Source organism: Mauremys mutica, chromosome 4 (assembly GCF_020497125.1).
Source record: "Mauremys mutica isolate MM-2020 ecotype Southern chromosome 4, ASM2049712v1, whole genome shotgun sequence".
Classification (NCBI taxonomy): Eukaryota; Metazoa; Chordata; order Testudines; family Geoemydidae; genus Mauremys; species Mauremys mutica.
The window spans coordinates 61,606,609-61,894,966 of NC_059075.1; the positions used below are offsets into that span (position 1 = coordinate 61,606,609).

A 288,358-nucleotide genomic window follows, 5' to 3' on the forward strand; every position below is an offset into this window, starting at 1 on the left:
AAGGAACTGTTCTAGCAGCAGGAGATCACCATAATGCAGTGCTCTGGCCCTGGCTCTTTCCCCTGCACCATAGAGGGGTGGAGAGGGATGGCATGTAGAACCATCTATGCTGGCTGTATGACATGCTGGGATTCACCTATGCCAGGGAAAATCCCAGGTAGCTGGTTAGGCTGGCTCTAAGCCTGCTTTGCACTGGTAAAGCAGTGGCTGCTGTGGTATTGTAGCTGACACGGAGCTGTGTGATCTCTGCTTTGGACAGAGGCAGAAGCCACCTAAGTTAATCCATTCTCGACGTTTTGGTACATTTTCTTTCTGTCTTAGCCATAATTTCCTTTGAAAACCACAGTGTTAAGAGAATTGGTATGACAGAAGATTGCTGGCTGCATTCAAGATTTTTTTTCCCTAGGGCTTAGGTTTTGGTTTAGGGTAGCAGCATTTATTTTTTTACACCCTTTTGATATTGGACACTCATGAACTATCCAAGGTGCTGAAATGAGGTTCAAAGCTCCATGAGTATGAAGCGGCAAAAGGCTGCCAGAATAAAAAAGAACGCTCTGTGGAGCTAGCTAAAGTGAAGCTTGAGTTGGGTTTTTTTTATGATCCTTAGAGAACAGATATAATTATCCAGTGGCAAAGGAAAAAACATTCAGTGGCAGCTTAAACGGCAGCTTAGTCCATAGGATGTGGCCTGCCACCATGTGCCATGAAGTGTCCATCTTATGATCCAGAGTGTTTAATAGCTTTATATCTTTTATAGCAAGGAGACATTGGCTCAGATTCACCACAGACATAAACAGGTACAACCCTATTGCTCTCAATGTATTGGCACAAGCTTATGTCAGTAGTGAATTTAGCTGACTGTGTACAAGATCCCTTTTCAACCACTTTCTAATCATGCTATTCCCCTTTGTGAACTTCAGTCTTTTACTAGATTTTTCATCCATCCTGTATTCCTGGAAACTATTTGATTCCCTTGAGGATGAAGCCAAGGTAATGTTTTATCCAACACTTCTCTATTTCTTTAAAGTCTATTCAGGCCTGGTATAGGCGGCTGCAACTCCCATTGAAGATACTAGGAATTGCACTCACATCGGAGCTGAATTTGTTCCTGTGACTTTAAGTGAAGAAAACAGTCTAGGTGCTTTTCAAAGGCAAGTAAATATTAATATTAGAGCTTGTCACAAATGTTCAAATTTTGACATCCTCCCCCCCGCCCGAAAATGGGCAAAATGTTTATATTTTTTCCAAACTATGCATCCTATTTTTAAATCTCTAATTATTATCCTTATTTTAAAGACTGGGAAACTGAGTGGAGAGAGTTTAAAGCCTAGATCCTCAAAGATATTTAGCTGCCTAACTTCCATTGAAATCAAGGGGAGTTAGGTACCCAAATATCATTGAGGATCTGGGCCCAAGTGACTTGCAAAGGTCACACAGCAAGTCACTGCCCCACCCCAGGCCCAGACCCTTGGCAAGGTCAGAAGCAGGAAGCTGGAGCCAGGCAGGGCAGGGCGGGGCATCTGCTGCTCTGGCTGGTGCCATGGGGTGGGCAGTCACGGTGCTCCCCGTCTCCTCTTCCTGCAGCTGGTGCCTGGGGCTGTGGCTGCTCCTCATCTCCCAGCCCCCTTTGACTGCTCGCACAGCCAGTAAGAGCTGCCCAGCTGAGTGGAACCTGCTCCAGGGCCCATAGAGCCCGTGGGGAGCAGCAACTGCAATGCTCCTGGCACACAGCCCCTAGTTACCGCCTCCCTGCACCCTGAGCTACCCCCTGCCTACACAGTCCCTAGCTATCCCCCTCCCTGCACCCCTTGCTGCACAAAGCTGCTAGCTACCCCCTCCCTGCACCCTGAGCTACACACAGCCCTTAGCTACCCCTCCCTGCACCCTGAGTTACACCCTGCGTATGCACAGTCCCTAGCTATCCCCCTCCCTGCACCCCTCGCTGCACACAGCCTCTAGCTACCTCCCTCCCTGAACTACACCCCTTACTGCACAAAGCTGCTAGCTACCCCCTCTCTGCACCCTGAGCTACATCCTTCCCACACACAGCCCTTAGATACCCCCTCTCTGTACCCCTCGCTGCACCCATCACTGCACACAGCCCCTAGCTACCCCATCCCTGCACTTCTTCTTGCACAAAGCCCCTAGCTATCCCCCTCCCTGCACCCTGAGCTACATTCCTTGCTGCACACAGCCCCTAGCTACCCCCTCCCTGCACCCTGAGCAGTTTTCAAACTTTGTGAGCTGAGCCCCCCGCCCACCCTTGAGTTATAATAGTGGTCCCCAACCTTTTTGTGGCCACTAGCACATTTGTGTTTTCAGAAGAGTGTGGTGGGCGCCAACAATTACTCACATGCAGGGCCGGCTCCAGGCACCAGTGGAACAAGCATGTGCCTGGGGCAGCACATGCTATGGGGTAGCATTCCGTCCATTCTGCAGAGTAAAAGCATTTGGTTTTTGTTTTTTGGGTTTTTTTGGTGCCAGTTCTGGGCAGTGCAGAGAGAAGCTGGGAGGACAGAGAACACTGGCGCTCGCAGCCTGCAGCCTCTGAGTACTCTGTCCCCAGCAGGCACAGGGCCCCGGCTTCTCTCCGGCTTAAGCCATGGCCCCGTGCCTGCCAGGGACCGAGAACACTGGTGCCCGCAGTCTGCAGCCCCTGAGAAGCCGGAGAGAAGCCGCAGCCCCGCACCTGCCAGGGACAGAGAACACTGGCGCCCGCAGCCTGCAGCCCTGGAGTTCTGTGTCCCCGGCAGGCGTGGGGCTGCAGCTTCTCTCCCCTGCTGGGCACTAGGCAGGTGCACATAAATGCCCCGGCAGGTGCCATGGCACCATGTTGGGGACCACTGAGTTATAATTTTTGTTGTCCCCCCCGTTCCAACCCAGAGTGGCTGGGTGGCCTGCTGAGGTGAATCAGGGGGTGGAGGTGGCACTCCCTCCCTGGGCCCTGCTGTGGTGAGCTGGCCTGGGCCCTGCTGGGCCCTACCCCCAAAATAGAAATCAAACTATGCTTATGTCTAAGGCCCTCTCCCACCCAGCAGCTGAAGCCCAGAGCCCTGGTGCCCCACAGGGCTAAATCCCCAAGCCCCACCCCAGCTGCTGAAGCCTGGAGCCCCACACCCTTCCCTCCATGAGGCCCTGGAGTTTTTTATAGTATGTTGGGGTTGGGAGGCTTAGAAAGAAAACAGTTGAGATCCCCTGGATTAGAAGATGTTTTAGACCTAACTTCTCTGATTTCAGTATTCCAAGGTAATTATGATCTTGTGCTTTCCCACTGCTCTGAAATCCCTTTTTTATCTCCATTTCACAGTTTATCATGTTCAAGTTAGAATATACCTTACAGTCAGATGCAGCTCACACAGAACCCTATCACCCTTTTAATAATTTTTAATTGGGAGATGCACTGATCTTGCTCCCCACATAATCACTTTGGTTTCAGGGATAAGGGATAGGAATAAATCTCCCAATGAACCTCTAGAAACTGTATGACACATGTATTGTATATACACACACAATGGGCCATATTCTGCTTGTTCTTGTTTACACTGGTGTAAACCAGGAATAAATCCACTAAATGTAATGTAGCAACTCCTGACTTATACTAGTGTAAGTGACAGTAGAATATGGCCTAATGATTTCGGGGAGTTATTTATGAAGAATAACAAATGTGGTTACTTAAAGTGTAGGGCTAACAGGAATTTCAACAAGAGGGATTGTTTTTAAATGCTGAACAATCTTGAAGTCAAATCATCACAATGGTAACACAAGAAATTCCGATGGAGCAGAATTCACAGGGAACTGTGAATAAAGTGTGACCTTTAATCATGCTGTCGGTATGAGAACAAGACTTCCCCTTTTGTTTTTACATTTAAAGTGAATTTAGTCCTGGATTGAAAGTCCTGGAGGCTGAATCCTTTGTTTATCCACAGGACAGCACAGACACTGTTCCACCAATGTACATCAGCCCTAAACAAAGAGGGACCGATGTCAAACTAATGAGCCAATGGTTTAATCCTGCAACCAAAGATGCTGGTATAATCTTCACCGACTCTTCTGGTGGTGGCTGCTGCCCTAAATAAGAGGTGAAGTTGCAGGTATCAGAGCTTTCTTTATCTCATTCTTGCTTGTTCTGTCCCCTCCCCTTGAAAGCTGGGCAGGTTTACAAAGCGGTCAGTTTAGACACTGGTGGGAGACACCAAGGAGAGAGGTTTTGCTGGTAGATGGTCAATGAGGAGTGAGAAGAAATGGGCTTACTGAGAATGAAAAGCTATGATGCTTTACAGTAAAAGGCAGAAACAATATTTACCCCTCGGTGACCTCTTTACTGTTTTGCTCAGTCCCAGCTTCTTCTTTCTCCCCCTCCAATTTAGCTCTTACCTTCCTACGCCCCAGATGTCATTGTACAAAATACTTTTTCCTTGCCACCCACCACCCTTTCTCACACACAATTCATCCTCTCACACCAGTTCATCCTGTACACCTAGACCTTTCCCAGCTCCGAATCTCCTCAAGTCCCCTTGGCTCCTTCCAGTCCAACTCCTACATCCTCAGAATCCCCTTCTTACCTATCCTTGCTCTCCAGACTCAGACCCAAAGCATCCTTCCAGCTTTGCCCCACCAGATAATGGTCCCCCTCTTTCCTTAGCTCAAACTTTCCTCACCTCTTGGAATCGTTGCTAGCCAGGAAAAATTGTACCAACCTTAAGGCTGCCCTAACTTATGCCGATGGCTGGAATGCCACCCCCCTCCCCCCAGCTGACACCAGGACTGGGGAACATAATGGTGGTTTATGCAGCTTGGCTGTCCCAGAGATTCTGGTCATAAGAACATAAGAACATAAGAATGGCCGTACCGGGTCAGACCAAAGGTCCATCTAGCCCAGTATCTGTCTACCGACAGTGGCCAATGCCAGGTGCCCCAGAGGGAGTGAACGTAACAGGCAATGATCAAGTGATCTCTCTCCTGCCATCCATCTCCATCCTCTGACGAACAGAGGCTAGGGACACCATTCTTACCCATCCTGGCTAATAGCCATTTATGGACTTAGCCACCATGAATTTATCCAGTCCCCTTTTAAACATTGTTATAGTCCTAGCCTTCACAACCTCCTCAGGTAAGGAGTTCCACAAGTTGACTGTGCGCTGCATGAAGAAGAACTTCCTTTTATTTGTTTTAAACCTGCTGCCTATTAATTTCATTTGGTGACCGCTAGTTCTTGTATTATGGGAATAAGTAAATAACTTTTCCTTATCCACTTTCTCAACATCACTCATGATTTTATATACCTCTATCATGTCCCCCCCTTAGTCTTCTCTTTTCCAAGCTGAAGAGTCCTAGCCTCTTTAATCTTTCTTCGTATGGGATCCTCTCCAAACCCCAATCATTTTAGTTGCCCTTTTCTGAACCTTTTCTAGTGCTAGAATATCTTTTTTGAGGTGAGGAGACCACATCTGTACACAGTATTCGAGATGTGGTCGTACCATGGATTTATATAAGGGCAATAATATATTCTCAGTCTTATTTTCTATCCCCTTTTTAATGATTCCTAACATCCTGTTTGCTTTTTTGACCGCCTCTGCACACTGCGTGGACATCTTCAGAGAACTATCCACTATGACTCCAAGATCTTTTTCCTGACTCATTGTAGCTAAATTAGCCCCCATCATGTTGTATGTATAGTTGGGGTTATTTTTTCCAATGTGCATTACTTTACATTTATCCACATTAAATTTCATTTGCCATTTTGTTGCCCAATCACTTAGTTTTGTGAGATCTTTTTGAAGTTCTTCACAATCTGCTTTGGTCTTAACTATCTTGAGCAGTTTAGTATCATCTGCAAACTTTGCCACCTCACTGTTTACCCCTTTCTCCAGATCATTTATGAATAAATTGAATAGGATTGGTCCTAGGACTGACCATTGGGGAACACCACTAGTTACCCCTCTCCATTCTGAGAATTTACCATTAATTCCTACCCTTTGTTCCCTGTCCTTTAACCAGTTCTCAATCCATGAAAGGACCTTCCCTTTTATCCCATGACAGCTTAATTTACGTAAGAGCCTTTGGTGAGGGACCTTGTCAAAGGCTTTCTGGAAATCTAAGTACACTATGTCCACCGGATCCCCCTTGTCCACATGTTTGTTGACCCCTTCAAAGAACTCTAATAGATTAGTAAGACACGATTTCCCTTTACAGAAACCATGTTGACTATTGCTCAACAGTTTATGTTTTTCTATGTGTCTGACAATTTTATTCTTAACTATTGTTTCAACTAATTTGCCCGGTACCAACGTTAGACTTACTGGTCTGTAATTGCCAGGATCACCCCTAGAGCCCTTTTTAAATATTGGCGTTACATTAGCTAACTTCCAGTCATTGGGTACCGAAGCCGATTTAAAGGACAGGTTACAAACCTTAGTTAATAGTTCCGCAACTTCACATCTGAGTTCTTTCAGAACTCTTGGGTGAATGCCATCTGGTCCCGGTGACTTGTTAATGTTGAGTTTATCAATTAATTCCAAAACCTCCTCTAGTGACACTTCAATCTGTGACAGTTCCTCAGATTTGTCACCTACAAAAGCCAGCTCAGGTTTGGGAATCTCCCTAACATCCTCAGCCGTGAAGACTGAAGCAAAGAATCCATTTAGTTTCTCCGCAATGACTTTATCGTCTTTAAGCGCTCCCTTTGTATTTTGATCGTCAAGGGGCCCCACTGGTTGTTTAGCAGGCTTCCTGCTTCTGATGTACTTAAAAAACATTTTGTTATTACCTTTAGAGTTTTTGGCTAGTCGTTCTTCAAACTCCTCTTTGGCTTTTCTTATTACACTCTTGCACTTAAGTTGGCAGTGTTTGTGCTCCTTTCTATTTGCCTCACTAGGATTTGACTTCCACCTTTTAAAGGAAGTCTTTTTATCTCTCACTGCTTCTTTTACATGGCTGTTAAGCCACGGTGGCTCTTTTTTAGTTCTTTTACTGTTTTTCTTAATTTGGGGTATACATTGAAGTTGGGCCTCTATTATGGTGTCTTTAAAAAGGGCCCATGCAACTTGCAGGGATTTCACTTTAGTCACTGTACCTTTTAACTTTTGTCTAACTAACCCCCTCATTTTTGTATAGTTCCCCCTTTTGAAATTAAATGCCACAGTATTGGGCAGTTGAGGTGTTCTTCCCACCACAGGGATGTTGAATGCTATTGTATTATGGTCACTATTTCCAAGCGGTCCTGCTATAGTTACCTCTTGGACCAGCTCCTGCGCTCCACTCAGGATTAAATCTAGAGTCGCCTCTCCCCTTGTGGGTTCCCGTACCAGCTGCTCCATGAAGCAGTCATTTAAAGTATTGAGAAATTTTATCTCTGCATTTCGTCCTGAAGTGAAATGTTCCCAGTCAATATGGGGATAATTGAAATCCCCCACTATTATTGGGTTCTTAATTTTGATAGCCTCTCTAATTTCCCTTAGCATTTCATCATCACTATTACTGTCCTGGTCAGGTGGTCGATAATAGATCCCTAATGTTATATTTTTACTAGAGCATGAAATTTCTATCCATAGAGATTCTATGGAACATGTGGAGTCGCTTAAGATTTTTACTTCATTTGAATCTACACTTTCTTACACATATAGTGCCACTCCTCCCCCTGCACGACCTGTTCTGTCCTTCCGATATATTTTGTACCCCGGAATGATTGTGTCCCATTGATTGCTCTCAGTCCACCAGGTTTCTGTGATGCCTATTATATCAATATCCTCCTTTATCACAAGGCACTCTAGTTCACCCATCTTATTATTTAGACTTCTGGCATTTGTGCAAGCACTAAAGTACAAGCACTTTAAAAACTTGTCCCTGTTTATTAGCCTGCCTTTTTCTGATGTGCCAGATTCTTTTTTATGTGACTGTTTATCATCTGATCCGGCCCTTACATTATACTCTTCAGTCCTCTGCTCCTGACTATAACCTGGAGATTCTGGTCCTGAGTCTCTAGTGTAGCTGATTGCTGAAATGTTATTCGTGGGACTTAACCCCACTGGCTCCTATTGAGTAACCCACACGTACTATAATATAGGTAACTTATTCAGTGCAGAACTATTACAGGCCATATTGCCTGTTTAGATAAGTGACTTTCCAGATCACTTTTATTGCATTGTTGAAGCAGATGGCTGGCATCTAACAGCCCTGTCTCAACTGATTTAGCAGGTAGTGTACACAGGGTTCATCTGACTGTACATTCAGTGTTAAAATTACTATATACATCCTCATCCAGCCATAATACAAATGGAAATCTGTTGCTTCCATAATCCTCTTTGCAACAAAGGACAACTTCCTTAATTAAGTATAACATGGCTTCAGAACCTGATTCTTTTCTCACATACACCAGCTATTCACCTGTATAACTATATTGACTTCAACAGCATTACACCAGATTAATACCCCTGTATGTCTACACACCCTGCAGCAGCAAGCTTCCCAGCCCAGATTGACAGACTTGGGCTCATGGGGCTTGTGCTACCATGCTAAAAGCAGCTGTGTAGATATTGCGGCTTGGGCTGCAGCTCATGCTCTGAAGCTAAAGAGGGAGGTGCGCTTCAGAGCACAAGGGGCAACTCCAAAGCACAGTCTACACAGCTACTTTTATCACCGTAGTGCGAGCCCATGTCTGTCCACCTGAGCTGTGTAGACATACCCAGTATTCTCTTTTCTCAGAAATAAAATTTTACTTTCCAGTTGGAAATGTAATCAATGCCTGCCACAAGGGGGCAACCTTACACTGTCTCTAGACTAAAATTCTCTGACTTTTCAGATCCTCTTGGGTCTTATTTATTATCATTTGTTTATTTGTATTACAATCTAAGTAGACTAGAATTTAAAGATGTGATGTCACAAAGCATTGGCTAAGGTATCCTAATCAATATGTTTGAGAACTTTAATGTAGACAAGATGGCACATATAGTTTAACGTGCTAATCTGGTCGAGTTAAAGCCAATGCTTCCCTCTAGGTGGTAACTCAACGGGTTTAGCACACAACAAAAGTTGTCTTGTACACATTAGATTTGTCAAATGTGTTAGTTGGAACTCTAACAGTACATCTTTTGTCCTAGTTTAGACAAGGCCTAAGAGGGGTTTCTTTGTTATCTTTATAATGAAATGTTGTGTTTCAATTTTTTGTAGGAGTAAAAAAAATGAAAGGAGTAAAAGCAAACAATACATTATAGGTAATGATGCTGAGAAAGGGGTTTGATGGGGATGCAGTGGCAATTTTTTTGCAAATTCAAACAAAGGCAGAAAGTTCCTTCTGTAGCAGGACGCTGTGAAACTGAAAACCACAGCAGTAAGAAATAGTTCTGAAATGAATCATAATGACTGAAATGAACAAAACTTAAAACCCCAAGTGGGTGGGGAGCGTGATCTCATGGTTAGAACCGTACACTGGAAGTCAGAAACTTAGTTCTGTTTGCATCTCTGGCACTGACTCACTGCATAACCTCGGTCAAGGCTTTTAATTTTTGTATATCAGTTTACCCAGCATTAAAATAAGGAAAGTACATATTGAAGTTTTAGGAGTGTTGTGATGCTTCATTAATGAATGTTTAAAACACTTTGGAACCATGGATAAAGATATTATTAAAGTGTTATTAATTACTATTAAGTTCCTGTGTTGGGTGCACATTTACTTAATGAAGCTGTGATAGTGTGACTTGGGAGAATCTCTTGTATCTTCTGCTAATCTTCTAACTCTTCAACCTAGATCTAAAGATTTTGTAAAAAAAATGTTTGTTCAAATCTAACACAGATCAATAGCTCCACCAACGGGGTGCCATCTGATGGCTGCTTGGTACCCTATGTAAAATGAGCTGATGGTCCGAGTACAATTTCTGGCAGCCAGGTGTTCACATCACAGAACACATAATCACAGCTAGCAGCCTTGTTGACAGTTTCAGCAGAGGTCAAGGACTGCATGGGCCAACTAAACTAACTAAATTACCATCTCACATTCAAAGGTGATCCCTGAAGGCAGTGCAGATTGTGGCACATTGACTGGCTGATCTGAAGAAGGCTGAATTACCACAAGTTACACTGATATAACTTAAATCAGGTTAGTTAAATAGGTGCAACTTGTGTGTGTGGTGTCTCTTGCATCAGTTTAGAACTGGTTACATTGGTTTAGCTGGGCCTGTAAATTTTCAGATGCATGCCAGACTAATATAAACCAGGCTTAAGCTAATACAAGAGCATCCACACACACAGCCACACCAGTTTAACTAAGTCAGTATAAAATCATACCTTCATTTAAGTGTGTACAACTCAGCTTATGGACCAGGCCCGAGCCTGCAGGAATATCAATATGGCACCTTCCTGAGTACTAAAATATCATTGTAGTGAGGCAGACAGACCACCCTCCTCCTCCAGAGTGAGTGAGTGTTAGTTACATGCCTCTTGGAGGGTGGAGCCTAGGCTGCCCCGCCCCCTCACGGGAAGGACAGGGGCGTGGCCAGCAGTATAAAAGACCAGACCCACAGCCCATTCAGGGGGAAGCCTGTAAAAGGGAAGGATGTCCTGCTGGTTCCAGAGCAGCATGGAGTGGATTCCCCGCCTGGCTCAGCCCAAGCCCCGGACGTGGACAACTGGCCCGGAGCGCCTGTGCTGCTTACCCGGAGGAGCCGGATGATGACTGGATGCTGGAGGTACCCACCCCAGGGGAGGCAGGAAGTGGCCCAGGGGCAGCCCCCGGAGGACTAGCTGCAAAGCCCTGAGCCCCCACAACGGAGTGTTGCGGTTGGATCCCTGCTGAACCTGGGGCATCTGATTCTGCCCCTGCCAGGGCCCTGGGCTGGGATGTGGTGGAGTAGGGAGGGTCTGTGTACACCCCCACCCTCCCCACCCCCAGTGGCTGACCCTCATGCCTCTGCAAGGGGCTTTTGCTCTGAAGATGAGTGGTCCCAGCCCCCCTGAGACTGTTGTTTGCTGACTGCCTGAGCCCTGCAAGCCCAGGCCCCAGCCTACCTGTAAGACTGTGTTCTTTGCTGGCTGCCTGAGCCCTGCCCAGGCTATAGCCAGCCCCCTTGAGACTGTTGTTTGCTGGCTGCCTGAGCCCTGCAAGCCCAGGCCCAGTTAAACTGAGACAAGAGTGGAGGCAGGCTACTGCCAGCCTTCAGCAACCTCCCTCCTCCAGAGTGAGTGAGTGTCATTTATTTAAAAATGTTGTGCATCTATCTATATTTCCATATCAATTCTCAGCCTACTGAGACTTCTTCCATAATTCTGTCCATCATAAGGGAATGTCTGCTCACAAACTCCTTGGTTTTGGCCTGTGCTTGTTTCTGAGAGACAGTCAGCTAAATCATTCTATTTTCTTGCACACTTTATCACCATGGTGTAGCCTGCCAGCAGCTATTATCCCCTGTGATGCACCTTGGAGCAGTGGTGGGCAACCTGCAACCCGTGGACCACTGGCAGGTGGTGAGACAGTTTGTTTACATTCACCGTCCGCAGGCATGGCTGCCTGCAGCTCCCAATGGTTGTGGTTGACTGGTCCCAGCTAATGGGATCTGTGGGAAGTGACGGTCAACATATCCCTGTGGCCCATGCCACTTCCCGCAGCTCCCATTGGCTGGGAACGGTGAACCACAGCCACTGGGAACTGTGGGCGGCTGTGCCTATGGGCGATCACTGTAAACAGACTGTGTCATGGGCTGCCCACCACTGCCTTAGAGGTTCTCTGTCAGATTTATTGCCACTTTTATATAGTAAAGCCTCTGACCTTTAAATCAGATAAATTAACCAGAAGTGGAATCAATAGTAACACTTTACAAGTCCATGGGGGCTGCTGCTCCCTAGGCTGGCAGAAAAAGGAACAATTTGGTTATGGTGCACTTGACTGAAGAGCAGAGGAGTGCTTTGTATTATTCAATAAGATCCCATGTGGCTGATTAGGGAGAGGTATTTTATGGGCTCCAGCAGGCCTCCTTGCCACTCTTCCTTGGTCAGAAGGATAGGCACTATCATGTGGGATCTCTGGGAAAGTTTTGTTAGAGCTGGAGGCTGGGAAGGCAGAAAAATAAAAGGAATTCCATTAGAGGCTCACAGTTCGTGTTCTCTCTCTCTCTCTTTATTTCTCATGCACATGCAGAGAGAGAGAGAAAGGACAAATTCTGAAGTCCTTACTCAGAAAAAGCTCCAGCTGACTTCAGTGGGCATTAAGGTTAAGTAACTAATAAGCAAAAACTGATTAAAGATGTCACCATTTGATCTCCCAATTATTCATTGTACTACTCAACTCTATAGTCATATAACCTTACTAGCTCCAAAGGTCTTACAATGTAGGAGATAAATTGTCATCTTATGTATTGTGAGGAAAAGAGTGTGGGAGATCATTGGCAAGGTTAATGAGGTAGAAAGGATTCTGATGTAACAGGGTACCCTCCTTTACTGAATGGAATTATATCTTGACAGGATGTGGGTTAGAAAAACTGAACTAAGTGCAGGTCAGCAGGTGAAATAGTGATACAAACTAAGCTCAGGTGCATATGAGCACAAACCACATATTATTCAGCTTTCACAACACACAAAGTATGCTAGTGCATCAGAAAACAGCCTGAGGATGCTATTGATGAATGCTTGACTAGCGAAATATGTGAGAACCTCACATCTAAAGTATCCAGCTCAACCCTAAGATGCACTCAGGACAGCAGATGCACCTTCAGCTACTGAACAATGCAGTTCAGCCAGCCTGAGTCACTAGGCCATTAACACTGTGCACCTCAGTCACCAAGTATTTTCCTAGAAGAGACCAGTTTAAACATTAAAGCAGGACAAGCTGCTGAGAGCCTGCAACTCCCACTGATGTCTGTGGAAGTTCAGAATTGGGGCCGGTTGTTGAATTTACAGAGTTGGACCCAAGGGCATGTACTGAACTATTGAAATGTGTCTGGGAGATTGTGGGGGGAGGTCTAACAACCCTGTTATTGTCCATCCTGAGCTCCCCTTGGCCCGTGAGAGCAGGATCTGGCTTCAGGCGGGCAGTGGGAGTAGCGAACAAGGGGAAGATGGGAGGGTGTGTCTGGTGGTGGTTTTGCCCCCAGGCTGTGGGCAGGTGGGGGGGGCACACTGGTGAGCGATAACCACCCAGGACTAGAACGGGGGTGTGCGTGTGGCTGCCCTCCACAGAGACCCAACGCCTGGGACACAGCACAGGCTGGGCCGGGGAACTTCTCAGCGGGGCAGGGGAGCGCGGAAGATGGAGGCTGGAACCCTGCGCGCCACCACGTGAACAGCGCCCGCCAGGCTGCACTCTGCGCCCTGCCCCGGAGGAAGCCGAGCGGCGGAGCTGGGCCCCGGAGCCGGCGTTGGCCCGGGCTGTCACCCCGGCGCGGGCCTGGCTCCCCCGCAGCTTTCTCCTGAGGCGTCTCTGGGTGGCGCCGTGGAAACTGAAAGCAAAAGAGACGAAGGGGCCAAGCCGCAGCCAGAAGCGGGCGTGGGCCTGACTCCTCCCTCCGGCAGCTACGCTCAGCTGCTGCGGCGGGCGGGCTGAGCCAGCCCAGATGGACCTGGCTGCGGCCCCGGCTGAGGCAGGATAGGCGGCTCCGGCTCGGAGCCTCCCTGCGAGCGAGCGAGTGCGGGCGGGCGGGCTGGGACATGACTCTGGGCGCTCCTCTGCCCCCGGCTCCGCGCGGCAGACGCAGCCAGCAGGAAGTTTGCCCGGGTGCAGCGGCGGCCGGGCGCTCCCCCCATGCACACGCACAGCCCCCGGCTCCGCAGCGGTGCCCAGGAAGCGCCCCGCACCGGCCCCACCATGGACTCTAGCTGGGGCCGGCAGAGCAGCCCGGAGCTGGGCAGGGGAAAGCGGCTGAGCGTCGGGGAGCTGCGCTCGTTCTTCGAGGCTCATTGCGCCGCTGCCGCAAGGGAGCTGCCGGACCCGGCCAAGAGGAGCTGCCGCCCCCCAAACGGGCTGCTGCCGCCGGTCATCCCGCAGCTCACTGTCACCCCCGAGGAGAGCGAGGAGGCGCAGGGCAGCCCCAAAGGGCCCCCGCCGGACCCCGAGAGCGGCTGGCTGGGGACGGGCAGCTCACTGCACCTGCTGCAGTCCCGCCGGCTCTCCAACTCCTCGCTGTCCTCCACGGGCTCCTCGTCCGTCTTCGAGGACTCCGAGGACGATCTGCTGAGCGACACGGAGGGTAGAAGCCAGGGCATCGTGCACCTGGAGCACGGGGAGGACACCAACCAGGTAGGCCCCCCGCGGCAGACTAGCCGAGCGGCCAGTCCTGGACGGCCCGCTGCTTCCCACGGCCCCCGCGGCCGGGCCTTTGGGAGAAGCACCCAGGTGCCCGCAGGTCCATATGCCGCCCGCGAGCCGCGGCGCCTCCTGGCGGCGCTGGACAGCGAGTGCTGTGAGCCCGGGCTGGGGATATAGCAGCAGGGGTCGGATACCATGGTGATGGACGACCTTGTTGTGGGCTACCTTGGGGCCGGGGAGGCCTCCACTGCCCCTGCTGTACTTCTGGGGCTGGGTCTCCACCGGGCTGTCCATCTGGCACGTTTCATCGGCACTGGGTTAGTTTAAAATGAAGTCTGTTAAAATGAAAACAGGTCTGCCCTAATCTAAGCCGAAGGGCTCTTTGTTGCATAGGTGCCTACGATATCAGGCTCTCAGCTCCACTGTACTCCGTGGTAAACACCAACTTGATAACAGTCCTCCAACAACATCCAGTCACTGGTCAGCTCATGTGAGCTCAAGTTACTCCCCCTCAGTTACTCGTGTTCCTGTATTGCTGTACCGCAAACAGCAGCATAGCATGCCTGTGGATGTGGAGAAATACACAATTCAAGCTATTCTTCCAGTCCCATGGTCTCAGAATGTGCATGGGGTCATTGAGTGCTCACCAGTCTGGTATTTTAAGCAAGGTTTCAGTGACATAACTAAAAGGAAACTATTTCCCCTTACCCAATCACATAAACTGAAAAATCCACCATGCTGATCAGTGATAATTCTACATGATTCTCTGTTACATTGCTGGGGACCTGAGGCTCTTGAAACCCAGCCAAGTGCTGGTACTGTTTCTCTTGCTATGAAATTGCCATCGACCTATTACGATTTTTTTAAAAATTGTTTTGGCATTTTTTGATCACAGGCATTTTTCAGGCTCTCTTTTTGGATTTTAAAAATAACATTTTTTCCAGGCATTTACAAGCAGGTATTTCTGCCTCTCCCACTCCGGGAGTCTCTGGTTGTCAATTTTTGAGCTACTTCGTGCTGTGATCTTGACAGAAAATTGGGAGGAGCTTGGAATTATTAGCATGCATGCTTTTATCCATTTTGGCAGTAATACATTCTTCCCAGTAAATCCCTTATGTAATTTGCCAGCTGCTCTTACATATAAAGGGCAGTTTTGAAGACATGCAGTTGGCTTGTTTTTCACTGTGGAAATACATATTTTACTTTGTGTTTATAACAACTCTCTGGGCGCCTTGAAACTGAAATGTTTCCTTAGCAAATTCCCCCATCCACCATTCTTGAGACTACCCAATGTTTTATAATTATAGGGTTGTTTATGACTACAGGGCCAGTGACAGTGAATTGAATCAGGAAAAACAGTGTATATTGTGAAACAAGATAAAAAATAAGTGACACAGTGTTGTAGGTAATTCTTCTAGCTGGGTTATTTTCCTGAGAGTTTTAGGATTATTAAATTAGAGGAAGTATGGTTGAGTAGCTAAAGTACAGGCCAGGGAATTATGCAACCTTGGTTCTATTTCCATAGATGTGCATTGTCACCTTGGGGAAAATTGACTTTTCTGTGCCTCCGTTTCCCAATTATGTGCGATAATATCCTGTAAAGGGTTTTGCAAGGCTTAATTAATTAATATTGATAAAGTTATGATCCTCAGATGGAATCCCCTGTAGAAGGGCAAACTATTATTACTACAGCAATATGGCTTTAATGTTGTTTTTATAATTACCGTAGCCCATGATATTTGACTTTGAGTTACAGAATAATAGAAATTAAAGACAGGGTGGGGATGGGATCATCTAGTTCATTCCTGTCTGCTATTGCAGGTGGTGAGTGGGTATGATGATGGAACACTGTTAGCTTGGAACACCCATCATTGAGAGCTGTGGGCTGGATGCGTGGTTAATAGCACTTTATCAATGCAAAGAACCTGATGCCATCCATGCTGGCCCCAGGCTAACTTGTCTCCTGAGAATAATCTGAAGCAAAACTATCGTCCAAGCCAGGTGTCCTGTTGGATGCAATTTGGTCCAGGTCCGGCACGACTGAGGTCAGTGGTAAACCTCTCATTGACTTCAGTGTGTGCAGTATCAGGCCCTAAATCATTAGTCAGAACAGCTTACTACCCTGTATACTACATTTTAAAACGTGGTACATAAGTGTATGTTTTGGATGTAAGCTGTGTTACCCATTTAAAATCCTGTTAAGTTTGTTAGCACTATTTAAATCTAGACAGAGTTCAGAGAAAGCATTACATCGAATTACAAATAAATGTAAATAATTAAAGAATACTAACTAATGGGGGGGAAGTGTTTAAACAAATAGAAAGCAGCCATCTTAAATGTTTTGAGCTACGGTAGGATGGAGAGAGACAGCATCCATTCGAGTGCATGGGAAATCCGGGACTTTTCAAGTATTAAGATGTTCTGTTTCTTTAAAATGTTTTTGCAGACCTGCCAAGTGTCATGCATTCCTGCAGAACAGGTCAAAAGTCACACATTTTTGATGAGAGAGACCCTACCCACATGCAAGAGCCTGTAGCTTAGGGAAAGGGATATTGAGCTACTTACCCAAGAGCCCATTCATTCTAATCCAAGCTCTTCTTATGATTGGGTTTAGTACTTCTTTGCACTCCTCATTAACCAATGCCTCATTACTCCTATATTAGGGGAGACAACCCATTTTACAGGTAAGTGTGAGCCTGGACAACTCTTTGTAGGCAAAGCTAAAAATAGAATCCTGGACTCTATTTTGACAGACCTAAGGCTTATCAGCTTTTCCACACTGTGTTTCAGGTGAAGTGGGCCAAATTCTGTGTCTGTCTAACCGATCCTAAAACAGTGGCTATGTCTGCACTGCAGCTGAGAGGTGTAATTCGTAGCTCGGGGAGCTGTACACATGCTAGTTTGCAAAAAGTAACATTGTGGCACAAGTGGCGGCTCAGGCCATCAGCCTGAGTACAATCCAGTTGGAAATACTAGGTACATATTTGGGCAGCTACCCCATGCTGCTCACTACACTGCTATTTTTAGTACACTAGCTCGAACAGAACTAGTGCATGTACATCTTCCTGCGCTGGGAATTACATCTCACAGCTGCAGTGTAGATGTACCAAGTGGGGCTGGACCACATCTAACAGTTTGAGTCTGCTACAGCCTACATGAATTTAATGTGCATTGTTGTCCTTTAGTTCAGATGGTTAAAATTCATGCTTTTTGATCCCAGGTTGCTCCTGGCAGAATGACCCTATTAGTCTCTTTAATCACTAGACCACATTCAGCTCCCAGGGCCAGGAATCCTGATAGCCAACACTCCAATGCTAGTTCACAAATAGTTGTGAACCAGTAAGTAAATAGAAAATATGTGCAAAGTGTGTGTTGTGTCCTTTTTATGGCCTGTTCTTTATATAGAAAAATAATGATTTCCCCCCCCATTCCGCTAACAGCAGGATTCTGTGTTGTGTATCTCAAAGTTGTGGGTTCAAGGCTGGCTTGTGATTCATGGGGTGAAATACATGTAAGTTAGTGGGAAGGTCTTGAGATGACAAGTGAAATGACTTTATTTTGCCAGGTCTTATAGTTAGAGGTGAGTTTTTGGATGTTAATATTTATTTTTTGTTATATTTAGTATTGGTATTTTGGTTAATGTGAGCTGCCCTTTTAAGAGCAGGGTGGGGCACATACCACAGGGTTTGTCTGAAGCAGATTGAGAGCAGTGCCTGGGGGAGATAATGCTTGTGTGTGCAGAGGGAAGACTCTACCTGTGTAAGCACCAGAAAGGTCAGAACTTGATTTATTGAACTTACCTTTCCAGAAAACAAGCTTCACCCTTGAAGGTGTAATGGCACTTAGCCAGGGACTGGGTGCCTCAGGGCACCTCTAATGAGCTTCAGAGGCTTTTTTGCCTGTAGACTGTCAGTTAGGGATTAAAAGTTGTTCCCATCTGATGGAGGTTTACTGGCCCCACCATGAGTGGAACTTGGTGGGTCTGAGTTTCAACTCCCACCTCCCAAATTCACCACCTCACTTTTTGTATTAATTGACAAACTCCAAAGAGAGGCCAAGAACCGCATGGGCTATGGAGACAGAATTATCCTTGCGATCCCTAGGAGAAGGTTCTCTGTCAGGATTAGGGCAGCATGTGTGGGAAGCTTATTCTACTGCTGCCCTGTTAGCCAGACTTTGTAGCTGTGTACAATTTATTATATTGGCATAACATGCCATACATGGAACTGCACAGCTACATGACAGCTATATTTTTTGGTTAATTAAGCAATAGGTTTTAAAATAACCAACTGTTAAAATACATGCTGGATCTTATCCTATGACAGCTATAAAAGTCTCTGCTTTCCCATGTATTCAGATGGAAAACTGTAGTCCCCATTCCCACTTTGCTTCATGAGATAGGAGATCCCAGTTGGGGAAGTATATGTACAATGGTAATTTCCACTGAGAGACCAGTCAAGCCACTCTCAGTCATGAGTCACTAGCATTTCTATAAGGAAAAATAAACTGGTCAGGTTAGGATCTTCATATTGGACAGTGTCCCTTTAAAGTGTTGCTCAGCAAGTAAGTGATGTGATATAACGGCTGTTGCACCATGTTAGAGGAATGTGATTTACTAGGTAGAAATGTGCCAAATACAAAAAAACACATATTCCTGTGACTGTAACCATGAGAACAGCTGACAGCCAGAAAGAAGCATTAGATTCTTGCCTGCAGTGATAGTAGCTCAGAAATTTTTTGGGGGTAGCAGGGTATTTAACCTATAGCATATTTGTTTTGGCTGGTCCTTTCTCTCTCTCCCTTTTTCATCCTTAATAAAACCTTAAAATAGACAAACATGTTTCATAATTAAGGACTAAAAGTATGAACAGTTTCAGCTCAGGAGCCGATTACATAAACTAATCCAGTAGAGAAGAATTTTTATTTTTAAACTGAGATGGGAAGGGACCCCCTAAGGGGTTTATTTTATTTATTTTTTTACATTGTGTGAACTTCATGCTTCTAAAAGATGCTGGATTGACAGTGATATCCCTGTACTCTGAAGTCTCCTCTTTGTCCACAGTCTAAGGGCATGTCTTCACTAGCAACAACGCTTTAACGTGGCTTGTGACATGGCGCCGGGAGACCTCTCTCCCAGTGCTCTAAAAAACCCACCTCCACGAGGGGAGTAGCTACCACCACTGGGAGCACGGCTCCCAGCACTGGTGCACTGTCTACACTGTCACTTTACAGCTTTGAAACTTGCAGGGCTCAGGGGTGTGTTTTTTTTTTTTCACACCCCATAGCGAGAAAGTTGCAGCACTGTAAAGTGACAGTGTAAACAAGCCCTTAGTGTGACGTGAACAGCAGCAGTGCAAGCTTTCTCCCATCACCCTTTTAATGTGCTTCAACCCAGAGTTGGGTCTTTTAACATGAGGGTATTTCCCTTTTCACAGCACACTTAAATGGTGCCACCTGTACCGACATGCCAACAGTACGAGTGCTGAATGGTTCCAAGAATTAGATATGTTCATGGAGGACAGCTCCATCGATGGCTGTTAGCCAAGATGGTCATGGACACCACCCCATGCTCTAGATGTCTCTAACCTCTGACTGCCAGAACCTGGGAGTGGATGACAAGGGATGGATCACTTGTTGATTGCCTGTTCTGTTCATTCCCTCTGAAGCACCTGGTGTTGGCCACTGTGAAAACAGAATACTCAGCTAGATGGACTGTTGGTGCAACCCAGTATGGTTGCTTTTATATTCTTAATTTGTGGCCTCTGACTTTTAATGAGGACATTTGTCTAGTAGGAAGTGAACTAAGACCCAGTAACTAATTTCTGATAGTCTACTAAATACCCATCAGTTCCATTAGCCTTTAGTTATGTCTGAGCTGGGGTGGATTTGAAGTTATGACTTAGGAATTAAGAGACCCTTTACCCCATCATTAGTCTTCTGAGCCATTCAGTCTCCCGTTATGGTTTTTATTTTAAATATTTAAAAGGGCACAGTTCCTGCCTGGCCCCGCAGGATGACCTGGGAGGAGCAGATGCAGCACTGTTGCATAACTGTTCATGGAAAGGTTGTGTTTTCTTCCTTGTGCTTTCATAATGCCGTTGAAACCTGTTTGCAAGGTGTGGTGTATCTGGAGCATGGAGAGGAAAACAAGTCTGTATCATCAGGAGATGTATCAATGTTTAAGGAGGGGTCAGTTTTTAAAAAAAGCCTCTGGGTAGATCTCTTATGGGTTGGGGTTGGTTAACAGTGGAGGTGGAGAATACTCATGTGATGCCATGCAATACCTATAACTAAAAGGAGTACTGTCTAGAGCAGGGATGGGCAAACTATGGCCCACGGGCCGGATCTGGCCCTTCAGGGCTTTGGATCCGGCCCGCGGGATTACCCCTGGTGGTGCTGCGGGCCCGGCGCTGCTCTCAGAAGCAGCCCCCGGGCCGGGAGGCAAAGGGCTCCATGTGCGCACGCAGAGCCCCCGCCCCCCCCCCCCCCAGGGGACGCAGCACTTCCTGGAGTGGCATGGGGACAGGGCAGGCATGCAGGGAGCCTGTCCTGGCCCTGGTGTGCGCCACTGCCACCCCGGAGCCACTTTAGGTAAGCGGCACCGGGCTGGAGCTCAAACCCCTCCTGCCTCCCGCCCCCCAACTTCCTGCCCGAAGCCCTCTGCCTGTACCTCGCACCCCTCCTGCACCCAACTCCCTGCCCTGAGCCCCTTTCTGCACTCCTGTGCATTCCAACCACCTGCCCTGAGCTCCCTGCTGCACCCTGCACCCCGTGCACCCCAACTCCCTGCCCTGAGCCCCATCCTGCACTCCGCACCCCTCCTGTACCCCAACCCCCTTCCCTGAGCCCCCTCTTACACTCTGCACCCCTTCTCTGCCCCAATCCCTTGTCCTGAGCCCCTTCCTCCACATCCCGCACTCCACCCGCCCTGCCCCGGCCCTGCATACAATTTCCTCACCCAGATGTGGCCCTCGCCCCAAAAAGTTTGCCCACCCCTGGTCTAGAGGTTAGAGCAATGGATTGGGAGCCAGGAACTCCTAGGTCTATTCTTGGTTCTGTCACTGGATCACTCTGTGACCTTGAGCAAGTCATTTAATCTTCCAGTAATTCAGATTTAGCCATGGGGCCACAGAGAGAGAATGACACTCTGGCCCAGTGGTTAGGACACCTGCCTGGGATGCAAGACACCCTGGGTTCAGTCCTGCTGCTCCAATCTCTCTATTATTTAGTCACAATGGAACAGCTTCAACAGGAGAGAGAGAGGAAGCCCCACATATTCCATAGCTCAGTGATTAGAGCATCCTCCTAAGAAGACCCCCTATTCAGATCTTTAGCAGAGAGAGGGGAATTGAACCTGAGTCTCTCTCATCCTAGATGTGTGCTGTAAACAATGGGTTAAGAGTTATAAGGCAGGCACCACCACTATTTATGGTGTTTGAATGTGATGTGAGCTGGTAGGCTGCCTCTGCACATGTCTACAGGATCAGGCTGCTTAAGTGAATTAGGTGGCCAGATGGCTGCCTTTCCCTGGTTTGTGAATTGGTCTGGGGCTTAGGCAGGAAATAGGCATCTGAATGCCTCAGGGGAGGCAGCAGTATGCATGTCCAGAGGTGGGAACTTTTGCCTGGAAAACCTCAGTGCTGAGTGAGTTTAGGTGCCTGCAGGGTTTGGTGAGAGCATTATGGCTCACAGTGGAGCCAAAACTGGGACCTGAGTGCCTTCTAGGGTGACCAGACAGCAAATGTGAAAAATCGGGACAGAGGGTGGTGGTGGTGGGGGGAATAGGAAAAATCGGGACAGAGGGTGGGGGGGGGAATAGGAGTCTATATAAGAAAAAGACCCAAAAATCGGGACTGTCCCTATAAAATTGGGACATCTGGTCACCCTAGTGCCTTCATGGATCCAGTCTTCCATATCCATGTCTACGTCTCCCTTAGATAAGAGTCAGTCCCTTTGGAGTTTGTTTCCCATGTGTAATGGAGTGTGCATCTCCCCCGTCCTTGATCACTGCAGAAATTGCTCAGACTCTTCTTTTAATGTCTGTTCCAAGTAGCTTATTCAAGTCCCCTCCACCAATGCCTGTACCATACAACAGTTCTGATACTTACGACCTTATCTGCCATTGGGCAGAGTTTCCTCTCCCCATGAATGCGTTATGGCTCTGCCTTCTCCCCTGGGAGCCTCCGGTGGACCTTCATTAAGTCCCCCCCAACCTCCCAGATCAATGAACATCCTGAGCCAGCATCCATGATCCCCTTCTTAGATGCCTTCTTTCCACCTTCATAGGGAAATTAGACATTTTCCTTTTTAACCCTGCCCTTGAGAGTCCCAGTCCGTCCACAGAATTGTGCAAACCCTGATTCCATTTTGGAGCAGTCCTCTTTTATATATCCTGGCCTTCCACATGGATAGCATGCTATTCCCTGAAATAATTTCTTTCGCCTCCTCCTTTTTCTTCTTGGGGCTTTTCAATTTGCTACCCCTTCTCCCTGGCTCTGGGCCCCTGGACCTCTCTTCTGGGAAAGTCAGCTTCTAGGAACTCTTCAGAGAGTTTAATTGGAGCCTCCAGGGTGCTGGGCTGGTGCTTCCTCACCCAGACTCTAGTATTCTCAGGGAGGCTATGGAGAGATTGTTCTAGTATCACCAGGTCCATAATTTCCTCTACAGGTGAAATATCTGGCCCTAGTCAGTGGGTAGCCGAGTCTGTTAGCTTTTCTGCTTATGTCCTGGGCCATACCCCTTCAGCCCATCTAGTGGCCAAATATTTCTGCTGGTACGTTATTTGGTGCAGAGTTCCATCTGACCTAAAACAGCAGCCTTCATGACAGTCATAGTCCCAGGCCTGTTCCTTGCTCAGGGATGTGTAATCTGTTTGAGCTTCCTAGTCGAGATTGCGTGCCACGGGAGGGCCCATGTTTCCCTTCCCTATCCAGCTCCCATGGCTACCCTCTTAAATATTAAGAATGTATCTTCCTCTCCAACCCTCCCCATCACTGCAGAAACCACCCAGACTCTTTCTTTTAGTGTCCACTCCATATAACTTATTCAAGTTCCCTCCTCCAACAACTGCACAGTGCAATACTTACAACCGTATTACTGTCAGCCCCTGTTCATCAGGGCCCAGGGAGAAAGAGATCTTCCTTGCTTGGGATCTGCTTCAGCTTGGCACAGCTAGCTCTGCCCTTAGGAGGGAAAAGGGAGGCTTCCTTTCCGCCTTTTATCAAGCTAGTCAGCTGATGGGTGAGTTAAGGAACTAACTGGTCCATCTTCCCCATCTGATTAGCTAATTCCTCCCTATTTCCTTGGTCAGCCATTGCTGGGGAAACCAGTAGAGGCTACAGTGGTCAGAGTGCTGACCCAGCTCTTAGGACTCTGAATCTGTCACACCATGAAAGTAAGCTAGGGCCCAACTTGGTGACCTTGGTGCTTTTGAAATTAGTGACATGTGTAATAACCAGGGATCACACATGATTTCGCAGAGACAGAATGAACCAACCTGTCAGCCTGTTACATGGTGGAGCTCAGGTAGGGTAGATTTTGATTTCAGTTATTTGTGAACAGCCCTTTTTACCCTTATCCTATCAACAGTGTCCCTTCTAACAGGTGCACAGCAGACAGAAAGGTACTGCATGTTCATATAGTAACACATTTCGGGAGCGGGAGAACTTTTGATGAGCAGGAGTCCTCATCCTTTCACCTTGCATTTATCTACGAGCAGTAGGAACAACATAGTGAAGACTTTGGGCTAGCTACCCATCCAGTAACTTTCTAGTAATTTATTCACTCGGTTTGTATATCGCTTCCTATGTAAAACTGATTTGTCCTGTCACTAATGGGGAATGCTATTGGGATAAAACAGCAGCTTCTTTTTGCACAGTAAACGGAATAGTACAGTAAGGGCAGAATCTTCCCTTCTTAAGTCTGTCATAACTATAAAGGGGAGGGTAACAACCCTCCTGTATACAGTTCTATAAAATTCCTCCTGGCCAGAGGCACCAAAATCCTTTTACCTGTAAAGGGTTAAGAAGCTCAAGTAACCTGGCTGACACCTGACTCAAAGCACCAATAAGGGGACAAGATACTTTCAAATCTTGGGGGAGGATGGGGAGAAGGCTTTTGTTTGTGCTCTTTGTTTTGATGGTGTTTGCTCTTGGGACTAAGAGGGACCAGACATCAATCCATGTTCTCCAAATCTTTCTGCACAAGTCTCTCATATTTCAAACCTGTAAGTAACAGCCAGGCAAGGCGCGTTAGTTTTATCTTTGTTTTCTCAACTTGTAAATGTTCCTTTGCTAGAGGGAGGTTTATCCCTGTTTTGCTGTAACTTTGAAACTAAGGCTAGAGGCGGTTCCTCTGGGCTCTTTGAATCTGATTACCCTGTAAAGTTATTTCCATCCTGATTTTACAGAGATGAAGTTTACCTTTTCTTTTAATAAAAATCCTTCTTTTAAAAACCTGATTAATTTTTAATTGTTTTAAGATCCAAGGGTTTTGGATCTGTGTTCACCAGGACTAATTGGTGAGGGTATACTCTCAAGCCTACCCAGGAAAAGGGGTGTAAGGACTTGGGGGGGGGGGGGGGGATTAGTCTCAAATCTGCCCAGGAAAGGGGGTGGGGTTAGGGACTTGGAAAATATTTGGGGGAAGGCAGAGTTCCAAGTGGCTCTCCCCTGAGATTTGGAACACGCTTGGTGGTGGCATCTTACTGTTAACCTACACTGGTAAATAAGCTTGGGGGTCTTTCATGTGGGTCCCCACATCTGTACCCTAAAGTTCAGAGTGGGGAAGGAACCCTGATAACATCCAACACTGAAGAAACCCATCCTGGATACATCAGTTCTAGCCAACTACCTCATGGTATCAAACCTATTCCTGAGCAGGCTTATAGAGAAGCTAGCTGAAGGCCAACTGCAAAGCTAATCTAACTGAAGCTAACACTGGCAACCTGGCAGAGTCTGGATTCAGGCCATGATAGGGGACAGAAAGTGCTTTAGTAGCACTGATTGATGAACTCCTGCTGTCAGTGAGTGGTGGATAGAGATCCATTTTCATCCTCCTGGATCTCTGTGCAGCATTCAACACTGAGGATGAGATACCACTGTCTCACCTGAGAGAGGTGGCAGGGATCCAGGGGAATGCACTAAAATTGTTTACATTCTTCTGGAAGGACATACCCAGCAGTGGTGATGGGAAGCTGCACCTCCACCACTAGACCCCTTGCTTGCATTAGTCCCACAAGGATCAATTCTCTCTTCTGTCCTTTTCAACATCTACATGTAGCCACTAGAGGAACTGGTCAGATGACATGGACTCAGATGTCAGCAACAGACAGATAACACACTTCTCTACATATCCTTCACTTCCTGCAACCTTACTCCTACCACCAAGATTCAGTGCTTGGATCAGATCAGTTCTCTGATGAATAACAACTAGTTGAAGCTGCACCTGAGTAAGACTGAGGTGATGCTGGTAAGCAAAGCACTTTGAAGCATTTACAGCCACGGTGCAGTCTCCTTTGGTGGAAGGGCAATAGAATCCATAGTTTCGGAATGCTTCTGAGTTCCTCTCTGGTGCTAAGTGCTCACATAGTAGCATCTGTAAGTAATGCTTTCTACCATCTCTTGAGGGTTAGGACACCCTGTCCTGCTTTGGTGGATGATGACCTGGTCTGAGTTATACATGTCTTCGTCACCTCCTGTCTGGCCTACAGCAATGTAAATACACCTGGGTGTGAAGCCATCAGCCCTTAGGAAACTCCAGGTAGTACAGAATGCTGCAGCGAGTTTCTCAGCAACAAGGGCTACTGCAAACACGTCAAACCTGTCCTCCACTCTCCATGCTGGCTTCCCACAGCACACTGGGTCAAGGTCTCAGTCCTCATTTTCAAGGCACTCAATGACCTGGATCCAGCAAATCTGAAAGATCTTTAGGATTATCAGGGACAGCTTTGATAACTACCAGCCCTGCCTATAATAAAATAGACAGCTGGCTAGAATATACTCAGCATCCTCTACATTTGGAATGTCCAGTGGTCAGGCCAGAACACTGGGAGTCTCAGGACTCCTAGGTTCTTTCCCCAACTCTGAAACTGACTCAGTGTATGCCTCAGGTCCATAATCTCCGTAAAATGGATATGATCTTTAAATCACAGAGATGCTGTGAACTTAATGAATGTAGAGTGCTTTGCTGATCCTTATATGATAGGCTATATAGACAGGTGAGGCATTATTACTGGAGATTGTCCTTTCTTCTTCTTCTTCCTCTTCACTTCAGATGTGACTGAAAATGAAACAAACAAAAATCAGAGAGAAAATGGCAATAGATTTAAAGTTATTTCTGTTTTTCTTATGACATTTTTGCTCTTGAGGACTCTTTTTAGTTATTAAAGTTTTGGGGTGTTTATATAGGAGACATTATTTTAGTTGAGGTGGGTAGGGACCTCTATTTTCAAACATACATTTAAAGAAAATATAAGGTTGTTTCAAGCTGAAATTTTCTGGTCTTATTTTGAGAACTGAGACTCTTTTATTTTAAAAGTATGAAATTTGAAGGTTGGTTTGGCTAGCATTTTAGTTACTTAGACTAAAATGTGTTTATTTCTGTTCAGCTTACTCTTCCTTTAATCAAATTTATGTTCTTTTCCAGTTGTAAAACCTAGAACTTGCCTTTCCCATGTTGTGGGAAAGTTGAAGTGCATGTTGAAGACTAATTGCTTTGCCTAGAGTGGTCACTATAAAAATCTTCAAATATGCTGCTTGCAAGCTGCTATTGTGTCCTGAGTATTGGCTCAATCCAGTTCCCAGTGAAGTCAATTGAAAGACTCCCATTGCTGTTAGTGGGGGTTAGATCAGGCTCCATTTGCAGTATTCCCAGTACAAAGTATAGGGATTAACAGAATTATGCCTGATTAAGAAAAAGTACTGAATAAAAAGAGGAGGTCCAACTACAAAGGTATAAAAAGAAATATTCTCTTCCCCCCCCCCACCCCGCCCTGATTTTAATTAAGGAAAGCTCTTTAATAAAGGCTTACATTGACTAACTCTGTGGCCTTGGGCAAGTCACACAGTAAACTGTGTGGTGATGAGCCAAGATGGTCAGGGACACAACTCCTGGACTGAGATCTCAAACTTTGGGGCAGTTCAGATCTGGATCCACATTTCTGGCACTTCTTCCAAACCCTAGGAAAGATATAAATCCCTGTGTTATGTGTTCAGTGTTACTAGTAGCATTATTCATTTAGATCGAAGTGGGCAAACTTTTTTGCCTGAGGGACACATCTGGGTATAGAAATTGTATGGCGGGCCATGAATGCTCAATGAAATTGGGGGTTGGGGTGCGGGAGGGGTGAGGGCTCTGACTGGGGGTGTGGCTCTGGGGTGGGGCCAGAAATGAGGCGTTCAAGGTGCAGGATCAGGGCTGGTCAGGGGGTTGCGGCATTGGAGGGGGTTGGGGTGCAAACTCTGGGTGGTGCTTACCTCAAGCAGCTCCTGGAAGCAGTGGCATGTCCCCCCTCCGGCTCATGAATGCCAGCCAATGGGAACTGCGTGGATGGCGCTTGGGGTGGGAGCAGCGTGTGGAGCCCGCTGGCTGCCCCTAGGCATAGGAGCCAGAAGGTGACATGCTGCTGCTTCCAGGAGCCGTGCGGAGCCATGGCATGCGTGGAGTGGGGCAAGCACCGGACCCCGCTCCCCGACAGGAGCTCAAGGGCCAGATTAAAACATCTGAAGGGCCGGATGTGGCCCCCAGGCCATAGTTTGCCCATATTTGATTTAGATGCAGAGATCAGTCAGAAGCTCAAATGCAACATAAAGCTAAAGCCAGGTGCACATCCTGCTTTATCCCACTCACAAAAAAACCTTTGATACACTTTCACATTTCAAATAGATGCCAATGTCCCCTGGATGTTCTGACTGACCTTCAACAGCAATGGCCATCAGTAAAGTAAGCAGGTTCCAAAGTTTATGGGGATTCCAAGGTTAGTCACTTGAGCACAGCTCTAAAAAGGGGGCCTGGAACTCAAAGAGGCTCACAGGGGGCTCAAAGAGGCACAGCCATTCCCCAGTGCATCCTTTTGGATCAGAGGTAGTCAATTATATATATATATATTTTTTTTTTGTCAAGGTCCAAATTTCTTGGTCAAGGTCCAGATTCCAGAGGGAAAAAAAGTAAATAAGATTTTGAGATCCATTCAAAAGCATCTGGCAGTTCAGATTTGGCCCATGGTCTGCCTGTTGACTCCCCCTGCTTTTGGATGGTGCACCCTGCTCCTAAGACAGTCAGACAGCTTCCTGGGCCGGTTCCTGGGGAAATTGGCATGGCCTTACCACTTTCTTGCTCCTACCCTTTTGGGGTGTCAGCACTCCTTGGAGGAGGGGGGACACAGGGTGCAGTCCCCATGTGAATAAGACATGTAGGGGCAGGAAGGTTCCTTGTGTCTTCCTCACTGCATCCATCCAAGGGCCAGGGATGATCTGGCTTTATGCATGTTCGATACTGTGATGGTGAAAGGGTAAATATTGACAAATGGCCTCAGAATTTGTCCCCACAGCTGTGCACTCATGTATCAGATGAAGACGGAAAGGACAGAATTTGGGTGAGCAAACAGCATCTGTGCATGCAAATTGGCTGTTTGCTAATAGAAATCCTATCATTCATGGGCCTTGGGTGGGGTAAATGTATTCATGATAAGCATTGCCTACCAGGGGCTCCTGATCCAGCATGATTCTGACTCCCTGCTTTTTCAAGCCACACAAGTCCTGGAAGGAAACAGATACTGGTTCCACAGTGGGTCAGCTCTATTCAGAGGAGACTTTAATCTGCAGAAAGGAGGCAACCTCCCCAATCGTCAGCTTAATACAATGCTGGGCATCAGGTATGGTGGATTTGTAATTGATCCACTTTGGTTGTTCGCTATTTGGTAAGGGTACCTGAAGTCCAAGCATAAACACCTCTTTTACCTTCTTTGTACAAATCCAAACAGATTAATAAAATTACTCCTTGTAGTCCTTGCTTAAGGCCAGATCATCCCTTCCTGTGGTAAAACCTGCAGGAGAGGACCCTGGAGGAGGAAATCGCTGGCACCCTTGTGTCCTCTCCTGGCTGTTATCCCAGGTGCTGGGATATCCCCAGCAGGACTCTGCAGACAAGATAATAAAACCTTTTATAAATGCTTTCAGAGAGCCTGTCTGTGAGGATCTCTCCAGCCTATCAGGGTGGATTTTAGGCATAAGCAATGCAAATGACTGCTTGGGGCCCTGTGCTTTAGGGGCCTATGCCAGTCTCAGCAACTCATGACTTGATTCCACAAGAATCGTGGCAGGACCAAAGGGTCAAGGCCTGATGTTCCCCCTCCAACCAGGGGACCAGAGACTGGCGAAAACCACATACTTTTAGGATCCCAGTGATCCTTCACTGGCTTGCTAAGTCCCACCTGGTCCCAGACTTCCACTGTAGGGTCAGATGATACATTTTCTCCCAGTCTGGCAGGCGGACTGGAGTGGGAAGTAATTCTTGATCTAATTTCTCTTCTTTCTCCCTGACTCTTCCTTCAGCCTCTGTCTGTCTAGAATTTATTCCCCACTTATCACAGAAATATTTAAGCACTGTGTTCCCAATCTTGCTTTAAGCCCTCAAATTGTGAGGCCAGATTTAGCAATTCTGTCTGAGAGGAACCAGGGGGTGGGATGGGTAGGGGGTGGGATGGCATGGAATGAATGAAGTCAAGCAAATTATTTTCTTTGTATGTTGCACTAAGTAAGAAAAATGATAGAGACAGGGCAGCAAATTCAATCTTGGCTTGCGAAGTAGCCTGGGTGAACTGCTCATTCCCTGCATGCACCATGAACCATAATCCATCTGTGGTGACATTTTATATGTGGCCTTACTTTTCCTATCCTCAGCTGCTGTGCTTTGGAGTACTGTTGTTGGTCACTGCTGGATTCTGCTGTCTGTTTCCAGTCTGGCATGGAGGCTGCTGCTCGTTCCAAATTTTTAGTCAACTAGATTGTATGGTACTGCAAGGCAGACTAAGTTTGGCTTGCAGTTCTGCTGCTGGGAGCCCATGGTAGTAAAGCGCGTTTTTGTGTCTGTCTATTTTATTGCAAGGGTGAGGTACAGAATGACAGGTAGTAACCACGTGTAAGCTACATGTGTTTACTTTCTTAGCAGGGTAAACAGATTTTCTTAATAATTTGCAATTGACATTTGTGTTTGTAAAAGGTGAGGGATCCCCAGGATCTTGATGGTAAAACCCTTTGTTTACCTAGAGGGCAGAGAAAGTACTACTCATCGCAACACACAAAGAGCAGCATACACATCCACCATATCTCGGAAACCCAGACACTCTGGGTCAATTTCAAGTCTGATGCAAGCAGGTGTGATTTCTTTGACTTCAGCTGACTCACAGCCACTTACGTCAGGTCTGAATTAACCCCTTGCATCAAGGCTATTGTCTGGAAGGGAACATTTTAAATAATCCCTGATTTGCCGGGGCTAGGAGAGGAATTCAGCTTCTCTTTCCTATGCTAGTCCATTAACAGAACATAGCCCTGAGCATAGTGGTCCTGGGGCAAGAGGGGAATCCTTCTATCCTGTATATTTCCTATTCTGTTTCACTAACAGACCCAACACTGCCTTGGGGGTATATGAGCAAAAGCTCTGCTGTATTGACATCCTATGCACCATTGTAATAATCTTTATACAAAATACGCCTTGTTGAGATATCATTTGAATGCTGGTAACTCACTGGCCAGTAACATCATGATGAAATGTATGTAGCAACACTATATGCAAAGGTATGAAATCCCCCGTATGATGATCTTAGCACATGTTCAAATCCACACAGTCCTGCCTAGGCAAAAGTTGTTAAACATGTCTATCCTAAACAAAAGAATGTGCGTTTACCTCAGTTTACGTATAAGTAGTAAATATGGTCCACAAGACAGCAGGAGGAGGATATAGCAGGAGAGAAAGCAAATTTGCATTTCAGCAAACACAGGTGAGGAGAGAGAGCATGGAGCCTCCTTCACCAGCAGACTCCATGTCACCTTCTTTACTGCTTGAATAAACTTGGCGTTGAAGAGTAACCCTGAGAAGAATCCACTTCAGGGGTTCCTAGATTATATATATATATATATTATATATATATATATTAAAAAAAGGGGGGGGGAAGGGCAGAGAACCCTAAGTGCTCTCTTTCATCTAAGAAGACAAAGAGACCAGCATCTTTGGGCCTTTGGGAGAGATCCTGACCAAGGAGAGGGTCAGTCACCATCTTCCTGGAAGACTGTGGGTGCGAAAGGCCAACTTAAAGAAAGCTTGAACGAAAACTTGTTTGATTAAGTTTTATACTTTTGGATGCATATTTTCGCTTTTATTTCTTGTAATGGTTTCTAACTTTCTCATACTTGAATTCACTTAATCTTCTTTTGTTAATAAACTTGTTTTACCTTTAATCTAAACCAATCCAGTGCTGTTTAAACTGAATTTTTGCGTAGCTCTAGTTAAAGTAACAAACTGTTGAATATTGACTCCTTACAGGGGCAATGAATCTTAATATCTGGACTGTGCAGGAGAGGGCTGGACAGTGTTTTTGGGAAAAACCAGGACTGGGAATGTGTTGGGGTCACTCTGCAAGCAGTAACCTAGGTTGGTGGAAGCCAGAGTGTGACTGGTGTGTTGCTGACAGACTTCCGGATCAGGTCTGCAGCTATACACAGACACTCAGGCCTGGTCTATATGCACCCTTTCTTGCTGACCTGGAAGAACTGCTGTCTTCTGTAATTCTCTGTACTCGTTCAGTTCTGTTTGTTCTGCTCTTTGTGATGCTCAAGCCATGAAGCCCAGCTCCTGACTGGAGTTAGCAGACTTGCTTGCCTGGCTTTGATATAAAACCAAAACTTACTGTATGAGTAAGTAATATAAATCTCTTTTTAATCAGGGTGGATTTGATTTAAATCAAATTGATTTAAATCACTAGTCAGGAAGACTCGATTTAATCATGGATTTCTACATAAAAGTGAATTCTTGTTGGTTGTTATAACCTCAATACATAATCTTCACAACTCAGAGATGTAGGTTTCATTTTTAGAAGGTACACACTCTACATTGTTAACGTGATTTATTTTGAAAACTTTTCAGGTTTTACAGCTATATCAGAAAATGAATGATTGTTTGGCTATTTCATTTACCAAAGGTAATTGAAGCAGATATTTATGAAGTCATTGGGAGGTGAACTATCTCCAATTCAACAGGCTAATCATTAATATTTGGAGGATTTTCTTGCCATGCTCTATTAGGAGAAGATCACCAGGCAGACATTTAAATTGTTTTATTTAACTAAAACAACGTTACGTATTCTGGATTTTTTTTCTTCCACAGCAAACATACAATATTTTAACAAAACAAGCATCTGAATTTTTTGAATTTAGTTAAACATTTTTAAAATCAGGTTTGTTTTTGTTAAAATTGTGTTTAAAATATTTTTAAAAAACAAAAAATTAAATCGACTATGTCAGCCAGGTCAACATGAGAAACTTAAAATATTGGCTTTTGCAGCTAACTCAGCCATCTTCACCTTCATTTTCCTGTTTGATCATAATCTGGAAAAGAAAAACAAGTTTTCCTGCTTTTTCAGGTTCCAAACGATTTCTCAATTTGGAATGAATTAGTTCAAAGGAAGAAAATATTCTTTCTATGCTGACAGAAGAAGCTACTGCTGTTAAAAGTGAGATTATCACTTCAACAGTCTATGAATCCAAGTGCCTAAGGGTACGTCTACACTACGGGACTATTCCGAATTTGCATAAACCGGTTTTGTAAAACAGATTTTATAAAATCGAGTGCGCGCGGCCACACTAAACACATTAAATCGGTAGTGTGCGTCCATGGTCCGAGGCTAGCGTCGATTTCTGGAGCGTTGCATTGTGGGTAGCTATCCCGTAGCTATCCCATAGTTCCCGCAGCCTCCCCCGCCCCTTGGCATTTCCGGGTTGAGATCCCAGTGCCTGATGGGGCAAAAATCATTGTCGCGTGTGGTTCTGGGTACAGCCTCACCCCTCCCTCCCTGAGCAGCAGACAACCGTTTCGCGCCTTTTTTTGCTTGGTGAACTGTGCAGACGCCATAGCACAGCAAGCATGGACCCTGCTCAGCTCCATACCGCAATCGTGAATGTTTTAAACACCTCGCGCACTCTCGTGCAGTCTATGGTGAACCAGGACCTTCAATCCGAGGCGAGGAGGAGGCGGATACGGCAGCGCGGCGATGACAGTGATGAGGACGTAGACACAGAATTCTCTCAAACCACGGGCCCCTGCGCTTTGGAGATCCTGATGGTAATGGGGCAGATTCTATCTATTGAACGCCGATTTTGGGCCCGGGAAACAAGCACTGACTGGTGGGACCGCATTGTGTTGCAGGTGTGGGACGATTCCCAGTGGCTGCGAAACTTTCGCATGCGTAAGGGCACTTTCATGGAACTTTGTGACTTGCTTGCCCCTGCCCTGAAACGCCATAATACCAAGATGAGAGCAGCCCTCACAGTAGAGAAGCGAGTGGCAATAGCCCTGTGGAAGCTTGCAACGCCAGACAGCTACCGGTCAGTCGGGAATCAATTTGGAGTTGGAAAATCTACTGTGGGGGCTGCTGTGATGCAAGTAGCCAAAGCAATCACTAAGCTGCTGCTACGAAAGGTTGTGACTCTGGGAAATGTGCAGTCCATAGTGGATGGCTTTGCTGCAATGGGATTCCCTAACTGTGGTGGGGCGATAGATGGAACCCATATCCCTATCTTGGCACCGCAGCGCCAGGGCACCCAGTACGTAAACCGGAAGGGGTACTTTTCAATGGTGCTGCAAGCACTGGTAGATCACAAGGGACGTTTCACAAACATCCACGTGGGATGGCCAGGGAGGGTTCATGACGCTCGCGTCTTCAGAAGCACTACTCTGTTTAAACGGCTGCAGCAAGGGAATTACTTCCCAGACCAGAAAATAACAGTTGGGGATGTTGAAATGCCTGTCGTTATCCTGGGGGACCCAGCCTACCCCTTGATGCCATGGCTCATGAAGCCATACACAGGCAGCCTGGACAGTGGTCAGGATCTGTTCAGTTACAGGCTGAGCAAGTGCAGAATGGTGGTGGAATGTGCATTTGGCCGTTTAAAGGCGCGCTGGCGGACATTACTGACTCGCTCAGACCTCAGCCAAACCAATGTCCCCTATGTTATTACTGCTTGCTGTATTCTCCACAATCTCTGTGAGAGTAAGGGGGAGACCTTTATGGCGGGGTGGGAGGCTGAGGCAAATCACCTGGCCGCTGATTACGCGCAGCCAGACACCAGGGAGATTAGAAGAGCACACCAGGAAGCGGTGCGCATCAGAGAAGCTTTGAAAACGAGCTTCATCAATGGCCAGGGTACAGTGTGACTGCTGTGTTTGTTGATGAACACCCAACCCCCTTGATTGACTCAGTCCCTGTAAGCAACTCCCCCACCCCCTTCGAGTACAGCTTACTTATGCAAATAAAGTCACTCTCATTTAAAAAGCATGAATTCTTTATTGATTCATTATAAAAAGAGATAGAGAAGTAAGGGTGTGGTTTGGGAGGAGGATAGGAGGGATGGAGAAGGCCATTAAAAAAAATTCACAGTAACGACAGCCTTCTGGTTGGGCTGTCCACGGGGGTGGAGTGGGCGGGTGCACGGAGCCTCCCCCCACGCGTTCTTACACGTCTGGGTGAGGAGGATGTGGAACATGGTGAGGGATGAGGGTGGTTATACAGGGGCTGCAGCGGCACTCTGTGATCCTGCTGCCGTTCCTGAAGCTCCACAAGACGCCGGAGCATGTCAGTTTGATCACGCAGCAGCCCCAGAGTTGCATCCTGCCACCGCTGATCTTCCTGCCGCCACCGCTGATTTTCCTGCCGGTCTTCCTGCCGCCACCTCTCATCTCGGTTGTCCCTCCTGTCCTCACGTTCATCCCTCCTGTCCTCACGTTCACTGGCCTCTTTCCTGTAATTTGAAACCACGTCCTTCCACTCATTCAGATGAGCTCTTTCATTGTGTGTAACTTCCATAATATCCGAGAACATCTCATCTCGCGTCTTCTTTTTCCTCCGCCTTATCTGTGCTAGCCTTTGGGATGGAGGAGGGATGGTTGAAAAATTTGCAGCTGCATGAGGGAGATAAATATTTAGAAAGATACATTTTACAGAACAATGGTTATACTCTTTCACAGTGAAAAGCAGTATTCACCTAGCACATGTGATTTCCCTACAAGGTCGCATTTTTCATCTTAATAGTGAGTGCCTGCAGCTCTGCAGTTACACATCTCTCAGACACAGGTCCAGGCATCAGAATTCAGCTTGCATGCGGCCATGGTAAGCCACTGTCTTTCGGCTTCTGCAGTGATTTACCCCTCCCCCCAACGCATGGCTAATACCACGCTAGCTCCCTGCTAATCAACACCCTTCCCACCCCCCACCCCCTGCGTGTCTGGTACCTTGGGGAAGATCGCCGGTGACCAAACACAGAAAAGATCATCGGCATTTCACTCCTCCCCTCCCCCCGCTTCTCTACGTGCAGGAAAGTTTTTTTTTTTAAGCTGATGCATTCCACGAACCCAGTAGAAAAATGGCCACCCCCCTTACTTAAATTCCTGATTTTTAAACAGGTTATCCTGAACGATATCACTTTGCTGAGGATAACAGAACAAGATAAAGAACGGATGCTTCTTGAATGCCAGCAGTCACCGGGACCATACGCTGCTATGCTTTGCCACGCAATGATACCTGATTACTTGCTACATGCATGGCGTGGTAAAGTGTCCTACCACGGTGGGCGGAACAAGGCTGCCTTGCCCAGAAACCTTCTGCAAAGGCTTCTGGAGTACCTACAGGAGCGCTTCATCGAGATGTCCCTGGAGGATTTCCTCTCAATCCCCGGACATGTTAACAAACTGTTCTAAGTAACTATACTGTCTGCGAATGCATCCCAAGTCCTCAGGGCAAATCAATCATTAAAAAAGGCTTGGTTAAAAAAACAATGTTTGCTATTTGCAAAGGTACACTCACCAGAGCTCCCTTCCATGGCGTCATTGTCTGGGATAGTGGCTTGTGAGGGCTGGGAGGACGGTAATTCCGCTTGTGAGGGCTGGGAGGACGGTAATTCCGTCAGGGTGATAAAAAGCTCCTGGCTGCTGGGGCTCACGGAGTGCTGTGTGCTCTCTGCTAGGTCTTCCTCCTCTTCTTCATCTTCATCTTCCCCGTCTGCATAATCCTCAGCCATGGCAGAGATTACAACCCCCACCTCGGAATCCACGATCAGGGGTGGGGTACTTGTGGCGCAGCCCCCTAAAATTGCATGCAGCTCAGCATAGAAGCGGCATGTTTTTCGACCTGCCCCGGACTTTCCGTTTGCTTCTTTGGTTTTCTGGTAGCCTTGTCTGAGCTCCTTAACTTTCACTCTGCACTGCACTGAGTCCCGGCTGTGGCCTTTATCCGTCATAGCCTTAGAAATTCTTTCAAATACTTTTTCATTTCGTCTTTTGGAACGCAGTTCTGTTAGCACTGAATCCTCTCCCCAGATAGCGATCAGATCCAGTACCTCCCGTGCAGTCCATGCTGGGGCTCTTTTACGATTCTCAGGAGACTGCATTGTTAACTGTGCTGATGAGCTGTGCGTTGTCACCTGTGCTGATGAGATGAGATCTCCACGCTGGGGAAGCAGGAAATGAATTTCAAAAGTTCGCGGGGCTTTTCCTGTCTACCTGGCCAGTGCATCCGAGTTCAGAATGCTGTCCAGAGCGGTCACTGGTGCACTGTGGGATAGCTCCCGGAGGCCAATGCCGTCGATCAGCGTCCACACTAACCCTAATCCGATATTTTAATACCGATACTAGCGTTACTCCTCTCGTTAGGGAGGAGTACAGAAACCGGTTTAAAGAGCCATTAAAATCGATATATGGTGCCTCCTAGTGTGGACGGTTGTGGCGTTAAATCGGTTTTGCGCTCCTAAAACCGGTTTAAACGCCTAGTGTAGACCAGGCTTAAGTGACTTCCACCAGTTCACTGGTGCGACTTTCTTTAAAACATCATCAGCAAACATATATTTCTTGAATGATTCTTATTCCCAAACTGGGTCTCTCTTACAGCCTACTGCTATTATAGGTTTTCCCTTCTAGTGAGAGAATGGTGTGGTAGATCTCAATGAGGGCTACACTCAAAGACCTCAAGACTTCTGGAACATGCTGCTCAAACAGTTTCACTTTTGTTTCTACTGCCTGTCCCTCCCTTCTCACATTTATCTCAAGACTTCTCCTTGTCCAGATCTATTCTTCCCCCAACAATCTTCTATTCATTGAACTTTTTGAAACTTTGCACTTTTAGAGAGGTAAAGGATTGACTCTGTGTACACAAATTTGCAGAGGGACAGTAGGGTTGAGGTCTGTTATTTCTCACCTCTCTATTTATTTTTAAAACATTTTTGTTGTTAACAAGGATGTTATCTCTGGAGAGACAAATCCACAGTTTGAGAACTGCAAAACTAAGCATCTCTGATAGTATCTTCTAGACTGAGCACTGAGTCCCATTGGGTAGATAGAAAGATTAATTTAAATAATCTGTACAGAAGCGCCTGGAACCCCATAAAATTGGGTCCCTAATCCATGAACTATTGGAATTCATTTACAAAACTTTTCTTAAACATTACATGAATATATTCTCATACTATAGAATTGGATTATAAATTCTCTATTCCATGATGAGATATTTTTGAACTATCTTAATTAAAACTATCTTTAAATAGGGTTTTTTTTCCTCCAAAAGCATTTTATCAAAAAAATCTGATTTAAATAGAAAAACTGATTAAAAAAATCATTGTTTTTTATCCACCCTGCTTTTAATACAGTGGTTTGGAACACTCACACAATGACGACCTTAAAGTGGTGAGTTATTAAGCAAAGCAATTGCTTAAGGATGTGGCTTTCCTGTAGGTAAATACCACACCCCTTTAGTAACGATGTCATGGTATGTTGACAGTTGCATTCCTTTCCAGAGGCTGGGCCCTATCTATACATTAGAGTACATACTAGATGAAACAGTAACTGTTTGTAACCTTTCAGAGGGGTATGGGGTGTTGGTCTAGAGGACGGAAAGGCGGAGGAGTGAGATGGAATATTGGACTTTGCTTTGTGGTAGATTAGCACAGCAGCAGCAGAACTGTTACTACTATCTGCATGTTTGATCAGCCCCTTTCACAGCATTTATTTTTTAGATTTGAATAACACTTTGCGCTTACATTATACACTGGCTTCTATCTGAAGGTCTCAAAATGCTTTACAAGCACTAATGAATCAGCCCTTTCAGTACCCCTGTGAAATAGGTGGTCTTCTCTCTAATTGGGGAAACTGGAATGCAGAGAGAATATGAGACTAGTACAAGGTCACACAGTGAGTCGGTGGCAGAGCTCTGACTAAAACCCATAAATCCTGACTTCTGGTCCCCTGCCATAACTATTGGACACTCATTAGTGGAGTTTATTTCTTGTGCTTGGGAAGAAAAAACATCTCTATGTATTTAAATTTTTTGAAGATGCACTTATCCATAAACTATTCACATATTTACAATTATTTTTTAAAAAAATGCTAATTTACAGACAAACCTTGCTTGGAGAGAGTTAAGATTGTAAATGGATCATTCATTTTATTTACAACATTTTAGAACATTAAAGTTATCAAAACAAACCAATGATATAAATGTTAGGAATATCACAGTTAAGGTTCCTATCGTAGCTCTAACTCTACTGTCATCCTTCCCCTCCTTTCCTATTGCATACATGAATTACAACATTGTAGTCTTTCATCGTATGATGTTATAACCCTATGTCCCCTGCCCTCCTTTTAGGTACAGGGGGGAACTCAGACAGATATTGGGAGAGTATGTTTGGTACTATATGTATTTATGGCCTGTGTGTCTGTCTGGGTGAACATGGTAGTGGTTAGCCTCTAGTGTGTATGTCAGTATGGGGCGGCTGAACTACATTATGGTCAGTGCTCATTGCAGGAGGCTGGATGGAGGCAGCCTGTGGTACAGTTAACATATGAAATATGTGGTTTCTGGTCCATGCTCATAGGGTTGAGAAGGCAAATATCTCTGGCCCATAAGCAGCTGATGAGATCATATTGGCTTGAAAACTGCAAAGTTCTCTCTTTGATAATGTTGGTATGTGGCAGGTATCTGAGTGGCAGATGGGGAAGCATGTTCAAGGATAATGGGGCAGTATTAAGATTTTGGAATTTCCTCACTTTTCATCAACATTCTACCTTAAATACAGATTTCTTCAGGGTAAGCAAATCACCCACAGGGGTAGAACCATGACTTAGCCCCCAGCTCTGTACCAGCTGGTAGAGTGGGGCTAACTATCTGCACTGTCCTAATGAATGATGCAGAGCACACACCCCTCCCCTGCCATGTGCACACCCCTGGGCGAATTAGGATCTTTCCTGGCTCATTGCCCATGCATCATATCTCTGACTGATATGCAGAGCCAACACTGGCATTTTGTAGTAAGTACATTTATATTTTACATTGCATATGATTAATTTCACCCTGACCACTCTTGGTTGTGTTGGCTATTGGACCTATTATATTGGTCTGCCCATGGAGAATGATGGATCTGTTTGGATTTCAGACATCACTAAGGGATTATGCTACATAGCTGGGGGTCCATTCTTTTGATGGCCTACAAGGACATTATGATATTTTGTTCTTGACTATCAACATCAACTCTCCTAAACATCCTTACCTCTTGGGTTACTGTGGCATTAGATGATCTGTGACGGATGATGTACATAGAGCACAGCAGAAGTTATAAAGTTAAGACATTTTCTGTGTCAGCGTGGCAACCTCAAGTCTTGTGCTATAACTATTTTTAAAGCATAGGAAAGATTTTATTTGCCATCTGCTAAATGATGATCAGTTTACCAGCAAAACTGTTCCAGGTGGTGGACAGCCTGGTTAAATCTTGACTGCCTCTGCCCTGAAAGTGAGTCAGTTTGTATCCGGCTGTGAGGAATGTTCCATTATCATCTTGTATATTATCAGTTTCCTTCAGGATTGACCATCTCAGGACCATGTTAGGAGGGGGCTTCTCTGGATCAATTTTATTCAGTTCTGCTGAGATTCTGGGGGGTATGGGAGAGGCCCATCCTGCCACTACAACTGGACCGATGCCTTTTACAGCGTGTTAAAGCAAAGTGTTGTGGTGGTGATGAAGTACTGGGACTGTTGGTAGAGATTGCTTGTGCCTTCCTATGGGAGTGGAAAGTATCAGCTTTCCTTAAATGAGCAACTCTTGGCCCCAGCTGAAGAAATATTCTCTTTCTAACACTCTGGCTAACAATTGTCCAACAGTCTTGCAAATTATTACACTGTCTTTAATATCCCGGTGATGAAACTGAAAGAAAATATTGTGACTAAGTAGCTTTGATGCCATATAATGTCCTTTTGACTTCCTTGGCTTTTGGCCTGGGTTTGATATGGAAACTGTGGTTTTACTTGCTAAGGAACACTTAGGCCTGGTTTACACTTAAAAATTAGATCGACCCTAGCTACATTGCTCAAGGCTGTGAAATTTCACAACCTCTGTGACTTAGTTAGGTCAACCTAACCCTCTGTGTAGATGTGGCCAGGTTAACAGAAGAATTCTTCCATCAACCTAACTACCACCTCTTGGAGAGGTGGGTTAACTACATGGATGGAAAAACCCTTTCCATCAATGTAGACAGCATCTGCGGTGCTTTAGCAGCACAGATGCAGCTCCATAGCTGTGCCACTGTAGTGTAGACCTTCTACTAGTGATGGGCAGAAATCAAGTGACCATGCTGATTGCTTTTAGATCAGTCAGTGGCCTCTATTTCATGAGGTATTGTTGACTGTCCTTTTGCACTGGCAGTGGTGGATGGAGTCTTGCTCTATTCTTTCCTTCTAAGGGGCCCTGGATCATGATGCTGGGAAATTGCACATCTGTCCATTTATAATGCATTGATTAGAGAACGAAGGCATTGATTAGACAAACTAGAGTACTGTTGGTCCATCAGGGCTCTCATGCTGGAAGCAACAGGATCCCATTCTGCCACCCCGCCTCTTCAACATAGACATGATGACACTTTGGGAGACAGTGGGAGGTGTTGGGCTGAAAGGCACTTAGCTCTGTGTTTTTCTTTGGACCTGAACAGTGCAGTTTCTTTGCTTTCCCAGTTCCTGGGTGAAATAGTCACATCAGACAGCTTGAAGGTGGTGGTGATAGGTAAAGGGAAGCATTTTGAGGGTGTGACAAAGATGTCTGCTCCGGGTATTCAGAAGATACTTCAGAGTCCAGCTCTCTCCCCATCACCATTGAGGCTGTTGAGATGAACTCCCGTGCTTATGCAAACAGTCCCAACGTTTGACCTCTGGGGGACTAGAGATATGACCAAGGGCCATCCGCTCTGGAGCTTGCTTCCCTGATGGACCAACAGTACTCTAGTTTGCTGACCACCATGTCCTGGTGCAAGGCTCATTTATTATTTGAGGAGGGTAATGATGGGGTGAATTAAGTTGGTGGTTTTGAAGTTCTTCTTTGGAGGAGAAGGTGGTCAAAACCTGTCAGTTTTATTTGTATGCCACACATGCATCCAGAGATTTTTAATTCTCTGTTTGCTGAATTATTTAATTTTAAGATTCATAAATTTTTACCCCTAGGCCCTGTTCAGGGAGCAGGTACTGTTCCAGAATTACAAAATAGCAGGCAGGGCCTCTGCAGTACTATCTCTGTGGTGTGGAGAGGGAAAGTGCATCTGGAATCATGGAATGAATCCAGGTGTGTGCTGGGAACGAAGATAAGGTGCTCTTAGGAACTCTGCCCCATGCTAAACATCAATTCCTCTCCCCCTCCTATCACCCAGTTTTTCTTTCCTGAAGGTCCTGCTTCCCCTAGTCACTGCGAGTGTTCTGCAGATTTGCCAAGCATTCTTAAGAGCAGCACATCAAAGGGGTTATGCACTGTGCTAAGTAATGCACTGAGTCATGGTGGAGGGGAAAATGTGGGGACGCAAGGTTTGTGTCTTGCAAGGTTTTTTTTGTTTTGTTTTTGTTTTGGCTTATATCACTGAATATTTCTCATCACTCGGAAGGACTAGCCATCCCGTCCTGACTGTAGTACAAACAGGAAATCAGAACCCGGCAGACAGAGGATACACCTGCCGAAGCATGTGTGAGCATCTGTGTCCCTCAGCCATGGCTGAGTGCACCCAACCCTTGATGCTTCCGGTTTCTGCAGTCTGTTAATATCTTCACAAGTTGGGTGCTGGGGGGAGAGAGAGAGTGAGGTTGAGCTGTAGTAACACTTTTTGCTTAGTGGTCTGATTAGTGACACTGATCAGGGAGATGCCCCTGTAATACACACAATTGTGTTGGGTTTTTTTTTCCTTTGCCATCCATTCTTCCTTAGGTTTGTGCTAAAATCAGCCATGTTGGCAAGGGGAGGTGTAGATTAAATCTCCCTGCTGCAGCTGGCATCCCTGCACCACAGTGGTATTCACTCAGTTGGAAGGCAGGCAGTGTTGACATTGCTGCCTCTCCCTTGGGGATTCCACGGGTGGGGTGGGGGTGGGGTCAATATCAGTGAGGTTAGGGCTCCAAAGGAGTCCCACTAGCAGAGGTTGCTCAGTGATATGCTTGAATCAGCGCATCATCCAGCCACCCTGACTTTACTTCCTCTCTGGTCAGTGCCAATCACTCTTGGGGCAGCATTAATCCAGTGGCAGAAAGTGGGCTGCAGTTACTAGGCCTGATCCTCAGCTAGGTGTAAATTGGCCTAGCTCCATTGAAGTCAATGGAGCTACAGTGACATATGACAGCTCAGGATGTGGCCCATTATCTACAACTGCAACCCCCAAATTCCAGTAGATGTTGGTGGTGGTTGTTGTTGTAGGGCTCTGGGCCTGACTACGCAGGTGAAAGTCAGCATAGTAGACTAAGCTTTGAATCTAGGCCTACCTACCTCGTTGTCTGGTGTCAAACAGGCTCAACTGGAAGGGTTGCTGAGGAATAATTGTCTTCTCTTTTGTGTATCAGATCCCTCTTTCTTCTCCTCTCTTCCCCAGTGAGGGGAAGGAGCATGCTGTGGTAATAACATAAGTTATTTGCGGGAAGAGCTCTGCCCTGCCTTGAACTGGTTCAGTTGCTGTGCTTGCAGCCTTGACTTTTAAGAGGTGTGTGCATGTTTGTTCAGTCTCTTGTCAGAGCTTGCCCTGGTGGCACTCCTGTTACTGACTTACTCCTCCGCAAAAAGATTTTCGTCTCAAAATCTATAATTCATATTTGATTCAAACAAGTGGTCAGTGTGCTTGGCAGCTACTAGCTCCTCAACCCTGGATGTTGGAATCCTTTAATAAGGGGCCAAAATGGGGAAACTGGCTACTGAAATCAGAAAAAACCAGTGCCCTAGATTGTGTCTGCAGGCTTGTTTCTTGTTTTGGACATTATGCTCTTTAGCTGTGGGCCAACTGTACTCCTCAATTCCTCACCCAGGGCCCCTATTGACTTATGTGGGACCCACTTCCATATCCAAGTGCAGAATTTCCCCCTAAATGTGAAGCAGCAATGCTGCCCTCCAGCAAGTATGTGAGAAGGGCCAGGGCCCCATTGTCCCCTATCCTTTTTCTCCATTTCTGCCTCATTGTGTTCTTTAGTCCTGTAGGTATCTTCAGTTCTCAGAGCATAGAGCGAGCCCGAATTTATAAACACTTTTGATTTGGGCAGTAAAGGACAAAGTCCTAGAATCTTAATAGGCTGTGAGGAGAACGTTTTAACTTGTTTCTGTATATTTGAGAAAGTTCAGTCGCAAAGGAAGATCAAAATCTTACTCACTATATCTGGTATTTTAAAACTGTTTCCCAGGCCTAAAATCTGACCTCACAAACATGCCACCTTACTTAACTGGTCTGTACCTATTGAGGGAAAAAATATCTAATAACCGTAATCTTTTCATAAGCAGAGGTGGCTAAATTTCTTTCCGCTGCATTTCTTTCTTGTGTGCAAGTGCACAAGCCACAGACAAATGTGTAGCAGGATTAAGCAAATGTGTAGGGTTTGCTACTTGCATGACTGCAGCTGGACAGCACTTTGTCAGTACAGTCTGTCTCTGTGGGTTTGATTCAAGGACAAGCTCAGTGCCTTTCTTTCTCACTTTTCCCCTGCCCTCTTGAGAACTGGGATGACTATGAACATTGCAGAAACATCTTTGTACAGCAGTTGAGATGGGATTTACAAAGAGATATTTGCAAAAGGTGGTGAGCAATTTTTGGGGGAGGAGGGAGGTAGGGCTGAATTTAGGATGAAAGTTGACATAGTTGTATAGAATCTGTTCAGGACTACCAAGAAAGAACTAGCAATTACACTGAATAGTTTTTCTTCTTACCCAGCAGAAAGAAGATGGTAGCTTGGCAGGGCAGGGTAGGGAAACTTGAAATGGAGCAAACAAGAAGTGTGTTGCAGGAGAAGGTGACCCCTTGGGTGTGGAATGACAGGTAATGTGGGTAAGCCCAAGATTGAAAGAACATAGAGGCTATCTCCCTCGGTAATACAAATTCGTTGTTATACTAGAATTGGGTAGAGAAAGGTATTCTGCTATGTGACGGATTTCCATATTTCAAGAGGGGATGGAGCCAGGCTCTGAGGCAGTCCACCTGGTCAGCTGTCCTGGAGCCATGGGCTCTGGAAACCCAGGCTCCCCAGCAGGCAAGGAGCTGGGTGGGTAAGCTGGCAGGAAACCATTAGAGTCCTGCCTGGTATCCAGAGGAACTTTAAAATTGAACTGTCTCTATGGAATACTTCATTTTTGACAAATTGGCAAGTTCCAATGAAAAAAATTATTTCATCAGAATCTTTATGACCAGCTCTCGGTATAATGCTGCAGTGAATTGGTCATGGTCACTCATAAGTAGGCAGATATAGTTGCAGTTTATTTAAATTAGATTAGTGCCTGCCTGGACTTGGCAACTGTCTAGTCCCAGTGGGTTTCTCTAGAAACCTTTTTTGGAGTGACTGTAGGTATTAATTGATTGACATATATGCAGTGGGATGGCCAGTGCCCAAATTTGATCTGGTTAGTTTCAATTTCTTAAAGAAAACAAAAAACAAAAAAGAAAAACCCCAACCCTGTAAGTTTGGCTCCATAATTAGGTTTTGTGCATTTGCAAGTCCAACATTGCATCACTCAGGTAATACAGTACATGAGAACCACAAAGAGAGAATGCTTAGAAGCAAAACGAAACTGACGAGACTAGTTTCACCATCCAAACTGAATTACAGGCAAAAGTATGAATGATGAAAAATGAAGTAGATTTCAGAATTATTCCACTTTTAATAACCTAAAGTGATGCTCTCAAAAGAGTTAAGGAGTTTTGGTTTTTTAAGACATGGTTAAATCATTTTTATTGAGGCTTATGAACTTGTTTTTCTAAAAAATAAATATTAGCTTTGCTGTTTTTTTAAATAAAGAAATGTACATACAGTAAAACTTAAGTAAATATAATAAAACTGCAAAAAGTATGCAAAGTTCAAAAGAGCTATAATTTTCAGTACAAATATTAATAAAGACTAAATTATACAGGGCTAGATCTTGCCACTCTATTTACAATGAGGAGTAGCTTTCTTCATGAATAGCCCCATTGTTTCAGTGGGACTACCTGCAGAATAAGGCATTACCCAGAATGAATATGGGTAGTGGAGTCTAGCCCATAATGAATATGAAGGAAAAAGAGAGAACGGGACAAATGAGAACAGCAGAAGAGAAAGACGAAGTGGTACAAGAAGAAAAGACATTGGCGTATGAGTAATATGCATATACATGAAACACAGCACTAGTCCCTAAATGCAATCATATTCTTCATGATTAACTGATTACCTACCCATTCCCTGCTCATAGAATGCTGTTTCTTTTAATGGTCTGAGCAATTCTTTTATCCTACATTTTCTAATGTCAAAAATTATTATTTTGCAATCCTAGGGCCAACTCCAATGATGTGTAGGTAGGTTAGCCTCCTACATGCACATTCAAGTGTTAGCTTCTAGTGAAGAGACTTCCAGCGAGGGTTCCACTCAGTGCCAGTTTCACAATATGTGATTTGTGTCATGTGAACACTTGTATATTAAGTATTAACCTGAGACCAACATTGTAATCTTTTAACAATTATAGGTCCTGCTCCTGCAGCTGAATCCACATGAGTACCCTTATGCCTATACATAGCCCTGTTGTGGTCAGGGGGGCTCTGTGTGGGACCAAGGTCCACCTGCATGGATCTAGTTGCAGGACCAGGGCCTAAAAGTTACACAAGCAGCCCAAATGATGTAAAGAGGGGAACAGAGTATAAGTGATGATGGATGGCAATTAATTTCACTCTTTCTATAAAAGTTTTAAAAAAAGATTATAAAGAAAATCTTCCCCCTTCCTTTTGTTTCTTGCTGTCATAATAGCTCTTTATGGGCTTGTGTAGGCTTGCATTATGTAGCGTGAGTTATCCAGGGGGAAAAAAAAGCAGCAGGATCACGGACAAAAAGAGCTGCTGAGGCTTTCTTGGGGAAAAGGATTCAAGGATCAGTGTTTACTGCAGCCTTGCAAAATTGTTGTGAAAAATGACCAAATCTGGCACAAGTACTCCTCCACCTTGCTTCTGAGAATGGGGAAAAAATGAATAGTTTAAGGAATGCTGTCAATTTAGGTCATGTTTTTGTGACTTTTTTTTAACTTACAATAGTTTCAAGTAACTCCTAAGATTATTAGAACGGACAGATCTTGGGAGTGGGGAGTATTTTTCCATTTGTTTACTTAGTGTATTAGCCAGCACTTTTGTATAGTTAGTTTCAGTGTTTCAGTAGGGCCTGATTCTGCAAGCACTTGTGCATATGTGTAGCCTTTAAGTCAGTGAGGCTGTTTGCGTGAGGAAAGTTATATACAGGCATAAGTGTTTGTCAGACTAGGATTCACTTATGTGAGCCTTTCACAAAAGTGTGTGTGTGAGAAATCTTCTTTGTCCTCTTCTGTCCCCTGGAGGGAGAGTATATCGCCTCCCAAAGTTTTAGAGTAGACTCATTGAGGGAGGGAACTCAGTGATTTGACATGGATTGATATAGAGATATATATTCTGGGTTATCCTGAACCTAGGATGCTGTGCAGAAAACATGGTCACACAAGCAATGGACCTACCATAAGCAGCACTTGTGGGGGCGCCATCTAGGCAAGAACCAATGGCCAGAAATATTCTGTCCATCTCAGAGCTTCAGAGTGGCTCAAGCATGTAGGCAGGAGCCGCGTGTACCAAGCGATGAGTAGGTTGGCAATGTAATTGCCTGTCTTAGCTGGCCAATGTCATGCCAGTGCATTTTAGCACCAGGATAGAGCAAGCTTTCCATAGTTCCTGCTCTGGAACAGGGCTACTGCCATGCCTCCCTTGAGCACTATGTTCTATGTTAATAAGGGCTTAGAATGCTCAAGATGATCCAGAACAGCTGAGAAGGATTATATCAGACCATGAGTCCCCAAATTCACTGCTGCCCATCTGCCAGCTTCGTTCTTACACAGTTATCCTCCATGAAGTTCATGATTTCTCTTCCGCTCTACTCCTAGCCAGTCTTAGTGTCATTGGAATGTCCTTTGTGCAAAGGTTGTCTTTTGAGGTGATCTCTCCATGCTTGATACTGATATGAGATGTCATTTTCCCTTCTTTACCTTCTTCCTATCTTGCATACCATCTGTGTCTCTGTTATGGGTTTCCTCAGTAGCTTCAATGCTGAGTCTAAGAATTATAATGTCCTCATGTTTGCCTTTAGAGTCATCTTGACTGGCTTCCTCTTTTTATTTTTCAAATCCCCATTTTTAAAGTTTACTATCACCATGCAGTTTTGGTAAGATCTGTCTGCTGAAGATGTGGAACTTAATTATATCATGGATCTACTGCTTTAGTTACCAACTCTTGTGTGTTGCTTGTGACTAACTTGCTTAGGCACTAGATCTGGTTGGGAAGTTTCAAATTGATTGAAAAATGGAAAAAAAATCAGCAAACTTTTATGTGGAATTTCCCCCCATTTTCCCATGCATTCTGCTTAGGGCTATCTAGGTCCCCAACATGAGTAGCTAATTATTTCACAGATCCCAATGCTAATGTTGGTTTTTGGGGGCTTTTAATTTATTGATGAGCTATATTGATCCCATGAAGTAGATAAAAGTGAATCAGTGGAGCCAGGATTTCCCTTTTTCAGGTCATAGAGGGGTAGAGAAACTGGAACGTCTCTGGATGTGTACAGGTGGCATAGAATACTGATTCTGTACCTAGAAGAACAGAGGGATAAGGGAGCATAGATAGTGCAAGAGAGAGCACGTGTGTTAAGCAGTTGCTACAGTCCCCTTTCCCATTGCTGTATGAAGCTGCGCTTTGAAAACTGATAAACCATTGCTGACAAAGAGGAAGAGATCCTGCTTTAGAAATAGAAGTGAGAAAGATTCTTCCCACAACAGACCCACACTCTGCTCACCCTCCTACTCACACCACTACTCCAAGAGCACTCAACCCTTATTGCTTGCCAGCAGAGACACTTCAGTGAGGCTGGACTCTAGAAATTCCAGTGGGGGATAGAGGGGAGAGTTCATCTGTGGGAACCCCTGTTGATAGTAACATCCAGCGACGGCACTGGATTCCAGAGCAGCAGGCCTTTCCTTGATGGCCTGATCACCATGTTTTCTCTTCCTTTGGAGGGAAGTATCTGTGCAGTGTCTGAGAAATTTGAAAGGCAAATGCTTACTCCAGGACAGGGGCAGCTCCAGGCACCAGCGCAGCAAGCGTGTGCCTGGGGTGGCAAGCCATGGGGAGCAGGCTGCTGGTCGCTGTGAGGGCGGCAATTCGGCGGCGGGTACGCGAAGGTGCGGGACCGGCAGATCACTCGCAGAAACACCGCCTGACTGCAGAAACGTCACGCCGCCGAAGGCCGCCTGACTGCCGTGCTTGGGGAGGCAAAAAACATTGAGCCGCCCCTGCTCCAGGAGTATCTCTAACACATCGGATCAAAATCCGCCTTAGTCTAAGTGGGTGCAGTTATTGTTGAAGTCAATGGGAGCTATGCCTGCTGATGTTAAGGCTGAATTTGGCCCGCTGTGTCTTTCACACGAACAGTGCAAGCATTCACTGTAGCTGCTTCAGGCTGGGTGGGAGGAGAGAGAGCCACTGGAATGTGCTGTGTACATTGAAAGCTGACATGCATTCCTAGAAAAGCTCTGCTTCTCAATGTGTATTATGAATCATTAGCAGACAGCATTCAATGTTAGAGGTTGGACATTAAGATGAGTGTGTGATGTATATGGTAGGGGTGCCGGGCCCAGCTGATTTCTCATTGGGGGATGAGAAGAAAAGGGAGCTCTACACTGAAAGCTGAGGTGGATTGAAAAGCTTGATTTCTGTGGAAGCTGCATCAAAGGGAGTCTTCTGAGCCTTTTGATTTTGACTGCTTGTTTGGTAATTGAGGACCTTGGCCATGTTTAATGGAAACAGAGAGTAGTTGCTGGTTTGAGAGAGTGCTTCTGTTATCCACTAAAGCTAGAAAGTAGACTCTACAGAAAAAGATACTATATTGTGTACTAGAAGAAGAAGATCAGACATCTTTACTTTACATAGTACCTTTTATTCAGAAGGATTCCACAGCAGTTTATAAACTGTATGTAAGAATAATTTTCCCTACTACTGCAGTGCAGCCACCTCTGGGAGGGAGTCCAGCAGCTGTTAAACACGGTAATGCTATAGAATAGTTTAGGACAAATAATGAAGAACATGAAATCCACTGGAAATTGCAAGTCTAAATTCCCTTGCAGAGTGTCCTAGCTAAATTCCAGTTTGGATAACATCCCTGCTTTTGCATTAAGTGCTGTTGGATTTTTCACGATCCCAAATGGCCAAGACCTGAGTTTTATGTATCCTCTGAGAGAGAACACCTCCAGCAACACCATGTTCCTTCTAGGGTGATTAGATGTCCCAATTTTATAGGGACAGTCCCTGATTCAGGGCTTTGTCTTATATAGATGCCTATTATACCCTACCCTGTCCTGATTTTTTGCAAATGGTCACCCTAATCCCTTAACATCATTCTGGAACATTTCTTTAGTACTGACTAAGGACTTGCTATGTGGGTAACTTCCCAGTTATACTGGCATAGTTAAATCAATATAGTTATGCCAGTATAACTCCCTGTGTGGACACACTTATTCTGAATAAGAGTGGCTTTTTGGGGCTTAGCTTAAACTGCTACCAAAGCAACATAAGCTAACCTGGAAAAGGCTCTCTTTTTTTCTAGAATAAGAGTGTCCATGGTGTGTGTGTTATACTGGTATAACTGTAGTGTTTAAATCCATACCTTTCCTTAGACTGGTATAATTTTCCTGTGTAGACAAGCCCTTTGAAGAAAGTGTCAGCTACTGCATCACCAACACTACTTCCTGCTGCACTTGTAAGTCATCCATCGTGTTTTCTTATTCACATGCTGACCAACATAAGTAGAGAAGACCTTATTATAAACAAGATAAAAGAGCATGGGTGGAAAATGATGGGCAGGCTAAATTTTGCTGTTGAGGTACATTCTGCCTACAGACTTTTTTTCTGCAGTGTCAGTTTTTGTATTCTTAACTTCCTCGGATCATAGAAGTTAGAGATGGATCAGTTCCCCTGCAATTGTAAGCTAAAATCCCCCGATAGAGGATACAGTAGATATTAAAGATAGGATTTTCCAGAGTGTTTGGCATAGACCTAATCTGCTTCCACTGAAGTCACTGGGAGCCATCTGAAAAAAATCACACCCAAAGCTTAGGCTATGTTTGATCTTAGCCAAAAGGCTGAGTAGCATATGTTAAATAGATTTGCTGTGGGTTGTTAAACAGCTGCTGTGTCCAACTCCTGCAGTGGCTGCATTTCAGTGTTGGATGAAATGATTCCTGTGCAAGTAGTTTGCAAAGTACTCTGGGATCCTTCAGGATGAAAAGTGCTATATAAATGTGTAAATGTTATGATGGATTATTATTCTTACTCACCTCCGTTTCAGTTCCAGAGGGTGAGACCTTTTTGAGTTCTCTTTTTAAAGGCTATTTTCTTTTGAGCGTCCACTCAGCAGCTGTTTCTCAGCAGCTGCTGTGTTTCCTCTTCTGCCTGCTATAGTATTCAAACAGAGCAGCTGCACAGAGGTGACAGAGCAAGGAGGCAGTAGCAATGACTGCTCTTGTTACATTTTAACAGGGTTGGGGGAGGGGGAGAAGGAGAAGAAAGAGAACTCCACAACCTGGAAAAGATTCTATATCCTACCTTAAGTGGGTGCCAGAGGGGGATTGGCGACCCCAGAATTGAAATAAGGGTAGCTGTACCTCTGAAACTTTGTAGATGACACCTGCTGGTTAGGATTAGGCCCAGGGCCGGTGCAACCATTTAGGCGACCTAGGCGGACGCCATGGGCGCTAGCATTTGGGGGGCACCATTTTCTTCGGCAGCGACCATGGTGGCCGGATCTTCGGTTGCCACCGGCATTTAGGTGGAGGGCACTGGGGCAGGGGAGCATGGGGAGGGCCGCCTGCAGCAAGTAAGGGGGAGGCGGCACACAGGGGAACTTCCCGCTCCAGCTCACCCCTGCCCCACCTCCTCCCCGAGCACAACGTGGCCGCTTCACTTCTCCCGCCTCCCAGGCTTGCGGCGCCAATCAGGGTGGGGAGGAGCTGGGGCAGGGGTGAGCTGGGACAGAGGGGGTGCCACAGGGCGGAGGGGGGGAGCTTCTGCCGGGGGGGGCACCTCAGGGCGGAGGGGGAAAGCTGCTGCGGGGGGAGGGGGGGGGGGCTCGGGGCAGGGGAGGGCGCAAGGTGGAAGTTTCGCCTAGAGTGCGAAACATCCCTGCACTGGCCCTGATTAGGCCTGTGAGACAAGCCTGAAGGCCTGTGGGAGAGACGGTGGTGCTTACAGTGTTAGGCCTTCTGTGTCCATTTCTCAGGTGTGCAGGAGTATAAATACATATGTACTCACAAGAGCATCTGCAAAACGTGGTTCTAACGCTATGGTACATCTACACAGCCGCTGGGTGGTGTAATTCCCAGTGCACATAGACAGAAATGCACTAGCTCTGCTTGAATGAGTGCTTTAAAATAGCAGTGTGGTGTGGGTGGTGGCTCAGACTAGCCCCCTGAGTATAATCCTGCTCAACCCCCTGGATACATACTCGGGGCAGCTAGCCCAACATGCTAGCTAGCCCGACTCCCATGGTGCCGTGTCCACACTGCTATTTTTAGGCATTGGCTTGAGCAGACCTGGTGTGTGTGTAGGTATATCTATGTGGCAACCCCTGCCACTCTCCTCCCACATCAGTGAGTCTTAGGGCTTGTCTACACTGGCAATTTACAGCGCTGCAACTTTCTCGTTCAGGGGTGTGAAAAAACACCCCTCTGAGCACAACAAGTTTCAGCGCTGTAAAGCACCTGTGTAGACAGTGCACTGGCACTGGGAGCCACGCCCCTTGTGGAGGTGTGGTTTTTTTTGTTTTTTTTTTAAAGAGCAAAATTCTCCCAGCGCTGCACCGCGACCACACTAGGCACGTTAAGGCACCTAGTGACAGAGGATGTGGAAAAAGTTAATGTACTCAATGCTTTTTTCGCCTCGGTCTTCACGAACAAGGTCAGCTCCCAGACTACTGCACTGGGCAGCACAATATGGGGAAGAGGTGACCAGCCCTCTGTGGAGAAAGAAGTGGTTCAGGACTATTTAGAAAAGCTGGACGAGCACAAGTCCATGGGGCTGGATGCACTGCATCCGAGGGTGCTAAAGGAGTTGGTGGATGTGATTGCAGAGCCACTGGCCATTATCTTTGAAAACTCATGGTGATTGGGCGAGGTCCCGGATGACTGGAAAAAGGCTAATGTAGTGCCCATCTTTAAAAAAGAGAAGGAGGAGGATTCAGGGAACTACAGGTCAGTCAGCCTCACCTCAGTCCCTGGAAAAATCATGGAGCAGGTCCTCAAGGAATCAATTCTGAAGCACTTTGAGGAGAGGAAAGTGATCAGGAACAGTCAGCATGGATTCACCAAGGGCAAATCATGCCTGACTAACCTAATCGCCTTCTATGATGAGAGGACGTGTCATTCCTTGACTTTAGCAAAGCTTTTGATAGTATTCTTGCCAGCAAGTTAAAGAGGCATGGGCTGGATGAATGGACGGTAAGGTGGATAGAAAGCTGGCTAGATCATCGGGCTCAACGGGTAGTGATCAATGGCTTCATGTCTAGTTGGCAGCTGGTATCAAGTGGAGTGCCCAAGGGATCGGTCCTGGGGCTGGTTTTGCTCAATATCTTTATTAATGAGCTGGAGGATTGTGTGGATTGCACCCTCAGCAAGTTTGCAGATGGCGCTAAACTGGGAGGAGTGGTAGATATGCTGGATGGTAGGGATAGGATACAGAGGGACCTAGACAAATTAGAGGATTGGGCCAAAATAAATATGATGAGGTTCAACAAGGACAAGTGCAGAGTCCTGCACTTAGGACGGAAGAATCCCATGCACTGCTACAGACTAGGGACTAAATGGCTAGGCAGCAGTTCTGCAGAAAAGGACCTAGGGGTTACAGTGGACGAGAAGCTGGATATGAGTCAACAGTGTGCCCTTGTTGCCAAGAAGGCTAACAGCATTTTGGGCTGTATAAGTAGAAGTGTTGCCAGCAGATGGAGGGACGTGATCATTTCCCTCTGTTTGGCACTGGTGAGGCCTCCAGTTTTGGGCCCCACACTACAAGAAGGATGTGGAAAAATTGGAAAGAGTCCAGCAGAGGGCAACAAAAATGATTAGGGGGGCTGGAGCACATGACTTATGAGGAGAGGTTGAAAGAACTGGGATTATTTAGTCAGCAGAAGAGAAGAACAAGGGGGGATTTGATAGCTGCTTTCAGCTACCTGAAAGGGGGTTCCAAAGAGAATGTATCTAGACTGTTCTCAGTAGTACCAGATGATAGAACAAGGAGTAATGGTCTCAAGTTGCAGTGGAGGAGGTTTAGGTTGGATATTAGGAAAAACTTTTTCACTAGGAGGGTGGTGAAGCACTGGAATGTGTTACCTAGGGAGGTGATGGAATCTTCTTCCTTAGAGGTTTTCAAGGTCAGGCTTGACAAAGCCCTGGCTGGGATGATTTAGTTGGGGATAAGGTCCTGCTTTGAGCAGGGGGTTGGATTAGATGGTATTCTGAAGTCCCTTCCAATCTTATGATTCTAAAGCACTTAAGGCACACAAGGCACATCAGAGCCTGTGTCAACTGCCTCGGGCTTAGGGAGCTCAGCCTAGGGGCTAAAAATAGCAGTCTAGACGTTCAGACATGGGCTTGAGCCCCGGCTCTGAGACCCAACCCCTCTCACTGGATTTCAGAGCCTGGGCTCCTGTCGGCACACTGCTATTTTTAGCTGTGTAGCTCAAACCCCATGAGCTTGAGTGAGTTGGTCTCTGAGATTTACTGGTGTAGGATCTTTTTTCTTTTTTTTTTTCAGTGTAGACATACCCTTGGTTTACCCATGCTGGGAATTACAGGCCTATGCCATGTGTATCACAAAGTGCCACTTTTAAATTTCCTGCTGACTGTTTTCTTATGGCCAGTGGGGTTTCTGGGGGCATTTTATTTTATTTTTTATTTTTAAAGTGAATCAAGTATCTTTAATAGCCCACACGGCTTGACATCCATCTCTTCAGTGGTGATCATGTTGGGTGTAGTGCCAGATCTACCTTGGGCATTTATGGCACTTATGGAGCAGGCAGGGGGCAGTGGAGCCAGGGCCGGCTCCAGGGGTTTTGCCGCCCCAAGCAGCGCCCTCTTCCCCCCTCCCCCCAAAAGCTGCAGTCACGATCTGCGGCAATTCGGCGGGAGGTCCTTTGCTCCGAGCGGGAGTGAGGGACCCTCTGCCGAATTGCCGCCGAATACCTGAAAGTGCTGTCCCGCTCCAGAGTGGCTGCCCCAAGCACCTGCTTGATAAGCTGGTGCCTGGAGCCGGCCCTGAGTGGAGCTGAGTGCACGTTTCGGATCGCTTGGCACATTGCGGGTGCAGGGGCATTTCAGAGGTTGCCCTGTTTAATTGTTTTTCTCCTCTGTATTACAGAAAAAATCATGGCATACAATTAAAACGATGGTCAACTTGCCAGTCATCAGCCCCTTCAAGAAGCGCTATTCATGGGTGCAGCTGGCTGGGCACACAGGTGAGAGGTGCAATTTCAGATCTTTTGTCTCTGGAACCAGGAGGATGTCAGACAGCAGCCTGGTTTCAAATCTTCCTGAAGCTTCTGTTGGTATGAATGGGGATTTTGTGAAGAGGCTCTTCCTTTCGGTCATGATGGGGTAATGTGGTGGTTGGTTCAGTTCAGGGAAAGCCAGCCGTGTCTGGACACCATGTGCCTCTGTGGAGTAGAAGAATCTGTTTTCAGGTGGGCGAGGTCAGACTTTAGGCTTGGAGGAGAGCAAGGCAGTAGTTTGGGGAACCATCAGGCTGAAAGGAGTGGCCACATAAAGCACTCCTTAGAAGGTGGTATGGGGGAAATCTATATTGGGGAAGAACCAGCAAGAGATTGGCTGGGGAAATTGGAGCCCTGCTGCTTCCCCAGTCGATTAGGAAAAGGTTTCTGCTGTCTCATTCCTCACTCAAGTAACTAGTGCACCCATTAGCAGCCTCTCCCAATCTTACCTGGGGGTTGTGTCTGGGTTTGCAGTGGGAAGAAGGATTCATCTCCACGTGTGAGTATGTTTCAGCCAAGGTGATGGGAGCATTTCTAAATCCATCCCAAAACCTCCTCTGAATCTAACACCTCAAGAGGAAAATGAACCTGGTGGGAAAGAAAAGCCCAGCATGTGGGTGTTTGTGTTGAAAGTCTGTGTCATTTGTGCATCAGTGCAAGTGTGGGAAGAGCAGGCGAGGGGCTGCTCAGGCAGCGTGAGTCTACTTTGGTGTCTGTAGTACTTAATAGAAGCACCCCTAGGTCAAGTTTTAGGTTATTCATAAGGCAGAATACAAGGAGGTGCCATCAGATTTGCTTCTCTTGTTTCAATTGATTCCTACATGTTCCCTACTCCCAAAGCGCTAGCACAGTGGTTAGCAATCTGGATGGGGTGGGGGTGGGAGGAGCCATTATAGTGGTTTCCAGCACTTGTCTGGAGAAGGAGCAGGGATCATGAATCTGCTCCAGTTCCCTTGTATCTGGGTTTCTGGAAGTGGATTTTGACCCATCACTTGCAGCTAGTCTTCTCTGATTCCAGGAGTTCTCCGTGAACTGAAACGCTGGTCAACATTACACCTGGCACTTCCTCTGATGCACTGGTGCAAAGGATTCTGGGGCACATCGGAGAAGGACCAGATGTAATGGCTGAGTGTGCAAGGTCATGGTGTGATAAAGGGTGAAAGTGAGGCAGAAGCTTAACACCAGCTCTAACTTCAGGGCCCAAGTTTGTTTCAGGCCATGTGGATTAACGTATCTCTCTCCTCGGATGTTATTACCATTCTGCCTGAAAGCACTGTATAGTTTACACTGTATACCATGCAAATCCAGGGTTGTAAAACAATTGAGCTACACTTTGCACCTGTAGATTAGCAAGGCTCCAAAGGAGTTGCAGTAGGTGGAGGTGTATGTGTTGGGGGTGTATGTATTAAAGAGGCAGTGTTTGGCTCCTGGCTGTGGATTGCTGCTGCTTAATGATCAGGAACTGATCCCCACCCTGCTACTCACAAGCACTGCAGGTACGACATTGGGCTGATTTCAGGAGCACATCCCACACTGGAAACATTGGATAGCTTTAAAAAGAGCCCGGCTGTCAGCATATTAATGCAGTCTGGCCCATTATATTTCCCGTGGGTTTTAACACAGCTAGCTGTGTTAATTCTCTTATGAATACTTTAGCATGGAAAAAACATAGCTTGGCCTAGCCATACTCCTTGGAGCAATAAATTCCTGTATGGGAACTTGTCCAAATGGACTTTCACAGCCAATAGCTGTGTTTGCATTGGGTGCTTTTATTTTTTACAAGGAGTGTGTTATCTTTCCTGTTCAGGGGAACTCTTTATCTGGTGCAGGAGAGTGAAGTGGGTGAAGGGGGAGTGCAGGTGTTTCCCTCTTACAAAGACTGGCCTTATCAGCATGTGTCAATTTTTTTTTTGCAGGGAGTTTCAAGGCAGCTGACAGCGATACGATTCTGAAGCGCTTCTCTGAGAATGAAAAGGAGTGCTTTGAGCTGCTGATGAAAGATCCTCTGCGCTCCTGTGTCCCTGTCTTCCATGGGGTGGTAGAGAGAGATGGCGAGAAATACATTCAACTGGATGACTTGCTCGCTGACTTTGAAGGGCCTTGTGTCATGGACTGTAAGATGGGGATCAGGTGGGAGATGTGAAAAGGATCCTGATTTCTACATACAGTACATGTGGTTAATTTGGGGAATGGGTGGACTGGGGGTGATGATGTGCACGATGGATGAAGCACTCATTTCTGGGGACTCAGGTTGAAGCCTGGGCAGAGGGCCTACTAGTGACATGAGTTAGTTGGTGTCATTCCCAAAACACATCACATGGACGTTGGTGCAGTGGGAAATCTCTTCTTGGAAGATTTCCTGAAGCTCATAGGGAGGATGATCCCTTCAATAGGTTTCAGAGTAGTAGCTGCATTAGTCTGTACATAGGGTGACCCTACCCAGGTCAAGGGTGGGGTCATTCCTGGAGTAGTGTGACCTACCTGGCCTCTGGACACTGACCTCTTTCTCCTCCTTAGATGCTATCTTGGTCAAGTCTGACTTATCTAGTGGGGCAGATTGATGTGAGCTTACTTAGCACCTGCCTGATAGGACTTGACTTAGGGAGAGTAAAGAAAAAACAACAACCCACGTGACATAGCTCACTTATGGCCAGTTTATTAACCATTCTGAGTACAAAACATCGCTCAAAAATCAAGAGTCAAATTACCTTCCCAAACATGGATAACTGAATTGTAACCTGACATCTCCTCTCCAAAGCTGCCAGTGAGTCCTGGGAGTACAGCTATTCCTGCCTGGGAAAACAGGACTGATAGTCAGGGTCTAGGAACCACCTCTCTGTTTCTGCTGTCTTGTTCTCCAGAATCTCTGCTTGCATTTTAACGTGTCTAGTTGTTGTGGCTGTGAAGAAAACCTCAAAAAATATGAACCACGCCTCACCAATAAATGAACAAGTCTGCAGAGAGCCTGGAACAATGACTCTGAGAAGTGTGAACTGTCCCATGCATCTCAGTGAGCGGGTGACTCAGATGATTCACTAGACTTCTTTACCTGGAGTTAATTGTCAGTGAACTCAAGTTCTTAATGCAGAGGGAATGTCCACATGAGCCATAACAAGCATGTTAAGTATCTCATGTAAATTTTCAGTCAGTTAACTCAAGATTTAAAAAAAGTCTAGTGTGGACAGAAATTGTGCCCAGCTCTGCATAGTTTACTCTGAAGGTGTTCGCTGCATAATTAGCTTAGGCTTTTATCCGGGTCTCAGCCCAACCCCTCACTCCCATTTACACAGTAAACCCAGCAAATTTGGGGTGGAGATGCTTTTAAGATCATGCTAGCTTACTTGGCTGGGGGGTGGGTTAAAGTCTGAGCTCCACTTTATCTTGGGCTGGAACCTGCCCACTTTGTAGTGAGGATGCCAGCTAAATCCCTCCAGCGCCTTCCTATATGCCCCCTCCTGCCCCCCCCGCCCCCCGCAGAACAGACGGGTTCTCCCACAATTGACACAGGTGACTGGGAAAGAATCCTAGAGCATCTCCTCACAAAGAACCAGGGGATATGCCCCCACACACACCCGGGCATGTGCAGAAACTTCTGAGGATGCAGTAACATGAGAAGGGCTCTGCTCTAAGAACGCTTTCACAAGTGGGAGGCTAACCTGGGTGCTCAGACTGGGGTGCCAGTCACCTGGACTAACAGGCTATGTCTTCACTGCACAGAGTGACTGTCATTTTAGTGACCCACATGGGTGGCGTTTGGGAGATGCTACCACTTATTTCTCCCTAGTCAAGGAGCCTAGAAGAGCCAATGGGCACGTTCAAGCCCCAGTGAGGGAGAGACTAGCCCAAGCAGCCCAGTGGAGCTCAGAAAGCATGCATGCACAACTCTGTTTTGAATAACTGCAAAATCGACAGTGAGCGGTAACTCACATGGGCAGAGCTTCCCCCGCCCCCTCCCACCCTCTCAATCTGACCCTGGGCCACCTTTTGCTATGAGCTCTGGTCCAGCATATAATTTGCATTACACGTTTTCTTTTTTTAATCAGCTGCAGGGTTATTTTCTGTCCTGTTCTGCGCAATGCGTGGGGTATGTAGCCTCACAAGGCTCCAGGGGCCTCAAAAAGTAGCCATGCCTGGAGTTAGTTTTTTCCTCTCTCCTGAGCTGAGAGAGGCGTTCAGTCTCCCATCAGGGTCATTCAGTCTTGGGTTTACTACTGCTGGTCTATTTGAGCTTTGCTTTCCTTTGTCATGGTGCAGAATGGGAATCCAGTGTTTCTCCCGATCCCTATAACCAGGGGAGGGCTGTAGGATTTAGTTATAGGTAAGGATGTAATTAGAGCAAAAATGGAGAGTCAGAAGTCCTGGGTTATGCCACAGACTCATTAAGTCACTTTGGGCAAGTCACTTTGTCCCTGTTTCTCAGTTTCTTCATCTGTAAAATGGGGATGATGATGAAAAGTAGTTTCCTCACTGGAGTGTAATGAGTGAGGCTTAGTCCATTATCGTTGGTAAAGTGCTTTGAGATCCCATGCTGGAAGATGGCGGCAAAATGCAAGGTGGTATTATTGTTTCAGATTCCAAGGGGGTTCTCATTGTCTTGTTGGGTGGTGGTGGTTTTGCAGGACGTACCTGGAAGAGGAGCTGACTAAAGCCCGTGAGAAGCCAAAGCTGCGTAAGGACATGTACAAGAAGATGATTGAGGTGGATCCTCTTGCGCCCACAGCTGAGGAGAACACGCAGCATGCTGTGACCAAGCCACGTTACATGCAGTGGAGAGAGACCATCAGCTCCAGTGCCAACTTGGGCTTCAGGATAGAAGGGATTAAGGTGAGTGACTTCCACTGCTGTCCTTTCCTGTTGAATAGACTCACTCCTTTGCCTGATCTGATGCTTGATCAACTTGTTGTCATCAACCTGGTTTCCAAAAAGACAGTGTGACTTCCTAGCTGGAGCTGCGTGGTCCATTTGATTGTGACTAGAGCTTCTATGGCAATGATAAGAAAAACCTTGTGAAGCAAGAAATATGTGAAACCCATCAAACACACTAACTGCTCTAACAACAACAGCAGGAACACTGAGAGAAGAAACCAAATAGCTACATCATGGTGTAGTCAGAAAGAAAGTGAAACTGATAAGAGGAAATTCTGAACTGGTGGAATAATCCCCTCCTCCTACTCACCTTTACCCAGTAGCCATCCTGGGAGTGCACAGATTTATTCTGAGTGAATCGAAGTAGAACAGATTTATTCCAACCCTGCACATTTCTGAAGCAATGTGGAAACATCATGTAGCATTCCCAGTATCTAGGCAAATCGCTTTCAATTTGTGCAGATATCCAGTATGTGGGGAAGGGGAATCACAATAGACCCAGAACCCCAAATGTTCAGACCTCAGCTCTAACCCCCCTTCCAGTCCTCCTCGGGCAAGAAGGGGTCGGTCCTTACATCTCATGATGTTACTTCAGTGTTGCAGAAAACTTCCAACGATCTTCACTTTTCAGGCCTGTTTGCCCTACCCATACCCTGAATGGGTACGTCACGTGGGCAAATACCACCTCACAGTCTCATTAGTAACCACCTGCAAAATATAGGGCTCCATCCTGCCCTTCAGATACTGGAGATAGCAACCCTGACAGCTTGAGGGTTGACCCATAGGTAGGCCTCTGCTGGCTTCTCCACCCAGCTGGTATGGATTTGGCTTTTCCTCCCAAGGTTGGTCTGGTCTTGTCTGGCCTAGTGTGACTTCTTTCCTATGGACAGCAGTGCAGTAACAAGGGCGAGGTGAGTGAGGCACTTGCCTTGGGCGCGCAAAGCGGAGGGGCTTAGCTCTACCATGATCGGTGGCAATTCGGCGGCGGGTCCCTGAGTCCCTCTTGGAGGGGAGGACCTGCCACCGAATTGCCGCTGCCACTTCATTCTTCGGCGGCAAATCAGCGGCGGGTCCTTCTCTCTGAGAGGGACTCAGGGACCCGCCACCGAATTGGTGCCGAAGAGCCTGGAGCCGACCCTTGCCTCGGGTGCAAAAATTCCTTGTTACGACTCTGGACAGGTGCGGTCTGGGATGGTGTTTCATCTGAGTGGGCCCTGGAGACTCAATCCAGCTCCTAGTGAAAGCACTAATGTTACTTTGTTTTTAAAGTGACGAAGTAACGTGAGTGTCCATTATGGGATGCTGACTGCATATAAGGAGTTAGTTACCAGAGTTGCTTGGTTTGACTTCAGGATTTTTACTAGAGCACATTTCAGCTCTCTGGCAGCCTGTTGACATGTACAGGGTCAGATAACAGAGCCGGGGTTTCTGGTCTAAAACATACTTCCACTTTTGAAGCCCAGGTTAATGAGATAGGTACAGGGTGTTACGAAGTTTGGGGGAGACAAGGCCCTGCACCCCTGGCTTCCTGCAATTCACCATGACTCTCAGCCAGCCAGTAAAACAGAAGGTTGGTTTAGACGACAGGAACACAGTCCAAGACAGGTCTTGCAGGTACAGACAACAGGATCCCCTCAGGTCCATCTTGGGGAGCCAGGGAGGCCAGAGCTCAGTCTGGGCTCCCCTCCATTTTCCCAGCCAGCTCCAAACTGAAAACTTTCCCACCCCTCCTCTCGGCTTTTGTCTCTTTCCTGGGCCAGGAGGTCACCTGATCTCTTTGTTCTCCAACACTTTCAGTTGGCACCTTTTGCAGAGGAGGGGTCCAGGCCATCAGTTGCCGGGAGACAGAGTGTCAGCCATTCTCTGTGCATACAGCATCACACTGGCCCCCTAGAGCTCTGCAACAGTCACACACCCCTAGACACTCGAGAAATACATAGGGGAAACTGAGGCACCCACACAGCACTCAGAGAAAACATTAAGAACATTCCCACTTTGTCACACAGGTGTAGCAGCAAAGTCTCTCTTAATTATCCCTTTTTTCTCTGCTTCCCTAGGCTGCTTTTTCCCTTTCTCCTAGCGTTCTAGGATGAATGAGGTATCCAAGCTCACGCAATGCTGGGCTTCTCCACACTGCCCACACAGCCCTGACCTGCAGGGACTGAGCACTGTTTCTCAAAAACAAACTGGGTGATGGGTGCTTCTTGATGCAGGCGCCTGTCAAGCAAACTCTGCAGTCAGCTGCTAGTGGGAACTTTCAGGGCTTATGTCTACTCTTGGGCACTTCTGATGGGTTTTGGCTCTTCCTCACTAGCCCTTTAGCCATCCAGTAATGACGCCAGGTTAATTGTCTCAGTCTTCAGTTCTTCTCTGTGATGGAATCAGCACTCTCTACGTGTCCTCTCTGCAGACATTCCAATGCCTCCTAGACACTGCAGATGACTCACAGAGGCAGATTACCCTGGGCCCAGGGTAGTGACTGGGAGAGGGAGCAAGGAGCCTTTCCCTTTCTTGCACAGGAAATGCTCAATGATAGCGTGTATCCTGGAGCAGGTTCTTCCAGATCTGGCTGGCTGAGGAGGTATGATGCACCGCCCTAAGGGCAGTACCGTAATGGCACAATCTGGGCCACAATATTTAGCACTTAAATCATGCATGAAATATTTGCAAAGCTCCACAGGCATTACTTTTATCTTCACAACGCCCCTATGAGACAGTTAGCTGGGTGCTATTATTCTATTTTACAGATAGGGAAACTGAGGCAGAAGTTTGTGTTGTGCAGACTACACAGCAAGTCAATATTTGGAACACAGGCCGCCCAACTACCAGCAACCTCAAGCCCTAACCTCTTGGGGGGGTGTGTGTGTTACAGAACTACAACTTTGTCATATGGAGCACAGTTACATCACATGACATCCCAGTTCTGTTTTCAAATCAGGGAGCAGTCCTGGTATTGTATGTCCCCAGAGCTGTAAAACTCATAGGTTCCCATTTTGAAAGGTGAGCTTGCGTGTGTGAGTGGGAGAACTAGTGATGCCATCTAGTGGTGGTTGAGAGACAATCACCCAATAACTTGAAAACCAATGAGAGTGAAATCATAGAGGCCCTTGGGTTAAGTGGCCCCCAAATGAGATTTGATTCACTACATATGTTCCTTCCTGTTGAACTGTGTACCTACTCTTGTGGTTAATCCATCCCACAGCATCTTCTTTCCCTACACCATGCCCATATCCCTGAAATAAGTCAAGATTTATTCAGCCCTTTATTAACTCTCACTGCAGTATTGGACTTGTCTCTAATGCCAGAGGCAAGAAAGATAAGTGGAGCCTTTTGGCTGTCTTAGAGCACAAGGCACTTGATCTGTGTGCCTGCAAGCCTCAGAAGCAAGAATCTTCTCTCCAAGTGACAGTCTGAACAATGTGATCAATTGCAGGGCTGATGGCTCCATTAGTGTAAACGCCAGTGGAGTCTATCATACTGTGTCTCCTTGTGAAAGGATGGTCTTCTGGCTAAAGTATAGGGCTAGGAATCGGGAGTGCTGCGTTGTATTTCTCATTCTGTCACTGACTCACTTTGCAATATTGAAAGTCACTTAACCTCTCAGTTTCTGCAGTTATTACATGAGGATGATCACACTTCCCTTCTTTCCCAGGTGCTGTGAGATTTTAATTCATTAATATTTGTAAAGCGATTTAGATCCTTGCCTGGAAGGCATTAATCATAATAAAATAGTGATATATTGTTTTAGGGCTAGATTGTGGCATGTAGCCAAAACACTGTAGCAGAAGCAATGCAGAACTGCACCTCCCCCTGTGGGAGTGCAGAGAGGCCATGCAGGAAGAGTGTACAAGCAGCACCATCCCATAGGGTGACAAAGTCTGCTCCCCCTGGCATGTGTGGTCAGCCATGGCATTGGCTCGGGAGGTGGAAGGTACAAAGAGTGGCACAGCAGCTGGGGAGGTGTGCAGTGTATGGAGGGCACTTGAATGGGGCCTCAAGGCTTTGTGTGCTGTAGATTCACACCCTGGCTTGTCGTGCAGTAACCCCCATGTAGAGAAGCCCTTACACTGGAGGTATGGTAAGGGACTGATGGAGTGACTGACAGAGGCATGGCTTCAAGGAAGACAGATGTGGCTTGAGCATGGCCACGCCAGCTGCTCTTTGGAGTAAGGCACAAGCCAGATGATCTAGAATGGAAGGGATGGTATAGCTCAGAGTTGGAGGTGTGTTTAATGGGAGCATAAAGGCAGCAAGCACGCTTGGTATTTCCCAACTAGCCACTGTAGGGTAACAAAATCATGAAGGCACTTCTGAAAGATAAGAGAGCAAGTGCCTTGTGCAACCACAAATTAAAATAAAAAAGTGTTACCTGGCTAGAACATAGTAGCCATGCAAAGCTTTGTTAGAGTATTAAAATCATGTGGGATGTGTTTTCAGAACAAGTGTCCTCCCATTGGTATTTTGCTGGTGTCACGGGAGTACAGACATGCACAGCTAGCATGCCTTTTAGACAGCAGATTGAAATTCCAAACTCCTCCGTACACATTGGTGTGCCACTGTACAGCACTTCAGATTGCTCCTCAATTCCACTGCCTACCTACTGCACTTCAGTTACATAATATGCACATGTCTGATCAGCCTTACATTCAAATCTGGCCCACAGTCTTGAGTAAAAGTAGTTTATTCTTCTGTAAAATAGTCTGTGAAGTGGGAGAGTGTTATGACTAGTTTTGCCATGCAGTCGGTTAACTTTCTTGTATAATAATCCTAGAAGTTTAACAGTACATGTCATATTCTGCTCTGGTATAAATGGTGTTTCACTTGCTTAGACCAGAACTGAATTTTACCCAATTTTGGTGCAGTCACTTTATCTTGTAGGAGGAAGACAAATGTCTCTATGTGCTTGATTTACTCCTATAATAAAAATGCTGCATTTCATTTCATTAATATGGTGAGGAGGGATGTTGCTTTATAACATTGCATCCTTCTTACAAATGTAAGCTACCGGCTGCTGTTACTGGTCTGTATCATGCATGGATGGTCTCTAAATAAGTATTCATTTCATATGTAGATATGGTGACATCCAGAAGGTCATCCAGAGTGCACATTGACAAATGTGCCCAGATTCACACACCCATCTCATATACATACAACTTCACAGACACGTGTGTCTGAATCCCATTGCTCTGTGTAGTTGCATTACAAATACACAGATACTCTAAACTTTCTTCTAAATGCAATTAAATACATGCTCCCAAACACATTTCCCCTTGCAAATGTACTCACATACTTTGTACGTTGGTATGCATGTTTGTACAAACAAAGCCACACTGTTGCAAATACCAAGTTTTTATGATCAGCAAATAACTTTCTTTTCTGTGACTTAGGACATGCTAATATGAAAAGATATTTTATTGTGGACTAAGAGTCCCACCCACAGCCCTGTGGTTTCCCCACTGAAAGAGAGATGGATTAACACAAACTGGGTTTGAGAGACCACAGAATATCCCCTCCCACACACAGTCATGGGGGTATACCTGTCAGTCTAGAAGAGAATGCAGCCAAAGAGCACCCTGTGGTTGACCCACTACACTTAGTAAGTTGCAGTCCCTTGTGAGGTGAGAGGGAAACCCTCCCACAGGCTAACAATATCCGAGAGGTCTTTTGAAAGTGCAGTCAACAGGAAACCAAGTGTTATTCAAAGGTATTCTGTCTTTGTCTCTCTCTCTCTCTTCTTCTTCTTCAGCTCTTGCTTGATTTATCATCTCTTCCTACCCAGCCACCCACTTCTATTGATTAATGACAGATAGACTGAGCTGTTGATTCAGGAAGGTTTACTGATTGGCTGAATGATATATGATATAAACACTTCTTTCTCTCTCTCCGTGTTTGTGTGCAGAGGGCTGATGGGACTTGTAACACAAACTTCAAAACAACTAAGACACGGGAGCAAGTTTTCCAGGTTTTTATGGAATTCATTGAGGGCAACACAACTATTCTGGTGAGTCTTGAGTGGTACTAGTCTCTGGTTCATTCAGACCACTTTGTGACATGTGACCAGAAACTTCCAGAAGAAAATCTAGAGGGTGGGAGTGGTGAAGGAGTGGGTTATGGATGGGGGTTGGCAGATCATCATCCATCGGTGATTGTGATTTGGTTGTGGCTGTGTGTTTTCACTGCAGACACCTTGAGTTAGCAAAAAGTGAGACAAGCTAATAAGTGGTTTGCCCTTTGCCTCAGAGTGCAGTGGCTACCTCGTGATGTGTCATGACTCTGGCATTGGTGTCTGAACACACGGCATGTTAACAAGAAAACATGTGAATCACAGGTTTAATCTAGTGAAGATAAAGCCAGGAAGTGAGAGCAGGAGGGAGATTGGTGCGTTGTGTTGCCATGTGTGAAACTTTACTTGAAAAGCAACTTCTGTACTCCCACACCCTGGTCATTGAATGGATAATATTAACTCCTTCCCTGCTGGCCTGTGCTGTGGCCTCCATGGGTAGGATATAACATGTCTCATGACCTCAAGGGTTGCTGTGTCATTCCACTGTCACATACAGAGGCCACCTCAGTGGAACGTCAGCACTTCAAAGACAATGTACCAGGTAACACAGGGTAGCATTTGAGGAGCATTTCCCCCCCCACCTTATCAAAAGTGCCGGACAGTGGGAAAACAGTTTGACAGGCCCCAAATTTGGCCCACATTCTCCCTCTCCTAACAAAATAGACTTTTCTCACTGTGGGGGGAGAGAGGGATTGTCAGAATATATCTGTTCCTCAGTCTGAAATGAGGGATGCTGAAGCCTTAAGATCCTGGTTCTGCAGCCAGGCGACATACTGCTGCTTCCAGAGCCAGGAGGCTGAGTTTGTTGGGATGTAAGCCTTTGCCTCATGCGACACTACTGTGCTCGTTTGAGAACACGCAGGTTAATGAAATATAGTTTTTAGAACAGGTTTCGGACTATCTGAGCCTAAAGGGTGTGTCCTAGAATGAAGAGTATCTCCCCATTGTAAGTCAAGGACCCCCCTTTCCTGCCTACAGACTGGCTCAGGCATTGCAAAGCCTTTGTAGGAGCATGTGTTAAGCGACAAGCTTGTGGCAAATCTATCCTTGGTGTAACACCACTGATCTCAGTGAAGTTGCACCAGAGATTGATTTTGCTCCCTCTTATTATTTGTTTTCTCTCCCCAAAGTGACCTTAAAATGTGCATGGATTTTTCTCCCCCCCCCCCCGTTTCAGAAAAAATACCTCAAGCGTCTGCATGATATCCACCTCATCCTCGAGTCCTCAGACTTCTTTAAACGACATGAGGTGAGCTATGGGTGAGCACATAGGGGCGGGGGGCAGTGCTACCTGTGTGGGGACTCCTTGCTGCCTCAGCTTGCCATTCAGATAAGCTTTTAGACTCGCCTGTTTAGTGAGAGAGGGGCTCGAGGAGAGTACCGCAGAGCAGAGAATAATACGTGTTAATATCACATGAGCCACCAAGTCTCCTTCCCAAGAGTAGAGAATACTGTTCCAGCTGAGAGGTGACAAGTCCTCCAACCCCAGCTTTCCCCAGCAGGAGTTCCCTGTAAGGAATGGTTAGCCAGTGCTGGCTTCGCACTGCTACTCTACTCCTGGTTGATTCCCAAAGGAGTCGGGCTAGGGGTGCTGGTGCTGTGAGGTCTCTCATTTGGTCAGTGGCAGAACCTGATTCTGATTTCAGACTAACAACTTCAGTGGAGTTCCTCCTGATTTACACCAGTGTAAATAAGTTCCCTAGTTTCCCCAGCAGGCACAGTTGGAGAGAAGGTAACGTCACTGGCAATTGCACAGCATTATTGGTGTATTTACTACACTTCAAGCTATGAGATTTGTGGGTATGCAGGCTGGAGCCAGATTTAGGAACTTCACTGCATGATGCCAGGTGCGAGGCTGTGACCGGCATAATGGACCTTAGCAGACTGTGTTTGTTTTGAAGCTTTGAGATTTGGCCCTTTATTTTACACTGTTGGTAGTAATTCCCCCTTAGCCGCTGGCAGGATTTTTGTTAATCAGTAATTGGTTTGGGCCATGATCTCCCTCCAGGCATCTTGTCCCCTCCCAGATAACCTAGATACATTGTCAGTGAGCTAAAGATTCACCCCTGTTCCCTCTCTGCCGGAGTCCTGTCCCTCGATGCCCCTCTGTCAGTACAGTGCAGTCTGGTTACAATGAGCAGCTGGCACACTGTTTGTCATTGTATATGCTTTGCAGCTCAGCAGCCATCATTTGTCTGTACAGGTATAGCTGATAGGGCCTTGCTCGTGGGAGGGTCAGGGAGACGTTAATAACACCTGTGCATATCATCATGTCTCTACCCTGCAGGTCATTGGAAGTTCACTACTCTTTGTGCATGACGACAGCGGACATGCCAATGTATGGCTGATTGATTTTGGAAAGACCACGCTTCTCCCTGATGGGCAGACCTTGGACCACAGGATCCCCTGGCAGGAAGGCAACCGGGAGGATGGGTACCTGCTGGGATTGGACAATTTGATTAGTATCTTAGACAGCATCACTGAAAGATGAGAAGAGACTCGCACAAACTCATGGGGCTGCTTTGTAACCTTCCACTCTACTGGGATCTCTCCATTAGAGGGAAACTCCTTTAACTCTCTCCAAACTCCTGGGGTTATTGCAGTGCAAATAGAACTGCTTTCAGAGCCAGACTGTTCATGATCAAAGTGACTGCATTGGCCCTCCATGAACCAGAGTGACTCAGGATTGGTCTTTAGTGAATCAGATTAACCTCGGATTGGTCTCAGTGAATCAGGGTCTCCAAACTCAGGAACCAAACCAGCATGAATCCAAGAGGTTTGTACAGTAAATCAGAGTGACTCTGATTTCAGGTGAACCAAAGTGACTCTAGATTACCCTTTAGTGAACCAGAGTAAATGGCAGTTTGTGTGAGGGCATGGGGAGGGTTGAGCAGAATTCTCCACTGGATGGCATTGCTTTGAAAACAGGAGTGTTTGCTCCCTAACCCCAAGTCCCTAGGCTGCCATGTATGTTATAGATTAGGCAAGGCCAGCCCCAGCTGTTGTATTACATTGCAGGAGTGTGCAAGATGAGAACTTGCCCAGGAACAAGGCCCAGAAAACATGGGGAGAAGGGTGATTATAGTTCATGGCAGTAGTCAGTTTAGTGTCTGCAAGGGACAGCTGCTGTTCACATTTTCTCTGACTCCCTGCCCTGGCCTATCCTCTTTTCTATCTAAGAACATTTTAAACTATATTTTCAGGTAGTTCCTAATGAGGTCACAGATAGCCCGTTAAGTAAATAGCACCAGTTGTCTCTAGCACCATGTGACTTTCAAACTGTGTATGGAATTGGAGAGGCGGGTGAAGTGGTAATGCTGGCTCTTGCAGCTGGACAGCATTTGTGAAGGTCAGTGGCATCTCTCTTTAGCGGGTGGGTTGGGGGACAAAGTTTATTTTTCAAGGGCTTAGTTATTTTAGAGAGAAAACCAAATCCATATAAATACTAGCAAGCCAGTTATCAACATGCCATTTTACACCAAGGCTTAGACGTTCCATCTTTTTGCTTGTGGGTCAGATTTCCTAGTGGTGCCATGTTCTTTCTTTTGCCACACCAAAAGTGTCAGGGCATAGGCTGAGTGGATCAGAAAGGAATTGCATCCCCATAGACAGCATTACACTTTTGGCTATATCTATTATGGGCATTCTTCCTTGGAAGCATGAGGTATTCACCACTTTTGAAAGCGAGGTATTACATTAGCTAGACTAGAGGTCTGATTGCTGTGCCATATCCCCTGATTGAGGCTCCTAGGTGCTACCACAATACAAATTAACATTTCTCTGCTCATCCCATATCCAGATATCTGACGATGTAGTTTCCAAGTTGGAGCCATCAGCCATGTAACAAGACCATACAGTCTTTAAAATCACTTGCTTTTAGAAGTTAAAAGGTATTTAAGCAACCTCAGTAGTTCAAAAATCACTCTCTTGCCAATACAACCGCATTCAAAAGAAACTTCAGAAACTTTGGAATAACTGAAAGTAGTTCATTGCTTCTGTTGGGAATCACTACACCAATGATCACTGCAAAATGAGATAAATGAGACTGTACAATTCTTGTTTGGAGCTAAATTTACGTGTAATGGTTGTATTAGGGGTTGAGGAGCCTAGGATAACTTCTAAAGGAAGCCACTTTGGTTCATGTACTCTAGTTGGAGCCCAGTCAATCTTAATAACCTCAGTTATTTTTCATCTACATTAAAGAAAGCATTGATGTTCATAGTGCTGACCATGCCAATAGTGACCTAGAAGATCAGTTATACAAGGTACTGCTACAAGGTACTACTGGGGAAGCAATTGAAATAGAGCAGTGTGAATATTTTACACCAGAACCGAAATTGCTCAAAATCTGAAATTTGTTTTCATATTTCATTGAAAATTCAAAACTTTCTCTGTTTGTGAATCGTTTGGGGTTTATATTCAGTGAAAATGGTCCTGTTTTTGAGCTGAAAAAGGTACAAGTTTGCTTGAAATAGGACATGACTTACAGAAAATGTAGGCACCTTTTCAAGCGAATGCAGTGTTTGGTAGAAAGCATGCATGGTTTTATTCCAAATGCCCCAAAGTTGTGAAATATTCTAAAACAGCAAAATGACCTGCAGTGAAATTTGCCAAAAATATGGTGAAAATGTTTTCCTACTTTCCCATAGCCCTAATAAAAACAACCCTGCTTGCAGTGATTCAAGAGAATGGGTAATAGACTAGGAAACACAAATTGTTCTTTACAGCTTGAATCTGAGTTCTTACAGGGGATAATTAGATGAGAAACTCTCTGGCCTTCAGTATGTGATTGTTACTTCAGGCAGTCCTGTCAGGGACAAAAAATAATAAAATCACAGAAGTTAGAGATGGTCATGCAGCAATTCTCCCTGCAAGTGCAAAATTAGTACTTAACGTTCATTTAACAACTTTGTCCTGTCTTGTTTTAACTGGCAGTCAGGCTTAAATTTCTTTTTTTTGTGTGTGACTACATATGCCAGCATTCTGCACCCATGCAACCTCATGCTCTAGGGAAAAAATGGTGATGAATTTCCTTTGAGCAGAATTTAGAAACCAAGATCTATCTAGGACTCATGTCAAGTCCGTTTTTAGTTCTACAGTTCCAAATGGAAGTTGGAGGCAACATGGAAGCAATGGCTCTAAAACCAGCAGTGCTCTCATTTGAAAAGGTATTTTGCAGTAGACAATCTCAGGGGAAAGTGCTGTCATGAAAAGGGATCCATTCCTGTGCACTTGTTGGAGAGGACAGCAGAAAGAGAAGCTTTATTACAAGAGACATTGAGCTGTGAAACTTGGTCCATTTCAAAATGATAGTTGTAGCAAAGTTGTTTTGAAGTGGCTTTTTGGCCTATACCAGAACTAGTTTGAAGGAAGCTACAGTCCATCTCCTATTTGCTGGTAGTCAGCCGTGGAGTCAGTTATATGAAAGAAGAAAGGGGAGAGAGTTTTATACAGCAGTTAGAACATGGAACTGGGAGCCAGGACTCCTAGACTATTTCCTGTCTCTGCCATTGACTTGCTCTGTGCTCATGGGCAAATTTCCTATGCCTCAGTTTTCCCATCTGTAAAATGGGAACAATAATACTTACCTACCTCACAGGGATGTTGTGAGGCTTCATTAATTATTGTTCATAGGGTGCTTTGAGATCCTGGGAGGAAAGATGCAGTATAGAGAAATGCAAAGAAATAGTTCAACTGAATTAAAAACAACTGATTTTTGTCCATCCTTGAAGGATGCAAGTTCAGATGAAACTCAGCCCAAGAAGTACAAATTGAAATCTCTTTTATAATGTTATACAGAGGGAAGTAGTCACTTTGGGTCTGATCCAATTCCCGCTGAAGTAAATGGAAAGACTTCACTGGGAGTTGGACCAAACCTGTAAACAATTCAGAGGGCCCTTGCTTATTTTTTGTATTATTATTACTACTGTTTGTTATTATCAAGATACTGAGAGCTAATGGCCTGTATCCTCTACAGTGCATCCTGTTCTGAACACTACAATGCAATTATGACCAAGGTCATTTTTGACATTCTGACTGTATCGTTTGAGTACTTGTTATTCCAAGGTGTGTATGTTACCAAATAAATGAGTTTGGGGGGGAAAAAAAGCCATCCAACATGGTTTGATACTTGAAGTGTGATTTCTTTTTCTCTCCTCCACAGAGAAATCCTGCAGGAGATTATTTCTCCAAGTGTTTCTGTTGGACTTCTTTGAAGTTCCTGTAACGAAATGTTTGGTAGTTGTGCTGATGGATGGGTAAATGTTTTATATTGGCTTTGCAGGGCAACAGCACACCACAGCGTGCATTTTGTTGTCATTGTTGCTCTTTAAATATTCTCAGAATGGTGTTTGATGTGGGAGTTCTAAGAGTGCATCCCAATACTGAAGACCTATTTGATATAATAGGACTTGAGCCCTGAAGGTTAGAAGAGAAACCAGAACAAATACTTCCTTAACTGGTCACATCATGTGCTGTCATTTTGAATTTACTTCTACTCAAACTGAGCTCAGTTTAGAAAATGTTCCATCTCTTGCAATGGAAGGTTTCTTGGGAGGAACTGGGAAGTGTGTGACAAAGGAATCCTACTGTCTCCCAAGGGAAGGTCTTGTCTGTCAATGGTTTTCCCCCAATGAATGATTTATATCAACTTTTGGAAGGGGCATTGAGTCACCTGTGTCTGCTCTAATAATCCTGCTGCCTCTGGAAGGGGTAGGGTGGAAATATTGGAAATGGCATCCTCTGAGAATCCTGCTGTTTTGGAATGAGCATAAGGGGTGGGAGTGGAAGCACTGAGTTTGCTGCTGTTTCTGTAGACCCTGGTGGCACATGGCGCACATCACTTCCAGTGTACCTTGTTTTTACTGGGGAAGCCCAAGGAGTCTCAAATAGACGAAAGAGAGCAGTGAAATTCTGTATGGTGGGAAACCAGCACAGCTTTGTACTTCCAGGGAGGCTACTGTAGTCATTGGTCAGCTCTTGCCACCACAAAACAGGAGCACAGCCAAACTCCATTGCAGGTGAGAGCAGCAATTCAGGATATCATGGTGACTGTCCCCAGTGAACTAGCTGAGGTTGGCTCAAGATTGTGCCTGTTGCTCCACTAGCTCCTGGAGGCATGGCTCCTGGCTGTCTTTAAGTTACGCACTGATAAGACACTCATGGATGATGAGGGAGGAGATCCTGCTCTGCTCAGGGCCAAAGAGCCCAGGGCCAGATTTTAAAAAGCATGTAAGCACCTGAAGATTTGGCTAGGCACCCAGTGGGACTTCCAAAAGCACACAGGTGCCTGAGTCCCATTGGTCTTAGGCATCCTACCTACCTATTGGTGTTTTTAGGTGCTTAGGTACCTTTACAAATCTGCCCCCAAGTCACGTGGAATACAAAGGCCCATTTGAACTGGATCCCTTTGCCTATCAGAGAGGATCTATCTCTAATCCCACACTGAACTTAATGGCTTCCACAGGGATATAGGTACTGGCCCATGAAAATCTCTGCTTCAGTGTCCTAAAACCCAATGATTCACAGCAGCTGAGATGATCTCTCCACACTCAGAGCAGCTGATAACTCCAGCAGGGAACCCATACTAGGTGCTACCAGAGGAAGAGCAGTGCTCTGTCCTTTCAACCATCTGGCTCTGGGCTGGCAATTTTTCAGAGACCTAATTCTCTCCCCTGTATCCAGATGGTGTTAGCTTTAACACAGAGGACAGCAAATAGACACTGTTAGCATCTCTTTATTTTTGTATTGCAAATATAGAAGTATACATTTATCTGGCTTGAAATTGCATAGAAGCAGAATTGGTATCTACTTATTTACAGTGACCCAAAGGGTAGGTCAGTGCAGTGTTGCCATAAGCAGTGGTAACAACAAATCAAAAGCAATTCAGTTAAATAAAGAAGTGGGACAAGGCTCTAGGGTCTCAACCGGTATGTCTACACTGCAATTAAACAGTCTGGCCTGGGTCGGCTGCAGGCTGATGTTTGGGCCTCGGGCTGGAGACCCACCCACCTTGTGAGGTCCCAGAGCTCTGGCTCCAGCCTGAGCATCTATACTGCAATTTTACAGTCCCAGAGACTGAGCTCCAAGTCAGCTGACACAGGCCAGCTGTGGGCATTTAATTGCAGTATAGAGATATCCAATGATATTGTCCCTCATAAGGATGGGATTTTTTTTCCCCCTAAATTAGGGTAGGAAGGGTAAACAGGCTGGGATGACAGAGGAAGGCCAGGTTCACATGGCAAACCCTTGCTAGTGTACCTATGGCAGTTAGGGCTGTGATTGACATAGCTTTGCTGGCAAAAATGCTTAGTGTAGAAGCAGTTATATATCTGCCATTTTGGCAGTATGGTTGTGTGTGTGTGTGTGTGTGTGTCTCTCTCTCTCTCTCTATAATGGCAAAAGCTGCTTCCATACAAGGAGTACACTCCTAGGATAGTATAGCTACACCAGCAAAGCGCTCCTAGTGTAGACCTGGCCCAAGATGGAGGACCAGCGAGAATGAAACCGACCTTAGGAAAGAGTTATGATAGCAGGGCTGGGGAGGGCATTTTCAGTCAATGGTATTTTAAACTGTGCCTATTTAGTTTAAAGCTTATTTAAAAGTGAGTGTCCGAAGAAGATATAAACTAGCTGGGGAAGGAGCATAGGGACTCAAGGAAAGTGGATATAAAAGGTGCCGTGAGAGGGAAGCAGACAAAGGCAGAAAGTTAATTCCAAAAAAGAAAGACCAGTTAGTCTCCTGATTCATTTGGTTTCTGTGTTACAGTTTAGAGAGGAAACTGTAACATAAGGGGGTTGTAAAAAGCAACATAAATCATCAATCAAAGCAAATAGGTGTAAGATTAAAACCTCATGAGCAAAAAAGCAGGGCCTGATTTCAAGACACTATTAAACGCTCACAGCATCTTAATCACTAGCCTGGGGGTGGGCGGGAGCTATAAATTACCTCCTCCAGACCACAACTGTACTGCTAGTGTAATGTCTCCTTTGTGCCTGCCACATGACTCAAAGGACATCTTTACTGCCCTGATGTCTTCAGACATCATCTGACTCCCAGGCAATGGAAAGTTGCCCATTAACTTCCAGGAGGAATGAATAGGGCCCTTAAGACTATGTCAGAAAAAAGTATTTATATACACCTGTCTACTTAAAAAAATACTTTGGTCATTTACACTAAGATATTAAAGCGCAAAGCTAAATGCAAAGATTAAAAGACCCATCAAGCTGAGCAGGGTTTTTATACAACATTCTCATGATGCACTAGTGTTTGAAGACTGTGTGGAAGGGTCCCATTTTTGAAGCACTTCCTCTGCCAGAACCAAATCCTTTGGGGCTACCATGCTAACCTAGTCCAATGCTGACAACGTTGGTTCGTTCATTTGCTATTGACTGAAAGTGTCTTAAAAAATAAATAAAGGCAATTAAATCTGTTATCTGTAATCCTCTAATTTGGGCATTCTAAGTGTCTGAGTTATCAGGCTCAAGCTCCTCCCAGCATGTTAGGCCCTCAAGACTGTGGCATGTGCCATTGGTATGGTTAATTGTGCCTAGAGTAATAAGATTTTGGATTGGATATACATCATGAGAAGGGAATTATTAACAGCTCTCCTCTAGTGTACATAATATTAGTGGGTGGGATTTTCCAAGGCAGCTAAGTGAAATTCAATAGGACTGGTGCTCTTAACCTGGATGCTTTTGAACTGCCCCCCCACCCCTCTTTATTGTGGGTAAATGTTCCATCTGTGCAGTTCTATGTTCTATCCTGCTCCTGGAAGGCTCCAGCTAGAATCAACCACGTGTAAGTAAGCAGCTTTTATCCAAGGGTGAGGGGGGAGAGGTTGGTTCTATTCCTGGGACTTGATGTTACATTTAGACGATGGTACCTAGATGCTGTGGTGAGGGGGGCCTGAGAAACACTGATGGTGATAGTGTCCCAGCCTTAGCCCACCTCACTTCCTAACCTGTTGTTAATCGCTGTCTCGCTTTCTAAATTTGGGAATCAATGCAGTGCATCTGAAAGGGGGGGAGGGGAATGGCAGTGGCATGAACTAGCCACAGTGCACGCAGGCACTCCACAGCATTCTTCGCTCATTTCTGAGCCTCGCTGTCACATCATTAAAAGGCATTAATTTTGGAGGATTGTGGGGTGGAGGTAGAATGTGCGTATGTCTCCTGTAGTCATCTCCAATGCAGAATGAAGCAGAACTGTCTAGTTCATAGTCAGTTTTGCAGTCTGGTGCATAGGCAGTTTGGTACTAGGAAAAGGTCCAGCAAGGGAAGACAGTATGTTACTTCCCACCCCACTCACTCACCCCCCTGGCTCTGTTTTCTATACGTCACCTTCTGCTTTGATATGTACCACCAATCTCACCAGAATAACGAAGGGTGGTGACATCTGAAAGTGGGTAGGCATAGCTGGCCCATGAAAGTGTGATCAGAACCAGCAAGTAAAGATCTCCATGTATCTGAATCACACCAGCGTGGGCAAATGCCTTCCCTGCGCAGCCTCCGCTGCAGCTAACTTAAAGCTTAAGAAACTGCACTGCAATAGGTCTTGACCCCTCCCAATTGTGAGAAACATGCAGCAGCAGCAGAGAGTGAGTCACTACTATGGTGCCAACAGTTTAAGAACTTTTGATAGTGTATCTCTGGGGAAACAGGCAGTCATGAGTGAGCCATGGGAGTAAGAGTGTCACCTGAACTAGGAGAGAGTTGAATGCAGGGCAGAGGCATGCTACTGAGCAGAGGTGGGACGGGGACGGGGGCGGAATCAAGGCTTATAGGTTCAGGCCAGTTGTGACAGAGGGGTAATTGCTCCTTGTTGGCATACACCGGAGCTGGCCCCGTAGAGCTGGAAGCAAGGCAGAAAACATGCTTAGCCTCTGGGAGGAGGAAGAATTGCTCACCAGTCTCTGCTAGTCAGTTAAGGATCTGCACTGAGGAGATCCCAGGAGAGGCACTGTCCATTGCTCCCCATTTGGAAGGGTGGTAGCCAGGAAGCAGGGCCTCAGAGCTGGGAGTGGAAGGTGGATAAATGACAGGGTGCGTGGCGCTCGGAGAGGAAGACCACAGCAGAAGGGGGCAAGGGAGGAAAAAATTCCTCTTAAAAGCAATAATAGTTATTAAATCATTTCATTTCCGCCCCATTTCTCCTGGAACAATCCCTCACATCTGGGAGCTACTTGTATCCTTACATCCATTTACCTCACACCAAGGATCATAATGAGGTATTATTTTTGGCCATCAAGATCTATAATTCCATTACATCGATTCTGGTTTTCTCAATGCAAGCTCCATTGGCAGAAGTGGACCTATCACCACCAAAGGGGCTGAGAACTGATAGTGTTTGAAACTATCCATTCTATAGCCAATGGTCCTGAAAAGCAGAGGAAGCTATGAGCCAAACTGTAAGTCACTGACTGCCCTTAACCCTGAGTTGGAGACACTCGGCACTTCTTGTTGGTGTGAAATGGAATGCAACCACTTCAGCTGTGTGCCTCTCCGCACCACACATGAGTTGTTGTTGCAGAGGAAATGGAATCTGTGCTTACAGTTAACCATCTCCTTCGAGGAGACTGCTTGTTATGCTAAATTGCGTACACAGACTGTAGGCCTTTGCGGGGTGTGAAGTGATCCTGACCACTATGAATGCAGCAGCCACTCTTCACTCAGGAAACATAGGTGAGGTGTAAGGCAGAGATCTCGGTGTATTCACACTTTGGTTTCCTGTCTGAAGGGAACAGCTTCTTTATGATACATGTATGTATCCTTGGGGCTCTCCTTTCACACTAAACATAAAGATAATGATTGAAGCAGCTGCACTTCGGATAGACTCTACAGATCAATAAAGTTTTGGGGCACCCTTTCCATCCTCCCTTCATACAGCTAACCCTCCCCTGTTACCTGAACGTTGGCAGCTGGGAATTCAGAAATGGCACCAGGGCAAAGCACTTCTGAGAGGTTTTGGGGCATATAACCAATGCTGGCTTTACCTTTTCAGTCTCTTTGTTTGGTAGGCTCTAACCAGTAAATATCAGATTACCTGCAAACTACAGTAGGAAGCCTTTCTTCCAGAACAGGGACCTGCCTCCTTAAGCGACAGGGCTGCACTATTAAGAGGTCAAGAAGAAACTATATTCTGCTGTAAGGACTTCCCACAAGGAGAGACAGGTATATAAAACCAAGCTGTTGTTCGGACTTCCAAGGTGGCTGAAGTATCCAATCCTGCTTTATGAAGAGGCATTTTAAGATTTATGTTCAAATAAAACACTTCTTGGTGGTTTCCCTTCAAGATGCACTCCTCGTCTCAGTTAAGTCCACCTCAGAGGAGTTTCTATATTATGTATTTAAAATAAACAACATCAAGAGCCCAGCATTCTACAGTAACGAGCCTAAATCTTCAGTTTATAGCAGTGGTGCCACTGTAATATGGGCTATTACTGCTGAATACTAGAGTCCTTTTAAAAATAAAGTTCATCCCAGGTAAAGTCCATTTAAAGAAAGGAAAAGTCCAGTTCTCACAACGTAGTGTAGTTGGGCATTGATTAGAACTTTTTCCCAAACCTCCAGGGTCAGGAACTGTGAGGTAAGTTAGCCCCTGAGGTAAGAAGCAAGTTTTCTTCAGTCAAAGGGATGCAATCAACTCCATTACTTATTTTTTAAAATACATAATTTTTCTCTTCATGTTTTTAAAAACATGCTCTGAGGAGCCTGAAATAATATTTTCCCCTCCCACTTCTTCTGTTTTTTCTCAGTTGCAGCGTTGATTTCAATTTAATGTTCCTCTGGTATTTCTGCCGATAAAGCAAGTGCAAACGTGGCTGTATTTGGTTACTTCCCTGTCAGGGCACCAGCATGATTGGAATGTGCAAAGCTCTGGGGAACACAATGGCCTTTATAAGTTTGCTGCTGCTGCCACAGCACATGATTTTTGGTATGTTAGATCAAAAGAGTGGTTATGTTGTTTGTCATTTCCAGCCAACTGTAACAATTGGATGGTAGGTTTGTTTTGTTTTTTCTTTCACCTGAGCAGATTGAGAGTGATTCCTTTCATGAACCACTGGACTCTGAGTCAGTGCAGCAATGCCATTGTTAGTTATATCCTGAAATCAGTGGCACTGGCTCAATAGGAGGGAACACTCTTGATGGAATGAAGTAGCAAATGCAATTTTCCTCATTAGATTGAGAATCCAGTGTGTCGGAGGATGCAGCAGAACACTTCTGATGTTAAAACATTACCCATCTGAAAGGATCTGAAAGTTGAATGGAGGAAATAAGAGACCAAATAAGAAGTTCCAGTTTGCCCTTTCAGATACATACACTCCCAGTGTGAGGTCCTGACCTTTGGAGGAACATTTCCTGTTATACTGGTGTAACACTCAGGTCGTCTGACAAGGAGAGGCCAGAGTCCCTCTCTCTTGATGTTTTTTCTGGCTTACAAAAAGGCTTCCCATCCCTGTGCAGACTGGTGCTCCTCAGCACCCCTGTTCTACCCACTGCCAAAGCCGAAGGCCGATCAGTGACATAGTAGAGATCATCATATGCATAATTCACATTGCCGCAGGGGAAAGTCTGTAGCTTCACCAGTTCTATCCCACCGATATTCCTTTGAGGACAGTGGCTTCTGCTCGGAGAGGCTGGTGATGCCCGAGAACTAGGGGAGGAGCTGCAGTTCCCATCAAAACCTGAATCTTCTCGTTCTGTGGTTGCTTTGAGCTTGGCGTTGGGACAGGAGCGACAGATATTTTCCATCACCCAGGATCCATAGGTTGGGTTCCAAAGGTTTTTGGTTTTGTGTGGTCTGTGTGCCGGCTGACTGCTTGATTCCAGCCTCTGGTTTGAGGTCTGTTGGAACCATGACCCACTGCTGGAATCAGTGAGGCATGGTAGGCTGGGACCTCTGCCAGTCCAATTGCCAAGGTTCTCCACCAGCAGCTCCTGTGGACATTGTCCAGCTTTATGCCCTGCGTGATGGGTTTCTAATGTTATGGGAGCCAGCTGAGGTGTGAGTGATGGGTTCACCAGGAAAGGGACCATCCCACTGGAACTATTTGGGCACATCACAGAGCTCCCCTCATCCTCTGATGCTGGTCCACACTCAATGGGCAGCTCTGTGTTGATCACATCAGGGTCCTGAAACAAAGGATCCAGTAATCACATTTTACATTCTGAGCATGTCCAGTTGTGACTTTTCCACACACTTTTTCAGGGAAGTGTTCAGAAAAGTGAGATGATGTTAGCAGTAGTTAGTGCCAGCAATGTGTAGTGCAGCCATCAGGGGCGGCTCTACGTTTTTGGCCGCCCCAAGCAGTCATGCCCGGGAGGCGCCGCGGGAGCAGCGGACCTCCCGCGGGCATGACTGCGGAGGGTCCGCTGGTCGCGCGGCTCGGCTGGACCTCCCGCAGCTGCGGGCGGTTCGCTGGTCCGGCGGCTCCGGTTGAGCTGCCGCAGGCATGCCTGCGGGAGGTCCAGCCGAGCCGCGGGACCAGCGAACCGTCTGCAGTCATGCCTGCGGGAGGTCCAGCCGAGCCGCGGGACGAGCGCCCCCTCCGCAGTCATGCCTGCGGCAGGTCCGGTCCTCCCGGGGCTCCGGTGGACCTCCCGCAGGCATGACTGCGGCAGGTCCGCCGGCCCAGCCTGCCGCCCCCCCCCTACATTTTGCCGCCCTAGGCACCAGCTTGTTTTGCTGGTGCCTAGAGCCGCCCCTGGCAGCCATGCATTGTGCAAGCTGCCAGGCACCATTCTGATGGTGCACCTCACTTATGATTTGCCAACACATTTCATTTAAGGGCTTCTTTTGAACACGGGCTGCCATTTTGTGATACCTTATTGATATTAATGAGTAGGCAGAGATCACCAACATTTAATAATTTCCTCTTGCATCTTAAACTAGGCTTGGATCCAGGTCTCCAGCAGCAAAAGGCTAGCAGCTTATCACCCCCCCGTGCCCTCTCACCCCCCTCTTCCATGCCAGTTCAGCTGTGACTTTCAAGGAAGTTTGAAAAAACTTGTTGAAGAGTGAAGTAAGGGCCTTAGAAGTTGTGATGGGCTCTGGAAACCTTTCCTTCACAAAATCAAAGACTCTTCACTACTGAATGAGCTGGGAGGTGGAAGCAGACACTTTTCATAGGAAGGGATTGTATGCATGCTGGTGGGGTGGAGGTAGGTGAGATGCGATAGATGTACAGAAGCACAAATGAAAATACTAGCTGAAGTATATGCCAAGCACAAAGGGAATTGGGAAAGTAATTAGCCAATCAGAGCAATCCATTCCCTCTGTTTTGGGTAATGATGTTTGTATCATAGGATGATCTGGTGCCATAAACAAGTAAAAACTTACCTGTGTGCAGTACTTGATTCTTTCCAGAATGGTGGAGAAATTGGGCCGGTACTCTGGACTGTGCTGCCAACATTGCGTCATGATCCGGTAACTTGAGACATAAATACATATTTATGCCAATTAATAATAAATAATGATAAATCAAACCTTCAAATCAATATGGATTCATTTTTCAGGTCTGTCTCTGGGCCCAGTTCTCAGGTCCAGAAGAACTGCACTCAGCACAGGACCCAAGGGGCAGGGCAAAATTGGCCATGTGTCATTTTCATGTTCCCTGATCCTGGGGCCATGAGGGAAAGGGAAGGTGCAATTACTCAGTGCAGCTCTAATTTGTGCCCAGCTGTCAATAGTTCCAAGGGGATTTTCTGGCAAATGAAGAATTTCTGGAGAGCACCTGTGCATGCTTCAGTCATGCTTTCTGTCCTCCGGCCACACACCTGATATGCTTCCTAAGGCAGGTGAGTATTCACCACATCGAGGAAATCTGCTGGTAGTTGGTGGCAAAGAGGGCCTGTACAAGACCCCAGAAATGGAGCCTGTATTTTTAATTGTATGGAAATTTATTGGTGATGAAAGTTGCCAGGTTACCAGCCCTAGACATTGAAGTCATCGTTTTATTCACAGAACAGGTATAACATGGAAATAGCAATATAACCTTCCTCTCTTTGCCCTGCTTATGTGCCTCAATCAGGTTTTGGAAGGACCCTCTGGTATGAGGTAAGTGTGTAACTGAATCTCCCATTCCCATTGAACCCTGGGCCTCTCTGCTGAGACTGCTAAATGGGTATCAATGGTGTTCTTAACTGAAACTTGTGTTTAACCTTTGAGGAAAACCTAGAGTAAATAGTTGTTTCGTTTTGGGTGTAGAGAGGGTGGCAGCCATCTTTGATTAGCCAATCTGAATGTTTACTAGCCTTTGACTTAGATATAAGGGTGAGGAGATACTCACACAGGCCCTGGGCAGTTCTTTGGTGGATCCATTCTTCCTCCACTAGTGACAAATTCCAGCACCTCCTGGTTGGTTTTGCAAGGATAGGGCATGTAGCCTAATGAGAAGATCTCCCACAGCAGCACACCAAAGGACCTGCCACAGAAACCAGCCAACAATGCCCCTTAGGCTTTGATTTGTACCCTATTGGCTTTAGAATTTGGTGTAAAAGGTCTTCAGACAACACTATCTTGGTGCAGCATCCTAAAGCTCCAGATTAATCATACTGACGGAAAATCAGTGTGATTAAAATAAGGGTTTGTCTATACTGGAAAGATAATTTGGATGAAGTTGGGGTGTGAAGTTAAAGCACAATAGCTATTTCGGAATAACTCCATGTGTAGACAAACCCTTAGAATCAATCTGGATTGTCACCCAAACCTAATTTTGTGAGGTTCCAAAATGTCAGAATAACTCCTTTTAAAGTGGTGTTTCTCTCTGCACTATCTGGCTCTTGAAGTGGAAATACCAAAGCACCATTAAGGTGGCATATCTGGCTTGACTGGCAACATAAAAGTATCAGACATTGCATGAGAGTTCCACTTTCTGTAGACTCAAGATGTTTGCATAGGTGTCCAAACATTTGAATGTTCATAATACAAGAACAAGGGGGCAGCCAATGAAACTGAAAGGTCACACGTTTAAAATTGACCACAGGGAGCTCTTTTTTGCACAACACATTTAACCTAGCAAACTCCCTGTCACAAGATATCATTGAGACCAAGGGTGAAATGCTGACTCCACTGAAGTCAATATGAGTTTTGCCACTGACTTCAATCATACCAGAATTTCACCAATCCCTGTCTGATGGGAGCTAGGAAGAAACTTCTGCTAAAGGTAGGTTATCTATAATTGCCCTGTACAGGTATTGTCACACTTTCCTTTGAAATATCTGGTGCTGGCCACTGACTGGTCTGCTCTGTTATGACAGATAATCTATTCCTAATCTTTTGAAGGTCCAGGCATTGCTAATTAAATACATTGTCAGGGAACTGGATCAGTGTGGCATTGGAAGCAATGTGCCAGCATCGCTTTAAGAGGATACTGCATTGATAGACACAGTTCTTGATAAACTGAACACCTTCCATTTTCCAGTATGTTTTCACAAATGCTCTACTGATGGAGGTACTTATTTAAAACAGAAAAAGTTTATCTGAAAGGCATTTATATAAATACCATTCCCTCAGCAGCTAGCTAGAGCTTCCACGTAAGTCTACTGTCATTTTATATTTCAGTGTCTCAGCAATTCAGTGTGATTATGGAGATAGCAGCAACTAAGAAGTCTTTCAGCTATGGATGCTGAGTGATAGATGCTGAGGGCTGACAAGTTAGAAGTGTCTGACAGTGATGTTATTGAAAATCAGGCTCCTGCTTGTTTGGATTTTAAAACTGCTTTAGTATCAGGCATTTAAACTGCCCTTCCTCTCTGCATTTTGCTGCCACATACTGCAAATGTGCAGTCCTGCAGCCAGCTTTTGCAACCTGGACATGCTGCACCACTAGTACCTTAGCATAGTGTTAGGGCACTGCAAGGCTGACAGAGATGCTGTAAACCAGCTCCTCCTTTCCACAGGCTGCAGCCCCTGGCAGTGGAAAGCCCTGTTGGAGTCAGGAGTTCAGTGGTGCAAACCTGCTGTAAGACCTGGTCTGCTGATGGCCCAGAACCATCTGGAGCAGTCCATAAAGTAGGCAAGGCTGGGTGAAGGCATAAAGTCGGCAAGGCAGAGATGAAGCAGGGTCAGCACACGTGGGAAATACACTGATTAAGCATATCTTCCAGGCAGTCCCTGCCAGGTAAAGAGCAGCAGCATCTTCCCTCAGCAGTGAACTCTGCTTCTGGAACAGCTGTCCCCCAGGCTGTAAATTGTAGCCATTCATAGCATAACATGAAGGGGTGCTGCATACCCAAAGGAGTGTGTCTGTGTATTTTTATGTATTCTATTTATGTTGGGCCAGATTCTTAAATTCTCACTCAGGGCTCATTTAGTCAAAACTCTAATTTAAGTCAAAGTGAAGATTTCTTGATTTCTCCTGTTAGGACTTTGGGCAACTTTGACATGTTTAAAGCTTTATTGGTGAGAAGACCTCAATTCCTGATGACCAGCTGATGTCTCCACACGTGCATTGGACTCCCTAAACCCCGCCCCTGGCTTGCAGAGGTGAGTAAAAGGTAATCATCACCAGGTATCAGTCTTGGAGGTGAAGATCCCCTCTAAGAAAGCCTCTGGTGGCATCCACTTGACAGGCAGCATGGCTCTCCCTCCTTTGCGATAGTAGCTGGCTCTGGGAAGATGAAATGCAAGCAAGGAGAATTAAGGGCTTAGAATCAAATTCCATGGGGCTGAAATGGGTCAGATGAATAATGAGTCTTTCCCACTCCACCCCAATTGGGGGCAGAATAAACCCAGACAATTCTGTGTGAGAATTGATAAGCAAGAACTTTGTAACCCTCAGAGTTGATAAAAGAGATGAAAATGAATTATTTAAAGATGATTCCTGGGCGAAACAGGGTCTTTGCACAAATTCAGGAAGCTTGGCCTCTGGTTCAGTGATGGAAGAGGCTAATATCTGAACCAGGGCCTCCTGAAGAACGTGATGCCTTGAAGAATTCACTTATTTTTGGACGGCCAGATGAATGCTTGGCTCTGTATCCTGTTTTCCCATCATTGAAACTCCACCACAGAGACTGGTTACCAAATGATTTCCTGGCCTGGTTTTCCTGTTACCTGCACTTTGTGTGGTCACCTGCACCGGTGCACACTGAATGGGAAGCAGGTCTCAAGTGCAGCTATTTTGAGCTGGGGTGGATTTTACACCCACTTTGTGCAGGTGCAATGACTGTCCAAGGTAGGGTGACCAGATGTCCCGATTTTATAGGGACAGTCCCAATTTTTGGATCTTTTTCTTATATAGGCTCCTATTACCCCCCGCCCCCCCACCTCGTCCCGATTTTTCACACTTGCTGTCTGGTCACCCTAGTCCAAGGTGCAGAGCAACAGTGCAGTGTTTATTTCAGACACCTTGTGTTTGTCACTAGATTTTTTAAAACTTAAGTGCACTGAATGCCAATGAGCTGGAATTGGTGAATGCATTTGTGCATGCTAGTCTGGACCCCAGAAACATTAGTGGTGTGCCCCAAGGCCCTGCCTGGAACAAACCTACATGGAATGTCCAGATTAGCATGTGCAAATGTGTTCGCTCAGTGACTTTCAACCTCCTTTTCAGTTGTGGACCCCTAAACATTTCGAATGGAGGTGTGGACCCCTTTGGAAATCTTAGACATAGTGTGCAGAAGCCCAGGGGTCCACAGACCACAGGTTGAAAACCACTGTGTTAGCTAATTTAACTGACAAGCAATTAACTGGAGTAAATATTCTAGTGTAGACAACTCCCCTAGAGATAATGGCTGGCTCCATTGGGGTGATTCTAGCTCAGCTGTCATGGGACAGCTCATATTTTTCAGACATACATGTGATCCCTCCACACTCTGGAGATGTCATTTCAGTTACTTTTCTCCAAGCAAATGGAACACTCTTGCCCCTTACCTGTATATATCTCGGGCCATTCCAAAATCACCAATTTTGGCTACTCGTCCTGTCCCAATGCAGGTCAGCAGGCAGTTCCTTGCAGCTATGTCCCTTAAAAGAGAAATGGAGTTATGAATTATAATACCTTACGAAATGGTTACCAGAATAACTGCACTTCCGACACACATTGGTCTCTCCAGGTGCCACCCCCACTTTAGGTGTCAGGCCTCATGCTTATTTAGGGTGGAAACATGCATTTCTCTCATTCTCAGGCCAGGTGGCAGTCCTCTGTATCAGCAGTGATCAATGTAGCAGATCTGCCTTGGGCTCAGACCTTGCAGTACTATTTCCTTGGGGACACAGGTGTTGGAACTAGGGGTGCTGCTGTACCCCCTGGCTTAAAGTGGTTTCCATCATATACAGGGTTTACAGTTTGGTTCAAAGGCTCTCAGCACCCTCACTGTACAAATTGTTCAAGCCCCCGTGCCTAGGGACAATCTTCTTAGTGTATGTGCAACGTGGCTCAGGTGGCACGTGACCAGGATTCATCACAGATATTGGTCTGCTGGTTGGATCCTTAGGGCAGGTCTACACTTACCTGCCGGGTCGACGGGCGGCGTTCGACTTCTCGGAGTTCGAACTATCGCGTCTAATCTAGACGCGATAGTTCAAACTCCGGACGCGCTCCCGTCGACTCCAGAACTCCACCGGAGCGAGTGGCGGTGGCGGAGTCGATGGGGGAGCCGCGGACTTCATTCCCGCGGCGTCTGGACGGGTGAGTAGCCCAAACTAAGGTACTTCGACTTCAGCTACGCTATTTGCGTAGCTGAAGTCGCGTACCTTAGTTCGACCCCCCCCTTAGTGTAGACCAGGCTTTAGCTTCCCCAGCTTGGGCCAGGTACTGACAGGGAGTGCAACGTGAACTCCAATCCATGCCTGCCCCTTGAGGATGACTGTGGTCAGGGGTGGCTCTAGACATTTCGCCGCCCCAAGCATGGCGGCATGCCGCGGGGGGCGCTCTGCCGGTCGCTGGTCCCGCGGCTCCGGTGGACCTCCTGCAAGCGTGCCTGTGGAGGGTTCGCTGGTCCCACGGCTCCAGCGAACTCTCCGCAGGCACGCTTGCAGGAGGTCCACCGGAGCCGCGGGACCAGCGGACCCTCCACAGGCGTGCCGCCGAAGGCAGCCTACCTGCTGCCCTCCCGGCGACTGGCAGAGCACCCCCCCACGGCATGCCACCCCAAGCACGCGCTTGGCGTGCTGGGGCCTGGAGCCGCCCCTGACTGTGGTAATTAGTGACCAAGCAGCTTCCTTAAAGTAAAGTATCATTTATTTAGAACAAAAGGATTTCAGAAAAAAAATCCTAAAATTAATAAACCAGCCTAAACTGCAAAGCCTGCATTTCCCTAATGCTTACCGTCCCCTGGATCTGAACAGGCCCAATTTCATTAGACTCCCACTGCAAAGTCTGTCTGTGCCAGCCAGCTCAGTGGTTTGAGCACTGACCTGCTCAAACCCAGGGTTGTGAGTTCAATCCTGGAGGGGAGCCATTTAGAGATCTGGGGTAAAAATATGTCTGGGGATTGGTCCTGCTTTGAGCAGGGGGTTGGACTAGATGACCTCCTGAGGTCCCTTCCAACCCTGAGATTCTATGATTGACTGGCTAGACCAGGAGTAGGCAACCTATGGCACGGGTGCCGAAGGCGGCATGCGAGCTGATTTTCAGTGGTACTCACAGTGCCTGGGTCCTGGCCACTGGTCTGGGGGGCTCTGCATTTTATTTAATTTTAAATGAAGCTTCTTAAACATTTTAAAAACCTTATTTACTTTACATACAACAATAGTTTAGTTATATATTATAGACTTATAGAAAGAGACCTTCTAAGAACATTAAAATGTATGACTGGCACACAAAACCTTAAATTAGAGTGAACGAATGACGACTCGGCACACCACTGCTGAAAGGTTGCCGACCCCTGGGCTAGACAGTAGCTCACCAGTGAACCACACCATCTGCCCTGCAGAGAGGCTTTTCCTTTGATCTCTAATTCCCAGCCTGGCAAACAGTGTTTACAGTGGGTTGGAGATGCTAATAGCTGAAACCCGTTGTCTTTCTAGTGTGTACCTAGATGGTCTTCCCTGATTGCTCTTCCCACAGACTTTATTAAGTTAAATCAATATATTCACACAAGAAATTCTTATAACGCCAATGTAAGTTACACAGTTTCTCTCAGTAACTAGGTTGCATATCAATATTCTTAGATTCTTACATCACAGTTTATAGTACTCATAACATGATTACATATCAGTTCCATTCCTGTTACACCTTACATATTTAGGTTTAAAAAAATATAGGAGCCGATCTGGTGAGCCTTACGTGAGTAACCCGTACTCCCACAAGTGACCACACTGAAAATTAATCCCTAGTAGGATTAGGCCTTCATTTATTAAAAATGATTTGTATGTTATAATTCTTATTAATGGTAATTACTACATAGCACCTAAATGGAGTTTTTCATCCAAAAATCTCAAAGCATTTTACAAGGGTAAGCACCATCTCCATTATATAAAGTGGGAAACTGAATCAGAGCTCACACAAAGTCAGTATTAGAGTCAGGCCAGAACCCAGTTCTGCTTTAACCATTTGCTAACATGGCCTCCTTTCCTCTTTGATTTTTTTTAAAGAAAGACCTGTGACTCCTTCACTTTCTCCATAACTCTCAGTGGTGTCTTGTTTAATGCAAAATGCCATTTGACTGGTATTTCCCAGAAAGATGCTTGTATTTTCTTGGGGCTGGATCTAGCAAATCATAACTCCTGCACTTAGGCTTATACCTGTCCTTAGTCCTATTTAAATTAACAGTGTTGTATCTGAGAGTAACTTTGCAAGACTGGGCCTTTAATTTGTGACACAGGAAGGAGGTGAATGCATGAGTGAGGCTGGAGAGTTTGTGTTTGTTTTAAAGTACCATTGTGCTCTGAAAAGCACCTTGTTAAAAATAATGAAATGGGGGGGAGGGGTGTGTCTGTGTTTAATTATGTCTTGGTGGATGGCTAGAAAAATGTGCGTACTTTGCAAGTAAAATATTTCTTCTCACCGCCAGCCTTGAAAACTCCGCCTGCATCTGAAAAACAAGCTGGGGTTTTCCTTTTTACCTCATCACCACAGTAACAAAATTGTTCCAGGATAAATTATAACCTCGGTGACACTTGTGCAATCCCCCTGTGTACAGTGGGTTTAGATAGGTGTAACAGATTGAAGCTTAGTACACAATTCTTTTATTGATGCTGTACACAAAGGAATAGGATCCATACTGTTCCCTTGTAGATGTTAAGCTTATTTTAGTCAGTAAAATCAGCAGATAGGACTCTGACTACACACAGGGGCAGATCTGCTGAGTGGGAAGGTGTCTTTTATATAGTCACTTTTCTGAGCAGAAGGGCACTTTAAGGCAAGTTCTGTTATTTGCCTGAAAAATGTGTGTGTGTCTATATCTATATATATCTATATATAAAAAGCAGAAATCAAGCAGAAATAACTAACAGAGAAAATTCTGTATTACCTGAGAATTTTCATTCTAGAACCTTCTGTGTCAGATGGTCTTCACAGTGAGGTGTTCCCCAATTCTAGGGTGACTGGAGGCAGACCAAATTTTGGTTCTGAGGCTGGGATTATGATGGCCCCTCCGAAAGAACTCTCCAGAAAGACAGCACCCAAAACTGAAAAATACTAACTGTATAAAAGTACTATTCAACTCAAACTCTTTGCAGCAGAGCCTTGACATAAAATGTAAGGATTTCCCAGAGGAACACCTCTTCCCTTTCAAACTACTCAACAAGCAAGCAACAGCCAGAATAAAACCCTAGATATAATGCAGTCCTCCAAGGGAGGGTCAGACTGTCTGACCTGGAGGGTTCTAGAATGAAAATTCAGTGGTAAGACAGAATTTCCCTTTTCTCAGTCCCCTTTGTGTCAGACAGCCTTCACAGTCGGCCGTAAAAAGACATAAATCATCCCTAGGGCAGGAGGAAGAGAGGATTAATATTTACCCATGTAGAACTGAAAATGAATTTAAGCGTTACGGGGGCTCCCTGCTCCAAAACACTCCTCTACCAAATGCTGCATCAGCACAGGTGGGGATATCAAGTCTAGAGTGTTTGAGAAAAGGTGGCTGGAAGAGCCTGTAGTAGCCTTTCAGCCCTTCTCATAAGATATATGCGATTTCTCTGCCCACACAATCGCTGCTCTTTTCACAGCATGCATAGTAATGAGAGGAGCTGTACCTGAGGCTTTGAATGCCTTTGTTGTAGAAATCTTTATTCCTCTGTTGGCGCTCTTCACATCTAACTTATGCATTTCTACATTCTTAGAGTGCTTGGTTCCATTCAAAAAGGCAACAATATCATTTCCTATTACATGAGGAAGACTGTGGTGACCTTGGAGATGGAGACCTGGGGAGTCCACAGAACTGCCATGTTTGGTGGAATGTGTAACTGAAGTATAACTGAGAGCATACCAACCTCTGCAGTTCCTTGGACAAGGAGCTGGTGAGTAGACAAGACAGTTTCAGTGAGAAGAGGAAGACAGCTACCAACTGTGATGCTGACAAGTAGTTTTATGTGGACCTGTAGATCCTACACACAGATCCAGATTATGACAGGATGTGTGTATTGCTAGAGGACTGATAAGAGGAGTGGTCTTCAGGAATCTGTTATGTGACAGTGATGGGAGAGTCTCATGAATTTCTTACAGTGCAACATGCCTGACCTTTCCAAAAAGTGCTGCCTGGAGCCCCGTGGTCAAACCATCCGGTAAAAACATTACACTGTCTTTTGCTTCAGCTGACTTTGCCCTGATGTGTGTCCCTTGTAACACCAACATCTAAACCTCAAGTTACCCACAGACATCTTCTGTGAATGTCCTCTCAGATGCGAGGAGGGTGTTTATCAGCTTCTCAGAATGAGCGATTATAGATCTTTCCTCGCAGCTTCCCAGCTGATGAGCTAGGCAGGTCTGGATATTGGTTCAGGATAGGTCCTCTTGAGCTATGTTTTGTGTATTAGTTGGGAGTTTGAGAGAAGGTTTGAGCTATATCTGAATCAGGTCTGAGAACCAAGACCTGAGGGTTTATGAGAAGAGGTTTATAATCATTGTGGCTGAACCTTCCTTCACAATCTTCACTATCTTTACTTTCAGTGGCTGACAGAGGAAAGGTATAAAGTAGGCCTTTAAGCCCACTTCTGAGATAGGAGGTGTGACTTTACACCCCATATTCTTCATGGAAATATAGTTATGATACAAATGTGGTATAACTAAGATATACTTTATGCAAGATGGCTCATGTAAGGTATCATTGGCAGGGGCGGCTCTATGTATTTTGCCACCCCAAGCACGGGCTGCTATCGGCAGTGCGCCTGCGGGAAGTCCACCGGTCCCGTGCCTTTGGCGTACCTGCTGCCGAATTGCTGCCAAAGCCACAGGACTGGCGGACCTCCCGCAGGCATGCCACCAAAGGCAGCCTGACTGCCGCCCTCACAGTGACCGTCAGGCCGCCCCCTGTGGCTTGCCACCCCAGGCACGTGCTTGGTGCGCTGGTGCCTGGAGCCACTCCTGATCATTGGAAAGGCTGTGATTTACTGAATATGTTTATCCAATTTGTATGCTTGTATCATTTTTGTATCTGAAGCTGGGAATATTGACCATGTCTCTGTATTTCAAATGTGCTATGGTGGATGAGGCCAAACAATGTTAGTGGCTTATTGAAGAAATTCACACAAGCATAAGGATTACCCTTGGAACTGTGTGCAATAGAAACCTCTCAGATATAGCTCTACACAATGGGAACTGTTTGACCCAGGTCAGATAGCTCTATATAGTGGGAACTGTTTGACCCAGGTCACAGCAAAAAAGCTTTCCAGCAAGTGGGGGGAAGACATAAAAGAGAGACAATGACAACAGGAGGGGTCCTCACTCTCCCTACAACAACACAACTGAAAACACCTGAGGAACAAAGACTGAACTGTGAGAAGTGATGGTCCCAGGCTAAGATCTTTAGCCTGTGTATGAAAACCTGGGAAAGCCAAGGCAACCTGTGCTTTAAGAATCTGCCAGCCTGTTTATCACTCAGGGTGAGAATTTGCTAATTTGTATCCTATCTATCTAGTGTGTCAAGCTTAGTTTGCACGCTTTGTTTCATTTGCTTAGTAATCTGCTTTGTTCTGTTTGCTATCCCTTGACCCACTTACAGTCTGCCTTTTATAGTTAATAAAATTTGTTTTGTTTATTATTAAACCCAGTTTATGCAATTTCTAGCTGGGGGGCAAGTCATGCACACCTCTCTTCACACTGAGGAAGAGGGAGAATTTTATGAACTTGAGCTGTATAAATATTTCTATACAATGCAAAACAGTAGTAGTCTGGGTTTAGAATCATAGAAGATTGGGGTTGAAAGAGACCTTGGGAGGTCATATAGTCCAACCCCCTGCTCAAAGCAGGACCAACACCAACTAAATCATTCCAGCCAGGGCTTTGTCAAGCCAGGTCTTAAAAAACCTCTAAGGATGGAGATTCCACCACCTCCCTAGGTAACACATTCCAGTTTGTCTACCAAAAGGGGTAGGCATGTGAGTGCTGGGGAGCCCTCTCATACAGAGCTGACTTCTGTCTGTGTCTGCAGTGGGCTGTGGCCCTAGCTCTGTGTGTGTGTGTGTGTGTGTGTGTGTGCTGCAAGAGGCTGGAGAGCCTAATTCAGCAAAGCAGGGAGAAGGAGCCCAGGCTGATTGAGCAGGGGAGGCTCAGCTGAACCCCACCACATCAGGTCGCATCCCAGAATGGGGGTCTAACCTGTCACAAGAGGATCAACAGCCTCTGCTTTCAAGTGCCTCCTCCTCTCCTCTTTTGGTTCTCCAACTGGATTTGGGTGCAAAGAAGTTCATCAATAGGCTTCCAACCTGGCCAGAGATGCACCAAAAAGCTAGCTGATCTGGACTGCATTCCCTTAGTTCTAAGTGTGCCTTGCGGAGCCAGTTGACCCTGACTCTCCTTCTTGCTATAGAACCCTAAAGAACAGAGTGAGAGCATCTGTCCAGGACATGAACAAGGCTACCTCTCTAAGCAGTGCTGAAGGTTTTCTGCCTTCTTAGCAGTTATATACACACTTAAAAAAATTGTCTGTTGGAAAAGGAGTGATCTTGATGTCCATAACATGAGGCAGGTTGTACCTCATGTCTCCTACTTGGTCTATGTACCTCCCTACCCCGCAAGTCATATAGGAGTCCAGATATGTTCTGCCGTCACGGTGTTCGGAATCTGTAGTTAAGACCAGCTTCCCTGGAAACTATGAGCAGATAGCTGTTAAATAATATTAACAATAAATTCACCAAGTGGTGCTAGTACTGGATCTGGACCAAGATCTTCATATTTGCTGCAATTGCTGTCTGGAAATGAAGCAAGAATAGGACTGGTTATCCACATGAGACCAAGTAGCTCAGGTGCTGAGTCAGCGATTTTATCTTAGGAGACGTGCTAATGTTTGGCAAATCAGACAATATATTCTTCTGAAATAAAGATAGTCTTGGATGCTAACTTAGATGCTGAAATTCTGTGAGAGCTGTAACTGGCCCTTCCACTTGTTCGCACAAAGCCATGTTTCTGAAGGCTTTTAGCTGTGTCTTCTGGGCCCTGTATAATCTAATGAGAATGTTGGCCAGACCAGAGCAGACATGTATCCCTTTCACTTGAAGGGATGGATGATACGGAATTTGAATACCCAGGTAGAATTTATGAGTCCAAATGGAAGTACTCTATATTGTTACTGTAGCTTCTGCTACAACAAGATGCATTATCCCCTGGATGACTCTCCCTGATCATATCTTCAATAGATCTCCATGAGATTTATTTTCATATTCTGAAGTTTTAGGAAATAATGCTGTAATTATGAATTTCAATATTTCTGCCAGGAATATTGATCTCCTTATGGACTTATTGAGAGACCTGAGATCTAAAATGGGCTGCATGACATTGTTTCTCTGTACCACAAAGAATCTTGTGTCCCTTCCAAACTATCTCTCCTGCCACTGAACTCGTTCTATCATTTCAGTGCGTAAGAGATGGACTATTGTGCCCTTCATCTTCTGATGCTATGAAGGGACTTTGCTGGTTTCTTTTAATATACTTTGTGAAAAGGATAAACTTGTTCCTGGGATAAGGAGTGAGCTGTACTGAATATTCTTCCCTGATGTTCTCAAGCACTCATTTTCTGAGCAGGTTAACTCCCATATGATGGCTCACAGAGAGAGAAAAATCTCTTGGAACACCCAAAAACAAAAGAAATGTTTGGGGTTGGATGGTTTTTCCAGAGAATCCCAGCCTGATTCTTCCAACTCTTAAGACAGGTAGCAATGACCTCTTCCTGCTGCATAAATCTCTATGCTGGAACCTGGAGGGACAATGGCTTCAAAGAGAACACTGGCTGAGATAAGGGAGCTTGAATAGTCTCCCACTGGAAGGAGGGAGGGACTAGTCCCTGGCATACAGCCTCAGTGACTCCTTTGTCTCTGTGCTCCCTAAAGAGTGCATCAACAAAATATCTGGAAGGACACCAGATGTTAGCTCGCAGTTCCAGTTTCTTCAGTTGGAGTCATACTTGCCCCCAGGACCTGTCTTTGGAAATTTTGAATGTACAGCAAATCAGAGTCAGGTGAAGCATCAGGCCTGAAAAAGCTACATGGGAAATGTAGTTTAAATTGATTTATGGAGGGTGTGTGTGTGTGTGTGCGCGCGCACATGCTCACAAGGGCATCCCAGGAGTGTATAGACCTGCGCAATAAGAGGCTGCAGCCAATACTCCCCAGGCTGCGGCTGCTGTATCCAATTTTAGTCTGAGTGAAGATCATATTGTCCTGTCTCCCTCAGTTGGTATGACTATACACTTCACTATAGAGCACACAGCAGGCTTAAGCTTAGGCAGAGTAAGGAAGACCTTTTTTTGTTCTTAGGTACAAGTAGGTCTTGCTAGGGAATTCCCATTCCAGCTTCATCACAGCCTCAAAGCAGGTGAGGAAGGATTACACAGCTCTTCAGCTTTGCCTGTTTCTTTGGTTTTAGTGTTTTATTTTCTAAAAACCATAAGCATTTGTGAAGCTAGAGCCCCCATTCATGCTTAACTCTGCAAAGCTTAGTTGAGAGTCTGAGGTATCTCATTCAAAGCCTCAGCCTTAGCAATTTCCTCCTTTTCCTTTAGAGTGGGAGTCTCTCCTGAGAGGTTTTAAGACTTTGCGCTGTCCCTTTAAGAGCTGGTTGTGACCAATATCCTTCACCAGTCCCTGGGCCAAACATCTGAGAGCAGGGATCCTGTGCATTACCAAGCAGCCTGGAAGGACAGTCTGCAGGCATAAATCCTGCATGCCTCCCTAAGGAAAGCAGCAGCCACTTCATGACATCCCATGGGACACCTAGAGGCTGGTCCATCTCCTGGAGAGCAGGATCTGAATTTCTTCACCCGCGCACTCCCTGCTGCTGTGTCTGAGCTAAGTGGGGACCAATCACACCTAATGAAGAGTGAGCTGGAGCCACTGGAGACAACTTGCCCATTGGTATCTGAGAATTCACAGGAATTGGAATGTTTCATGGCTTGCTTTGAAAGCTGTGGGAATAGGGATTCCATGTCTGGGGGAGGGGAGAGGGTTTGAAAAAATAAATTGCCCCATACTCCATGACACTGGTTCTGGCCTGGTCTCAATGGAGAGAATTTCCATGTGACCTGCTCAATGATCTCGGTCTGGACCTTGCCCCCATGTGAGCTGGGTTCCTGCAGGCTGCTCGACTGCCTGCCTTTACTGAGGGCAGAAAGCCAAAAGAATTTGAGTGTAGCAGCTCTGAGGAGAAAATCCTTGAGGGCAATGAAGAAATCAAGATACAGAGAAAAGTCTTTCACAAATCCTATGCCAGGTCCGATCCAGAGGGAGTCCTGGATTCTACCATATGCGCCACTTGGAAGCAAAGCAGTCTGGGGAGTTCTCCCTGAGGGCCAGTCTGAAAACAAGGCTCAGAGCAAAGATCTGAGTCATCATAGAGATGGTGAACACCCCACTGTGGAGACTTTCTGACGTGGAAGAGACTGAGAAACGGTTTATAAGACAGCTATGAAACTCCTCAGCCTCTCGCATGTAATTCAGCATCTGATGAGCACTTCCTTTGTCTCACTGTATGGACTATGCTGAGTAAGGGGTGCCACATACGTGTATCAGCCCAGGAGGAGCTGCAGAAAGGAAGTGTGACTCAGAACCCCTCCGCCCCGAGTTAGAATTCTTCTGCAGCTCCTGCTTTGTGCAGGAGGTAGCATATGCTGTGTTGGATGATTACCAGGCATAACATTCACCGCCCTTCACAACTAATCGCTCTACTGCCTAGTATGGGGAAGAGGGGTGAGAGAGGGCAGCATAGTCCTGGATCCACACACTCCCTGCTTCTTTCTGCCTGCTTGGGCTCTCAGACCAGGTGCTCCCTTCCCCGACAGCTGTGCAAGGGGTTAGGGTTGGGGCTTTACATCCCTTCACTCCCCCACACAATCACAATATTGCCTTGTGTCAGTAAGCTGGCAAGCCAGTCCAGTCCTGAGTTGTTAACATCCTTTTTAGAAATGTTTACATTGAGAAGATACTATTAGAATTTCCATATGTTGTATTGTGCTTAAGTAAATAATAATCCCTTTATAGCAACATTCATCTGAGGATTTTAGAGTGCTTTGTATTTAACCTTTACAAGATCCCTTATTACATTCAGTTTACAGAGGGGGGAAACTGAGGCACAGAGAAGTGACTTAACTGAGGCCACATGTTGAATCAGTGGCAGAACTGACAACAGAACCCCAGCATCCTATCTCCTCCACTGCCCTAACCACAAGCGCACATTCCCACCTATAATGCTAAGCATGAGGAAAGCAAACACCAGCCTCACAGTTCCCTGCTCAGATTGTTGCCTGCCTCGTTTCCCCCTTTTCTTCCAGTCGCTCCCACTCTTGCCTAGCGCTATAGCGGTTAAGCCTGTTTGCTCTGCAGAAAGGGGATGTGTGTGTGTGTACGTGTGCTTCTACCTGGGTGCGGATACTCTGCTCTGCCTGCCTCTGTGAAGCCTCCCCTTCCTGGCATACCTGCAAGCTGCACCCTGTTACTGTGTAGCACACACACCATGGGCATGTCTATGCTGGAGGTGTAATTTTTAGCTCGGGTAGATATACTCATGCTAGCTTTGATTGAGCAAGAGTGCTGAAAAAGAGCAGTGTAGCTCTGGCTGCATGGGCAGTGGGACAGGCTAGCTATCCTGAGTACAATCCCATCTGAAACCTACTCCCTCCTCCTGGGTGTGGGTCTCTGCTCCTTCCACTGACATGAGCTGGGCACCTGATGGCCTTTAGAGCGGTGGCGGTGACAGGTGAATTCAGAAAGGTGCTATGACTGGGAATTCCATGAATTGCAACCAGCTCTCAGTTGAAACTGAGAGATGCTGCCAGTCAACTGGGAATTTTTAGAAGCTACTTGTAGCAACTGTTAGCTCTTCTCTAGCACTTCATCCAGAGATTGTAGGGCGGCAAATCTCATGATCCTGATTTTGCAGATGAGGAAATTGAGGCACAAAGAGGTGAACTGAATTGCAGTGAAACCATGGCAGCGTGGGTGGCAGCATGGGTTAGCTGCTTGAGTGCAAACCAACCTGGGCCCCAGGGTATGTACAGTTTGTGCTGCCGCCCAGGCTGTTGCCGCTTCATTGATGTTGCTATCTGAGCTAGCTAGATCAAAGCTAGCTTGGGTATGACTACATGTGCCTCAGTCCCACCTGTGATTGCAGTGCAGAGATACCCTTCCTCCCTGTTCAGCATCCTACCAGCTGGGCCATACTGCACACGTCCTGCTTTGCTTTACCCTGAATCTCCCTGCTCCCCTAGTCAATGGATCTAACATCAAAGGTTATTCTGTGCTGATGCTACTCTAAAACAATCAACAAGTCAATTACAGTGAGGTCAGAAGAGGGAGAAATAAGCTACTCCTTAGTCTCATGCACATTTGGGTAGGGTAATGCTACCATCTAGTGGAAAGCAGGAAGAACCTCAAGTGTGTATGCGATACAGATATCCAGTAGATCAGGGGTCAGCAACCTTTCAGAAGTGGTGAGCTGAGTCTTTATTTATTCACTCTAATTTAAGGTTTCGCATGCCAGTAATACATTTTAACGTTTTTAGAAGGTCTCTTTCTCTAAGTCTATAATATATAACTAAACTATTGTTGTATGTAAAGTAAATAAGGTTTTTAAAATGTTTAAGAAGCTTCATTTAAAATTAAATTAAAACGCAGAGCTGCCAGGACCTGGGCAGTATGAGTGCCACTGAAAATCAGCTCACGTGCTGCCTTCAGCATGCGTGCCATAGGTTGCCTACCCCTGCAGTAGATGAACTGCTGAAGTATACACAGCCAAGGGGGACATTTTTAGAAGTATGAAGGGCAGCAAAGAGCCTAATTCCCATTGAAAATCAAAAGGATTTGGGCACCTAACTCCCATTTTTGCCTCTGAAAATCTTTATTCATAATGTGCTTTAGCACTGTATGCAAAGCAGCAGAGTTCACACCATTTTGTCATGTTATAACATGAAAACCTCTATAATATTTGCTATTAAAGTGGCGTCATTAGTTGTGCTGTGTTCAGGGATTAGCTAACGCCCGAAGACCTTCCTAGTCATTAGTTATAGTCTTGATTGACAGTTCACTTAGGCAGTCACTTGTGAAGATGCTGCAATAGGTTATCTTAATGATAACCTAGGGCTATACAAGGAGTCCTGCCTGCTTTTGGCTTTAGACCAAGCACTAACTTCAGACCACTTTTCAAGTCAAATAGGTCCAATCTCAACCTGCTTATAGTTTTTGCTTCAGAAACATGGGAAATTCCTGTATCCACATGTTTTTTTGCAGTGAAACCTGTCGAAAGCCTAGGGGTTCAATTGAGCTTCTCCTTGAGATCTTACTCAGTCTGTCTTGGGGAACGTAAAACCACATGGATCCAAACTGAAAAACATGTCTGCATATTCCCTTGCAAAGGGAAAGCCATAGGCTTTGTACAAGCCCTGTGGAGTTCAAGCAACCTTCACACTGGTCCGGACTGCCCCATCTCACCTGTGGATGAAGTGGTTCTCCTCCAGATATTTGCAGCCACAAGCAATGTCCCTGGCTATGTTCAACAGGTCCTGCATTATCAGAGTGGATGGCTGATTCTGGATAGGAGACAGATGCACCCAGGTGAGAAGAGGAGGAATGTGGTTGGGTGGGGGAGAGAGTATAGGAAAAATAGAATAGTTGGAGAGATAGGAAAGGAAGGAGAGAGAGAGATGCAGAAAAGTGAGGGGAGGAGGTCAAAGGAGAGAAGAGATTTCTATTTAAGGTTAAAGTTTGCCAGACACAGGAAGCGAGTCTATTAGATTTCCCCCCTGAGAGTGTGTGTGTGAGAGAGAGAGAGAGAGAATTTTGGCCCAGTCTAAATAAAATGGCCAACACTTCTATCAAAGGTATGAGGTGAGAACTGCCCACTGTAGTGAGCAGTGTGAAAATAAGCACAAAGGACCTTTAAAAATTGGGAGAAGTGAGAAGTGGGCTTCTAAAGAATGACTGTGGGGATGCTAATGGGTCACACAACAAAAAAAAGTGCAGTTAGCAGGGTGTCATTAGTCATCACTGGAGCACCTTCTGCTGGCCACACCTGGGGATGAGCTCTCCCAGTCCAATGTCCCTCCTGTGGTTGCTCACTCTCCCTGTCTCACTTGCTTGAGACTTGGCTGCTCCCACTTCATGGCTTGGCCCTCCGGCCAGGTCACTGTAGTCCTCCCTTTCCAGGTTATCTTGGGACCTGCTGTCCCAGGCGATCCTTCCTCTCACTATGCCTTAACAGCACCACTGCCCAGGGGCTAGAAGGGAAACCCAGTGCCCCCCTACACTGGGTTCCAGCCTAGCGACCCTACAACAAACAGTCACGGACTGCACAGTTCTGAACCTTACTGCTGTATCCCTGGGCTACTGCCTACCTTGCCCTCCTAACACTGACTGCAATCCACCCCCCCCCCATCCCCCTTCTCTCAGCTACTGGGCTTTATACAGGCCCCCTCCCATTCCTCTCCAGCTGAGCCTCATCTCTAATTAGTTCTTGTTCCTTGGCTGAGACTCCTAGGTATAGCCCAGGTGGTTAATAGGCCCACCTGGTCACCTTAGGCCTTGTGTGGGGTAGACATCCCATCACCGTGGGACTCACTGAGAAGAGCACAGCTTAACTCCCATAGTGCTGGGAGTGGGGATTTCTCTGGGCTAAAAAAATCTGCATTGGGTCTACAGTGTATTCAGCAAACTGTTGCGTGATTGCTTAGACAGACCCAAGGTGTTTCCATCAGTCTGTGCACTAGCGAGCCAGGGAGAGCTACAGCACGTGAGTGTGTGTACAGCAGCCTATGTAAAGAGCCCCCTTTGTGTTTATTATTCCTGAGTCCTACCTCTTCCCCATCACAAGGGATGTTACAGGGCTGGAGGTCATTAGGGTTTGATGCTGGCACAGAGTAGTGCAGTCACTCATCTTTGCTCTCTCGCATGCCATTCAAAATCCCGGATGGATGTGTTTTTTTTGTTTTTTTTTTAAAAAAGCCTCACTAATTTTTGCTGTGACCCATTAGCATCTCCAGAGTCATTCTTTAGAAGCCCACTTCTTCCTTCTCCCACTTTTTAAAGCTCCTTTGTGCTTATTTTCATACTGCTCGCTGCAGCAGGCAGTTCTCACTTCACACCTTTGATAGAACTGTTGGCCATTTTATTTAGACTGGGCCAAAACTCAACCCCCCCCCCCACCTGTGACACCCACTTATTCTCTGGCAATCATTTCTTCCCCTGCAGGGAAAGTTCCTTGGTGTGTCTCCAGGAAGGTGTTATGACAAGTGCTTTTCCAGTGCTCTGGGGCAAGATGGGGAGAAATTACTACCAAGCTTAGTGAAGCTCCTGGAGATGTCAAGTCAAATTGCTCTTTTTTCTCCTGTTCTTTCTGGATGCTGTTATCTTGTTCATTTCACCGCCTGGAACCATGTAATTAGTACTCCGGCTGTTGGCAGCTGGTGTTTAATCAGTTAGATGGGTCGTGTCTTTATTGTACAGAACACTTGGACATTTGGCATTGAAGGTTAGCGTTATAAACAAGTTCTGTATAAAGGTGAAAGCGAAGGAGTAAATAAGAAAGACAGACAGGCAGAGATCAGCATGTTTTGGGATACCTTTGTCAGGAGGCCAATGGAGTTTCATTTTTACTGTGGCGAAACAAACCCATGGCAAGATCTAGAGCTGGCTGAATTTTTAGGCATATTTCTTTGAATTTGGAAGGGCTGTTTTGGTTCAACTACATTCTTGACCCTTTTTATTTTGCTGATAAACATTCTTGATAACAGGTTTGTTTTCACACAAATGTTTAGGGAATGATTGTTCTTCATACTACTCATATTCGCTATGTGCCAATGAGAACATTTGCTCTTCGCTGGTGTTTAATCACTATTCCTTGTTTCATAGGCCTTGTCTCCTCACAAAAGTTGTACTACTTTCACTATACTGACGTAGTTAAAGCCCTACAACCTCCTTGGTGTGGAGGTGGTTAAATGTACTTATACCAGTATAATTTATTCTAGTATGAGAAGGGGACTAAACAACACCTGTATTATGCAGTGTAACTGTAGCTGTGTTGGGCCTAGGATATTAGAGAGACAAGGTGGCTGAAGTAATATCTTTTATTCGACCAACTTCTGTTGGTGAGAGAGACAAGCTTTCAAGACACACAGAGCTCCTCTCCAGGTCAGCTTGAAAGCTTGTCTCTCTCACCAACAGAAGTTGGTCCAATAAAAGATATTACTTCAGCCACCTTGTCTCTAATATATCTGAATAAGACACCTTTATACTGCTATAATTGTGTCCATACTATGGGTTGTAGCTAATTGATATAGCTACACCAGTACAAAAAATGGTTGTAGAGCAGGCCTTATTCTCCTATTTAGAAAGTTTCACTCATCCACTCAGGGAGCAGAAGCAATATCATGTGAGTTACATGACCAGTAATACACTCTCTGAATAACCAATTGGAAATAGGTGAAATTAGCAGTTTGTGAACTGCCAATATGTTGAAAACTGCTCATCCAAATTATTCCTGGAGCCTTTTGCCCATAACAAATACATCTGTGGAAATCAGCATTGATTCATGATCAGCCCACAAACAGAAAACCCAGGACTAATTCCAGGTTGTTATTTATTTGCATTGGCTATTTCGTTCAGCACTAATGGTACATGTAGGGCCAGGTCTTCAGCTGGTATAAACTGACATAGCTCCACTGAAGTCAATGTTGATTTATGCCAGCTGAAGAGCTGCTCCAACATCTTCCCTTTAATGAGGGTCCTTGCTGTACTTTCAGCTCTTCACTTGACACAGCAATGTGATGAAGGCTGAGGGAACATTCTCAAGTGCTGTTGTCCAGCTGACCCTGGCAGAGAACAGGGGAGGTGACAGGAAAACATCCTTTATTCTGTGTCCTCCTTGTTTGCTCAATCAGGGGGAGGGATAGCTCAGTGATTTGAGCACTGGCCTGCTAAACCCAGGGTTGTGAGTTCAATCCTTGAGGAGGCCACTTAAGGATTTGGGGCAAAAAATTGGTCCTGCTAGTGAAGGCAGGGAGCTGTACTCAATGACCTTTCAAGGTCCCTTCCAGTTCTAGGAGATTGGTATACCTCCAATTATTACCTTTTTTTTTTAAAGCTGGATCCTTTGAAATATGTGATCAAGAATCATTTTCTATTATTGGCATCTGCTCAAGTCAAGGGAAGGGTGGAAAATGTACAGAGGTTTGTAGGAGTTGGGAATCAGAGATCAGCCCTATTAAAATGCCATAATGGAAACAGACACAAGTGGAAAGGGGAAGATGGTCTCACCACCCGGGGTCGATTCTGCCGAAGGAAGCTCTTCATATCTCCACCGGCCATGAGCTCCAGCAGAATGAAGCGAGGCAGTGTCTGAAGGCTCACGCCAATGCACCGCACAATGTTCTGGTGACTGAACTTACTGTGAATCAACCACCACAGCAACATGGAAAGGAGAAGACAAAATCAGAGAGAGGATAAAACCTTTTACCCAACTCCCCCCTGAACTTTGGTGATTCAGATGAAATACAACCTGATTGTGAAATACACTGTCAAAGCAAATCCTGACCTCAGCTAAATCAAAGCATGGTGCCCTCAGCTCAGCTCTGCTTACAAGGAACCCAAAGAGATTCTGCTTGGCTTTGACTTAATTGAATTTCCTCAGAAAGTGGGAGAAAACTGGCAAAAGCTACCAAATACAACAGTACCTTCTCTCCACCCATGCCTGCCGTGATCCTCTAATGCAGAGAAGATTCATGGATTTAACTGTGACGGGGTCATGGGAGAAAGGAAACATGATATCTTAAAGTCCAAAATATTATAGCTATTTGAAATGAAATGTTATCATGTGGGGATTTGTTTTTTTTTCATTGTTTGTTAAATAAATTTCTGTGTAGCTGGGGATCTCAGTTCAGTGTCCAGCCTGCCAAAAACAGGGCCAGCTCATGCCAATTATAGCAATTGGTTTTGTAATTTTTTCTGTCCCCAAGGAACTGGGTTGAGACAATAAACTCATTTAACATACGCTGCCAAACTATCATCAGAAGGTTGTGACTTTTGATCACTACCAACTTGGGTTAGATATGAACTGAGGACTTTGGCAGGGGTGGAGGGACAGAGAGGGTAGACCCTACTAAATAAATCAAAACATTATGAAATGATCTCGTGGGTTGCTTTTAAAAATCATATATCGGCACTACCGCCTCTTGCCTTGCCAAGCAGAACTCCAACAGTCTGCGGGAGATGGACTGATGTCAATAGTTGAGTCCCAGCAGCATGTCCGAGCTGTGAGATGAAGTCATCCACATACAAACACCTCCAGGAATGTTTTTATTCCAAACATTCAAGAAGGGGCAGAGCCATAAAAATAAGTAACTTCCAGCAATATATTTCACAATGTCTTTCAGACACTTTTTTTGGTCTAAAAGCTTGCAAGAAATTATAATAGGTGTGGCTCTTTCTGGATTTTTCCAGTGATTGCTTTGCCAGGCAAGATCTGGGCAATGCCACTGTAAGTGAGAGCCATCTCCCCAGTAAATCTGCTGTGTGCTGTGAAAGAGATTAGGGGAGTTCTTCCAGATCATCTCCTTTTTTTCAAACTTCCTTTTGGAGCTCGATGTAGTGGCATAAACCCCAGGTTTGAAATACCTAGAGTGCATGGAATTATGGGGATGGCTCAGCTCTCTAGCTTTCCTAGGCAGATAAATTATACACGACCTAGCTCATTATGAGATGGTCTTTGAAATCCAGCCTTATAAATTATTGTCTGATCTACTCTGCACAGAAATCAAAAGACAGATTGTGCCTGAGTAGCACTGGCCTGCCCTGAGGGAGGTGATGAGCTGCACTACACCTCCTGGAGCTCCCCGGCACACACTGGTTCCCTGTTCACGACTTCACCCCTCAAGAGGGTTCAGCATGCCCCACTCTGCTGCCTGGTGCAGAGGAGGGGAAGAGACACGGGGCCTTTAGGGCGACTAGTGCTGCAGAAGGCATTGGGAGGGAGAAGTCCCTGTGGTTAGGGGAGCACAGGAGCTACAGTTGTGATTGGCTATTGCTTGAAGGGCACAAAGGGGAAGCTTCATGCACCATCTCCTTGTGCAGCCATCCATGCAAGAGACAGGTCCAGGGCTGTTCCTAAACACCCTATAGCATTTTTAATAAGAGAAGAGTTTGCCCCAATGTCCTGGGCTGAAAAATCTCTCCTTGGCATGCAGCATGTTGTGTGCCACCTGACTGCTGCTCTCCACCCCATTGGTGGCTGAATTTCAGTAGGGTTGCATGGCTATAGGGCCAAACCCTGTAGGTCACACATTACACAGCTTTCCATTCAATCAAAGGGAGTTTCCTTACATAAGGACTGCAGGATGTGAGTCCTACATGGCCCTGGGATTTCCTGAGATGAAAGGTGCAATATACATGTAACTCAGTTAAAAGAATTTAGTGCTTATTTCCCAAACAACCACTGGAGAAGTTACTTTCAGCTTTGCTGAAATAACCAGTAAGGGTCTCATGTACAAGGTGGACACATGTCCATTAGAAACTGGGCTGTCACTAACTCATAGGCCGCCAAATAGCCATTGGCTGTAGCAATTTGTAATTAATATCAAGCAGTGCTGGATTGGAATCAGTGATTTAATTGTGAAAGTCTCGCCATCCTGTTATTAATCTCCTGAGTCAGTGAGTTAATTTTCTGGTTAGAAATGTACCTGATTATCAGCGCTTCCATCAGAAAATCCATCTCATCCTGCTCAGAACAGATTTCTGGCAATGTCTGTTGAGAGGGAACAAAAGGGGAGAAGCACCCAGAAGAAACAAAGGTATTTAAGAGAAGTATAAAAAAGCCAGTGAAGACACAATACGATTATGTGGTAGCTATGATCTGAGTGTCTCTCTCTCCTCTTCCAATTCCCTACTCATTGGGTCATATACGACTCAAGAGGTGAGAAAGAAACAAGAGCCGACTGACCTACGTGAAGAATATTCTTGTGTGTTCATTTAACTACATGCAGTGCTTTTGTTTAGTTTATTTAAAATAGTGGTTCTTAACCTGGGGTGCATGCACCCCCTGGGGGGGTGAGACATGCCAGATAATTTTAGAAGGTAAATCATCGAAAACACAAATTAAGCACAAACACATAAGTACAACTACTTTGTTTCCTCAAACTGATGTATTTATTAACATTATACATTTTTTAACGGTTATTGTAATATACAAACAAAAATATATCTAGGTTTAAGGGGTGTGAGAACATATTTTGAGCACCAAAGGTGTGCAGGCTGCAGTAAAGGTTAAGAGCCACTGATTTAAAACAGTGTGTACTAATGGCATTGACAGATACAAACTGCAGGTGCAGGTCTGAGCAGGACGGTGTGGCCACCGCTGTAGAGGATGATATGGCTGCAGCTATCTGTGTGTGCAGACTGAGGGGACTCGCTGTCCGCTACTGAATGCAGGCTAGGCTGTGAGGGAGAACATGGCTACTGCCATTAGCAGTGTGGGCTTTGGAGGATGGAGCGGCATTTTGCTAAATGAAATAGACCATCCTTTGGGCCATCTACTACATTGGTGTGTGCACCATTTACAAAAGGAGTATGTTCGATGTATTTTTTAAAGCTCTCTATTCTACATCCACCCACTCTGTCAAAGCCCAACTCAGTGAAAGAAGGGACTGATGATACAGCCAGACCATGATGAACCCAGCTTCTGTGTGATGACTGCCCAATCTGGGCACTGTGAAATGATTTATGTGCACTCAGCCCATATGACCTTAAATAACACGCCCTCTCTCATCTACCATGTGGACATTATATCATCTTCCAGAAGGAAGTACAGCAGATTCTCAGCAGTTTCATTTGCTGGGGGCTATGTGAATACCTGGGAAGGTTGCAGACAGGGCACTGACAGGGAGCAGTGCTTGCTCACTCACACAGAAGCTGGCCACAGTCTGGCCCTGGATCATTAAAACGGAAGCAATAAATAGCATCTGAATGTACTTTTTCCTCTCTTTTTACTTTTGCACGTCACTCAGGACTGTGAAGCTAGAGTAGACAGTTTCACTTGCACTGTTTAGTCAGTTTCAGTTCTGGGTTCTCACACTCGCTCAGGGTATGTCTACCCGGGAGTTAGACACCCACAGCTAGCCCATGCAAGCTGACTTGGGCTGGGACTGATGGGCTGTTTAGTTGCTGTGTAGACATTTCAGCTTGAGCTGCAGTGTGAGTTCTGGGACCCTCCCACCTCACAGGGTCCTAGCGCATGAGCTCCAGCCAGAGCCTGGACATCTACACTGCAATTAAACAGCCCGGCAGCCAAGTCCCATTAGCCTGATTCAATTGGCACCAGCAAGCCCTGGGTTTTTAATTGCAGCCTAGACATATCCATGTCTTTACAGCACAGTTAGCTCGAGTTATAACTCGAGTGCTAATCCCAACTCAACTCACATTCTGTTAGCTTTTTTTGATACCGCTGCACATTGAAAGGATGTTTTCAGAGAACTATCTACAGTGACTCCAAGAGCTCTTTCTTGAGTGGTAACAGATAATTTAGACCCCATCATTTTATATGGATAGTTTGGATTCCAATATGCGTTACTTTGCATTTATCAACACTGAATTTCATCTGCCATTTTGTTGCCCGGTCACCCAGTTTTGTGAGATCCTTTGTAACTCTTCACCATTTTGTTTTGTATCAGAGAGGTAGCCATGTTAGTCTGGTTCTGTAGAAGCAGCAAAGAATCCTGTGGCACCTTATAGACTAACAGATGTTTTTGCAGCATGAGCTTTCGTGGGTGAATACCCACTTCTTCGGATGCAAGTCATTTTGTTTTGGACTTCACTATCTTGAGTAATTTTATTTCATCTGCAAATTTTGCCACCTCACAGTTTACCCATTTTTCCAGATCATTTATGAATATCTTGAAGAGCACTGGTCCCAGTAAAGAACCCTTGGGGACACCACTATTTACCTCTCTCCATTCCAAAAATTGACCATTTATTCCTACCCTTTGTTTCCTGTCTTTCCAGTTATTGATCTGTGAGAGGATCTTCCCTCTGAGCCCATGACTGCTTACTTTGCTTAAGAGCCTTGGGTGAAGGACCTTGTCAAAGGCTTTCTAAAAGTCCGAGTACACTACATCCACTGGATCACCCTTGACCACATGTTTGTTGGACTGCCTCAAAGAATTCTAGTAGATTGGTGAGGCATGGTTTCCCTTTAAAAAAAGCTGTGTTGACTCTTCCCCCAAAAGTCGTGTTCTTCTAGGTGTCTGATAATTCTGTTCTTTCCTATAGTTTCAACCAGTTTGCCTGGTACTGAAGTCAGGCGTACCAGCCTATAATTGCCAGGATCGCCTCTGGAGCCTTTTTTTAAAAAGGAGGTGTCTGGAGTATCAGTCACAAAGCCTGGAGTATCAGTAATTGCTGGAATTGCTGGAATAGTGTCTATGGGTACGTCTACACTTGGAGCTGGGGGTGTGATTCCCATCTCAAGGAGACATACCTGTGCTAGCTCTCATCAATCTAGCATGCTAAAATAGAGTGCAGCTGTGGCAGTGTGAGCTGTGGGACAGACTAGCCTCCCCGAGTATACACCTACGGAATCTGAGGGCACCTACATAGGGCGCACTGCACTCTATTTTAGCATGCTAGCTTAATGAGAGCTAGCACAGGTATGTCTCCTCGAGCTGGGAATCACACCCCCAGCTCCAAGTGTAGACGAACCCTAAAGGTGACTTACATGACTATTACTTTACTGAAAGGCTCTCAGCAAACACCGTAAGTGCGGTTCAAACTCTGCTGGTATCAAATAGCAGAGCTCCCTCACTTCAGTGGAGCTGCGCCGATTGACGCTAGCAGAGGATTTAGCACTTTGTTTTAATTGTAGCTAATATATTTTATATGGATGGGTGACTGAGATTCGTACAGCCTCCTCTTAGATGCAGTAGGAGCTCTCTCCCTGGTATTGGCAGCAGAGGCTGAGGGACACACTCTTCTCTTCGGGTTCTGTTGTGCAGAGGCCTTTGACTCAATGGGCCCAGTTATTCCATTTAAATTAACATAATAGTTCTCACCCCCATTAGAGCATCAGGTGTAGCCACTACAACGGCATGCTGCAAACAAGAACTGTTTATTTGCAATCTGCTGCTATTGCTACCTGGCTTAAAAATCAAAACAATGGGGAGCTCATAACTCCCACGTGTGACATTAGCAGCATGTGTATCCGAGGGGTAGCCGTGTTAGTCTGGTTCTGTAGAAGCAGCAAAGAATCCTGTGGCACCTTATAGACTAACAGACGTTTTGCAGCATGAGCTTTCGTGGGTGAATACCCACTTCTTCGGATGCAAGTGGTGGAAATTTCCTGGGGCAGGTATATATAAGCAAGCAAGAAGCAAGCTAGAGATAACGAGGTTAGATCAATCAGGGTGGATGAGGCCCTGTTCTAGCAGTTGAGGTGTGAAAACCAAGGGAGGAGAAACTGGTTCTGTAATTGGCAAGCCATTCACAGTCTTTGTTTAGTCCTGAGCTGATGGTGTCAAATTTGCAGATGAACTGGAGCTCAGCAGTTTCTCTTTGAAGTCTGGTCCTAAAGTTTTTTTGCTGTAGGATGGCCACCTTAAGATCTGCTATTGTGTGGCCAGGGAGGTTGAAGTGTTCTCCTACAGGTTTTTGTATATTGCCATTCCTAATGTCTGATTTGTGTCCATTTATCCTTTTCCTTAGAGACTGTCCAGTTTGGCCGATGTACATAGCAGAGGGGCATTGCTGGCATATGATGGCATATATTACATTGGTGGAAGTGCAGGTGAATGAACCGGTGATGTTGTGGCTGATCTGGTTTGGTCCTGTGATGGTGTTGCTGGTGTAGATATGTGGGCAGAGTTGGCATCGAGGTTTGTTGCATGGATTGGTTCCTGAGCTAGAGTTACTATGGTGCGGTGTGCAGTTGCTGGTGAGAATATGCTTCAGGTTGGCAGGTTGTCTGTGGGCGAGAACTGGTCTGCCACCCAAGGCCTGTGAAAGTGTGGGATCATTGTCCAGGATGGGTTGTAGATCCCTGATGATGCGTTGTAGGGGTTTTAGCTGGGGACTGTATATGATGGCCAGTGGAGTCCTGTTGGTTTCTTTCTTGGGTTTGTCTTCCAGTAGGAGGCTTCTGGGTACACGTCTGGCTCTGTTGATCTGTTTCCTTATTTCCTCGTGTGGGTACTGTAGTCTTGAGAATGCTTGGTGGAGATTTTCTAGGTGTTGGTCTCTGTCTGCGGGGTTAGAGCAGATACGGTTGTACCTCAGTGCTTGGCTGTAGACAATGGATCTTGTGGTGTGTCCGGGATGGAAGCTGGAGGCATGAAGGTAGGCATAGCGGTCGGTAGGTTTTCGGTATAGGGTGGTGTTGATGTGACCATCACTTATTTGCACCGTGGTGTCTAGGAAGTGGACCTCCCGTGTAGATTGGTCCAGGCTGAGGTTGATGGAGGGGTGGAAGCTGTTGAAATCGTGGTGGAATTTTTCCAGAGTCTCCTTCCCATGGGTCCAGATGATGAAGATGTCATCGATGTAGCGTAGGTAGAGAAGGGGCGTGAGTGGACGGGAGCTGAGGAAGCGTTGTTCCAGGTCGGCCATAAAAATATTGGCATATTGTGGGGCCATACGGGTGCCCATAGCGGTGCCACTGATCTGGAGATATATATTGTCAGCAAATTTGAAATAGTTGTGTGTGAGGATAAAGCCACAGAGCTCAGCAACCAGGTGTGCTGTGGCATCATCAGGGATACTGTTCCTGACAGCTTGTATTCCATCAGTATGTGGGATGTTTGTGTAGAGAGCCTCTATATCCATGGTGGCCAGGATGGTGTTTTCTGGAAGGTCACCAATGCATTGTAGTTTCCTCAGGAAATCAGTGGTGTCACGGAGATAGCTGGGAGTGCTGGTAGCATAGGGTCTGAGTAGAGAGTCTACATATCCAGACAGTCCTTCAGTGAGAGTTCCAATGCCCGAGATGATGGGGCGTCCAGGATTTCCGGGTTTGTGGATCTTGGGTAGTAGATAGAATAACCCTGGTCGGGGCTCTAAGGGTATGTTGATTAGTTCTGGTGTTAGTGTAGGGAGTGTCCTGAGTAGATGGTGCAGTTTCTTAGTGTATTCCTCAGTGGGATCTGAGGGAAGTAGCCTGTAAAATTTAGTATTGGAGAGTTGTCTGGCGGCCTCCTTTTGGTAGTCAGACCTGTTCATGATGACAACAGCACCTCCTTTATCAGCCTCTTTGATTATAATGTCAGGATGGTTTCTGAGGCTGTGGATGGCATTGCGTTCTGCACGACTTAGGTTGTGAGGCAAGCGATGTTGTTTTTCCACAATTTCTGCCTGTGCACGTCGGCGGAAGCATTCAATGTATAGGTCCAGACTGTCATTTCGACCCTCGGGAGGAGTCCATGTGGAGTTCTTCTTCTTGTGCTGTTGGTAGGAGGGTAACTGTGTATCCGTGCGCTGTTCAGTGTTGTCCTGAAAGAATTCTTTGAGTCGGAGACGGCGAAAGTAGGCTTCCAGATCACCGCAGAACTGTATCATATTGGTGGGGGTGGCAGGGCAGAAAGAGAGTCCCCGAGATAGGACAGACTGTTCTTCTGGGCTGAGTGTGTGGTTGGATAGATTGACGATATTGCTGGGTGGGTTAGGGGTACCACGGTTGTGGCCCCATGTGGCAGGTAGGAGTTTAGACAGCTTACAGTCCTTTTTCCTTTGTAGAGAGGTGAAGTGAGTAATGTAGATCTCCTGTCTTATTTTAGTGAAGTCCGTTTGTATGGAAGTTTGGTTATTGATGAGAGTCTCCAGGATGGAGAGCTCTTTTTTGATGTTTTCCTGTTTGCTGTATAGGATGCTGATCAGGTGGTTCCTCAGTTTCTTCGATAGAGTATGGCATAATCTCTCACTGTGGTCTGTGTAGTATGTAGATAGTAGTGGATTTTTTACCTTTAGTCCATTAGGTATGATGTCCATCCGTTTGCATTTGGAAAGGAAGATGATATCTGTCTGTATTTGTGCAAGTTTCTTCATGAACTTCATGTAACACTGTTAACCATGCAATATATGATAATTGTAACAATCCATTTCTATTTGGAACCTTTATATGGTAATATCACTCTCATGGGTATTCGCTACCGTACACGAAAGATTAGGCCATTAGCTGTAAGTACTGACCTTGATAGCCACTTGAAGAGGGTTGGGATCCCCTGCGATTCCTACCACAGTCCCCTCATAAACCTCACCAAATGCACCATGCCCTAGGGCCCTGAAGGGAAGAGAAAAAAACAGGTATTACTGTGTCAAGTTGAGGAATAGGTTTTGGACCTGTTCTCGAAACTGGAATCCAGGGCAAAGCAATCAGTCCCAGACATGGCCTAGTATCAAAACGTCCAGAATCACCTCTGGACCCATTCTGGTGCTATAATGTTGGACCTTCAGTGGTACTGAAAACACGGGAGTCTACTGCATGCTGACAAAGTAACTGCCTGAATCTATACTGGCACCAGCACCCTAGGATTTGGTGACAGATTTATCTATATAATAAGATTAGAGGAATGTCACTCGGTGCGTGACTCTGAAGCCTAGATGGTCTATTGAGTCAGTGTGAAGCAATGGAAGCAGCTACAAGCATGGTTTAGGGGTCTCTGTTCAGAATATCACTCTGTTACCATCCAATGTTTAAGTTCTCAGCCATTTTCACCTTTTTTACACATGTGACTCCATGAATTACACCTGGGCAACAGCATGGGCTTTCAGCTACTAGCAATGATATTAAGGTTACAGTGAATCAGGGCGTCAGAGAGAGAAGGCTGTGGGCTGATATCTGAAGGTGAAGTAACAGAATAAATATAGGCAGTCAAATTTTGCCTGTACTCCCTATGCCCTCTTAACTGACATCAGCTGGATTGCAGGGGTCATGAGAGTAGTGTGATGTGAGTTTCTGTTCTGATGCAGAAAATGAAACGTTGCTCTGGACCTGGAAGAGATTTGTTGGGAGCCAGGCAGCCCCAGTAACCCAGGACTTCCCAAAAGTGTAAGGGAGGGAACAGTACGGGGAATCTTCTTGCTTCTACCTGGAAGCCAATCAGTCAATGGGACATGTGACTCATGAGTTCAAGTTAAACGTGTGCTTAAGTCAGGGCCTAATTCTTACAAAATGGTGTCTTGAAGAACATAAAAGTGAGGCATAGGTGTTATAATCAGCTGTCATGAAAGCCACATTTAGGCTGTACCATGCTGGACTGTGAGCTTTCCACGGTTAATCAGCCAGCTAGCCCTCAGTCTCTTGTTCTCCATGCTCCATGGCACATTTTATACATTCAAACAAAATAAATATGTGACCCTGCCACCTTAACCAAAGGCTACAACTCCTCTCCGGAATGAAGGAGCAGGCCCAGCAGCAAGCCTTACCGAAGCAGGGAGATGTTTTTCCGGGGGATCTCCTTCAGCTCGCTCAGTGTGGCAGCCTTCCCTGCAAAGCAGTAGTTAGGGTTGTAATCTGTCATGATGGTGGAGGTGCGGATTTTGCTCAGTTTATATTCTGGGCTCTGCAGTCGTGCTCTGGCTCCTTCCAGCTGCTGCTTTTTACGGTGATAAACTGTGGGAGCACACCACAAAAGAATAGAGGGTGAAATGTCAACATGTGGGTAGAGCAGAGGAAACAATGCCAACAGCACAGAACAATCAACAACACAAAGAGACCAAGTCAGCAGTTATGAATCCAAGTAATATTCTTAAATTCTCAGCATCATCCCCATTCTCTCTCTTTGCAGCAACTTCTCCATCTTGAATGGGATACACGAGCATGGAGTATCTCGGAACAGCAACAGAACTAACTCTTTCCTCTCCATCAAGACCAGCTGTCTGGTGAAATGAAAGAAACTCTATCTCTTTTAAAAGGCACTTTTAATAGATTTTGGTCCAGTCTTTTTTACATAATCATTCAATTTCAAACTGCTTTATAACTTATTTTAGCTCTTTCTCTCATGTGTATCCTAACCAATAAATCTCCAAACTTTAGCATACATTTCTTAGTCTGTTTGGCATGGAACGAAGCAAACCAAGGTCTCTATATACCAAACTCTGACCCTTGCTTAACAGTTTAACTCTGGACAGTGACAGGGTCATGGTAACACTATTGACTCTTTGGGCACATATAGTCCATATAGATTAATACAAGAGCAGGAATGAGTATATTAATACAAGCCAAAGATGTTCCTTACCGATGGATAGGCTGCCACAAGCCAGAGCCATTCCAAGCACTACAACCACAGCTAGGAGGAGCGGAAGAGGAAGGTGTCCCTCTGGGATGGGGCTGTGAGGAACTGGCCAAAACAAAGACACAGACACATTAACCACCAGACAACCACAGCCCCATTAAAGAACCTCTCCCGCCATGGTTCCCCTCTTCCAAAAAATAATATGATGATTGTGGTGAAGAACCATCATGTGCATGTTAAAGCAAATTCCATTAGGGCCCCAGGAGTCATAAACACTCATAAATCACTGTTCAACCAATGTAATTATCTAAACACGAACAGCTTAAAACAAACATATCCCTTGTTCTGTTCTTCAGGTTCCAGATAGATGGAAAATAGCACTGCCCACTAGCTGGAATTCCCCTATGGAAGCTCAATGTCTTAGAGTTGCAAGACAGTGTTAGAAAAGAATGATGAATATCAGTCAAACAGGTATTAACTGCTATGAAAAGAAGGGGCCAAATTCATCTCTAGTGTAACTCCATGTGATTCAGTCATTCTATTTGGTGGTGTTACACCAGAGATGTGTTTAACCAAGATGTTTACTGATAAATAAGGCTGCAAGTTTGCCATGGAGGTCACAGAAGTCACAGATTCCATGACTTTCCAGGACCTCCGTGACTTCTGCAGCAGCCAGTGCAGCTGGCCCAGGGGCTGCCCGTGGATCCCGGCCAATGGAAGCTGTGGAGCCGGTGCTTGGGGTGGGGGCAGTGTGCGGAGCTAGGAGCTGAGGTAGGGACATGTCTCCACTTCCAGGGAGCTGCAAGGAGCTGGGTAGGGACTCTGCCTGCCCTGCCACCCTCCAGCACCAGCAGGGGTTCCGGGCCGCCTGCTGCTGCCAGCCCCCCTGCCCAGCACCTGCAGCATCCCCCTAGGCCACCCCCCCAAGCATCCGCAGTGCCCCCGGGCCGTCTCCCCCAGCACCCATGGCGCCCCCTGGGCCACCACCCCCAGCACCTGCGGCGCCCTCTGGGCCACCCCCCACAAGCACCCACGGCAACCCCCAAGACATCCCTCCCCCCAATATGTAGTCAGGGGAATATAGTACAAGTCATGGACAGGTTATGGGCTGTGAATTTTTGTTTACTGCCCATGACCTGTCCATGACTTTTACTAAAAATACCCGTGACTAAAATGTAGCCTTACTGATAAAACAATCCCTTCTGAAAATGATCATTTGTCCTGTATCTCCATTGGGGAACTTTCAGCTGCAAAGTTCTCTCAGAATGCATTGTCTGCTTGTCAGATGAATTTACACTGCGCTCTTTTACAGATGTCATGCTTTCAACCCAAACAACATTGAATTTTTGAGGCTGTGGGGTGGTGCAGCTCATCCTGGTGTGCAAGGAGATGGTGTCCGGAGTTTTTAGTCCGATCTACTCCCAACACTCCTCATAATCCTGCATCTCCAGAGTGAAATCTAGAAAGATGTCTTCCCCTTCTTCTTCAAAGATGGGTGCTCACTCCCATCTAGGCTCCCCTTTCCATCTAAGCAGACTCTCTGGCTCATCCCCCCTTTCTTGACCTAATGAGGCATGAACACCAGAAGAAGCACAGCTAAGTGGGTAGGTCAAACCGGCAGCTTGACAGCAGAAAGAGCCTATTACTAGTAATGGGCAAAACTCAGAAGGTTTGGCTCAGATAAGCACCTACAAGTTTGACTTCTTATCCACAGATAATCCTGAAGTACATCAGCACAGGCTTTCATATGATTTCTGTAAAAAGATGATTTTCTGCTATATGATTGCTGGTACTTCCTACTTCTGTCTGAGCTGGGAATACTGGCAAGACAGAATCCCTCAATGCTCTGGCACATCTGATCCCAGTTCCAGCTGGAAAACATAGGTCCAGGGGGGCCTGAGAATGATCAATCCTTTGTATAAAAACCTAACTAAAACCTTTTTCCGACCTCATGAGACGATTCCATTTTCAGTCTCCCACAGACACAAAAATGACCGTTTGTGCTTGCAGAAAGTGCGTGAGCCAGACAGCAAGTTAAATTTGAAATCTAACTCTTCTGCTCTGTCCTCTAAGATGGGGGTTCTCAGTCTCTCTCTTTCTGAGCCCCACCCCCAGCATGCTATAAAAACTCCACAGCTCACTTTGTGTCACAACAACTGTTCTTCTGCATATCCAGTAGATTAAAAGCTGTATTAAATTGATCATTAGGGAGTTACACACAACACATATATAATATATATAAAGAAAAGGATAATATAGGTACAAACATTAAAAACTGAATATTATTTTTATTTTCCTTACTCAGTGTGAAACTTGTTGCTGACCCACACGCTGGGTGGCTCGCTGAGGTGAGTCAGGGGGTGCAGGTGGAACACCCCACAAGCCTCGCCACCCAGGGCTGCATTCCAAGCACCGCTACCTGGGGCTGAAGCCCTGTTTATTTTGGGAGACCCCCAGAAACCTGATTGCAGCCCCCTAGGGGGCTGTGGATCCCCAGTTGAGAACTGCTGCTCTAAGACTTTACAATGAGGGCACATTGTCTAGTAGTTATAGTAGAAGAATGGCAGTCAGAAGATCTTTGGTCCATCCCAGCTCTGCGGCAAATGTCTTAACCTCTCTGGGCCAGACTTCCAAAAATATTTAGGCACCTAAAGATGCAGATAGGCACCTGGTCAGATTTTCACCCACTAACCAGGTCAGACACATAGCTCTCACTGATTTGAATAGAATTTAGGCCCTTAACTTGCTTAGGTGCTTTTGAAAATCTCACTAGGTACCTACCTATGTCTTAGTGCCTTTGAAAATCTGTCCCTCTGTCTCTGTTTGCCTGCTTGTAAAATGTAGATAATACCCAGCTCCCAGAGATGCTGGGAGGATTAAGTTGTTTAATGTTTGAAATCTCTCTGATGGCAGGCAATAGAGAGGAACGATATCATTATTTATGAATCAAGTATCTTTACCTTGAGGAGCTGGAAGGAGGGGAGATGCAAAGAAGACAGAAGAAATTCTGTGAGTATAAAGCTCCACCTATTACCTATGCAGGTGACATTATCACTGGCCAGCACGGCTCCCATCTCACAAATACAGATCGGCAGAGTAGTGTCAAGGTGCCGCTTGCAGTTGCCCGAGTGGCAGTGGCTGCAGTTCAGGTAGACCTGAATCTCCGCCTCCCCGTGACTCTCCATGGCTGAATGAGAAGGAGCCAGATGGAACAGAAGGATTTAATTTATCTTCTCCCATGTTGTAAAGGTAGAAAGCAAATGCAGGAGGCTGTACTGCCAGTCTCCCTACTTAAGAAAACACACATCCCAACATAACACAGTACAGACATCACCCATTTGAGGAGTGCCAGGAGAAGTGAATGAGTACTGGCACTGAAATTCACCTCCCAAAAGCATGACCCCTTTGGATTAACCTTGAGGTGTGATGGGGAAGAGGGATGGGGTAGGCCAGGACTGAATACATATAACTGTACCCGAAGATTGGTGTCACCTCTCAGCCTAGGAGAGAGTTGTAGGGGGAAAATCCTCAGCTAGTGTAAATTGTCATTGAAAGCAATGGAACTATGACAATGTACATTACCCGAGGATCTGCATCATAGAGTACATGTATGTGTGGAGGTTATAGAAAGGGACAGAAGGAAGGAGAGGAGAGACAGGAGGTAAAGGGGAGGCAGAGACGGTGGTGGGAGAATAGAAAAAGTGTGTTTTACCTGCCAGGGGATGTAGGAAGATCTCCCCAGCTGGATTCACAAAGGAAACACCATCCTGCCCATCAGCTGTGATATCATCAACATCTGATACATGCCCACCTGGAAAAAAGAGAGGTGTCACCATGTGCAAGTGCTGAACAGCAGCAAAGGTGAGGTGGCTACAAGATGTGGGGTCCCCCACCTTTGCATTGGTCTCTTGAAGTATGGAGTTCCACTGGGACTTGCTAGTGAGATTATGTGTTTATCTCTTGTCCTCAAAGAGGACAATGAAATCATTCATCCCAGACCCATCAGGGCTGGCAGAACCCTTCAATCAAAAAGTATCCGTCTTGGTTCAACTTGGTGCAAATAGGTTAGTTTTTAACAGAACGAATCATCATTAAATGGACCATTCCCTCTAGACAGGTCAAAGGCAGGCTAAAGGATGGCTAAATATCCTTGCAGATAAAGAGCAATGTTCCCAGTCCCTACAGTCTCCATTCCCCTAAATGACAGGACAAACAGACCTACCTTTGTAGCCTCCACCTCCCCCGCCAGATGTACAAGCTCCTCCTCCTCCACCAAAACCACCTGAGGTGGCCCACTGGAGTTTGGCTAATGACTGGGGACAGGCCTGGCCTCCCTCTCCACCTTCCAGGAGGGACTTCCCAGTCTGAGGAAACAGGGTGGTGTCTTTCCAGCCACCACCTCCACCTGCAGAAAAAAGAGAGAGAAAATCAGGTGAGCAGATTACGGGCAGAGTGAAGTCAGGGAAAGTGTGTGAAGGGAGAGAAAATATCCCTTATGAGTTGTCTAAGATGTACCTGCATTCAAGTTACCCCCTTCACCAAGGGAGTGAGGATGTCCATCAATGCAGCTTGCACAATAAAAACCCAGTTCAGGGTCTATATTATCTGTTGTTAAGCTAGCTGTGAAAAGCACTTGCTAACTACACATACTGGTGTCCAACACTTTAAAAAGTGATGGGGCCGTGGCCCCCTGGCCCCGGCGCTCCTGACCCTTGCCACAGCATAAGCCTCTGGCATCATCAGTATTGACATGGATGGTGGTCGTGCTGTGATCAGAGAAGTCTCTTTTGTCATAGCCAAAGAAACAGCTGGTCTTGATGGCCTCTGGGACGGCATGAGAGTCAATAGCTCAGGTCTCGCTGTATGAGCCACTATCAGAGAGTGACAAGCTGTACCATCAGTACCAGGCTGACCTTGTGAAAGAATCCTGGTGCCTGATCTTCGAGGAACCTGATGCTGACATTTTTTGTATGTTTCTGAGGCCTGGAATGCTCTGAAGCCCAGTGATGGGGACCTCTGATGACTTTTATCTGCAGGCAAAGCTGGGGGAGCATTCCAGGAAGGAGTCATGGAAGAGCTTCCCTTGGATGATTACAGTGGTTCTGACACCAGTCTAAATGCTGCCTTGTTGTTATGAAGGCAGTCCTTTCTCAGCTCTTCTGTCCTGGTCTTCGAGGTGCAACAAATGGAGCACCTGTCTCTAACACGGCCCTCGCCTGAGCACTTGAGACAGTGCAAATTACTGTTGTTGACAGAGATGGACTTCCAACAACCCAAGTAAGGTTGGAAACCCAGAGGCTTTGGCATAGGCGTCCCAGATAGTAGACAATGCCAATACCTGACTGTAGAAAATTGAACTAAAACAAAATGAAAAATGAAAAAACAAACAAACAACAAATGATGAAAAAGAGACCACTAGCTAAATAGCCAAGCAGCAATACGTTTGTTCACAGGGAACAAAGACTTGTTTCAAGACTGAGCTTGATATGTTTATGGGGAGGATGGCAGAATGAATTTGTCTACAAAGTTATATGGCCCATCCACATCTGCCATTAGCAAATATCTCCAATGGCCAGAGATGGGACACTAGATGGGGAGGGCTCTGAGTTACTACAGAGAATTCTCTCTCGGGTGTCTGACTGGTGGGTCTGGACCACATGTTCAGGGGCTAACTGATCACCATATTTGGGATCAGGAAAGAAATTTCCCCCAGATCAGCTTGGTATAGACCCTTGGGCTTTTGTTGCTTTCCTCTGCGGTTTGGGGCATGAGTCACTTGCTGGTCTGCCCTAGAGTAAACTGTGGATTCTCTGTAACTTGCCAAGATTTGAGGACATCAGTAACTCAGCCAGAGGTTATGGGCCTATTTCTGGAGTGAGTGACTGAGGTTCTGTGGCCTGTGATGAGCAGGAGGTCAGACTAGATAATCACGATGATCCCTCTGGCCTTAGAGTCTATGAGTTTATGAGTAAGACACTCTGACCATGACCATGGATGGTAAAAAGGAACTGGAGGAGAGGTGGGGTGGTTCTGAATTTTATACTCTTGTTGGGAGCAGAAGGAGCTAGGAGATGGGTGGGGCCACCTCTATGGGTATGCTAGGGAAAACTGTCTGGCACCAGTGCACAGGACATGCACATATCTACAGTGTAATGGACATATGAAAGCACTTGAAGAAGAACCATTCATGTCTGAGTGGGTTACTCCCACAGAAAAGTTAATACGAATCAAAAGGATTTGTGTTGCTTAATGTCTGCAGGTCAGTTTTGTGTGTTCAGCCGTCAAATCCAGACCTTGTATTGCTCCAGGGCCTCACCTGCTGCCCCAGTTCTCCCATTGACTCCAGAGACTGCTGTGTTGTTCTCAAACTGCTCAAGGAGTACATCATCCAGGGAGCTGTCCTGATCCCTCAGGTATGCCTTCCCCCCTCCTCCTGCAGCGATGAGCAACGGTTCGAAAACCCCATCCTTCAGCTGCTCAAGGACAAATACAAGTCAGTACACAGAACAGTTGAAAGGTGCAGCAGGCTCAAAACCATCAGATACCAGAAAACCCTTCAACCTCTCAGATGAGAGAATCCACCTAATTCATCGCATCAATAAGCATAAAAGCAGCTCATACAATAGTGGCCACAGCCCAGAGCAACGCTACAGATTGTTTCCTGACACCATTATTCAGGGCAGTCCGCCAACCGTGACAAGTATCTGAGGCAGGTCCAATTAAACACCAGTTGTTGAGGCTGGACCAGTCCCAGTGTTAAGCAGCAGACCCTGGTTTGATTTCCCATCCTGGTATTGTTGCTTGGGCTGACAGTGCTGAGGAGGCAGTAGCTAGCAAGTGACTGAAATGAGGGGGAAAGAGGAATTTGCATTTCTGTAAAACATTCCGTCCTTTCTTTCAATTCCCTGAAACAGCTGATAGCAGCATATCACATGATCACTAGTGAAAGCTAGCTCTTCTCCTGGACGCTGTCCAGAAGGGGATTGGAAAGAGGGAAGACTTACTCTAAAGATGAAGGTGGCTCCTCCACCCCCACCCCCTCCTCCAGCCCAGTCCTTCAGATCCTTTTTGAGTTTGTAATCTTCTTCAATGAGAGACGACTCTCCCAGGCAGATCTTCTGGGTCTGAACATTCCCCTGAAAGGAGACAACAGATGCAGTTAGAGATCAACACCGTCTAGTCTGCATGCACAGATCTGTACATGTAGTATGTGTTCTCCTTGTGGAGGGACCACCAGCTTGGTAAGTGACCTGTCCCTTGGCCTCTGACAAGCTTCTCCTGAGCTGGGAACACGTCACATGTGCAAGTAACATAAGAAAGGCTCACAGCAGAACCAGAGAAAGGCAATGAGCTCATATTATTTTTATTATTAATAACAAATGCTAATACATTGCACCTCTAGAGCTCCTTACATTCCAGGATCTTAAAATGTTTTCTAATTACTAATTAAGTCTCAAAATACTGCTATTCGATAGGTCAGTGTTATTGGTACTCATTGTTCTGATGAGGAAATGCAAGAACAGAGAGATGAGGTGATTTGCACAAGGTTGAACAATGAGTCAGTGGCAAGGCTGGGAATAGAACCCAGGAGTCCTAGCTCCCCATTCCCTGCACAGAGCACTAGACTACACAGAGAAAATACAGAAAAATTGTTTCGCAGCTTGGATTTTTTTGAGGACACTGAGCTACACACATCTTTGGAGTTTGTTCTTCCCTATGTTTCTTTGTGTTTGCAGAGAATATTGGAGTCAATGGAAAGACCCCTATTGACTTTAACAAGCTTTGGATCCAGCTGTAAGATTGTAAGCCCTTCAGGGCTGGGACCACTTCTTACTATATCTGTCTAACACAATGGGGCCGTGATCCCAACAGGAGCCTTGAGTAATGATCTCAAATCCTGGCAGGCCTGATAAAATCCCTACTGTGGAGAAATGCTGTTTGCGATCAGGAACATGCAGCTCAGACCTAGCAGCTGGCTGTGACTGCCCTGTTAAAGCAAGTGAAAGAGGCAGCTTTTTATTTTGAACACCGGGATTTTAAAGCAGAGTTTTATGCTTGTGCTTTTGGAGGACTCTTTTCATTTCAGAATTCCTTGTATTTATTTTCTGAGTTTTACTCGCTCAAGTCTGGGACTCCTGCCCTTCATCACCAGTACACCCAAATGCTAAACCCACTCACTGAGGGGTTCTGCAGCTTATCTGTAATGTGGTTCTGCCCAGTGACAAGTGTGTGTGTGTGTCCCTCACCCCTGGGCAGGCATCCTCCCCCTGCTGCCCCACCAAGATGTAGAGGAGCTCATCTTTCTCCAGCTGGAAGATGGCCGAGATGAAGACCCCATGCGATCTCTTCTTGTGGTTCTTGGCTCCTTTCCCTCCGGCTGCTCCATATGCAGATATTCTGAAAAAGAAAGGAAGCAGTTAGAGAGACAGACACCTTACACCCACAGCCCAAAGCAACTCGAGCCATGAGCTCCCCATGCCAATGCTCGGCATGGTCACAACCCCAAAGTGACTCCATTCCTGAGCTCCCTACAGTCAGTTCTCTAACACTGTCAGAGCCCCAAAATGAGTTCCCTCCAGACAGCACCCCTACAGTCCCACAGCCTCAAGGCCATTCCAGTCCTGAGCTCCTCACTGTCAGTGCTACATCACTGCTCCCAATAACTCCTCACTTACATTGTTCTTGAACCATAACTCTCCACTGTGACTCCTGCTGGCTCTGAGGTACTCACATTTACCCTACACTCAGCCACTCCCAACAGATGTTGTTGCACTAAAGGGTATACATGTGCTATGGTAAGTGCGAGTTGCTAGCTGACTGCCTCTCTGGTCCCCAGCATACACCGACACTCACAAGTATTGGTTTGTTGCTGGCACTCTCCACACTTGCACCCCTCGGAGTGGTCCCTCTTTCTCTACAGTCACTGAGACGTTGGTGTTGTAATAGGCGCTGTCGCACTGTGCTTGAGTTGGTCCTCGGGGGCCACTGGCACCACAGGTTGTGAACCACCAAAGAACATTAGGCACATTTCCTGTGACAAAAACAGTGAGAGTTGAGCCTAGAGATATCAGCCTCCCTTTCATAGTCAGACACAATAACCACACAACCCCTCCGTAATCACAGGGCAAATGACATTGAAATGCAGCAACTGTTCCTGTTGATACATATTTCTGTAAATTCCTTGGTGACTAACCTAGGAGATTTATGAAAAAAACAAATTTCACATCACACACCATTCGGTGATGTTAATTTAGATATAAGACAACTATAAGCCAATATCTGCCTTGGGCAGGGTTTTTAAACCATCACACACATTAATTCTGTCAAATCTATACATCAAAGTTTTCATTAACATAGTTATAACTACACACAAATACTGTGTTAAAAGACCATGAAGGTTGCAAAGTCAAGGACTCCGAAATTAGGAAATTAGGAAATTCCTGAATTATTAAGGTTGCCTGTAACACCTTAATTCAGCCCCCTTGTGCGTATGCATTATGATACAAACTTTACTTACCTGATCACCTACAGGGTTTTTTTTTCCATAGAACCCCTGCCTCATGCAGAGCACAGCATGAGTGGTGCTCTTGGGGTGAATCAGAGCTGTATAGTGAAGGAGGCTGTTGGCTGTAGAGTCCCTGATTAATTTGTTGTAGAAGTTGGAAGGTGTACAGTGAATGAGGAAGGGGATTGCAAGAAGAGAAAGGAGGTTGCATAGACTCATAAAACTGTAGGACTGGAAGGGACCTCACTAGTCCAGTCCCCTGCACTGAGACAGGACTAAGTATTATCTAAGCCCATCCCTGACACACCTAAGCCTATAATAGAGATTCCAAAACTTCCCTAGGTAATTTGTTAGCTACAGTGCTTAACTACCCTGACAGTTAGGAAGTTTTTCCTAATGTCTAACCTAAATCTCCCTTGCTTCAATTTAAGCCATTACTCCCTGTCCTGTCCTCAGTGGAAAAAAGAGAAAAATGTATCACCTTCCTCTTTATAACAATCTTACATGTACTTGAAGACTGTTATCATGTCCCCCCTCAATCTTCTCCTCTTCAGACTAAATGAACCCATTTTTTTCAATCTTTCATTGTAGGTCATGTTTTCTAGATTTTTAATCATTTTTGTTGCTCTTTTCTGGACTTTCCCCAATTTGTCCACATCTTTCCTGAAATGTGGTGCCCAGAACTGGACACAGAACTCCAGTTGAGGCTTATCAGTGCTGTGTAGAGTGTAAGAATTACTTCTCATGTCTTGCTTACAACATTCCTGCTAGTACATCCCGGAATGATGTTCGCTTTTGGTGGTGATGAATTGTGTGTTCATTTTCTATGTGCCTGATTTGATAAACCTGGGGGTATAATTTGCAGAAATGTTGAGCACTCACAGTTGCAACCCTAGTCAATGGGAGCTGTACTTTCAACCTATGAAGTGCCATATAATCCTAAGTACTCTGAAAAATCAGATCCTAGTCATCTCAAATTTGGCACCTGAAATTAATGGATATTTTTTACCTTAATCTCCCTATGCCTCAGCTCCCCATCTGTAAAATGGGGATAATAATTGCTCCTCACCTCACTGGGGTGTGGTAAAATTAAATTTATTGATATTTATGAAAAACTCAGATATCATAGTGATGAATGCCACAGAAAAGCCTACAAGGAAATTAACAATTCTGTCTTCAATGCAAGGTTTGAATACTGTGCAGTAAATGTGGTTGTAGTCAATAAAACAAAATTATATGAGCACAGTCCATCCTGTGCACTGAATGAGGCCTATGGAAAAAATAGTATGTGATCATGTAATAAAAGACTGTATCATAACTCATATACACAAGGGAGCTGAATTAAGGTTTCATAGGCAACCTTAATTCTGACATTTCCTAACTTTTGAGTCCTTGACTTTGAAATCTTAATGTTCTTTTAACATAGTTTTTGTGCATAACTACTGTATAACTATGTTAATAAAAACCTTGATGTATATATGTGTGACAAAGTGAATGTATTTGATGATTTTAAAACCCTGCAGAAGGCAGATATTTCTGAAACATTGACTGGCTTATAATTGTCTTGCTTCTAAACAAATATTACTAACATTATTGAATGGGGTGTGATGTGACATTTGTTTGTTTATGAATCTCTTAGTATAGTCACCAAGAAACCCACAGAAACATGTCTCAACAGGAACAATGGGGCAGCTCATACCCCTCAGAAGTATTATTCCAGGCTTTTGCAAACTCAGGCAAACAGCACTGCATTGGTTTGCACCTGATTCTTGCTTTCTGGATTTTCATTGCAACATTAAAGACTAAACCCAACATTTTTATTTAAGACGAAATATTTGATTCTGAAGCATGATTCCGAGGTCATGGATAGGCAACAGAATCACCAAATTATGAAATACAGGGGCCTTGTATATAAGATAGTGACTGTTTATGTCTGTTTAATTCCAAAGGGGACCAGAGAGGCAGAATATTGGGTGGCTAATAAAAAATCTTATTTCAAGTAAAAAGTCCAATCCTGCTCCCAATGAAGTTATTTTGGACTTCAGTTGGAACAGGATTGGACTCAAAACCCGCTAATAATTTTTTTTAAAAAGAGGAGCGTGATGCAATGTTTGCATCTGTTTGTGGATTCTTTGCAAGAGCCCTTGGTATGGTCTAAGCACCATAGGAATTCTTGTATATATTATTTTTACAAGAAGAGCATATTGTCTGCATATTTTTATGGCTATATAGAAAATACCAAGTCATTCTGATGATTCCTTTGGGCCTAATACTACAAGATGCTGATCATCTCCTGAAAGGTGCTGAGCTCCTTCAACTCCCATTGAAGTTGCTGGAAACTGGTTGTCTTCAGCACCTCACAGAAGGTGACTGGGACTTAATCAGGCCCTTTGTGTTTAACCATATGATTATTTAACCTCTATCTGGGTATGCATTGACTAGAAATGATGAGTCCACTAGTTAGATTAAAATAAGAGCTGATCCAGACTTTTTGGTGTTGCTTCTACTTCCATGCTCTGGTTGGTGTCAGAAAAATAACTTGAAAAAACTCAATTTCTGGCCCAGTTTACCAGATTCAGGAGTCTGGATAAAGCAATAAGGATGGGCTGTTGCAAGGACTACTTACCAGGGACTGGGATCTGGTATGGAAATGTCTATCTGAGTGAGAGACAGAGCTCAAGTATGGACCATCTGCCTAAGACACAAGGATCCAGTAATTAACTATGGGAATTTCTATCTGCAAAGCAGGAACTTGATCCAGGACCATCTATTGTACTCAGGAGTCAGGGCTTCAGTGTGGAGCTATCTACCTGAAAGGGAGGGCTCTTCCAGTGGGTTCAACAGATTCTCATCCATGATACTGATTTCCCGTGGGTATTGGTGCTTTCCAGCAGAATGGCTTTGTCTTCTTCCTGTCACCATGTGTGGGATGGTTTAGAAAGAGATGGGGGCAAAAAAGAGAGAGACTTTCAACCAAACTGCAGATAAATAAATCAGGCACAATCCTTTTATTTAAATAAAAAAGTCCCTTTTGCAAGGCGGCAGAGAAGAGACTATGGTGTCCCTTATGCCACATGGACTACTGGAGCAAAAGGAACAGAGAGTTCTATCATGTGTATGTGATGTGCATGTGTGTCATAGAATGAATGGAAAAGAAGAGGAGAGGGAGAGAAAAGGAAGCCAGAGAAAGGGACAGGGAGAAAGGAAACTTAGTGATAGCTCAGTGTTTTTAGTATTTTAAAGAACTTCTGTTTTCAATTATCCTTACAAATCATTTGGGTCCTGATCATTGGCTTTGCTCAGGCACAGGGACCTGCCCGCATGAAGCCATACTGAAGTCAACGGGATGCTGCACGGACACAGGGGTCTACCCCCACTTAGCCAACTGCAGGGATGGGCCTTGATTTGCATTTACATGCAGTAAACAAGGGTATTAAACATAAACTTGACTATGATTAACAAAAAATATTCAGGGACTGCATGGCCCAGGAAAATCGACAATAGAATATTACATATTGATAATAGACATCCTGCTTTTAATCTGCTCAGTAATGACTGAATATTAATAATAGACTAATAAGAGTGGTGCAAAACACTCATGAAATTCCACAATACATTTTTTGCTCATTCATTTTGCAAGGTTTCCAAGTTCTCAAAATTTTGTTTTCTGAGAAATGTTGATTCCCAATTTTTGTGTGTGTGCAGATCAGCTCCTGAAATGCCCTTCTAATTTGCATTTTCATTCTTTTATAATTTAGCAAGTTCCAGATTTCGTGAAGTGGCAAGGTAGCCATGTTTTGACAAATTTTGCTTGTGGAGAGAAAACAGGGAGAGATGGACTCAACATAGAAACAGTCACACACACTATTGATCAGATACTGTACACACCAGCATGTTTTACAGGTGTGGCAGGGTGAAGCCAACGGGGCCCAGAGCAGCTCTTTAACCCCTTCTCTCCAGTCTGAGCTTTGTACACCCCATCACACACCATCTAATGCCTGTTCAGTGGCCAACATAAACGGAGCTCATTCAGTTCCAGCTGGACAGTTATCCCCTCACAAAGCCATCACTGCATTTAGCATTAATTAACACCCTTGTTAGCAGTCTCAGCAGAGGCCAATTACCAAACTGAGCCATGAAAGCTGAACTGACCTCTCCCTTAGTGGTATTCTCTGCAGGTCTGATTTGAAGCACACTAATAGGTGACAGTGAAGGAGAGTGTTGTATTGACTCTTTCCGTAATGTATCTGTTCTGTGGATAGACAGAGGACTTCACCTGACAGAGCTGTCAAACTAACAGCTGTAACAAAAACTGAAATTAACCTAAACAAACTATGGGGATTAAAGACCAAAAGAAACCCAAGTAACAATACTGTAAGGTCAGACAGAAAGAGGCTCTTCGTCTCTGAGGGCCTGAGTTAAATTAATTATGAATCCAGAAGGTCAAGATCATTTTTCCAGCTTAGCGTCTGGCCTCCAGAGATGTACAATAAACTCAATCACTTTAGCCAGAGTGAAAGAATGTAAATCAGTCCCCATAACACAGCCTCAGTCTGTCTCTTTAGCAAAGCAGCATCCTAACAGCATGTCCTAGGGCAATTCTTCATTTCCAAACAAACACACTTTCCTCCTTTTCCAAACCTTCTGTCTCCTTCATGCTCACCAGACCAAGAACCACATCCATTAGCCTCAGTGAGCATCAGGCTGCTCCCATTAATTATTGCTACCCCATAGAATTCCAGCATTTTATAGACTGCAGAGAAATGAATGCATAGGAGGGCATGTTCTATATACAGGATGGTGCAAGCTCCAAAGGTCTGTGTTTCAGTCTATTCCATCTTCTGTCTGGTCCCCTACTCTGTGTCTGTATAGGGGAAGGGGGGGCTATAAACATATGGAAGGGGGAAGGCCTCTGATCATGAGTTGCTAGATGACATTTTGGGGTATGTCTATGCTGGAGAGATCTGCAGAGCAATTGGCTCTTTGATCTCCATCACTCAGCTCCATGTTCAGGTGAGGCTGCTTACTCAGAAATCTTTTTCATTTCATCTGACTTCACCCTCCCCTACATACCCCACACTGCAGCCCTAGGAGCAGATTCTCTACCGTGTTTTGCCCCCTTATCATTGCCCGAGCTGCGTGCAGGTCTCTTGCTGGGAATCCTTGCAGCACGTGGGAGTCTTCTAGAGGCACAGAGATGAAGTTGCTTTCTCCTACACCTCTTTTCTCACAGCCCCTGCTGCAAAGGTTGTGTTGGTAATAGGGAGAGGTAGTGGCCCAAATGGTGTATGGTCCCTTGGGGATCCCAGCCAGTGCAAAATGAAGTAAGCTCCAAGCCTCTCTAACCTGTGTTGCAGCAGGGGCAGAGAATCAGGAAGTAGAATCAGCTCCCCAACAGCCTCTTTGCTGGTCCATTAATTTTCCAGTGAACGCTGCTACTAAATCAGCCAAATTGATGCATTCCCTTCTGTTCATCTCAAGAGCCAAGCATGGTGCCTCCACAGTAGCGTGTCCCGCCCACCCCCCCATGCCAGCATGGTGAGTGGTAGCCTGGAAATCAGGAATTGAACACCTGCCATACAGAGCTCCCCTGGGACAGACCAGCCATTATAAAAACAAATCTTTTATGAAAGCACAAGTAAGGTCCAGCATTAAATCTAATCCTGCAGGCCAAGACAACTCAGAGTCTCGCATCAGAGAGTGCAATTTTAATAAGAACAAGATACAGTGAAGCTCAGAGCGATGCACGGTAAGAGAGGAAAAGCAGAGAGCCTCTAAGTGCTCAAGAGGGCAGTGATTGCTCAAGATACATTATATTAAGCATGTTGCAATATGAGATTTCCAAAGGTATTCAGGCATCTAACTATGCAGATATTGATTTCAATGGGATTTGGATGCCTAACCTGCCCAGGTGCTTTTGGTAATCCCATTAGGTGCCTAAACACCTTTGAATATCTGGCCCTCTAGCCCAGTGGTTTTCAAGCTGCGGGCTGCGACCCACTACTGGGTCACAGAATGTAAGGCACTGGGTCGCGGCAGCTCTGGTCAACACTGCCAACTGGGCCGTTAAAAGTCCTGTCAGTGGTGCTGCCCAGTTAAGGCAGGCTAGTCCCTTTTTGTTCTGACACCGTGCTGCGCCCCAGAAGCATCCAGCAGCAGGTCCGGCTCCTAGGCAGGAGGGGCCATGGGGCTCTGTGCACTGCCCCCACCTTGAGCACTGGCTCCTGGCCAATGGGAGCTGGGGGACGGCAGTGCCTGCAGGCAAGAGCCACGCAGAGCCGCTTGCACGCCTCTGCTTAGAAGCCGGACCTGTTGTTGGCCACTTTTGGGGCACAGTGTGGTCTGCAGTGCCAGGACAGGCAGAAAGACTGCCTTAGCACCCGCGCTGTGCCACTGACTGAGCCGTCCGAGGTAAGCCTGCACCTCAACCCCACGCCTCAATCCCCTGCCCCAGCCCTGAGCCCCCCCAACCCAGAACCCCTCTCTGCACCCAAACCCCTCATCCCCAGCCCCACCCCAGAGCTCTGACCCCCTTCTGCACCCCAAGCCCATGCCAGAGCCCTGCGCCCCCCAAATCTGTAGCCCCCTCCTGCACTGCAAACCCTTCATCCCTGGCCCCACCCAGGAGCCTTCACCCCTGCATCCCAACCCTCTGCCCCAGCCCTGAGCCCCTCCCACACCCCAAACCCCTCATCCCCAGCTCTGTTGGGTCATGGGCATCAACAATTTTCTTCAACTGGGTTGCCAGAAAAAAAGTTTGAAAATCACGACTCTAGCCAGTTAGCCAGGAGAGCGTCCCCTTTCCCTTTACGATACCTTCTCCCTCTCTCATAAAAATTGGGAGACTGAATCAGACCCCAGGTCCATCTCGTCTAATATCCTGGTTCCACCAGTGCCCAGAACTACATGTTTCAGAGGCTGATTTATGCCCTGAAGCAGGAGGGTTTATGTCCAAATTTCTGTGCTTATCTGTTTGTTGCTAATCCTTACTGGTGTCCCTTGAGCTGCCTTCAGTATCCACAGAAATAGACCATCTATTTTTCAAATCCCACTAACCTCTTGGGTCAGAGATGAGGGCTTTGAAGCCCCATCTGCCATTCCCAGCCCTTCCGCTCAGAGACAATTCCTTTAAAGCCAGTGCTGCATTCTGTAGAAGAGAGAGGACTGGAACTGATGAGGAAATTAGGCCTGGATCCACAAAGGGATTTAGGCATTGCAACACCTAACTTTTCGATACCTAGAAAATCACGGAAACACCACTTGACTCCACAAAGTCTGAATTAGGGGGTGGGTGTGTAGGTGTAGTTGGGAGACCCTGAGTCCAGCCCCCCTGCTCTAATCACTCTTCTATTATTTAGTCCCAGTGGAACAGCTGCAATAGGAGAGTCTGAAGGAGCCCCACATCGCCCAGTGGTTAGAGCACTCTCCTCAGAGGTGGGAGATCCCTGTTCAAATCCTTTCTCCCCCTCAGGAAGAGATGGGGGGATTGAACCTGGGTCTCCACATCCCACATGAGTACTCTAAAAGTCATAAAGTGGGCACAGCTGCTGCTGCTGCAGCTGGCTGGATTTTGAATGAGACCCAATTCAAAGGAGGCATACTCAGGGGCCACCTACTGGATCAGGCCACATATGAAGGAAAGGCAAGCAAAGATCTCTCTCCCCCCAGTTCATGAATTGCTCTGGGGTCTAGGTGAGAGAGAGGTATCCTGGAGTGAAGCAGCAGTGTGCATGGCCAGAGGCAGAAATTTAAGAGCTGAGGGCACTTTTATCCTGAATATTTGGGCACCTACAGGGTTTGGTGGGAGATTTGTGGATTGCACTGGAGCCTAAAACTGAGATTTAGGCACCACCCAAGATTTAGGTGCCTAATATGGGGTTCAGATGCCTAAGTATCTTTGTGGATTTGGGTGTTAATATTTACATCCTCACAAGAAGCAAATCCTGCCTGCCGGGCTGCCATGCACCTCCTTTCTGTGAAGAATGTAGTTCTCTCTGCTTGGATCTTAATTGGCTTCATTTGTGATATGTGAAGCCTCTCTTGGCCAGGGAGAAGTAATTTCATTACTGAAAATACAGCAGAGCTGCTGGGCTTCTCTGCGACCTAACTGAATTAAAGGGATGAGAAGATAAATAGAAGGCTGTTCTCAAAGGCAAGAAAAAGTCAACTCACAACGAGAATTCAAAGAACAGTGGTAAACCTGAGTCTTGCAAGAAACACAGTTTCTTTACTCTGTCCTTCCATTGCATGAATCGTGCCTTCCAGGCCAGATCCTCTGCAGGTATAAATGGCTGTATCTCCATTGAAATCAATACTGATTTATGCCCGCTGAACACCTGGACCTACATGTTTAACATGCCCATGCTTTGAGCTCCCAACATCATCTTTTTGCAGAAGAATGAGAGGAGAGGCTAGATCTGTGTCCACTCCACATCTCACATTGCCATCACATTTCCTGTCTCACTTTTAGAAAACCTTCATCTCTGTGTTCCAAAGACTGCAGAGAAATGTTTACAGACCAAACCCAAAGTCCAGTTTACACCCACGTGCCTTCAGCAGTTAGCAATGCAGAAATGTTGGAGTAGATTTATGGCCTCACTAGCAGAGCTGATGAGCACCTGCAGGTCCTGTTGATTTCAAACTGGAGTTCTAAGCGCTCAGCCCTTCAGAAAGTCAGGCCCCGGGGAGCACAAAGAAGGGGACTGATAGCACTGATCTGAGACAGGCACACTGTGGGCAGGGTGCTGCATATACTTCCCTTGCATAGTTCCGCTAACACACCTCAGTCGCAAACTCAACCACCCCCGATACCACAGGCCTGAAGCCCTCATGGGCAGAGACAGTCAATTGTGTGGAATGACAACAGACTCCTTGGTGATTTTGTGCTGTGCACAAATGGGGAGCAGGTTCAGACACAGCTTTCATGTTTTGCTTATAATGCAAGCCAGGGTTTAGAAAAGGAACTGTGTATTTTCCTTATTTTCTGTTTCTTTCACAAAGCTGCTAGTTTTTTCAGCGTTTAAAAACTAAAGCCAGCTGCTGATGTTTCCAAGTGCAAGTGATCCCTGCCCTCCTTCCACATACCAGCTCTGCAGATTGCAAATTAACTCCTCTGCGCATTCTACCCAACATCCTAATGTGTGAGCCCCATCAGATGCCACTGGCACTTCGGGCCCACTTCATTCCTAAGGCCAGTGAGGGTGGCTTCCTGTGTTTCCAGGCATTTGGTTTGATTTCTAGGCAGAATTCATTGTGATAAGTTATATGTATTTGTGGTTTTCCTTGCTTGATTGCTTGCATACTACCCATCCACCAGTGACATGTGAAGCCTCTCCTAGCTAGGAGGAGTAAACTTGTTGTATCAGTAGTCATAATCTTAGCCTTTTTGTCAAAGAGAAGAAGCAGGAAAGGATTTCTCAAGGTCCCTCCTTTCCTGCCCTCGCTCTCAAAGGTGATACATTATGGTGACCTTTCCACCAGTTGATTCAGAGTAGATGTGACTCTGAAGCCTATCAATTTCCAGAGCAAGTAGGTCAAAAGGGGTCACTAAAGAGCAGTGCAATATGATCTTTCTGCAAGGCCAGTACTTCCAGCTGAGATGGGCAAAGGTCCCAAAACATGTGATCTGGGAAATTGCAGGTTAGGGAAAAGAAAGAGCATTAAGAAGGCAGAGACACACTGGAAAATTGTGTAAATGAAGGAAATCTTCCGCAGGGAAGGAGCTGAGAGTCACTATGTCCAAATACTACAGCACAATAAGATGTAGCGCAGATAATCCGAGTCCCTTCTGTAGGGAAACCATAACTTGCACCTCTTGGATCTGTGGTATGCTGATTATCCTATATAAATTCTCTGAGAGGCTCAGAATGCTTTGTGACTCACCATCAGGGAAGCAGCTCACTCCAAAAGTAATATTGTCCATCGCAATGTCAGCTTGGGAATTCCAACCCCAGGTTGCTAGAAGCTGCAAGTGAAACCTTTGGAACAAGACAAAACTTTCAGAGACAGAGAGCACGTGAGCAAGAGAGAGAAACAAACTCTCAAAATAGCCACCCCATAATAACATTGAGTCAGAGTATTTCTTCAGGAGAAGCCCTGATAAGCAGTCACAAGGAGCTGCCACAAACCACCTGTCCACACTTCATAAGTTGTTAAGAACCCAGCATAGTTTCGTCAGTGCAACAGTTAATGGGATGCTAAGCAGTATGCAACCTACAGAGCGAGAGCGAGGGGGGGGGGGAAGAGGGGGACCAGTAAACTGCCCCATTTCATTCACCACAAGACAAAAGGAAAATATCCGTGCACAAAAGGCAAAAATTAAACCCAAAAACAAAACCCCAAGGATTTTCCCAGTACTTACAAAACAAGAGACAAACCTTGGGCCAGAGCCTCAGATGGTGTAAATGAGGTTAATCAAAAGAGCTACACCAATTTACACCAGATGAGGGACTGGCCCTTGAGAAGTTTAGCAGTAGCTCCCCAGCATGTTTACTTTGCTGGTGTCTTGCCCTTCTTAGGCTTGCTCAGCAGGAGCCATAAGTTAACTAGCTTAGCTAGACGGATGCCAGGAAGACAATGTGTGCATGAAGACATCACGTCACACACTCTGAATTCAGTAGGGGGAAAAATATGCTGTAGGGTCCCTTCCTAATGGATGAAGCTGAACTGTTTTTGATTTACCATCATAAATAAATAGATGTCTGACATCTAAATACATTTGGATCTCATTTAAAACACATGGGGAGAACCTCAGCTACTGCCACTGGCGAAACTCCATCATGATTTATGGGAGATGGAGCACTGACATGCAGAGCATGCTGTTTAAATATATTAACTGTACAGTTTGGGAACAGTCTTGTTCTAAATGAGAAGCAATTAAAATAGATATACCTGTCAAACATTGGCCCAGATTGCAGATGATGTAATGTGGTGTAGCTCCACTGACATCCTTAGGTCTACCCTGCTTTATACTAGTTGAGGTATGTTTAAGTGAAAAAATTCACAACTACAGCAGCTAGGCCTATACAAGAAGAACAATGCTGGTGCAGCATCAGTGTACTATAAACTCAGGGCCCTGTCAAATTTCACAGCCCTGGAGCCAGAGAATCAGCAGAGGAATTTGCCATTTGAGCCAGTTGCTGCAGAAACCCTCCTCGTAAACACAATCTCCTGCTTATTAGGGCAGTTTTGCTGACTCTACTGCAATCCAAGACTTTTTGGGCTCCTTGCCTGCCTCTCTTGTTTTCTGTCTGCCCATCTCTCCCCACAGAAGCAGGATTTCTAGCTGGTTGTAGTGGGAGTGCAGCATAGTTATGAGAACCAGAAGGAGTTTTATAGATAGTGAAGCTTCTGATCAAGATATTGAGCACTGAACCTTCTAGGCTGTCATCCTCCTCTCCCCTTTCAAGGTAGGAAATAATCAACCAGGAAGCTGAACTTTCCAAGAACTACTTACATGCTCCACATAGCCTGCCCTCAACTACCTAGTACTCCTTCCTTCTGGCCTCCACCAGCTTCTGCCTTTTTACCTGCTTTCACTCCTCACAGGCTTGATTATCTGGGTCTCAATTCACACTGTTCCTTCCTGTTTCCTGTCTTCTCCTACTCTACCCAGACCCATGGCTATTCCCCGTCCCGGGAGCCAGGAACTCTACCCAACAGCAGAGGGAGGAGGCTAGAGGTCTCCCTGTAGAAGACAGAAGAAGCATGGCATATTGGCCCAGAATTCCACAGCAAGGACCCTTTGAGACACAACAATACTGGATCCTGCATTAAAGTGGAAAGATGGCAGCAGCCAGAAATGCATCAGAAAGCAATTTACAGACAGAGATTTCTGTTTAATTACAATGAACAACACTACCTATCATGTTGGTCTAGATTGGGCTGGTAGCACCACTTATTATTAAGGTTGCCTTTATAAGCCCCTGCTTTTAGTTGTTTATAACTTCACCAAATTTTAGCCATTTGGGCTGAAATTTTCCATGCAGGGTGTCTACCTCAGGCTGATCATCATTATTATTTTTGATATCATTATTATTAAACTTCAGCCAAAATGGCTCAGTCATTTCTGAGAATGAGGCTGAGGAAAAATACATTGTCTTGCCCGTGTTAAAAAGTTCTGAAGACACCCTCTAGAACTCTCATGCTTTGGAGCAAGGGCTTGAAATTTGGCAGGAAAGTGTCCTTCGTATCAAGGATGTGTCTTTTGCCATCCCTGTGAACATCTGCTCAAATTTGGCCAAGTTATAAAGTTTCAAAAACTGCAATTTGCATGTGGTCAGTAGAGACTTCTTAAAGTTTAACAGCTAAAATCTCCAAATATTTCAACTATATTTGGCATGCACCAGCCCAGGGATGAGCAGGCTTTTCCCTGTAATTGCTGCTATAAGCTACTATGAGTTGAGCCAGGTCCACGTACCTCAGCTGACAGCAAGGGGTCTGTCTCTCCTGTGTTATACATGCAAATAAGAGGATGGAAGAGAAAACGGCATGATTCAAATGCAGAGGGGACAAGGTACAGATCTGTGGGGTGGAGGGAGTAGATTGGGACATGGAATTTGGGGTGGGGAAGACTGGGGCTGGAGGCTGACATGGAGGGAGAGGGAAACTGGGACTGGGAGTTGAAGAAACTGGGACAGGCCTGGCAAGGAGACTCGGACAGGAAGCCAGGAAGGGAAACTGGGGGTTTGGAATGGATTAGAAGCCAATGAGAGAGGACTGAGATCAACTAAGGAGCTGGGGGAGGGAGACCTGGGGCTGGTTGGACAGTGAGAGTGAGACTGAGAACTAGTGGGGCAGGGAAGTGGAGGTGCGGGAGGGGAAGTAGAGTGGTCTGTGAATTGCTTTCTGGTGAATTTCTGGCTGCTGCCATCTTTCCACTTTAATGCAGGATCCAGTATTGTTGTGTCTCAAAGGGTCCTTGCTGCGGAATTCTGAACAGTTTTCAAGTACTTAAAAGGTTGTTAAAAGGAGGAGGGAGAAAAATTGTGTTTTCTTCACCTCTGAAGATAGGAGAAGCAGCAATGGGCTTATATTGCTGCAAAGGAAGTTTAGGTTGGACATTAGGAAAAACTTCCTAACTGTCAGGGTGGTTAAGCACTGGAATAAATTGCCTAGGGAGGATGTGGAAGCTCCATCTCTGGAGATATTTAAGAGCAGGTTGAACAAACACCTGTCAGGGATGGTCTAGATAATACTCAGTCCTGCCTTGAGTTCAGGAGACTGGACTAGATGATCTCTCCAGGTCTGTTCTAGTCCTATGATTCTAAGAACCTAGCATGCTGGGGGAGAACTGGGACTGGAGGAGGAAAGTAAGTGGGATAAGGAGCCAGGGGAACACTGGAGGATGAGATTGGAGGATGAGATTGGGATTAGAAACCTGGAGAGTGGAAGTGAAGAGAATGGAACTGGGATAAGGAGCCAAGCGTATGGGGGGGAAAGGAATGGGACAAGGACAGATTGTAGGGGATGGGCAGAAGGAGTCAGGCTTGGGGGGAACAGGCAAAAAGGTCATTGTCCCCTAGAGCACATTCCCCTCCAGAGCCTGGAATGGAACCCAAGATTCCTGAGTCTTACCATAGCTCTGTTGTCAGCAAATATATTTGAAACCCACTAGTAACATGTCCCATCCCCTACTAGTGTGGTCCACACAGAGGACGACAACCTACTACTGTTATCAGTTATTCCCTTAGTTTAAGTAGCAGAGGTCTGTGCAGTGGATATAAAGGTTCCAACTTTGCTGATGACCCTTGTGGATGTCAATATGATGCCACATGATGGAATATTTGTTTTTTCAGTTTGCTTTTTTAAAAACCTAGTAATTACATGAGACACTACCTTAAACAACATTAACAAGGTTGCAAAGTCAAATACGCAAAATTTAGGAAAAGACAGAATGAAGGCATTGCCTGTGCACCCTTAATTTGGCCCTCTTTTGTGTTACAAAACACTCTAATTACATGCTTACATACTATAATTTCCACAGGATCCCTGCCTTATCTGTTGCATCCGAAGAAGTGGGTATTCACCCACGAAAGCTCATGCTGCAAAACGTCTGTTAGTCTATAAGGTGCCACAGGATTCTTTGCTGCTTCTACAGAACCAGACTAACACGGCTACCCCTCTGATACTTGCCTTATCTGTGTATAGGATGGACTGTACACTGGGGATGAATCAGTTGTGTAGTAAAGGAGGCCATTGTCCATAGGATGCCTGATGTCTTCGCTGGAAGTGGTGTAGTGAATGAGGCAAGGAATTGCAGGAAGAGAAAGGATGATCTCATGGTTAAGGCAGTTGAATGCTGCTCTGGAGAACTGGATTCTATCCCTGCCTATGCCACAGACTTTCCTATGTGATGTTGGGCAAGTCACTTGAACCAAACTTTTCACATATGGTCACTAATTGTGTGTTCTTCATCTAGGTTCCTGACTTGATATAGCCACGGTCTGATTTGCAGAAGTGCTGAGCACTAACAATTGCAAATGAAGTCATTGGGAGCTGTGCTTTTAATATCTAAAGTGCTTTATAATGCCAAGTACTTGAAAAACCAGGCCATAGGCATCTCAGATTTGGCACCGAAAATTAGTGCATAATTTTGACCTTAATCTCTCTGTGCCTCATCTGTGAAATGGGGATAATACCACCCCCTCACCTTACAGGTTGTTGTGAAGATAAATTAATGTTTGTGAAGCCCTCAGATACTACAGTGATGAGTGCCACAGAAATGCATATGTTAGTTAATACTTCTGTCTTCAGAGCAGGGCTGGACTGGCATGCAGTAAATAAAGTCTGGCACCACAAATTGAACAATGAGGATAAAACAACATACTGAATAGCTGCTCATTAAGTGAGCACCATCCATCCTGTGCTCTAAATGAGGTGGGGTACTATGGAAAAAATAGCATGTAATCATGTTACCAAAGACTATATCATAATGCATACTCACAAGGGGGGCAAATTAAGTTTGCACAGGCAACCTTAATTGTGGCATTTCTTAACTTTTGAGTTCTTGACTTTGCAATCTTAATAATGTTCATTTAAGGAGGTTTTTTGTGTGTGTAATATTATGTATCATTTCCCTCATTTTCTGAGCATTTTCCCATATATCTCATGCTGCCCCAGAATGTCCATTTTGCTTCAAAATTCAGCACTGCCATGATGCAGAAACCAAGGACCCTAGGCAGAGAAGTTAGGATCTGCTTGTTGCAGAATACACAAGGTCTTAACTATATCTCGACAGCCCTTGGAATTCCTTTCCGGGATTCCAAACAATTAGTGCCAAGTAGGAGCTCCTTGCAAGAAGTTTAATTCTAAACCAATTCATTGGTTACATTAACAAACTTTTACATGATCAGAACTAAAGAGCTGCAAACTGACAAGGTTCCATACTGCTCCTCAATATCATGCCCGAGCATTAGGCATATTGCCAGCATGAGGATCCACCCTATATTTAAGTATAGGTCAGGACAAAGATCTGTACTATAGTCTAAGGGTTGGAAAACCTGAGGCTCCTATATTAAACTAGAGATGGAGTTGAACAAAAATCCTGGATCTGAATTTTACTGGAGTTTGGATCTTGTTTCAAACTTTGTAACTGGTCTGTATTTCAAGCTGAGCCAAATCCCTAGATACCAACCCCTTGAACTCTGGGAAGGTTTGGATCTGGATCCATGCGCCCATCCCTATGTTAAATGGAGTCCCCTTTTTTCTTGACAATGACGTTTCAAAGTCGTTAGTTGTTGTAAATATTAAATGGGATATTTCCTTTCATTGTAACGTTTAATAATTAAAATGGACGCTAATTTTTTTGGTCAGAAATGTCATTTGGGTGAGGCCCTGCTGAGGAAGAATCAAAAACAGAAGAGTGCAATTTAAAACCACTCTCTCTGTGCAAAACTATAAGCTGCCAATATACTCTTCCTGGTTTGAAATTGATTGAGGCTGGGAGGGGGGATGAGAAAAGTCTGATTAAAAATACTTTGAGTTTTTATAGACTTTAAAACTTGACTCCATTCAGAAAAACAAATAAACATTAGCCCCATCTGTACAAAGGGTGAACACGAATGTACACAAGCACTGTTGTGCATGCCTGTCTGAGATACTTGAAGTTTCCAATCCACGTGCACACAGTGATGCTGCACACAAGCATCCATATGCATGCAAATCACTGACGTGCACGTGGATTGGAAACTTCAAGTATCTCAGACAGGCATGCACAATAGTGCTTGTGTACATTCGTGTTCACCCATTGGGTCTTGTGCTGAGCTAATTTGGGGGGTGTGCATTAGTAAATGTGCACATGTGTGGCCTTTTGAAAATCTGGGTATTTTTCATTTTAGAAAACAGACTTTTCTTTAACATATTCATTTTGTATCCAGTCTCAGTTAATCTCAAACAGCAATGGATACATAAAAGTCCATTCAAGCAGTTAGAAAGATGGAGTAATTTGGATGATGTGCTGAATCCATAGAACAGATAGGGGTGAATTATGTCCTAATGATCTAACGATATTTATTCATATACCTATGTGACCGATTCACCTATTCACAATGCAGAATTTATTAATAGCATTTTATGGATCACTTTGTTTACCACACCCTCAGTCAAAATCCGACCTTTTCCCAACACTTTGCATGTGATAAGAACAAATTGTAAAGTTAACACAGTGTTCCATAATGTAGCCCAGCTAATACAGCCAATGCAAAACAACAATTCAGCTTGAACAAACAGTAAATCTAGGCTCTGATCCAAAGCTCTCTGAAATCAACGGGAAGAATCCCGCTGACCACAGCAGGCATTTGATCAGGCCCCTCGTTATTTTATCCATTGCCCCTCTTTGGTATTATAAAAGGACCAGGGGAAGTTCTATATGTCACCATCAGGTGGTGATAGAAATGTCTGTATCCATGAGAGCAATGATTTAAGAGGATGTATTCCAACAGCCATACCTACAAAACCCCAGTATATGTGACTGTAAGAGAGGCACTGGAAGAAATCAAGAATGCAAACCATGCTCCACAACAGTCCAGCAAACAAATGTGTTAACCAAGGGCATTCTTACCTGTTCTGGAGCACTGGCATTTGCAGTGTGATGAGAAACCAGCGGTCACTCCAGCTCCCTGTTCTTTCCCACACCAGAAGGGAGATACTGACTCCACCTGTCTCTTCCCGGACAGAGAACGAGATGGTGCCATTGTAACTGCCAAAAATATGCACTGAGAATTGGATCTGTAATAAAATAGGAGGAAAATAATGGCATCCTGTGGTGAAAGGAGGGTGGCAATTGAAAAGATGAATTGTCTTTAATAACCATGCAAACCAGCCTTTAAAATGGGAATCTTTGTGGTTCATGTCACCTTCTGGCCTTGGCCCCTCTCCTGGATGGGTACCAGATGGTTGTATTTGGATCCAGCTGCTGAATCCCATGTGCTTCTAAGACCTGCTGTGTCTGGGCAGTGACTGATCACGGTTTCTAGCCCTGAGTCTCTCAAGCACACTCCCAGGTGCAGTCCCCAAGTCTGACACCCTCCCAGGGGAATGGGACCCTGCAGTCTGGCTGCCTGGAGCCCAGAACTAGTGCCCCAGCCTTCCCAAGCCCCCAGTTGCTTGGAGATGTTCTCTCAGACTCTACCTCACTATGGGAGCTCTGGTTTCCCAATTACCCCTCTCAGGGACAACATGGCAGTAAGATAAGGAAACAGGCTTAACAAAGGGAATTTCTTAACCACAGACACTTTTCCTCTTAAATAGCATTAGGACTATAGATCTTAGGAAAACAAACTCCCGAATGCATTCTCCCTCAATGTGCTGACCACCACAGTGAGTGCTAGGTTGGGTCTGAGTCCTTAGGCCAGATAGCTCCCCGTGCCTGCAGCGATGGAATGGCCCCTCCTCGAGAAGCAGCTCCCTTAAATAAATGCTCTCCTCTTTAGTTCATGTGGTTAGGCTGGGCAACTGCAGCTCTTCCAGTCATGTGCTTAGACTGGGAGATTCCAACCCCCTTCTCAGAGACAGGTTTCTGCTAGAGTCAATTCAAAGTCAATGGCCCCTGTAGGCAACAAACCTATTGTTTCACTAGGGAAGACTCATTCAGAATTGATAGCCCTTGACGGCTCTCTCCTTGCTAGTCTCTTGAGGTGTCCCAACTCCCTGGCATAAGCACCCACTATCCAGAATACACTGTTCTTAAGAACATAAGAATGGCCATACTGGGTCAGACCAAAGGTTCATCTAGCTCAGTATCCTGTCTTGCGACAGTGGCCAATGCCAGGTGCTTCAGAATGAACAGAACAGGTAATCATCAAATGATTGTCAGGATTTGACTGGTTTTCAACACCATCCGGATGTCTTAACCCAAGATGGAGGTTACAATGCAAAGTGAAGGTTACAAGGAAGATTACAATAAAAAATGGTGCTTCCAAAACAATATGGAGTTTACAGTTTGACAAAGACATACCCCTGGTCTCTCCCCCATCATTGAAGGGGAATGGAGAAGGCGTACTTGAGGAACCTTCTCACATCTCCTCACGAGATAGAGAATCTGCTATAATGTTTGCATCCCTTTTGACATGAATCACCTCCATATCATAACATGGGTGCCAGACTCTATTTTAGAAATTTGGCATTAAAGCCCTTCCCTTGGGAAACATGGTCCTTCCAAGTCTCATTAAAAATACTATATACATCAAGGCAAATTCCTCCATCCCATATGTCATACAGTAAATATCTCAATAACCAAACCAACATATAGTATTCATCAAACATCACAGAGCAGTTCCAAATCTGTCACATATATCTTCCCCTTTCAGAGCACACTGAATATATATATATATATATATATATGGAGTTCACACACACACCCATTGCCCCAGAACTTCTGGGTTTGAAGTTGAGACTTGAACCTGCCACTTCCTCCTCCCTCCCATCTGCTAGAGAGTGGATGCTCCTTCCTTCCTTAATGTGCCACCCACCAAAAATATATGTTGGGATTTCTCTCCCACTGGAGTGGTGTATGAAGCACCCCCTTGAAAGGCTGGGTGGTCAAGACAGACCTAGCCCCCTGTGAAGCTGGTCTTAAGCAAGCAGTAACTCCTGAGCTCTGGTTACCCCATGTCAAGTAGGGAAGGGATTCAGGGCTCCCCAGCTCTGGCATTCCTTCTCAGGGTCTTGAATTTCACCTGTGGGCTGTGTGTATATGAGGAAACCATTTCCTTCCTCGGGGATTGTTTCCTCTCTCTGCCCCATCTTCACGAGGGTCAAGAGCTGGGGTTCCCTGTGGTAACACCTCCCTTTCTAAGGTAAAGGGAGGCAGGGAACTGAATCTGACCTCTTTGTGTCTGCACTTGAGCACACCTGGCTCACTCCACCTGTAGGGAACTGAGCAGCATTCCTCCCTCCTCCCAACACAGGTTCATTTGTGTTCTCACACTCACCTCTTCCATGAGTGATCAAAGTCACCTGTTCACAATGTAGTACAACTAGACTCTGGCTCAAACTTACAACATAATTTTCCCTAAAATATCATGGAATATCTTCTAATACTCCCACCATCAGCAACCCTTAGCGCTCCTGGGTATTTACAACGATCTGGCCTACAGGCGGACAAATGGGGGGTTTACTCTTGGAACTTGTAGCCACATCTGACTGCCTTCCAACACCTGAAGAGATTTCAGCAGATGGGGCTTCACAGGAGTGTGGGCCGTGCTGGTGTCCCTCCACCGCAGAATGTCACTGTATTAACTTCTGCCTTCACTCCCCATTGGGAATCTGGTGTTTCTGTTCCCATGAGGGTACAGCGAGACAAATGTACTAATGCCTGAGATGTGAGCTCAGCCACATGTACACTATATGCCCCAAATGAGTCAGCTGTGTTACTCACTCCCTCCAGTGGCCAAGTAGCAGATCCTGCACCCCCTCCCCAGGCTGGACAATCTGTATATTAGCCAGCCATGGAACAGCCACTTGTGCCTTGTTCCCTGACCATCAAAACACTTCAGATCTCTGAGGTCTCTCTTGCCCATGGTGGGATGCACCTGCATGCCCACACTTCGGGGTCTGATGCTTGGCTAGGTGGGCTGTGTGGTCAGCCACTCTAATTTCCAACGTTCCCAGGCTGTTTGGCATACAGAGAGATAGGGAAGGTAGCCATCATACAGGCACAGGGACCTGTAAACTGAGGATTAGCTCCACAAGGATGCTAAAACTGAGCAATATACCTGGTAGTCTCCACTGGCAAGACTGGCTGGCAGGCTGGCACTGTAAGCCCTCGCAACATCACCTGTCTGATTGCTGTCTGCTCGCAGGTACAGGAAGTGCCCTGTGAGCAGAAAAATTAATTAGAAAAAAAAGGCATAAATTCATCCAGTCAACAAAAAATCTTTGTTGACAGATGTTCGCTTACTGGATACCCACTGCCTGCTGATTAGAGAGGAAGCTTGTTTAAAAAAAATCTGGCATTTTCTTTTTCATGCATTTGTAAAATAATTTCACGACTTTGTGCTGAAACCTGTGTGACAGAAGGGCATGATAGAAGCTACATTAGGGAATCAGCATGGATCTCTCACCGAGGTGGTAAACTCAGATACATTGGTGCCCTGAAAACCTATGGAAAAATGGATTTTAGCAGCATGGGAGCTGAAATCGCAAGACCTTCATTGGTCCACCAGTGAGTGCACCTCAGACAGCACTTCTCCACCTTTCCAAACATTGGCCTATGGGCACAAAAACTGGAATTTACAGTGAGCTCTTCCACAGCCAGTACTCCTACCACATTCTCTCCAGTGATTCTTGCTGGGAGTGACTTGGACTGAACTACCTGTTTCTGGTCCTTTGTCCCCAGAAAGGAAGGTCTAGCTAGGTTCTCAGGAGAAAGAAAAGGACTAAGAGAGAGGAGCAATGAAACTGCAACCCTAGGGCCTATGTTACAAAAAGAATTGTGCTAACTCATGGTTCTAAGTCACAGCTAGGGCAGTGTTATCACAAGCGCTTTCTATTCACGCAAGCAAGAGAAAAAACATGCTATATCACGAATGCCCCTAATCTTGGCAGAGAACCTTGAACCAGGATGGGTTTTTAGCCCTAGTTCACAGAGGACTCTAGCCTCCCTGTGTGTTACTTTCCAAGTTGACGGATGTTCTTCTGGACCTTTTTTATATAGGTCTTTGAACCAGGACTGAAACCACAATGGGCTCAGTTTAAACACAGTCCCAGCTAACGCTGATGAACACAAAGGTGATTTGGTGAGGTGGGTCAAAGAATTTTAAAACCATTTCCCAAAAAACATGTTTGAGACTAGAGAGAGAGAGAGAACACGCCATGAGGAACATACCTCTGGTGGCTAGCAAGGCAGATCCCATGAATGGAGCTTCTTGTGTCATTTCTTCAAAGCCCCTGATGGACCAGGAGGGAGACACAGTGTCATTCAATATCCAGCCACAGGAACCCTGCTCAAAAGAACAGTGTGCCCCTGCCGGGAGACTGTCTGCTGGAAAGGATTAGAAAAAATGGGGGTATTTCACACAGAGCTAATTAGGGAACAAAAGAGCAAGAAAACTGTAAAGTCAGCTATGGTCACTTTCACTATGTTTCCCTAGGGAGCTACAAAGTAATAGCCTATTGTCTTCTACCAAGAGAGAAGGTGGGTGAGGTAATATCTTTTATTGGACCAACTTCTGCCGGTGAAAGAGACAAGCTTTTGAGATTACACAGAGCTCCTCTTCAGGTCAACACTGCATATTAGTCTTCTACCAAGAAACGGCAAAATGGCTTATTAGTTTATTTTCATGTATAGTAGTCACCATCAAAAAGTTAATACTCATCACTTAGTAGGATGAGAGATATTTCTTATTCTAAGTGCAGTGGAAAACAGTGGTTCCCGAGAACCCATCATGTGATAACTGTTTGGTGACTGCTTTATGGGATACCAACAGATATTCCAGGGGTCCCCATGTCCTATGTAAAGATGGTACAATGGCTGATTATAGTAACTGTGAGTAAATTTAGAACAAATAAAATGACACTTCCTCAGATGGCGTATAGTCAGCCTATGGAATTCTCTACCATGCTGCATGAGTAAAACACTGTATCTGCATTTTTGAAAGGATAGTTTTCTGACCAGTAACATTTGTGGTGATTCTAAGGATGGTCAGTTCTTCCAGCCGATCGGGATAAGGTCTGGAAGGGATTTCTCCCCCCAGTGAGACAGGTGTAAAAAGAAGAGCTTTTGCCTTCCTCTGAAGTAGCAGGAACTGCGCCCGGAAGGATACCAGACTTAGTAGGCTAATGGTTTCATCCTGTATAGAAAGTCCTATATTCCTCATCCCAGGAGTGCATTCCGTATGGATATCCCAGGTCCAGGTACCCAGTTAAACTAGGTAGACAAAATATATAAGTAATCTCTATGTGTAATCAATTTAATTAATCTATTTCACTTTCTAAATTATTATTCTTCCTGATGGGCTGAAAAGGTAGAAAGCAGTTTTTTTAACACTATCAGTCTGGTTTGTAGCTTTTTGATTAAAATTGTTTCTATATGCACCTGGTGTGTTTGATAGGTATATTTTATTATATAAAGCAATACATACATACAGTGAGTGGTTAGGTTAATCTGAGGTGTCTACTTCTAGTGGTATCTCAAGGGATATATTTCTTGACAAGTTATATGATACTAGTAGTTGGTAGATGGTACAGTGACCCACAGAAATTCCTGGAGAAATACATCCCAATTCTGACTATAGAGTTGGTGGAATACCCTTTTTTAAGTGCTCACATGACCAGCCTAGCTGAGCCGTCTTGGTCGGTTGGCTTTTGTGGTGGGGTGGTTTGACTGATGCAATTGGGATGACAAATGATACCGCTAGGAGAATTCTGCCTCCCAAAATTAAAAATTCTGTGCACAATAATTTAAAATTCTGACTATTTTATTTGTCAAAATAACACAAGATAATCACACTCCTGCTCTCAGCCCCGAGCCCCAGCTGCCCAGGTCTGACAGTAGGAGACCCAGTTGAATGTAACAGGTGTGGGCAGGAGTGCTGGGGGAAAATAACAAATTCTCTGTGAAAAAATAAAATTCTGTGGCGAAGATAAATTCTACGCAACTTCTGCATTGCGGCGTGGCACAGAATTTCAGCAGAACTAAAATGAGGAACGACTGAAGGAACCGATTGAGGGAGCGGGTTTCTTACTCACCACATATGGCCTCTTCATCCTCTTTGGCAGGGCAATCACTGTGAAAATCACAGACCTGCAAGTGGCTGACACAGCCGCCGTGTGGGCAGGGGAAAGTGGAGCCCTTGTCATATGTGGAAAGATCCTTGCTTTCTTTTTCTAAAGGGTACAAAGAAAGAAGCCCAGAGAGAGGAGTCAGCAGGTGGTCTAGAGCAGGGTTTTGGTTTGGATGGTTCCTCAGTCACACTCACGCGCCTTCCCCCTTGCTACATTATAAAGACAATCAGTCCATATAATAATTATTATTAATAATAATAAATACTCATTTAATTTCAATGTTTGTGCCAGAAAGTCTCTGAACCTGTAACAAAATGTCTCCAAAAAAGAAATTAATGAAAAAGCAATGTGGCCCAATGAACAATCAGTAGAACTAGCTTGCAAATGAACCAAACTGGTACCACCTTCGTAATAGTAAATAAACATCTTACAGCCCACCCTAAACCAAAAATTAATCTACAGGCAAAGGAGGGCAGCAATTGAAAGGTGCAGACCCTGCACTGAGAGGGCCCTGCTCCCTGTTCTCTCAAGACTGTGTCATGGGACTGTCAGCAGTTACAGTGAAGCTGTTCCCAGATGTTGCTAAAGATAGTCCTCCTAATAGACTCTATATCATTTAAGGCTTTCAATAAATGTGAGACCTTGAAATGCATTCCCTGGATAATAGATAATCTTTATGGCTAGTAGATTTAGCACTGGTTTCATAAGATTCCCTTAGGGCACTCGGGTTATCAAATTGACCTGATTTATTGTGTTTTTTCCCAATTCCCTCCCACCATCTCTCCATACTTCTTTGTACTTGCATGATATTCAAAACTACAGCCATGTCTATAAATTATCCTCTCTGGTTTAAATCACTCAAATTTCCTGCCACAGTGGGGTTTTATTTTTTGCACATAACACTTCACACACATAAAACCCATAAATGCTCGAACAGACAAGAAGATTATATCCAAAATTTAGATTTTGTTTAAAAAACCTAAAGTAAATAAAACAGAAAAAACTAATAGGATCAGAACATTTAAAAAAGTCACTGAAAACAGTATTTTGTTGGATATTTGTAAATTTAAAGCTTTTTCTGCAGTTTGCAATCCAGAACCAATAGCATTATGCTAGTGCATGAGAACCGTAAAATGAAGCTGAATAAGGCCCTGATCCTGAATGCTGCTTTGAGCAAATGGACCCTTGCACCTGTAAGGAGCATTACTGAAGTCAGTGAGGCTCTGCACAGGTTCAGGGGTCTGTCTGCATGTAGCACTTAGTAGGATCAGGGCCTATAACAAGGTGAAACTGCCCAGGCTAGTTTCATTGCCAAGCTGAATGAACCATATGAAGTAAAAAGCAGCATACATGGTGGAAAACAAACTAAATTCGAATTGTTCTCTTTTTAATAATCTAAGGGTACATCTATACTACCCGCTAGATTGGCAGGTAGTGTTCGATGTATCAAGGATCGACTTATCGCATCTCATCTGGACGCAATAAATCGATCTGCTAATCAACGCCCGTACTCCACCTCGGCAGGAGGAGTAAGCGGAGTCGACGGGGGAGCCGCAGCAGTCAACTCACCATAATGAGGACAGCCAATTAAGTCAAACTAAGATACTTCAACTTCAGCTACGCGAATGACGTAGCTGAAGTTGCGTATCTTAGTTCGAACCCCTCCGCTAGTGTAGCCCAGGCCTAAGACAGAGATTCTTAACTTGGAAGTGCCAAATAGGTTTCACGTAGACAAGACCACCTTCCTTCTCTTTATGACTTTATGATGGAGGGGGTTGGGAGGTAGCAAAACCTTTTTCTGTCAGAACATAGGGTCACAGTATGGAAAAGATTGGGAACTACTGATCTCATGTGTTAGTGACACAGGTAAGGGTTTTTTAATCTCAACAATGGCCCTCTAAGTAAAGAAAAAAAATCAAACCTTTATAAACAACACAGACATTTTGTTTTAAATGATTCATGTGTGCTTTTAGGGCTATGTCTACACTGCGGACCGTAGAGAGCACAGCAGAACTGCTACAGCTGTGCTGCTGTAAGGTCTCCCATGTAGCCGCTCTTTGCCAGCTGGAGAGAGCTCTCTTACAAGCATCATTAAACCACCCACAATGAGCAGCATTAGCTATGCTGGCAAGAGAGCCTCTCCTGCCAACATGGCACTGTCCACACCAGAACTTTTGTTGGTAAAACCTATGTCGGTAAGGGGTGTGAAAAAAAAAGTTTTGCAGACAAAAGTGCTAGTGTAGGCAAAGCCCCACTCTCTGTTAGAGAGACAAGCTGGGTGAGGTAATATCTTTTATGGACCAATTTCTGTTGGCGAGACAGAAGCTTTTGATCTACACAGAGCTCTTCCTCAGATCTGGGAAAAGTACTAAGAGTGTCCCAGCTAATTACAAGATTGAACAGATAGTTTAGCAAAAATAGTTACCACATATTCTAAGGGACCATTAAAAGTGAAGTGGCGCATTAAAACCCCTGTAGTCTTAGGACAAAAAACAGGGTTAGAGGGTTACAGATTGTTGTAATAAAACACAAATCCAGTGTCTTTCTAAATACCATGGTTTTTAGTGTCTAGCAAAATTATGAAGTTATGTTCCCAGGCCTGTCTTCTGAAAGTGTTATGCAGGTTTCCTTTGAGGTTGGAGACTGATAGGGCAGATATAGAGTGATCGTTTTGTGAAAAGTGTTCATCCAACAAGTGATATGGTGTTTTTGTCTTTTATTATTTCCGTGGGTGAGTTCATTCAAGAGCATAGTGATTGTCTAGTTTCACCTACATAGCTGTTATTGGGGCATTTAGTGCAATGGATGAGGTACAGCGCATGTTGTGATTGGAGTGCATGGGACCCATGGATCTTGAAAGGTGTGTGCAGGTTTTTCATCTGTAGTTCTGGCAGGGTCTGGTGCCACTTTGAGTTGGTGGGTCCTGGTCTGTGTGGAGCTTGCTTCTGATGATGAGTTTGGACAGGTTGGGAGGTTGTTTGAAAGCCAGAAGAGGGGGTTTATGAAAGATTTCTTTCAGGATGGGGTCACCATCAAGTATGGGTTGTAATGGTTTATGATACCCTCTATGGATTTCAGCATGGGGTGGTAGGTGACAACTAGGGGTATGCAGTCAAAGGGGGTTATTGTGGCCTTCTAGATCATACTCAGCAATTTTAGTTAGTGTCCTTTTTTTAGTTTCTGGCTACATTCATTTAGATTTTCCAGCTCTTGCTAGATGTGTGGAACCTACCATGGAAGCAGTCCCTGAACTGCAAGGATCCCAATGCTAATAGACCAGCCCCTTGTGCTCCACAGGTTGAATACAGCAGGGAGATCTCAAAAGGCCTCTCCACTTCGCCAATCTGAGCCATGAGTACTTTCCACTTCACCCTATAACAAGACAAGAAACAGCAATCAGAAACATGTTGAACACCTGGGTACCTCACCTGCTTAGGCACCTTTGTAAACCCCGCTAGGTGCCTATCTACATCAGGAGGTAACTAAATACCTTTAAATAGCTGGCCCATGATGCTGGCTCCCTTCCTTGTTTCTAGCAGTAAATGGTTTTAAAAGACAGCTAAAAATACATAAAATACATTCCTAATATTACATTTCCATGCAAGAAGTTTCTGTGCTAGCCACTGAGATATTACGTCATTGTCAAAGGTCTATGGATCACAAAAGGATGGGAGGTGGTTCACACAATGGTGAATAGGAGGTTTGCACAAGACACTCGATTAAGATGTGGTGCATACTATGAAAACATGAGAACCCCTGTTATAAGCACACAAAATTGTGTAGAAATGTCAGCAGCTTTAAGTGTTTATGGCCTTTCCCATTTACGTCAGCCTGATTATCTACCTAATTCATTGCCAGTGTTTCACATCAACCACACACCCTTCCTCTGTCAGAGGATGCTGCTATCCTTCCCCATCTTCTCTCCCCCACCATCCCTTTGGCGGTTCACCGGCCCCTAATCAAAACGAGCACAGCCCACAGCCCTCAGCCCTCTCAGAAGATGAAAATGTTTCCCCTTTTCACACTTTTGGCATTTCATGAAGAATTCTAGCTTTCCCAAGATTGTAATATCATTTCATTCCATTTCAGAAATCTTCAGCACTGAAACACAACTCTATTACATCTGCCACAGAGCTATGTAACCAAGAGCCTCCAGCAGTGAGATGTGATTGTTTTACTGCTTATTATATTACAGTATAGCCTCCAGGAATCTTCAGCACTAAGCTAGAAATGCATTTCTCTCTGCCATAACACCACACAAAATCCAAGACCATTGAGCCCTGGAACACAGTGCCACCATTTCCATTATATTACCTGATATACTATAGCCACCATGTTCCTCTGGCACAGAGACACAGCTTTGTTACCTCCACTGTAACACAGCACATTGCCCGCATTCTCCAACTGAGTCACCACTGCATTATCACCCCAGAGCAGCCAGGAACCTCTGATACTAAGGCCTGGTCTACACTAGGACTTTAATTCGAATTTAGCAGCGTTAATTCGAATTAACCGTGCACCCGTCCACACCAGGAAGCCATTTAATTCGACATAGAGGGCTCTTTAGTTCGAATTCTGTACTCCTCCCCGACGAGGGGAGTAGCGCTAAATTCGACATGGCTATGTCGAATTAGGCTAGGTGTGGATGCAAATCGAACTTAGTAGCTCCGGGAGCTATCCCACAGTGCACCACTCTGTTGACGCTCTGGACAGCAGTCCGAGCTTCGATGTTCTGACCAGCCACACAGGAAAAGCCCCGGGAAAATTTGAATTCCTTTTCCTGTCTGGACAGTTTGAATCTCATTTCGTGGTTGGACATCGGGGCGAGCTCAGCAGCAGCACCGGCAGCAATGCAGAGCTCTCCAGCAGAGGAGTTCATGTAATCTCTGAATAGAAAGAGGGACCCAGCATAGACTGACCGGGAAGTCTTGGATCTGATCGCTGTGTGGGGCGATGAGTCTGTGCTTTCGGAGCTGCGCTCCAAAAAACGGAATGCAAAGACCTACGAGAAGGCCTCCAAAGCCATGAGAGACAGAGGATACAGGCGGGATGCAATGCAGCGCCGCGTGAAAATCAAGGACCCCAGACAAGGCTACCAAAAAATCAAAGCGGCAAACGGACGCTATGGAGCCTGCCACCACTGCCCCACCAGTGACCATGGACTCTGACGATGGGACAGTGTCGATGGCCAGTTCCTCGGCGATGTTCGCGGACGGGGAAGATGAGGAAGGGTTTCTGGAGGACGAGGCAGGTGACAGCGCTTACAACGCTGGTTTCCCTGACAGCCAGGATCTCTTCATCACCCTCACGGAGAGCCCCTACCAACCCTCCCCGGCCGTTAACCCGGACCCTGAATCAGGGGAAGGATCACTCGGTAAGTGCTTTAAACATGTAAACTTTTATTCTTAATATAACAGGAATCTGAAGTATGTGAAAAGGAGGTCTCTATATATATGGGGATAAATCAGAAATCCTCCTGGGAGATCTCCACGAAGCTCTCCTGGAGGTAATCGAAAAGCCTCCGCAGGAGGTTCCTGGGGAGAGAGGCCTTATTGGGTGCTCCGTGGTAGCACACTTTTCCGCGCCAGGCTTTCATGAGGTACTCAGGGAGCATTGCCTCCCCGAGCACGGCTGCATAGGCCCCTGGTTTGTGCTGGCTTTCATGCAGCATGCGCTCTCTATCTCCTTCAGTGACCCTCCTCAGGGCGATCTCGCTTGGCGACTCCTGCATCTAATTAGGAAAATTACCATAATGTTACGCCTGGTCCAAAGTATTTTAAAAAAATCTCCGGACAGACGGCGTAGCAGAGAGTCAGCACACTGCTGCGTGACAAGCGTAACGGGAAGCCAAAGAATCAAATGGACGCTCATGGAGGGAAGGAGGGGGGGGGGCTGAGGACGCAAGCTATCCCACAGTTCCCGCTGTGTCCGCAAATCATTTGCATTCTTGGCTGAGCTCCAAATGCTTCTAGGGTCAAACACAGGGTCCGTGGTGGTTCAGGGTATAGCTCGTCAATGTACAGCCACCCCCCACCCCCAGAAGGAAAAGGGAAAGAAATCGTCTCTTGACTCTTGTAAATGTCACCCTATGTGTACTGAATGCTGCTGGTAGACGCAATGCTGCGGCACGCTACGGTAGCATCCTCGCCCCCCCTCCCCCGCCTCATGGGTGACTGATGGTGCAAAACGACTGGTACCCGTCCTCATCATCAGTAGATGATGTAGTGCAATAGGACTGCTACCTGTCCTCATCATCAGCCCATAAGTAGACGGCCTGCTAACCGTCTTCATCATAGCAACAGGGGGCTGAGCTCCATCAGCCCCCGCCCTTCATGTGTAAAGAAAAGATTCTGTAATGCCTGGACTATCATAGCAGCTGGAGGCTGCCTTACCCTCATTTCATTTCCCTAACAAGTCACTGTTTCTTATTCCTGCATTCCTTATTACTTCAGCATACAAATGGGGGGACACTACAACGGTAGCCCAGGAAGGCTGGAGGAGGAGGGAAGCAACAGGTAGGGTTGTTGCAGGGGCACCCCCTGTGAATGGCACGCAGCTCGTCATTCCTGTGGGATCTGACACAGAGCGGCTGTGCTCTGTAGTTCTCTGATACACTAAAACCCTAGTACAGTTGCCCCATATTCTAGGCGGGACTGTTTCTATTTTTAGATACCATAAAGGAGGGATTGACTCGGGGAGTCATTCCCAGTTTTGTCTTTTGCGCCCCTGGCCAATCTCGGCCAGGGGCACCTATGACAGCAGCAGAAGGTGTAGTGCAATAGGACAGCTACCCGTCATCACCTTGCCAATTTACATTGGCGTGGTTGATGGTGCAATATGGCTGATAACCATCTCTGCTGTCATGCAAAAGCAAATGAATGCTGCTGTGTAGCGCTGCTGAATCGCCTCTGTCCGCGGCATCTAGTACACATACGGTGACAGTGACAAAAGGCAAAACAGGCTCCATGGTTGCCACACTATGGCGTATGCCAGGGCAATCCAGGGAAAACGGGCTCGAAATGATTGTCTGGCATTGCTTTCCTGGAGGAAGGAATGACTGACTACATTTACCCAGAACCACCCGCGACAATGAAATTTGCACCATCATGCACTGGGATCTCAACCCAGAAGTGCAATGGTCGGGGGACACTGCGATGGGGTAGAACAGGGGCAGAGTTTATGCTTTCCGTATTGCCTGCTGCAGGAGTGCGGACGGGATAGGTGCTGTGCATGGTGTTGTTCACAGACACAGACTAGACTGTGTTCATTGTTCGCAGAAATGTATCTTTGCAAGGAATTCACTCCCTCTTTCCCATCACACAGCTTCGACTGTCTCCAGACCTGCCACAGCATCCCCCTCACAGAGGCTGGCAAAGATTAGGCGGCGAAAGAGAAAGACACGGGACGAGATGATCGCTGAAGTTATGGGGTGCTCCCGAGCCGAGGCGGACCAGCAGAGCCAGTGGAGGGAGACCCTCTCTCAGCAGCAGCGCTCACACAGCGAACGGGAGGAGAGGTGGCGTGAGGAAGACAAGCAGGCGACTCAAACGCTGCTTGGACTAATGAGGGAGCAAACGGACACGCTCCGGCGCCTTGTGGATGTTCTGTAGGACCGCAGCCAGGAGGACAGAGCCCCCCCGCAGTGTATCTGCAACCACCCTCCCCCGCCACAAAGTCCCATACCTCCCGTCACCCAAAGTAACCAGAAGGAGTGGCGCCAGGGGCCGTGAAAACTGTCACTGCACTCCAGCAGAGTGCTCAAGTACCCAAAAGCTCTCATACCCTAATTTTTGAGAATTCCTTCCCTTCCTGACTCACCCTAGCCCCAATCCCAGTTTCATCCCCTGACTGTCTGGTTAATTATTAAAAATACTTTGCTGTTAATTACTGTTTCCGTCATGCTTTTTTACACAACGTTGCGTTTGAAGGGGTGGGTGGGGAAGGGGGTAGGGTATTGCATAGGACAGTCACCTTTAGCAGGGTACAGAGACGGGGGCAGGATCAGCAGCAGGTCACACACACAGTGCAGTCAGTAGGCACCCTGGTCAGTATGGGAGGTGGTTTGCAGGTTCTGTGTGGGTGGGGCGGGTACGTGACTTTGTAGCGGGGGAGGGGGGTTACAGATCTCATGCAACGGTCCCTGTCCTGGACCACAGAGCCACGCAGCAGAGGAATCTGTATCCGTCCTCCCCCGCCACAAGGCCACATAGCCCCCGAACACAGAGTCCCAAAAAGGAGGGATGGCAGGCTTCGTTGAAACAACCAGTCCGGCACTGCAGACCGCTCTGGGAGCAGGAGCCTGTCATTCCTCAAGTTTAGAGGTGGTCTTTACATCACCGCACACCCTACCCAGCACAGTCTGAGTCCCAGTTTCAACCCTTTAATGCAAAGTCATCAATAAAGAAACCTTTGTAAAGTTACAGGGGAACATGTATTTTATTTTTAAACGTGTGTTGGAAGTGGGGGAAGCGGGGTGGACGGGGTATGTAACTGCAGATGCTGGTCAACAGTAACTTGGTAAAGAAACAGGGGCAGGTTCAGCTTCTCTGTAAAGAAACTGAACAGTCACAGGTCACGCTGCTCGCTGGTACTTGAAGAGTTCCTTGTCGCTGTGCAAGGTGCCTGCATAGGGCTTCACGAGGCAGGGCATTAGCGGGTAGGCTGGGTCCCCGAGGATCACTATAGGCATCTGCACATCCCCAAGAGTTATTTTGTGGTCCGGGAAGAAACTACCTTCCTGCAGGCGTCTAAACAGAGCAGGCGTCCTGAAAACACGCGCGTCATGAACTTTGCCTGGCTACCCGATGTTGATGTTGGTAAAACGTCCCCCATGGTCCACCAGTGCTAGCAGCACCATTGAAAAGTAGCCCGATTTCTCAGCAGCTGACTGTGGAAGAGGTGGACGATAAAGTGCGAGGAGTTGACAACGGCCATAACTGCCGCGGGCTCCGTGCTCGCAGTGCTGTGGTGCCCGTGCTGTCACTGAGCAGAAAAGTGCACGAACAGATTGCCCGCAGGCGCTTTCTGGGAGGGAGGGAGGGCGTGATTGACGGTTCAATGATGACAGTTACCCAAAACCACCCTCGACACATTTTTCCCCCAGCATGCATTGGGGGGAAATCCCAGAATTCCAATGGGCAGCGGGGAGTGCGGGAACTGTGGGATAGCTTCCCACAGTGCACCGCTTCCAAATTCGACACTGGCCCCGTTACTGTGGACTCACACAGTCGAATTAGTGTTTTTAGTGTGGATACACAAATTCGACTTCATAAGGTCGATTCCACAAATTCGACTTAAGTTGATTCGAAATAGTCTTGTAGTGTAGACATACCCTAAGTCACAATCACATTACCACCAGTCTGTATTGCAGCAGATCATCCACAAATCTCCAGCACTGAATCATGACTGCATGACCTCCATTATATATTATAGTACTGTCTCCAACAAGCTCCAGCACTGAGACTTGACTCCATTAACTCCACTATACAGTATGATAGCACAGCACCTAGAAACTGCAAGTGATATGTAGCTTTGCATCACCCAGAATGCTTAGGTGTACACCTTGTTATCAAGGAGCACTGCCCAGATATTCCCTAGGGCAGCTGTATTCTGACACACACCCTCAGGTCCAAAATCCAACTGTGGCAAGTTCTCTATATGCATAAATATTGCACTTTCTTTGCTTGGTCCTGGTATCCAAACAGGGGCTATTCAGAGCCAATTTAATTTTCTTAATGGAATCAGGAACAAAGCCTTTAGTATATACAGCAGAAGATGGATCATTGAAGCTGGCTTTCAGATAAGCCCAGCCTGGCAATACCTTTACTATCGATTTTACGTCAGGCTAGAGCTCAGTAAACTGGTTAATATTACTACTCTTCTAAATACAGACACTGAAACTGCTGTGTACACTCTTAGGGGTTCTCAGAGCCTGACATGTCTCTGGGCAATTTGCAAGGACAGAATAAGAGTATGGACCTGCAAACAACTTGATGTTTAATTCAAGACAATTCAGGATGCATTGTGTGGCCCCAGTAATTTCTATTGTTCATCAATATTCTTAGCACTAGGAGGCTTGCAGCCTCTCTGTCTCCCTCCGTTGAACAAAGCCCCTTCCTCCCAATTCTGACCAGTCCCGTCTACTCAGTGCCTTACTATCTCCAACAAAGAGAGCTGCTGTTGAATTTCCAGGAACAATATTTAAGAGTCCAGACAACAATTGCTTTATTAAGAATGATGAGTTCAACTACATGAGCGGGAGAGTTGGCATGTTCTCTAAGCTAGAGGGATAGATTCGGACACAGATGTGACACTATGCTAAATCAGAGTGCTTTATTAGAAGCATTAGAATTAGAAGCATTATAGACTCATAGACTTTAAGGTCAGAAGAGACCATTATGATCATCTAGTCTGACCTCCTGCACAATGCAGGCCACAGAATCTCACCCATCCACTTCAATAACAAACCCCTAACCTATGTCTGAGTTACTGAAGTCCTCAAATTGTGGTTTGAAGACCTCAAGCTGCAGGTAGTTGATTGGTGGCTGGTGTGACAAAGGCTACATGAATAACGTAGCTGAAGTTGACGTACTTAGATCTACTTACCGCAGTGCCTTCACTGCAGTAGGTCGACTGCTGATGCGCCGTTGACTTTGCCTACGCTTCTGGCTCCGGTGGAGTACCAGAGTCGACGAGAGAGCGCTCAGTGGTCGATTTATCGCATCTAGTAAAGACACGCTAAATCGACCCCTGCTGGATCGATTGATTTGGAGGTAAGTGTAGTTATGCCCTAAGAGAGTTAGCCAGATGGTGAATATCTGTACTTCTGTCTTATTGCTATTGATTAACTTTTGGGGGCAAAAAAGGAGAAACTTTTGTGTGCTGGGAACTTGCCACTGAGTTTGGGAGGGCTCCAGGCTACTTTGCTGTGTTTGCTGAAGTTTGGTTGCTGACTGTCTGGGCTAGATCACTCTGCAGTTAGGTGAGTTACTGCCTGATTCCTAGCAGGGCTCTAGTGGGACTCTTTTAAGGGCCCTAGAAAGGCTCTTTGACGTGACAGCAGAGCAGTTTTTTTGAATAGGCTAGTGATTAGAGGTAGCTGAGGAAGAGAGGATAAATCACTTATTCCAGCTGTGTATGGGGCCCAGGCTTTAAAAACTATGTAGACTCCTACCTGAGAGACTGAAGGAGTGAGCCAGCTGAGTTTAGCAGCAGAGGAAGGCAGTGAGGTAAGGTTTGGGTCAATTTACAGGTACTCTGCAAGGAAGAACCTGCAATGGGAGGAAAACGGCATATTGCCAACAGCACTGCTTGTTCTTCCTCTGCCTGCACCTGCGGGGGCCCCGGACAGACAGGCATCCTGGCCCTGGAGGCTTCTACCCAGGCACGGGTCTTGACTTGCTGGGCATGTGTCCTGCATGTCCCTGATGAAGAAAGCCAGGCAGGGGAAGCCAGCTGGTGTGTGAGGTGCCTGTTGGTGAAATCCCTCAGGAAGTAGGTAAGAAAGCTGCAGGAGGAGATGGCTCGTTGGTGTAGCATCCAGGAGCAGGAGGACTTCATCAATAGGATGCATGTGGAGACATCCAGGATGGAGGATGCTAACTAGCTACAGATGGCTACAGCGGCCCCCAATGAGGAAGGAGACTCAGCTGCTCTAAGGGATGGAGACTGGTTGCTGGCCACCTTGAGCTGTAGGCAGCACTTCACTCCCCGATCCAGTTCCCCATTGCAACATGGTCAAGAACTGGGACTGGAAAAAGGAGGTGAGGAGCAGACCCCAATGGCTGAAAAAGAGGAGCCACCTGCCCCCAAATCCAGGAGGCTCATGGCCACCACAAGCAAGAGGAAGAGACACAGAGTGGGGTTATTAAGGACTCCCTTCTGGAATGGGATAGAGGCATCCATCTGCTGACCTGATTTGCTGTCCTTACAGGTGTGCTGCCTGCATGGAGCCTGTACTCAAGACATTACAGAAAGATTTCTGGAGCTCATCTGTTCTTCTTACCACTATCCCATGCTGCTCATTCACATGGGCACTAATGATACTGTCAAGTATAAACCTGAGCAGATCAACAGTGACTACCGGGCTCTGGGAGCAAGGGCGAAGGAGTCAGGGGTGCAGGTGGTGTTTTTGTCAATCCTTCCAGTTGAGAGTAAGGGCCCAGGCAGGGATGATGACATCCTGGAGATGATCACTCAGCTGCACAGATGGTGTCAAAGGGAGGGCATTGGCTGTCTTGACCATGAGATGCTGTTCCAGGAAGGAAGACTGCTGGGAAGAAATGGGGTCCACCTGACTACAAAGGGAAGAGAATGTTTGCACAGTGACTCGCCAATCTAGTAAGGAGGATTTTAAATTAGGTTCAAAGGAGGCAGGCGGCAAAAGCCCACAGGTAAGTATAAAAAAAAGGTGGAATTAACAGAGAACTAAGTGTTGGGGGGTAAATGGAAAATTACAGTTGGGTTGTAGGTGCAACAAGAGGGATAACAGTGATGGAATCTGCTCATCATCTTAGATATCTATACATAGATGCAAGGTGCATTGGGAATAAACAGGAAGTACTGGAATTATTAGTACATGAGCTACATTATGACTTAGTTGGCATCACAGAGACTTGGGATAAATCTCATGACAGGAATATAAATCTCATGAGGGGGGATAGCTTGTTCAGGAAGGACAGGCAGGGAAAAAAGGGAGGACATATTGCATTATGTATCAAGAATATATACACTTGTTCTGAGGCACAGAAGGAGGTCAGGGGCAGAAGAGTTGACAGTCTCTGGGTGAAGAAAAAGGGTAAAAACCAGGGACAGTATCCATGGTAGGGGGTCTGCTGTAAACCACCAAATTAGGAAGAGGTGATGGATGAGGAGATGGAACAATTAACAGAAATATTCAAAACACAAGACCCAATGTTAATAGGGGGAGTATGTAACTACTCAGATATCTGTTGGAAAAGTAATACGGCAAAACACAAAATGTTTTTGGAATGTACTGGGGACTACTTTTTGTTTCAGAAAATGGAGGAAATAACCAGAGGGACAGCCATTTTAGACTTGATTCTGACTAACAGGGAGGAATTGGTTGTGAATCTGAAGGTTGAAGGCAATATGAGTGAAAGTAATCATGAAGCTCAGTGGTTTGGGCATTGGCCTGCTAAATTCTGGGTTGTGAGTTCAATCCTTCAGGGGGCCATTTAAGGAACGGGAGTTTAAAAAAAACACACCTGTCTGGGGATTTGTCCTGCTTTGAGCAGGGGGGTGGACTAGATGACCTCCTGAGGTCCCTGTATTCTATGATTCTAAATAATAGACTTCATGATTCTAAGGAAAGGAAGGAGGGGGAGCAGCAGAATAAGGGCAATGGCCTTCAAAAAAGCAGACTTTAACAATTTCAGAGAACAGGTAGGTAAGGATCCATGGAAAGAAAATCAAAGGGAAAAAGCAGTTCAGGAGAGCTGGCAGTTTCTCAAAGAAACAATATTAAAGGCACAACAGCAAACTATCCCAATGTGAAGGAAAGATAGGAAGAATTGTAAGAGGCCGATATGGCTCCATCAGGAGCTCTTTTAATGTCCTGAAAATCAAAAAGGAATCTACAAAAAATGGAAATGGACAAATTGCTAAGGATGATTACAAAAGAATAGCACAAGCATTTAGGGACAAAATCAGAAAGCCTAAGGCACAAAATGAGTGACACCTAACAAGGGACATAAAAGGCAGTAAGGAGAGGTTCTATACATACATTAGGAGCAAGAGAAAGACTAAGGGAAAGGCCAGAGTGAAGGAGTTGGGGGCGCAGGTGGTGTTTTCATCCTCCACTTAGCAAGGAAGGGAAGTTAATCATGGACAATAATGGACAACATCAAGAAGGCTGAAGTGTTAAATGTCTAATTTTCCATCAGTCTTCACTAAAAAGGTAAATTGTGACCAGAAACTTACCACAATTAATATTAACAACAAAGGGGAAAGAACACAAGCCAAAATAGGGAAAGAACAGGATAAAGAACGTTTAGAAAAGTTGGATGTATTCAAGTCAGCAGGGCCTGATGAAGTTCACCATTTAAGGAACTAGCTGAAGCAATCACAGAACCATTAGCAATTTTTTTTGAGAACTCATGGACAGTGGGTGAGTTCCCAGGGGGCTGGCAAGGGGCTAACATAGTGCCTATTTTAAAAAATGGGAACAAAGAGGAACTGTGGAATTCTAGACCAGTCAGCCTAACTTTGATACCTGGAAAGACATTGGAACAAACTATTAAACAATCAGTCTGTGAACATCTAGAGGATGATAGTGCTATAAATAATAGCTAACATAGATTTGTCAAGAACAAATAATACCAAACCAAACTAATTTCCTTCTTGGACAGGGTTACTGGCCTTCTGAATAGAGAGAAGCAGTAGATGTGATATATCTTGATTTTAGTAAGGCTTTTGACACAGTCCCACATGACATTCTCATAAGCAAACTAAGGAAAGCAAACTAAGGACAGAGTCCAGCGGAAAGCAACAAGCAATGATAAAACGTTTAGAAAACAGCCTATGAGGAAAGATTTAAAAAACTAGGCATGTTTAGTACTGAGAAAAGCATATTGAGGAGGCAGTTGATAACAGACTTCAGATATGTTAAGAGGTGTTATAAAGACAAAGGTCATCAATTGTTCTCCATGTCAGCTGAAGGTAGGACAAGAAATAATGGGCTTAATCTGAAGCAAGGGAGATTTAGGTTAGATATTAGGAAAAACTTTCCAACTATAAGGATAGTTAAATACTGGAATAGGCTTCCTAAGGAGGTTGTGGAATCCCATCATTGGCAGTTTTTAAGAACAAGTTAGACCAAGGGTCGGCAACCTTTCAGAAGTGGTGTGCCGAGTCTTCATTTATTCACTCTAATTTAAGGTTTCGTGTGCCAGTAATACATTTTAATGTTTTTAGATGGTCTCTTTCTATAAGTCTATAATATATAACTAAACTATTGTTGTATGTAAAGTAAATAAGGTTTTTAAAATGTTTAAGAAGCTTCATTTAAAATTAAATTAGAATGCAGAGCTCCCTGGACCGGTGGCCAGGACCCGGGCAGTGTGTGCCACTGAAATTCAGCTTGAGTGCCGCCTTCGGCACACGTGCCATAGGTTGCCTACCCCTGGTTAGACAAACACCTGTCCGGGATGGTCTAGGTATACTTAGCCCTACCTCAGTGCAGGTAACTGGATTAGATGATCTCTCGAGCTCTTTTCCAGTCCTACATTTCTATGATTCTAAGATTGCTTCAGGACTTCAGAATTTATTCAGAGATGACCTAAAGTATGAGAGGCTCTCTAGACAAAGATGTCAAACATCAATCCATCTCAGGCTCAGATTTGTCTCCTCTTAGGAACTGTACCCCAAGTCCATTTCAGAGAGGCACAGAAATCCAAGTTCCATTTCTTCTCCTGTCAGGGATTGTAGCACAGAGATCCAGTTCTAGCCCATTTCCTCCCTGAGGCTACACCTAGGGTGCATTCCAGGTTACCACTGATTTAATCTCCTTGTTACAAGTGAACTAAGAGATTGAGGGAGTTTTCTCCATATCTGATCTAGGACAGACCTTGTTATTGGATGACTTTCACTTTGGACAGTTTCCATTAAGTGGCAGAGTGTTGACCCACATGACCAGAATGTAATAGATTCTAGGTATATTGGTGGCACCAACCCGAGATAAACCTTATTTCAGTAGCAGAGAGCTGTTGCTGGCATGGATTATGGACCTGCTTCTACAGTCCTGCAATTTACATTCACACACGTAGGGCAAGACCCAGCATCTAACTGCAGTAGTAACTTCTGAAATCTGAGTGAGGATTATTGTCCCTTTAGTTGGTGTTGATCAATAATCAGGAATATGGGAATTCCTATACTAGAACAAACAAGATTTGTTTGCTCTGGTACCTTGCCTCTCACTGTGGCCAATGCCTAATATTTTAGAGGAAGAGGAAAAAGTGAACACAATACACCTGGACATTTGAGCATTACTATACCATCGAAGAGAAAAGCACTTCCTGGCCCCAGCTAGTGGTCATCTTTTCCCCTGAAGAATGAGGATTAGCAGCTCCTCTTTATTCTAAATAGTGCAACTATTTGTACAGATGCTATTTTAGGGTTTTCACCTATGCTGTTAAATTTAGACCAGGGACTTTGATGTTTGGTTTGTTCCAGCCATCTCTCTTCTCCATTTTTTCACCAGAAAGCTTTTACCAGAGACTGATCTGAACTGTGGGTATGACAGACAGAACAATAGCTTCAGCACTACCAATCTGAGGATGGTTCACCAATCTGAGAGCTGAGCACCAATCAGAAAAGCACTTCCTTCTCATGCATAATACACAAATGTAGGACAGAGCAGAATCGTAGGGAAAAAGCACCATTGATGAATTCAGAATGAAGAGCTGAATATTACAGCAGACCCCCAGAACCAGAAAGAGAAGAACCCAGTGAAGTGTTCTATCTGGAATTGGGGATTGGGTATGGCTTGACAACAGAGGTGAGGATTATGGGGAAGGGCTGAGGTAGGCTTTTCTTTGGTTTCTGCCTACCTGAAAAGGTAGGAGCGCTAATTTTTCTTCATATGTTACTAATCATCCCTCAACAATATCATGTGGTAATGAGTGCCATAGGTTAATGATATGCTGCCTTATCCCTACACTATAATTTGGTCATTGTACTTCCTGTTCTACTCCTAACAGTACAGTATTGTTTAGAAGCAGACAAAAACATTTAAAAATCCCAAACCATCCTAAAAATCCAATTACTTCAGGCTGGCCTTCCTGTTAATTGATAGCACAGGCCTTCAGATATAAAAGATAAAGCTGGTCTTGGGCCATGTGCCTGCCATGGAGAAGCTAGATCAATATGCAATAATGACTCTTATTTGTTCTGCTATACACACTAAAAAGTTTCCTTTGTCCACCCTGGACTTGTGTAGAGATTTTTTAAATCAATCCATTGTAAAAGAAAAAGAAAGGAATCATATTTTTTCCAAGAGTGTCTAATTCCATCTCCTTGTTTTCCTTCTTCCACATATTTTAAACATGAATGAAGTATATTACATATTTTAGATGTCTTTAAACCTAAGCCCCTGACCACCTATGATTGTTACAGGTCCCTTCAAGCTTTTCACTCCTTTCATGAGAGCAAAGGTATAACCCCAATGTCCTAACAAATTTCCAGTTGAGCAGGTTAGGTTCTACCTACTTAAATTCCACTGCTATTTTAATTAGAAAGGATGATCTTAACTTCATCTCCTAAAGCTGTTGTGGCAGTCTTCAGGTAGGCTATGGAACAGGTGCGATTTTCCATTCCAGAGATAGCTGCATGTCAGTGATGCGTGAAGTGATCACTATTGATACTGAACAGCTAGGTACTTCTGAGGAGCACTCAATTAATCAATCATTTAATAATAAGCAGAAATGGACTTGTGAAACTAGCTGCCTTGGTCAGCAGAGACTAGTCACATGCTTGAAGTGGCATGGGCAGTCTCTGGGGATAAGAATGACACCAAAAGGCAACTTTTTCCCTGCTACATTGGCCAGGAGACATCCAGAGGGGGAAGGGCCCACCTAGAAAGGAAATGAGTAAGAACTGAAAATAGGAGAGGAAGGGATATGAGGGTTAAGAATCAAATTTTAAATCAAACTTCGCTGTCTTTGGCTCGCCAGAACAGGAGTCTTGGCTGGGTATCTCTATAGCAACAGAAGGTGGTGCCAGGGAATTCAAGGAAAACAAGAGCAAGGATCTGTTGGTGGAATTCTCCATGGGAGCCAATCAGGTGATATAAACAAAGAGCTTACAGTCAGCGTACTTAATCCATGCCCCTCAAAGGCAGGTAGGAGGAAAGGATAGCAAGCACAAGGAAGATTGCAAATAAATAGCGATGTGGACTCTTCTCTCTCTCTTTCTCTGTTAGAACTCAGTCTCCCTGTTGCACTTCAAGGCACCCTCTTGGTTCCCATCTCATGTGCATTCTGGCACATCCAGGAATGAAAAAGCAACCGTGGGGAAGACCAAAGTAAGGAACATCCAGGCTAAGGTTTGGTATTGCCCGATTTTCTTATCTGCTTTCTCTTCCTCTCTCTTTCTACACTATCTCTTCTACCCTGCCCAGAGCTTTACAGATAGACCAGAAGCAAATACCCGTGAACTCTGGAAAAGTCTGGATCGGCACTGGGAACTGAACGTTGTGATTCAGGCTCTACGGTTATACCTAGCTCATCCACCCAGGGAGGCACCTCAGAAAGGAACAGCCTTTGAAAAGAAAGAAGATGTAGAATTTTTCATTCATGGCCAAAGCATTAGGGGCCAGATGCTTGGCTCCAGTACAGCCCCTGTTGAACCCTCTAGCATTGTGAAGGAGCCAGAAAACTGGCCTAACCAGTTACCAGATGATTCTCACAGCACATGGGGAGCCTTTGGGTGATGGACAGCTGGTGAGTGGCTCTGTAGATGTTCAACAATTTGGGGGTGACGCCCAAACTGTGTGGGACATTTTGCATTTTGGAGGAGAGGAATAGCGGCCCCGCTGTGCTTGATCTGTGGCCTTTCAGGGTGTTTCTATTCACCCTGGAAGCTTCTTGGTGGTGATGACTGATGGTATCAACTGCTGCTGATGGTCCAATGGGATGAGTATGGATGTATTTCCTTTAACTATGGAGACTGTTTTTTGGGTAACACTCCCTCTGCCAAAAGTTCACCCACACCAATAGTGGTTGAGGACTATGCTGCTGGTGTATCAGACTGCATGCTCTGCCCAGGAATGTGCACTGACAAGCCTTTTCAAGCAGATACTGGTGGTAAGAGGGGAAGAATGATGATAGTTAAAACTACACCAAACCATGTGAAATTTTTAGCTCTTGTGACCAGTGTTGGAGAAACACTCAGTTCTCGCTTTTTTGTTTGGGTGCAGCAGAGTCAGATACTTTATTCTGTTTAGCAGCTACAACAGGGAGAGAGTGCACTAGGACATAGGGTCTCCCCTTCCTAGACAGGTCTCTCAACAGGTAAACAATTACAGCAAGCATTTATACTTTTGTTACAGACAATAATAAGCAACAGCTGCATTTTGTTTATACATAAGTCATGCTGATATCTTGTTTTTCTCACTTCTAAAAAGACGCCAGTCTACATATTTTATCAGTGCAAGGTCACAACAACTTCTCACACAGTTCTTTTCCACTCACCTCACACAATCCTCGCTTCTACAAATCTCGCGTTATTAGGGTTACAGCTAGCCTGACTCTTGCTAACAGAGACTGTCATGCATTAAGATCCCCTACAAATCCCTGTCAGTTCTTTCTGTACTTCCACACCAGGATAACCCATGACATTGCTTAGAGAAATTGGCCCAATACTGAGGGAGCATTTTGGACTCAGTAGATTTGAGGCCTATAATCTCAGCAACAGTAAGTGAATCAGATGAAATAGGGGCATCATTACCTACTAAAGCTTTGGGAGGAAGTTAATAAACAAACAAAAGGAAGTATTTTTTTCACACAATGCACAGTCAACCTGTGAAACTCTTTGCCAGAGGATATTGTGAAGGCCAAGACTATAACAGAGTTCAAAAAAGAACTAGATACATTCATGGAGGATAGGTCCATCAATGGCTATTAGCCAGGATGGGCAGGGATGGTGTCCCTAGCCTCTGTTTGCCAGAAGCTGGGAGTGGACGACAGGAGATGGATCACTTGATGATTACCTATTCTGTTCATTCCTTCTGGGACACCTGGCATTGGCCACTGTTGGAAGACAGTACACTGGGCTAGATGGACCTTTGGTCTGACCCAGTATGGGCCGTTCTTATGTAAGTATAACCCACTGATCAAGTGTATGTTATACATCCTCTTCTGTGTCTTTTCCCCAGAGGATGAGAGTCTGTTACAGCCAGCAGCTATGGAGGCTAGCTCTTTAGATCAAGCTGGAGACTTGAGACTCAAGTGTTTAACTCTGGAGGTTCTCAGTTCAGTCCTCAGAGTTGGCCTTCACAGAACCAGTGACTTTGTGGAGAGAGAAGCGGAGCAGACTTTGCTCGAAGCAATGCCCTAAGGGAACTGCCCCTCAGGCAACATTTAAGTGGCTGCAGGTAGCTAGCCTTACCAGGTGATCTCCTCTTGCCCATCTCTCAGAGGGATGATTATGTTCCCGTTTGTCTCCACATGTCGGATTTCAACTGTGAATCCCTGGAGAGGAGGAGCAGTGTCCTGTGAATATATGGCCAGCTCCAGCAAGCAGGACTCCACACTCCATGGCAGGATGGGGCTATGCAGACTGAACTCACATCTGTCCAAGAACCTGCTGGTGTTCAGGAGGAGAATGTTCCCTGAAGGAAAGAAGGGAAGAGTACAAGGGGAGAAGACATAAAAAGAGGAAACAAGAGGAAAGAGGGATTGAAAGAAGCAGTGGTGAAAAAGAAGAGGAGAAAAGACAAGAAAAAAAGTAGAGGATAAAAAGAAGTGAAAGAAGAATTAAGTTAAAAAAGAAAGAAAATACGTAAAGAACAGATCAAGAGAGAGAGGAGAGAAGAAGGGAAGAAAGAGGAAAAGAAACCAAGGAGAGAGAGTGAAGGAAAAAGAAGGGAGGAGGCAATAGATATAATACTGGTTAGAAACATAACAAAGACATGAGTGAGCACACAAATATGAGGAGTCAGCTTAGCCTTGTCAAGGGGCTGAATTTCCTGGGACTCTCACCCTCTGTAGTTAAAAGTGGCTTCTTCTGACTGTGTTGGAAACAAAGCTAATTCACAAAGGGCCTGAATCTGGCCCACTGAAGTTGATGTGAACCTCTCATTTCAATGGGAGCAGGACTGGACCATAAGAACATAAAAGGTATGGGCCAAATCCCAAGAGGTGATGAATAACAGTGAAGAGTGCTGAGCATCTTCAATTCCCATTAAAGGCAAAGTGAGCTGAAAGGGCTTGGAATACTGCAGACTTGGGCCCCTTCAAAACCTATTAGCTGTACCAGGAGTTGAATTTCCCCAGCTTTTCTCAGGGTCTGGAAGTAGCTACCTATGGAAGTAGCTACACTGTGCCCTGCTGATGAAAGAGAAGTGACTTGCCAATAACTGTGGTTCTTTGAGAGTGTTGCCTTTGCATTTCAAATGTTACAGTATGTGCATTGTATAAAAAATGGGCTGTGTTAAATATGTATCAAGTTTCACATTGTACACTGCAGTATGAGCAAGGCTGCCACACAGTAAATATTCCATACATCTATGCAATATGCTCAAGTCTAGTGTTTGATAAAATATATAGAAAAATCAATGGCTTTTTTTAATATACACATGATTCTTAGCGGTGTGTTCTCTACAGTTTAGAGTGGAATTTCATGATGGCTTCGGAGAGAGACAGGGAAGGATGGCCATAGACATCTGTGTGTGCATATGTGTATCCCTTTGGGAATGAACTGGAAGTTTGTCTACCTTCTTTGTCTCCTCTGGATGAATGGTTTTCCAGAACTTGATGCTGCTGCTGCGACACCAAGGCACTCATTGAAGATAGCACCCAGTCTGGTTTTCCGGAAGTGTCCGTAGATGTTACCCAGGAGCAAATGGACCCATAGTTACAAGAGGTTTCTGGGATGAGAAACAGAGAGAGAACGTTTCACTGGTGTGCCACCTGGCTCCAGGGAGGGTGTCAGCCAGGATGTTAATGAGCAGATCTAGATTCATAGGTTCATTCATACATTCTAAGGCCAGAAGTAACTTTAGTGACCATATAGCCTGACCCCCTGTATGACACAGGCCAGAGAACTTCCCCAAAATAATTCCTAGAACATATCTTTTAGAAAAACTACTTTAATTTAGAAATCTCCAGTAATGGAGAATCCACTGTGATCTGTGATAAATCGTTCTAATGGTTAATTACTCTCACTGTTAAAAACTTATGCCTTATTTCCAGTCCAAATTTGTCTAGCTTCAACTTCCAGTCATTGGATCATGTTATATCTTTTGCTGCTAGACTGAAGAGCCTATTATCAAATATTTGTTCCCCATGTAGGTACTTATAGACAGTGATCAAGTCACCCCTGGACCTTCTCTTTGTTAACCTAAATAGACTGAGCTCCTGGCATATATCACTATAAGGCATGTTTTCTAATCCTTAAATCATCCTCATGGCTCTTCTCTGAACCCTCTGCAATTTAGCAACAAAATAGTCTGCGACATCTCAGCTAAAAAGGAACAACTGTCAGAGGGAAGAGAGGAAGCTACCCAGGGATAAGAGTGATGGAGATTCTCACCTGATGTGGGGGAAAGGGCCAACCTAGGAAGACAGCCCTGGACCTCTATGGCCGGTGTAAATCAGCATACTTCTACTGAAGTCAGTGGAGCTAAACCAGTTTACAGCTGAGGAGGATCTGGCCCACTTGTAAGTACAATCCTGAACAAGAGTGACATCCAACATAGCAAAGGAATTGAAAGAGGATGGAGACAGACCCCTCTAATTGTGGGACACAGAACTCAGGAAGTTCTCAAATAGAATAGTTGAGGGTATGTTTACACCTCTGAAACTCAGCGAGATGAGAAGGTCTTGGAGCCTGGGTTCCAGCCTGAGCAGAAACATCCACACTGCTGCTCTAGCCCTGCAGGCCAATCCCCAGAAGCCCGAGTCAATTGACCTGAGTTCTGAGACTTGGTACCAGAGGTTTTTTTCTTTGCCGCGTAGACATATCTTAAGGGTTGCAAAATGGACGACAGTTTCACCATCCCTAAGATGAGGAAGGGAGAACCCCTACTGACTGGAACCAAGCAGCCCATTCACAGTACTGAGAGCAGCACAGTATCCTGGCCAAGTTATTTTTCATAATCAGCATATTATAAACTAGCAAAGAACTAATTCACTGCTTCCTTATCAATCTGATACAAGCTCCTGGCATAATGCTCTCACTCACACATATGCACAGTGAGATGAACAAGTATTGCAGGCTGATATTCATTCAGGTGGTAATTATTATTATAGCATCTAGAGGCCTCAGGGGCTGTATATATACATAGTAAGTCCCAGATCCTCAAAGTTATTTAGGCTCCTAACACCCATTTAAGTCAATGGGAGTTAGGTGCCTAAATCCCTTTGAAGGTCTGGGCCTAAAAGACTAAGCATTTGTGTCTGGGTGATATTCAGGCCTTACAAATGTGATAACACCCTATTCTTTACTTCCCAATGAGGCACCAGCCCTAGGAAGGGAGGACAATAGGAACCAGTCCCTAGGGAGAGAATTAAAATTGGGTACCATATGTGAAGAGTGGGCAACAAAGAGCAGGGTAGAATTCAAGTTGGTTTGGTACCTTAAGTGAGAATCTGCTAACTATTTTTGTTGGTTTAGATTTCCAGCCATATCCATACATACTAACATTTTCCTGTGAGAATTTATGTGACTGACAACGTAAGAACTGCCATACAGGGGCAGATCAATGGTCCATCTAGCCTAGTATCCTGTCTCCAATAGTGGCCAGTACCAGCGCTACAGGGAGAGTGTACAGAAAAGGGAAGCTGGAGTGATTCATCCCTATCTTCTCCTCCCAGCTTCTGGCAGTCAGAGGTTTAAAGTTGCACAGAGCATGGGGTTGCATCCCTGACTGTTTTAACTAATATCCACTGATGGGCCTATCCTTCATAAACTTATCAAGTTCTTTTTTTAAGTCAGTTATACTTATGGCCATCACCACATCCCATGGCAATGAGTTCCACAGGTTAACTGTGCGTTGTGTGAAAAAGTACTTCCTTTTGTTTGTATTAAACCTGCAGCCTATTAATTTTATTGGGTGACCCCTGTTTTTTGTATCATGGGAAAGGGTGAGTAACACTTCTCCAGTCACTTTATGCACACAATTCACACTTTTATAGCCCTGTATCATATCCCCTCTTATTTGTCTCTTTTCTAAGCTGACCAGCTCTAGTCTTTCTAGCATCTCCTCATATGGAGGCCATCTATGCCCTTGATCAGCTTTGTTGCCTTTCTCTAATCCTTTTCCAGTTCCACTATACCCTTGTTGAGATGGGGTAATAAGAACTGGTCACAAGGTATGGGTGCACCAGGGATTTATATAGTGACATTATGATATTATTTTCTAACCCTTTCCTAATAGTGCCTAACACACTGTTAGACTTTTTGATCACATTGAACTAAAGTATTCACAGAACTATCCACAGTGACTTCAAGATCTCTTTCTTCAGTGTTAACAGCTAATTTAGAACCCATCATTATATATGTGTAGTTGGGATTATTTCTTCCAATGTGCATCACTTTGCATTGATCAATGTTCAATTTCATCTGCCATTTTGTCACTCAGTCACCCTGAGATCCCCCTGTAACGCTTCACAGTCAGCTTTGGACTGAACTATCTTGAATAACTGTATCATCTGCAAACTTTGCCACTTCATTATTCACTAGGGTGACCAGATGTCCCGATTTTATAGGGACAGTCCTGATATTTGGGGCTTTTTCTTATATAGGCACCTATTGCCCCCCACCCCCTGTCCTGATTTTTCACACTTGCTGTCTGGTCACCCTACTATTCTCTCCTTTTTCCAGATTATTAATGAACATCTTGAACAGCACAGGTCCCAGTATAGATCCTTACTGGACCCTGCTGTGTATCTCTCTCCATTGTGAAAACTGACCATTTATCCTTTGTTTCCTATCTTTTACCCATTACTGATCCATGAGACCTTCCCTCTTATCCCACAACTCCTTAGTTTCCTTAAGAGCCTTTGATGAGGAACATTGTCAAAAGCTTTCTGAAAATCAAAACACACTATACTGACCAGATCACCCTTATCCATATGCTTGTTGACAGCCTCAAAGAATTAAAATAGATTAGTGAGGTATGACTTCCTTTTACTCAACCAGTGTTGACTCTTCCCCTACAAATTGTGTTTATCTTTCTGTCTGATAATTCTGTTCTTTACTATAGTTTCTACCAATCTGCCCAGTACTGAAGTCAGACTCACTGGCCTTTAATTGCCCGGATCACCTCAGGAACCCTTTTTAAAAATTGGCATTATATTAGTTGCCTTCCAGTCATCTGGTAAAGAGTATTCTTTCAGTGAGCATTTACATATTACAGTTAGTTCTGCAATTTCACATCTGAGTTCCTTCAGAACTCTTGAGTCAATACCATCTAGCCATGGTGACTTATTATTGTTTAATTTATCAATTTGTTCTAAAACCTCTTCTATTAGCATATCAGTGTGAGGTAGAACTTCAGATTTGTCTCCCAAAAAGGATAGCTCTGTTGTGGCTATCTCCCCCATATCCTCTGCAGCAAAGACCGATGCAGAGAATTCATTTAGCTTCTCTGCTATGGCCTTGTTTTCCTTGAGTGTTCCTGTAACACCTTGGTCATCTAGTCACCCCACTGCCAGTTTGGCAGGCTTCCTGCTTCCAGTGTACTTTAAAAAATTCTTACGGTTAGTTTTTGCATCTTTAGAAAGTTTCTTCTCCAGTTTTTTCTTGGCCTGCCTTTTAGTCTTACACTTTTCCTGCCAGAGTTTGTGCACCTTCCTATTATCCTCATTAGGATAAGACTTCCAAATTTTAAAGGCTTACTTTTTGCCTCTAACAGCCTCAACCACCTTGTTGTTTAGCTATGGTGGACTGTTTTGATCCTCTTCTTGTCTTTTCTGATTTGGGATATATATTTATCCTCTATCATGGTGTTTTTAAATAATCCCCATGCTGCTTGCAAGCATTTAACCCTTGTAACAGCTCATTTTAATTTCCGTCCGACAAGAGTTCTAATTCTTGTATAGTTCCTCTTTTTAAAGTTAAATGCTACTGTGGTGGGTTTCTTTGGCATTTTCTCCGTATAACAATGTTATATTTAAATACATCATGGTCTAATTTAGGACTAAATCAAGAATTGCCTCTCCCCTTCTGGGTTCCAGGACTAGCTACTGCAAGAAGCAGTCATCTATGGTGTCTAGAAATTTTATCTCTGCATCACACCTGAGGTGACATTTACCCAGTCACTATGAGGCTAGTTGAAATCCCCCATTATTAAGGCTGTGAGTCTGTCATGGAGGTCACGGATTCCTTGACTTTCTGGGACCTCTGATTTCTGCAGTGGCTGATGCAGCTGGCCCAGAGGCCACCTGAGCAGCTTGGGCAGCCCCCGGGCCAGCCACACCATCCACTTCTGGGGCAGTCTCAGGCCACCGCGTCCCTCCCACCCAGCAGCAGCAGGAGTTTGGGTGTGGGAGGGGGCTCAGGGCTGAGGCAGGGGGTTGGGGTGCGGGAGGGGGTGAGGGCTCTGGGTGGGGCCCCCTGACCGCCCCAGCCCCAGAGCACCCAAGTTTTATAGTCAGGGCGGGGTATATAGTACAAGTCATGGACAGGTCACAGGCTGTGAATTTTTGTTTACTGCCTGTTACCTGTCCATGACTTTTGCTAAAAATACCCATGACTAAAACGTAGCCTTAACCATTATTATTGTGCTTTCTGCTTTTATAGCCTCTCTAATCTCCCTCAGTTTTTCACAGTCACTTTCACCATCCTGGTCAGGTGGTTGGTAGTATATTCCTATGGCTATACTCATATTATTCAAGTATGGAATTTCTAGCTATAGAGATTCTATGGTACAGTTTGTTTCATGCAAGATTTTTATATTACTTGTCTCTATGCCTTCTTTAATGCCACTCCTCCTTCTCTGTGACCTACTTAGTCATTCTTATATATTTTATACCGTGTATTACCGTGTCCCATTGATTATCCTTACTTCTCCAAGTTTCTGTGATACCTATTATATCAAAATCCTCATTTAATGCCAGTTCACCCATTCATCCATCTTAGTATTAAGACGTCTAGCATTTATATATAAGCACTGGTACATTTGGTCAATATTCAGTTGCTTGCCTTTAAGTGTTCTATTTAAATGGGACTCTATTTTGTTTAATTATTCCTCACTAGTTCTTACCTGTACTTTACCAACTTCTTTCCTATCCTCTTTACTAGGATATTGAGTTCCCCTTTGACAAAATTCATCCCTAAGGGATGTCTCCACCTGAACTGTGTGCTCCCAGGGGTGGCGAGTTATATGGGCCCGTGGTGCCTGAGCTCCAGCAAATTCAGAGCCCACGGGACCTGGCTCCACCAATGTTCAGGGCTGGGTCTCTCCCTATAATATCCAGAGTAGAGAAGTATTTGTAATTTAACCAGTAATTTGTAATTACATTAAAAATATAATTATCACAGTAGGTAAATTCAGGAAAAGCACAGAACATAAATATGTAGTTCTTTGTCCTAGTGTTCTGGCCAGGTTGTGAACACCTTACTCACCCAGACTGGTGAGCAGTTTGCTCATATGAGAGCACTCATTGAAGTCAGAAGGACTATTCATGCCAATGACTGCTCACCTGCATGAGTAAGAGAGTTTATAATGTGTCCCTATTGTTATTATAAGTAAATATTTATATCTGGTAACACCCAAACACCCAATCAGGGCCAGAAAACACAATCACTATGTCTGCAGTGCTACAGTCAAACATCGGAGATAGCAAATTGAAGTCTGAGTAGCAAAAATGCCAAACAATTTTCCAGAAATTTTATTTAAAAATAAATATTTATGGAAAATTATTGCATTTCAAAATACCTTACCAAGTCTTGAACTTGTAGTTACAGATATTAGAGCAATGTATTTCTAACCCCTTGAATATACAGGCACATACCAAACTGCTCCACTAATAAAGTAACTACAACAACTACTTTCACAGTGACAAGCAGATGATTTCCCCACTTGCTCCAGCTGTACAAATCTCCTGTGCCATCAACTCTAGGTTGTGAGGGTTCTGATGTTTGGGAGAGGAGTAACAAGCTTTACAACAGAATGAGAAATTGGGAGTGGTTGACATATGGAAGGAGACATGAAGGGCTTATTGGGGAAGGGCAATCTGACCTGTGGCATGAAGAGAAACGATCAGCAACTAGAAGAGGATGGCTAGGGCCATTTACAGAGCAAGGAAGTGTCAGGTGCACATCAAATAGTCTGAGTATTAACGAATATCTGTCCCAGGTTAAATGTGCATCTGCTCCTCAGGTGGCACATGACAGTGGAGGATGGGATGCAACTCTTTGGCTAGTACCTTAGGGTTGGGATGGGATTTGGGGAACCATTCCTGGGACAAGAGCAGGGACTATTTCATCTATGTGAGTCTTCTTTCTCCAGAGCCCAGGGGATGGGGAGCCAGAGCCCCGCACCTGGGGATTATAAATTCTGAACTTTTGTGTGTTAAACATTAAGGGGAATATTTCACAAGCTTAGGACTTGGTTTTTATGAACTGGTTTTCTCCCAGCTTGTCAAAGGCTCATTTTCTTCTTGGGAACTAAGGGCAGTCCTGGTCCCATTGAGTCAAGGGAAGGTCCCTTCTAGCCCTACATTTCCATGATTCTATGATTACATAGCATATTCCTGCCTCCCTGACTACACCCATTCTGCAGGTAGGTTGGTGAAGCGTGCAAAGAGATAATATGAAGTATGAACATTGCTTGCCAGACAATCAAACATCTATCCAGGTGCTTACATGGCCCCATCTCTGTAGTATCTGTGCAACTACCAAGGATTCAACATAGAAATAATCTCTCTTTTTTCCTTCCCAGCCAATAAAAGAGGTAGCTTGATTAATTTATAGTATTTGGCAGCTTTGTTTGTTTATATTTGCTAACCATATCCCACTATCTGTTATGGAAATTCATGTTCAGGTGAAGTAAGCAAACTGTCTTCCTTGAAAGAAATTCATATGATAAATGAGTTATGCAAGATGGGAGCAAGTTCACTGATTTGGAAAAAAACAAGAGCCCTTCTTGATATGTACAGTTGCTGAGTGTTTTATTATGACACACCCAATTCAAATCAATAGGAGAACTCTTTTTGGTGGATGACCAGCTGGATGCAAATTTTGTTGAAAGGATGCACTAATGAAATATTTCTGTGTATGTCTTAGAAACTGCGGGGTGGGAAAGGAGGGAGCATAAACTAAAGAGGAATTATTGTAATGCTATTGAAATAAAAATATGGTTCCTTTTAAGGTTGAACAAGTCCAGTTTTCTCCCTCTCTGCCAAATACTGTTCATCCTCTGTGAGGGATCTCATGATAAAAGTGCCTCTTCACTCTCCTCCTCCCACTTGCTTTCCAGGACATTGGGTTTTATTATAATGGGGAGGTAATGACAGCTAATTGTTCGCCTTCTTCTAGGCATTTCACATCCTGGAACGGTTTCAAGAACTGCTGAATGCACAAGGAATACATGCAAAAAGAATGAAGGGAAACAATCTAAAATAAAAGTGGAAATATTGAAAAACTGCCCCAATCACCACAAGAGGAAATTTCAGTTGCCATGGAACTGCTATGAAGACACGTACTCCATAGGATTCCAGTCAGCAAGGACATACCACTTCAGGGAGGAATTCCACATTGTAAAATTCCTGGGTGATATTGACAGGGTAGTGCCACGAGGATGTTCTCACTGCAGGAGGCCAACTCCTAGCTGGCCCTCTAGGACACTCGCACTGTTGCATAAGAGAATAACTTCTCTGGTAACAATATACTTATCCTGCTCTAACTGAAAGGGACCCTTATCAGGAATTGCCTCATGTAATAGCCTTCTCCCTTTGCTCTTTCCTGAAGCAGAGTTATGGTGAGAGTGCAGACAAGAAAGGATAGAGTTCCTGAAGCCTTGTGGGTATTGAACTGTGCGCACGTTCCACACATGTTCAGAATCCTCCAAGAGTACCACAGCTTTGTAGTTATCTACCTTTCTAGAAGTGCTTGGCTCATTCTCTCAGCCTTTCACAAATCTGGGCACTCATTCAACTACTCCTGGTACCACAGGAAGCCCAGTTCATCCTACCTTCCTTGCTCAGGTCTGTTGGGTTTTTCCAGACAGGAAGAGAAAGAAAATAAACTCCCTGGCAGTAATACAGAGTGAAGTTATTTTCAAAGGAAATTCTATTTGCTGAGGAAACAGATCCATTAATTAGCATTTGCTTCAGGGACTCCACATATTCTACACTGATCGTTTTCATAGTGTGTTGATGGAGAAGAGTTTTTTTGTTCTGGGCTTTTTTTTTTCTTTTCAGAAATGGAGACAGTGCCTTAAGGCTACACTAGCTTGTTTGAGTCCGTTCCATCATCCTGTGAAAGGCAGCAGCTTGGCTTTCTGGTAACCAGACACACACATGGAGACAAGAGGCTTCTGATTATCAAGGAGGGAAGCTGATCTCCTCTGTGCGGTGTGGATCCTGCTTAAGAGATAGGAAGGACTAAAGGGACAGGAGTTGTAGTACCTGGACTGGAAGACTGATCAGATGACATCATCACATTTTTACCTGGAGACAGTCTGGGAGGGGCACTCAGTAAAGAAGGGTTTTCCTCAAATAATCCAGAGCAGGACACAGCAACTGTAACAAAACAATAAAGAATGGGGAACATTTAATGTTTATATATATTGATCCAGGCTTAAAATTCTTAGGGCTCCAATTACATTACAATAGAAACATCCACCCAGTATAACCCATGTTAGTGCAGTATATTGCACCAAAATCTGCCCTCGTCCTACAGTTGCAATACAGTGCTCCCCCAATTAGGTCTTCATTATAGCAGTATGGCTCCCAGAGATGCACACACTATAGCAACATAATTCACCTAATGATGTCCTCTTTAGTACAGATATATTCTGCCCAGCTATGCCCTTGTTATAACAACATCCTCCAAAGATGCACTTGCTATAACAATTTACCCGCCAAGTGCCCATGCAACAGCAATATACTCATTCAATGATACCCTCCTTATAGTGTAACCATCTATCTGCCTAGTGATGTGTGTGCGTTTCTATACACAGGAGGAATATATAATTTTAGAAGTGGCTGGTAATGAGAAGGTAGAGGCAACACCATCTACCCACCAGCAACCCATGAGTCACCTGTCATGAGTGAATGCTTTGCAGTTCACAGTCTGAGACCTACTGTTCCAAAACATTTGTAAAATAGTTTTACTGTGAAATGTGTGTATCTACAGAATACATGACAGGATGATATAAAGGCTTTATGAGCATTCATTTGGGATCTGCATAACTTACTCATGACTTCACCATGCATTACCGATGCCCCAGCATGCCCCAGCCATGCTGATAAAACCTTTACACCACTGTACAAATCCAGAGTCTGTCTTTATTGCCTTTCACAAAGGCTGAGATTTTGAAAGGATCCAAAACCAAACAATGTTCTTGTATTTGCCAGATGCCAATTTTAACTGATGTCCTAGGGTGCTCTCCCTTCTCCAGTGAAAACGGTGTTATATTTATTCATATTAGTTATTCCCTTGTACTATATCTATTTGAGGGATGTCTTGGTTATCTATAGCCACCTCAGTGATGACTCTTCCTTTTGCTCCTTGCTTGTACTGCATTTTTTATTCACATCAAATTTTAGGCAGATTTGTGGGGGTGGTCTTTTTCAATTGTGGTGAAAAGACCAAGTCTTAGAAAATGTCGAAGGACATAAGAATTATTCTGTACCCTGAAAAACCTTAATTTCCCCATGGTTTAGAGGAAATAACAAAAACACCATGGTAAAAGTGGCCTGTTTTAAGCAAAGGTGTTGTCCTACTGGATCAAATTCTTGTCATACTAGAGATGACCCTTAGTCTCAATCGTCCACCAGGGAATGCTTTGCAGTCCATAGTGTGACAAGTTTTGAATAGAGGAGCTCTCATACTGTAGCTGACCCTTGTCATACAGGAGGCAGAGCCTTGATCTCCACAGACCAAAAGCCAAAGATCTTATGATTTTCATTCTATGTCCAAAATATGCAAGGTCCTGGATGCTTTACGATCTGAGACTGTGATATGTGATAAAGAATTATCATGAGGAATGTCAGAAGCACAATGAAGATAACACTCCCCAAGCACTGGAATGTGGTTGGGGAGACAGAGAAGCCGAAGGGCATAACCAGCTATTCATAGTGGCCACGTGTGGTACAAACAGGGCCAGCTCCAGCGCGCGCTTGGGGCGCCGTCCCAGCAGGAGGGTAGCAGGCGGCTCCGGCGGACCTCCCGCAGGCATGCCGCCGGAGCCGCGGGGCCAGCGGACCCTCCACAGGCACGTCTGCGGGAGCTCCACCAGAGCCGCAGGACCGGCGACCGCTAGAGCGCCCCCCGCGGCGTGCCGCCGTGCTTGGGGCGGCGGAAATCCTAGAGCCGCCCCTGGGTACAGAAGGCTGTCTTCCACTTGTCACCTTCCCAGATGTAGACCAAGTTGTACACCCTGCAGGTCAAGCTTGGTGAAGACCTTTGCTGTGCCAACCCGTTCTAGGAGCTCATTGATCAGTGGAAGAGGATACTTGTTCCTGATGGTAGTATTATTCAGGGCATGATAATCAACACAAAGGAACATTGTCCCATCTTTCTGTTTAACACACAGGATGGGGGCTCCTGTAGGGGATTAGGAAGGCTGGATGAAGTTCTTAGCCAGATTTTCATCCAGGTAATCCCACAGGGCCTTGAGCTCAGGTTCCAATAACGGGTAAATGTGCCCAAAGGGGACCTTTGCCCATGGCTGGAGATCTGCAGGGCAGTTGTAAGTTGGTGTGGGGGTAGGACATTGGCCTTCCTTTTATCAAAGACATCCGTAAAATCACTATACTTGGCTGGAATTGATGGACCAGTATTGTCTGAAGCTGAGGTAGTACCGAGGAGGGAGGATGCCTTTCCAGGGGTGGGGTTCCATCGTCTCCCCACTTGGTCTTCCTAGGCAGTGCACCCATCAAAACCCAGAGTTGAACCATACCTCCCACGCCACCCACGATATGTTTGGATTGTGGAGGGCGAGCCAGGGGAGGCCCAATCTTATCTGAAAGTGCAGCAAAAGGATCAGGTAGGATTGCATAATTTCTGACCTAGGAAGGGGCTTTCTCATAGGAAACTGTCATGGGAGGTCAGCATACGGCTGTGAGTGGTCTCTGCCTGATCAGGCACAAGCTTCCTCTGGATGGGCAACTGGTTGACTCAAGTAAAGGCCAAGTCTCTAAATTTGCCAGACACCCCCGAGTCAATCAGTGCAAGTGAAATACAACTTCCTTTGGGATGTGGCACAGGCCCAGAGCTGGAGAGGGAACCTGCAGATTTGGTTGGCAGGGCTCCGCCTGTGCTAGGGCACATGTAGGCAGCAGAGGGGATCTGTTTGGAAAGCTTGCTTCTGATAAAATACAACATGACAGCTGATTAGGATCGCTTCTGCCTTTGGCTAGCCCATTTTGAAGTCTTTATGTTGATCCCTTAGTGATAACTGAAAACTGCCCTGATTTGCCAGGTAGTGTGGAAACGGGGATTTCCTTTTGGATGGTTGATAAAAAGGATCTTCCTGTGACCACTGAATTAGGACATAAGCAGAGGGCAACAAAATTGCACACAACTCTAATACTACATTGTACATAGACAGCAGCAACCTGCTAGTGCAGGCATTTCTCTCAGGTTGCAACTCTGACTCTCAGGGGTTACTTGTGTACACAGTAGAGGGAGGCTAAGATCCACTTCCCTGGAAAGAGAAAAGACTAGTACCCAGCCAAAACACCCATTCACTCATTGGCTTCTCTGTAGAGACTGGCACCACAAACTAGGAACTATACTGAGGCCACAATGTAATTTCATGATCAAATACATGAGTTTCAGATGGTAGCAGGATTTGAACCTTGAGTTGAAAGGTCCCATCTTTGCCTGATCATCTGGGTGTACGGATGGCTGTAAGTGGTGTTCTCGTCTGTCCTCCCTGTGGCAGGAAAAGGCCAGGGTAGAGACCGTCGAATCGTGGAAATCAACGAATGGCTACGCAGATGGTGTCGGAGAGAAGGGTTTGGATTCTTTGACCATGGGATGGTCTTCCAAGAAGAAGGATTGCTAGGCAGAGACGGGCTCCACCTCACGAAGAGAGGGAAGAGCATCTTTGCAAGCAGGCTGGCTAACCTAGTGAGGAGGGCTTTAAACTAGGTTCACCGGGGGAAGGAGACCAAAGCCCTGAGGTAAGTGGGGAAGTGGGATTCCGGGAGGAAGCACAAGCAGGAAACTGCAAGAGGGGAGGACTCCTGTCTCAGACCGAGAAAGCGGGACAATCAGCGAGTTATCTTAAGTGCCTATACACAAATGCAAGAAGCCTGGGGAACAAGCAGGGAGAACTAGAAGTCCTGGCACAGTCAAGGAATTATGATGTAATTGGAATAACTGAGACTTGGTGGGATAACTCACATGATTGGAGTACTGTCATGGATGGATATAAACTGTTCAGGAAGGACAGGCAGGGCAGAAAAGGTGGGGGAGTTGCGTTGTATGTAAGAGAGCAGTATGACTGCTCAGAGCTCCAGTATGAAACTGCAGAAAAACCTGAGAGTCTCTGGATTAAATTTAGAAGTATGAACAACAAGGGTGATGTCGTGGTGGGAGTCTGCTACAGACCACCGGACCAGGGGGATGAGGTGGATGAGGCTTTCTTCCAGCAACTAACAGAAGTTGCTAGATCACAGGCCCTGGTTCTCATGGGTGACTTTAATCACCCCGATATCTGCTGGGAGAGCAATACAGCAGTGCACAGGCAATCCAGGAAGTTTCTGGAAAGTGTAGGGGACAATTTCCTGGTGCAAGTGCTGGAGGAACCAACTAGGGGAAAAGCTCTTCTTGACCTGTTGCTCACAAACAGGGAAGAAATAGTAGAGGAAGCAATAGTGGATGGGAACCTGGGAGGCAGTGACCATGAGATGGTCGAGTTCAGGATCCTGACACAAGGAAGAAAGGAGAGCAGTAGAACAGAGACCCTGGACTTCAGAAAAGCAGACTTCGACTCCCTCAGGGAACTGATGGGCAAGGTCCCCTGGGAGAATAACATGACGGGGAAAGGAGTCGAGGGAAGCTGGCTGTATTTTAAAGAAACCTTATTGAGGTTGCAGGAACAAACCATCCCGATGTGTAGGAAGAAAAGTAAATATGGCAGGCGACCAGCTTGGCTCAACAGTGAAATCCTTGCTCGTCTTAAACACAAAAAAACAGCTTACAAGAAGTGGAAGATTGGACAAATAACCAGGGAGGAGTATAAAAGTATTGCTCAGGCATGCAGGAGTGAAATTAGGAAGGCCAAATCATGCTTGGGGTTGCAGCTAGCCGGAGATGTTAGGAGTAACAAGAAGGGTTTCTTCAGATATGTTAGCAACAAGAAGAAAGTCAAGGAAAGTGTGGGCCCCTTGCTGAATGAGGGAGGGAACCTAGTGACAGAGGATGTGGAGAAAGCTAGTGTACTCAATGCTTTTTTTGCCTCTGTCTTCACAGACAAGGTCAGCTCCCAGACAGCTGCACTCTGCAGCACAGTATGGGGAGGAGGTGACCAGCTCTCTGTGGGGAAAGAAGTAGTTCGGGACTATTTAGAAAAGCTGGACGAGCACAAGTCCATGGGGCCGGATGCGCTGCATCCGAGGGTGCTAAAGGAGTTGGCCGATGAGATTGCAGAGCCATTGGCCATTATCTTTGAAAAATCATGGCGATCGGGGAAGGTCCCGGATGACTGGAAAAAGGCTAATGTAGTGCCCATCTTTAAAAAAGGGAAGAAGGAAGATCCAGGGAACTACAGGCCAGTCAGTCTCACCTCAGTCCCTGGAAAAATCATGGAACAGGTCCTCAAGGAATCAATTCTGAACCACTTAAAGGAGGGGAAAGTGATCAGGAACAGTCAGCATGGATTCACTAAGGGCAAGTCATGCCTGACTAACCTAATTGCCTTCTATAATGAGATAACCGGCTCTGTGGATGAGGGGAAAGCAGTGGATGTGCTATTTCTGGACTTTAGCAAAGCTTTTGATACAGTCTCCCACAGTTTTCTTGCCAGCAAGTTAAAGAAGTATGGGCTGGATGAATGGAGAGTAAGGTGGATAGAAAACTGGCTAGATGGTCGGGCTCAACGGGTAGTGATCAATGGTTCCATGTCTAGTTGGCAGCCGGTATCAAGTGGGGTGCCCCAAGGGTCGGTGCTGGGGCCGGTTTTATTCAATATCTTCATTAACGATCTGGAGGATGGTGTGGACTGCACCCTTAGCAAGTTTGCAGATGACACTAAACTGGGAGGAGTGGTTGATACGCTGGAGGTTAGGGATAGGATACAGAGGGACCTAGACAAATTAGAGGATTGGGCCAAAAGAAATATGATGAGGTTCAACAAGGACAAGTGCAGAGTCCTGCACTTAGGACGGAAGAATCCCATGCACTGCTACAGACTAGGGACCGAATGGCTGGGCAGCAGTTCTGCAGAAAAGGACCTAGGGGTTACGGTGGACGAAAAGCTGAATATGAGTCAACAGTGTGCCCTTGTTGCCAAGAAGGCTAATGGCATTTTGGGTTGTATAAGTAGGGGCATTTCCAGCAGATCGAGGGATGTGATCATTCCTCTCTATTCAGCACTGGTGAGGCCTCATCTGGAGTACTGTGTCCAGTTTTGGGCCCCACACTACAAGAAGGATGTGGATAAATTGGAGAGAGTCCAGTGGAGGGCAACAAAAATTATTAGGGGGCTGGAACACATGACTTATGAGGCGAGGCTGAGGGAACTGGGATTGTTTAGCCTGCAGAAGAGAAGAATGAAGGGGGATTTGATAGCTGCTTTCAACTACCTGAAAGGGGGTTCCAAAGAGGATGGATCTAGACTGTTCTCAGTGGTAGAAGATGACAGAACAAGGAGTAATGGTCTCAAGTTGCAGTGGGGGAGGTTTAGGTTGGATATTAGGAAAAACTTTTTCACTAGTAGGGTGGTGAAGAACTGGAATGGGTTACCTAGGGAGGTGGTGGAATCTCCTTCCTTAGAGGTTTTTAAGGTCAGGCTTGACAAAGCCCTGGCTGGGATGATTTAGTTGGGTTTGGTCCTGCTTTGAGCAGGGAGTTGGACTAGATGACCTCCTGAGGTCCCTTCCAACCCTGAGATTCTATGATTCTATGATCAGCAACAGCAAGCGGCATTGGTTAACGAACCCTCGAAACTTGTGGAGATCGTCATCAAACCACTCTAGCAATGAGATTTTCAGACCATGCTCCAGGGCTGCCACCAAGGATCCTGGAGATGTCTGGACCTGCACTCGGAGAGAGACGTTCTCTAACTGCAGCTGGGCAATTTGATTCTGGAGGCTCTGGAGTAGGGACACCGTCTCTGGGACTGCAGCACCCAGGTGCTCAATCAAGCCCGGTAGGTTCTGGTACAGTGGAGTCTGTGCAAACTGTCAGGTGCTGGTTCCAAGCAGTCATGCCTGGTGGTTGGAGAGGAAGTCGAAGCCAGGTGGTCAGAGTCCACAGATAAGCCAAATTAGTACCATAGCCGAAGTCCAGATGCAGGCCAAGGATCAAAACTGAGTGATCAGAGTCCATGGGTCTTGGAGTCAGGAGGCAGATGCAGGCCTGAAGCAAGGTCAGAGCAGGGCATGGGCAAGGCTGGAACAGGGCTTGGGCAAGGCTGGGGCAGGAACAGGAAGAACAGCAGGCTGGCAGTCTAGAGAGTCTGTTGCCTGGTGACTTGCAGTGTGGGTTCCTGGCTGGATAGTGCTGTTGCACAGACTAATTTGCAACTCTGGAGGGGTTGGAGAAATACCTGAGCCTGGGGTCATCTGACCCAGGCTCTGCTCAGGGATAGGCTGCCACATGCCTGAAGGCTGAGGCACTGCAGGCTCTTTTGGAAGGGTGGGTCATGGCATTGAGTGAACAGCACTTAGCCTCAGCAGTTGGGGCTCCATTCCCACAGACCGAAAGGGAAGACAGAGCGCACAGCACAAAAAACGTTGAAGGATGGTGCCAAATGTGGCTGGAAGCAGAGGGATTGCTGGGATGCGAACCGATGCATCATGGGGCATTGGGACAGGACCCAGAATGCCCCGCCCCCTTCCCACAAGCCACAGCACCAGAATGGGAAGAGATGCTCTGTGGGATAACTGCCCATAATGCACCATTCCCAATGCCTCTGCAAGTGCTGCAAATGTGGCCACTCCAGTGTGCTTGCAGCTGTCAGTGTGGACAGACTGCAGCGCTTTCCCTACTGCACTCTCCAAAGGCTGGTTTAACTCTAAGGCCTGGTCTACACTGGTGGGGGGGGGAATTGACCTAAGATATGCAACTTCAGCTACAAGAATAGCATAGCTGAAGTCAACGCATCTTAGTTCAACTTACCTCGCGTCCTCACAGCATGGGGTCGATTGCCGCAGCTCCCCCGTCGACTTTGCTTCCGCCTCTCAACGAGCTGGAGTTCTGCAGTTGACGGGAGAGTGACTGGGGATCGATTTATCATATCTACACTACACGTGATAAATCGATCCCCGATAGATCGATCACTACCCGCCGATCCTGTGGGTAGTGTAGACGTACCCAGAGTAGTCTACATCCGCAAGTGTAGCCATGCCATCAGGCTTTCATACCTAGCACTCTGTCACAGGGACCTCCAGAACTGAGATGTTGCTGTTTCTGGTGCTGTATTTTACCACAGCACCAAGGAACCTGTATCAATTTGTCCCCCTCAAAATAATATGTATCCAAATTTTCTTCCTTCTAACCCACAATTTGCAACACTGGTTTATGTGATGGCAAAAATCCTGATTTTAGGTTTCTGGTAATGTGGTGATCAGAAATGGTGTACTTGTTTTGTATATGATGTGTTGTTGGTGTTAATTTTGCCTATGCCATCTGAAATGGCATTGATCTTTTTCACATCTATGTCACCTTGTAAACTCATGTCTAATTTGATGCCCACTGTCACCTATCAGTCTTTTTTACTGTTACTGATTGCTAGGATTCTCTCTCTCATTAAATGTATTATTTCACATTATTTTCCCCCAAGCTATATTAACCTGCATTTTGCAAGGATAATCTAGTTCGTTACTTTCTGCCATGCTTCTAATCTGTCCAGTCATTATGTGTTACTGCTCTGTCCTCCCTGATGTCTGAAACTCCTCCTTCTCCGTAAATCTCAATAATGAGCTGTTGACTCCCTTTTTGGGATAATTAATGAAGATGTTGAATAAGACCTAACAATGATCTCTCTGGTTTCTCCACTGGATGCCTCCCAACTGGACACATTGCTGTTTATGTTATACTTTATCTAGGCTCTTTGATTCAGTTTTCAGTCCACATGACAGTGTTCCAACCCAAATCAATTTGAACAAATTTTCCAATTAGACTTCAGAAATACCATGTCGAATGCTCTACTGAAATCAGAGTACATTCTGTTTACTGTGTAAGCAGAGTCAGGATGAGCCCCACCCTGACATCTGGTGGTGAATTATAGGGAGTGCGGAAAGAAGTTTAAAGTGTTGCATTGGTATTTTGGTTATTTGCATCAGCACTCCCACCCCACTTAGCATACCGCAAAGCAGCATGGGATGGTTATTTTCACAGCTGTGGGAGCCCCAATTGGGGCAGGAGCAATAAAATGTTGTCACCCCGATTAAGTAAATGAGGAACTACAAAACTGTCTTATGATAGAGGGTTTCATTATCAATTAAATAGCACTTGCTAGACAAGGGACATGGGTTCCAAAACCCAGTCAAGAGAGAGAGGCTGGGGACAGATATCTGTACTGGGTGGTGCAGGCTTCTTGTGTGAGCCAGAAGCACCAGTTCCACCTGTGCCTCTCTCCACTGTGGAATGTCAGAGTTAATTTTTGATTCCCTTAAGAATCTAGATACAGGTTACTGAGCTGAACTCGCTGGCACTGGGGCTCCCCTACTATGAGCTGGAATCACTAAGAGCTGAAATCACTGAAGAGCTGGACTTGCTGAGCTGAGAGCACTGTGCTAATGAGTGGGGGGAGCCTGAAGCAATACCGTGGAGCAGAGCAACTGGCAGAGCGGAGTGGAGCAGTTTGTGCAGCCACTGGATGAGTGGAGCCAAGCAGCTCGCGAGGACGGCTGGAGTGGCTCACAGGACAGCTGGTGGACCAGAGCAGCTGGCAGAGCGGAGCAGCCCACAGAGCAAGCGGAGCTGAGCTGTTTGCGGGGACGACTAGTGGAAGCAGAACCCCACGAAGAGGCAGGGCAGTTGGCCCCGAAACCACGTAAGGTGCCCCTTTCTACCCAGGCTGGGGAGGGGGACCTCTGCAGAGAGACTCTTGAACTCTGGGGCTGCACTGACCCCAAGACAGAGACTTTTGGATTGTGGGACTTTTGGGACTGTGGGTGATTTGGGGGTTGCTGGACTCAAGGGCCCCGAGAGAAGGACACGGCCCAATTTGCTGGGGTGGGTCTTTGCTCACGGTTTGACCCATGAACTCTAGCTGAGGTATTTTCCCAATTTAATGCTTGTTGTTTATCATGTATTAAACCTTTTCTGCTACACCAAGACTCTGTGCTTGCGAGAGGGGAAGTATTGCCTCCTCGAGGCGCCCAGGGGTGTGTGTAAGATTTTCCCAGGTCACTGGGTGGGGGCTCGAGCTGGTTTTGCATTATGTTGTGGGGAAGGGACCCCTATGTATTGAACCCGGCCCTTGCTGCTATCGTTTCGGCCCGGCAGAAGGGTTACAACTGCATGCCCCATGGCTGCTAATTTTGTAGTTTTATGTATATATATCTGAACAATCAAGTAATCCCCTGCCATTTATTGCTCATGGTTCTGTCACGATGCAGATGAAAAAGGTAACGTTTTTGATTGTGCTTGAGCTCTGTTAGAGCCACAAGGGAACATTGCTCACTTACGCCACTGGCAAAAGGCTGCTCAGGGATCTTTTGGGTATTGGACACACTGAAGCTCTGTTCTGCCACACTCTGTTCTTGTTGCTTCCCTCCTTTTGCTCCAGAGATAGGGCAGTGGCTTGCACAGTAGGCAGCTATGCATCTCTGCCAGTTTGACACTAATGGAATGTTCCCCTGCATGAGGGCAATGATCCACTAGTCATCTCTAGCTATTTTAAATCCACTTTGCACCACTTAGAGCACCAAGTGGACTTAGCAGACTGGAGAATCTGTCCTCAAGCTTGTATTTCTCAAAGTATTTGTTGCAATATTTTACAAGGGATTGAAGTTAGACTGACAAGATAGAAATGGCCAGAACCACTAGTTTTTCCTGTTTTGAAAGTTGGTACTACATTTGCTTTCATCAGGTCTTTCAGGACCTCTTGAACTGTCTTTGACTTTTCAAAAATAAATGCCAGCAGTTCAATGAATTTGCTAGCTAATTCCCTTAATATCCTAGAATTCATATTGTCCCGACTGGTTGATTTGTAAATTAATGCTTGATTCTGTGGTTTGAACTGCCTGTTCATGCCACAGACACATAATGATTTGCCCCACACTAACATTTCCAGAAGGTATCAAAACTATAGAGTGCAGAAGGTTTTTTGCATTACTTTACTGTCAATACAGAAAGAGTAAAACAAAAGAGAAAGATGTTGAGTAACTCAGAGAGCCACCTAGCGATTTACCGGATCACAAGATCTATGACTCCTATGACAGCTAGGATAAAAAACCCACCGATACATTTATTATATGATGCCTCTCCCATTCCTCACCCCCATACCTGGGCTGGCCTCACTCTTCCCTCAGACATGTAATTATTGTTAATATGAATCCACATAGAATGGCTAAGTGTACCCAAGGATCATTGGAGAGATGGACAGAAAAGACAAAAATGTGATTGCATGGAGCCCAATCTGCTGATTGCACTATTCCCTTAGTAAAAACATTTTCCTGCCCTATACTGATGCAGAGCAAGGAGTCTGTTCAGACTGTTGGATTCGATGGTATCAGCAGATATGGTCAGATAGCACATCTGAGCAATATTCTTTCTCTCTACTGGAGGGCAAGCATCATCAACAGCCACAGAACCAAACCCATTCGATAGGATCATCTTACAAACCGTATCCCCCTCTCTGCCTTGCATTGTATCAGATACATATTCAGACATACAGACGCTGAACACACACACAGCAAAACATGTAACCATTCACTTTGACATGCCAGAATATACACAGACATTGCTCTTCTTCAGTGAGTCTGAGGTTCCCCATTACCTTTAAAATAACAGAATCCCAATTTCAATTTGCCCCACGTTGGTAGTGATGGAAAGTTGTTACCACCTGACAGTGGTTCATGGCCTATGTGAAACAAGCTGGTGGTGTCAATTCCATCCCCCTAGTGGACAGATGTGTCCACATCACCAATACACACATTTGAGACCGGGGGCAGTCTCCACAGAGGTCATTAAGAATGAGCTACCTCCCTACACCTAAAGAGGAAGCATATTTACTGGGTGGCACTAGGAAATTTGCACTGTTGCTCCCTGCACCATATCTGTTCTGGGGGAGAGAACATCAGCCTCCTGGGCTGTTCATCTGGCACCTTTCACCAGCGCTACCTTAACCTAAAAACATAAAGAAGCAAATAAATATAAACAAAAGAGCTCCTTAGTCTTGGGGCTGGGCCTTTTTAGAATACGGAGCCTAATGCATTTCATCTTCAGGGCACTACATCCCCCTTCAAGGTTTCTCTCTGGTACCTATTCAGTCTCTGACAGAAAGGCAACTCTGTTTCTGGCTCCTAGCTTCATGAAAATCCAGAAGCACCTCCAGTAATGAGATTCATTACTTCCAATGACTTATCCATTCATTCACATTAATTAACTCATGAATAGGGATCTTAGAGATACAGTGGATTACGTCCCTCTATTTTGCACAGGTATAAAGCTGGGCTTGTTTTCTGTCAAGAGATTCCAGTCTAAGAGAAATGTGTATTTTATTTAATGTGCTGTATTATTTTCTGACTTGCAGATTTATGTGTCTCCCTTTAATTTGAGATGGATGAACTTGGGGACTAAATACCTCCCTCTCCATACTCCAAGGTGGGGTGGGCTCACCTTCCAAATCAGAGTTGGTTGGTGCCCATTGCTGGAATTGCAGAACTTACAGTATCTACAAAAACAACAAGGAAATTTGTTAGTCTCTAAGGTGCCACAAGGACTCCTTGTTATTTTTGCTGATACAGACTAACACGGCTATCTGACACCTGCTACAGTATCTAGTTTTTGACCTGCAGGAAGACCTTTCCAGTCAAACAGTCTGATCAGCACCAGGGGTGCTGGAACAATTTGTATAGTGGGGGTGGTGAAAGCCATTGATCCAAACTGTAAATCCTGTATATGACAGAAACCACTTCAAGCCAGGGGGTGCTGCTACACTCCCAGCACCCTTGGTCCCAGCACCCCAATCAGTGCTGTCATCAGGCAGCCAGCCCACTTCCTTTCAGTAGCTTAAACAGAGTTCTGATGGATAATAAAATGGTAGCCTTAGCTTAGCTGTGAGAAAAACTTCCATTCACCAGAGGTTACAAATCCTGGCCCTTCATGGAGCTGATAACAAAGGAATATGTGAGCACTCTGTCTTTAATAGAAGCTCAGTGTCAGCACTAGGAAGGGATGTGGAAGGGGAGATAAGGGCTTGATTTGTCTTTAATCGAGGTGCATATGTTCCGGGGGAGGGGAGATGTGAACTTCTCTGATAAGGCAGCTTTATGCTCTTGAGGGGAGAAAGATGTATGTTCAAAGTCACCACCCTTTGGTTCTTTACAGCCTTGCTTCCCTGTATGAGAGACCAGTGACAAATCCTCCCTGAATTCATCCTTCCATCTTTTGTAATAGCCAGATGGCACGCAGTAAGGTCTCAGATATAATTTCACCCCTCACCCTGTTACCCTGTGATTTAGGGTGTCTCGCTGCAGAGAATGAAAGCCTGTTTCCTGTGTATCTGTACAATCTGAGGAGCAGGCAGATGAGGCTTACAAAGCTTGTGGCTGCATGCGCCACAGATCTGAAAATGTTAAGGCAATCTCAGCTTTTATTTTAAATAAAAAACGTGTTCCCAGCCCTTTCGGTTGCGGAGATAGCCCTGAAAATATGCACTGATCACCAGGGTTGAAAGTCTCTCATGATGCTTTCTTAATCTTGGCTGAGATTTTCAAAGCCAGCTAAAGGATTTGGTCACAATGCTTCCATTCATTTCAAGAGCTCACCGTAGATCTTCCCAGGGCTGGCATTTGGGGTCCACGAACACATATCGGTGGATTTCTCACTTTTGGGGGAGATCCTAGATCAGTGTGCATCTGGTCAAGGAGGGTTCCCAGCCAGCACAATGCTACCAGCTCTCTCCTGGACATAAGTCAGTTGCGCCAGCTCCTCTACTGAACAGCCAGTGTGGCTCTCGATACTAGGAGGCACAGCTCGATAACATGACTGGTAGAATAACATGACTGGTGGATGAAGCATAACACTGAGAGCAAGGAACTACCGCATTCTTACCCCAGGCCTGACAATGATTCCCTCTGGGTGGCCTTGGTGATGTCACTAAGGAACATATTAGATCAGAGCACTAATCCATTTATTCCTGCCCCCGTCTGAAGATGTTTCAGAAGACAGTCACACTGTAACTCTGTGGCAGAGGTAGGAACAGAACCCAGAAGTCCTGATTCCCATTCCTTTGCTCTAAGAGCAGTAGAGGAGACCTCCCACAACAGCTATGTTCCACTGGGACCATGCAACCTATAGGGGATGCTCCTGAGCACAGGAGACAGAGCTTTCACAGGTGCTGGACTTAGATTGTGGAATGCACGCCCAGAGATAAGAATGGCCATAGGACTGATGTGCAAAACCCTTCAAATTGGCTTTTCCTCAAAAAGGTCTTCACACACAAAGGCATGTGCACGCATGCATACCACCCATTAAGTAGGAAGGAAGAAAGAGATTATTATTATTTCTATTTTTAAGTAATTGGGAGGCATTCAGATTCTTCGTCAGCAAGGGACATATAAGTACCACTTCTTGCTTTCAAATAACCCCCAGTCTCTCCAAGCTCATCACCAGAAGCAAGCTCCCCACAGATCAGAACACACCAACTCAAAGTGGCACCAGACCCTGCCAGAACAACAGATGCAAAACCTTCAAACATATCTCCACTGCTACAACGATCAACAACGTTCCCCCAGAAGTCACCTTTCAAGATCCATGAGTCTTACACATGCCTATCACAGCAAGTGGTGAACCTCATCCAGTGCACTGAATGTCCCAATAAAAACTATGTGGGTGAAACAAGACTCACTACTCTCTTGAATGAACTCATGCAGGAAAATGATTACAGACAAGAACACCTTATCGCCTTTGGGTGAACACTTTTCACAAAGCAATCGCTCTATATCTGACATCCTCTAAGGAAACCTGCCAACATTTTCAAAAAAACAAGCCTGGGAGCTTAAATTCATAATTCTGATAGACACCAAAAATCATGGACTAAACAAAGAGACTCCATGAATCTGAAGAAGTGGGTTTTTTTACCCATGAAAGCTTATGCCCAAATAAATCTGTTAGTCTTTAAGGTGCCACCAGACTCCTCATTTTTATTGGATTTATGGTTTATTACAACAATCTTTAAACTCCTAATCCCCCTCTTTGTTTTATGACTACAGAAGTGTTTACAGGCCAATCTACATGGAATGGTCCCTTACAATATGTGCTAAATACAATATGTGCTAAATATGTTCCATCTTGCATTTAGCTGTGACACTCAGAGTACCTTTCCCAAACCTGAATAGAGCTCTGTGTGGCTCAAAAGCTTGTCTCTCTCACCAAGAGAATCTGGTTCAATTAAAGATATTACCTCATCCACCTTGTTTCTCTAATATAAGCACCTAGATAGAAGCAACCCCCCAGCATGTGACAAAGGCAAATAAAGGTTAGAGTAAAGGAATTACTACCCAGGGAGAGCACTGGACCCTGTTTTTACAGCTTAACATCAAGAGTTAAAAAAAAAAGAGCCTCATCCAGATCATTTAGTTTGGGGGAAGTGAATTTAAGCTGCTAGGTAAGAGATTAAAGCCAGGACCTCCATGGTAGCATTCTCTGAAATGCTTCCAGTTTCACGTGCAGGGCCAGGAAGACAGGCAGAACTGCAGGGTCTTAATGTATGGATGAGCCAATGGTGTAGGGAGGAGGGGTTTAGGTTTATTAGGGACTGGGGAACCTTTTGGGAAAGGGGGAGCCTGTGCAGGAAGGATGGGCTCCACCTAAATCAAAATGGAACCAGATTTCTGGCATGTAAAATTTAAAAGGTTGTAGAGGATTTTTTACACTAAGGGCTGGGGAAGAGCTGACAGGTGCACATGGTTCAGATGGAGACAACTCTTAGGAAAGGATTTATTAAAGGGGGAACTCTATAGCCTAGTAAACAAAATAGGAAAGAAGTTGGTAAAGTACATATAGAGGCTAGTGAGGAACAGTCAAATGTATAAGAGTCTCATTTATATATAACACATGAAGGCAAGCAACTGAATATTGACCAAATGTGCAAGTGCTTATATAGAAATATTACAAGGCTAAATATTAAGATAGGTGAACTAGAGTGGCTGGCATTAAATTAGGATATTGATATAACAGGCATTGTAGAAACTTGGTGGAATGAGGATAATCAGTGGGATATGGTAATATCGGGGTATAAAATATACAGGAATGACAGAACAGGTCATGGAGACGGGACACTGGCACTGTATGTGAAAGAAAGCATAGAGTCAAACAAAGTAAAAATCTTATATGAATCCAACTGTATCACAGAATCTCTATGGCTGGAAATTCCAGGCTTGAACAATAAGAGTATTGCAGTAGGAACATTGCAGCTCCCATTGGCCGGGAACGGTGAACCACGGCCACTGGGAGCTGTGGGGGGCCATGCCTGCAGATGGTCAACATAAACAAAATGTCTCGCGGTCCGCCAGCGGATTACTCTGATGGGCCGCATGCCAAAGGTTGCTGACCCCTGCCTTATGGCTTCCGATGCATGAAACCTCAAACAGATCTGAGATGACAGGATCAGGACCCAGGGGACTTTTATACAGTTTTCTAGCAGCCACCTGACCATACAGTCCTGGGTGAACAATAGGCTTTTGATGTAACCTTCTGTTTCCTAAACCTCACCGATAATTAACTACATGGATTAACATAAGATAATTTATCCATTAAGCAGTTTATCACAAACTTTAAAGAGACATATCGACAATGACACTATTGCACCAAGATTCATCTAAATGTTAATATTCCCTTTTGATCTATGAATCAATAGCTATAGTGACAGACAGGAACTGTTTGTTTACATGGCTAGCATCTATAAGTAAACACATACAATTAGTATCACTTCTAACTTCTAACAACATAGGTTTGCATTTCAAAGTTCTAGCCTATTTACCATGAAATGGCCATAATTACCATTCGCATATCTTTCTAATATGACTTTAAAGGTTGGCTCTGGGTTATTTAGCCTGCAAGCTTCTTAACCCTTTCTGGCCATACTTCATACTTTGTACAAGATTAGTTGCAATTATATAACAGTGGTAGCAACAATCATTTGCATGATTATATTTTACTTAGATAATGTCACAGGACTTATCCCTGATCAGTCTCTGACAGGGCCTGCTGGCATAAGCGACCAGCTGCTCCTGCAAAAGAGCTATACCCAGTACTTTCTCCAATGCATCGCACTGGAGGGCCAGTGACTCTCCTGACTGGCAGTATTTGAGGACATGGAAATCCATTATCATTTGTTTCAGCGGATCAAATGCTTACTGTTGGGGACCTGCCTAGTGCCACTCAACATCCTGTCTTGTGAGCTTACATATCGGTTCTGCTACCTCCGCCACGTGTGGACAGAACTTGGAAAGAAAACGTATCATTACTAAGAAGTGCCGTAACTCTTTCACATCCACTGAGGCTGGCATGTCTCTGTCTGGCTTGATCTTGTTGTGATCTGTTTTCAGTCCATTGCTGGGAGCAGATGTCCAATGTATGTCACCCCACGCTGTTTGAGTCAAATTTTTTCTAGGCTGAGTTTTATGTTCTTGTCCCTGAATTGCTGTAGAAAGACTTGTCATTTTCCATCATGGTCTCGTTCAGCTTCTGTATCATTGCTCACTTCAGCACAATGAGGATATCACCTGCCACTATTTTCACCCCAGGCACCTTCTAGTGCTTAGATGAGTCTTCTCTGGAACACCTCTGGGGCTGGGCTTATGCCCATTGCCATGTGCAGCCATCTGTAGCAACCATATGGTGTTGCAAAGGCTGTCAGCACGCTGGACTCTCTCTCTAGGTGTATGTGCCAAAACCTGTTCCTCACACCACAGTGATTCTGTTACAAAGACTCTGGCTTTGGAAAGTTCTGGCAAGAGGTCATCAACTGTGGGCAGTGGACAGTGGCATCTTTCCAGTGCCTGGTTTTGTGGCTTTGGGTCTATGCGGAGGCATAATATGCCTGACTGAGGCTTTACCACCACCATGCTGCTTACCCAGGCTGTCCTGGCCTCTACAGGTGCTATAATACTCCCAAGCTGCAGGCTTTAGAGCTCCACGTGTGCAAGATTACAAGAATTGTCCTTTAGGGTAAGCACACAGTGGGGCCTACTTCCAGTCACAGCTTTCCTTCGAGGCACCCATGACCTTTGAAAACATTCCCAAACACCTTTCAAATTGTTACCATTATCCATGGGACTCCTCCTTTTGCTTCTTGCACTTCAGCCATACAATTCTGATGATGCGTCCTGATTAGATCCATGGCTTGCATGGCTCTGTTCCCCAAGAGGGGTCTGTGGTGCCAACCATCTGCCACCACAAACTTCAGTTGGTACCGTCTGTTATTTTTCAAGTTAGTAAGTGTGAGGTCACATTTTCCTGTGCTGTCATTACATATCATTACATTATGCCTGCTCTTTGTAATGGATGTGTGCAAGCCCAATTCACCCCAAGGAATCACACTGCAGGAGGCCCTGCTATCCAGCTGAAATTGCACAGAGTGTTTCCCCGTTAACATTGCTGTATCCATGGAGGTTGGTTTTGTGCCTTGTTGCTTTCCTGTCCTGACAGCCTGAACAAGATATGCTCTCAGACAAGGAGAGAGTCAGGATGTCATCAGCACTGGCTGAGATGCCCTCGCCCTCTTGGACAAGTCTGATTGAATCTTTCTGGGACCTTCCTCTACTCTTGCACACACGGCTAAAATGGTTCAACTTACCACATTTTTTGCAGAGCTGTCCTAGTGCGGGGCACTTCTCCTTTACCCGCTCATGCTGCCTCCCAGAGTAAACGCATCTCACTGTGGGTATGGAACACTGGCCACCTGCTTTCCTTTGCTGTTGTCTCCTGTATGTACTTCTGGAGGTGTTGTGCCTCCTAGGGCTTTCATCCTTTCTGATGTGGCTTCCATTGCACTCCCCACATCTGAGCATCTGTCTAAGGTGAGATTGCCTTTCTGGAGCAGTGGCTCCCACAAGTGATGATCCCAAGTGCTGCAGACTATCCTGTCCAGATTTAAGGAGTCTGTCAAATCCCCCAAACTGCACGTAGCAGCCAGTGTGCATAAGGCTGTAACACAGGGATCTATCTCCTCCCCTTCAGAGTGGGCTCTAGTGAAAAACCTGTTTTAGTCCACAGTTTCATTCTGCTTTGGGGAGCAATAGGTCCCAAGGCTCCTAGGGCTGCTGGGAGGCTTGAGGCAATGGTGAGCTCCAGAGTGCTGCAGACCTCTCTGCCTTGTTCCTCAATAAGGTAAAACAATAGTTTTTCTTTCCTGCTGTTGTTGCTGTCCTGCATGGCCAGTTCTGAGAAGAGCTTGAGCTCCTCCTTGCACTGGGTCCATTGCTGGGGTGTGTTTGTATCTTCAAAATCCAGACCTCTAGAGGACTTCAGGTTGAATTCCATGGCTCACGCTGCCAGCTGCTGCACTTCAGAGAGCTCACCAGTCAGATGCTACCACCATATTTCACTTGCAAACAGTGAAGCTGAGCATGGGTTAAGTTGAACAAAAGTGAAACGTTATTAAACACAGTGGACTGCTCTGTCCATGAGTCTGCATTGCTTCCAGCCTAACTCCCTGTGTTTCCTGTTTTTCTCTTGTCCTGCCCCCTCAAGGGAACCTGGCTCCCCTGACTCCAGTTCCCTGGATCATGATACAAAGGGAACATTAGAAGATTTCAAACAGATGGTGACTCGCAATCGGCATTAGGGAACCGTGATACTATTTGCCTCAGGGACATTTATCCTAACCACTCCTTAGAGTCAGTCCTACAGAAGGAACAGACAACATCTAAACGAAACCAGGCATGACACCGGCTCTGCGTTTCTTGAAGACATCTAGAATCCTGCTGACAGAGGTAACACATACCCACTGCCAGTGAAAAATATCACTATTTTGTGTTTCATTAATTGGTTGTGTTAGTGCAGGGTTATTATTATTTTTATTTTCATTTTTTGTAATGAGAAGATGTAGCAGTAGCCACTGGTGTTAGTGGACCCTGACCCCTTCAATCTGATAAGGCTACTAACTGGGACCAGAAAACAGAGTTCAGCTCTTCCAGGTGTCATAGTCTTATTATTACATACACTCCTTATTTCAGTTTAATTTATTTCAAGCTTCCTCAACCATCTAGTAATAAAATAAAATAAAATAAAATAATAACAACAGCACTTTGCATTTATACACCTCTACCTCGATATAACGCCGTCCTTGGGAGCCAAAAAACCTTACCGCGTTATAGGTGAAACCGTGTTATATTGAACTTGCTTTGATCCACCGGAGTGCGCAGCGCCGCCCCCCCCAGAGCACTGCTTTACTGTGTTATATCCAAATTTGTGTTATATTGGGTGGCATTATATCGAGGTAGCGGTGTACAATGATTTTATCCAAGGAACTCAAAGGACCTTACAAAAGCGTGTAAATATTCTTAGCCCCACTTTGCAGAGAGGTAAACACCTTTGTAAGGTGCTAGATAGGTTGAGTGACATTCGCTGGTCACACATTGGCAGAGTCAGAGTGGGAGGCGATCAAGGGAGGAAACAAGGTGTGGGTAGGAAGAAAGATTTGATACAAACAAAAATGTTACAGTAACTGCATGGGGAACATGAAAAATGACCAACATCGTTGTCTTGTTTAAATTTTCCCTTCCTCCTCACCTTCTGCTCACCCTCCTGTGACTCCAGTCACTCATTAAGCCGAGTGATTTCAAACGATAATTACTTGCATGGAAGGAAATATAACTCCCTCATTTTATTTGCAATTTAATATTACAATAATGGTTTATTTTCATGAATGAGACTAGAATGTTTATTTTGAAGTCAGCTGCTGGCAACCCCTTATAAAACTGTAGGAGGCTGTGATTTTTTAGAGCTGTGTGAAATGTCAGTTATGCAGGGACAGTCAGGATGGTCCTATGGCAAATATGCAGGCCTAGGAGCCAGAAGAGCACGGTCCTATTCTTACTGTTCCATTGCACAACCTTGGGCAGGTCACATCCCCATTTGCATTACAGTTGAGTTCAAAGGCCCCCGATAAGTATTGGGGGCCACTGGGCTAGGTGCTGTACAAACACAAAGGAAAACACAGTCCCTGTCTAGAAGCGATGACAATCTAAAACAGACGCACTGAATGAGTGCGGCAAATAGGAGGGAATGGAGGGAACAGTAATAAGCACATTGCTGCTGTCATCTAGTTATGTGCAAAGCTTGATAGTTCTGAAACATTCAAAAGGATTTTAAAAGAACCACACCACTTAAGCGTCAGGAGTCCCAAATTCACGTGCAGCCAAGTTTTCAAAAGTGGCCACTGATTTTGGGTGGGTCAGGTTTTAGGTGCCCAGCTTGAACACATCTGTACCTCATTTTCACCCTCTGTAAAATGAAGTAATAATTTTTCCCTTGCAGGCGTATTTTGAAATGTGATTCATGAATATTCGTAAAGTGCTTTGCGATCCTTGACTGGAAAGGGCTACGAATGTGCACAGTATTATTAAACCCTGAAAACATGAAAACTGCCAGCTTTTAAGGTTTCATTGTAAACTTGGCTCAAGTTCACTGAAAACTTTGTTAAGGTTCCAAAACATTTAGAGCAAACCTGGCCCAAGTTTTGAGTGAACTGGACATGATTTATTGATTTGTGTTGAAAAAGTGCATGATTCATGGTTGTGGTGCCAAACTGAGTGTGAGACAGTGGTTTAGAGTGAGCTTGGATTTCTGTGTTTAGTTGAATCTACAACCAGAGTGAAATCTACCTGGATTGTAAACACATGGGGTTCACAAACAATCAAAAGGCTCCCACAAGGCCCTGTTAATTGAAACCACCATGTTTTGAACAGCATGAGATTTTTGTAAAGAGAGTCTGTCACATTCTCCTGTGTCTGAAAGCTGCCCTTTAAAAAGTGTATTTAAGTGCTGCATGAAAGGTGCCAAATTGAAATCCCTGGAGACTGCAGTTTTCTCAATATCTACAGATCAGAAACAGAATGTACAGTGGCACTGCAAGCTTCCTTCAGCCCTGAACTGGTGTAACCAATTATAATATTGAGAGTATTACAGTGTCCATGGCCTATTCGGTGCTTGGCCTTTCTGCTGAGACTGCCATCAAAGGTGGTCATTAGCAGCAGCTGGATCCTGTCCCAGGCAGAGAGACCATGCTTCATTCAGACTACACGAAGGGCTTGTCCATCCTGGCACTTTACAGCGTTGCAACTTTCTCGCTCAGGGGTGAGAAAAAACACACCCCACCCCCGAGCGCTGCAAGTTTCAGCGTTGTAAAGTGCCAGTGGAGACAGCGCAGCAGCGCTGGGAGCTGCGCTCCCAGCATTGGGAGCTATTCCCCTCGTGGAGGTGGGTTGCACTATGCCGCGACCACACAGCCATGTTAAAGCACTGCCGCTTATCATTGCCAGTGAAGACGTGCCCTTAGCAGGGACTCCTATGGCTAGTAAGGCCGCTTCTTTGGGTGCTCATTTGGAGAGCACATTCAAGCAGCTGTTAGGTCTTGGTGCAACACATTTGAATGGTGTGCACTACCCATGCCTTTTTCAAAGGGAATTAGTGCAGCTTTCAATTAGCATTGGTTATAGCAATTCTGTTTCTTGCCCTAAAATTGTGATTTCCCCAGAATTATTTTACTGGAAAAATCAGGATTTTACGAACCACACAAAGACAAAATAGACAGCCTCATCTGTGTAATTCTGATAGATTTCTGGGTCAACAATCAAATGGTGCGGTATCTAACAAGTGTCTCTTGTTAAAAGCAGGACAGAGCCTGCCTACATGGTGGCATTTGGAGTTCAAAATGCATATAAGAGTTCCCACTGATTGTTAGGGAAAGTCCAGCCGTGTTTGCATCTAAAGAAGCTAACAAGTTCTCATGCTGCTTGCCATTATGGTAGGCCCTATCATGCCGGAGGGAAGGGCTGATGGGCCATCAGATAGTGGAAGGTCACTGAGAACCAGTACACTTGATGATATGTTTGTGCAGCACATGTGAAGCTTTTGTGCAGCAGAGGTGAGTCAATAAAAAGAGGAACAAAGCAGAAGAGTTGATAAATAATTGACTGTTCAGTATCCTGCTAGATAATGATGGAAAAACTCAGTTTGTTTAATCAGGGCTATGCCTACCCATGAATAATAGCCAAATTATACCACACTTATTCTCTATGAGGGGGAACACAGAAGGCAGGTGAATGCCTGTGCTTAGGGATATATAGCAGCTTCCATATAAGGAGAGATTTAAAAGACTGAGACTGTTCACTTAGAAAAGAGATGACTAAGGGGGGATATGATAGAGGTCTATAAAATAACGAATGGTGTGGAGAAAGTGAATAAGTAAGTGTTATTTACCCCTTCACATCACACAAGAACCGGGGGTCTCCCAGTGAAATTAACAGGCAGCAGGTTTAAAACGAACAAAAGGAAGTACTTCTTCACACAATGCACAGTCAACCTGTGGCACTTTTGCCAAGGGATGTTGTGAAGGCCAAAAGTATAACTGGGTTAAAATTAATATAAATACACGTAGCCATAGAGGATAGGTCCACCAATGGCTATTAGCCAGGAAGGTCAGGGACGCAACCCCATGTTCTGGGTGTCCCTAAAATTCTACCTGCCAGAAGCTGGGACTGGACAACAGGGGATGGATCACTTGATAATTGCTCTGTTCTGTTCATTCCCTCTGAAGCATCTGCCACGCACCTTAGCTTGCTGTGCCTCTGAGTGATAACAGTGCCTGGAGGAGGTTGCTAATTGTCACTGGCAAAGCATTGTGAGAGACAGTCCAGGCTGGAGAGTTAAGGGGGCGCAGCAGTCCCACAGTTCCAGGTGTACCCCGGGGATTCCATCACAGTCACTTACTAGGATCATGTGGGTACATCTCACTTCCTCAATTCCCTGTCATTGCACTGGTGTACCTCAATCCCTCCTATTCTCTTCCTATATCACACAACAGTTTAATCTCCTGTGGGCTGTAATACTTGGGTCTAATTCGTGTTGTTACGTTTAGTGGGTGGGTGGGTGGTGTTAGTGGCCTGTGATACACAGGAAGTCAAACTAGATGATCTTGTGGTTCCTTCTAGCCTTAAACTCTATGTCTCAAAACCAGGGAAAGCAAGAAAAATAAATGATTTAAGAAACAGATAAAGGAGGCGAGAGAGAGGGAGGGAGAATGACCAATGGGAAAACAGGCAGACTAAGAAGCAGAGACAGAATCAGAGAAAGAAAAACAAGCAACATAAAGAAAAAATACGTCTGGGGTGAGTGGAGGAACATGCAAGAGAGCAAAACCCCTAGATCCAGCCATTGGAGTGTGTGGAACATTTCATTTTGTTGAGGTCCATGGAGAAGTAGATACTTTATAGTCCAAAAGCTGTTCGTGGGCAGTAGAATTCATTGCTTTCTCTTTTATTTCCAAAGGGGTTCTGATTTTTTAAAGCCATTCAAGCAGGAGGATACCCTGCCATCAAGAACACTACAATGACAGCTTCTGATTTATATTTGTATTAGCCAAGGTCGGTGCAGGTGGACAGGTGTGGAAGTGTAGCATGTGAGGTCTCTGGGCACACATGCAGGCATTTCTTGTGTGGTTTCTCTGGAATATGCTTATTGTTTCTCTGCTGGGAAGCTCAAAATCAAATAGGGTAATGCTGTCAATCTTCAATATAGTCAATTAGATGCAATGGTTAACTATGTAACGTGTGGCTAGATGGAAGAAATAAAGAAGGCGTTAAAAAGACTCACTGTCCTCCCCCACTTTCACCCCATGCTTCCTTCTGGATAGGGGGCAGCTTGGCTTCCTCTACTTTCCTGGCACATCTCTTATTGCTTGAGACTGTTTCCATGTACTGAGTGGGTATAGGACTTACCTACCTTGTAGGGCTAGTGTTGTGAGGTTTAATTAATGTAGGTTTAAAAACATTCTGGGGTCTTCTAGTGAAAGTCTCCATAGAAACACAAAGTCAGTTTAAAGGGCATGATTCCAATTTCATGTACACAACTGAGATTTCACTGACTTCATTGGAGTTACTCCCAATCCACAGATCAGAAACAGGCTCAAATTATTCTCCTTGTTATTAATACATTGATTCCATTAAGCATTCTACTTAAGAAGAAAGCAGACTGGGAATATGTTCCCCCTAAAACACTTGCCTCCAGGTGTCTGGCCAAGATTTCAAGATTGCTCAGTAAGGGCACAGCTACTCTAATGTAGCCACTCTAAGCTGATGGGAGAGAGCTCTCCCATCGCCTTCATTACTCCAGCCCCGCCCAAGTGATGGTAGCTATGTCGGCTGGAGAAGCTCTCCCGCTGACATAGTACTGTCCACACCGTTGCTTATGTCGATGTAACTTATGTCGCTCAGGAGGGTGATTTATTCACCCCCTGAGCAACATAAATGATGCCAGCATAAGCTGTAGTGTAGATATAGCCTGACAGCATTAAGCTTGCCAAATACTTTGTTTGTATCATTATTTGTTCAGCCTGACACCGTGACTGGTGCTGTACAATACAGTAAAGGAAGATGGTCTCTGTACCAAGGAACTTTTTTTTTTTTTTTAAGATGCTCTTAACACCCCTTTCTCACCTTCTGGGCTCAATTTCCAAACACACACACAAAAAGAAGAAATCTTTAGTTTTCAGACTGTCCAGGCCGACAGCATGGGTTTCCTTCTCTCCTCACTTAGTGTGGGTACAAGAAGTGGGGAAATGAGCAGGTACTTTGTGTTCATGCATCCTCTCTGTCCTCTTTCTACATAGAGTATCTGCTTGCTCATGCGCTAAAACACATGCTCATTTACCTCTAGCTAATGAGGCCAGCACTAGGAAACCACATGCAGCTAAATACACACATTCTTGTTCGCACACAAGTTTGTGCTCACATACTCTTTCAGAGAGGGGATTCCTAAATCTTTCCATCATTCTAATACATTACCCAACAAGTTCTTTCCCATCCCAACAGGTCTTTTATTCAACTTTTACACATGCACACATGAATACACACAACTACAGGCAACTGCCTGTGCCACAAGATATTACCTCATCCAACTTGTCTCTCTAATATCCTGGAACCAACACGGCTATAGCACCACTGCACCAAAAGCACATAGATGTGCATTAGCTCAAGTGTATGTATATACATTACACACATTGGCAATTGGTGAGCCTCAGAAGATTCCGAGTCTTGTTTCAGTTTAGCTAAGATAGAAAAAACCCTGGATCCTACTTTCAACCATTTCATAGATTTTAAGGGCAAGAAGGGGCAATTGTGATCATTTAGCTCTCTGTAATCACAGTTTTGTTCCTCTGGTAGGTACTTATAGACTGTGATCAAGTCACCCTTAACCTTGTCTTGGTTAAGTGAAACAGATTGAGTTCCTTGAGTCTCTCACTATAAGGCATGTTTTCCAATCCTTTAGTCATTCTCATGGCTCTTCCTAAAACATCTCTAATTCATACATTCAAGGACCGCATGAATCCTTTTAGCCACAGCATTGCACTGGGAGCTCAAGTTCAGTTGATTATCCACCACACTCCAACTCTTTTTCAGAGTGATTACCTCCCAAAATAGAGGCTCCCTTCCTATAATTATGGCCTTCATTTTTTGTTCCTAGATGCATGACCTTACATTTGGCTCTATTAAAATGCATGTTGTTTTCTTGCACCCAGCTTACTGAGCTATTCTGTTCACTCTGTATCAGTGACCTGTCCACTATTTACGACTCCCGCAGAAAAGAAGCAGTGAAGGTGAGTTCTCCAGGCCTGCCTAGAAAGGCTGTAGGGAAGCAGCCAATGAGAGCTCAGCAGGCTCAGTTAAAAGGAGTTGCGGGGCCTGAGCAGTTCAGTTGCTGGCCGGGTCCAGAAGGGTAATGAAGACTGGAAGCCTGTGAAACTTTCCAGGCAAGAAGGACTGGGAGAGACCCTGCTCAGACAGAGAACCTAAGAAGAGGAAGGAACTATATGGGAAGTGGCCCAGGGAATAGCAGCAGCAACTATTACAGGAAGCAGCATGTGGCTGCTATTTATAGGATCCATGGGTTGGGACCTGGAGTAGCAGGCAGGCTTGGATCCTCTCACCAGCCACTGGCAGGGTGGCTAAGCCCCAAGAAGGGGATACGTCTTTTTAAGGGCCCTGATAAAGCTTGATAAGGCCCAAGTGAAGGGAAGGAGTTCAAGAGTCTCCAGGGAGAAAACCCTGGGGGCACTGCTCTGTACCCAGGCAGGCACAGATTTAAAGCTAGCGCAGAAGGGGCTGAGGACTGAGCCCAGAGATGGGGCTAAAGACATTACCGAAGGCACAGAGACAGGCTCTGTTGGACCTTTTAGCCTGGCAAGGATTCCTTCATGTGCTTATATTATGTGTGACTTAGCTGGAGGGCTGAGCCACTGAAGACCTGCCTGATGAAGTTAACCGCTGACAGGGGGTGCCGGGAGAAGAGAAAGAGTGTGTGTGAGTGTGTGTGTGTGCACGTGCGTGCAGGTTTTCACGCAACCAACAGGTAGCGCTCACAAGAGGGGAGACATGCACACTGTCAGTAATGATTTTATGTTATTTTCCAGGTCATTGATAAAAATATTAAGTAGTGTAGTGCCAGGAACCGACTACTGAGGAATTCTACTGGAATATACTCACTTGATGATGATTCCCTGTTTACAATCACATCTTGAGACCTACTGATCAGCCAGTTTTTAAGCAATTTAATGCATGCCACGTTAATTTTGTATAGTTCTAGTTTCTTAATCAAAATGCTGGGGGTGTGGGTTCGGGGGTGCAGGGGAGGCTCTGGGCTGGGGCAGGTGGTTGGGATGCTGGAGGGGGTGCAGGTTCTGGGATGGAGTTTGGGCATGGGAGGGGGTTCTGAGCTGGGGCAGAGGGTTGCGGCATGGCAGAAGGCTCAGGGCTGGTGTAGGAGGTTGGGAGGATGTTTGGGGTGTGGGCTCTGGGCAGCACTTATCTCAGGCATCTCCTGGGAAGAAACCAGCATGTCCCTGCGGTCCCTAGACGGCAGCACGGCCACAGGGGCTCTACACGCTACCCCCACCCACAGGTGCTACCTCCACAGCTCCCATTGGCTGTGGTTCCCAGCCAATGGGAGCTGTGGAGTCAGCGCTCGGGGGGGGTGAGGGGACAGTGGATGGAGCGCCCATGACCACCCCTGCACTTAGGGGCTGCAAGGACATGCCGGCCACTTCCTGGGAGCCACGCGGAGCTGGGTAGGGAGCCTGCCAGCCCTGTGCCAACTGGACTTTTAATGGCCCAGTCAGTGGTGCTGACCAGAGCCCCAGGGTCCCTTTTCGACCAAGTGTTATGGTCGAAAACCAGACACCTGGCAACCCTACTGTGGAGATGAGCAAGTGAGTGGGCAGGGCCTCAGGGGAAGAGGTGGGTTTTGGGTGAGGGAGTGGAGCAGGGTCAGGAAGACACAGAGTGAGGGTGGGGCCTTGTGGGAGGAGGCAGAGTGGGGACATGGTCTTGAGGGGCGGGTCACAGTCCAGGCACCACTGTTTCCCCCAATTTCTAGGGAGCTTCTGGTGCTTGCATGGAAACCTCCTCAAACAGAAGATTTATCAATTCCTCCTTATCTGACCAGATGAGGTATAATATAGAATTTCCTCACGTTGGATGGAACACTTTTAGCTAAGAAATTGTCCTCTATTAATCCCAAAGATGTTTTAGTACTGGCATTGTGAGACATCCAGCATGTCTCTCATAGTGAAGTTCCCCATGATCACACAGTTATCAGATCTTTCCAGATTTCGATCTTTCTTCTTCCACTCCCAACTTTCCCTTTCACGCTGCCCTATTATGTAAAGGGTACAACCCCAAATCTACAAGGAAAACTGGCCCGTCCCCTTTAGTGAAACAAGTTATGAAGCAAGAGAGAAGAAAAGCTAGCAGAAAAGCCAGGGAGTAAATATGAGGACTTGCCTTCAGACAGAAAACAGTTTCATATCCTTTCATATATTTGAGAATTCCACCTAGTGTTGCAATATTCTCTCTCCCAAGTTGTAAACAGGAAGGGAGAGAGAACAAAACCACCTCTTGTCTAGTGAGCTAATCTTCCTTCCTTCTTCTTTTCAAAGGCCCAGAGTCTCAAACCCTTTCTCCTGCTGCGTAGCATCTTCCTTCATACTACGCAACCTTGCAGAAGTCAGTTGGACTACTTGTAGCATTGGGTATTGCTCAACATGAGTAAAGGGAGCAGAATCTGGCCTAGTCAAGGAAGTCCTCCAAGAATACCAAAGGGGAAGGAACATGTGGCCTGTAGTCTCCTGAGCCTGGTGAGACAAAGTGTACCCAGTTTCTGTCCATACATCAAAAACACCAGAAGCCCTCAGGGAAGAATGCAGTCAATTTTGTTAAAGGGGAAAAAAGTCATCCCCCCTGCCCCACTGCCTGGTTCTTCTGAAGACAACTAGAGCCTTTCTTTTGGGCTCTCTCCGTAATTCCTGCTGCTAATGTCCATCACATGTCTGACAGGTCGAGAGGCTCTTTTCTCTCTTCATTGTAAGGGCAGCCCTTGTTCTGCTCTCCTTCCCTGAAGCCATAACACTTTTGACTGATTGCCCATCTCCCTTCGTTTTCTTAAGCATATTTTGAAGCCACTCAAGGATCTAAAATTATACCACAGCCACCTCTCGGTCTTTTCCTAAACACACACAGAAAGTAATGCCAATATCTGCTAGTCTGACTTAATTCTGAGGAAAGTGGGTATTCCTTGAGAGTTCTGCACCTTGACTGGCTGGTTTCCTGAGGTAGGAAAAAGAGAGCAAGCAGTGCCGGGGCAGGAAGAGAGAGGTTTTTCTTGGCAGCTAGGAAAAGGAGTCAAATCAGAACTCTGAAAAAGGAACTCACTATATCTTAAGTCTGCTAGGAACCCCCATTTCTCTCTTCCTTACTCAGTGTTCCCTGCTGAGAACCAACAGGGCGGGAGATGGCTCAATTTAGGAGGGCAAGCTGGGGCTATAGGAAAACGGGTATGGGCCCCCTGTGGCTCCATGAACAAAGGCAGGCCTATGGGTGGAGAAAGACTCTTCTGGTACCTGTTCTGGGAAGGTCAATAAAGAGCTATGGAGATGTAAGGGGCCACATTGGATGTGGGGAAATGATCAGGAGGGAGCAGTGAGGGAAGGAAGTTCCTGTTAGTTAAGGAAGAAGTGTGTGAGAGAGAGAGAGAGTGTGTAAGTTGCGAGCTGAATTTACTTATCTTTTGACCTTCAATTTAAAGTCCTAAGGGTGACAGTATTAAAACTCAGTTCAAGCTTTGGTTGCTCAATCTTGCTTGTACGTCTCGCTTTTAGCTGGGCCCCAAATCCCATGAGATTGGTATTTTGCCATTTCTATTTCTGACCCCTGCCAGGATTTGGATGTCCAGGGGTACGTGAAAATGAAACAAACAAAACCCACAAGGATAGGGGTAACTAATCAAATCTTTTTGAACTTCCCAGAAGAAAAAGTTCAGTTTGGAAGGCAGAGGGCCAGGGTGGTTTCATGCAATCCAGTTTGTGCATCTCTGATGTCTTCATTAATTTCCCAACCACCTTTAGATCAACTGTGAACAACAGGGAGAAACATGATGCCCAGCAAATGTGGGATGCTAGTGACAATGTCTTATCTGTCTCGCTGATTTTCTCAGTTGTTCATTGCACAACCTAAGACTCAAACTGATTTCGCCCCATGGCATCTTCCAGCATCCCCAGGATTTTGCCTATTCATGCTGGGGAGGAGTGGTCACTGACCCCTTTTTCCAGTGAACTCTCAGCTCCATAGAAGAGGTTCAGCACCTGTATCAGTTCTAATCTTTTAACCTCATTGAGCCTTAGCTTTGGGATCTATGACTCCACGCTTTATGGGTATTTTGACATAAACCTTGAGCATATAGAATGGCATAACAAGCAGTAGTTTCATATTTATAGACATATGTTTTTATGCTTGAAAGCACTTGGGATTTTCCTGCTGGCCATCTATCTGTAATTACATTCCCAAGCTGTTGTAAGGTGGGCCATTTTGCGTTTCTTATCTGAGTGTCAATTCTTTCCCAGAAATGGGTAGTACTGGAGTTATATTTCCTTCAAATTCTTCTTTCTGCTCATTTTCATTGTTTATAGGCACTCTTGAAAACATGTCCACTATAGAAAGCTCCTGATCAGTGTTGTACATTTAATGAGTCCTTTTGCTATGGCATGATCATTTGCTGAAGCCTAGCTGGTGCTATGGTTTCTGTAATAAAGCTTCCAGTGGTTCATGGTCTGCTGCTTTCTTAACTGATTTCTGTCCAAACACATATTGACGAAACTGCTGACAACCAAAAACAGTTGCTAGCATTTATTTCTCACTCTGGGCATAGCTCCATTTTGTTTTAGTCAGTGCCTCTTTAGGAGCATATATTCTTGGGCAATCATCTTGCAGAACAGCCCTCATCCTGAGATATTAGGCTTCAGGTTAATTCCAAAATAGCTTCTGCAACTCCTTAAAAAAAATCCCTGAACCTTTTCTTTTGTCAGGCATCTTAGAGACATTCTGTCCTGTTCTCAACTGCATTTGGAGTAGTGCTCTTAATTATGACAAATTAGGGATGAATTTGCTTCGACCCATAAACATGCCCATGAATCTCTGTAATGCCTATTTGTTTTAGGGTCTTTCCAATTGGCTCCATCTTCCTTAGGTCAAGCCAAATTCCTTTGCACTGAGTAGATGTTCTTGTGGCAAATCTCATCCAGCCAGATCTGGTATGTGCAGAGGTGAAAGTAAGCCGGTGCGCCGTACCGGGGCGGATCAGCTTCCCCTGGCAGCAATTTAAAGGGCCTGGGGCTCCCAGTAGCAGCTGGAGCCCTGGGCCCTTTAAATTGCCACCAGAGCCCTGCTGCCGGAGCCCTGGGAAAGCGGCAGCAGGGCTTGGGTGGCAATATAAAGGGCCCAGGGCGCCTGCCGCAGCTACTGCCCTGGGCCCTTTAAATCGTCCCCAGAGCCCTGGGGAGGCGGCGGTGGGGCTCCAGCGGCTATTTAAAAGACCCGGGGCTGCGGCAGCCGCTTCAGCCCCGGCCCTTAAAATAGCCACCGGAGCCCCGCCGCCACCGCCCCAGGGCTCCAGGGATGACTTAAAGGGTCCGGGGCTCCGGTAGCCGCTACCATCCTGGGCCCTTTAAATCATCCCCAGAGCCTGCTGGAGCCCTGGGGTAGCGGCCGTGGGGCTCCAGAGGCAATTTAAAGGGCCAGGGGCTTGGCCACTGCTACAGCCCTGGGCCCTTTAACTTGCCGTCGGAGCACCACTGCTGCTACCCCAGGGCTCCGGGGATGATTTAAAGGGCCTGGGGTGGTAGCAGCAGCCGAAGCCACGAGCCTTTTGAATCACCGCCCGAGCCCCCAGCTGCCGCTGCTACCCCAGCACTCCGGCAGCACGGCCTGGGTGGTGATTTAAAGGGCTCAGGGCTCCCACCGCTGCTACCCTCTGGGGCCCTTTAAATCGTCACCTGAGCCCCGCTGCTGGAGCCCTGGGGTAGCGGCCGCAGGGCTCTGGCGGTGATGTTAAGGGCCAGGGGCTCCCGGCTGCCACTAATGCAGTGGAGCCCTGGGCCCTTTAAAGCTCTGCCAGAAGCCGGGGCCCCCTCCGATAGTGATTTAAAAGGCTCAGGGCTTGACTGGGGTAGCAGCAGCTGGAGCCTGAGGCCCTTTAAATCACCCCCGGGGCTCCCAGCCACCTCTGCAGCTGGTAGTTTTGGGGGTGATTTAAAGGGCCTGCGGCTCCCAGCTGCTGCTACCACATCCCCAGCCCCGGGCCCTTTAAACCCTGATTTAAAGCGCCCAGGTATTTAAAGGCCCCGCCTCTTCCAATAGAGGCCACACCTCTTCTGGTTGAGGCCCCTCGAGTACCGGGAAGTCCTTTAAGTTACTTTCACCCCTAGGTATTTGTGCCTGTTTGCTTTAAGGCTCTTTCCACTGGCATGCAGAAGAACAGAATGAAGCCTCACATTGTGTTCTTGATTTGGGGAGAAAATAATGAGGTGATCAACAGCCGCACCCAGGTCCTTAAAGATCTGGGACATGCTGCTTTGGTGCACTTGCGGACCTGAAGCAATCACCAAGGAAACTCACTTCATCTAATCATAAGGGAAGTTGCAAGTCAAACCCACCAAAACTCTTGGCTTGCATGTAAAATTGAAAAGACTCTTGTTTACGGAAGTTTAGACTCATCTTCCTTAACTGTTCTCAAGGGACAGTGCCTGGGTTTGATAGCCTTATTTTTTATCTGGTGGATCTATACATCCTTAGCTTGTTTGGTAACCTAGTCATCTGGTATCTCTAGTCTCAATAACAACTAATTTTATAATCTGGTCAGGTTTCGTTTTTACTTTCTCTCTTAGTAATAATGGGACCTTATATTGTGCATGTAGCTTTGATGGCCCCCTGGAATCCCTATCAATGTGATATATTAGATCCTTACTGCATCCCAGTTTGTTAAACTCTCCATCACGTTCTTTAAGAATGTCTTTTTCCTCTTCTTCAAAGAGGTGTATAACTTGTCTATAGTTCATCTGTATTTGCAGACTATTATTTATTCCAGGAATAATTTAGACTTCTTCCACTGAAACTCTATGGAGAGGTACCTATCCTTATAAACAAACAAAACAAAACAAAAATCAGTGTAGCTTTGCTATGTAACCTTATTTTGTGCACAGTATATGAAACAAGTTTTGTTTTCAGTTGTAACACTGGATGGTCAATAGTAGTTTTGCATGCTCTTGCTATGTTTATGTATCACTGATGTCCAGTATCCAGTCTGAAATACATATTTTATTCGTGTCATAAAGCAATCTGGTGCAGAACTTTGCTGTGTAAATGCATTGAGAGATCCAACTGTGTTTCTGTATCCGAGTTTTCTCCTATAAGTCCATGAATTTATTTTGCTTTTTCATTTCTTTACAATTTGTATCGAGGGCTACCTTCTTTTGCAAAATGGTTGCTTTTATTACATGACGCTAGTCCCTTTGTGCTGAAGACTTTTCCTTTATATTGTAATAATGTGATTGCCTCCATGTTAATTACAGCCAGCTCTGGTATCTCCTATTTATTTGCCCTTGTTTGGTCTCTTTATGCCTTAGTATATATTTTTAATTAGATGTGTTAACAAGAATTGAAGCGTATCTATTTGGGGAAGTGTACTAGTCATTGCTCTTGCAAATATCCACTCTCCTTTCAATACCAAGCCTGTTTATCATAATAACCTTGTTTTGACCCAGCTATCAGTTATACCACAAATAATTCATTCTCTGATTAGTCTGTCTGGTAGCAGTTCAAATTCACATCACTGTATCATGTCCATAATATAATGGTCAATCGTGCCTAGGAACAGGTTTCTTGTAATGAATCTTTCCCACATGACATTTTTTGCGTGGCTCAGAGCATACTTTAAATTAGCAGTTTGCAGCCTGCTTCATTTACTCAGGGGGATGTATTGCAGGTCACCAGTGCTGGGGGACCTGCTACTTGTAGCAGTAGATCCTGTACAATTGCTCTTCAATACCACTTCCAGGAAAATTTGAAGTGCTGCAACCAGCTGCTCTACCAGGCTCCTTTCTGGACTGAAGGTTTCTTGTAGCTTTATTTGCCATTTTGGCAGGAGTTAGTATACTCATAACACGCTGAAGGGTGTGTGGCTCACACAAGTACTGTTAACAGTTATGGGGCAGGATTAGAAAAGATTAAGATCGATGTCACACGACATGGGTCTGTATTCAGAAACTCCCATAACTACTGCTACACCTGCTATAAAGAGTTTACGCTCTACCATACCATGAAAAAAGAGTAAGAGTTCAGCTATGGAGAAGTCTATGCTAGGGAGGATTTATGGGAGAAGTGGGTTTTAAGCAGAAATGAGAAGCAAAGAGAACAGGTAACAGACAAGAAATGGGATCCTGTTCCAAGAATGGCAGGCAGCATAGCATAGGGCAGGAAGCAAGGAGTGACTGGGGATTGCAAGGAAATAATATAGATATAGGCAGAGTCAAGATTATGTAGGATCTGAAAAGGGAGGACAAAGAGCTTGAATTGAAGGGGTTACAAAACAGTAAGAGAATGAAAGGATTCAAGTGATATGGTTGGTGCAGCAAAGAAAGATCTCTGCTTCAGTCATCTATGTTTTCAGTAGACTGGAGTGGGGATAAGTGAGAAACAAGTTAGCCAGTGACTTACTCTGCAACTCTGGGAAAGTCACTAAAATCTCTCAGACTAATTCTGCCCTCAGTAACCCCAATGTAATTCCTAAATAACTCCACAGAAGTTAGTGAAATTACTTCAGATTGCTCTATTGTATCCTGGCCACCTTATGTCAACGTGTGAATAGAGAGAGGCTAGATTCTCCTGCCTTAACCACTGAGTAGTTTGTGGTCACGAAACTGGACTGGGAAGATCTGGTTTAAATTCCAGACTCTCCCACCAACTCTGTGCAATGCTGGCCTTACACTCTCTGTGCTCACGTTTCCAACTGTAGAACAGAGATAAGAATGCTCTCTTTCTCCCATCCTTTGTCCATCTTCTCTATTTATACAGTAAACTTTTCAGGTCTAGGACTGCCCTGATCTATATGTATGTACAGTGCCTAGAACAATAGGGCCATGATCTTGGTGGGACTCCCTTTGGGGACTACTGTAAAACACATGAATACTAACTAATATCAGGAAGAGTGGTCCCTCCCATCAGAGCCAGGATCATCGATGGAGCCAGGGAAGCCCAAGAGTAGAAAGTTCATTAAAACTGGTCTGTCAATGTAGCTTTCACTTGCCAATTGCTCTCACAGAGAGAGGGGTTTTATGTTGATTAAAGGATGTTATAAAAGTGTGCTAGACAGAACAGCATCTCCCTAAATTAAAATCAGGCAACTTCTCTTGGCAAGGGAAGAAGCTGGGAGAACAGCATATCAGTTAGCACAGCCAGAAAGGGAAAGAGATGTAAGCAAGAGAGCCTTCCAGCCCAGAATAAAGTTAAGTAAGAGGAATGCACTCTCCCAGCTCAGAGACCCTAGGTGAAGGTTTGGAATCACTTCAAACAATCACCACAAAGGTTAAATGTCACATCCCAGTGGACCAAAAGGGTGGAGGTAGCAGAAAAAAAAAACCCAAAACACCTAGTAGCAGTTGGAGCAAATATCAGAAGGGGCAACCTGAAACCAAACCCTATCACCGAGGGCAACCCAAGGCCCCACCAACATCCCAAGGGAAACCCCAGACATCATATCATCCCACCACACCAGTATCCAGCAACCCACCTCTCCCCAGTGACCAGTCAGCTGGGCGATGTTTTAAATGTAATGAGCTGGGGCATATGAAGGCCAACTGCCCCAAGAACCCCAACAGACTGCAGTTCATTACGCCGGAGTGACACCCAAGGTCTTCAGGCCCAGATGCCTCCCAGGTACCCTCAGAGCGAAGGGAAACTGAGTGTGGGCGGGAAGGTTACAGCATGGAGGAACACTGGAGCACAGGTGTCAGCTATTGACCAATCCTTAGTGGACCCCAAATTCAATCAACCCAGAGGCCCAAGTGACGATTCAACCATTCATGTCAAAATCTTTAAAACTTGCCTACAGCGGAGTTGCCTGTGCAGTACAAGGGCTGGTAAGGAATGTGGACTTTTGCAGTCTATGATGGTTATCTAATTCCCATCCTGCTGGGGGAAGATTTGGCCAACCATGTGAAGCTAGCCAAGAGGGTGGGAATGGTCACCCGCAGCCGGGCCAAGCAAGCTTCCACGCCTATCCCTGTTCCTGAGCCTTCCACCAGGGCCCCCACATCTGTGTTACCAGAGACCCAGACAGAGGTGGTGGAACTGGATTCCCTGCCAACGACTGCAACCGCTGTAGCGGATCCAGTCCCAGAGACCAAGCCAGCCCCAGAACCAGAACTGGCGAAGCAACCAGCACCAGAACCATTGCCAGCACCGAGTCCAGCGCTTGCAAACCATCTACAACTTCAACAGAGGGCACCACTGAGCCTGCACTGGGAGCAGCAGCCGATAAGGCTACACAAGAGGCTCAGCCAGAGCCTGAAATACCACATAGTGCACCAGCGGAGAGTGGTTCACTCATGTCTGACCCTGTGCTAATGGCTTTGACAAACCATTCCTAGTAACTACAGATGCGTCCGAGCGTGGTGTAGGAGCAGTTTTAATGCAGGAAGGACTGGATCAAAAATTCCATCCTGTTGTGTTTCTCAGCAAGAAACTGAGAGGGAAAGCCACTGGTCAATCAGAGAAAAGGAATGCTACGCCATTGTGTACACGCTGGAAAAGCTACGCCCATATGTTTGGGGACAGCGTTTCCAACTACAAACCGACCATGCTGCTCTAAAGTGGCTTCATACTGCCAAGGGAAACAACAAAAAACTTCTTCGGTGGAGTTTAGCTCTGAGATTTTGATTTTAAAATACAACACATTTCAGGAGCTTCTAACAAAGTGGCTGATGCACTCTTGCATGAAAGTTTCCCAAAATCAACTGGTTAAAAATTGTTCTTGGAATGTGGGACATGGTTAGTTTTATATAATCAGTAGTATGTCTAAAGGTGCATGCGTCTTATTAACTCCGTTTTCTTCCTGGAGCTCCAGGAAGAAGTCACAGCCAGTGTGGAACCAGCTGTCCAACACTATCTGTGATTTGCGGGGGGTGTCATAACTAAAGGGGAGGGTAACAACCCTCCTGTATACAGTTCTATAAAATCCCTCCTGGCCAGAGGTACCAAAATCCTTTTACCTGTAAAGGGTTAAGCAGCTCAGGTAACCTAGCTGACACCTGACCCAGAAGACCAATAAGAGGACAAGATACTTTCAAATCCGGGGTGGGGGGGCTTTTGTTTGTGCTCTTTGTTTTGGTGGTGTTCACTCTTGGGACTAAGAGGGACTGGACATCAATCCATGTTCTCCAAATCTTTCTGCACAAGTCTCTCATATTTCAAACTTGTAACTAACAGCCAGGCAAGGTGTATTAGTTTATCTCTGTTTTCTCAACTTGTGAATTTTATCTTTGCTAGAGGAAGATTATCCCTGTTTTGTTGTAACTTTGAAACTAAGGCTAGAGGGGGTTCCCCTGGGCTCTTTGAATCTGATTACCTGTAAAGTTATTTTCCATCCTGATTTTACAGAGATGATTTTTTTTATATTTTCTTTAATAAAACTCTTCTTTTAAGAACCTGGCTGATTTTTCCATTGTCCAAAGACCCAGGGGTTTGGGACTTTGATCACTTTGTAACCAATTGGTTAGGATATTATTCTCAAGCCTCCCCAGAAAAGGAGTTGTAAGGGCTTGGGGGGATATTTGGGTGCGGGGGGGGGGGGGGGATGAGGAACTCCAAGTGGTCCTTTCCCTGTTTCTTGTTAAATCACTTGGTGGTGGCAGCATAGCAGGTTTTAACCTAAGCTGGTAGAAATAAGCTTAGGGGGCTTTCATGCGGGTCCCCACATCTGTACCCTAGAGTTCAGAATAGGGAAGGAACCCTGACACCCTCCCTTTTCATTCCTGAGACAGGAGCCAGTCATGCTTGCAGGGATCTTAGTATCCCTGGGGGTGCATACCACCTCAAGTGGGCCAGTCTATGGCAGAGCTGGACAGGAACAAGGATGAGAGCATGTTGCACCTTCTTATATAATTAGGCTTGGCAGATTCATTTTCTTTATATAGTTTTGACACATAATATCAATTTTTAAGCATCCCCCCCTTTTTTTTTAAATTTAAGTTGTCAGTTGCAGAAAATTCTGGGGGAGGACGCAGACAACAAATAATAACCATAGAGATTCAAAAAAGTTAAAGGCTTATAACCATTAAGATACAAATCAACAAATGTCCAAAACAGATCAAACTACCAAGTTCAAGAAGCATTTTTCTTACTAGTAAGTTTCAATTATCATTGGTGGAATTTGTGGGGGGGGGGGGGAAGAAGTGGTATTTACCACTAACAAGGTACTCCAAGCCGATATATAAATACCTTCTGGGGTTGCTACTAGAGTAACAGCTGCTGAGTCAGGCTTGCAAGTGGATTCGCTTAGCTTCATCTAGGCTATGAAGGGAAAGGGATTAGGTCTTTACACAAAAGGGAACTTCTGCCAAGCAGAAGCTTAAGGTGCGGGTTTTATTGTTTACGGTTTGAGTGTTACCAATAATGCCAAACCCTAGGAGGGAGGGGAGATTTGATACTAAGGGTATGTCTACACTGGCTGCGTTACAACACTGGGACTTATAGTGCTGCTCAGAGAGCACTGAAGGGAAACTGCTGTTGTGTGTTCACACCATCAGCTGCCCACGCAATAGCATGTTCACCCTTGTAGAACTTGCAGTGGTATTCGAAGCAGTGCACTCTGGGCAGCTATCCAACAGATCATCTCTTCCTCTTCTGCCGATAAGAGTTGTAGGAAGATTGAGGGGGTCACGGGGCATCCTGGGTCCTGTCCCAATGCCCTGTGATGCATTGCTTCGCATCTCAGCAATCCCTGTGCTTCCATCTGCAACGGTTCCATCTTTCAACGGTTTGTGCACTGCCTCTTCAGTCTGCAGGAATGGATCCTGAACTGTTGACCAGTATGCTGCTCGCTCTGACTGACATCATGAGTGGCAGTGGAGTTATTCCTTAAACTACAAAGGCAAGAGGAATGCGACATTGATCTCGCCACGCGTACTAGCTACAACATGAGATTGCTTGTGGCATTCACGGAGGTGCTGACCACAGTGGAACGCCGCTTTTGGGCTCGGGAAACAAGCACTGAGTAGCGGGAATCACATCATCATGCACGTCTGGGATGACTAGCACTGGCTGCAGAACTTTCTGATGAAGAAAGCCACATTTGTGGGACTGTGTGATGAGCTTGCCCCAGCCCTGCAGCACAAGGACACAAGAATGAGAGCTGCCCTGCCATTGCAGAAGTGCATGGCAATTGCACTGTGGAAGTTGGCTACTCCAGACTGCTACCGATTGGTCACTAATGAGTTCGGAGTGGGTACAGGGGGAGACTGTTGGATTCATGTTAATGGAAGTGTGCAAGGCCATTAATCTCATCCTGCTTCAAAAGACTGACTCTAGGCAATGTGGGTGACATTGTGGATGGCTTTGCACATATGGGCTTCCCTAACTGGAGGGGTGCTAGATGGTACGCATATTTCAATTCTGGCACCAGACCACCTAGCCACCAAGTACATCAATCAGAAGGGGTATTCCTCAATGGTTCTCCAGGCGTTTGTGGATCAGCGTGGACATTGCACAGACATTAACGCAGGCTAGTCCAGAAAGGTGCATGACACATGAATCTTTTAGAACACTGGCCTGTTCAGGAAGCTGCAAGCAGGGACTTTCTTCCTGGACCATAGGGGAAGTCAAAATGCCCATTGTGATCCTGGGAGACCCCGCCTACCCCTTAATGCCCTGGCTTATGAAGCCATACATAGGGCAACTTGACACAGCAAGGAGCAGTTCAACAACAGGCTGAGCAAATGCAGAATGACTGTTGAGTGTGCTTTTGGTTGTTTAAAGGCCTACTGGTGCTGCCTATATGGGAAGCTGGACCTGGCCAATGACAATATTTCAATGCTTATAGCCACGTGCTGTATGCTCCATAATATTTGTGAAGAGAAGGGTGAAAGCTTCATTCAGGGCTGGACTGCTGAGGCTCAGCGCCTGGAGGCTGTTTGAACAACCAGAGATCAGGGCTATTAGAGGGGCACAGCGCAGGGCCATAAGGATCAAGGATGCCTTGCAGCAGCAATTTGAAGCTGAAAGCCACCAATATTTGTTGCTATGCTTGGGAGTGCAGTGCCTGTAATGCTAGGAGGAGATGATGATTGGTGCAGACAATGCAATATGAAGGTTTAACATAACTGTCTGTTGCTTTGCAGGGCTCTGTTTGCTTTCAATTAATAGAATAAAGATTGCTTTCAAACCAGCACAATTCTTTTATTTAAAAAAAAAAAACCAAACAGCAACAACTGGAGGAGAGAGTCAAAACAAAAAACCACATTAGCACTGAGGAGGATGGGGGAAGGGAAGGTCTCAGGAGGAGGTGGGGTCCCAGGACAGCTAAAGATTTGTGTATGTCCAAGGATCATATCCAACCTTCTCCTTTGCAGTACAATGCACTTCAGAGTCAGACTGCAGAGGGATGGGTGTTAGTGCAATGGGTACTGGAAGTCCACAGGGCTAGACTGTGACGGGGAGAGGAGTGGAATGCTGTGGGTACAGATGGGAGCCAGGAGGTAGATAAGTGTGTTGGCGGTGTCTGGGGGGGTGTGCATGGGAAAGAGTTTTGTGACAGTGGCTGCAGGGGAGGGCGAGTGTGGAGCTGCTAGGTTTGCAGTGCTAATATTACCTGGAGCGTGTCCACTTCTCGCTCCATAACATTTAAGAGCCGCTTTGTAGCTTCATTCTGGCATGCCGCATTTGCCTTTCGGTCTCTCTTCTCACTGTCCCACCACTCCTTCAATTCCTGTTTCTCTGCAGCAGAGTGCATCATAACGTCACGCAGAAAGTCCTCCTTGGTTCTTCATGGCCACTTTTTAGTTCTGCGCAGCCGTTCAGTCAGTGATAACAAAGAGGGAGGCTGGGCTCCCAAGGTCAGCTCTGTGAAGTTTAAATGCAATATTTTACAGAAGCAGTATTGTTTGCAACACAGACAACACTGATTTGGTGATTTAAAAACACAGCCACTATTCACACACCTGTCACTAACTGACTGACCCCAGGCAAGCACACATGAACCTCAAGACCCCCAAATGGTGAGTAGCCACAGGGGCAGGGTAAAAAATCAGTGTTCCTGGACCCCTACTGTACACTGGGCACGTGGCTCTTGGGGAAAGCCAGCACTGCAGGGGAGATCTGATAATCATTCCTGTCCCCACATTTTCCACAGAATGTGATTATGGAAGATCTCACTGCTGAGGGTGAGCAGGGAATCAAGGGAGAGTCTTCTCCAAGACTCTGGCTTCCGCCCACGCCCTTATGTGGCTTGCTTGAGTGCAGCAATGGTTTCACCCCACCCCTACCCCATGATGGCACAATGGTGTGGAAAAGTTACTGTTAATAAGGCAAGAAACAAAGTAGCTCTGCCAAAGAACCTGGGACAGCAGATTGCCCAGTATCTCCATGAGAGTTTCCTGGAGATCTGAGGCAGATTCCCGTCAAGTGAGGGAGGCAATCAACAGCCTGTTCCACCACTCAGACTAGGCATGTGGTACGCACATCATACAGACAAGCCTGCTTTCTGAAACCCTCCTGCCCCCCCCCCCGCCCAACAACTCTCTTCTGCAATTCCCAAAATCAAATCCACTTACCAGGGGCCTCCTCTCCTGTTTGCACTTTGCCAAGATCCAACAGCTGTGCCCGGCTAGCCTCCTCTGGGGTACAGAAGAGCTCCTGGCTGTATGCATCTCTGACCTCCGAGTCATCCTCTGCCTCTAGGTCCCCCTCTCCCTCCTCGTCCAAGATTTCCTCCTCCTGGCTTGGTCCACTCTTGACTGGCAGGCAAGCCACTGAAATATCTGCAGTGGCCTTCACAGTGGAGGTGGGGTCACCATCGAATATCACATCCAGCTCTTTGTAGAACTGGCAGCTCGTAGGCACAGCACCAGAGCAGCTGTTTGCACGCCATGCCTTGTGGTAGTCATTCCACAGCTCTTTCACTTTGACCCTGCACTGTAGTGCATCCCAGTCATGGCCCCTTTCTGTCATGCATCATGACATCTGTCCATAGGTATCATAATTCCCTTAGCTGGAGCACAGCTGGGACTGGACAGCCTCCTCTCCCCAAATGCTGATGAGATCCAACGGCTCGGCATTGCTCCAAGTGGAGGATCATCTGGTGCACGGAGCAGGAATAGTCACCTGGAAAGATGTGCTAAGACCACTGCACGCATCACCGAGCAAACAGGAAGGGGATTTCCAAAATTCCCAAGGAATTTAAGGAATGGGGCTCATACTAGGTCACCTGAGGGCAGGGCAGTAGAGTTCAAACCGATGACCAGAGAGGCAAGAACAGGCATTGTGAGACACTTCCTGAAGGCCAATTGCAGCACTGCAAATTGACCAGGGTGTCTACACTAGCACTGTAGCACTGTACCTCCAGTGCAGAAAGTTGTACACCTCTCAGAGTGGTTTTTCTTAAGAGTGCTGTAACTGTGCCGTTTCTGTGCACTAAGTGGCTTGGCATTATGTACACCTCAGGAGCTGCACAGCAGAAAGCTGCTTTACTGTGGAGAAACTTGCCAGCGTAGACAGGGCCTAACTCAGGCTCTATGTGCTCTACTGGGACCAAGAGGGAAGGAATCATCCTGGTCCTAGAGGTTTACAAGCTGAGGGCACTACCCTCACCAAGCTGGGGTTGAGGCATGCCTACAGTACTATAGAAGTTCCCAGGATTAAGTGTGCTCCATAGTAGAAACAGAATTCTCTTCAAACTTGGAGGGCGATTAGCATGGTGGGAAGAGAATCCTGCAAAAGTCATACTGAGTCATGGAGCCTTGGTGTTGGGGCTTTCTGCACACACCAAAAGGCAGAGATCAAATTGGACTAGCTCATGGCAGCTTGGCAAGCTGGTACTTAGTTTGTTAAGCGGCTACTGCCATACGCTCCAGGATCTAAATGTAAAAGATCAATTTCAAAATGTGAACCCAAGTCTGCAGGTGGCCTGAAACAATAGCTCCCAGAGGTAAGAATTGCCCTTATTCATTTAAATGCTTTAACGTTGCTGCCCCTTCCCCACCCCTGTCGGTGGCCCTGCTGGTAGGGTCCGTACCAGCAGAGCCGCCGACAGGGGAGTAAAAAGGGGCAGGGACATTAAAGCGCTGCTGCTCTAGTGCTTTAAGGATGGTCCTTTGCCACAACAGTACTTCAATGTTGCTGCACTCCGCCTACCCCCATTGGCGGGCCTGCCAACGTTCGAGCGCTGCTGCAGCAAAGGAGCCTGCCCTTTAACTTCCCTGCCCCTTTTGCCCCCCTGCCACTGACGGGCAGGGCGGGCCAAAGGGAGCATCTGCCCTGGGGCTGGCGATTTAAAAGAGCCCGGGGCTCCGGCTGCTGCTGCAGCGGCATCCAGAGCTCCAGGCCCTTTAAATCAACACAGGAGCCCCAGGTGATGCCGGCCAAGGGCTAGCTGGGGGATTCTGACCCCCCCAGCACCACCCCTTCTGCCTGAGGCCCCACCCCTTCCAGGGGCCAGAGCCACTCCCCTCCCTGTACTGGTAAGTGTCCTCAGTTACTTTCACCCCGATGAACCGATACACAATCTACTGAGAGTACCATCTTATTTTGACACTATGTCCTGCTCACCTGAGAAGCCAGATCAGTGGGCAGAGTTTGGGACTACCACCCCCCAAATCTGAGATCTTCTGAAATGAGATATTTGGTGTGAAAACCTTATTCTACTTTTTGAACAAAATTCTTGGGTGTAACCCCAGGATGAGAGCCTCGGATTTATTGCCTCTAGTTCCCCCTAGCTCAAGGATGAGCTTCAGACTTTGAAAAGTTTTACAGTGGATTCCAACAAGCTCTCTCTGCACTGACACATGGTGGTTGCAATATGATCAACCTCCTTCTGTTCTTTATAACATACACTGCGGCATGCCTGGGCAACCTCTGATTCTCACATTCAAACAATTTTGAGAGAAATATCTCTGGATAACTCAGTGACTTAGTGAGAACCGACTGTAAAACTGGACTGCAGCAGTGCTGATCCAATCCATTCCATTCCAAAACATGGGCCCCTTGCTTGTGTCATTTCCCTTGAAGATCCTTGAGTCCATAACACTGGGCATGCCACATAAAACCCTCAACCCCAGCATGAAATCAGTGAGAAAGCATCAAAGAGCAAGGAACACAGGATGAGTGTCTGTGAGAAACAAAGACTCTTGGGAAACTTTCCTTCTCTCTTTCAGACCATGGATGAATTGATTATCTCTTAAAAAGCAAAATGGCACCAAAAAGGAAGAGTATTGGAAACAACCCCTCCCACCAGCATTGAACAGCTCTGTTTGCGGGCACTAGAGAAAGGCTGCTGCTAGTTGACTTTTTCTGGAGATATTTTGTAACCATGTGCTGTGTAAGCAGAGATACCAAAACAATAAGAGAAAGACAGAATTACTGTTCAACTTTCTGAACAGCTCATCTCAGCACTGTTTCTTCCAAGAACAAAAACAAAAAACAAACCAACCAAACGTTTACTAGAGCACAGCATTGCAAGGCATGACACACAGTGGTTGCTGCAGTCCAGATCAGTTTCCACTGCTGATCCTTCAGCCTCTTAAGTGTTTCCTAAGCCTGTTTAGAATCATCAAGATTGACAAGGCAGATTGCATGAGAACACACTCCATGCTTTGCGGAAACATCTTGCCTGGAAACGGTCTGAAGCTACCAGCTTCTTTACATAGGCAATCTGCTCAAGCCAGCAATGACTGAAAACTATGTTTTAAGTGGGGACTTATGTGAGAGGCTACATATCACATTATTGTTCCTGCAGAATGTTGTCCCTTCTCTGACTCTTTTAGCTATGTCCAGAAAGGTGTCCCCTGCTGGTGAAGAAACCCCAGCAATCCCCACTATGCAGAACTGGACATTTAAAAAGAAGGGTGCCATTTCTTTATAAAATGTTTGGGGTATATGAAGCTAGAACTTGACAGACTCCTTTGTGCTTAAGCGTGAGCTAGCCTATGGGCCCATATAATTCACTAGTGAGTGTGCGTCACAGGTCCCCCTCAGTGCTGATCACAGCAGATGAATTGTTACAGCCCCTGGCTACAGAGGCTTGATTCTTTAGCTCCAGCAGTAGCAGCTCATGCTTCTAGTTCTGGAGATCTCCAGTGTGTCAGTCAAGATGGCAGTCATCCCATCCAAACGGGATAGAAGAGATGTGAAGGTTCCCTTTACTCCCCCTGTGTGAGTTAACCTGCATTGCAGGTCACAGCATGAGGGAGAAACCAGCACTGGCTGCTGCTCCCTATCCCACACAGGTGGGCAGGCTGAGACAAAGTGGGTTGCATAGGTGCCAGATCTAGAGGTGCTGCCTCACCCCCTGGCTTGAAGTGGCTTCCATCATATACAGAGTTTACAGTTTGGTTCAATGGCTTTCAGCACCCTCACTATAAAAATTCTTCCAGCATCCCTGGTGGGTGGAGCCTTGGCTCGGCCATGCAAAGCATAAGCTGAGCCAGACTACTGAGGGAAATAAAACTATCCCAGGGGAAGGGCTGGCACAGCTTGCTTCTCCCAGAGGTAAGGAGCAAGCAGAGACTAAACTGACTTTGGGTACGTCTATACTAGGAGCTAGGGATGCAATTCCTCTGCTCACGTCCACACGTGCTAGCTGTCACCGAGCCAGCGCAAGTACAAATAGCAGCGTAGCTGCAGCAGCACAGGTAGTGGCAACAGAGGCACGGCTGAGCTGTGCCAAGTACATACCCAGCAGTTTCAGGCAGGTTTGTACTTGGCACGGCTCAGCCATGCTTCCACTACCCATGCTATTGCGATTACACGTGTGCTATTTATACCTGAGCTAGCTTGCAGAGAGCCAGGGAATCATACCTCTCGGTGGCAGTGTAGACAGCCTGAGTCAATTAGGGCCCTGCTCTGCTTCTGGGGCAGCACAGCTCTGTGGTGCCACTTCCCAAAGGCACATTGCAAGGTGAAGAGGTGTCCATCAGCAAATAGGCATGACGGGGAGGTTTCCTTAACCTGAGAGTCCCAAACTCTTCCATGCACACACTAGAGAGATGGAAATGAATTAGCTGAACCACCATGGCTTCCTTGTCATGCTGGCTTTGTTATATCTAGTGAGTGTCATCTTACAAACCTCCATACTTTTTGATCATGTTTGGACTTTGTTATGATTGAAGAGGCAAAATCCAGGTGTTGGGTGAGCAGCCAAATTTGAAATGGAGCTATAATTAGCAAATTAGTATCCGCAAAGAGAGACCTGAATCCATATTTCAAAGTCAACGGTGCCTTTGGATACTCTAGCCAAGAGCTTCCACTAACCTGGCTATAAACCTTGCTCCAGCATGCTACAGTTCCTCCCAGGGAAAGGGAAGCTGACATAATGCTAACCACTTCCTCAGTCTCTTAACAGGGCTAACCATGGCCTTCAGCAGGACAAGGGCTTTCCTAGAACACCACAGCTCAAAGCACTGCCAACGCCACGTGAGCTTCATCTTAAGCAGCATGAACTTGCTTATTGCACTGTCCTGTAAATGCCAGGTGGGAGTTAAGGACTCTGTATGGCACCTATGAGTGCAATATCGAGGAGCCTGGCACAGTAATTAAAAAGGATAACACGTTGCTTGTCTGCAAACAGCCCTGTCAAGGAATGGACTTGCAGCTGGATATGGCATAACTCATTCTCATCTTCCAGCACTCACTGCCAACAGTCACTGTGGTGATCTTCCTGTTCTCATGACTCCCCCCCCCCCCCCCCAAGGGCGCACATAGTCCCTGCCTCCCAGCATAAAAGACTGTCTAATAAAACTAGACATCACTTGTCACACCTACCCAGGCCCACTCCTCTACAGACTCCTCACCTCTTCCCAGGTTTTGAAGGGTTATCCTCCCTCCCTTGTGCAGAGCAAAACCTGCCAGGGCTGTCTTCCTGGAGGCCTGGCTCCAAACTCAGTCATCCTTCTCCTGCTTGTGCCATGATGTTTCCATACCACTTCTCCAGTGGACTAGTGGGGAAATCCAGGCCCTCCCTCTTCTCGGGGTTACAGTCCAGACTCTGTAGCAAACAGCTAAGGCCTGCTCTCTCAGACTTCTTCCTGCCTTGGGCTTCCTTCAGGCTCTTTCCCGCAGTCCCACCCTGCAGTTACAGTGTATCTGTATCTCTAGGCCTTTCCTGCATTCTCTAACAACCACAGATGGACTGTGGAGCTGTTCCCTTCTCTCCCTGCTACCCTCTTCTCTTTGGGCCTTCCTCCTGTACGCTCACCACCCAGCTGGGTTTCCATCTTCAGTTGGGCCAAGGGCAACCAGATGCACTAATTGGTCTCTGGCTCCAGTTAACTTTCATCAGCTGTGAACAGGACATATCCATCACAAGACCATTAACTCCTCTCCCTCCACAGGCCAAAGAGAATGCTATGGAAGATGTAGGGGACAGGCATTTGGAGGGATGGGAACAGTTTGAAGGAAGGTTTTTTTTTTTTTTATTTTATTTGAAGCGGCCTTTGTTTAGGAACAGCCTTTGCCAAAAGATGCAATGTGTGTGGTGCACCAGGAGAGCCATGGGCTCAGCCTGGTCACCTCTGGGGAAGTAGCGGAGAGGGAATGCCACAGCTAGTGCTGCTGGATCACTGAAGGGTGCAGAGCTTCTATCAGAGCTGCAGCCTCTGACAGTTCCCAGACTTCCATTTCACTCCCCCTTGGGCAGCCACCACCTGCTCATTGGCCCATCTATCTGTCCATCACATGCACAAGAGCTTTTGTCTCTGGGGGAGCAGCAGATGTGGTAGCAACACAACTGGAGAGGGGCAGGAAGAAGCCATGAGGGGACATGGACAACCCAGAGGGGCCTGGACCCTCCCCTGATGGCTGCCTAGCATCTAGTAGGGACAGGCTGTGAGCCAGACGAGCAGGAAGGGACAGGACAAGGATGGAAGGGCAGAGGCAGCACACCTAGGATAGCCCCCACCCATCCCCACTGACCATCACTGCACTCCCAGCCCCAGAGACTCCCAACCCTGCTGAATCAGTCTCCAGAGACCCCAACCTCACTGAATGTCACTGCACCTGCAGGCCCCTATTCCCAAAGAGTCCCTACAACCCCACTGTATCTCATTGCATCCCCTAGGCCCCTATCCCCCGAGCTCCCAGGATGTATTTCATTTTAATAATTTGTATGAGGCCTGTTGCCTCATTTAAAATGAAGTAGAACTAGCTTAATGAGCTAAAAATTAAATGATACAAGAAATTGTGAATTGTATGCAGAGTACATGAAAATTTACTTCACGTTCCCTACCTTTTTCAGACTACTTCAAGCTGGTCATGGCCAAGAGTTCTCTTTAGAAATGCCCATTCCTTGGCACCCAAAAGAGTAATCATAATAGTATCCCTGTGGATCAGTGTATTTTGGGGAGGGTTGTATAGACAGTAATAGTTCTCAAGGTCACCAGATCTGTCCATGACTGCTTCATAGCTCGACTAGGATCATAAAGTGAATTTGAAGTCTGCTGAAAAGCCAGTTCACATTTCAGACATTGGTGTGATATGCTTCTGCTGATATGTCCCTGTCAAGTGGAAAGCTACAGCATGCTAGTCATGATGACACTTCCATGTGGCTTTTCAATCAGACTTAATTGGAGCGCTCAGCTATAATCCAGCCTGGGGCCGCCAAAGGCATTGTTTCAGTGGCCAGGTCTGTCTGAGAGAAAGGGATACAGTTTCCTTGCCAATTGAAGATGGACAAATGTGCAGTACTGTGATCTTCCTCGCAGCAGTGCCGGCTCAATCCCAGGTGAGTCAAACACTAGGATCTTCCTCACAACACGAGCTGGAATCTCACTGTAAGCCTAACAGTGCCAGCCAAAACTCCAGCAATGTGTGCTCCTATCCATAATATCCAGCTGAGACTCCCAATGGGGGCTTCCTAAAAGCTGTGCCTGTTGATGCCAGCTGGATTCCCGTGCAGTAAAACAATCAAACAAGCACTCAGAGGCTAAGAAGCTGGAATGTAAAAACTGAACAAAATTTTCAGCAGGGTGTTTAACAATTTGGCAGCCAAGATTTCAACTTCTCCCTTGCATCACAGCTAGAGTCCTGTGCTGGCATAAGCAGTGTCTGCAAACATTCACATACGGAGCAGATTGTACCCTTTTTAAAATACATTTTGTTTTTCTTTTTGCTGCCAAAGAATCTGGGCTTATTTTAATGGCATGAAGACACTAAGTAATTGCCTTGCTTTCTTTTAAAGATCCAGCCAGCTGTGATTGAGTGAAGCAAGAGGGAGAAAAAGGTGCGTGCCCACACACATGTACTGAGGAAGAGTGGTGATAACTAAGCACAGTCACATAAGCTTAACCATTGAAGACTTGCTAGATACTCATGTGCACCATGTTACAGGAACACCAAACTAGCAGTGGGAGAACAGGCTACAGCAGAAGGCAACAAGCAGGTTGCAGGAGTAGGTAGAGCTGTAAAGCCATGTGCTGCAGTGAGGGACACAGCAGAGGTTTAGTAGAAGGGTTCCAAGACCCAACACCGAATTCACTGAAGAATGAGGAGGATTCCCAGCTTTTGGCTCTTTCACCAGAGCTGGGTGCTTCCTTAAAGGAGGAGCAATCAGCACTGACAAAACACCTGTCTTTTTGAAAGGGCATCCAGTGCTGTTTCACCTAGAAGCCCATCCCTAGCAGCTATAGCTGTGTTCTCCCTCTTGTTCTTCCTGCTGCTAAAATTTGTGTAAATCCCTGTGCCTCCAGATGAAACTATCTGGAAGATTAATGGAAAGTCACAGATGGCAGAACTGGCATGGAAAGTATCAGGTCACCACTGAAACGGATGGAGATTCCACCACTGCTTACAACTGCTATCCTGAAGACACAGCATGCAACAGGGTGCATCATGAGATAGCAAAAAACACACCTTGGCAATGTGGAGAGAGAGTCTTTAAAGAGATGCTTTATTGCCTTTGCAGGTGCAACAGGGGAAGTGTGTTTGAAAGCCTGTATCTGTAACAGAAGGTACATGGTGAAACAAGAATGACAAATACACATTTTAAAGTAAAATATTCCAGTATCTGCTTGAATTTGAGTTCAGGGTTCTGGGTTACTTTTGCAATAGATAATAGAGCATAGTATTAAAAATATATATTACAAGTAATGATGCTGTGCACTGAATATTGCACCTGTTTTGGAGGGTCAGAAAGTTCTTCACAAACATTAAGGATTTAAGGCTCCCATCACCCCCAAGCAGTAGATGGTATTGTCCCTATTTTACAGATGGGGAAACTGAGGTACTGAGGTTTAGTGACTTGCCAAAAATCAGATAGCAACTCAGTGGCAGAACTGGTAACAGATTCCAGGAATCCTGACTCCCACTCCCCTGTTCTAAATGTTAGATAGTGCTTCTTCCCAGCTCACCTGCCCTGCTTTAGGTGAGGTCAACAAGAAAAGGCTGATTTAAAAAATGTTCCCTACATGCACTTTTAGTGACACTGTATGGTTAGTAAAACCGAAAGAATTACAATCACCTCAGTGCTGCCAGCTCTCATGACATTTGGTGTTTTTCTTAATGGCCCAGCTCCTGGAGTCATGTGATTACATAAAAAAAGTTTCAGGGCTTCAGGATTGTTGAGAAAAAGCTTGAAAACAAAAACTGTAAAGGCCCAAAAACCAGAAAACACAAACAATTTTTAATCTCATGATTTTCAAGCCAATCTCATGATTTTTGGGAGGCAGGTGGTGGGTGGAAAGACTGGTGTATGACCTCTTGAATGCTTGGGGGCTGGCCAGTACTACTTTTCCATCAAAATTTAGGCTACTTATTTACCCTTTACATTTCACTCAGCTCATGAAGAGAAACTAAGTAGGTCTTCAGTTCCACGTCCTAGTTCTCAAACACTAGCCTAATCTTTTGGAACTGGGGTCTCTAGAAAGGAATATTTAAGGGTTTGTTTTGTTTTTTAAAATATGGTTGACACGTTTTTCAAAAATCATGAAAAAGTTTCTGTGAACAGAGTCTATAAAACCTTTTGTTTACAAAACCTAAGCCTAGGCCCTAAACTATTTGGCTGCCTCTCTTTAAGGAGATAAATCTAGTCCTGCCCTTTCTCTTCAGAACAACTTCAATCCACTTCCCAGCTGCATAAAGGTTTCTTTACTTAGCCAAAAGCCTCTCTGACTTGGTCAAATCTGAAAACAGCTGCTTATTTCAGCCATGGGGCTAAAAGGAAAGTGATTTCTTATTTTAGGGCTCTATGAGGTCTGGTGAATCTACTGTTTCTCTGTATTTCTTTAAAATTAATTAAAATCCAATATAAACTTAAACAGCAAAGGGCCTGATTTTGCACCCACTGAAGCTGATGGTAGTTTTGCTATCAACTCCCATGGAAACAAGTTCAGGTACCAATAGTAAGAAAGATATTTACTGCTGGCTTTTTAAATTGTCTTTGTGATGTTACAAATTGATGTTGGGAGGTTAGTGTGCTTGTCAACAAGTTTCATATCTGGCATTTGTTTCCCCACAGTGGAATGGAATTGGAATAGCCAACTGGGCACTTCTTTTTTCTCCTACCCTAGAGCTTGGTGATCCTGTTCATGAAAAATAAGAATCACACTCTTCCCATGTTATCCAACATGTCCCAAATCAAAAGTGATCTTATTCAAATGTTTCAAAAATATCTTAGCAGTGGTTCACTTTTCCCTTTCATTTTCATATTCTTTTAAATGTCCAAACTCTGGCTGGGACCAAAAATCAGAAGAATTCCACTAAAAAGATGCTTCTTGGGCCATTTCTGGCTACACTCACCCATGGAAGTCCTGGAAATCTGATGACGCTCACTCTCAGATTTCCAGTCAGTTTTGCAGAATCAAAAGGTTTAAGTAGTTGAGCATCTGAATGTTTGAGAGTTTAACTGACTGTAGCCTGAACTTTAAACCTCTTCAAATTCATTCACTACTAATCTTACCCTCATGATCCCTAAAAAGGTCATTGGAAAAGTCAGCAATTCTACATTTTAATGTCTACATTCGCTGGGGGGTGAGGGGTGGGAAGGATGTCTTACAACACTGTCGGCAAATTAACGACAAACATACACTGAAACAGGAATACGCGATACTTCTACTGAGGCTTAGTAATAAACAGGCAGGACTAATATAGTCATAAATGTTACTAAAATGGATACTTGTCTAATGTTGATACAGTCACAAATGGTATTCATGTCAGTAGCTATGAGAGGGTAAGGTGGATGTAACTATTTCCAATATTAACATGAATGTTTCTAGGGTGACCAGATGTCCCAATTTTATAGGGACAGTCCTGATATTCAGGGCTTTTTCTTATATAGGGACCTATTACCCCCCACCCCCATCCAAATTTTTCACACTTGCTATCTGGTCACCCTAAACCTTACTTACATCTGTACTCAAGTAATAATGAGCTGATTAGTCAAAATGTTGTTAACCGTTTATGTTGAGTTTTGTGAGTCTTAGAGATTTTGGAGGGAAAATATGGAACAAGAAATAAATGAATTCCCTCCACATCTTTTCAGCTCCCAGTATCGGTGCAGAAATGCGATCCAAAAGAAGTTGGCAGTATTATAAAAAAATTAAACAGATTGTTTTCCACATTGACCTGGAAAAGACAGGAATATTTTGGGATTGCAGTGGAAAAATGCCCCCGATCTCTCAGACAGAGAAAACGAACAGCATATGAAAGACGAAAAATAGGTAACTGAACAGAAAGTATTTTCTAAGAGCCTTGAAGCAGCAAGAACAGCATGAAAAGGAAAGGGTGAGTATGTGTGTTTGGTAGCAGGAAGTGAATGGATTACAGCTCTTGAGTAGAGATGAATTTTCATTGCACGGATGTATTTTAAAAACTACCTAGATAGCCAAAGCACCCGTCTGCAAAAATACATGCAAAAATGATACCAAGATGCTAATATTGATGGTGGTGGGGAAGAACATTCAGATCTTTCCTTTGTACCCATTACTGCAGAGAGTCTGTAGCCATAAATTTTTTTCTTTCTATTTTTGAGGTGAATTGGACAAACTCTTTCCAAAATATCAGAGAAAAATTAGAACTACTTTTTGGGGAAAATTCTCGTAACATTTTTTGTTCACTTATAACTAGAGCTGAGGAATGTTTTCAATTTATTTATTGCGGCAAATAATTTTCTGAAAAATGCATATTTTTGCCGAACGTTTTCCCGGAAGTGGAGTTGGGTCTCATGAGTGAGTGAAAGCAGGGGCCAAGAGTGAGGATTCCTGTGTTCTATTCCTGGTCCTGGGAGTGGAGTGGGATGTATTGAATGAGAGAAGATAGAGGCCGATTCCTAGATTCCAAAGCCAAAAGAGCCCATTGTGATTACACAGGCCATGGAACTTCTCCAAAATAATTCCTAGAGCGGAGCTTTTAGAAAAACATCCAATCTTGACTTACAAGTCGTCAGTGATGGAGTCTCCACCACAATCCTTGGTCGACAGTTCCAAACATTTGTTGCCAGGTGTGAATATTGCATCATGGCTTGTAGACTTTACAATCTACTATGACGTCTTAAAAATCTATAGCTGAAGTGCCAATCTTATGCCAGTTCCTGATCTGAAATTTTAAATGCTGCCCAGGCTCCTATGGGGATTACAAACCCACAGTTTTGCAGAGTTTATGAACATGTGAAGCAGTTCTGAAGGGTATATAAAGCATGAAAGTGTTCATGTGGCAAATTATGTGCTTTAAAAATATGTTACAAATGCAGAGACATGGATTCCATAAACCAATAACGCACAACCAAATGTCAGAGGACAAATCTTAAAATACCTTTTAAAAAAGCCTAAGGAAATTCCCAAGGAAGAAGTTTGTTAAACTTTATTACAGTAGCAAACATACATTAACCACTTAAGGGGGGGGAGGACCCAAAGAATGTTGTAGTGTGAGAAATTAAGGCAAACCACAAATAATGGAAATCTACAAAAAACAAAGATTAAAGTTAAAATAACTACAACGAAAACAAACCCAGGAAAGGATGGAATTGCAAAGTCAAGGTACTCAAACATCCTCAACTAAATCATGAGTCTTATGCCTGCACAATATTCATTTTCAACACCGATAGCATAAGCTGTGTTAGTCTAACCCCCTGTTCTTTGTATCTTACTCAGTATACCAGTCAATGTGTCACCCGCCATCTGTGTGTATGCAAACTACACTCTCAGAGACTTGTTTTCCTTAACAAGAGAGGAACGCAAACATCTCAATTTTTATACACATACACACACACAAAAACCCATCCAGCCCCATCCCAATCTTATTCCCTTCTGCCTGTAAGTGGAAATTTTACCATTTCAAACTTTTAATATAAACAGTGGATAGCTGTGGACATCTTAAGCCGCATATAGCTTCACAGGCTTGTTCTCTATATTCTGATAGACCTACTATGCTACAACTATGTAGATTAATACACATAAATAGGCATAATTCCTGGGTGAAATGCCAAGGGATAAGGGATTTCACACACTGACTAGCTGTAAATCTGTGGTGCTTATGACCGATATGGATCTACCTCTACCTGGAAGAGGAGTTGGGATGTGGTAACAGAAGAGTCCCAGGTTGTTTGTGTTACTTCAGTTCTGTATTTCCACATTTCCCCTACTTCTAAAAAAATATTAACCTTAATTCAGAATGTCCTCCTTTTCTAATAGATGCATTTAGTATTATTTGTTACAATCTAGGACATTAAGGTTTCTTTCCCTTAAGTAAAGCTGGTTGGAAACTTTATATCCAATTAAAAAAATTGGAAGTGAGAAAAATATATTGACAAAAATGGTCGTGAAGAGTTTCATGTTTTTCAACCAACTGTACCTTGAAGGCTCAAATATAGCATCACTACCAACTCCTTAATGGAGTTCTATTTGGCCTGGAAATTCAATAGAGATAAATCAGAGCTCTTCTCTATGATAAACACTGGAGTACGAGTTCCCTTCTTGCTGATTGAACAGCCACCTCCATCTCCCTTAATTCTACACTAAGCCAATGTTATTTCCCTCTGTTACCCATCACTCATTATGGATCTGATTGTGCAGATAAGTTACAGCCCTGAATAGGGGGCATCACTGAGTTTCACTAGCCCAGGGGAAGCCACTCATTAGGAAGTATGCTCTACCCTGCAGTCAGCCAATTCCACTATTCAGTGCAAGGCTCTGGTCCCACCTCCACTGTCTCTTTTTCAAAGGCATACGTATGCACTAATCCTAGACTCTGGCTGTGGCTGACCCCTGTGCATGGGGCAGAGAAAGCTCCTTGCACCCTCATCCAGTATGCACCCTCAAAGGTGCTGGTCACAGTCTGGCTATCTGGCTTTGAATTCCCCTCCAACCCACACAGCCATGTGACATATCTGTGGTCACACAACTCTCATAAGAGATTTAAGATTTCTGCTGTTCCACACAGCCCTGCTATCGTACCTGTCACCTATCTGATGCTTTGTACACAAGGATTCCTTTCCATCTTTTGTTTCTCTGCACCAACAGGTTCTGTCATGCCAACAGTGAACCCAGTGCTGTAATGTGGGAGAGGAGACAGGAAGGGGAGCAAGATGAATGGGAGGGAGAGGGGAGGAACTGATGCTCAGGTGCAGGGAAGGGCTGTGAACCTGGTCTAGTTCACAGCAGGAAAACCACCACATTGATTACTGATTCCAGCACTTGGGTCAGGAATCATAACGTGCTAAGGAGGTTTTAGTTTTGGATCAAGGGTCTTTAAATATCTAGGGCCAGATTCTCAGCTGATACAAGTTAGTGTAACTCCACTCAAGTCAATGGAGCTACATCAATTTACATCAGATCAGAATTTAGCCTCTAATTTCCCTTCTGTTTATTTCTGTTTCCAGGAAGCTTATCTGTCTCTTCTCCCTCACTTTTTTCTGTCTTTCACTGAAAGTTTAAGAAAAGTTCAAGTTCTTTTTGTTTCTATTACTAATTTTCTGGGGCCAGAAGGAATGTTGCCATGATCCAACATGGAATTACAAGCAGGAGTTTCCTTCCAGGAAAGAAAACAACCACTAATATAATTGCTACACACTCCAATCTGAAGACAAGCACTTGCACACAAATGCAAGTACATAGTACAGGATAGAGCACATCTAAACAGGTAGTCACACACAGCATGTAGATGCACATACATATACAAGCACACCATGCATCGCTAGGCACATATACAAACAGCTTGCAAACACACACACTTACAGTATGCAGTTTGGGTAATGTCACTGAACTGGTACATCCTTTGCTCTGACTGAATCGCCCCGTTTCTAAGTGAACCGCAAGCACGGTGTTGTAGCAATGTAATGAACAGAGGAGCATGGACAAATGGCTGGACTTTGCCTCCCATAGTTGAAGGACCATGTCTTCCACGTTAGAAGACAGACTTTAAAACAGTGCATGTGAGTCCTCGCTTTGTTCCACCCTCCTTCCAGCCTTTGTTTGCTGGATGTGTCCTCCCTGCATAAGAGGCTGAAAATCCCCCGTTTTCACACCTTCCCGAGTTTCCCCTGAAAACAGAATTCCTCTCCAGTTAGCCTGACCTGTTCCATTGTACTTTAAAGATTCCCTCCACTTCCCCAATTTTCATGCCTAAAGATCTGTTCCTTTCCATTTCAAGGCATCCCAAACTGGCACTCTCCCTCACCTGCTTCACCTTCAGTGCTGTTAGCAGTGCCTGGTACCATGCATCCCCAGCTGGACATCATATCCAGAGACAGGCTGCTATTTAGTAAGGGAGCTTGGATCCTCCTCCTCCTAAGACAGTTTTCAAGGATCACTTGGTGCTGTCCTGACCTGGGACTAGTAGAGTGGTCTAATGAAACCACAAACCTGTCTTTGTAATGGGTAGCACAAAAGAGACTGAGGGGCTAATAAAAGGAAGGCTATTCCACAATAGGAAGGAGAAGGGGTTACCTCCTCTCACCTCCAGGTAGGCGAAGGGAACGAAAGAGACACCTAAATGCCCGAGATGTCAGAGAAAGGACTTATCTCCGTGAGAAAAAGTTACACTGGTTTAATTTCAAGTGCTAAAACTTGTTCTCAAGCAACTTAAGCAAAACTGAAATAAGCCACTCAAACTGAAATAAGAGTGTCCACACAGAGGTTTGCACTGATTTAAGGAAACTCATTTTAATTTCCACATTAAGTTAAACCAGTGTAACTTTCATGCTCTATCTTTTGGGTTTGTCTAAACAAGAAAAGCTCCCTGGCTGCTACCAGCAGACGGTTACTAAGAAATGAAAGTTGATAGGAGATACCTAGTAACAGCACATCCTTAATTCCAATACTGCTCTAATGTTGCACAAGTCAAAAGCGACTGGACAGGTTACTCAAACTCTTCCACCCAAAAAACTTCTCTCATCTGAGATGAAACTTGAGAAATCGCATCCCATAAAAATATCACTGCAGATAATAGAAAGGGTTGAAAACAGGTGTTTGAACAGAAGAGGTCCTGCAACCTTAGCTGTAGAGTGGCAGCCATAACCAGTAAGCCACCACTTGCTCCTCTAGCAGTAAAATCACCATTCAGAACACGGATGATGAAAAATTAGGCTCTTTTCTAGGCAATCATTCTGTCTGGTTTCTCCTTGCCCTCCCCAGCAGTGTTTTGGGACTATAGCCTCCACTTTGGCCCCTGAAGAGGCAGCATAGGTCTCTTTCCTCCTCCCCTGGTCTGGCTAATGTACCTCCCCAGCAACACCCTGGTTTGGGCTTCTGTCTGCCATATGATTTTCTGGGCTTTTTTGTAGCTTTTTGTCCCCCCCAGCACCAGCACTTTGAAAGTTCAACCCAGCAGAAGAGAGGGACACTGGTATAATCCATTCAGGACATGGCCCACTAGGAATGTGCATTTCACCAGGCAGACAGCAGAAAATCAGCATGAGGCTGGAGCTGTCTTCACTGCCAGGACTTAGGGCAGTTAAATCCAGCAGGAAACAAGTGGCCACGAACAGCCCCATCCTGCATCAACTGAAGTCATCAGCAAAACTCCCCTTGACTCCCTCAGGAGCAGGCCCTAGAAGAAACAAGGGCCGAGTCTCAGGATCTTCCTTCTCCAAGGCAGATTACGCCCTTTTGAAGCCCATAAAAGCAGCTAAGGGGGTTAAATCTCTGTGTCCCAGTCTCTTCCTGGACAACTGAGAATATTTTTGGCATATGGCAGGACAGAGCTTACAAACTGTATGTTTGTTTACCTTTAGCTCCTTACTTTGTGCCCTCTAAAACACACCTTTCTTATCTGCTTCTTTCTAGGGCAGCCACCCTTCAAATTAGGAGCCTACCAACAGGCACTATAAGAAAACTTAAGGATAATTTCGTCACAGGCAGCAGTTTGAAAACCACTGCACCAAAAGCAGAGACTGAAACAAGACTCAATGGCTCTGAATCAGACCCTAGGCAACCAAAGAACGGAGGCTCTCCGAAGAGGAGAGAAATACACAGCAGCTCTGCTTACAAGGGGTGTGCCAACTTATGGGGTCTTCCCAATGGGACCAACTGCAGCACACAGCCAGAAACACAACAGATAGATGGCCCAGCCACGGCTATTTGTAAGCAGAAGTCTCCATTTCAATAAGTGCTGAAACCTGCTCCCAAGCTGCTGGCCTGGAAAGGCCCAGTGCAAATCAAAATGCAACATCTTTTTAGCACTTAGCCGGAGCTAGCAAAGCCCTAACCCAGCCCCCTGCAGGAGCAAGACAATAGTTCCCCCCACACACCTCACCCGGGGAAGTCACATCAGGTACTAGGCTGGGAAGCACAACTACTTCGCTTGACAGCAGCCCCAGCGACCAGACGCCGTCCCCAGTTGCATTCCCGGCTGTATCTCCTGCACCGCGTGAATGCGGGGCGCGTTGGCAGCCACCCGGAGCCTTGTCCTCCCAGGCTTTCGTGGCGTGGCTCGCTGCCCCCGTTTCTCTCCTGGCAGCTCCCCGCCGACCCCGGTTTGGTCCCTCCCGCTGCCGCTCGGTACCAAAGCTGGGAACGCACCACAGACAGAGACTCCCCGCGAAACTCAGCCTGAGCGCCGCGGCGAGGGGGGAGTCCCAAGCCGCCCCTTCGCATCCCGAACCGCTCCCCGCCACACCGCATCGCCCCTAAGCGGTGCCCTCGCCCCCAGCCCAGCCTCTCTCTGCCCCCCCCCCCGGAGGCACCTTTCCTTCCACGGCTTCATTTCACCTCCCTCAGCCGCAGCCCTCCTCAGGCTTCCCCCCCCCGGCATTTCAGTCGCTAGCCAGCAGGAGCGAGCTAATGGCACCGCCGGCTTCTTCCCCCTTGTTGTCCTCTCCCCACGGAGAAAAGTTAACAGAAAGCGGGGGCAGGAAGTGGGGCGGGGGGCTTGGTGCCGGCCTGGGGGTCAGAGGGACTCGGCGGGGGGGGGGGGTGAGAAGTTACTTCACTCACCCAGCGTGGCGAGCCGTAGCAACAGCTGGAGAGGGCTGGCCAGAGGCGGGAGACAAACCATGACTCCGCTGGGTCCTGGGTGCGTCTCCCAGCGCGGAGCTCGCTCGCTCGCTCCCCGGCTCCGCGGGAGCTCTGATGTTAAGGCTCGGACTCTTGCTGGCTTATAGAAGAATTCCCACCTCCTGCTCAAGAAGGTTCTCACGGGTCCTAAAACCCGCCCGATTCCCCCCACCCCAGTAGGTTCAGCTACTGCGCGGAGCGGCGAATCCAAGAAGCGGAACTCACATCGATTATTAATGCATCCGGGAATACATTTTGTAAACACCTGCATTCAATTGGAATAGCTGAATTCAGCATCTTATTAGGTGTTTTCCCTCTCCTAATCGCTCTCATCCTGCAGCTGCCTTGATGGAACTGCTCCGTTACCCTCACCCCAACGCACACAGTTTGTGGGCCAAGTTCAGGTGATATGTAAGGTGATTGTAAAATAGATTCCCCTAGGCCTGAGTCTCCTCTGGCTGACACTGGTATGTGAGGGGAATCAGATCTCCTTACACTAATTTAGACTCTGGTTAAAGGACAGGGAACAAAGGGTAGGAATTAATGGTAAATTCTCAGAATGGAGAGGGGTAACTAGTGGTGTTCCCCAAGGGTCAGTCCTAGGACCAATCCTATTCAATTTATTCATAAATGATCTGGAGAAAGGGGTAAACAGTGAGGTGGCAAAGTTTGCAGATGATACTAAACTGCTCAAGATAGTTAAGACCAAAGCAGATTGTGAAGAACTTCAAAAAGATCTCACAAAACTAAGTGATTGGGCAACAAAATGGCAAATGAAATTTAATGTGGATAAATGTAAAGTAATGCACGTTGGAAAAAATAACCCCAACTATACATACAACATGATGGGGGCTAATTTAGCTACAATGAGTCAGGAAAAAGATCTTGGCGTCATCGTGGATAGTTCACTGAAGATGTCCACGCAGTGTGCAGAGGCAGTCAAAAAAGCAAACAGGATGTTAGGAATCATTATAAAGGGGATAGAGAATAAGACTGAGAATATATTATTGCCCTTATATAAATCCATGGTACGCCCACATCTCGAATACTGTGTACAGATGTGGTCTCCTCACCTCAAAAAAGATATTCTAGCACTAGAAAAGGTTCAGAAAAGGGCAACTAAAATGATTAGGGGTTTAGAGAGGGTCCCATACGAGGAAAGATTAAAGAGGCGAGGACTCTTCAGCTTGGAAAAGAGAAGACTAAGGGGGGACATGATAGAGGTATATAAAATCATGAGTGATGTTGAGAAAGTGGATAAGGAAAAGTTATTTACTTATTCCCATAGTACAAGAACTAGGGGTCACCAAATGAAATTAATAGGCAGCAGGTTTAAAACAAATAAAAGGAAGTTCTTCTTCACACAGCGCACAATCAACTTGTGGAACTCCTTACCTGAGGAGGTTGTGAAGGCTAGGACTATAACAATGTTTAAAAGGGGACTGGATAAATTCATGGTGGCTAAGTCCATAAATGGCTATTAGCCAGGATGGGTAAGAATGGTGTCCCTAGCCTCTGTTCATCAGAGGATGAAGATGGATGGCAGGAGAGAGATCACTTGATCATTGCCTGTTAGGTTCACTCCCTCTGGGGCACCTGGCATTGGCCACTGTCAGTAGACAGATACTGGGCTAGATGGACCTTTGGTCTGACCCGGTACGGCCTTTCTTATGGTCTTATGACTCCCTTACACTCAGCTAGACTTCCCTAGATCCACTTACACCCATTTACCCATGTGCAGGGGAGTCTAACTTGGGTTACATGGAGCAGGAGGTGTGGGTTACAGTAGTGTGTATGTGCTTTAGCTTCCACCTTCTGTGTAGTTGCTTTACTTATTAACTTCTTGTTTGCCTCTGGCTCCTCAGGCATGAGTTACATCAATTTACACTTCCTTAGATTCACTTACATTCAGAGGGATGAAATCATAGAAACGTAGATCTAGAAGGGACCTCAAGAGATCCTCTAGTCCAGCCCCTTGCACTGAGGCAGGACCAAGTCAACCAAAACCATCCCCGACAGGTGTTCGTCTAACCTGTTCTTAAAAACCTCCAATGACATGGATGTGTATGCTAAAGAGGCAGATGAGTTGCACAGTGGTAAGTGGGTGTGAGTCTAAACTAAACCGTTAAGGGAGTCTAAGCTGAACACCATACATGTTGAAGGAGGTGGAGGAAGGCAGAGTTTACATCAGTTTAGACTCCCTGTAAACCAAGCGTGTCAAACTCCTTCAGTGGAGAGCCCTGAATTCCATCTTTAAATTATGATCCATGGAGTGAGTTCAAGTATCAGAGGGGTAGCCGTGTTAGTCTGGATCTGTAAAAAGTGACAAAGAGTCCTGTGGCACCTTATAGACTAACAGACGTATTGGAGCATAAGCTTTCATGGGTGAATACCCACTTCGTCAGATGCAGGTGAGTGGGTTATAAATCCAAAACACCATAACCCCCTCAATCCACACTGAATCTTCCACTGATGTCAATGGGAAGTTTGCACAAATCCCTGGTAGATCTGATCTTGACACAGCCGCTATTGTTACTCCAACTGGTGCAAAGGGAGGAATAAGGGAACCTCAAAAGATTCACAGCACCTGCATGCTTCTCTAAATTCTCTTATGGGGGAGAATCTTGTGAGAACAGGATTGTTATGCAAAGATATGAGAGAACTGGTTGTAATTACATCTCTCTCTCACTGGATTAACAGCAGTTAATGAGAGAAAGGACGATCCAGTGGCAAGAGCACTAGCCTGGGACTTTGGATACCCTGGATCAATTGCTTGTTTGCTACAGGCTTCTTGTATGACTTTGGGCAAGTCACTTAGCCTCTCTGTCTCAGGTCCCCCACCTGTAAAATGGGACAATAGCAGGGCTCACCTACACAGGGGTGCTATGGCAATAAATACATTAAAGATTGTGAGGGGGCTGATACTCTAGTAATGGGGGCCTGTGGAAGAGTGGACTCACTGCAGATGTGCCCCCTCATGGCTAGGTGGGGCATAGCAGTGCTGTGTCCTCTAGCACCCCTGCTGATCATCGCTGTGGTGGTGAACCTCTTCTTCCAATTTAACCCTCCAGCCAGGTGACATTTTATAGTCCCACCCCTTCTGGTGTAATAAAAAGCCCAACAAATAATCCCCAAACAAAAGACTTCTTTAGCTAGCTCTCAATTCATCCTTGATGCTCAGCCTTCATCCCCACGCTCAGCTCATAGTCCTTATATAAAGCTAGTATGCCCCCCTCCTCAGGCTGGTACAGGAACCCCATCCCACCCTGTGCTCTGGGCTCCACTGTTTTTGTGGGCCACTTCCTACCTCTGAGCCCCTGGTGCTGCTTCCTTGCAACCTGTACTTAACACAGCCTCCTTTGACTCCGAGTCAGGCTTTTCCCTAGGTCTTCCCAGCTCCTTTTTTACTGTAACACTGCCCTCAGGACTTCCTCTCTGTGCCTTGCCCCTTTCCAGGGCCCACCCCAGAGATTAATTCCATCCCTGGGGCCTTCTTCAGCCTACCTTCCCACAGAGAGAGGGAGCTCCCTGTCTCTTAGGTTTCTCTATCGTGGATCCTTCTACTAGACTCCCTAGTCACTCACTCCTTTCTTTTATGAAGACCCAGTTCCTCCTCAGGTGGACCTAGTAAATAGATAGCCCTTAAGACTGAAATCCTTTTATGTTCAGAAATGGCAGTAGCTTTTCCTTATCACCCCATCTTTAACATAAGGGGACCACTTCTGTGGATGAGGGAACAGTTTGTTCCTCATGACACATTCATAAAGTAGATTTGAATCAGTACTTAGGTTTAACATCCTTTATATCAGATGTTACAAGAGCATTACTTAGACACTTGTTCCCCCACAAAAGAGTTTTGATAAGGCATGAGGTAAAGTTGCTGCTGCCCCACACTCACTCCCTGCCTTCTACATCACAATGATGTAAAAGTTAAAAAAAAATACCCCCCCCCAAACCTCATATATAGCAAACCAGGAAAAAAACACCCTCAAATATAGCAAACGAGGAAATACAGAACTAAGATTCCCTTCTCCCAGGGTGACCACACTACCATAATTGTGGCCGCAGACATTGACTACAAGGAGCTCCTTTTTCTCCCTCTACTCCTAGTGCAGGATACAAGAGATGTGCTGGGACAGAAAGAGGGCATTTCAGGGGTGGGAAGGAGTGTGGCTGGTGCCATCTGCACACAGCTGTCCACGGCTCCTTTGATGTCAATGGGACTACTCACATGTAAAATTAAGCTGCTGCATAAGTGTTTGCAGGAGTGAGGCCCTAAGGGCTGATTCATCACTGCGTTCCTCCAGTTTCACACCGATACAATTCCATCCATGCTGTGTTCATCAGTTTTATGCTGGTGTAACTCTCCGAGTGAGGTTGCAGTGACTGAAACTCAGAGACTTGTCACTGTAATTTTAAAAAGCTGTAACTAATTCATAATTTTCCCTCCCTCCAGATGTCTCCCAAAGGCCAAGAATTTAGTCTCAAATTATTTGCTTAGATTTAATATAATAAATGGGAAGGTTGGTTTGTATATTGACAGACCTACAGTGCTCTGTTTAACTACAAATGGGTTTTATGATGCAATTAAAAAAATAAAGAAACTAGCGAGAGAGAGAGAGAGAGAGAGAGAGAGAGAGAGAGAGTGCGCGCCAGGTCACAGAAACAAAACCATCTGTTTTTTTTCATTGTTAGTGAGAACGTCAATAACAGAGAAAGCAGCAGTGAGGTAGTTGTGTATCTTGATTCCTGGCCTCTTAGGAGTCAAGGCATCCTAAGCCCATGACCCTAGCTTCTGGGCTCTTTGATGTGACCTCTGTTGGAGATAGGGACTCAGACATTTTAATACTTTATTTATCCCATTATCTGAGCACCTTGCCCTAGATCAGAAGTGTCCAACCTCTGGACCTTGGGGCCCTCAAGGCTCTTAATTGTGACCCTCAAGGGAGACTGTGTTAAGAAGAAAATTTGCATTTGATTACAAAGGGAAATGAAGTACAAAGTAACCTCTGAGATACTGTTCTGAACCCAGAGTTTGGAGTTAGGCACCCAAGTTAGGAATTGCTTTTAGGCTCCCAGCTCAATTTCTTAAGAACTTAGGAGAGAGAAGGGGCTAGAGAGGGTGCAGGGTGGGGTGGGAAAGGCAGCTTGAAGCTGAGCTGTGGTTCCTTAGCACATTGAAACAATATGTTGGGCTACTGACTGAGAAGGTTGGACCCTCTGCTCTACATTGTCAGTCACAAGGCACAAATTACTCCAGAGAGATTGGGAACAGAAAGTACCTCAGGAGATGGGCAGACTGTTCCAAAAATCCACAAGAAGCTTCTCCATGGACAAAGGCAGGCACATAGTGATGCTGATAAAAGCCAAGTCCCTTCAAGCAGGCAACAGACACAGCTTTCACTTATCTTCAACATCCCGGCATCTGTCTGCCTCTCTCATTCGTAAAAGAACTAAGAATATGACTGACTGCTACATGAGGATACAAGAGACATCTGTTCTCTCTTGCAGTCAGCAGCTGGAGATCCTGGAGCAGGAGAAGGAAGGGACTCTACAATGAAGGCAGCGAGAAGGTGCATTCAGGGCCGGCTCCAGATTTCTTGCCACCTCAAGCAAAAAAAAGGGGGGGGAGGGGCAGAGTGCCGCCGCAGAAGCAAAAGAAAAAAAAGGCCGGAGTGCCGCTCCTTGAAAAGTGCCGCCCCAAGCACATGCTAGGAACGCTGGTGCCTAGAGCCGGCCCTGGGTACATTGGCCCAGTAGTTGGGGGAAGATAATGTGGTTAGGTGGGCTTCATAGACTTGCTGCTCTGGATTGGAACGTGAGGCTGAGTGTTGAGTACTCCTGGTCAAAGGAAAACCAGCAGACACTTGACATTTCTAACAGGAGAGGTACCAACCATCTGACATCATGGCTGAATTCCAGGGAGAATTCCTCCCCTGACATTTCTCGTTATTCCTGGTGGATTGGGAGACAACTGGCCACTTTTATCCCAAGATGTGTGGCTGTCTACATGTAAGATCATTATCATTCAATTTGGCCTACTGACCTGGAAGCTAAGTATGTGATCTTATCATCAAACAGACCTAGGACAGACTTTTACCAAATATTGCCGGTGTTTATGCATACTGATCAGAATCTATTATTTGACAGGAAAGGGCACAGGGACGAGTCAACCCCTTACTAGCCTGTTACCATCTCTGTCCCTAGAGCAAGACATCCGTTAGACAGTAAGATTTGAGTGTTAATATAGGGTTATCAGGCAACCCACTCATTGCTTAAGCATGAGGACATTTATACTATTATAGGGATTTCCTTTCTGAATGAGACACCCATATATGGAAGAGTTGTGTTCTCCTTTGTTGTTTCTTTCACCCCTTCCCTTCTTTATCCATCCATCTTACATACTTATATGGCCCTCATTAACATAGTATTCATTTGTCTTCACAACACCCCTCTAAAGTAGAGAAATACTATTATCCCTGCCCCTTTTTTTAAACAGAGGGGGAACGGAGGCAGAGAGAGACTAAAGGTATGTCTACACTGTGTGCATGTTCATGCCCTTGGATCATGTGCATGCAGGAGCAAGCCAGGCAAATCCACCCTAGAGTCCACATTTGCATGGAACCCTATTTATCCACATCCACATGGCTACGCTAGGGACACAAGCTGAGCGCTACGATTTTAGGGAGCATATCGCAGGTTCTTTGCATCAGATGTGGATACTCTAGGAACCAGTTTGTGGTGGTGTATTGTGGGTAATATGTTCCTGTCATTCCTGGATCCTTGTGAGGAAGAGAGATTTTTCCTGCCTTCACATTTACTAGTGGCTCTTCCAGATGAGGTCACTCCTCATTTCTGTCCATTTAACAGTGGGTCAAAGCCATGGATCTATTGGATGAGCAGCTCCTGCTCCTTCTTCAGAGTAAAATGTTTATGCAGTGGGGTAGGCACTAGGTGAGATGCTGGATAGCATTTTAGGAGCAGTTTCTGACACACTGAAGGCAGCAAGACTTGGGAGATGAAGACAGTTCAGTCACAACAGATTGCACAGGCATGAGGAATGCTGCTGTTGTCATGTGGAATCCCCTTTGGGTTTACCATCGCTTCTGGTGCAGGAGAACTAGCATGGGGTGGTGGGATCACATTGTGCGGCATTCTTGGGATGGCCAGCAGTGGCTCCAGAACTTGGGCACGAGAAAACAGACCCACATGGATCTATGGGAGGAACGTGCAACAACACTCCAGTGCAAGAACAGTCCATTGAAAGAAGCTTTATCGGTACAGAAGTGGGCTGCTATTGCCCTGTGGAAGCTGGCTACCCCAGCCAGCTACAGGTCTGCAGTGAACCTTTTTGGTGTTGGCAAGTTAACTGCTGGGGGTGTGATAGTGGAGGTTGGTGATTAACACTGGGGGTTTACCCCTGTGGACATAAGAAATGTGCCTGCAATAAGAGCTGGCTTTCGGAAGATGGGGTTCCCAAACTGCGGTGAGGCCACTGATGGCACTCACGTGCCCATGGTTTGTCCATCAGATGGGGCAAGTGAGTATATGAACCACAAAGGGTACTATTCCATTGTTCTTCAGGGCTTTGGTCAAGCACAGAGGCAGGTTCATGATCACTAACATTGGCAGTATAGGAAAGACACATGATGCCAGGGTTCTGAGGCACTCTGGCTTGTACCTGAAGGAGAAAGCAGGGACCTTCTTCCACACGAATGGTACTGTTATGAACAATGAATCTGTGCCACCTGTTATTCTGGAGGACCTTGCATATCTCTTCCTGCCATGGCTCATGAAACTGTACCCTAATGTCAGGGACTCTGGAAAAAGGCTTCAATTTTGTCAAAAACAGTGGGCGCTACTACCCCTGAAATGGATCTTTACTGGCTCCTGGCTGAGCAGATTACTGTCATACCAGTGAAAAACATCCACAGTAATTATTTTCAATGCACAGTACCGTACTTTATTGAGAAGGAATTACACAAACAGTAAAGGATTATATCAAGCACATAACTCCTATGTTAGACATTAAGAGCTATACATTCCCCTTTCATTCTCTCTTTCAAAAAATACACAAACAGGCCCTGCACTTGCCTCATGCAGCTCCTGCTTGGCAAAAGCCCCCTACGTGATGTCCCTCAACAGGATTGAGATGCCCCAGTCAGTCCATGCTCCACTCAGGATGTTCTACACATGTTGTTTGCTTTGAAGTGGACCTATTTGCTGACTCAAACCTCAGTATTGATCATACACACAGCATGGAGCCAATCAGTTTCACCTCTGCCATCTGCCTGATGCTAAGAGAAGGATTCTGCTCCCAGAATCCTCTTTCACAGTTCAGTCATGTCAAGCCATGTTCTCACACCATTCATTCAGTATGACCACATCAATTCACCACCATCCCAACAATCCCCTATTCAATATTCAATTACCAAAGATCATTGTAATATCGCATCAATCATACCCGCAATTTGTATGCTATTATACCATGTGTCTCCTTTTCTGTTTTTTATAAAACTTAAAGCATTATCTTACAATTTTTAGTAGCATAATTGAACAACTTAATTTTATAATTTTTTGCAAAGTTTTTTTATATATTGCTTACACATCTGATATTCAAAACAGAAACATACAAGGAATAATGCTGCAGTTAAAAAATATTGCCCTTTTAACTCCATATCATGCTGTTATTTGACATACAACATTATACCAAGTACACATTTGAGATCTTATTTTTTCTACAGCTTTTTCAACAATTTTATATTTTCGAGCAAGCATACTTTTTACAGATATTATAGTGTCTAGCTGACTATTCTATTTGGTCTAGTGTGTCTTGATTAGTTTGTATTTTCATATCCCAATCTGTATTATTTCACTCTATTTCCCTTAAATTTGGCAATGTTAATTTAGAGTAAGTCATAAAGGTTTTAGTTATCTGAGGTTGCCATTGATATTGTTCATACTAGAAATGAGTTACATGTCCATGAGTACACCACATCCCTTGGTCCATAAACCAGGTTATTTATTACTACATTACCCTTTTCCTTTTGATGCCAACAAATATCTTCATTTATTTTATATAATTCCCACCAACCATTGTTCCACTGTAAATTCATGGTGAGGTTACCTCCTTTCCATTCCAAATTCCAATTTCCTTCTGTGATTAAGGTGTCCTGTTTTTACTGGGCTCCTATTATTTGTTTCCATTTCACTTTGGGTATTTACCATAATCCATTTCCTTTTGGTACTATTTTATAATACCCTGTTTTATTTTTTAGGTGCTGGCATATATTACCTGGTACACTTTTTGTTGTAAGTGAGTCTATGTGAGTTTTGACTGTTTTGCATAAATACTGTGTGCTGCCTTAGTTTTTCTGTGTGTTGCACTAATGCTTAGGTGGTAGGAACAAGGACATGTGACTTGCTAAGACCCTGGGGGGCAGATAAGGCTACTCCAGTTGCCTGCACGTAAGCTATAAAAGGTGCTCTTCATAACCTAAAGCCTAGGAGGGGGGATGTGACCAGTTGACACTTTGCCTGGGAATTGAGCCAAAGACCAGGAGGAGGGGCAATGGGCGTGTTGGAGGTTGAGTCACTAGAAGCTGGGCAGTCTGTGGTTGGGAGAGAGGCAGGGAATCCAAGATGGACTTGGCTAATGTTACCAATTCCCATGCCAACAAGTCTGTTCCACGTTGTGTATCTGTTAATTAATAAACCGTCCATTTTACAATGTTGGCTGAGAGTTACAGCTGACTACAGAGTTGAAGTGCAGGCCCTGTGGCTTCCCCAAGAGCCATGCCCAGGCAAATTCACTGAGGGGATGCCAAATGCCCCGAGGTCGGACACAGGAAGGGCAAGACCACATAGGCTTTTTTGCCCCAGCAAAAAGTGTGAGGGGAGGTATGCCTTACCAGGGTTTTGCCTGGCTTTTTAGAGAGCAGTTTTAGAGCATTAGCCTGGTGATTCTGTGACAGACTGTGGATTATCCACTTCTTAGGGACTAAGATTACAGAAATCTTAAATTTAGTTTTGTTGTGTATATATACACTATGATTACAGTCTGGAATTAACCATTTTATATGTTTAGGAACATTGTGACGTTCTTATGTTGATTTGATTACATTAACCCATGTTTATCCTCCCATATATTACATATTGTCCCCATATGAGGTATGGCATCTTAAAGCATATTTATGTTAGGGTACTTTTGTTTGGATACTTTAAATACCATACCCCCATAAACATGTGTTCTGTGTGCACCAATTACATCTTCATTGACACATTTCCATATTCTCAGTGATGTTATACAATTTTACCGTTGATCCTATATTTATGACTGGAATTTTAGTTTTATTTTAAATCCAAGCCCCTTGAATTATATATTCTTTGGGTGCTTTTTCCTGATGGTGTTCGTGTGTCTGAAGGGTTTCTTTATGTGGTGTAGGTGGGTCCCACAATTCCCCACGTTTGGGATTAATTGCTTGGGATACTTTGGCCTCCAATGCATATGCACCATTTGTTACACTTGAGGTCCCTAAACACCTTTTTTTAGGTGGATTATATTCCCTCAACTACTAAAGTATGTTTTTCTGAAGTTTCTTGCCACTCTTTTGTTAATATCTTGGATGTTAATCCCTGTACCCACACAGAAATATATGCCTTATTTGGTACATGAAATGTCCACATTCCCTGAGTGTCTTTTATGGCCTCAAAGGGAATGACAGATTCTGTTACCATAGAGTACCAGATTTCCCCATCTTCCACATTCTTCCTTCTTATCATCCCCTTTACTGGGTTTAGCAACTTGATATTCCTTTATTGAGTTGTGGAGAGCTTTTGTACTGGAAAATCAGTTGTCTGGATAGAAATTTCTTTTATTCCCTTTTACTTTGCTTTCTTTTAGACTTTTTCTTCTCCCTTTGATCCTAGTGAAATAAATGCTGCTAGAGTGAACATTATCAGGGAAACAACTCTAACATGACTTTTGTACAGGACTTTTTGCAGAGGTTGGCTTCAAGTTGTTGCCCACAGTAAGGTTTTCTCTGGCTAGGACTGTGATCAATCTGCACCATTATCTATCCCAATATTGGAATTTAGACTTTCCAAAAGCTTTTTTAAAACTTTCCCCTCCTCAGAGAATTAAGCCTGGAGGCTGCTTTTGGATTTTGATATTTTCCTGTACTGATAGTATATCAAAAGCAGGAAGCCTACTGCACAACCAGTGAGGCCACTGGGTAATTAAGGTCTCCTTCGCACCTTGGAACACCCAAGAAGAATAAAGCCAATATAGAAGAACCAAAGAAATTTACATTCATCTTTACAGTTAAGAAATTATAGTAAAGAACAGTTTACTAGAATTCACTGAGAGGATTAACAAAGATATAGAACCCTTATGGAAGGTTTTTAGGCAAGGTGAGCTGTTATAGGATAAGAGAGAAAGTCCTTTATGGATCAATAACTGGTTAAAAGATAAGAGACAAAAGGCAAGAATAACTGGTTAGTTTTTAGAATGGAGAGAGGTAAACAGTGGTGTTTCCAAGGGTCTGTACTGAGAAAAGGCAATACTGTTAAATGATCTACATAAAAAAAAGGCAAACAATGAATTGGCAAAAATTTGCAGATGATACAAAACTTCAAGATAGTCAAGTCCAAAACAGACTTTAAAGAGTTGTAAAGGGATCTTACAAAACTGGGTGACTAAGCAGATGACATTCAATGCTGACAAATGCAAAGTAATGCATGCTGGAAAAATGTAATTCCAGCTAGACATATAAAAGAATGGGGTCTAAATTAGCTGCTACCACCCCCCCACCTCCCCAAAAAAGAAGTTCTGGAATCACTGTGTATAGATCCCTAAAAACATTCACTTAATGTGCAACAGCCATATCTGAAACAAAAGCACACACAAAAAAGCAACAAAAATAATCAGGAGTCTGGAACAACTTTGAATAAGAAAAGGTTAACAAGACTGGGACTTTCCAACTTGGAAAAGAGATAACTAAAGGGGAATACAATAGAGGTCTATGAAATCCTGACTGTTGTTGAGAAAGTAAATAAGTGTTATTTACTTCTTTTTTTTTATAACACAAGAACTAGGGGTTACCAATTAAGATTGCTAAGCAGCAGATTTTAAATAAAAGGAAGAGATACATTAATAGAGGCTATTAGCCAAGATGGGCAGGGATGGTGTCCCTGGCCTCTGTTTGTGAGAAGTTGGGAATGGGCTGCAATGATTACTTGATCATTGCCTGTTCTGTTCATTTTCTCTGAAACACCTGGCATTGGTCATTGTTAAAAGACAGGATGCTGGGCTAGGTGGACCTTTAGTTTGACACAACATGTTTTTATGCTTGTGCCCCTAAGAAGTGTGCTCACTGTACTGAAATTTAAGTAACTTAATCTTCTGGCTTATTCTTCAGATGGAATCCTGTAGCACAGACAGGTCTAGTAATCACATCGCCAACAAGCCATAGCAAATTTGACAGCATACTTCTTGCTTCCGTAAATTTATAGATTAACCTGAAAAAACATAAGCAAACAAAAACAAAACACACAAGGCCTCTGACCAGACCTTATAGGTTAGTACATACTGGGCATTAATTTCTGAAAATTGTTATATTTAGTCCCTTGGCAAGTATAATTAGATTTGATCAGAATGTTTTTACACATCTCTATCCGGAGTGGTTACTAAAACTGCCACGGGATTGGCCATTTTCTTAACTGTTAACTGGAAAGGGTTTTCTTTATATAGATTTTATTTTACCTTTGTTTACCAATTTTAAGCATCACTGTGGTTTCTATTTTTCATCAATATTTTAATTATTCCTTTGGCTCTTCCTTTTGTTTGTATTGATTTCTCTGTCCAAATGTTTTCCAATGTTTGCATCAAATTTGCTACACAGATCTTCTTCTGTACCTGCTCAGGCATTTGTTTCTTTGGTGTTAACAGGAACTCAGGAATTCTTATAATTTAGCCTGTTATTAATTCAAAGAGGTTAATAACATAACAAAGAAACAATTAACAGAGAAATTCAGTACAGAGAACCATTTAGCCCTGGCCACTGCTCTGGCCATTATAGTTGGCAGGTTGGCTACAATTATATTTTATAATATAATCATGGGATGTCATCTGCCATCTGGTTTCTGTACAAGCCAGATTGGGGAGCTGAAGGGGCTTTGACACTTCACTACTACCCCTTGTGATCTTAGATCCTGCAACAGGTTTTTTTTATGTGGGGAACAGCTTCTGCTGGATAGGAATACTGAGGAGCTGACTTTACACATTTCCCCCCAACTATCTTTACCACTGCCTTTTCTTTTTAGCCCAACCAGGAGAAATTCCCTTATCCACTTACTGTCTGGCAGTGCCACAACTGCCATAGCTTTACAGGCTCACTTTCTTAATCCTTCTGAAACAACCTGATTATTTACTGTCTTTTTCTTCACAACCAGCCTTTCTGCCAAATTAATCATTTACTTTTCCAGTTGTGCCATATCTACTTTTAATATAGCTCTTTCAGTTATGCTGTTAAAAAAACACTGTATTTATTTCAAATTTAGTTTGATCTACTACCCACGGCAGGTGTTTTAATACTTAAAGTTGCCTTTGCTCCTGTATTAATTAATGCCAGCAACCATTATATGTTTCCTTCTGTCCCCTCTTCCATGTAAGATCTACCAATTATGTGGGGCTGTAATTTGTCTACTAACATTTACCTTTGGGGACAGGGGTTGCTAAGGGCGAGGCATTTTTACTGAAACATGGAGCCACTCTGACAGGGAGCTGCCAATTTCATCTGAGCCAATTCAGGGGATAACAAGCCATAAGAACTCACCAGCAGATCTTCTGTACCTGTTCCCACAGTAGCAACAGCCTTAACCCCTGACTGCAGCATTGACTAGTCCTTGCCATCAACTCACTTAAAGCAGCTAGCAAAGTCTTCAGCGGTTGCCCATCCAAATGGGACATATCTGCCCCCTTTCCTGAAGTTGAGCCCATACCTGTGCTCACAACGATCCCCCACTGCACACCCCAAGTCTTCTACCATACCGTCCTCAGCCTTGTCCTATTTCATTGCAACTACCGCGTCCCATATCCGTGTGGTTGGAGCCATTATAGCCTGCTTGATTGCTGTAGGGAGCCTCACTAATCACTTTCCGAGAAGAACTACCTGTTCCATTTACTACTCATTGTGACTCCTGAGCTGCTTTAATCAATTCAACCTGATCTAAATTCATCCAGGATCCTATGAACACCTTAATAGGTTTCCTTAAACCATCATAAATTAAATCTGTCAGCTGTTTCTCCTTAATTTCAGCCAGAGAGCATACCAACAACAACCTAGTACAATAAGCCATAACAGATTCTCCTTCCTTCTGATGTATCAACAAAGCCATCCTTCTCAATTCATAGGAGATCAGAAAGTATTGGGCTACCTTCTGGATAACAACGTGTCTGTCACCTTTGTTTAACTCTGCCTCCATTTCTGCCAGGAAAGCCGTTCCTTCTGTAGGGCCAGCACAAGTTATTGTCAGTTCTCTTAAATCTTCAAGATCTAAAGGTTTTCTAACCATGTATTCCAACAGCCAAGACTAACATGTTCTCTTAATCAAAGAGTCCATTTGTTTAGCCAGTGCCTGTTTTTTAGTTTCAGTCAGAGGACGATTTACTTCCTCTTATATATGCCGTGAGGGGTTTTATTTTTGCTATCACTACTGGCTGGGCTGCCGGAGGCCCTGGAAGGGGCTCCTCTTCCTCTTCCACCTGTACATGTATGGGATAAAGCTGTTATCTGCTGAGCCTTGGTTACATTTTGTTCTACAGCAGTTTGCAAGTCACATTTCAGGCTTTCGTTCTGCAATTTTAGTTTTTCCAATTCCTGTTCCAAACTTTCTTGCACAACGTCTCGCTGACATTCCAAAACATCTCGCTCCCTTACAAGCTTATCTGCAGCACAATACATAGCACAGATGACATGTGCTGCTGTTTGGGCTTTCTCGGGAGTGTAACCCTTTCAATACAGCAACAGCAAGTTGTCCAATAAGTCAGAATTGATTCAGAACAATATTTAAATGAATCCCTGTAAACTTTGTAACTCAATGCAATGACATGAGGTAGAACATACATATCACCTTCAAATGCCCCTAGAAAACTTTCAGTCACTGGGGGGTGGATGGAGTATGTACAGAAACTCAGAATGCCCAGAATAGTCACTGCATGACAATGGCACAATGATTTTTTCCATTACCCTTTCACTATACTCTTCTGCCCTTACAAAAAATGTACCCAACAGCTAGTGTAATGAAATCAACACATCAAGGCACATGAATAAATAATTTAATTTATTCATTTACCTTAATTTATCAATAAATTAGGGTAAATTAATGATTTAATTATTCATGTACCTTAAATGTATTGATTTACTTTGCCTACACTGTTGTGTATGGAAATCAAATCAATATTTAAAGGTACATGACTAAATGAGATGATTTATTCATTCACTTTGTATAAATCATTAAATATGATCCTGTAATAGAATGAGGAGTTCTGCTAGAAAAATGGATGTAACTGTCCATTCTATTATTGATCTTTTAAAATAATTCATACTAGGTAAATGAGTAAATTAATTCGTTCATTCATGTACCTTAAATGTATTGATTGCATTTCCGTACACAACAGTGTAGGGAAATTACACCAATAAATTAAGGTCAATGAATAAATTATTTATTTTATTCCTGTACCTTAGTGTGTTGATTCAATTCCCCTACACTGTTGTGTACGGAGATGAAATCACCGCATTAAAGATAACACTAAAAGAAGTAATTTACTCATTTACCTTGAATAAGTCATTTTAAAAGATCAATAGTACAATGGAGATTTACATCCAAAAATTATAGCTGAAGACCATACAGTAAAGAAGTAAATAAATAAAGGACTGCGGACTTCAGCACAAACATTGCTGCCAAAGGAGTTTCAGCCCATGCTAATGTAGTATGGCGAGCACTGGTTCAAGCAGAGTTGAAACCACTCCTCCCCCCCATCCTCATTTGCCTGCACACCCACCATGAAATGGACAGAATCAGAGGGATACTGATCTCACTTGTCCAACTTTCTAAGGATTGTGCCTTTTAGCACAACCTGTACTCATGGTTCTTTAATATATAGTAATGTTATAATTTAATAATTTTTCCCCTCAATGTCCATTTTGGACCAGGCATTGCAGAGGGTAGTTGGAAGGGTGGGAACGGGGAGGAGGGAGATAGGGGGACAGGCCATGCAAATGATGTGGTTTCTGTACTATACCTCTTTCAAATGATGTGGTTTCTGTATTATACCCATCGCCATACAGTCTATTATCCATGAAAGAAAGTTATCCAACAGTAATTTCCAGTGCCCTCAGTACAATTTCTCCAGAAAAAAAGTGGAAAGTTGCAGGACATGCAGGATGGACACCACAAGGCAGAACTTACCAGCCTGGGCTTCCAGTCCCTGGTCACGCACAACTCCCTTTTCCATATCTTTAGTAACAACTTCTTCAAATTGATCCTCCAGATATAAATGGAGAACCACATCCTGGCCTCATCCATGGGATCTTCATTGTTCCAGCTGTGGCATCACTCTTGCTATCCTGTTTCATAATGAGCTTACCAATGTTCATCAAGACAAGGGTAACAATAGGCTCAGTGCTGGGGCCCTTGAGAGTGCCACCAGTTCAGAATAAAATGGGCAGGTGGAGAGCGTGTTCCCTGACTGTTTGAGTTCCGGCCCTCAGTACTGCTGCTCCAAGTGCTTCATTCTCTCTCGGCACTGAACAGCAATACACTCAATGCTCAACTCTGCCGGCCTTCTAAATGTATGAGTCTATAGAAGGATGTTTCTAGGGCTGCTGCTCAGAGTAAAATTGTACTCCAGGCTATACTCCTGCCATATATTAATTAAAATTAAGTGTCCTCCTCTGGCCAACTAGCTGCTCACTGGATTGTAGCCATTTTCAGTTGTAAATGTTGTAGGCTGCAGCATGTAACTTCCAGGGCATACAGGGGGAGTAGGAACATTACAGACAAACAGGAAGATATGGGTATAGGGAATTGTGGGAATGGGAGTAGAGGATGAGTCAGACTCGAGACCAGTTCCAGCACCTTTGAAACAGCCACCCTGCAAAGTCAGCTGGTCCAAGGGCAGGTCACAGCTCACCCAAGCACATATCCACACCCCTCAGATGAGGTAGCTAGCTTGGGATCTATTCAGCCCAAGACGCACATTTCGGTGTGGACAATATGGGGTGGTGGTGTGGGGGGGTTGGGCACATCCATACACATGGACATGTGTAGATGCTGCAGTGCAGACACACCGTAAATTACTTGATCAAGGGCACACAAGAAGTCTGAGGCAAGAGAAGGGACTTAACCGAGGTCTCTCAAGTGCCAGACTGCTGCTCTAACGAGTGGACAACCCTTCCTCTTCTCTGGTGTGTGATCTCTTCAGCCACATATCACAAGAAGAAAATCACGGAAGAACCTCTCTATGTACCAATTTTGACCAACATCTCTTCAGCCTCAGACTTTCCCATACTTACATTTCCTTCAGAAAAGGCAGGAAATGCTGACAAAGAGACCCTCCAGGATTTGCTACCTGCAGTCAAAGTGAAGAACTCCCATGGTTTCTGCTATATAAGGCTGCTCTTTAGCTACCAGGTTCAAAATTTGAGAGCAGTGTATTTACTGAATGAATTTTGAGCTGAAGGGTGTTCAGTTGGCAACTCTGAAAAATTAAGTCCTCTATTTACTAATGGAACAAGTATAGGATGGGATACAAGTGGCATACAAGCTTTGCCCACATCAGCATTTCATCAGCCTGCCTAAGCCCTCCTGAGGAGAGATGCCTCAAGGGTGGGAGGAGAGTTCAGTCTCCAGAACCATGTGGCCCTTGGGCTCTCTGCTGACTGGGCCAATTAGTTCTATTTATGATGGTGGTTTTTTTAATTAGGAGTCACATATATGTCTAATACCTTCTGTCACTACCTTCCATGCCAAGTGGAAGGCACATCTTCAATCTTGCCTTCTCTAATCTTAACATAGGGTAACGTGTACATTAAAAACAATTACAAAACCAATAAATACAATTTTTGCAAATACCCTGTCAGACCAAAACACTACATGGCACACATAATTTCCCTCAGGGAAGAGGATGACAGAAAGAACAAACTACACACGATAGAGGTTAGTCACACTGCTTAATGCTCTATTGGAAGGTGCTCAGATACAATAGTGATGCATGAAGCTAGTATAAGAACCTATATAGAATAGAATAGCACTGAGACCACCAAACTCATTTCCTGTTCCTGAACAACCATCAGCTGTTAATGACTTTCAGTCACTACTGACTTGGAATGGGCTCAAACCAATGAGATGGAGATGAAAGGCTCCATCTCCTTTAGTAGTCATTTGAACTGTATGCATTCCCTCTGGAAAGCTAGTGTACATGTATATTATGCTGCATGTACATGTTATAGATCTTCTGTAAGATAGAATTGATCTGGGACCATTTCTCCAGTTCATGAAGGCAGCTTTACGCTGATGTCCTAGCACAAAGTTGTTTTTCCTTAAGCCAGTTGATCTGACCAATTTCATTAATTTTCAAATCTGTTTTCCATTTCCGACTAGTGACAAGACTAAATCCCAAAATATCTCCACTCCGGTAGCTCAGGCAAGCAGCAAAATAGGATCCTGCTGATGTGTAAAGTGCCTTATTTTACAGAGGCAACCCAGATATTATTTTTGGAGGAGAAGAAAGCAATCCCAAAATAGAGATATTTTCTGAGGATTTATCCGCACTGATCTTTTCCTTTTCACTCAACATGCTTCTAATTAATTAGCTCAGAATATACAATAACATGAAAACTAGTGAACCATTCAGCATGAAATGAGATGGAACTGGCCTGAACAGTGATAAACTGACCCTCACTCAATCTAGTTGCCTCTTTTTCTGTCTCCTATTCTTTTACTCATGGCATTTCTCCTTTCTATTTCTTTCTCATCCTTCCACTTTTTCCTATTTTTTCTTTTGTATTCTGTAACACTGATGGCAGGTCTACACTATCACTGAAGTCGAACTAACTTATGACACCCACTAACATAGCTTCCACCTCTCACGGAGAGCGCTCTCCCATCAGCATAGAGCGTCTTCACCAGATGCACCATAGTGGTGCAGCTGCGCCAATGTAGCGCTTCTAGTGTAGATCTGCCCTGAGCAGCATTAGTCATGGACCAGGATGCCATTGTGCTAAGCTTTGTACAAATAAGCTGTCTTCCTACTTCCTTGATTTTGCTCTCACTTGTGTGGCATTGTTTATCCTCCATTTCTTTGCACTTCCTTAACTCTGCCATTTTTGTTTCCACTGGTACCTCTTTCACACTCTTTGACTTCTTCCTTCCTTGTTCTTTTGAAATTTATTCCCCACAACTTAATAAAATATCTTTGCATTATTGTTAGTCATTAATAATAGATCAAATCATTAATATACTATTATCCACTTAATTTTAGTGTTTTCCATCCAGGGAGCTCAAACCTCTTTGCAATCACAAGGTAATTTAGCTTCACTGTTGGGGAAACATTCCCATTTTTCACAGGGGGAAAACATAGGCACAGAGATGGATTTTCATAGGGCACTAAAAGGAGGTAAGTGTCCAATTTCCAATGACTTTCATAGAATCATAGAATCTCAGGGTTGGAAGGGACCTCAGGAGGTCATCTAGTCCAACCCCCTGCTCAAAGCAGGACCAAACCCAACTAAATCATCCCAGCCAGTAATTTCAATTGGAGCTGGGCGTCCAATTCCCATAGCCCCAGGAAAGCCCCCGCCAGAGAGAGTAATTGATACGGTAAGACAGCAAGTTTGAGGCCCAGTCCTGAATTTCACTATAAACAACTCTTTTACAAGTGATCTATCAACCCTTTTTGTGCAAAATGCCCTCCCAGAGAAAAAGCTATTCATAGAACATGACACCAGATCTCAGCTGGTACAAACTTGCATAGCTTCATTGACATCAATGGAGCTATGCTGATGTACACCAGCTGAGAATCTAACTCACGCAATTGCGACATGCATAAAGCTATCCCATTGTGAATCAGGAATAGGCAGAGCTTCTTGTAACAGACAATGCCCACCCATGGTCATAGAAGATGTGGACAGAACTGCTGGAAAAGCAATGGTACACACACCTCTGGCTAGTAGCCATAAAGCACTAGGAACAAAGGGTATCTTGAGTTACAAGTCTGGAGGGTGATTGCCTCTTTACCCTGTGGTCCCTGAGTTATGAATATAGGGTTGGTGCCAAGAAGCAATGCTCATCATGAATAACCCAGCATACAGGTATAGGAATGAAAATGGAGATGTGCACTCAGGAAGCATGTTCTACAGAGATGAACTATGAAGTGCAGAGATGATGTAGACAACACATTTCCAACCAAGGGAGGCCGCCAAAAGCAAACATGGCTGCTTCCACTCCATTTACTCTTGCATCCGAAGAAGTGGGTATTCACCCACGAAAGCTCATGCTGCAAAACGTCTGTAAGTCTATAAGGTGCCACAGGATTCTTTGCTGCTTTTACAGATCCAGACTAACACGGCTACCCCTCTGATACTTGACTCCATTTACTCTGTATACTATGGAGGTAGGTAGAAGCATTTTAACAGGGACCTCAAAGTGATAGGCTGTTCAATGAAAGTCCTGTCATTCATAGCCAACTCCAAGGGACATTTCAAACATGTTCTTCATAAATGAGACTGTATAGAGATACGGTGAGTTAAAGAGCCCCACCTAAAAACTCTGACACAAAAATAATAACTTCCTGTTATTTATTCTATGTCCAATTCAATAACCAGTGAGCAGCTAGGATTCCTCAGCAATAAAGGACTTTTCCTCCACAAGTGTCATCTTGTGCCACTCTCTGAACCTCAGGGAGCCCATATTGGTGCCCAGCAAATTTGTTTTCTTCCTGGATGAACATTCCATTACAGCTGGGGGCATAAACAAAGAGAATATCTCAATGTAAGAAAAAAAGATTGGCATGAAGTAGGGATAGTGGTTGCAGAATCACACTTTCAATTCTGGTTCTCTCTCTCTCTCTCTTTGATCTGTGGGAAGAGCCCTCTGGGATCTATCATTTCCCTTCCCACCACTTTCAAAAGACTGTATTACAGAGATTTTACCAACTGTAAGAAGGGCTGGATGTAACACATCAAAGATGCTCCTTCTTGTGAGCCATAGATGAATAGTGTTGCCTCTTTCCACTCCAAGCTTCCAGCCCTTAAAGCTGAAGACACTATTTATGCAGCTCTCCCAGCCCTCAGTTGTCCTGGTTATCAACATTCAAACGTAGACCCTTTGGGTGACAAAGGGGAACTTTTACTACATAAAAGCTACACTATATGATATATTCGATAAGGTACACCAACAAATTACAGTCTTGTGGCTGGAGCACTGGAAGAGGGTTAATAACCCAGGGTTCTAGTCCTGACTGTACCACTCAGTTATTGTATGACCTTGGGCAAGACTTCTCTGAGCCTCAGTAGCCCCATCTATAAAATAGGGATAATATTTCCCCTCTTTTGTAAAGCACTTTGAGAACTTGGATGAGAGGAACTATATATTTGCAAAAATAGTATTGTTAGATGGTGGTTTGCATTACTTAGGTACTTGCACCCTTTTAATAAGTGTTCAGTGAGAAATCATAACTAGAATGCAAAGAAAAGAGAGAGAACCAAGTTTTATAACTGTACTAACATTGCACTACTGAGGTGGGTAACTCCAGGATGAAAAGACATATGGAAATGTAGGATATTACTACTACTATTCCAGGAGTTTGAATACTACACAAGTAGAGAAAACAAACTGTTGCATTTAACCAACCATGCATAGAACTTTATTAATGGGCAAATAGTGTTTTGCATTGTACTGGCTCTATAATAAATAATCCTCCATCTTGGGTGTCTAACTTGCACTCCTTTAGATAAAGGTCACTTAAACAAGGTCATCATTGGCCAGATGCCCCTCTTTCTTGGAGCACTTACTCTCAAAGAAAAACCTCTCCAAAGTAATTGGATCACTGAAATGTTTATTAGTTTTACCAATGGTTCTTTCAAGACGCAAAGGCAATTCAACTCTGCAATCCAGTGTTTCTCATATGCCGAGAGCTTATGTTGTCTACTCACATTTTCCCTATTGAGTATTGTTTAGCCCTGTTTATTGTCTGAGGTTGAGTGCTGGGCTGTTTGCATTCAGTAATGGTTCCTTTTTTTGTTTTATGTTTTCCCAGTAAAATCATAAAAATCTTTCAGATTTTCCATTACTAGTCCCTGCCTCTCATATCCAGCCTTCTCCGCCTCATGCTGCTGCTGCATTTTCTAAACTTTATGTACTTTTTGCAGTCTCTTGTTTTGTTTTCCCTCTGTTTTTCATATGCTGATTTCTCCTCTTTGCTCCCTCTCTCTCAAGATACAGTCTCCCTTTGTTCTTCCCCCTCTAATACTGACTTTTCTCTTTCTGATTCTACAGCAAGAAGCCATCAGACCCTTTGTCATTTTGATCCCCCTTCCTTAATAAATCATCTTCCCTCCCATCTCTGCCTCCTTCCCCCAGTGCTCACACCTTATCTTGTCCCTTTTTCTCCCTCCTCCCCCCATTGACTTTCAGAGCGTTGCACTGTGGGTAGCTATCCCACAGTTCCCGCAGTCTCTGCTGCCCATTGGAATTCTGGGTTGAGCTCCCAATGCCTGATGGGGCAAAAACATTGTCGTGGGTGGTTTTGGGTACATGTCGTCAGTTGCCCCTCCTTCCGTGAAAGCAAAGGCAGACAATTGTTTTGCGCCTTTTTTCCGTGCAGACACCATACTGCTTTCAGCAGACGGTGCAGTAGGACTGCTAACCATCATCATCCAACCGCCACTTCTGCTGCAACTGTGCTCTCCTGGTGCCATGAATCGACCTTGCAGGTCCTCCCGTCGTTCTTTATAAATATCTATTCTCGTGCATCCTATCATCATCCACCGCTTCCGCTGCAACACTGCTCTCCTACTCATGTCCGTATAGCAAATTTAAGGCCACAAGGGACCATCATGATCATTTAGTCTGACCTCCTGTACTTTGCAGGCCACAGAACCTACCCCACCCACTCCAGCAATAGGCCCATAACCTCTGGCTGAGTTACTGAAGTCCTCAAATAATGATTTAAAGACTTCAAGTTACAGGGAATCTGTCATTTACTCTAGTTTAAATCAGCAAATAAACCATGCCCCATGCTACAGAGGAAGGTGAAATCCCCCTGGGGTCTCTGCCAATCTGACTCAAGAGAAAATTCCTTCCCGACCCCAAATATGGTGATCAGTGAGTGATGGTGAGCATGTGGGCAAGACCCACCAGCCAGATACCTGGGAAAGAATTCTCTATAGTAACTCAGAGTCCTCCCCATCTAGTGTCCTCCTCTAGGCTTTCCCTCCTTCTATTTCCATCTCTCTCTGTCAGGATCAAGAACAACCCGAAGACAGTACATTGGGGTGTCTCAAAGAGAGGGACTTGAGATGGAAACATCATGAAGGGAGGTACTGCTGATATTCTAGGTGCCACTGCTAGTCTAAGCAATTCTGAAGGTCAGTGAATAAGAGTAGTATAAGGGCCCTACCATCAATCAAACCCTAACCCCGCCCCTAACCCCTTAAGCCCCACCCCTTGACCCCTTAGTCCTGCCCACCTGTCTCCGGAAGTCCCACCCTGTGGGGGTATTACTTCTGGGGTCAAGGTGGCCACATGACCGGAAGCAAGGTGTGTCATGTGACCCCTCTAAGAACTCCTCCCACTTCCCTCTACCAATCAGGAGGGGTTTTGCCCCAACAGGACTGCCCCAAGGGGAGATCTTGGCCAATTAGGGTGACTTCTGGGGAGGGGGGTGACCCCTCTAAGAACTCCTCCCAAGGCCCTCCACCAATCAGAGTGCAGCACCATTACCCCATAAGTCCCAGTGCCAGACAGAGAAGGCCATTTCTTACCAAGGACACATGTTTTAGAAAGCGTGGAAAGGCTGCTGACAGGAAACATGGACTCCTTCATCACCCTCGTCAGAACTTCAGACTTTGTTTTAGCCTGAGGGTCTTTGATCATCCACGGAGAAAACGCTACATCAGTGACAGTTCTGAGGAGGAGGAGGGAGCGACTGAGGGGAGCCCTTTGACCCAGCCATTGATGGATAAGTCAGAACCCGACCCCAAAACCTTGTGAGACACCCCGATGAGTGTGACGGCCTCTCTTTGTCCACCCCCTCAGAGGTGGAATGCGATTGCGGCTCAGGGGAGTCACCGGCGGACAAGGCGAATGTAAAAGACAGTGCTCAGGTAAATGAATGATTAAGAAGCAGTGGTCGAGGAGGGGTGAGTAATGAGGCTAGGAACCAGGGTTTGTGTAAATTAAAAAAAAAACAAGCAGCTGGGGCACTTACACTGTTTCTTTTCTGAAAATCTCTCAACAGCTCGACGATGCCTTTCTAGACGACTTTGAGAACGTACACATCGGTAGCCTTGTGGGCGTAAATATATCGTGCGTCAGCTGTTTCTGCTCATGTCTGAGACACAGATCTCAAGCCAAAAAGGACAAAATGGAAGAATGAACCAGCTCAGACTCCCTTATGGTAGCGGTTATGGCGTCCATTTTTACTGGCGGCTGTAAAAGGTCGTGTTAAACCAGCCGATTAATAAAACGTATTTAAATGTGTCAATATGAATGTGTTCCCTTTCATACTTCTGGTAGTAAAAGACGGTACCAGTAACAGTCATGTCCACACAGACGGCTCTGTTAAAGAAAATATATTACACCCCTGGGGAAGTTGGGAGCTTTGGTGGGGTGAACCCTCTTTTTCAAATGGCCAGAAAGCATAGTAAAACTTTAAATAGACAACAGGTAACAGCTTGGCTTTCAGACCAGGATGTTTACACTTTACACAAATGGGCTCGAATACGTTTTAAAAGAAACAAGACCATTGTTTCAGATGTGGATGCGCAGTGGCAGGCAGATTTGGTGGATATGCACCAGTTCTCCAAACACAACAGCGGTTTTAAGTATATCTTAACAGTGCTAGACATTCTATCCAAATATGCCTGGGACTTAGGCCTAAAAGACAAGGCAAGTGGTGAGGTATCCAAGCTATTTTCGGCGAAGGTTGCATGCCTCAAAAATTACAAACCGATAGCGGGAAAGAATTTTTAAACAAACCTTTAAGCAGATTGTTAAAGCGGCATGGAGTTCACCATTTTGTTACTAATAATGAAGTCAAAGCAGGGGTTGTGGAGCGATTTAACAGATTTAACAGATGTGAAAATTAAACTGACATGCAGTAAAGACGCTTTCTGTTTAATGGGCAATGCGGCTGAAGGCTTTAAACTGCGCATTGTATCAGCGTCCCTTTTTGTGAAGAAAGTATGGGTGGCCCCAGGTGTCCATCTGGGGCACGCGGAGGCCCTGCTTGCTGCTAATGCTAAATACCCCATGGACCATGTAGGAATGAAAGTGTTTAGCATCCCTGCGGGCAGCAGGGTCAGTAACCAGGAGAACCTGTTCTTGGGACAGTTACCCAAAATGCTTGTCCTATGGTTTGTGGATAACAATGCCTTTAGCGGAAGTTACGCTAAAAATCCCTTTCATTTTAAACATTACGATATTAATTTTGTGGCCTTGTATGTGGATGGTGAACAGGTACCGACCAAGCCTCTGCAACCGGACTTCGAGGCAGGACGCTGCGTGAGAGAATACGTGAATTGGGTACAGACGTCTGGTAAACACATGAAAGATTGTTCTCTGTTAATCAACCATGAGGAGTTTGCACAGAGTTACACCTTTTTGCCTTTGACCTGTCTCCCGACCAGGAATGCACCGATCACTATTCCCTGATTAAAACCGGGAACCTGAGAGCAGAAATACGTTTTGGGAAGCCTTTAACGGTTACCGTCAATATGATTGTGTATGGGGTTTTTGACAATGTCATAGAGATAAATCAGAGGAGAAACATTCTGTTTGACTACATGTGAACATGGACACCGTGCAGCTCTCACGTGTCTTAACGGACCCTTACACGAAAAAGAATTTCTTAGTTGTGTTCCCAGGTGATTGGCTCCCTGGAGCCAAGCTGTCTCAGAGACCCCTAGGTTTGGTGGTGAACACGCATCCACACAACCAACCGGGTGAACACTGGCTTGCCCTGTATCTGGTGGAGTGTAACCGTGGAGAGTTTTTTGACTCATATGGGCACCCCCCAAACAGTGTGTTGTTTCCTAAAAGCATTATGAAATTTTTAAACAAAAATGCCACAGACATGGTGTTTCACAATAGACAATTACAAGACCCCCGCTCCGTCTCCTGTGGCTATCACTGCGTGTTTTTCTTACATCATTGTAGCAAGGGTTTATCTTTTGACCAGATTTTAAAAATTGTATTCTAATGACTTAGTGCAAAATGACTGGATGGTGATGAATTTTGTAAAATATAAATTTAAATTCTTGGGCATGCCTAGCCTTGCTCAAAACATGTTTCAACAAGCCCAGACATGTGTATCTTGCAATGATTTTCATAGCCATGTTACCCAATAAAGCACCCCAGGTGAGGGGTTTAAAGAAATTGATGTTTGGTGGTTTGTTTTTTTTTAAATGACCAATTGAGAAAAAGTACACATATATATTTTTTTAAAGTATAGAAATGTTTTATTTAAAGCAAAACATTACCAGTTTAAAAATTTTTAGAATGTGAAAAACATTACACACTGAGCCATTGGGCAATTTTATCCAAATTTTTGTCTTTCAGATGGCAAAAAAAGGGGTCATGGTTTCTCGATCCACCCCGGTGTCAGCAGTCGAGGCCTTGAGGCATTCCAAAAGATCTCTGTTGGCCGCACTGCCCGTGATGGAAGATGGTACGTTCAGTTCCGCCATGGCATTCATAAACACGTCCCATCCTTTAGGTACATGTCTGCTAGGAACAGAGTGAGGCTGGGTGACGGCCCTGACTAAGTCGAGCATGTTAGAACCATTAACCACAGAGCCTTTGTACACAAAAAAGACCCTTTATCATTCCATGACAAGGGGGAGGGATAGCTCAGTGGTTTGAGCATTGGCCTGCTAAACCCAGGGTTGTGAGTTCAATCTTTGAGGAGGCCACTTAGGGATCTGGGGCAAAAATTGGTCCTACTAGCAAAGGCAGGGGGCTGGACTTAATGACCTTTCAAGGTCCCTTCCAGTTCTAGGAGATATACCAATTACCTTTATTTTTATCCTGGCCCAGTTTATTTAGCAATACTATTGCATTTGTCTTATAACACTTATTCATGTTATCCAACACCTCCTGAGCAACAGAGCCTGAGGTCTTTGGTGTTTCTGAGGGTTTGGCAGTCACGCTTTGTTCCTGTTCCGGTAGAAACAGACTTATTTTCCCTTTATCCGCATCGCTCTGCTTCACGTACGTTAGGTACCTTTGAAGCACGGCACTGTAAAGTTTAGACTTTTCGTATTCGGCCAAGTCAGTTCTTTGAAGAACAGATTTCATTTCAGCGTCCAGTAAGCGAGTTGCTGTCATTCTGATATTTTCCTCTGCCGGAGGGGGAGCCCTTAATTGCTCCAACTGGTGGCTGGACAGCAGGTACATTTTTTCTGCATACTCCATTATCGATTAGTTAAAAGCCCCGTTATCAGAGGGATAGCAAAACTTAACAGAGGTCCGATAAACCCCCTAGACTGCTTCACCAGATGCTTTTTTCTTTTAAGTGAAACTCTTTTATTACACAAAGTTTTTATAAGCGTGTCTTTCTTTTTCAGCACACGCACTTGATTCTGTGTTAAAGGTGTGTTTCCTTTTAAGGTATTGAGTGCTATTTCTGAGATGGCCACTACTAGATTGTCAGAGGCCGAACACAGTATAGCCCTCCTTTGCTGCGGGGACGATATGCTAAGTAATTTTAAAAGGTCCAGGTTTCTCTTCACGCAGCTAGACATGTTTTCGGTCAGCAGCCCCAGCTGTTAAAAAGGGGCCTGCCGATAAGTCATCTCTTTTTATACCCAGCTGTCCTTCTTTTTAAAGTATAAACCGCCAACTAGTCTGGAGGGAAAGACCGGTTCTTAGTCTATAAGCTTCTGGCGTGGAAGCATTTAAATCCACCACCAGGTAGCCATAAAGTCTTTTGGTAGCATCCTCAAAAGCTTCTAGAAATAATTGAGCTTTGCCGGGGTACATTTGCCGAGTGAGTGTAGCGATTTGTAATTTATCCTTGGGGTTTTTGAATAGAACCATGTACTTTGTGTTTAGGTTAATTGTGCGACTCTTTTTTCCCCTGACAAAATATGTTTTGAAGTATATACATAATGCTCAGGTTTCTGTGATGCATGTACTTGGTAAAGGCTTTCTCGATTTCATTGCTTTCACAAGTAGAGTTCATCAGATCGTCTATGATAATCATATTTACTTTATTAGTAGGAAACAAACTGTCATCGTCAAAAGCATCAGGCAGCCCCTCCACAAAATTGATATAGGGATATTTACAGAGCAGTTCTTTATACAGAGGTTGCCAACAACTAACACCACACGATATTCTCAGGCATAACAGACACTGTTTGTTTGGCATTATCCAAACACGTTTTTTATAAAGTAACTTTTCCCACAGTTGCTAGGCCCCACGAGAATTGCAGGAAAGGAGTGTTTCCACCTCGTATCCATTTTTTCAAAAGCCGTAGGGCAGGGTTTTAAAACCTTCTCCTAGGACCCTCTTGTTGTAAACTACTTTGTGTTTTTTTAAGGGTTTTTGTCTCTATTTGCCACTGGTTTTTGTTTCTTATGCTAGAGGGCTGCTGCACCTCTATCTTTTTTGAGGTGTTTTTGTTTTCTTGCAGACCCGTGCAGTAGTCCAGGACTAGATCTTTCAAACTGTCAAAGTTGATCTTTTCACAGTTTGCTACATTTAGGGTAATACCTTTGACTTTCATACAGGCCTTTCCTCCAGACAGCTTATACTCATGTTTTCGGGCCTGCCGACACAAACTCGGTTATGTGTTGATCTGGCGGGATCTCGCTCGTGAGGTCCCCTAAATAATCCCCCAGAGGGGGATTCCAGTCACCTTCCCTTTTCACAAGTATCACCGAGTCAGTGTCGTGGTACAGGCACCGCTCTTGCAAACCGTCTAGGAGGCTGTATAATTCTAAGCGGGCATAAGCGGTGGTGAAACAGGCTATGAAAACATTGGTATTGCCAGAGAGAGTACTGTTCTTTTGTGTGCTTCCAAGACACGCACGCTGTTTCATCATCGATAAACTCGCAGGATGAAATCTCGTAATTGGGGGAAAATAGGTACTGCAAGAGTTCGTCAGGGTCTCTCACGATGCTGGTGTTGGGTAGGTTGGTTCTTTGGCCGAATTTACCCCACAGAGAATTTAAAAAACAGTTTAGCGATTTGGTGTTTAGCAGGGTTTGATCTGATCTCATGTTGGCGTAAATGCATGCCTTCTTTCTGGTAGAAATCACTAACGTACTTATTTTGTTTTTCCTTGTCTGTGCACCAACTGGGATACCCTGAAGCCTCTTGTTTCTGGTGGAGGTGTAATTTTATGTACTCTGAAAAGAGTTTATCAGATTTTTCATTAGAATGCCAGATTTCATAGATTTTAGCCACCCCTTCGCTAAGGCCGCATTCAATTCCACCGTGCACCAAGTCCCCAGGATGGCCTGCTCCTCATCAGTATGGGTGCATTTCTCCCGCTGCTCGGCTTCTGCACAGGTTTGGCATAGTGGAAACATAAGCTTGCCACCCACTCTGACAGGTAACAATGGGAAAAAGAGGCCTCGTGGGGGGTACACTAACTTTTGCAATTCCAAAATAATTTGCAAGGGGTCCAAATTTGTCAAACTATATTGAAGTGTCCAATAGGGTATTCTTTGGTTTTGTTTACGAAAGGGTACAGGCTGGTAAAATCATAATAGTGGATTTCTTCCCCGGGGTTAGGCTTGTAATATAGGCGGATAGCATTTGTCCTCCCCCCAAAAAGAGCATCCCTAGGCATGAGAGGCTGGGGTAACTGGGCTCGGTTTAAAAAGTCTGCAAGCTCCCTGTCTGTTTCTTTCATCACCTCCCATTCGTGCTCCCAAAGAGTCCTCACTACAAAACCAAGTCGTTTCAGATAGTCAGTCTTGAGCTGCGTCTTGTAATAAAGAAACCCAAAAGATGTCCCCATCATAGGATTTTGTGCTTTTTCACAATAACAGGTGACACAGCCGTGGAAAAAACACCTGTTAAACTCAAAGGCTGTGCGTACCCCATCAACATCAGCATAACCGTCTAAAAAGTAGGGGCCTACCTGTAGTTCCCCACCCTGTAAAGCATGCCGTATTTGTATATTTTCTTTGTGAGAGATATACACAACAGCCACTGAATAGATGGGGTCGAATCTCTTTTTCTGCCTGTGATAGTTGTCTGGAGGGAGAAGAGCTACCATGTTAGGTTAGGCTCCAAAAACATAAACCTGTACATAGCCATGCAAACAGATGCCAGTGTTATGTACCGGAATGGATCTATACACAGTTTTATCTCGGTGAATTTACCAGGTTCTTTTCCCTTCTCCGTCATTTTCATAATCTCTTTTCTGTACAGGATACAAGCCTGTCTCAAAAATTTTGACATCCTGCTGACAGTAATACACAAGCTCTTTCTGCAAGTCAAACGCCTCAGAGCTGTGGTCCCGATACCAGTTGAGAAACACTGCTTTTTCCCTGGATATCATGCTTTCTACACCATAGTGCTCCATACCAGGCATAGGCCCCATGTAATTTTGATTTTCTAAAGTGTTAAAAAAAATGTGGAAAATACCCTTTGCACCCTTCAAACCCCATGGCCTGTGGTAGCTTGCTAAGCTTCATGGGCAAGAAGTATAAAGAGTCTATAAAACGAATGCCCAGGGCCTTAACTTCCACGCACATTAGTTTACTACCCTGAGTAATCAGTTCTAGGCACATCTTTTCCTTCAGTAACTGCCTAATGATGAAGTACGCATCGTAACCTTTGGAACTGTGTGCTAGGAACGTGTAGTCCCGAAACTCTTTGCCAATAAAGGTCTTAAACAGACACTCATCACCCTTAAATTCCCAGGATTTTTCTGGCTTTAAGGACATAGCAAAAATGTAATTGGGAGTGTGCAACCCAGTCTCCTGCGTGCATTCGAAATCATAAAATAAATAAATAAATAAAAAATAGCCCGAATCCTCAGAAAAGTGTTTCTAAGGCTGTCCATAAAACAGAGGTGACTGTCTACATCATCAATGATCAAACCCTGACACTGCTTACACCGCCTCCCTTTACACCTATGCCTCATGTCCACGTAAGACTGACACTTATCACACAAAAAGTTTTAGACAGGCATTCAACTTGGTTTTTTGATGCACAGTCGACATGTCGGTCCAAAGAGTGTTTAGACAGACAATACAGTCTACAGCTAGGACACCGCAGCTGCACGCCCACGCCTTCTGAGCACGCTCAAGCAGAGGCGGCAATGATACCTGCAAGAGTGGTCGTGGCTGTACACTGTGTGGCAAAACTCACAATAATTTTTTGCTCCGAACAACTTTTTCACATCCAGAACCCCATAGTAATGCTCATCGTGCAACAGGATGAAATAAGTCTTGGGGTACTCTAGGCCCCGCGTTTTAAAAAAGGCCCAGCTGCCTTTCGCCGTATACAACACCACCTGTATGTCCACTCCTAAATGCTGTTCAAACTTTGCTACATCACTGAGCAGAACCTTTTTTTGATCTGACCACCCCAGTTTCTCATGCAACTTTCTCACCTCCGCTAACAATTCCACGTCCATAGGTTTACGATCGGACATGATGGCCAAGAGGCCACCCGCAAAACACAGATTGGTACCGGTGTAAGTCAGGTCTACTAAACACTGTCTCTTTTTATGAATAATTTGACTATTAAGGATAGAATTTAAAACTCTAAGAGCGCCCCCACCCCTGTGTTTTACAACTGTCACAATGAGGTGCAATGTCCCATTGACATGCAACTCTCTATTGCTCTGTAGCAGCTTTGAGGTCTGATTTAAGAAATCCTCAGCAGACAGCTCATCCCTAATTCTTCTGACCGAAAACAAAGGGTTAGTTAAATTACGGCTATCTAAACGTAACTGAACATAATCATCAGGGCCTACCCTACCATTAACGTTAACTGTATTCCCCAGTGTATGGCTTCAACAACCTGCTGAGCTGAATTTATTTGCTCAAGATTGACAAAACGAAATTCCTCACAATACACCGACCCCCCAAATCTAGGTAATTCATGTTGCCAACTTCTCACTCTCTCCATATACACCTCTGCATTTTCGGGGTTACTTGGGGGTTCCTCTACAGGATCATTAGCGGCATCTTCTGCATCAGATGCTATTTGAGAGTCAGACTCTCCATGAGGGTCATTGGGAGTAGAACAGGACCCGTCTACAGAGCCCTCTGGGGAATTTGCTAAACCAGAGTCTGATTCAGCCTCCCCATTTTCAGGCAAGCCAGTCTGAGAGCCTCCAGTAGGAGGCATCTCTTTGTTTTTTTCCCCCTCATTACCTCTTTAGCCCTTTTTAAAATTTTTACAACGACCCTGGCCTGGAACTTTTTGGCAGCCATCTGTTTATCCCCCAAGCGCTGTCCCCCCTTTTGTTTACACATGAGCTGATGTGTACCCTGGAGGGTGCCCCAGGCCCCTTTCCACAACTAGTCATGCCTGCTCACAGCCACCCTTTCCAGCCCTCCTGTCTTTCGGCATTGCTCTGAACAAAGCATCATATTTTTCCCAAGTCTTTCTAGAATGCCGTTCTTTTAGACTCCCCGGGGATACAGCATCCATCACTTTTCTGATGGAAGCATCAAACTCTTCCCAAACACTAGAATATGGGGAAGCTGTGACCAGCTTATGGTTTTGAGAGAATGGTTTGTCAGTCCTTGGTTTTTTATTCACATCCCCTAGAGCGCATGCTCCGGGTTTGTGAACGTGGACATTTTCTCTCACAGTTTCCTCAGGGCTTGGTGTGGCGGTGGCCGCTGAGGAACTGGAGTTGTGTTTGTGTGGCTGCAACACCTCGGCATTGCAGAAGCTTTTAGTCCTTGTTTTTTTATATGCAGCCCCTAGAGCCCATGCTCCAGGTTTGCGCACATTCAGAACCCCTAGAGTGCGTGCTCTGGGTTTGTGAATGTGGGCGTTTTCACTCACAGTTTTCTCAGGGCTTGGTGTGGCAGTGGCCGCTAAGGAACTGAAGTTGTGTTTGTTTGTTTGTATTTTTACCAGAGTCTTTTGTTTTGTCCTTGGGTTTGACGTATATGAGGTTTGGACCGCCCGGATGCTTCATCTGCACTCCTGTGCTGTTTTGCGTTGTTAAAGGTCTCAAAGCAGATTCCTGGTTCTTTTGCAGTTCTGGAGGAGGTGTCCTTGTAGCTCTGACTACAGCATTGTCAGAAAAGTTGCCCATGCCTATGAGGGGGAAAAAACCACAACAACAACAACATTTTACAAAACTGAACTTTACCATCTTTCTCACCCACACCTATGTAATTACTTAAAATACAAAAACCTCATAGAACAACTAAACCAATAAGCAAAATATATTTACTGGGCTTCATCCATCCATCAGTCACTGATGCTGGTGAATTTTCCTTTTCAGCTGTCTTTCCTTTTTCTTTTGAGCTTGTTTTCCCTCTGGTCTAAGGATCTCTCATGTTTTGACTGTACTGTGGAGCAAACAACATTATTATAAAAACACATGAAACCATCTTGTAAACTTTAAATATATATATATTCAGTAGGGTGTTTTTCTATTTAAAAAGTCAGAGCTTTACAACAAAATAATCCATTTCAGGCCCTACAACAAACACAGATTTTTAAATACATCTTATTTTGCAGAATAAAAACCAAAACTGCTTTTAAAATCCATTTTGCACAATAAAAAACCCTTTTTAGTTTGAAACACACACATACCACCAGTTTAAAACCCTATGCCTTGCACAGGGCCATCACACACACACACACACACACACATCCCATCAGCTTTATAAAACACACCAAACCAAGTTTGCAGCCATATACTTTTCAAAAACCCACATGCATTTAAAAGCCACATGCTTGTTCTGTCCCCCTAACCATGTGTGTTTGGGCCTTTGGATTAGTTAGTAGCAATCCCACTCCCCAATTGCCTCAAACCCCATTTTTAAAAACATATCACATTATGCACAATAAAAAACCCTGTTAGTTTGAAACAAACCAAGTAGTTTAAAAAAAACAAAAAAACACCTTATGCCTTGTACAGCCCCCCCCCAACACACACACCAGCAGCTTTATAAAAAAAACACACCAAACCAAGTTTGCAGCCATATACTTTTCAAAAACCCACATGCATTTAAAAGTCAGTTGCAAAAAAGTTACCTTTCACTATGGGATAAAGTGTTGCAGACACATGCTTGTTCTGTCCCCGCCATGTGTGTTTGGGCCTTCAGGTTAAAGAACAAGCAAAAATGTTAGTTAGTATTACCACCAAATCCCTATACAACCTGTGTAATACTTTTTTTTTAATTTAACAGTATTAAGCACAACTATGGTTTTTACCCTGGCCTGGTGGTGAAATGCAGTTTAAAGTTACTGGTTCCATGCTAAACAGATCACACTGCAATAAACATAGGCACCATTATTTATTAAGACAGCATGGGCACTCGCATTATATAATACATAATATAATATATAATGCCACTCGCATTATATAATACATAGTTTCAGAGTTAAAGACAGCAAGTCTTACCTCTTTTTGCAGCCCAGCAGCTATCCAAGAAAGTTTTCTGTTAAAAGGACAGACTCTAACATATCTGAGGTTTTATACCCTCTTAGCCCATTGTTTCAAACAGACTTCAACACAGTTGGTAACAGGTTAATTTAATCACCACAGCTCTGAAATAATAGATCCCACAGCACACTCTTTTGTGATCTGAGGTGGGGGAACCGTGTTGTCTACACAACAGGGCTTTTTTTTTTTTTTTGGCTGTAAGTTAAAATACATTTGTGGCTTTCTTACAGTATTAAATAGTACCCATTTCCGTGTGGGGGGCCCTTTGCAAGATCAATGAATATCTTGGGTTGGTCATTTCTTTTATGCTTAAAGTTTGGGGGGTAGGGGTGTTTCCTAGAAAAAAATGACCTATAGCATTCAACCAACTCCTGGGCCATATTTAAACTGTCCAATAGCATTCCACCAACTCCTGGGTCCTTTAAACTGTCCAATAGTTCTCCACCAACCCCAGGGGTTATATTTAAACTGTCCAATAGCATCTGTGAATTCCTGAGGTTTTATTTAATTTCATATTAATCAGAACTCACCATCCACCCCCAATCAAATGTAACCCTATAGCAACAAGGGTAAGTAATTGCAGTCACCCTGGCTATTCAGTGAGGGTATGTGTGTGGTTAAACCCATTCAGTTCAACAGACTAAGGATAGCTCAGTGGTTTGAGCATTAGCCTGCTAAACCCAGGGTTGTGAATTCAATCCTTGAGAGGAGTCACTTAGGGATCTGGGGCAAAATCAATATTTGGTCCTGCTAGTGAAGGCAGCTCTATGAGATAGGTATATCTCCATATTAACTCTATTGTACTCAAACATGTCTTAACTAGCCCTGTTTGTTTTATTGTAAGCACATTTTTTAGGATTTTTCCCCCTTCCCACAACATGCATTTCAGCTTTTTGCTATAAATGGATCTCTTTTACACACACAAAAACACAAGAGCTAATTCTCACAAACTATTTATTTATTATTTTAAAAGACATACAACTCCTTGAAAACAAACCAAGATGCTTCATTAAAAAGGCCTTCTAACAAAACACAGATAGTCACAACCCCCCCTCTTTTTTTTTTTTTAATTTACAGCTACCAAGTTTTATATCGCATGTTTGCCCCCTCACCATTCGCTAACTTAATCCTTTTAGATTTCTTACAAATAGCCTTTTTCTTAAGCAGGGCTCTGTAACTTCTTGTGCAAACTAGACGGTCAATATAACGTTGTAAGCAGGCATCTTCCAATTTGGTCATTTTCTTTAAAACAAGGTCAGGGTCTCCACTGAATTGCACAGCACTTATCAAGGTCACCTCTTGCACTAAATGTTCTTGGGTTAGGCACAAACATTGCATAGCATAACCTATGGCAATAACAGTGTTTAATAAGCTTTCCGAACACAGCTCAGCACACAGGCCCCGGAGCTTGCAGTTTATATCCACTGAAGTCCAAGTCACACAGTCATGGTGCCGTTGGCCTGGCGCATCTATGACACAGCACTCACAATCTTCAAAAAGCTTTTCCCTAAGGCAGTGTTTAAGCATAGCATAAACAGCAATGCGTACAATAGTCCGCATGACTTTTTTACGCTCATGACGTGGCACTGGCTCAGTTAGTTCTATGCCAAGCCTCCTCCTAAACTCTTCAAACCCATCATCCTCGGAGTCCTCTTCAACAATTTGTATTGGTGTTGAGCAAAAACATGGTGGGACCGGTTCATCTTTGCTGCTTGATGCAACGCTGTCCAGGGCCTCCGGAGTTGAGCCTGGGTGAATTCAGGCCTCAACATATTTTAGATTGCAATCCTTTCAGGGCAGGGATTGTATATTTCTAAGTGTTTGTATAGCGCCTTACACAACAGGACCCTGATCGGGGTATTTAGGTGCCATCACAACAGAAATAACAAACAATAACTTCTATTAATATACGTGCAAGCACACACATCCTGGAGAGGAAGCGCCCTCTTGATTGGAATCATTGCATATGCACTTCTGTTACCACGACCACAGAAGCCCACCTTGACAACTCGACTCACCCCACTTATGGAACCATGCTTGGTGGCAAGAGGTGGTAGGGAAGTGTACAGTGACATAAGCTGCCCACCACTCCCTCCTCCACCTTGGGAGGCCTGGAGCTGACTGGTACAGAATTGGAAGGTGCTAATCAGGAAACCAGCATAGCCAGGGCATCTGGAAAATGTGATGATTCAGCACATCTCTTGAACAGTCTCTACCAATGAGACTTTGTCACAGGGTTAACTAGTCACTGCTATGGCACCTCATTGTGGCCATATCCAGGGACTAGCTCTGGACCAGTCTGACACCATCTTCCTTCAGAGAGAGAGGTTGGACGGAGGTGCGTGTGTGTATATATACTTGATTGCTCCCTCTTGGTAATTCAAGGCACTCTCTCTGTGTGACTTGGCCCTCCAGCCAGCTTACTGTTGATTTTCACTTCCAAAGTATCAAAGTCCCACTTGACAAATGTCTCAGGAAATCTGCAGTCACATTGCCCAGACTATGCCACTTCCCCAGTGGGTGGTAGGGAAACCCCAGCCTGCCTATACTCCAGACTAGTTGAGACAATTTAACTAGAACAGTTTGGCTAAAATCAAAACATTTAAAGCATACAATTAAAATAAAAGTTATTTTTCTCTCCCAATTTCCCCTTGCTATAATTAGCATTGCCCAGGCTTCCCTGTTAGAGAGTTAACAATATCACTAACCTGATGCAAAATGTAACAGCCTGCTTCCTACTCCTTGGCTCAGCTTCTCCCAACTCACACAGGGCACATGGCCTTCTGCAAAGAAGCTGCTCTGACTGTTTGCCCTCATGGAGTCTGACCCCAGCAACAGGGAACCTACTGGAGCATACTCAAAACGACCACACCCAATTCCAGAAGCTTCTGCATGTGGAGTGCTTAATCTCCCTAGCAACAATGACTCAGACAGGCACAACTCACTCCTACCTCCCCCCAATGGGTCTCTTAAAGAGATATTTCCTTATCAGGCACATGGGTTACACAGCTACCTAATTTCCCCCAGCAGTGAATCCCCCTTCCAGCACAGCTCTTCCTGTGGAGACATAGGAAATTGCAGGCCTCCCCTTGAGCCAACACTGGTGAACAGACTAAAACTGACAGTGGCCTGGTCAAGTGACAAGAAACAATAGAAGCCTGTGGGTAGTCGGCACAGCACAGGTCTCATCAATGACAGCAAGATAAATGAGTTACCTTTGCTGGACCACTCTGGTCTCGTTGAGTACAAGAGAGGATGACATCAGAGTGAAACCTTTCATCATACACTGCATGGAATGAGGTTGTGAGGAGTCTGGCAATTGCAGCAAATTTACTATATTCTGAGGTTATTAAGGTGCATAACATTGTAAACGTTAATTACCTGATAGTTCTAGTGATTAGTACCGGCATGCTGAAAAACAGGTTGACTGCAGTTATAGATTAATGCTCCCTTTCGCAGGGTGTCTGTGTGTGCATCTAGAGACGAAGTATTTCTCTTCTTGCATAGATTGTTTTTACCACCTGCACCCACTGCTCATTGGAGTGCCTTCCTGTATTTATTGCTACCACCAACTTCCCTCTTGAACTTGGCTTTGGTGTAAGATCTGTGAGGGGACAAACATGGTTTCAGGGCAAAATCCCACAAAACTGGATTCAGCAACAGGCCTTGCTCCATTCCCACCCAACTGTATGTACAACTCCCCATTTCTCACCTGAGATCCCATCTCCTGCAACAGCTCAAGTTTAGACACATTCATATCTCAACTACCACCAAGGATTCCAACTCAGGACCTTCAGCTTCATGCCACTCTCTCTCTATTACTTCCTGAAGTGCTTTCAAGAACACTAACTCCTGCTGGGTGCTTTGGGTTATACCAAGGGTAGGCAACCTATGGCACGGGTGCCGAAGGCGGCATGCGAGCTGATTTTCAGTGGCACTCACACTGCCTGGGTCCTGGCCACCAGTCTGGGGGGGATCTGCATTTTAATTTAATTTTTAATGAAGCTTCTTAAACATTTTTAAAGCCTTATTTACTTTACATACAATAGTTTACTTATATATTATAGACTTATAGAAAGAGACCTTCTAAAAACGTTAAAATGTATTACTGGCACGTGAAATCTTAAATTAGAGTGAATAAATGAAGACTCGGCACACCACTTCTGAAAGGTTGCTGACCCCTGGGTTATACATACAAGTTGTGCACAAGCTCATCACCCACTTTAATATAGCTCCATATATTTGCTGAGGCCAAATTCATTCCTGATAGAACTGTCCTGCAATCAGTGGAGTTAAACCAGGGATTAATCTGGTCCATCATGTGTTGTTGTTCTTTTCTAACTGGGTGGGTTGTGTGGGAGACGGAATCAATGGGACAATATTGGCATGTGTCTCACCATCAACAGAACCTGGAAGGAAGGCGGTCTCAGGGAGGAGTATACAAATGACTCGTGTAAGTATGGCATCCAATAGTAATATATACTTCACAAATACACGTACATATCACTCATCATCCAAGGATAATAAAGGCATTCATTAAGCTTCATACTTCACAATAGCTTTGTGAGATAGGTACATAATATTATACTATTTTTGCAGATAGGGACAAGGAGGAACAAAGATGTTAAGTGACTTACCCCAGTGCATATAACAAATTGATGACAGAACAAGGAATAAAATCTAGATGGCTGGTCTTCCAATCCCATACTCCAACACTCTCTCCCTTTTGGGTTTTATTCTGCTGTCCATCACTGTGATATCTGAGCACCTTCCACATAAAATCAATAGCAATAGCAAGTCCCTAGTGGGCTTCATGGAGTCTCTGGCAATTCTCCCCTTTATGGCAACAGAACACTGTTTGGGGAAAGGGCTTTGGTTTTAGTTTTTTGTTTGGTAGGGATTTACTGGGGAAAAGGAAGTGTCAGGTTTATGAGTGTCATTCTTATGGTAGAAAGGCAGCCTGTTACTATTAGTTAATTGCCTGGCCATTTCCACCTCACACTCAGGAAAAGCACAACCATGTCTACTGCATTTTGAGCACAGAAGAGATGGCTCTACTCTTACTGAGTCTGAATAAAAATCCTGAAGCAAGAAGGGAAAACATCCCATCAACAATGCTACTCTCTTCTCACTGCATCTGCCCCCTTCACTTGTTTTGTCATGGCCTCCCTCAGTGGAGAATAGCGCATCCCCAGAGTCACGAGCCTCAGGGTTTGATACATACTGCCCTCTCCTGAGGGTTCCTGCCTGGGCTCAGAGACCACTCCACTAACTCAGCCACAGCTCAAACCAAACTTTTTTAAAGATTCCAGAAAGTTCCATTAACCTGTTCAAATACAATTGTTTTTCATTCTCATGTGCTTCTGCCTTGCATGTCCAGCCAGCAAAGACACCAAAATACTGTGAGAAAGGCTTTTTTGTGGTATTTCCCATTACACCTGTATCAGGGGGGAGGGATAGCTCAGTGGTTTGAGCATTGGTTTGAGCATTAGCCTGCTAAACCTAGGGTTGTGAGTTCAATCCTTGAGGAGGCCACCTAGGGATCTGGGGCAAAAAAATTGGTCCTGCTAGTGAAGGCAGGGGGCTGGACTCAATGACCGTTTGAGGTCCCTTCCAGTTCTAGGAGATTGGTATATCTCCAATTATTACCTATAGGAAGCACTAGAAATCTCCCCAGAAAGCCTGTTCTTGTGATACTGCCAGCTTTGCAGGGGCTCAGAGAGGACTGATATGCTTTGAACAATAATTAGATACTCAGAAATATGGTGACGGGGTGGCATAAAAACCTATATAGAATAGGATCAAATCTGAATTGTGCAGGCTGATTCCTGGGTCCATCAAGTGTATGGATCCAGCCAATGATGGCATCTCTGGCAGAATACAAGGTTCTTATGCCACCCCATGTCAATGCCCATGCAGGGGGTGTGGCTGGGGGCCATGGTGATCCCTGGCTGGCAGGTAAGCCCCTGCAGGCCATTGGCAGCAGGTGTTGTTCAGAGCATACTTGGCCATAGGTTTGGAAAGGCACAAAGAGCTAATTTATTCCCCACCCCAGTTGCACTCAGCATTTCTTGGCCATACCCAAGAACCTGCCTCTTTGTTTCTTATATGAAATTAACCTATAGCCTTTTTGAGGTTCACCATCACTAATTAAGAGGATAAAGTCCTAGGGTTTTCTATTCTTCAGCATTCAGACCCAGTTTTCTGAGCATTCCCACACAGCAAAGGTGTTCAGCTTTGTCATTTGTATTGGTCATCACAGGGGTATAGGTCCAGCTGTGAAGTTCAAGTCTGCAGCCGGATCTAAGCTTTCCCAAAGTTCTTGGGTGTTCAAAACCAGGGTCTTGGTACAGTCCCAAAAGTCCAGAGCAGGTAGCATTGCGCAGGCACTCAGGCTGATGACTCTAAAGAGACACTGTTCTCTACCTAGGGAGGCAGCGACAAATCAAAAGAAAAAAAAAGTGGGTAAAGGGAAGCAGAGCTGGGAAAGGAGGAAGATGTTTGCAATATGCACGAGGTCAGACTAGATGATCATGATGGTCCCTTTGGATCTTAAAGTCTATGAGTCTTTCCGTGATTTGGGGACCCCTCTATGTACAACTTATGACTTCTGGTTGATGGTATGATATTGCTGTATCATGGAAAGCCTCAATGTGTAGGGAGTTGGTCATAAATTGACAGGGGTTGTGTCATATATCTGCCAGACCAGGGACAATGGTGAGTTGTTAAACCTTAATAGTGGCCTGTTCAAGGTGGAAACACCTTGGCACAATAGACTGGCTGAAGCTGGGAGAACTAGTTCTTCCAACCTATTTGCAGAGGGCTGGGTATTAGAAAGTGGAAAATCTCCAACAGCAGAACAAATGAAATGTATTGGTGGTAGGATTTATAAATTTGAGGGACTCACAGAGAAGGAGACAGGAAGCTTTGGCAGGCTTTTGGAGGGAAAGGGGACACGTGATTGAGAGATGAGCCAAGGTCAAGGAAACTGGCTGGAGGAGAGAGAGAGAATGACTCCAGGGTTTGGAGCAGGAAGCAAGACTGTACGGCAGCCTGATGAGGTGGGGGGAAAACCCTGCCTACCTCATCACAGAGCCCAGTGACATCCAAGGGAAGTGTGAGTTACAGTGAGGGGAATGGCACATAGCATTGAGAGATCCAGATAAAACATCTAAGTAAAGAGTAATTGCATTTAGAAAACCTTACAAGGCCTGTGTGTCTGTTTTCTTTCACTGTGATGTGTCCCTGAGGAGGTGAACTGTAAATGCAGAGCACTTCCAAGGTTAGCGCTCTGGGAAAGGATGTACTTAAGCTACTGTAGAGTCCGGGGGCGGGGGGAGCAGCACTGGTCCTGTGGGCCTAAAGTAGCTGGACTGTGTGGTACCATTTCCCGGCAGGGGTAAAAGATAGAAAGCTTGTATCCAAGATATACACCAGAGGGGCCAAGGAAAGAAACAGTGCTGCAGCATCCTCAGACCAAGGGAAGTGTAAGAGGCCACAGATCCAGTGTGTTGATACCCAAACACAAGAGCCTGGTGAGTGTTCAACAGGGGGAGCTCTACCAGGGCTGTCTGTGACAAGTGCCTGGATGTCAGAAATGATCTTTAAAAACAAACAAACAATCTCATATTCTGTCTTTGTGTGACAATGCAGATACTGTCCCTTTTAAAGGCTCACAAATGGGCACAATTCCTGTTTCCTGTGAATAAATGTTACTGGGGAGTCAGCAGGGAAGAGTCTGTGTAAATATGAGATCTTCTCACAAAATGCACAAAAGCCATCAGTGTTGCCTCTTGGAGAGGGGAATGGCACTTTTAAAGGTCAATGTTAGAGCAGTGAAATGCTGCCTGGAACTTTCCCTCCACAGTATTTCCCCTATAAACTTCACCTCTGAAATGCTTAGAACTTTGGGATTACAGTTTTCTTCTTTCCCTTATTCTATCATCAGAGGTCAAAGCATCATGCAAGCATCTGCCATCTTCATCTGTCCAAGGTGGCACTAAGGTCTATCTGCTTACTGCCTTCTTTGATGCAATCCATCTGTTGCTTCCTCAGTGTTTCCAGGGCTGGCTCCAGACACCAGCCGACCAAGCACATGCTTGGGGCGGCACCTTGGGGTGGGGCGGTGCTCGGGTTTTTTGTTGTTGTTTTTTTTTCGTTTGTTGGGGCAGTGCTGGAGGTTTTTTTTTTGTTTCGGCGGTGCAGCGCTCGGGGGTGCGGGGCTTTGGGCGGTGCAGTGCTTGGGGGCGGGGGCTTGGCACGGCGCTGGGGGAGTGGGGGCTGGCATGGCGCTCTGAGGGGAGCAGGGCTTCGGGCGGCGCGGCGCTCTGAGGGGGTACGGCGAGGCAGCACTCTTCTTTTTTGCTTGGGGCAGCAAAAAAGTTAGAGCCGGCCCTGAGCGTCTCTTTCCTACCACCATCTCCTGCCATGCTATCTTCACCAGATCCTCTTCATTCATCTTCTCTAGGTGTCCAACCAGCAAAGTCACACTTCCTGGATGTTGTCAGAGGACTGATCTTCATAGATCCAGTTGTGACATTACACCCTGTCTTGTAAGGTATCATTGGAAAGGTTACAAGTTACAAACTGGATAATCACATTCAGTATGCATACATCATTTCTGTATCTAAAGTTAGGAATATGGACTTTGTAACAATTACAACTGGGTGTGTATTTGGGAGAAACCCACCAGACAACAGGCCATCAGCCTCAACTGGGCCATTAGGAAGAAACAATAAGATTTTAAAGATACTAATCTCTCTCCTTCCTGAGAGGCGTCCTGGGATGGGACGTAGCTGTGACACTACTAGGTCAGGTGTTCCTGTCACCTGATACTAAAAACTATCTTGGACTTCTAGTAATTTTCCACTAAAAAGGAGGGGGAGGTCTCTCCTCCATTGACTACCCAAGAAGGAGGGCTGCTGAAAGTTCCTGAAAAGAGAAAGGAACTAACCTGAGGCAAAAGGCAGTGGTGAGTCCAGACTGAGACAGGGGTCCAGTCTGTCTTTCTGCAGCTGGGCGTGGCCCTGCCTGTGTGTGTGCTAGAGGAGGCTTAAGAGGAGGAGGGTTAAGAGGAGGCAAGACAGGGTAAAGGAGGCCCAGGCTGGCAGAACAGGTGGGCTCAGTTGTATCCCAGTACATCAGGTGGTGCCTTAAAGTGGGGCAACCCATCACAGTGGTTTAGTCGAGCAGGGTAATGTGCACAACTTATTGCTCCAAGACACTGGTGGTGATTTAAAGTGAGTTTTAAGTGTGTTGGCTGGAGAACAGACAAAATGGTTACTGGTTTGTTATTTTCTGTTTGCTTATTTCAGGTAGGGAAGTAGGGACAGGAAAAGCAGGAAAATGAGTGAAAGTGAAGCTACCAAAAAGTTGGAGCTCCACAGGTTGCAAATAGAAGAAAATGAAAGGAAGCGTAAGAGACAGGTGGAATTAAAACAGACAGAAATAGATGAAAAAAAACAGGAGTACTTGTGGCACCTTAAAGACTAACAAATTTATTGTAGCATGAGCTTTCGTGAGCTAAAGCTCACTTCTTCGGATGCATAGAATGGAACACACAGACAGGAGATATTTATACATACAGAGAACATGAAAAGGTGGAAGTATGCATACCAACAGGCAGAGTCTAATCAATTGAGATGAGCTATCGTTAGCAGGAGGAAAAAAAACTTTTTGAAGTGATAATTAAGATGGCCCATAGAAGGTGTGAGGAGAACTTAACATAGGGAAATAGATTCAATTGGTGTAATGACCCAACCATTCCCAGTCTTTATTTAGACCACAGTTAATGGTATCTAGTTTGCATATTAATTCAAGTTCAGCAGTCTCTCTTTGGAGTCTGTTTTTGAAGTTTTTTTGTTGCAAAATTGCCACCTTCAAGTCTGTCACTGAGTGGTTAGGAAGGTTGAAGTGTTCTCCCACTGGTTTTTGAATGTTATGATTCCTGATGTCAGATTTGTGTCCATTTATTCTTTTGCGTAGAGACTGTCCGGTTTGGCCAATGTACATGGCAGAGGGGCATTGCTGGCACATGATGGCATATATCACGTTGGTAGATGTGCAGGTGTACGAGCCCCTGATGGTGTGTCTGATGTGATTAGGTCCTGTGATGGTGTCACTTGAATGGATATGTGGACAGAGCTGGCATCGGGCTTTATTGCAAGGATAGGTTCCTGGGTTAGTGTTTATGTTGTATGGTGTGCGGTTGCTGGTGAGTATTTGCTTCAGGTTGGGAGGCTGTCTATAAGCGAGGACTGGCCTGTCTCCCAAGATCTGTGAGAGTGAGGGATCATCTTTAAGGATAGGTTGTAAATCTTTGATGATGCGCTGGAGAGGTTTTAGTTGGGGGCTGTAGGTGATGGCTAGTGGTGTTCTGTTATTTTCTTTTTTAGGCCTGTCCTGTAGTAGGTGGCTTCTGGGTACTCTTCTGGCTCTGTCAATCTGTTTTTTCACTTCAGCAGGTGGGTATTGTAGGTTTAAGAATGCTTGATAGAGATCTTGTAGGTGTTTAGGTGTCTGACAGAGATAAACACCTACAAGATCTCTATCAAGCATTCTTAAACCTACAATACCCACCTGCTGAAGTGAAAAAACAGATTGACAGAGCCAGAAGAGTACCCAGAAGCCACCTACTACAGGACAGGCCTAAAAAAGAAAATAACAGAACACCACTAGCCATCACCTACAGCCCCCAACTAAAACCTCTCCAGCGCATCATCAAAGATTTACAACCTATCCTTAAAGATGATCCCTCACTCTCACAGATCTTGGGAGACAGGCCAGTCCTCGCTTATAGACAGCCTCCCAACCTGAAGCAAATACTCACCAGCAACCGCACACCATACAACATAAACACTAACCCAGGAACCTATCCTTGCAATAAAGCCCGATGCCAGCTCTGTCCACATATCCATTCAAGTGACACCATCATAGGACCTAATCACATCAGACACACCATCAGGGGCTCGTACACCTGCACATCTACCAACGTGATATATGCCATCATGTGCCAGCAATGCCCCTCTGCCATGTACATTGGCCAAACCGGACAGTCTCTACGCAAAAGAATAAATGGACACAAATCTGACATCAGGAATCATAACATTCAAAAACCAGTGGGAGAACACTTCAACCTTCCTAACCACTCAGTGACAGACTTGAAGGTGGCAATTTTGCAACAAAAAAACTTCAAAAACAGACTCCAAAGAGAGACTGCTGAACTTGAATTAATATGCAAACTAGATACCATTAACTGTGGTCTAAATAAAGACTGGGAATGGTTGGGTCATTACACCAATTGAATCTATTTCCCTATGTTAAGTTCTCCTCACACCTTCTATGGGCCATCTTAATTATCACTTCAAAAAGTTTTTTTTCCTCCTGCTAACGATAGCTCATCTCAATTGATTAGACTCTGCCTGTTGGTATGCATACTTCCACCTTTTCATGTTCTCTGTATGTATAAATATCTCCTGTCTGTGTGTTCCATTCTATGCATCCGAAGAAGTGAGCTTTAGCTCACGAAAGCTCATGCTACAATAAATTTGTTAGTCTTTAAGGTGCCACAAGTACTCCTGTTTTTTTTGCGGATACAGACTAACACGGCTGCTACTCTGAAACCAGAAATAGATGAGCAAAAGTCAGCCCACCAGAGAGCCATGGAACTGAGACAGCTTGAGGCTGATAAGGAAAGGGAAGCCCAGAAGCTAGCCATGGAGATGCAAGCCAAAGCAGAAGAAGCCAGGCAAAATGCTGCACATCAGAAAGCCATGGACTGAGACAGCTAGAGGCTGAGGAAGCCCAAGAATGGAGAAAGCTGGAGGCTGACAAAGAAATCGAAGCAGAGCAGCCAGGCGTAAAAATGCCCTGGAACTGAAAGACAAAGAAATGAAGCATGAACTGGCCATAATGGAGTGGAAGAGAGAACTCCACACCAGGGGGCCTCCTCTCCAAAAATCCACAAGTGGGAGCAGTTGTGCCCAGCCTACAATGAGTCTGGGGATATTTCTGAATATTTCATCATCTTTGAGAGGCTGTATATGCTCCATGCAATTCCTGAGCATCAACAGATGACCACTCTGGTTGCAAAGTTGTCTGGAAGGGCTCTGGGTATATTCAATCAGATGCCAATTGGTGATGCTTCCAACTATGGTAAATTTAAGAATTTGGTTTTAAAATAGTTTCAGATCACACCTGAAACTCATAGAGTAAAATTTAGAAGCCTTAAGAGAGGGGCTGTATTAAGTAATGTGGCTTATGTGAACCAAATGAAAGATCTACTGGATAAGTGGGTAAGGCAAAAAGGGTATTACAAGCTTTGAAGGAACGTGTCATTTGGTTGCTCAGGAACAGTTCCTGAATATGTCTAATGATGATGTAAAATAGTGTTTATGGGATAAAAAGGTAGAAACGGTCAAAGAACTTGCAACTTTTACAGATAAATTTGAATGATCCCAAGCACCTAGTAGGAATAAATCACAGGCAGAGGGGTTTCAATTTGGTGGGAAGCAAGGTCTCTATTTTACCCCTGGGAAGAAGGAAGGTGGATGGGAGGCTGGATACTCACCTCTCCAAGTTCACTCCTCCAGTCCTTATCCCAAATATCCTGTAAAAGCAGAAGAGCCCAGAAGGTGCTATCATTGTAATTCCACTGAGCACCTGAGGAATAAATGCCCTATGCTGAGTGGGAACAGGCACAGGCAATTAATGGAAAAGCTGCTACCCAGAGCACCGAGGCATCTCAGGCAATTGCCACTTATCACACAGGGTTTGTAAATGTGGCCACTACACCTAAAGGCTGTCGGAGTAAATGGCAGAGAATTCCCTGGGTGGAGAGATACTGGTGCAGAAATCTGTGGTCAGGAGAGACCTGATTCAGGAGAAAGACATACTGCTAGGACAAAGGGCAGAGCTTTTGCTAGTAGGGGGTCACAAAAATCCTTGTGCCTTTGGTTAAAGTGCACATGGAAACTGAGGATTTGCAAGCTGTGTTGACAGTTGCAGCTGTCCTTCATAACCCAACCGAAATACTTTTGGGTAATGACTTTTTTAATGTGGCTCAGGCTGTCCAGGGGTCTGTCAGCAGCAAGGAGAAATTTTGTGCTGAAGCCCCAGTGGGAAAGGGTAAAACTGCTGGGGGGAAACGGGAGAGTGTCTCTTTAATTCCTCTGCAGCAGTGGAACACTGTCGGCTGACAAGGGTGGGTGTGGTTGAAACCAGCTCTTACCCAGTGGCTAAAGACAGGTCTTGCTCCAAGACAGAAGGGAAATGTGTCCTGGAGGGAATCCTAGAGAAGGGTAATGGAATCCTAGAAACGGCTACAGTGGGTGCAGATTCCATGGGCTCTGTAACTGGAGGCAAACCCAATTCAAAGAAGGAGCAGGGTACAATGCTTACCAGTGAAGGGTCTGTTCTGGCTGTTAGTCCACAGCTGACCAGGGGGCAGATTCCTCTCTAGGGAGCACAGAGGTGTGTGTGCTTTAGGGGAGGGGGCAGAGAAGGAAGTTAAGAAGGAATGTAGGGAAGGGCAGAAATATTTCCCCATTTATTGCAGGGAAGGTTTGTCCAGAAGCATTTTTCTGGAGTAGCATCTGTGTCTCAGGATTTAGGAGAGAACTGTGTAACTGTCCTCTTGGAGAGCAGCCACATGACTAACCTCTTAGGAACAGAGAGGGGGTGACAGAGAGTACCCCAATCCAGGTCCCACTTACGCAAAATGTTTTTCCTGCTGTACTTGTGAAAACTAACTCTGTCTCTTTAAGATGGGGGGGCGGGGGTTCCAGCACTCCACTGTCAGTTAAAATACTAATGAACCACCAAGGAAGGGGCGGAGACAGCCATTTCCCAGGCAGGTAAACCCCACCCACCAGCTAAGCATCAAACACTGAGTAATGGAGATGAGCAACATAAAGGAATCCCAGGAGGGTGCATTCTTCCCATGGGTTTAACCCTGGAGAGGAAATGCAAATCCACAGGGAGTGAGCCAGTAATATACAAGGTCACCACACACCCTTTCCTTGCCAAAACCCCAAAGACATACCTAAACTAAAAACCTTTACTGAGGGGAGGAGGAATACACTAAATGCTGAACAAACTGGTCTATTTAGACAGAAGGCATGGTATGATAATCATACTTGGAAGCCCCTCCTTGTCATAAATTTGCTGGTAATTTCATGTCTCTTACTACACTCTGTGGGTTAAAACAAATAAATAATGTATTACTGGTGGTAAATGCTTTAAAATAGGTAACATGAATGATTTTTGGAAGAAACTTTGGTACAGGCTAGAAGTGATAACATGCAAGTCCTATAAAATATTACTTCTCAACTAGTACCTGTGAACAGGCTTAGAGGTTGGAACAGCAGAGAAAGCATAACCAACCTAAACTGTTGTATGGAAGAGGAAACTGAGGCACACCACCTCATAGCATTGGTGGCTAAATATCAAAACACCTACACTTTAAAAGATATTGATATCTGCATTATAATGACAATGTTACACACCAGAATGTTTTCAGGCAACCTGGGAACAGAAATCCAGAACTTTACAAAAACGCCTATGGATAACATTACAATGTTTGGTAACACTTGGAGGTTGTATAACCAAAGCCAAAAGAGGAAGTTGGGCACAGTGCCTCCGCATTAGTCAGTGACCAACCCTCTGACAGTAATCTAAGCGGGGACGTGTAACGTTAAGCATATTTCTATAAGAATATGGGGTGTATGATATGAATGGCATAAGTGAGATATATTTTATGCAAAATGGGTCTTGTAAGGTATCATTGGAAAGGTTATAAGTTACTGAATGTGATTATCCAGTTTGTATGCATGTATCATTTCTGTATCTAAAGTTAGTCCATATTCCTATGTAACAATTACAACTGGGTATGTATTTGGGAGACACCCACCAGACAACAGGCCATCAGCGTCAATGGGCCAATAAGAAGAAACAATAAAACTTTATTTACAATAAATCTCTCATCTTCCTGAGAGGCGTCCTGGGACCTAGCTGTGACATTACTAGGTCAGGTGGTCTTGTCACCTGGTATTAAAACACTATCTTGGACTTCTAGTAATTTTCCACTAAAAGGAGGGGGAGGTCAAGACTGGGAAACAAAAGATTCCCACCTTATGTAAATCTTATTTAAGGCTGGGCAGTAAGGAAAACCGGTCTCTCCTCCGTTGACTACCCAAGAAGAAGGACTGCTGAAAATAGCTGAAGAGACAAAGGAACTAACCGTGATTAATGTGCATAAGCCTTGTCAAGTAGCGTCAGGCTAAGTAGTGTTAGGCCTCAAACTTCCGGAAGTTGTAAGAAGCGAGTACAGTAGAATCCTGCAAGCATAAGCATAATCTATCTAGGAAGTTTTATAGACTAAGAAGGAAACTCTGTAAAGGTTGATACAGGCTTGTGGGTACTATGCTCTTCAACCAGACACCTCTTTAAGCTGATTCGAGCTTTTTTGAGTCTAGCAAGTTGACCACAACTAGCCGCATAGAGAAGAGATGAGCTGGGCACAGGTGCACAGTTCATAAGTTCAAAACAACCGCAAATTCCACCCTGGAATATTTGGCCACCTTGATTGGTTGACTTGTTTTGAAGAACGGCCAGCAAATACCATATAAATAAGATGCAGAGGCGCAAGTGTGTGTGTGTGTGTGTGTTGACCTAAAAGAAATCACTCTTTGTCAGGCTCACATACACCCCTTGAACCAAAGGGACTTGCCTTTCACTGACTATCTGTGCCTGGCCAGCGCAGGAAATGGTCAACTGAAAGGTAACATATCTTTGGACGAATGCAAGGTGAGATATGAACTAAAAAGGTCTGGTTATGCTCGAGCTGGTTAATCTTAAGTCTGTATTAATACTATAGGTTAAGTCTAAGTTGTTTAAAAATAGTAGTAGTCAATAGTTAATCAATATATAGTAACTGTACATGTTTTGTGCCTTGCTGGAAATGGGTACAGCATTGGTAAAGTTAGTAGGTTATAAATCATAGTAGTTTTGCAAGT

General features: G+C 45.1%; 2 protein-coding genes across 4 annotated transcripts; one reads left to right on the forward strand and one right to left on the reverse strand.

Moving 5' to 3' along the window:
* Positions 1-13,648: 13,648 nt before the first annotated feature.
* ITPKA (inositol-trisphosphate 3-kinase A) lies at positions 13,649-72,562 on the forward strand. Its single transcript, XM_045012173.1, has 7 exons — positions 13,649-14,218; positions 55,403-55,499; positions 57,449-57,662; positions 60,152-60,356; positions 66,298-66,399; positions 67,640-67,711; positions 68,750-72,562. Exons 1-7 carry the CDS (start codon positions 13,724-13,726, stop codon positions 68,951-68,953), a joined length of 1,389 nt encoding a protein of 462 aa, XP_044868108.1. The 5' UTR covers positions 13,649-13,723; the 3' UTR covers positions 68,954-72,562.
* A 1,619-nt stretch (positions 72,563-74,181) lies between these two features.
* LTK (leukocyte receptor tyrosine kinase) lies at positions 74,182-237,595 on the reverse strand. Of its 3 annotated transcripts, none has more exons than XM_045016813.1 (29): positions 237,399-237,595; positions 177,325-177,396; positions 168,423-168,575; positions 167,096-167,318; positions 150,204-150,343; positions 146,936-147,073; positions 145,074-145,229; positions 143,962-144,062; positions 140,808-140,974; positions 133,631-133,725; positions 126,559-126,660; positions 123,097-123,274; positions 122,490-122,640; positions 121,248-121,379; positions 120,560-120,716; positions 118,466-118,648; positions 117,956-118,054; positions 117,278-117,430; positions 114,247-114,348; positions 113,435-113,621; positions 112,199-112,289; positions 105,712-105,776; positions 103,295-103,424; positions 99,476-99,573; positions 86,336-86,428; positions 84,972-85,073; positions 82,752-82,886; positions 81,803-81,893; positions 74,182-80,595 (listed from the first exon to the last, which is right to left on the reverse strand). In XM_045016813.1, exons 1-29 carry the CDS (start codon positions 237,457-237,459, stop codon positions 79,825-79,827), a joined length of 4,326 nt encoding a protein of 1,441 aa, XP_044872748.1. In that variant the 5' UTR covers positions 237,460-237,595; the 3' UTR covers positions 74,182-79,824. The 3 variants fall into 3 exon arrangements, with proteins under 3 accessions (XP_044872748.1, XP_044872747.1, XP_044872746.1); XM_045016812.1 differs by having other exon boundaries at positions 145,074-145,226; positions 177,283-177,396; XM_045016811.1 differs by having other exon boundaries at positions 177,283-177,396.
* Between the last annotated feature and the right edge of the window lie 50,763 nt (positions 237,596-288,358).

Excerpts from the sequence above, each read along its gene's own strand:
- ITPKA (XM_045012173.1), top strand. The coding sequence starts at position 13,724 with ATGCACACGCACAGCCCCCGGCTCCGCAGCGGTGCCCAGGAAGCGCCC. Across the intron at positions 60,357-66,297 it reads TCAGGATAGAAGGGATTAAG|AGGGCTGATGGGACTTGTAA; the intron begins GTGAGTGACTTC and ends GTTTGTGTGCAG. Across the intron at positions 67,712-68,749 it reads ACTTCTTTAAACGACATGAG|GTCATTGGAAGTTCACTACT; the intron begins GTGAGCTATGGG and ends TCTACCCTGCAG.
- LTK (XM_045016811.1), bottom strand. The coding sequence starts at position 237,459 with ATGGTTTGTCTCCCGCCTCTGGCCAGCCCTCTCCAGCTGTTGCTACGG. Across the intron at positions 150,344-167,095 it reads GGGCAAGAGGAGATCACCTG|GGTGAAGTGGAAAGTACTCA; the intron begins GTAAGGCTAGCT and ends GTCTTGTTATAG. Across the intron at positions 103,425-105,711 it reads ATGGAAGCGCTGATAATCAG|TAAGTTCAGTCACCAGAACA; the intron begins GTACATTTCTAA and ends GTTGATTCACAG.